The sequence below is a fragment of the Mobula hypostoma genome, chromosome 9, assembly GCF_963921235.1.
Source record: "Mobula hypostoma chromosome 9, sMobHyp1.1, whole genome shotgun sequence".
NCBI lineage: Eukaryota > Metazoa > Chordata > Chondrichthyes > Myliobatiformes > Myliobatidae > Mobula > Mobula hypostoma.
The window spans coordinates 91,315,126-91,603,483 of NC_086105.1; the positions used below are offsets into that span (position 1 = coordinate 91,315,126).

Genomic DNA, 288,358 nt, shown 5'->3' on the forward strand with positions numbered 1-288,358 from the left:
TGCTACCACGTCCAAAATAGTCTTCATTGGTTAAACACAATTTGCTTTTAAAAAAATCTAAGCTGGTTTTCTCTTGTCAATCCACACTTTTCCAAGTATCTGTTAATTCTGTATCTGAACATTCTTTCTAACAGACAGAAATTAGACTTGGCTTGTTATTGTCATGTCTACCGAGATACAGTGAAAAACTTTTGTCTGAGGGTCACCCAGGCAGATCAGCCTGTGCATTGAAGTGGTAAAACATAAACAGAATGCTGAATGTAGAGTAGTAGATGCAAGTAAGCAAAAATTGTAAAGGCTACTTCAAGATAGATTGGGAGATCAAGAATTCAACCTTAGTATATGATAGTTCTGCACAGGAGTCTGATAACAATGAAATAGAAGCTGTCCTGATAATTATCATACACTCTTTTTTCTCTCCTCTTTCTGTCTGTCTCCTTCGCTCTTTCTCTCACTCTCTATCTATCTATAATATAAATCTAATATAGATAGATAGATCTTCCATATATATATCTCTATTTCACTCAGTTTTTTTTTGTTCTCTTTCCTATTTTATCTCACTAACACTATTTTTCTATTTCTGATGAAGGAGTCCTGACGAAGGATCTCGGCCCAAAACATCGACTGTACCTCTTCCTATAGATGCTGCCTGGCCTGCTACATTCACCAGCAATTTTTATGTGTGTTGCTTGAAATTCCAGCATCTGCAGATTTCCTCATGTTTGCAGCCTGAAATGTTGACTGTTAACTCTTTTCCGTCGATGCTGCCTGACCTGCTGAACTCCTCCAGCATTTTATGTGTGTTTCTATTTCTCTCTCTCTGTCTGTCTGTGTTCACAGAGTATTCCTTTTCTGTGAAAGACCCTGGGGGGCACCAGAGTATTTTTTTTCTGAGTTGTGGGCCACAAAGTGCCTCCTATGCAGCCATGTAGTCCCGTTAATGCAGGTCCATTTAACGACAGCCTTTGCTGGAACAGCAGGGTGCGCTTTGATGGACTGGAAATCTATTGTTACATTAGGTAAGAGTGTGTAGGGGTCTGTGCAGAGCAAATTCTGACGTTCTGTGGGCCACGCAATCAAAGTACATCAGTAACTATTAACACCAAGCAGTTACTGAGGACCCTGTACTTCTAGGCCTATCAGGAGAGTTAGATTTGTACTTCAGATGAAGTGAGTATGGTGAAGGCAATTTCACAGAAAAGTCATTCAAGCAGGAGAATTTAGAATTCAGAGTTTATTTAAAATCTTACGTCCATCCCACAATGTGAGGAAGTAAAAATCTTTGCGTTATGACTGAATTGCATTGTACAGACATGTGAATTTAAAAGTCGAGTGGCTTGTAGAAAGAAGCTGTCCCATAGCCTGTTGGTCCTGACTTTAATGCTGCCATACCATTTGCCAGATGGAAGCAGCTGAAACAGTTTATGACTGGTGTCTCCGATGATCTTCCAGGCCTTCTTTCTGTGCCTGCTACTGTAAGCGTCCTAATGGAGGGAAGTTCACATCCATAGATGTGCTGGGCTGTCCGTACCACTCTCTGCAGTGCCCAGCAATCAAGGTGGTGCAGTTCCCATACCAGCCAGTGATACAGCCAGTCAGGATGCTCTCAATGGTGCCCCTGTAGAAAGTCTTGAGGATTTGGGGGTCCATGCTGAACTTTTTTAGTCGCCTGAGGTGGGAGAGACACTCTTGTGCTCTTTTTGGCCACACAGCCGGTGTTTACAGTCCAGGTGAGATCAGTGGTGATGTGTATACCGAGGAACTTGAAACTACTCACCCTCTCAACTGCAGACCCATTGATGTTGATTGGGCTGAGCCGGTCTCCGTTCCTCCTGTAATACACAATCAGCTCTCTGGTTTTTTGGACATTGGGGAGAGGTTGTTATCTTAGCACCACTGTGTCAGGGTGTCAACCTCTTCTCTGTAGGCTGTCTCATTACTGTTAGAAATAAGGCCGATCAAAGTTGTGCCATCTGTGAATTTGATTAGCAGATTAGAGCTGTACGTGGCAGTACAGTCGTGGGTGTAAAGGGAGTAGAGGAGGGGACTCAGGACACAACCCTGGGGGGAACCTGGGTTGAGGGTCAGGGGAGCAGAGGAGAGGGAGCCCATCCTGACCACCTGTTGGAGATCCGATAGGAAGTCTAGGATCCAGCTGCACAAGGTGGGGTGCAGGCCGAGGTCTCTGAGCTTCCTGTCAAGTCTGGAGGGAATTATGAATGCTGAACTGTAGTCCAGGAACAACATTCTAACATATGCATCCCTCTTCTCCAGACGTGTAGTGCTGTGGCTGTGGTGTCATCAGTAGACTGGTTCTGTCGGTCGGCGAATTATAGGGGAGAAGAAACGCTGCAGGCGGCACTTACGTTAAACTGCATAGACATTAACATCCCAACGTACTGTTGACTGCTGAGATGTTATGGCACCATCAGCGGATGATTCTACCATGGTAATTTGGAAGGCATATCACAACAGTGTTCAAACAACAATCTTCCGAAGTGAAAGGAAGCAACAGTACAACCAGTCTCCCCCTCAACTCTAAGCACTGGCTTAATATATATATGTGGCTTCACGTAGCACACTAGCAAGGAATAGTATGAAATCTTGTTTTATAAAAATAAATCTCCAGTGTTCAATGACTACCAGTGTTTAACTATGCTTCAGAGGAACTGCTTGTAAGCAGTTTGGAGTATTCGCGTGCTGGAATGGATTCCATTCAAGTTGTGGTTGTCTCAACAATTCATGCACTCACAATGCAGGTCTTCCTGTTTTTACCACATACAAGCTCGATATGGCTTGTTGGTTGTTGTATTTCACAGATACGAGTGTCATTCCCACAGGAGTTCTCTTTGATCCAGTGTAAGTTCTTAGAAGGATATCTGCAGACTTCAGTTTAGTATCTCTGAAGTGCCGTTGAAACCCATTTTGTGGAATGACTGAAACAGCCGAACCAGTGTCCAATTCCATTTTAATTAATTTATCATTCCCTTCTGGTGTAAGCCCTATTGCTTGTCTATTGTCAGTTTTCACAATGTAAATCTCAAGGCTACTCAGTCATGTGTCGTTCTTATCAGTATCAGATTTTTCATCAACAGCATGCAGATTAGTGTTCTTTTTGAAACTGCAACTTGACTTTTTAGCTTTTTCTCTTCTCTGTGCAGTCCATTTATTGTTATTTGCCTGACATAATCTTTACATGTGCTCTACTGTGTTGCATTTTCTACAATAGTTCAATAGTTCCAATTAATATCAGAGAAATGTGTACAATATACAACCTGAAATTCTTGTTCTTTGCAGACATCCAGGAAAACAGGAGAGTGCCCCAAAGAATGAGGGACAGTAAAAACTTTAGAACCATCAAGCACCCCTACCCCACCCTCCCACACTCAAGCAGCAACAAAGCAATGACCCTCCCCCTCCCCATTTACTTCAACAAAAAGCCCATCAGCACCCTCCACGCACCAAGCAAGCAATAGCAAAACCTCCGAGAAAGACCATGACCTGCAGTACAACAAAAACTAATCATTCACCCAACAATTCGACATACCACAGACCCTCTCTCTTTCCCCAATAAGGGACAGAGAGGTGTCACCCTTTCACAGCAAGATAGGAGACATAAACAAAACTGATTTACAATGATAAGGTCTGCGGCAACGCTTTTTATTCCGAGCTCTCCAACTCGAGAATCACCAACAAACTCTCCCCACCAACGAGAGAGAGAGAGAGAGGCAATTTACAGAGTACAGAGCCCCCGGCAGCTGAACCACTGTTCCTGATGATCCATTTTCTCCTGCGATGCTTCAATCGGTGACATTGGCATGGAGCCAGCTTGTCTACAGGGTTGCAAAGCCTCAAACCCCTGAAGGCACTCTTCTCTTCTGGGCTGTGTCCTTGGGATATCAAAAGACATCCAGTTGTAAGCTCCACTGCAAAAACCGAAGTCTGAGTGTAAAGCTAGGTCAGAGTCTCCGACAGAATCCTATCCACCTGAAAAGGAAAAAGAGAGACATCAGAAGTCAAAATTAAGCTGTTTCTGCAGATGAGTTTGAAGGAGTCACTGTTAAATGCCATTGCCTTTAAATCTGCATCGGTCTGGTGTATGCGAACCTTTCCACAACAGTAACACAGTTAGTTCGGGGAGGGTAGTTTCTGTCTACATGATACAATTTCGTTCACGCTCATTTTCGTTCCCGACTCTAACTCAATTGTGTCTCTGTCTGTGGTTTCCATTGATACAGCGATTTCAACTGCTCTTTTACAGGTATCCCTCGCTTTTCGAACATTTGCTTTACGATACCTTGCTGTTACGAAAGACCTACATTAGTTACCTGTTTTCGCTAACAAAAGGTGTCTTCACTTTTACAAAAAAAAGGCAGCGCGCGAAAAAAGCAGTGTGCGACAAAAGGCAGCGCGTGCCCCGAGCAGCCAAGCTCCTCCCCCGGAACTGCATTCTCGCCTGCATTGCTTAAACATGTGCTTGTGAGCAGCCGTTAGCAAGATGAGTTATAAGGTATCGGAAAAGCCTAAAAGAGCTCGTAAGGGTGTTACACTTAGCGTAAAACTAGACATAATTAAGCGTTTCGATCGTGGTGAACGAAGTAAGGACAAAGTGAGTTTGGCTTGTGGAAGTTGACGAAGATGATGTTGAAGAGGTTTTGGCATCCCATGACCAAGAGCTGATAGATGAAGAGCTGATGCAATTGGAAGAGGAAAGGATAACAATCGAAACCGAATGCAGTAGCCAACGGACCAAAAGTGAAGTCGTCCAGGAACTAAACATGAAGCAACTGCATGAGATGATAGAAAAATGCGTGAGGATAAGCAGTCAAGCATACTGTCATTTTTCAAGCCTTCCACATCAGCCACAGCAGACGACGAACCTTGACCTTCTATATCGAGGCAGGCAGACATAGAAGAAGATGACCTGCCTGCCCTGATGGAAACAGACGACGATGGGATGACACCCCAGTGTCCCACCACCCCAACCCCCAGGCTGTGGACCGATACATTGCCGCGGAGAATGCAGCGGTAGCCGGAACGCACCCAACACGTCTTTAAGAAAAAAGTTGAAATAAACAAGCTAGTTAATTAGGTGCTGCCTGGCACATAATTGTTGGCCCAGATCAGAGGCAACGCAATCGGCAATCGCCTCTGATCTGGGCCGACATTTCGTGCCGGCGGCACCTAATTAATTGGCTTGTTAATTTCTGCTTTTTTTCTTAAAGATGTGTTGAGTGTGCTCCAGCCACCACTGGACTGCTGCATTCTTCGCGGATCGGTATCGGTCGGCGGCCTGGAGGTTGGGAACCACTGCACCACCCCAACCTCCAACGACTCAACCTAACACGCCATCATCAGTGTGCTTGGCACTGTCTTCCTAATTCCAGTAACTGATACTACACTGTACATACATTATTTCTACTTTATATAGGCTGTGTATTTCTATGTGTTATTTGGTATGATTTGGCAGCTTCATAGCTTAAAGGTTACTGGAGAGAGTGTTTCTGCCAAGAGCGCTTCCGCGAGATTTTCGCTACCGAGAACAGTGCAGCAGTGATTGTAGAAAAGTATTTCTACTTTATATAGGCTGTGTATTTATCATATCATTCCTGCTTTTACCATATGTTACTATAATTTTAGGTTTTATGTGTTATTTGGTATGAATTGGTAGGTTATTTTTTTGGGTCTGGGAACGCTCACAAATTTTTCCCATATAAATAAATGGTAATTGCTTCTTCACTTTACGACATTCCAGCTTATGAACCATTTCATAGGAATTCTCTACCTTCAGATGGCGAGGGAAACCTGTAAATGTAAGTTATGCTTCAGTTAGGAGCCCTTTTTGAATGCCTTCTTGTAAGATTCTACAAACTAAACAATCTCTCAGTGCATCATTAAGACCATTACTGAACTGACAATGTTCAGACAGTTTCTTCAATTCAGTCACATATGCCGAAATAGACTTCCTTTCTTTTTGATACTGCTTATGAAATCTAAAGCATTTTGCAATCAACAGTGATGTCAGTTCAAAAAGTTGCTGCATCACTTTCACAATATGTGTAAAGCTCATTTTGGATGGTTTGTTTGGAGCAGTTAAATTTTGAAACAAGTTGTATTATTTTAAACCCAATACACTCAGCAATATTAGTACTTGTTTCTCATTAGCTATTTTATTTGTTTCAAAATATTGTTCAATTAGCTCGGCATTTAAAAGCCAGTTATCTATTGTGCAATGAAATGCATCAATCTTTCCAATGTAGTCAGCCATTTCTGATTTTTTTAATGATTCTTATCACCCTGTACTCACTGTTTATGAATGCAGAAATCTTCTGCTTACTGTCTTTATCTTAACCTGACTGTCTCTGCATGTGCTGGACTGCGTTTTTTACTCGTTATTCCTCATTACACTTAGTTTTTGTAAATAAAGAACTAACATTTTTAATAGACATGATCGAAAAATGGAGGGCTATGTAGGAGGGAAGAGTTGGATTGATCATGGAGTGTCTGAATGGTTGGCACAGCATTGTGGGCCAAAGGGGTTGTACTAAACTGCAATGTTTTATGTCCTATGTTCTATTCCTTTCTTCTTTCTTTCATGCTCTATTTTTGCTTCTCCTTTGTCCTTTTTTTTTATTCCCAATCTCTCTTCCCTTTTATGCTTTATTTGTGGTTCTCTTTCTCTATTACTTATGCTTCCTCTTGTTTGCTCTCATAAAAGAAACTTCTTAGGTTGCGAAAAAAGCCACATTAATGATCCATCCCCAGTTTGCCCTCAAAACAATAGTGAAAACCATTCTGGATTTTTGTATGAAGATATTTCCATGTCACCTTTTGCATTGATTTCTCCTTCTTGGCATAGTGCAAGGTACAGTAAGTCCACTACCCCAGGGATTGTTACAACACATCTAACACTCCACCTTGTGACTACCTGTAATCTAGACTTTATTCAACTCCAGATCTTTGACATCCTTACATTTCATCCCAATATTTCCCATTTGATTCCTTATTTTATTAGACTTTCTCTTATCCCCATCCCTCTGACTCTTACTCTTTGGAAATCCCTTCAAGGCCACTCGCAAACCACTTGTTTTGGATAAGTCTCTCCCTCGCTGCAGAGATCCCTTCATTGTTTATCTCTTCAATGGTGCCTTTAGTACTTTACAACAGTAGCTAGACTTCAGACGTGTTGTGTTCTCCCAAACCTTCCTGTCTTCTACACTTTTCTCAATAAGTAAAATCAAGCTGCTGAAGGACTTCAGCAGATCAGACAACATCAGCGGAGGCAAAGGAATAGTCAGTGAGTTGGGTTGAGAGTCTGCATCTGAGAGTGAAGAGAGGCGATAGCAAGTTTAAGGAAGTGAGGGGGAGGGCTGAGGCAGAAGTTGACAAGTAATAGGTGGATCCAGCTGAGGAGGGGCCACTGAGAAAATGGAGAGGGAGAGGTGGAGACAATGACAGAGTCTGTGAGGTAATGGGTGGAGACAACAGAGGGCTGCAGATTATTTAATCTGATAAGAAAGGACAATGGTTCGGGGAACAAGATAAGGAAGAGACGATATACAGATGGGAGCTGTGCAAAGAGGGGAGGAGATAGGGGACACAGTGAGTTGAGTGTGTGACTGATAGGTAGATGGAGCCAGGTAAGGGAGAGGAAAGAATCTGCATAGCAAGGTACTGGTGGGACATAGGGGAGTGGAGTTAGAAAGAAGGATTTGTGCAAGAGGACCTGGGAGGACCAGGAGGAAAGGGAAAGAAATGGCAGGAGAGAGACTGCCGGTTACTTGAAATTGGAGAGTTCAGAGTTGACACCACAGGGATGTAAACTGTCAAGGAGGAATATGAGGTGCTGTTCCTCTAGTTTGCGTTTGGCCTCACCAACCCTGTGAAGGAGGTTGAACACAGACAGGTCACTGTGGGAATGGGGAAGGCAGTTGAAATAAGTTGCGACCAGGAACTCAAGATGCCCTTACATATAAAGTGAAGGTGCTTGGCAAAGAATTCATGGGCCTGGTCTTGCCAATATAGAGGCCACATTGCCAGCATTCAATGAAATAGATGAGGTTGAGGAGGTGCACATAAATCTCTGCCTCAACTGAAAGAGCTATTTGGATCCCTGGATGGTAGCCATGCAGACATTTGACAGCTTAATGTTGGAACAATTGTTGCCTGTAGTCAGACATTAGACAATAGACAATAGACAATAGGTGCAGGAGTAGGCCATTTGGCCTTTCGTGCCAGCACCGCCATTCACTGTGACCATGGCTGATCATCCACAATCAGTAGCCTATTCCTGCCTTCTCCCTATATCCCTTGACTCCACTATCTTTAAGAGCTCTTATCTAACTCTTTCTTGAAAGAATCCAGAGAATTGGCCTCCACTGCCTTCTGAGGCAGAGCATTCCACAGAACCACATCCCTCTGTGTGAAAAAGAATTTCCTCAACTCCGTTCTAAATGGTCTACCCCTTATTCTTAAACTGTGGCCTCTGATTCTGGACTCCCCCAACATTGGGAACATGTTTCCTGCCTCTAGCATGCCCAATCCCTTAATAATCTTATATGTTTCAATCAGATCCCCCCTCATCCTTCTAATTTCCTGTATACAAGCCCAGTCACTCCAATCTTTCAACATATGACAGTCCCGCCATCCCTGGAATTAACCTAGTGAAAATACGCTGCACTCCCTCCATAGCAAGAATGTCCTTCTTCAAATTTGGAGACCAAAATTGCACACAATACTCCAGGTGGGGTCTCACCAGGGCCTTGTACAACTGCAGAAGGACATCTTTGCTCCTATACTCAATTCCCTTTGTTACGAAGGCCAACATGCTATTAGCTTTCTTCACTGACTGCTGTACCTGCATGCTTACTTTCAGTGACTGATGAACAAGGACACCCAGATCTCATTGTACTTCCCCTTTTCCTAACCTGCCTTTCTGATCTTGCAAGCAAAATGGATAACCTCACATCTATCCACATTAAACTGCATCTGCCATGCATCTGCCCACTCAGCCAACCTGTCCAAGTCACTCTGCATTCTTATAACATCCTCCTCACATTTCACACTGTCACCCAGCTTTGTGTCATCTGCAAATTTGCTGTTACTTTTAATCTCTTCATCTAAATCATTAATGTATATTGTAAATAGCTGCGGTCCCAGAACCGAGCCTTGCGGTACCCCATTAGTCACTGCCTGCCATTCTGAAAAGGACCCATTAATCCCGACTCTTTGTTTCCTGTCTGCCAACTAATTTTCTATCCATGTCAGTACACTACCCCCAATACCATGTGCTCTAATTTTGCCCACTAACCTCCTATGTGGGACCTTATCAAAGGCTTTCTGAAAGTCCAGGTACATGACATCTACTGGCTTTCCCATGTTCATTTTCATAGTTTCATCCTCAAAAAATTCCGGAAGATTAGTCAAGCACGATTTCCCCTTCGTAAATCCATGCTACTGCTATCCAAATATGCCGCTACTTCATCTTTTATATTTGACTCCGGCATCTTCTCCACCACTGACGTCAGACTAACTGGTCAATAATTGCCTGTATTCTCTCTCCCTCCTTTCTTAAAAAGTGGGATAACATTAGCTACCCTCCAATCTGCAGGAACTGATCCTGAATCTATAGAACATTGGAAAATGATTACCAATGTGTCCACGATTTCTAGAGCCACCTCCTTAAGTACCCTGGGATGCAGACCATCAGGCCCTGGAGAATTATCAGCCTTCAGTCCCATCAGTTTACCCAACACCATTTTGTGCCTGATGCAAATTTCCTTCAGTTCCTCCATTACCCTAGGTCCTCTGGCCACTATTACATCTGGGAGATTGTGTCTTCCTTTGTGATCCAAAGTACCTGTTCAGCTCGTCAGCCATTTCCTTGTTCCCCATGATAATTTCACCCGTTTCTGTCTTCAAGGGCCCAACTTTGGTCTTAACTAACTTTTTCCTCTTCACATACCTAAAGAAGCTTTCACTATCCTCCATTATATTCTTTATATTAGGTTGGGAATTGTGCATTGCTGGATACTTGGTAATTGTAATCTGAGCATGGGATGACGTCCTAAACCATTTAAACAGAATGATATAGAATATAGGGGAAAACTTCTAAGATCAGGGCACCTTTGAAGATCCTCAGGTGTTGTACAGCCAAAGAAATACTTTGACCTGTGGCACTGACATGAAGTAGGTCAGGCATCACCCATTAATGGTCCAGATGCCATTTTGTTTGATTAAGAGTCGCCAACCTAAAACATGAAGTCTGCTTTGCTTCAGATGCTGCCTGACCTGTTGAGTAATTCCAGCAATTTCACATTTTATTTCAGATATCTGTCATCTACAGTGTTTGGCTCCTCAGTCGCAGCAGTCAAATTTTACAGAGCAAGATCCCAAAGGGCTATCCAATTAATGATCAAAGTGGTTGGATTAAAGCTGTTAGTGAGGTCTAGGTTCTAAGCAAGTCTCCTCTTTGAAATGGTGCCATGGGACCCTTTTCTTTCCAGCTGTCAGGATGCATTGGCACAAAATACCATTCAAAGGTGACACTGCTGGTCCTCAAAGTCTATCTCATGACACCAGACCACTCTTCCTCTTACCTACCATATATGTTTCCTTGTATATTACAACGTTAAGGTGTGTACCCTTCACTTGTCAACTCACCCAAACCTTACACACGCTGTTGGTTCGGTTGAGCTGTCCTCCGACCTTGGCAATCCAATACACCATTATATATCTGACTGGATTATAAGAGTTTCTGGAGATGTTTCCCTCTTTTTAAATATGTGTTTTCATCTACAATCAGGGGTATTTCATTTCCATGTCTCAATTTTAAAGTTAATCTCTTTGGAGTTGACCATTGTTGTACAGATTCAAGATAGGCACCATCCAGGTAGGAATATATCTCTGGTCCCTTCATGTTCCAGTATCCAAATCCTGGAATTTCTGTTGTGGTAGCCTTGATGGTCAACTGCGGTTTGAAAGGACAGCTCAGCACAACCATATGGTGAGGAAAATAGATGTTGGTCTCGATGGCAGTGCTCACATCCGCAGAATGAAATAGAAAACTGCAAGTTGGAATATGAGAGGCTTGTAACTCCTCTGGTTGTGTCTACAGGTCTATCAGTGTACGAACAGCCTAGGGTGAGGTTTTCCCTCTTTACTGTTGCACAGGCCATGCTAAATGAATAGCTTCTGAACCATTTACTGAATGGATGTGATTAATTGAGTTTTGAGGCAACTGGGACCATGATAATAATTGCAGGTTCTTTCTGATAATTTCTTTTAAAGATTTTTAATTAATTTATCTATTACTGAATAAATTCTAACAATCCAAAATGATGAGTATCAGCAATTTGTTCGCTGTTAATGGTGGGAAATTAAATTGCCCAGCTTTGCAATGTCCCACTTTGCTTGTGCCAATTCATTCCTCAAGAACAAAATTAGTTTGCATTTATATAGCCACTTTCACATCTGATCATGGCCCAAATTGTTTCACAGCCAGGTATACCTTTTTCCAAAATGCAGATTCTAGTATGGGAATGATAGAGGCAGGAACCTTGTTTCCACTGGTAGGGTGAGACTAGAGCTAGGAGACACAGCACCAAGATTCAAGGAGGTACTGCTGGGAAGAGAGGTAGATGGTGTTAAGGAAGCAGGGAGTCTCCAAAAGGACCTAGACAGATCAGGAGAATGGACAAAGAAGTAGCAGATAGAATATAGTGTAAGGAAGTCTATGGTCATGCATATCGGTGGAAGGAATATTTTTTAACGGGAAGAAACTTCAGAAATCAGAGGTGCAAAGGGACTTGAGCAGAATCCTTGTGATTAGCATACAGGTTGAGTCGGTGGAAAGGAAAGCAAATGCAATGTTATCATTCATTTTGAGATGACTAGAATATGAAACCAAGGATGTAGTGCTGAGTCTTCATAGGGCATTGTTTAGGCAACACTTAGAGTATTGTGAGCAGTTACCTAAGAAAGGTTATGCTGGCTCATGCGAATGAACCCTGGAATGAAATGGTTAACGTACAAGGAACTTTTGATGGCTCTGAGCCTGTACTTACTGGAATTTAGAGATTCAGGGAGGTTCTCACTGAAACCTTTTGAATTTTGAAAAATCCAGATAGAGTGGATGTGGAGATGATATTTCCTATAATGGGGAAAGTCTTAGGACCAGAGGGCACAGCCTCAAAATAGGAAGGCGTCCCTTTATAAAAGAGATGAGGAGGAATTTCTTTGGCCAGATGGTGGTGAATCTGTGGAATTCATTGCCAAGATGGTTGTGGAGGCCAAGTTATTTGGTGTATTTAAAGCGGAGGTTGATGGTTTCAAAGGTTACTGGGAGAAGGCAGGAGAATGCAGCAGACAGTGTTCATAGATCAACCATAATCAAACATCAGACCAGACTCAGTGGGTTGAGTGGCCTAGTTCTGCTTCTAGGTCTTATGGTGTTATAGTCTTACGGCAGAGCAGGCTTGACCTGCCAGATTGCCACTTCTGCTCCTATTCCTTATGTTGTTATGCTTCTGTGGGAAGTAGGACAGCCAATATACATACTTTCTTGGTAGTGAAATAGGTACCAGGATATTGCAGAGAAAAAGAACAAAGTAATATGGAATTAACATGCGACACGGGGCTTTAATTAAGAAGCCTAAGGAAACTGGTGTGCTCCTGATAATTTTATACATGCACCATGGAAAACATCCTATCCAGATGCTTCACAACTTGCTCTAGCAACTGCTTTGCCCCTCGAGCTCAAGAAACTGCTGAGTGTTGTGAACGCAGCCCGGTCCATCATGCAAACCCAGCCTTCTCTCCATTGACTCCTTCTTTGCTTCCCATTGACTTGGGAAAGCAGCCAGCATACTCAAGGACATCAAGGACCCATCCCATCCTGGTCATTTATTCTTCTTCCATCTCCCGCTGGGCAGCAGGTACCTGAAGCATGTATCACGATAAGGGAAAAAGAGAGAGTGATATAAATGGGAAGAGAGAGACAAAGAGAGGCAAAGGGTGAATGAGAGAAAAAGAGAGAAGGATAGGAAGAGAATGAAATGTGAGACAGAGTGAGAAATAAAGAGAGGGGAAAAGGGGTCATATTTGTAGCTTGTCTGTCCCCTGTTTTTCAACCGTTTATTGAGGTAGAATATTACAGTACTGTAGTAAAATGGATTCCTTTTCTTTCTGAGTTCTGAGTTCAGCGCATTTACAAATACTAATAGTCAAAATTTACTGAGTTATTTAAAAGCCTTTAGAAAGATGATGACTGACATGTTTATATTCTTGTGGCATTTCATTCTAATCTGGGGTTGACTTCAGTTTGAACAGAGATCAGATACTGGGAAGTACATCTCCTCCCTCACCTCCATTTAGGGCCCCAAACAGTCCTTCCAGGTGAGGCAACACTTCACCTGTGAATCTACTGGGGTCATCTATTGTGTCCAATGCCCCCAATGTGGCCTCCTTTACAATGGTGAGACCCGTTGAAATTTGGGCGACCGCTTCGTCAAGCACCTCGGAACTATCCGCCACAAGCGGGACTCCCTGGTGGCCAAACATCTTAATTTCCATTCCACTCTGGTTCCCATGTATCGGTCCATGACCGCTACACCTTATATTCAGTAGGAGAGAGAGCAGCGCGCCTGCACGTGCGCAAACCTCTGGTGAAAAATGATATTGTATCTGTTAAATAGGGGCCGTGGACAATTCTGATTTGATGGAGAATGGACGTGAAAGCACAGAGGAACATCTGGAGAAATTTCTGAAACGCTCGTTTGCTGCCGTCATTACCGTGTGGTCGGGAATCTTTCAGAGGGTAGGCCTCAAAATCCCTGGCTTTGCCTGCTGTTGGCGACCGAGGTTGAGGTCGAATCGTCGGACTCAGTACTCGGTGTCAGAAAGCTGATCGGAGCTCAAAGTTTTCAGATGACTCAGAGTCGGACTGTGGTCGACATGGCAGGGAGAGTTTTTCTTCCTTCTCCCGTCTGCGTGAGATGTGGGACGTTTGAGAGACTTTGAACTTTTACTGTGCTCATGGACTTCTTCATCAAGTTATGGTATTGTTGCACTGTTGTAACTGTAAGACCATAAGACAAAGGAGCAGAAGTCGGCCATTCGGCCCATCGAGTCTGCTCCATCATTTTATCATGAGCTGATCCATTCTCCCATTTAGTCCCACTCCCCCGCCTTCTCACCATAATCTTTGATGCCCTGGCTACTCAGATACCTATCAATCTCTGCCTTAAATACACCCAATGACTTGGCCTCCACTGCTGCCCATGGCAACAAATTCCATAGATTTACCACCCTCTGACTAAAAAAATTTCTTAGCATTTCTGTTCTGAATGGGCACCCATCAATCCTTAAGTCATGCCCTCTCGTACTAGACTCCCCGATCATGGGAAACAAGTTTGTCACATCCACTCTGTCCATGCCTTTCAACATTCAAAATGTTTCTATGAGGTCATTCTTCTGAACTCCAAGGAATACAGTCCAAGAGCGGACAAACGTTCCTCATATGTTAACCCTCTCATTCCCGGAATCATTCTAGTGAATCTTCTCTGCACCCTCTCCAACATCAACACATCCTTTCTTAAATAAGGAGACCAAACCTGCCCACAGTACTCCAAGTGAGGTCTCACCAGTGCCTTATAGAGTCTCAACATCACATCCCTGCTCCTATACTCTATTCCTCTAGAAATGAATGCCAACATTGCATTCGCCTTCTTCACCACCGACTCAACCTGGAGGTTAACCTGAAGGGCATCCTGTACAAGGACTCCCAAGTCCCGTTGCATCTCCGAACTTTGAATTCTTTCCCCATTTAAATAATAGTCTGCCCGTTTATTTTTTCTGCCAAAGTGCATAACCATACACTTTCCAACACTGTACTTCATTTGCCACTTCTTTGCCCATTCTTCCAATCTATCCAAGTCTCTCTGCAGACTCTCCGTTTCCTCAGCACTACCGGCCCCTCCGCCTATCTTCGTATCATCAGCAGACTTAGCCACAAAGCCATCTATTCCATAATCCAAATCGTTGATGTACAATGTAAAAAGAAGCGGCCCCATCACTGACCCCTGTGGAACACCACTGGTAACCGGCAGCCAACCAGAATAGGATCCCTTTGTTCCCACTCTCTGTTTCCTGCCAATCAGCCAACGCTCTATCCAGGTATGTAACTTCCCGTAATTCCATGGGCTCTTATCTTGTTAAGTAGCCTCAGGTGTGGCACCTTGCCAAAGGCCTTCTGAAAATCCAAATATACAACATCCACTGCATCTCCCTTGTCTAGCCTACTTGTAATTTCCTCAAAAAATTGTAATAGGTTTGTCAGGCAGGATTTTCTTTTAAGGAATCCATGCTGAGTTCTGCCTATCTTGTCATATGCCTCCAGGTACTCTGTCACCTCATCCTTGATAATTGACTCCAACAACTTCCCAACCACCAATGTCAAGCTAACAGGTCTATAATTTCCTTTTTGCTTCCTTGCCCCCTTCTTAAATAGCAGAGTGACATTTGCAATCTTCCAGTCCTCTGGAACCATACCAGAATCTTTCAACTTTTGAAAGATCATCGCTAATGCCTCTGCAATCTCCACAGCTACTTCCTTCAGAACATGAGGATGCATTCCATCTGGTCCAGGAGATGTATCTACCTTTAGACTATTCAGCTTCCTGAGTACTTTCTCTGTCGTAATTGTGACTGCGCACACTTCTCTTCCCTGCCACCCTTGAGTGTCCGGTATACTGCTGATGTCTTCCTCAGTGAAGACTGATGCAAAATACTCGTTCAGTTCCTCCGCCATCTCCCTATCTCCCATTACAATTTCTCCAGCATCATTTTCTATCGGTCCTATATCTACTTTCACCTGTCTTTTACTCCTTACATATTCGAAAAAGCTTTTAGTATCCTCTTTGATATTATTTGCTAGCTTCCTTTCATAGTTAATCTTTTCCCTCTTATTGACCTTCTTAGTTTCCTTTTGTAAGCTTTTAAAAACTTCCCAATCCTCTGTCTTCCCACTAAATTTTGCTTCCTTGTATGCCCTCTCCTTTGCTTTAACTTTGGCTTTGACTTCTCTTGTCAATCATGGTTGCATCCTTTTTCCATTCAAAAATTTCTTCTTTTTTGGAATATACCTGTCTTGCACCTTCTTCACATCTCGCATAAACTCCAGCCACTGCTGCTCTGCCGTCTTTCCCGCCAGTGTCCCTTTCCAGTCAACTTTGGCCGGTTCCTCTCTCATGCCACTGTAATTTCCTTTATTCCACTGAAATACCAACACATCAGATGTTGGCTTCTCTTTTTCAAATTTCACAGTGAACTCAGTCATGTTATGATCACTGTCTCCTAAGGGTTCCTTCACCTCAATCTCTCTAATCACCTCCAGTTCATTACACAATACCCAATCCAGTACAGCCAATCCCCTAGTGGGCTCAACAACAAGCTGTTCTAAAAAGCCATCTCGCAGACATTCTACAAATTCTCTCTCTTCAGATCCAGTGCCGACCTGATTTTCCCAATCCACTCACATGTTAAAATCCCCCACAATTATCATAACACTGCCCTTCTGACAAGCTTTTTCTATTTCCTGTTGTAATTTGTAGTCCACATCACTGCAGCTGTTTGGAGGCCTATAAATAACTGCCATCAGGGTCCTTTTACCCCTGTGATTTCTTAGCTCAACCCATCAAGATTCTGCACCTTCCGATCCTATATCACCTCTTTCTAATGATTTAATATCATTTCTTACCAATAAAGCCACGCCTCCCCCTCTGCCTACCTTCCTATCCTTCCGATACACCGTGTATCCTTGGACGTTCAGCTCCCAGAGACATGCATCCTTTAGCCAGGTCTCAGTGATGGTCACAATATCATACCCGCCAATCTGTAGCTGTATGACAAGATCATCCACCTTATTCCTTATGCTGCGAGCATTTAAGTATAACACCTTTGGTACTTTGGTACCAAAAGTATTTGGTACTTTTCGCTTTGATTTCACTGCAACTTTATTGCACTGCAACTCATCCCAATGACTACAAATTTGCCCCATCACCTGCCTGTCTTTCCTGACATCTTTACTGCTCAGTATCTTAGATTTATTTCTATTTTCCCCTTCCTCCGCTCTATCATTCTGGTTCCCATCCCCCTGCCAAATTAGTTTAAACCCTCCCTAACAGCTCTATTAAACTTTCCCGCCAGGATATTGGTCCCCTTCAGGTTCAGGTGCAACCTGTCCTTTTTGAACAGGTCATACTTCCCCCAGAAGAGATCCCAATTATCCAGGAATCTGAAGCCCTGCCCCCTGCACCAGTCTCTCAGCTACGCATTCATCTGCCTGATCCGACTATTCTTGCCCTCGCTAGCACGTGGCACAGGTAGCAATCCCGAGACTACTACCCTGGAGGTCCTGCTTCTCAGCTTCCTTCCTAACTCCCAGAAATCTCTTTTCAGGACCTCCTCCTATATGTTATAATTTTGTGGTTTTGTCAGTTTTTTTAGTCTTAGTCTGTCCTGTGTTTTGTGATATCATACCGGAGGAAATATTGTATCGTTTCTTAATGCATGCATTACTAAATGACAATCAAAGAGGACTACATGTCTTCATAATCTAAAAAAATATTCTGTCTGGGTAGCGTCCAACCTGATGGCAGATATCCCGATTTCTCCTTCTGGCAGAGGAATTCCATCGCCCTCACTCTGACCTTTTGCTTCTTGTTACCTGCTTATTACTTCCCGTTGGGTTCCCTCCACCTCCCCTCTCTCCTACAGTCCATTCTACTCTCCTACGAGGTTCTTTCTTTGCCAGCCCTTGACTTTTCCCACACACCTGGCTTCACCTATCACCTTCCAGCTGTCCTCCTTCCCCTACTCACCACCTTTTAATTCCAGCATCTTCCCCCTTCCTTTCTGCTCCTGAAGAAGGGCCTCAGTCCAAAATATCGACTGTTTCTTCATCTCCACAGATGCTGCCTGACCTGCTGAGTACCTCCAGCATTTTGTGTGTGTTGCTTTGGATTTCCAGCATCTACAGACTTTCTCATGTTTAAACTGGGAAGATATTTTTTAAAAATTAAAATCACACCTAAAAGGGGTGAAGAGCAAACGTCATTATAAATGTGTCTTTCCATTATAAGCTGTTTCCCACCTGAAATGCTTTTAAAGTGCAGATATTGGAAGTTATGTTTGATCATGAAATCTAATCCAGGGCTTATGAATTTCTAACATTAAAAATTACTGTATATTAATCAGATGACACAAAAGAGAGGAAAATAATTGTTTGTTTGATTAAGACAGCAAGGGAGGGAGAGTGGGAAAATTAATCATTGATACAGTGAAAGTTGCAATTACAGTTGCGTATGGGTAAAAGGAGTTACTTAAAGGCAAGGCTCTCAGCCATGAGAATGCTGTGGTGGAGATGTGCGGTCTGGTCAGTCACCAGCAGGTGCATACTGAGACAGGTACTGCCGTGAGGAAAGGTTGCCAGTCATTGGGAGATATGCCTCAAATGATCGCAACCGGTTGACTCCCCAGGGTGGTGGTAAATGTACATTGGGCTTAGTTACATTGTAAAAAGGTGAAGAAAAAGGGAAAGATATTTTGATGTCTTGTGAAGAACACACACCAGTCCTCACTGAGGACTTAGAGGTGGGAAAAAAGGGAGCAGCTTTAACCTCCTGGGTGTTGACATCTGAGGATCTGTTCTGGGCTCAAGGTTCAGATAAAAATAACACAGAAGGTACATCAGTGGTCCTGCATCTTAGGAGTTTGAGGAGATTTGTAATGACGCCAAAGACTTTTACAAATTTCTATATATGTACAGTGCAAAGCATTCTGACAGGTTGTATCACTGTCTGGTATCAAGATTCTAATGCACTGGATCATAAGAGGCTTCAGAAGGTAGTAGACTCAGACAGCTCCATCACAGGCACAACCCTCCTCATCATCGAGGACACCTTCAAGAGCCAGTACCTCAAGAAAGTAATATATCATTAAGGATCCCCGCCATCTGGGACATGCCTTCCCCTCATTAATACCATCAAGGAGGAGGGACAGGAGCCCGAAGACCACTACTCAATGATTCAGAAACAGCGTTTTTCCCTCCGTCATCAGATTTCTGAACCATTCATGAACCCATGAATAACATCGCATTATACCTCCTTTCCTTTGCACTATTGATTTAATTTGTACTTTATGGCAATTTTCTGTCTTTGCACTGCTGGTGCAAAACAAATTTCATGTCATATATAACAGCAATAATAAACCTGATTCTCATTCTAATTCTCTCAACTACAAATTAAGATCATTCATTCTGGAATGAGGAATTCTGTTTTTTTGTCATTTACTAAAATTTTCAAGTCAAGAGTTCAGAACAGCAATGATTTACTGACCAACACATTAGAAATATAAATAGGGAGGGGAACACTTTGCCTTCCAAGGCTTCTTCGAGTGAGGCCTGGCAATCGAACGTCTTTGAAATGGCATCAGCTGTGTCATCAATGGTACAAGGATATGAAGACTACCCCTGTTATTCTGAGTAAATCCTTATCCCATTACCAGCAGGTCACTGGAGTACAAATCTAGTCTTGGACACAGACGCTGGGATCTGATAAAAATCAATCCCAATTACTAAATAAGAAAGAAAAAAAATTGCATTGATGTCACATCTTTCCTAACATCAGGGCATTCCAAAGCTTCTTACATCTAATGAAGTACCATTGAAAGGCAGTCTCCATTGTAAAGAAGGAAACACTGCAAACAATAATGGCAAGGTCCCACAATGGAAGTGTGATAATCATTCTTGACCATCGGGTCAAGAATGAAATGCAAACATTGACAAAGAATTTCACTGCTGTACTTTACAAATAAAGTCATCCTTTACCCTTAGTAAAGAGTGGAGATGTCTTCTTCAATTATACAGAGCCCAGACCAGGCTGCACAATGAATATCATGCATAGTTCAGGACTTCTAACTTAAAGGTATACCCATAGTAGAAGGAGAGTTATTGAGATTTATCACATTGATTCTGGGATAGTGAGTTTGTCCTATGAGGAACAATTAAGGAGACTGGGCTTAATATCCAAAGTTTAGATGGACTAGAGGTCATCACAATTTCTTATGGGGTTTGGCTGGGTAGATGCAGGCACAGTACTTGTCTGGCTAGGATTTCCAAAACCAATGATTGTTGTCTTGGATGAAGGGGGTCAGCTGTTAAAGATAATTGAGAAAAAAAAATTTCACCCAGAGGGCAGTGGATATTTTGAATTTTCTGTCCAAAAGGATTGTGGAGTTTTAATAACTCAGTTCAAGACAGAGATTGATAACCTTTTGAATATTAAAGAAATGAAGGAGATTGGAGTTATTGAAGGTAAAAGATCAGCTGTGATTTCATTGAATGATGGGACAGTCACAATGGGCTAAATGGCCTGCTGTTCTTATTCCCATCGAAGAGCAGGGATAAGGAGGTCTGATTTTGGCAAATACTTTGGGAGTCTTTTGCCTTGTAAATTCTATTTCCTTGACACCGAATTTCTCAGAAGTGATGGGGATTAGGTATGGCTGCTGCGCCCCTTGTAGTTTCAGTTGCCTAAACTGAGGTCACAGCAGAACCCACATTGAACTTGGCCTATTATCTCAAAGGTTCAAAGGTTCATTTATTATCAAAGCATGTATCCATATACAACTCTGAAATTTGTCTTTTCCAGATAGCCACAAAATAAAGAAGAACGTGAAAGTCATTCAGGGAGAAACGGCAACCTCCCCACCCCCCACGCACAAAAAAGAATGGTATCCCAATCATTAACCCCCCTAAAACCTCCCTCCCCCAACACAAAACAGAACAGGAACACTGACCCCCCCAAAAAAAAACAATCTGTCCTCTACACAAAAAAATTGCTTGCTTCGTGGAATCTTCTCAGAGACAGCAAAGTGCTGGACCACTCAAACGATCTCCAAACTGTATATCACAGGCTCTAATAGTCCCAGAAACATATTTAAGGTGAAAAACAGACACCAAAGAAGCAAAAAAAGACATTTTTGTGAACTATCTAGAAGATGTTGACCAAGGCACTACCTTGACTGAATGTTTTCTTCACAACTTGGCATCTTCTGGATGTGTTGGCATCCCAAACAGAGCATGGCAAGATCCTCGATCTGCTGATCTATCCCAGGCCACCAGACAAAACTTCAAGCCAATGTTTTCATTTTGACCGCGCTTGGATGACCAGCATATAGCTCCTTCAAAACTTTAGTTCTTAGCCTGGATGATACAACAGCTCTCAATCCCTACATAAGGCGAGGGCAAGTTCATTCTGGTTCCTGTAAAAATGGAGGAAATGGAGCTTCTGCTGCACATTCCAGCCATATTGGGTTGCCATGGGACCTGAGACAGTCTTCTGATTTCCCTTTGGATCATCTCTACCATAATAGGGATACTTTCGATTTGTGTTAGGAAGAATATGTCAAGAGGAGTGTCCACGTTTGTAACTTTTTCAGGTATTTCCTTTTCCAAGGGTAAATGGAACAATCTATCAGCATTTCCATGAGTAGTTGTCCTCTTGAAGTTAATCTTGTAATTGTGTCCTCCAAGAAACAGAGCTCACCTCTGCATTCATGCTGTTGCTGTTAGTGGAATACTTTTCTGTAGATTGAAAATATACACCAATTGTTGATGATCAGTAATGAGGGTAAAGTCGCTCCTGTACAGGTACTGCTTGAAATGTTTTACACACCAGACCAGATTCACAGTCTCTCTGTTAATCTGTGCATAAGCTTTCTCTGCAACAGTAAGGGAACGTAAGGGAAGGCTACTGGGGAGACAATTCCATCAGTCATAACCTGTGACTTGACTGCATCTATATCATAAGGTGAGGCATCACAGTCAAGCTTCATTGGACGATGTGGATCATAATGTGTAGTACAGTGTCTGGCATCACCATTCCCTTTGCCTTTTAGAAAACTATTTCACCCTGCTTTGACCCTTGCCATTTCTTCGCATCTATAGTAATGAGTTCAACGGGTGAAGCACAGTAGCCAGAGCTGGCAGGAACCTGTGATAATAATTGACAAATCCTTAAAAGTACCACAACTATGACATATCCTTTGGCTTTAGGGCATTCACCACTGCTTGAATATTTCTGGCACACTTGTGCAATCCTTGTGTGTTTATAAGTGATGCTTAGCTTAGAGAATTCATACTTGTCGCAATGTGCTCTGGGACCATAACCTTCAAACCTTTTTACACTGTCTTGAGATTTTGGAGATGTTCTTTGTCTTCCTCACCAGTAACAATGATGTCATCCCGGTAACACTGAGTGCCTGGGCAGCCTCACAGCACCTGTTTAATAGCTTTATTAAGTGATTGCAAGTGCCGATGCTACATCAAAGATAAACCTATTATAGCAATAAAGCTCTTTGTAAGTGTTTATGATGAGAAATACTTTGGACTCTTTGACCATTTCTATCCATAGGGGGATCTCAGTAAAGTCCACTTTGCTTGAAGTGCTTCCCTCCAGAAAGGTTTGCAAAAATATCCTCTACCCTAGGCAGAGGGTGTTGATCTACTTTCAGTACTGGGTTGATGGTGACCATAAGATCTCCACAGACCCTGGCAGACCCATTATTCTTGGCTACTGAGACCGCTGGCATTGCCCGTGGGCTCCAGTCAACCTTGGAAAGAATTCAACCTTCACGTAATCTAGCTCATTGGCTACTTTATCATGGGTGGTACGAGGAACAGGACAGGCTTTGTAAAACATGGGTGAGGCATTTTCATTTAACACTATTTTACCATTGATAGGCTTGAGTTTTCCAATACCATCCCTGAACCCAGCTGTGGCATCATCCAGTGCCTGCCTTAATTCGTTTTCAGTTCACTCTAACGTAGGGGATGTGGTATACAGATAGTGGCTGGATCTGCAATCATTATCATAGGGGATGTGGTATACAGATCGTGGCTGGATCTGCAATCATTATCATAGGGGACGTGGTATACAGATCGTGGATGGATCTGCAATCATTATCATAGGGGACGTGGTATACAGATCGTGGATGGATCTGCAGTCACTAACGTAGGGGATGTGGTATACAGATAGTGGATGGATCTGCAATCAAGTTGTGGTTGTCTCAGCCAATAAACCCCACAATGCTGGCTCTCCTGCTTTTAATACATACAAGCTCAATGTGGCTTGTTAGTTGTTGTATTTCACTGTTACAGAGGTCATTCCCATAGGGTTAACTTTTCTCAAGTATAACGTTCTTAGTTCGATATCTGCAGGCTTCAGTTCTGTATCTTTGAAATGCCATTTAAACTCATTTTGTGGAATGACTAAAACAGCCAAGCCAGTGCCCAATTCCGTTTTAATTAATCTACCGTTTACTTCTGGTATAACCCATATTGCTTATCTATTGTTAGTTTCCAGATTTCCACATTTTAACTCTCAAGGCTACTCAGTCTGTGTCACTCTCATCATCATCAGATTTTTCATCAACAGCATGCAGATTAGTGCTCTTTTCAAAACTGAAACTTGAATTTTAGCTTTTTCTCTTCTCTGTGCAGTCTATTTACTTTTGTCTTACTGACGTGCTTTTTGTATGTGTCCTACTTTGTTGCATTTCCTATAAGTTTTGCCTTTAAACCTGCATTAGTCTGATGTATGTGAGCCCCTGCCACAATGGTAACACAATTTGTTCCGCCAGGCAGGGTTCTGTTTAAACATTGCACACTCATTTTCATTCCTGATTGCAACTCAATTGTGACTCTGCCTGCTGTTTCCATTGATTCAGCAATTTTAACTGCTTTCTTAAATGTGAGTTGTGCTTCAGTTAGGAGTCGTTTTTGACTGCTTTTTTGTAAGACTCCATGCATCATTAAGCCCATCATTGAAATGACAAAGCTCAGACAATTTCTTCAATTCAACCATGTAAGCTGATATGTACACCCCTTCCTTTTGATTCTGCTTAGGAAACCTAAAGTGTTCTGCAATCAACAGTTTTGGTTCTAAGTCTCCTGCATTACTTTCGCAGTATCAGCAAAGCTCATTTTGGCTGGTTAGGTTGGAAAGGTTAAACTTCTAAACAAACGGTATGCTTTTCCCTCTATTGCATTCAGCAACACTGGCACTTGTTTTACTTTTTTTTTGTAACTTATTTTTTATTGAATTTCATCATCAAACAAACATTTCCATAAGATGTATTTCAGATACAGTACATATATATCATATTTGTCACAAATCTCCACATAATATTTATCTGAGGTATACACCTATAGAAAAGGAGAGGAAAGAAAGAACAATTGAAAGAAGAAAACTATGTACAGAGTAGGGAGTGATCTTTTTTTTTACAACATGTTCATTGATTTGTGAGAATAAAATTAGGCCTATGAGGTGTTATGTAGTTAAACCATTTTTTCCAGTATGAATAAAATTGTTCCAACTTACGATTAACTAGCACTTGTTTTTCATCCGTTATTTCATCTGCTTCAGGTAATACTACTCAATTCCTTCAATATACATCATCTAGTTATCTGTTATGCAATTCAACACATCCATCTTTCCGATGCAGGGAGCTATTTCTGCTTTTTAAAAAATTTATTATTGTTATCATGTAGTACTCTCTTTTTTTTAACCTGGGGCCATATTCATCATTTGTTAATTTCATCCATTTTCTGCCATTTTTTGAACTCAAACGTCTCTCTTCCCTTCCAAAGAAAAACATGCTGTTCTTTTTTAAACTCTAACATATCTCGCTCTCTCCCCATCTGAAGAAAAGCATGTTTGCACTTCAATTTTTCAACTAGTAGGTAGTCATCTTGGGTTCATTTTAAAACTTCCTCATTGCCACTGTGATGTTTTGTATCTCCAGAAATTAATTAAGAGAAAAACACAGAAGCCAGGATGAAGTTGACTGCTTAGTTTTCCTTCAGGGCCGCGCTCACAAGTGACATAATGATGTATGCCATTCTTGTACTTCTTACATATAACCCAAAGTGAATTATGTAAACAAATAAAGAATGCTTAATCAAAGAGAATATTTACAATATTACTGAAATATTAAATGCATTACGTAATCATGCTCTTGTCTCTGAGACCATATACCTCCCCTCTGCACCAAACCAGCTCCATGCATCATATACCACATATGACCGAAATATATCTGATATCTCTTCCTGGTCATGTTCTAGCACCCAATTATCCCTGCCATCTCATTTATCTCCCTTATTGTATGCTCTTTCTCCCATCTCTCTTAGTTGCACCCTATCCCCTTGTCTATCCCATATCCTACTGCCTCAGCCACACCCTAGTTCTAACCATATCTCATTTCTATCCCATATCCCAGTGTTCAAACTGTATCTCCCTCCCATCACTAACCCTACCAAGGACCACACCTGCCTGGCAATGCAGGTCTCCAACCCATATCTGCCTCTGACCCCAAATCTCACTGTCTGGACCATATCTCCACCCAGAGTATTGCTCCTCCCCGCAGCCAACCATTTACCTATCGAAATCACTTCCCTTTTCATTCTGCACTATCCAGTCATAACTCATCGCCCGTCTCATATCTCATCTCTTATCTGACCCTGAATGCAAAAACGAGTGAGGCGCCAAATGTGAACGGTCCTCAAAAAATTATTTTAAGATATTTCCGAGAAGCATCGATACAGCTGCATGTAGTACCCGGATTTATCCCCAATCTGAAGAGTAAAACATTCTGTACACACAGTATATACCAACTTCGAGAATCTGAGCATATTCTCCAGAGTTTCTCTCTCCTTCCCTCCCCCTCCATGTGTCTCCCTGACATGTGACCTATCACCTGATGAACGATATGACTCAGCCTGCAGCTGCCAGTCCCAAAAATAATGACAAAAACAATTAGCAATCCAAGCAGTAACCTCTTCTTAATTATCTCCTTAGAGTTTAATTAACTAGCTAAATTATCAGCAGTAATGCAGGCATTAATTATGTCAAATTACAGTGTAAAAATCATGAAGTGTGGAAAATGTCAATTCAGCTGTGTTCACCTGCAGAGTGCAGGCGGTGAAGTAACAAATAAAAAGGACTGAAACAAAAAATCCTTCTTCCTCCGCCAGCAAGTGAACAGAATGCAGAGGGGAAGAAGCAGGGAAGTGGGGTGTGCGGAGAGGAAAGGAAATGTTGTGTTACTTCAGCTGCTAAGCTGTATCAGGTGAACTTAACAAAGCAAGGAGAAGTTAAAAATAGTGTCACAGCACAAGTCCACCCCAGTCTCTTCTGGGACCGAGGCACAAATGGAAGCTAGTCTGCAATCTGGAACATTGGTGAAAAGGAAAGGCGGATTGTGGGTGAGTGGGAGAGAAAGGTAGAACCACTCCCTCAACAGATGGACTCAGATACTGAATTATAAAATTATGAATATTAATACAAATCAGACAACTACGAGGTAATAATTTTGCTGCCCTACAGAAATAATTAGCATAATTTTGATAAATTACATCATGGAGCCTTTCAAAATTGAGGTAGATTTATCTTAATTAATATCTTGGACCCGTTCAAAAGGTAAATTGTTCCACTGGGGCAGACGCTAGCTCTATGTGCTTCTGTTTGACAACTTCAGACCTTTTTCATGTTTTTGTCAGATAAGAGCACTCCGTGCAAAGAGCAGGAGCTCTCCAGGTACACAATTAACTTGCCCGTACACAGGCAACAGCATCCCACCAGACACTCCTCAACTCCAACAACTGGGGCCCCCACCCAGCCTTCTGCTAAATCGCTCCGGTTTTACTCAGCCAGCATCCCTCCTTCAAACATCATCTCCTTTCGCAAAATTCATGGGATCCTTCTATGCCTCGATTGAGCCGCAAGGTGTGTTTAACAGTGAGGACCTGTTGCAAGTGGTGCATGGAACCCGAGGCAGTGGGTGAAGCTGATAGTACTAACCTGTCTTCTCTCCTCCAACCTGTTCTCAGTGTATGAACAATATTTGAACATCACAATCCACTACAACAGCCAGACACACAACAGACTTTGACGTTTCAAAGCACATTTGCTTGGTAGCAGAAAAATGAAAGCAATGGAAGGAAAGGGACTGCAGTAAAATCGCCAGCATTTAATCTCGTCCTTCTCTCAATACGACGTTACGTTCAGCACCCTCAGTCGAGCGGTTTGGACCATCAACCCTAAAGGTGTCTTCATCTTCCAAGATTGTGCAGTCTGCAATCTTTTCCAAACAATTTTTTATAAAATTTTGCAGTTTAACATCTACCCAAATCACATTCATATGCTCCAGTCTTTACTCATTACTGTAAAAAGTTTGAAATGTTAAGTGAATATTGTCAAACGTGCTGCAGGTATTCATATTGTAGAGGCAAACAGTACAGATTTAGCCCCTTTGGCCAGCCATGACCATAGCAACCCTCAAGTACCTATCCAGACTAAACCCATTCACCAGCACTTGGAAAGGAGCTTCCTTTGTTTTAGAGATTCATGTTTGTCTCGGTTGCTATGAGAGTCTCTGTCTCCACCTCCTTCTCCAGCAGTAAGTTCCAGATTCCAACCAGCCTTTAAATATCTTAACTGAGGAGAGATGGGATAGGTAGTTCCTTAATATAAAAGCTACTCCATCAGCCTGATGACTTCCACAAAACATTGCTTCCAGGAATCCCCTGAGAGTGATAGGAGTTACCACTTTTGAGTTATTGTAAGAGGTGACTGCGGAGATTTGAGCTGTTCTGTTGGTGGCAGGCACAAGACCCGTCTGGCTTATTATGGTTCTGTCAGTCTCTGCTTAAAGTGATGGAGAGTGGTTCAACAACAACTCATGCATCAATGTCCTGCTCACTCTCAGAGCCTTGGTCCAAACATGGGCTGAAATTCCAAAGTGAGGTGTGATGACTGGCCTTAACATCGAGGAATCATTTGACCAAATATGGCATCAAGACACCCTGGTAAAACAGAATCTAATAGTCATAAAGGGGAATCCATCCCACTGATTGGAATCCTACTTCACAAAGAAAGATGATTATGTTTGTTGGAGGTCAACCATAACTGTGCCAGGAGTTACTTTTTTCATTCATTCAATGGATGAGGGCTTTGCAGGCTGAGCCATTCCTTGTTGCCTCTGAGAAGACAGCGGTGATCTGCCTTTATGGACAGCTGCCGTTCTTGAGATGTAGATGTACCTACAATGCTGTTTTTCAGATGCAGTGATGGTGAAGGAGCAATGATATATTTCCAAAGCACAAGAAATTCTGCAGATGCTGGAAATCCTGAGCAACATGCGCTAAGTGGTAGAGGTCAGGCAGCATCTAAGGGAAGGAATAAACAGTCCACATTTTAGGCCAAGACCCCTCATCAGGACTGGAAAGAAAAGGGAAAGAAGCCAGAATAAGAAGGTGCGGGGAGGGGAAGGAGTACAAGATAGAAGATGATAGATGAAGCCAGGTGAGTAGGGGGTGGAGGCATTGAGAAGCTGTGAGATGGTAGGTGGAAAAGGTAAAGGGCTGCAGAAGAAGGAGAGGAGAGAGGACCATGGGAGAAAGGGAAGGAGGAGGGTCCCCAGGGGGAGGTAATAGGCAGATGAGAAGAGAAGAGGTAAGAGGGGAGCCAGAGTAGGGAATGCAGAAGAGGGAAGGGGAAAGAGTAGAAGTTACCAGAAGTTAGCTAAATCGATATTCATTCCATCAGTTTAGAGGCTACCTTGATGGATTATGAAGTGTTGTTCCTCCACCTTGAGAGTGGAATTTACTGGCACTGATCTTGCTGTCCTCATCCATCTTGCTGGGTGAACTTTTACAATCAAATAGATGTTTCCAAATAATTCAGATGATCCTTTATATAAAGTACTTTACAACATGGTTTTATTCAGTTAAGGGCAGCTAAAGGAACATATTCACTTTACACTGGGAACATCCAATTAGTCTGTTTGAAGCAGGTAGATGTCTTTGTGATATGATGTTTTCTGACAAATCAATGGGTCCCCACTGGCACCCATCCCCATTTATTTCTCCTCCCTAACCCTGTCCATCCAAATCCCCCTCCCATTGGTTCTTCTCCTCACCTCCTTCATTTTATTCCATGCTCCATCATTGTCTCCTCTCAGTTTCCATCAACTTTAGTCCTTTGTCACTTCCACCCAGCCCCTTTCAGCTTCTGGCATCATCCCTACACTCCTCCCTCCCTCGGCTGTCCATTATTCTCCTCCCCTTACCTGGATCCACCTATCACCCACCAGCCCTTGCTCGACTCACTTTTCTCTACATATTTATACTCACTGTTTCTCGTCTTTCTTTCCAGGGTCTCTAGCTGAAACATTGTCCATTTCTCTCCACAGATTCCGTCTTACCCACTGAGTTCCTTCAGAATATTGCGTGTTGTGCTAGTTATTTCATTGCTTTCTTTGGTTAATGACAATTGAAGGAAACATATCCACTCTACATTGGAAACAGCCATTTAGCCTGTTTGAAACTAATTTGCAAGGGGGATGGGACCCGGAGTGATAGAGCAGTGAAAGAAGTGCATGGAGTAAAGCCAGATCTAACATATAGAGAGGCTTTGAGGAAAGAGAAGCAGAATAAACAGTGTAAAGGTAGTAAGGCAGAAGGGCTGAAGTGTGTGTACCTCAATGCAAGAAGCATCAGGAACAAAGGTGATGAACTGAGAGCTTGGATACATAAATGGAATTATGATGTAGTGGCCATTACAGAGACTTGGCTGGCACCAGGGCAGGAATGGATTCTCAATATTCCTGGATTTCAGTGCTTTAAAAGGGATAGAGAGAGCGGAAAAAGGGGAGGAGGGGTGGCATTACTGGTCAGGGATACTATTACAGCTACAGAAAGGGTGGGTAATGTAGCAGGATCCTCTTTTGAGTCAGTATGGGTGGAAGTCAGGAACAGGAAGGGAGCAATTACTCTATTGGGGGTATTCTATAGGCCCCCTGATAGCAGCAGAGATACAGAGGAGTAGATTGGGAGGCAGATTTTGGAAAGGTGCAAAAATAACAGGGTTGTTATCATGGGTGACTTTAACTTCCCTAATATTGATTGGCACCTGATTAGTTCCAAGGGTTTAGACGGGGCAGAGTGTGTTAAGTGTGTCCAGGACGGATTCCTGTCACGGTATGTGGACAGGCCGACTAGGAGGAATGCCATACTAGATCTAGTACTAGGTAATGAACCGGGTCAGGGCACAGATCTCTCAGTGGTTGAACATCTTGGGGACAGTGACCACCGTTCCTTGTCCTTTAGCATTATCATGGAAAAGGATAGAATCAGAGAGGACAGGAAAATTTTTAATTGGGGAAGGGCAAATTATGAGGCTATAAGGCTAGAACTTGTGGATGTGAATTGGGATGATGTTTTTGCAGGGAAATGTACTATGGACATGTGGTCGATGTTTAGCGATCTCTTGCAGGATGTTAGGGATAAATTTGTCCCAGTGAGGAGGATAAAGAATGGTAGGGTGAAGGAACCATGGGTGACAAGTGAGGTGGAAAATCTAGTCAGGTGGAAGAAGGCAGCATACATGAGGTTTAGGAAGCAAGGATCAGATGGGTCTATTGAGGAATATAGGGAAACAAGAAAGGAGCTTAAGAAGGGGCTGAGAAGAGCAAGAAGGGGGAATGAGAAGGCCTTGGCAAGTAGGGTAAAGGAAAACTCCAAGGCATTCTTCAATCATGTGAAGAACAAAAGGATGACAGGAGTGAAGGTAGGACTGATTAGAGATGAAGGTGGGAAGATGTGCCTGGAGGCTGTGGAAGTGAGCGAGGTCCTCAATGAATACTTCTCTTCAGTATTCACCAATGAAAGGGAACTTGATGATGGTGAGGACAATATGAGTGAGGTTGATGTTCTGGAGCATGTTGATATTAAGGGAGAGGAGGTGTTGGAGTTGTTAAAATACATTAGGACGGATAAGTCCCCGGAGCCTGATGGAATATTCCCCAGGCTGCTCCACGAGGCGAGGGAAGAGATTGCTGAGCCTCTGGCTAGGATCTTTATGTCCTCGTTGTCCATGGGAATGGTACCAGAGGATTGGAGGGAGGCAAATGTTGTCCTCTTGTTCAAAAAAGGTAGTAGGGATAGTCCGGATAATTATAGACCAGTGAGCCTTACGTCTGTGGTGGGAAAGCTGTTGGAAAACATTCTTAGAGGTAGGATCTCTGGGCATTTAGAGAATCATGGTCTGATCAGGGACAGTCAGCATGGCTTTGTGAAGGACAGATTGTGTCTAACAAGCCTGATAGAGTTCGTTGAGGAGGTGACCAAGGCATATAGATGAGGGTAGTGCAGTGGATGTGATCTATATGGATTTTAGTAAGGCATTTGACAAGGTTCCACACGGTAGGCTTATTCAGAAAGTCAGAAGGCATGGGACCCAGGGAAGTTTGGCCAGGTGGATTCAGAATTGGCTTGCCTGCAGAAGGCAGAGGGTCGTGGTGGAGGGAGTACATTTAGATTGGAGGATTGTGAGTAGTGGTGCCCCATAAGGATCTGTTCTGGGACCTCTACTTTTCGTGATTTTTATTAACAACCTTGATGTGGGGGTAGAAGGGTGGGTTGGCAAGTTTGCAGACAACGCAAAGGTTGGTGGTGTTGTAGATAGTGTAGAGGATTGTCGAAGATTGCATAGAGACATTGATAGGATGCAGAAGTGGGCTGAGAAGTGGCAGATGGAGTTCAACCCGGAGAAGTGTGAGGTGGTACACTTTGGAAGGACGAACTCCAAGGCAGAGTACAAAGTAAATGGCAGGATACTTGGTAGTGTGGAGGAGCAGAGGGATCTGGGGGTACATGTCCATAGGGTAGTTAAGAAAGCTTATAGGGTGTTAGCTTTCATAAGTCGAGGGATAGAGTTTAAGAGTCGCGATGTAATGATGCAGCTCTATAAAACTCTGGTTAGGCCACAATTGGAGTACTGTGTCCAGTTCTGGTCACCTCACTATAGGAAGGATGTGGAAGCATTGGAAAGGGTACAGAGGAGATTTATCAGGATGCTGCCTGGTTTAGAGAGTATGCATTATGATCAGAGATTAAGGGAGCTAGGGCTTTACTCTTTGGAGAGAAGGAGGATGAGGGGAGACATGATAGAGGTGTACAAGATAATAAGAGGAATAGATAGAGTGGATAGCCAGCACCTCTTCCCCAGGGCACCACTGCTCAATAGAACAGGACATGGCTTTAAGGTAAGGGGTGGGAAGTTCAAGGGGGATATTAGAGGAAGGTTTTTTACTCAGAGAGTGGTTGATGCATGGAATGCACTGCCTGAGTCAGTGGTGGAGGCAGATACACTAGTGAAGTTTAAGAGACTACTGGACAGGTATATGGAGGAATTTAAGGTGGGGGGTTATATGGGAGGCAGGGTTTGAGGGTCAGCACAACATTGTGGGCTGAAGGGCCTGTAATGTGCTGTACTATTCTATGTTCTATGAAACAGTGGAGATCAAGGGTCTGGAAGGTGATAACTGAAGTGTTTTGCTGCATTGCTGCAGAACATCCTTCAAATGGTGTGAGCCACCATGACTGTGTTGATGATGGACTGAGTGAATCATTGTGATTGGATGCCTATCCCTTTGGCTCTCTTGGTTGATATCTCAGGTCCATCCACCTTCAGCTTCCTCATCAATGCTGGGTAGTGTGATCAGAAATGGGGACATGCACCAACGATTCCATAATTCCATTTGTAACTAAGTAAATGAAGCCCCCCATTTCTACAAGTAGCAAGATTCAGAAAATATTCAGGCATACGCTGGTAAGTTGCAAGTAACCTTCACACCACAACAAGAGAGAATTTCCCTCCTTATCCTTGACATTCAGTGTGATTACAACACAGATTTCCCCCTGTCAACATCCTGGGGGTTACCATAGACAAGTAGTTTCACTGGAATGGTCACATAAATACCATTAACTACAAGAAAGGTTGAGTGGTTGTGCATCCAGTGATGACGGATTCACCTGCTGCTGACACCCAGAGACTTTTAGCCCATCTAGGAAGCAAAGTCAGAACTATGTCAGGAGCATGAGCACTCAAGAGAGTCAGCTCTATCCAGGACAAAATGCCTCTCCTGATTGATCTTCTGGATCAAGCAAGCATTTATTCTGCCTACCACCAGCACACAGAGGTTTCGATGTTACCATCTACAAAGTTCACTGCAGCCGCTCACCAAGTCTGCTCCAGCTTCTGAATCCACACACTTCCCGCATCAGGAAATGCAAGGACAACTGTTGGATGGGAACAACACCTACAGTCGCATACAAATCAAAAAACTGCACATGTTGGAAATCTAAATTAAAAACAGAAAACCCTAGGAAATTCCCCTCTTCCCACCTTACTCCTCCCCTCTCCATCTCTCCACCCCTCCCTCTAGCTCCCCGCCACATCTGACTCCTCCCTTTCCTTCCCTTCCCTGATTTAACCCAGCCAAGAGCTGTGCAGCAAAAGGCCATCAGCCCTCGTCCCTCCTCCTCCTCATTCCCCTCCAAGGTGCTTTACTCTCTCACAGAAGTGCCAGATCAAATATTCCTTGCCAACCTCAACCCCCGGCGCCTGGCCTCTCTCCACAAACTCCCAGAGAGTGCCGACTTTCCAGCCACAAATTCCTTCACTCTGAAATTCTGGATGAGCTGTGCAAGATCACTTGGCCAGACCTTTTTAATATGGCTCATCAGAAAAAGATAACCTTCATCTTCTTCCAGCTGAGTTTCGCTAAAGCCAGCTGCCTGAGCAAGGGGTTGGCTTGGGAAGAGTACAATAGTTTTTTACCTGGTCCAGACCCCTCATCTGTGTTCCTGTCCCTTCCTCATTTGCGCCTATGACAATTTAAGTGTTAATTAAAAATAATTCCTCCCTTATGCAAAGGCAGCAGGACAACAGACAAGTGGGAAAATATTCTAAATTGGTAACATCGATAGAATGTTTCAAGTTTCATTGGTACAGCGCTCTGGGGAAATATACTTGGCATAGAAGAAAAAAACTGTTCACAGTTCCTTAATACCAGCCATTCAGTCAAGTAGAATTTTTAATAATATTGCAGTTCTGGAGCACCTGGCCCATAAATGACATCTCCCTTTTCAGGCACATGATGATAATGATGGCACAGCTAAGTGGTAAAAATACACAGTTATAATTATTAGCCAATCCCAGCCCAGCTCCCTTCCCCCTCCCTAACCAGCAAGGTGGACTATTACGCTGCACTCATCCTTCAGAACTAAACAAAGGCATCTCAAGTAGATGGAGTGCTGAACACTGCCGCATCCGATTCACTGGATTAAAACGTTAAGTCAATTCTTGGCTATTTTCTGTGATCAGCAAAACATTCCAAATTGATCCTGTTATAGTTACCATTCCATAGATTTGCAGAGCACGCCCGCAAGAAAATGAATCTCTGGGTTGTATATGGTGGCATATATGTACTCTGATAAGAGATTTACTTTCAACTTTGAACAGTGGAGGGTGCCTGGAATGTACTGAAGGTGGCAGTGGCGGCAGATGCAACAGAGGCATTTAGAGGCTCTTAGATAAGCACATGAATGTGCAGAGAATGCAGGAACTGGACATTGCGGAGGCAGGAGGGATTATTTCACTTTGACATATAGATAGTTTGGCACCACATCTCATTTCCGTGTCATGGTGTTCTATGTTCTAGGCTCCCTTCGGCCCATGATGTTTGTACTGGCCATTACCCATTTAATCTCATCCCATCTGTTTACATCGCTCCATTCCTTGCCTGCCTAAATGCTTCTTAAACAAGGTACAATATGTTTGGTTCACCTGGTGGTCATTTGACACATGCGAGGTTAATTCCCGGGATGGAGGGACTGTCATATGTTGAAAGATTAGAGCGACTGGGCTTGTATACACTGGAATTTAGAAGGATGAGCGGGGATCTGATTGAAACATATAAGATTATTAAGGGATTGGACAAGCTAGAGGCAGGAAACATGTTCCCGATGTTGGGGGAGTCCAGAATCAGAGGCCACAATTTGAGAATAAGGAGTAGGCCATTTAGAACGGAGTTGAGGAAACACTTTTTCACCCAGAGAGTTGTGGATCTGTGGAATGCTCTGCCTCAGAAGGCAGTGGAGGCCAATTCTCTGGATGCTTTCAAGAAAGAGTTAGATAGAGCTCATAAAGATAGTGGAGTCAAGGGATATGGAGAGAAGGCAGGAACGGGGTTCTGATTGTGGATGATCAGACATGATCACAGTGAATGGTGGTGCTGGCTCCAAGGGCTGAATGGCCTACTCCTGCACCTATTGTCTATTGTCTATTGTCCATTGTCTATTGCCACTTGCTCATGTGCTGTCGAATTGCCTCTGAAACATTGTCATCATATCTGATTCCACCTCCTCCCTGGAAGCATGTTCATAACACCTGCAACTTTCCTTGTAAAGCTCCTTTAAACTTTCCCCTTTTCACATTAAAGCTATGCCCTTTTCTATTTGACAAACACCTCTCATGGCATTTAAATACTAATAGTGTATTCACTACTCCAATAGGAGAAGAGCAGCCAATTTATAAACACAAGATCTCATAGGCAGCAAACCGATAGCGACCGGATAATCAGATTTCTTAGTTCAAATTTCTGTTGTTGCTGAGCGAGGAAAGTTTTCTGGCACAGAACAGGAAATTCCCCCTTCCTTTGTCAACTCTATTGCTGTTAATTTTGTGACTTCTTGCAAGAACCTCAGTTTATGGTGTCAACCAATGCTGCATCTCTAACAGTGCAGTGTGCCCTGAGCACTCTTCTCTATATTGCCTTATCTTGTTCCTGGTCCTGATGGTGTCTTCACGTGTTCTACCAAAGCAGTGAAAATGCATTGAGTGTGCTTTCCTACCTGGAAGTAATGTGGACAAATCTACCCCCAACCAGAACATCAACAGTACAAACCAAATCTGTCTTGTTGAGAACTAAGGCTACAGAGGGTCCAAAACTAATTGACACATTCTGCCTGCCTGCTTATTTGGAGATCTGCTTGTCACTCCTCCTCATCTGAGTCTACCTACCTTACTCCGCCCTCATCCTCACCCTTTTATACTGGCCCCCACAATGACCTGTCAGTCCTTGGACACCTCCACTGCCAGGTAAAAGCCGAATGTAACTCTAGGAACAACTTCATATTCCACCTGGGTAGCATGAACATTGAATTCTCCAGTTTGAGGTCATCTACACCCTCTGTTTTCCTTTCTCTCTCCCCTGATCCACTCAGGTCTTCTCGCACTTCCCAATTTACCTCCCCCCCCCCCACCAGCACAGATACTTTCCCCTACTCCACCTGCTCTATCTGCCTATCAGCCACACACTCTACTCACTGAGCCTCTATCTCCTTCCCTCTCCCCATCTCCACATATTCTTCCCTTATCCGCTTTCTCTCATCACCTTCCTTTCGTATCGGGGGACATAATCTTGAACAAACCATTACGAGGAATCCCTGAATTTGAAGATCAGTCACCGTTAATGGCAAAGTATTTAAACAGGAGAGTTATGGATGCTCCCTCAATCCACGTTATTCCCCTGGAGGTGACTCTGAAACATGCTGTTCACTGAACATCCCATTCTGTGCCAGGATTTGATGCTGTCAAGACCACCAGTTATTGCCCAACTCAAGGCATTATAGAGTAGATAGTCTGTGTCCTTCCCAGATTCAAAATGCTTCATTGTAGAGGGCATGCATTTAAAATGAGAGGGGAAAGGTTTAAAGGAGATTTTCAGGGCATTTTTGTTTTACACAGAATAGTCAGTTGCTGCCAGGAATGATAGTGGAGGCAGAGAGAAGTGAGGCAGTTAAGAATCGCTACCTGGATGCATGAATATGCAGAGGATAGATGGATAGGGAACATGTGCAGCCAGAGTCTCTTACTTAGGCACATGAATATGCAGAGAATGGATGGATAAGAACCATGTAGGGGTAGAGACTCTTAGAAATGCAGATGAATTTGCAGAGAATGGACGGATAAGAACCACATGCCGGCGGAAGGCATTAGGTGTCATTAGTTTAACTAGTTTGACATAGCATTATGAGCCGAAGGGCGTACTCCTGCTGTACAGGAATAGAAGATACAACTTATTCTATGTTACATATTCTATGTTACATATTCCATGTTACATATTCTCTGTTACATATTCTATGTTACATATTCTATTCGTAATTATTCTTGACCAAGGCTATTTTGGAGGACAATTGTTTAACCGCATTGCTACAGGTTTATGAGCATACGTAGCCATGTTAAGGACAGCAGCCTTTCCCACAGGTACAACATGATGACTTGATAGCTTCACATTCACCATTACCAACTCCAGTTTTGTTCCAGAGTTGTTAAATTTAACAAATTTATAAATTCACCAAATTCTGTTGCTGGATTTGAACTAATGCCTCTGGATAACTAGCCCAGTAACAACAACCAGTCCCTTAATATCACCAGGCAAAGAATTCAGTCTGTGTTGTAGCTGGGGCTTGATTCCAGGTATTTGTTAAAGTCCAGTTGATCAGGACCTTTTGCAGTTGGAACTTCTGGTGTAGCCCCATTAGATTTCAGTGTCCTGTGGTATTGTGTGGCATTTCTGTTCCATATTTTGTCCCAGTATTAAACAACACCACACCTAAGATTTGACATACAGTTACTGCAGGGCCAGAAACAGCAAGCTGTAGTCCAACATCTCCAATAAAGTTAGACATACCCTTGGAGCCCATATCTGACCATCGCAATCACATTATCTAATCACTGATCCATCACCTTCCGACAGCCAATGAAAAATAACACAACCCCTCAATGGATGGTTAATTACTGTTATTTAGGCAGCTTATCATGAATAGATTTTATGAAGGAATTAAGAAAGGGATCAAAACAAAGAACAAACAATGAACAGCACAGGAACAAGCCCTTTGGCCAACCATGGTGCCAATTTAACTAATCTCATCTGCCTCTATTCCCTGCCTGCTCATATCTCTCCCAGAATGACTCATAAGCATAGCCATCATACCTGTTTCTATCACTTCCCTTTGTCGCACATTCCAGTGTCCCAGACACCCAACTTTTGTCACGTATATTTTATTTAAACTTACTCCCTCTCACCTTAAACCTGTGGCCTATAGACTTTGATATTTCCACCATGGAAAAGGACTGACCATTGATGCTAACTAAGCCTCCACATGTGAACTAAGTTGGAAGCTCTTAAGGATGTTGCAAGCAATGATGTCATAGAGATCATTCTGCTATTTGTGAGCAATGAAGCAAGTTAACAGGCCAAAGGATCTTTCACTTTTCAGCATTGGAGAGCTTGACTATAATTAGAGACCAGATAGTCATGGAGCATAGGAGGCTGAGAGGTAACTTCATAAAGGTATCTAAAACCAGGAGGAGCTCAGATAGAAGTGGATAATCACGGTCTTTTTCTCAGGGTGGAAGAGTCTAGAACTGGAAGACATAGCTTTAAGGTGAAAGAGCAGCAAGAATTAAAAGTTCCTGAGGGAAACCTTTTCACTCACAGGGTGGAGGATACTAGGAATAGGCTCCAAAGGAAGCTGTAGAGGCAGGTACAATTAGGTTTAAAAAATATTTGGACAGGTATGTGGATAAAAAGCGTTTGGAGTGATATGGGCCACATGCAAGCAAATGGGATGAGCTTGGATAGACATGTTGTTCACCATGGACAAGCTGCGCCAAAGGGCCAGATTCTGGGCTCCGTGGCTCTGCCTGTGTAGTCTCCTCCTGTTATAACCTTCTTGAGGACACTCTGTTTCCTGCTTTCCCTGACATGTGACTGTAATGCTTGCCTGGTTTGTGCAGTGTGTAAAAAGGATCAACATTATCAACGTCCTTGGCTCAAGTTTCTCCTGGAACGTCTGTTGCCTTTGTTAGTGGTGACTGAGACAAATTTCAGGCACCTCTGCACTATGCGCCCCCCTTCATTGTCCTTGTTCATCTTGGTAGCAAGCCAAGACTCAAAGAACCCATGAATGTGTCTTTTCCCTGATGGTGAAGAGGCCTGAATAGTGAGGACATGGAGAGAATGCTTCCATTCGCAGCATAGTCTAGGATCCAAGGGTGCAGCCTTGGAATAAAGCAACATCCCTTTAGCACTGAGATGACGCATAATTTACTGACTTTAATCTTGCAAAGCAGACGTTGTTTTCAGTTACAGAATGGAGCATCAATATTTTGGGTGAGGGTGGTACAATATGTGGAGTCATATGTAAATTAGCTAGAGGGTGGTGAATCTGCGAGATCTTTGTCACAAATAGCTATGGAGGCCAAGTTATTGGGTGTACTTAATGCAGAATGCTGATGGGTTTTTGATTTCTAAAGGGGTCAAGTGTTACAAAAAGTAGGAGAATGGGGTAGAGAAAAAAGAAATGAGCTATGATTGAATGATGGAGCAGACTCAGTGGGGTGAATAAGCTGATTCTGCTCCTATATCTGATGATCTTATAATGGTTGAGGATGAAATATTGATTCCCCCCACCTCCACTAACATGAGGTTCACTAGCCCGAGCAGAGGTTTGCTGGATAACTCATCAATGTTAACATCGTAACAACATGGGAAGCAGCTGTTTGTACTCACACTGCTCAGAAAACTCCTGCCCTGGAATTGGTTTGTGGATTTGAAACATAAACAGGAATTTCATCCATTTAATGTCAATCAAAATGAAGCAGGAAGGTCTTTGTGAGACAAAGCATCTTAGTAAATAAGTTTGATCATGTTAACTCTATTACTAATCATTAGAGCATCATCTGTTTCATTTCCCTGAGGTAGTTTATAAAGCTAACAAATTGTTAACGAGATTGACAAATTTTGGCCTAATTACCCGGAACAGTGAAAGCAAACAGTCAGATTGAAAACTGTTAAATTATACAGGAGAACATCTCAAAGTTCAGCTCAATAAAGGAACTCAGTCTGCAAAACACCTCCCTCAAAGTGAAATTTAAGCACTAAATAGTCCCATGTTCAACGAATATAAAGAGCTAATTTCTATAACAATTTACGCACGACTGCACACTTTGTACCACCCTCACCCAAAATATTGATGTTCATTCCATAACTGAAAACAAGGTCCGCGTTGCAAGATTAACGTCAGTAAATTATGCCTGAATTATTCATGTGGTGTCTGTCTACATCTAATTGTCTCCATTGACCTCCTTGCAACAATGGGACTGCAGTCCCCAGACTCCCTACGTTCTACATAAATCATCATTCTCCTCATAGCGTGCCAGATCAGGTGGCTTACTGTAACTAAGTAACTCCCACAGGCCTCCTGAGAAGCAGAGGTACCTTATGGTGGAATGAGAAGCGATGGTTGCTCATATAGGCTCTATAACCATATCACAGATTCACCGTAATTTACAGCAGGAGAGTGGATCATTCAGCCACTGAATGCACACACACCAACTTATTGATCCAAATCTCACCAGAGCTCTCAGTCTGTGACCTTCTATCATTTTCTCATTCATTCATTTAGCCTAGTTTTATTCTGTCGAAACCTCCTGTATAAAGACATGCAGATTTGCATCTTTTGTGGACTTGGATATATTACCCTTGATCCTTTACCCATATCAGCTTGGGCTCCATCGCTGCGACATCATACTACTAACAGCCCGCCAACTGTAAAATGTTTATTCCAACTTTGCTCCAGCAGCCTGGAGCCAGTATACTTCTCAATAACGCATGCTCAAATTCTGTTAGATAACTTCTTCCATCTCACATAATCAGGGGCCTTCTGTGCATTCATATAGACCATACATACTGGACAGCACTTATAAGGAGTCTCTGCGCACCTCCAGATCATTTCATCACATTGGGGTGATTTGCTAGCTTGTTATAGAGTCAGTCACTTGAGATGGAGACTGTGAGATCCTGAAAAGGAAGGGGAGAGTTGGAGATAGGGCAGGCAACAGTGAAAGGGGGGTGGTAACTGGCAATGAAATGAATGAAGTTTTTGACTTCTGAATAAATTCAGGAAGTAGCACCATTGAGGTAGGGGAAGATGTAGAGGAAACAGCACTTGAGAAGGGCTAAAATAAAGACTGTCCCACCTATCCCAGAAACATGTGAGTTCCCACAGCTACACAGTTGACCTGGAGAAAGTGAAAACATTTTGAGAACAGTGGATAGAAGCAGGTGAATGAGTGTGTTGGTGGAATGGAACTGGTTAAGTGGAAGCAGCAAGGACCCTCAGATCCTCATGGTGTGGGATAGAGGTTTTGGAGATATTATGCATCCATGGTAAAAAATAGAATTAGTTGGGACCAAGAAATTGGAAACAATCACGGTGGTGAATGATATCAGAAATATCTATGGGAAGGGACTGAACCAGGCAAGAAAGAGTGGAGTCATGGTAAAAAGGTTCATCATCAGCGGGACAAGGGGAAGCTGAAACATTTGGTCTGTATGGACAGTTCTACATATGGATCAGGGATAGGAGGTGAAAGTAGAGTGGAGGATGGAGGTTGTGTTGGGAACTCCAATGAAAATATCTGTGCTGGTGGGGAGGTAGGTAGACCTATCTGTGAGCTGACGTTCAGCCTCTGTAAGCTAGAGGTCAGTTCACCAAACCGGAACAGCACTATCCAGGTTTCATGATGATGTCAGGATAGGTCCCGAGTGAAGTACAGAAGAGGGTAGCCTAGGGTGAGTAGAGAGAGTGGAAAGATTGAGATGATCCATGTTGTGTTGGCAGTTTATGATGAATAGTGAACATAAGAGACCAGAGGGAGGGTTTTAGCTCATTCCTATTTGAAGGCAATGGTAACAATGTGTTCTATCTTCTTCCCATCATTGCTGGCCATGCACTAGAGAGAAGTTGATCACAAATGGAGCACTGTCCGTGTATTCCAAAAGAACATATTCTTACCTGGTATTGATGTCCAGCTTCACCAAATGGCAGTCAATGCTTCTGTGGTCTTGTAATTCTCCAGAATGTAAGCATATGAATACGATGTGAACACGATTCACTGCTCTCGCGTTGAGGACAATGAAGATGTACCACTGGATCTACCAGAGCTACCAGCAGGGGCTAGTGAGCTATTACCATCATAATATTCAATCCACATAGGTTTTGTGTGGAGCCTCTTTGCTCTGTAGATGACAACTCAAATTTTGTCCAGTTTGGAAATCTTGCTCCAGAAAGATCAGTTGTTCATCCCTATTCTCCCTACAGAGGAATAAAACAACGTGATGGCTGGATCATAATGAACAGTTATTTGAGTTTTCAGGATGAACCATGAAATTTCTTCAAAAAGGACCTAGTGCTTGAGTTTGTCATTGAAACATTGGTTAAAGTTGATATCTGTACCCGGGTGGAAGCCCGAGATGAGTTTATTTGTTATATACACTAGGAAAGCATTGATCCTTTTTCATGAAATTACTATTTTTCTGATCCATTTCCAGGTAAAAAGGTAAATTGTTTTGTCTCATTACAGTGATATAGTGAAAATCTTTAATTTGTATGCGATCCATACAGCTCATGTCATTAGTACATCAGGGTAGTAGAATGCAGTATAAAGTGTGACAGTTACAGAAAAAGTGCAGTGCAGGCAGATAATAAGGTGCAAGGTCATGAGATAGATTGTGAGGTCAAGAGTCCACCTTATCACACAAGAGGTTCATTCAATAGTCTTCTAACAGCAGGATAGAACTGATCTTTGTGCCTGGTAGTATATACTTTCAGGAAATAGGTATCCTCTACCCAATACCGGAATGGGTAGAGTGTAGAGGAGACAACATAAAGAGTAGGAGGGGTCTTTGATTATGCTGCCTATTTTTTACCGAGGCAGTGAGAAGTATAGACAGAGTCCTTGAGGGAAGGCTGGTTTTTATGATGTGTTGAGCTGTGTCCATAAATCTGCTGTTCCTTGAAGTTTTTTGCAAAGCAGTTGCCATACCAAGCCCAGGCAGTTTCCTGGTAAACCTTTTTCTGCATCCTCTCCAAAACCTCAACATCCTTCCTATAGTGGGCAACCAAAACTGTATGCAATACTCCTGATATGGTCTAACCAGAGTTTTATAAAGTTGCAACATAACCTCTTGACTTTTGAACTCAATGCATCAACTAATGAAATCAAGCATTTCTTAATCCTTCTTAACCACCTTATTGACCAACGTAGCCGCTCTCAAGAACCTATGAACGTGGATCACTAGATCCAAGCGTTCATAGACTCATGGGCCATTCAGAAATCTGATGGCGAAGGGGGAGAAGACTGTTTGTAAAATGTTGAGTGTGTGTCTCCAGGCTTCTGCGCCTCCTCCTTGATGGTAGTAATGAGAAGAGGGCATGTCCTGGAGGGTGAGGTCCTTAATGAAAACACCCCACTTTTTAAAGATGTCCTCGATAATGGTCCTCGGTGATGGTAAAACATAGAACATAGAAAAAGTCCTTTGGCCTGTTGTGATGATGTTGTGTCAGACTATTAAAGCTAATGACACCTACAATAGTCCTTACTGCTGCACATGATTATATACATTTCCTACATACCTCTACCATTTCTGCTCCCACCACCACCTCCCTCTCCTCTTCAAATCACTTCTTTTGTTCATTGAAGGGATGTGGGCTTGAACCATCATTTCATTGCCCATTCCTAGTTGTGGTGAGCTGCTTCTTGAACCTCTGCAATTAGTTCAGGAGTTCTAGGATATTGACCCAGTGATGGTAAAGGAATGGTGATGTACTTCCAAGTCAGGATGATGTGTGGCTGCCCTTTTCTTGCAGATACTGTGGAACTTGTTTGCAACTTTCCACCTCTTGAAGCCTGTGCTTGCTTCAGTACTGCATCCATTCTTTAGGAAAAAATAAATATCTGCTCAAAATTCAATTTTGCTTCGTGGTACGGCCTCCTTTGAGTATGCCCATTCAAAAACGATGGGAATCTCCAATCTTGTCCAGACCCATAGTGTTCAGAAATCCATGTCAAATGCTTGCCATTCCCAAGTCCCCTATCATCAGCTTCCTGGGAACACTGATGATCAGAACCTCACCAAGACCAGCCATATAAATACTGTAGCTCTGAGGTCAGATCAGAAGTTGCTTATCCTGCAAGAAGTGACTCACCTCCTGACATCCCAAGAGCCTTTCTACCATCTACATGTCCGTAGCACAATGAGTAAGCTCTGCTGCTTTGATGAGTACACCAACAATATTCCTCAAGAAACTCAAAAGCATCCAGGACAAAGCAGCCTGCTTGATTGACACTCTATCACTGGCACAAAGTAAATGCAGTGTGTACCATCTACAGAGTAGACTTCAGTTACTCACCTCGGGTACTCTGAAAGCACCTCCCAAATCCACAGGCTCTAACACCAAGGGCAAGACAGCTTGGAACTCCATCTCACTAGTATGATTGTTCCATTAACCAATCCTGCCATCACATTTTTAATCTCCCCCTCTATCTCACCTGCAAACTCTCGAGGGAGGCTGCCCGTCCTGCCTCTCCTGAATCATCTCAGTAGCTAAAACATCATTTCCTCACCCTTGTCCACATTCCATGCTGGATTTACACATGCAACCACAGAAATACTTGTGCACTTCCCTGACTACTGAATCTCCAACAATGGTCGCTCTCTTTCTCTCATTTCTCCCATACAGCTTGGCTTTGGCCCTGACTTTGTCTTTGACTCATGGGAACACTCCCTAACATCAGTCCAGGACCAAACATTGCTGGAAAACAATGTACCCTCAGGGTTTCCTGAACCACATCCATATTCTTTTCCTCACCTCGAGAAGCCTTCAGTGCCTCCCTGCCTGCACTCTCTTTTGCCATGAAGTGGATGGTTCCTGACATACACTCAGCATTCTCAGCTTCACAGATGAACCATAGTGATGTCATCTGCTGATCAAGCTTCAAACTTCGGGTTTCTAGAATGTTTATGAGATTTCTAATAAAGCCCAACTGTAAACTTGAGGAACAGCCCCTCAACTTCCATTGAGGACATCATTTTAAATTCAGTTATTTCAGATAACCGATGTTCCTTGCCTCCATCGGGAACAGACAATTCTTTTTAAATCTTTTTATTGAATAAGTACACAGAAGGTAAACCATATAGGCACTAATACACTGTTAGAATATAATATATTACAGGAAATATTAATACAGAAAAAAAAATACAAACAGTGCAATTTAAACATAAAATAACAAGGTAATATAATAGTATACTAATTTTTATATATATCAATAGAAAAAGAAAAAAACCCAAAAAAACCCCCCAAAAAAACTCCCCGTGCAACTAAACTAAAAAGCAAAGCAAAGCAATGGGCTAACTAAGAAACAAGCAGAGTTAGAGAACTTAGAATCACGTCCTCAAACCCGACCTCCATTAAAAACAGTTAAAAAAAAACAAGAAGGGAATATAAATATGGACAAAGAGAAAAAAAATTACATTAAATGAAAATGTTGAATAAAAGATCTCCAGGTCTGTTCGAATTTAATTGAAGAATCATAAAGATTACTTCTAATTTTCTCCAAATTTAAGTGTAATATCCTCTGGGAAAACCAAAAAAAGGTAGTTGGAGCATTAGTCTCTTTCCAATGTTGTAAAATACATCTTTTCACCATTAAAGTAAGAAAAGCAATCATCCTACGGGCTGAAGGAGAAAGATTATTGGAAATTTTAGGTAATCCAAAGATAGCAGTAATAGGGTGAGGAGAGATATCTGTATTTGTTACCTTTGAGATAATATTAAAAATGTCTCTCCAAAAAGTTTCCAGAGTAGGACAGGACCAAAACATATGAGTTAAAGAGGCTATCTGTCCCTGACATCTATCACAAAAAGAATTAATATGAGAATAAAAATGAGCTAATTTATCTTTGGACATATGTGCTCTATGAACAACTTTAAATTGAATTAGGGAATGTTTAGCACAGATAGAGGAAGTATTGACTAGTTGTAAAATCTGCACCCGGTCATCCGTGGAAATAATAAAACCCAATTCCTGTTCCCAATCTACCCTAATCTTATCAAACGGAGCTTTCCTAAGTTTCATTATAATATTATAAATAATAGCCATTGCTCCTTTCTGACATGGATTAAGGTTAATTATAGTATCTAAAATATATGTAGGAGGGAGCATTGGAAAGGAAGAAAGTATAGTACTTAGGAAATTTCTAACTTGGAGATATCTAAAAAGATGTATTCTTGGTAAGCTATATTTATTAGATAATTGTTCCAAAGACATAAGGGAACCATCTAAAAATAAATCCAAAAACTGTGAAATACCCTTAGTCTTCCAAATTTGAAAAGCACGATCCATGAAAGAGGGAGGGAACAGACAATTCTGATGTGAGGTCACCCACATGTAAGATTAAAACAGATTTTCTCCCTTCACAAACTCTGTCTGGGAAGTGAGAAGCAATCAAAAGTACTGGAGGCAACTCATGCAAACTCAGACTCAGATTTATTGATCACATGTAGATGGAAAAACAACACGATGAAATGCATCATTTGTGTAAACAACCATCACACCTAAGGGTGCGCTGGGGGCAGCCCACAGGTGTCACACACACAACACGGCAGCAGCATCACATTCCCACAATGCTCAGCAGAACAGAGCAAAACAGGACCAGCAAAAAAACAACGACAGCTAAACAAGCCCCTTTCCTCCCAACACCAAGCCTATGGAGTCAATTTCAAGGACTCCCCCACTCAGGTTCTTGATATTTATTGTTTATTTATTTGTTATGATTTTAATTTTCTTTTTGTATTTGCTGTCTTTTGCACATTAGTTAGTTTTTCCATCTTTGTTTTGTGTGGTTTTTCATTGTGTTTTGTTGTATTCACTGTGAACGTCCACAAGAAAATAAATCTCATTGTACACTATGGTAACATATATGGACCGTGTAATAAATATAGTTTAACCTTTGAACTTTCAACTTTGAATCTCACCTTGTAGCAAATACACTACAACCTAAGCAGCATTCCGGCAAACCCCTGCTGAACCCTCTCATCCATTCTTCCAAAAGCCTCCACTTGCTATGTGGGTGAGCAAAACTGCACACTGTACTCCAAGTGCAGCTTAGCCAACGCTTCATACAACTGCAACATTGCTTCCTGACCCTTAGCGTTGAAGCCAAGCATTTCATATGCCTCCTTTACCCCCCCTGTCTACTGAAGGACCATCAATCAGCTCACAGGAGTCTCACAGATACGCAGAGGGTGGAACGTATGGAATAAGATACCAGGAGAAGTGGTTGAGGCAGGTACAATAGTATAATTTAAGATGCACTTCAGTAAGTGCATGGAGAGCAGATACTTAGAGGGACATGGACTGAATGCAGGGAATTTCAATTGTCTGAGTGGGCACCATAGTCAGGATGGACTGGCTAGGCTGAAGGCATTTATCCACACTCTATTGTTCTATCAGTCTATGACTCTATCTAGTGAGTCATCGGTCATTTGGATCCATGCATTACCAAAGAAAAGGAAGCATTTCAAATTCTAGATAGATATTCTTTACGGAGATTGTGGTCGATTATTGTGCTCGACTGGCATCAGCACTAATAGGGTGCTGAGGTTTCCGGATCCCATTTTGGCACAACCACAGTTTAGGCCTGATGTACCCTGGGTTCCTTGGAGCAGAATGAAATTAGTTAGTTGTGCCCTGGTGTCTCACCTCTAGAAAAGGGAAAAGGAGCAGTTTCCACTTGTTATTAGCAGCTAAAGCTAGCAGGTCAGTGTCTCATACAATCCTTGCTCAACCCTGGCATGCTTAATGGAATAATTAACATTTATAAATAGTTTTGCTGAATCCATAATGAAATATTATTAGCTCAACTCTCATTCAGTGGGAAGAGATCGGCTTCGCTCCTCTGATTCCATAAGATTAGCAATGGCTTAGCTCATCAACAGTTACCTTTTACCACATCAGATGCTCACAGCTCAGGACCTGAGATAGAAGAGGAGCAAGAGCAGGAAGGTGGTAAGTAAGAAGGTAGGAGAAAAGGAAGGGAAGGAGAGCAATGAAAGGAAATTGGAAAGAGAGGTCAGAGCAAGAAAAGGAGAAAAGTGAAAGGGGGAGATGGGAGAATCATTGAGTCATAGAGCACTATAGTACAAAAAATAGGCCCTTCAGCACATTTAGTCCATACCAAAGTGTTATTCTACCCGGACGTTTCGACACACACCTGGACCATAGCCCTCCCATCCATATACTTATCCAGACTTCTCTTAGATGTTGAAATCAAACCAGCATCCATCACTTCTGGCTCATAACCACACCACCCTCTGAGAGAAGAAGTATCTCCTCTGATTCCATTTAAATATTTCACCTTTCACTCTTAACCTATGACCTCTAGCTCTAACCTCACTTACCTTCAGTGAAAAGAGCCTACTTACATTTACCCGACCTATACCTCCAATAATTTTGCATACCTCTATCAATCTACCCTCATTCTCCTATTCCCCAGCAAATAAAGACCAAAGGACCATAAGACATAGGAGCAGAATTGGGCCATTCACGTCTGCTCTGCTATTTCATCATGGCTGATTTATTATCCCTCTCAACACCATGCTCCTGCCTTCTTCCCGTAATCTTTGATGCCCTGTCTAATCAGGAACTTACCAACCTCCACTTTAATTATACTCAAAGACGTGACCTCCACAGCACTCTGTGGAAATGAGTCCCACAAATTCGTCACCCTCTGGCTAACAAAATTCTTCATCATCCCTGTTCTAAATGGAACACTTACAGTATGCTAGATGAACTCAGCAGGTTGGGCAGCATCAGTGGAAACGATGAGTCGACGTTTCGGGCCGGAACCTTTCGCCAGGACTGAAGAATGAAGGAGGTGGAAGGATTTGAAGAATGTTGTAGGTTCAGTTGAAAGACCAGTAATTTGAAAGATAAAGGGTTGGGGAAGGGGAAGCATCGACGTCATAGGCAGGAAAACAATGGGTAGTAGAAGGAGGCGAACCATGAGGGAGGTGATAGGCAGCTGGGGGAGGGGGTAGAGTGAAATAGGGATGGAGGAAGGAAGGGGGAGGGAATTACCGGAAGTTGGAGAATTCTATGTTCATACCAAAGGGCTGGAGACTACCTAGACAGTGTATGAGGTGTTGCTCCTCCAACCTGAGTTTAGCCTCATTATGGTAGTAGAGGAGGCCATGTATGGACATATCTGAATGGGAATGGGAAGCAGAGTTGAAGTGGGTGGCTTCCGGGAGATCCTGTCTGTTGTTGCGGACAGAGTGGAAGTGCTCGACAAAGCGGTCCCCCAATCTGCGTCGGGTTTCACCGATGTAGAGGAGGCCGCACCGGGAGCACCGGATGCAATAGATGACCCCAACAGACTCACAAGTGAAGTGTTGCCTCACCTGGAAGGACTGTTTGGGGCCCTGAATGGTGGAAAGAGAGGAGGTGTAGGGACAGGTGTAGCACTTACGTTTACAGGGACAAGTGCCGGGTGGGAGATCCGTGGGGATAGACGTGCGGTTAAGGGAGTTGCAGAGGGACCGATCCCTGCGGAAAGCGGAGAGGGGTGGAGAGGGAAAGATGTGCTTAGTTGTGGGGTCCTGTTGAAGGTGGCGGAAATTACGGAGGATAATGTGCTGGATCCGGAGGCTGGTGGGGTGGTAGGTAAGGGCAAGGGGAACTCTGTCCCTGTCCATGAATGGCCTAATTCTGCTCCTATGTCTTATGGTCCCTCCTTCTTCTACTACCCAATGTTTTCCTGCCTATGACATCGATGCTTCCCCTCCCCAAACCCTTAGTTTTTCAAATTACAGGTCTTTCAACTGAACCTACAAGCATTCTTCACATCCTTCCACCTCCTTCATTCTTCAGTCCTGATGAAGGGTCCCGGCCCGAAACGTCGACTCATCGTTTCCACTGATGCTGCCTGACCTGCTGAGTTCATCCAGCGTACTGTAAGTTTTGCTTTGATCACAGCATCTGCAGATTATTTTGTGCTTATTGTTCTAAATGGACGTCCCTCTATTCTGAGGTTGTGCCCTTAGTTCCTGGATTCCACCACTCTCGGAAACAACCTCTCCACATCCACTCTGTCCAGGCCTTTCAATATTCAATAGGCTTCAATGAGACTCCCCGCTTCATTCTTCTAAATTCCACTGAGTACAGGTCAAGAGCCATCAAAGTCTCCTCATACATTAACCCTTTAATTACTATCATCATACTGGTGAACCTGCTCTGGACTGTCTCTAATGCCAGCACATCTTTTCTTATAAGGAGCCCAAAACTGCTCACAATACTCCTTGTGTTCTGGCCAATGCCTTATGAAGCCACAATATTACACCTTTGTTTTCATATTCTAGTCCACTTGAAATGAACGCTAACATTGCATTTGCCTTCCTTACTACCAACTCAACCTGCAATTAAGCTTTAGGGAATTCAAGTCCCTTTGCACCTCTGATTTGGATTTTCCCCTATTTAGATAATAGTCTATGCCTTTATTTTGACACTTTCTTATCCATTCTCCTAATCTGTTTGTCCAAGTCCTTTTGCAGATTCCCTGCTTCCTCAACACTGTCTGCCCCTTCTCCTATCTTTGTATCATCTGCAAATTTGACCACAAAGCCATCAATTCCATCATCCACATCACTGACATAAAATGTGAAAAGAATGGGTTCCAACACAGACCACTGTGGAACACCACTAGTCACCAGCAACCAACCAGAAAATAATCCCTTCATTCCCACTTTTTGCCCCCCGCCAATCAGATAATCTTCTATTTATACCAGTCTCTTCTGTAATACCATAGGCTCTTATCTAGTCAAACAGCGTCATGTGCGATATCTTGTCAAAGGCCTTCTGAAAATCCAAGTAAACAACATCCATTGACTCTCCTTTGTCCATCTTGCCAATGTAAGGGGGTATCTTTTTTATATGTCACTGCGTAGTCTAATTAAAATGGCTTCTTTGTTATGTTATAATTGAAAGGGCTTCTTTGTTACGTTAACTGCTGAGAAAGTCCTCCCACTAGCAGTTTGTTTGGATCACGTTACTGATAAGAAGATTTTACGAACCAATTGGGATAGTTGTTATGCTTTTGGTGTGTCTGTAAGGTATTGTATGCGCAGGATTTGGGGGGAGAAGGCGGGAGAGAGAGAGACAGAGGATGGACCAGGTGCTGTGAGTCCGCTAACGGGGTCGGACCCCAAGCGGGGCATTCAGCGAGGAGAGGAGACGGAGACGGACTCGTGTGGTGCGTCTGGTCGACCACCATTGTTGGTCCCAGGCGGCCGGTTGAGGTGGTCCGAGGGGTCGCATGGTGAAGAAGATGGGTCCTGAGCTCCAACTGTTTGTGCACGAAGAGATTGAACTTTGATAAGTGTGGCATCTTTTATTTTCCTTTTATATTTTACTCTCTATTAATTATATAGTTCCAGTAATAGCTATAAACTGTAAATCATTTAATCATATCTGGTGTATTGTCTGTTATTTGGGCGGGCTGGGGCACATCACACAGCATCCACACAAATTGATTACCCAGTTTGGCGGGGCCAAGGGCCGTTTCCGTAGACGACAGCGAGCCGAGCAACCCCGAGGCTGGCCAGGGGGGCTACACCTATTATTTCCTCAAAGAATTCCAACAGCTTTGTCAGGCAAGGTTTTCTCTTAAGGAAACCATGCTGACTTTGGCACATTTTATCATGTGCCTCTAAGTACTCCAAAACCTCAACCTTTCTAGTGGATTCCAACATCTTCCCAACCACTGAAGTCAGGCTAATTGGCCTATAATTTCCTTTCTCTGCCTCTCTCACTTCTTAAAGAGTGAAGTGACATTTGCAATTTTCCAGATCTCTGGAACCATTTTAACCTATTCAAACTTTCCCTGTAACTCAGGTTCTCAAGTCCCAGCAACATCCTTCTCTATACTTGTATTGATAATTTTCCTGTAAGTTGGTGCCCAGAACTGTATTCCAATACTCTAAATTTGGCCTCAGCAATGTCTTATACAACTCCAACATGACATTCCAACTTCTGTACTGAATGTTCTGATTGATGAAGGCAATGTGCCAAAAGCTCTCTTTACAAATCCTTCCACCTGTGACACAACTTTCAAGAAATTATAGATCTGTATTCATAGATCCTGTTGAGAAATTTATTAACTTTTCGGCAGCAGTATAATGAAATACATGATAAATAAATATAGAGAAAAAATTGAATTACAATAAACAAATATGTATGACTATTAAATAGTTAAGTTAAAATAAACAGTGCCAATAAAACAGAAATAAAAAAGTAGTGAGGTAGAGTTCATGGGTTCAATGTCCATTTAGAAATCAGATGGCAGAGGAGAAGAAGCTGTTCCTGAATCACTGAGTGTGTGCCTTCAGGCTTCTGTACCTCCTTCCCAGTAACAGTGTGATGTGGGCTTGTCCTGGGTGGTGGGGGTCCTTAATGATGGACACCACCTTCCTAAGACATTGCTCCTTGAAGATGTTCAAATGTTAATAGATCCAAATCTTTATATATCCTTCCCATGGAATAGCTTCCAATAATTTATCCACTACTGACATCAGGCTAACCAGCCTGTAGTTCCTTTGCTTATATTTAGAATTGTTCTTGAATAATGTTCCTCAAGGTAGCAAGCACCACTCTTCTGTAATATGATATGGTTCTATAGACTCTGTCTGCCACCTAAGTAAACACAAATGCAAAAAACCCCGTTTAAGATCTACCACTTCTCTTTTGTCTCTTGCTATCCTTTTGCTCTTAATATATCTGTAGAAGCCCTTGGAATTCTCCTTCACCTTGTCTGCTGGAGCAACCTCGTACCTTCTTTTAGCCCTCCTGATTTCCCTCTTAAGTGTTCTCTTCCATTTCTTATGTCCCTCCAGTGTCTCACTTGTTCTTTGCTGTTTACACCCACACTGCACATTCTTCTTCCTAATCAGGATCTCAATATACCCCAAAACCAAAGTTCCATAAACCTGTTAGTCTTGCCTTTTATTCAAACAGAAACTTACAAACTCTTGACTCTCGACATTTTACTTTAGAATGCTTCCTACTTACCAAGCATCCACTTTCCAGGAAACAACCTACCCCAATCCACATCTGACAGATTCTTTCTGATGCCATCCAAAGAATTTCTACCTTAGAGTTTCAACCCAGGACCATTCCTATCCTTCTGAATAATTATCTTGAAACTAATGGAGTTGTAATCACTAGATGGAAAGTGTTCCTCTACACACAATTCTACCACCTGCGCTGTCTCATTAAGATCCAGTATCATACACCTTTTCTATTCCTCGGAGAGGTTTTTGTGATGGACACTGATGCAGGTCGAGGTCTTTTAGGTGGGAGCTGGGAGACAACAGGAGGAGCTGAGGATGGCACCTCTGCTGCACAAGGTGCTTTGTGCAGATGAATGGCTTCAAGGAGGAAGGACCAATGGTCACGTGGGGGATCCTGTTTGTTTGAGATGGATTTTGAGTGACATTCGGAAGGTGGTATGTGCTTTCACACACACCGAGGGTCCAGCGTGTGAGTTAAAGACAACTTCAAGATGAACTCCAACTTATGTGCACATTTGACTGTTTAATTATGATTGGCTGTTTCATCATGATGGACCTTTTGTTTTTTTTCTTTCTTTAATGTCTGTTTGGTTAAGTTAACGTTTTTAAATATACTTTCTTTATAATTGAATGCAATGTTATTTCTTGCTGATGGGCGATTGTATGGGAGCAGTAAGTTACACAGCATTCACATAAATCGGGGTTCGGGTGGGCGAGACATCCCAACCTCATGGGTTTGGTGGAACCCAGGTCATATTTACCCTAGGCATATGGTGTCTGAGAATGGTAGTTTTCTCACAACTGAGTCTGGTGTCTGTTAGCAAGGGCCTAAAGAGCCACATCTCTAGAGACAGCCAGTGAAAAGGGGTTTCACCTAAAGCAACAGAACCCCAGAACATGGAACTGCTCGTCCTACCCCTCCTGCAACCAAGTCTCACTAATGGCTACAATGTTATAATTCCACTTGTTGCTCCATGCTCTAAGCTCATTAGCCTTACCTACAAAACTCTTGGCATTGAAGTAGATGCAACTAGACATTAGTCCCACCACACACAACCTTTTGGTTCCTATCTTTGTATGTAGTTTTAACATATACTTTCCCCACAACCAGACCACTAGCTGCCCTAGCACTCTTTATCCATTCCCTCCTAACTCAATTTTAAATCACCCAACAAATCTTCTGCAAAGATTTTGTTCCCTCTCCAGTTCAGATGCAAACAATCCCATTTCTACAGGTCCAACCTTCCCTGGAAGAGAACCCTGATTCTGGTACCTGGGAGGCAACATACCATCCAGGATGTGTGCTCTGGTCCATGGAATCTCCTGTCTGATCCCCTAACCAATGAATCTTCTCTCATTACTGCTCTCCTCTTCTCCCTCCTTCCTTTCTGAGCCACAGACCAGACTCAGCGCCAGAGACCTGGTCACTGTGGCATTCTCCTAGTCAGTTATTCTCCCAAGAGTATCTAAAATGGTATACTTATTGAGGGGAACAGTACTACCGGCCTATGCCCTTTCCTGACATTTCCCAGCTACCTGCCTCCTGCAACTTAGCTGTGATTATCTCCCTGTAGCTCTTATCCGTCACCTCCCCTCCTCGTTCTCCCAAATGGGTCATTCAGTTCCAGCTCCAAGGGTATGCACAGGGGAATAATGGAGAATATAGGAAACTAAAAAAGGAAAAGAGGAGGTAGAAAGCTAAAAGAAAAGTGGAGGTGGAGGAGAAGGGGGAGGTAGGAAAAAGAAGGAGGTGATAAGAAGGGAGAGAGAGGAAGGCGAGAGGTAATGCCATTCGGTGGAGGAGGTAGAGAAGAGGATAGAAGCAAATGGGAAGGTAAAGGTAAAATGGGAAGGTGAGGGGTTGAAGGAAGGAAAAAGAAGAAGAATGGTGGAGAAAGGAGGGGAAATGGCAAAGGGACAAGGTAAGCGGTAGAAGCAAGGGGAAGACTGAGAGGTGGAGAAAATGGAAGAGGAAAGGGGAGAAGTCATTAGGAGAAGGAGGATGGAGACTGGGGAAAGAATACTGAGTTTGAACAGATGGTCCCACACAGTCACACTGGCGGCTGAACTTCATCCTCCACTGGTGAGTTAGAGAGTGCCATCTACAACACCACCGGGCAATGAGATCCCCTGCAAAGATTCACAAGGCCATACACTGATCGTGTGTCTGATGAATGCAACACTATAACGAAACCTTGTGTGATTCCCTGCAGGAGGGAGACAAGATGCTCCTAGCCTCCCTGTTCTTTGCCTGGATAAAGGTCGACTGCCAAATCTGCCTCTAACTATGGAGCATGGAGTGAAGACCCACAGCCTGCTTATGACGGCATATTAACTTTAGTTTATTCAGGATTCAGAGGAGGTTAATTATGTCAATATTTATGTGTAAATCAGATTTTACTGAACTGGAATTAATAGTATAGTTTGGGATAATCAGCACCCTGAGCCATGGGAATAAGGTTAACCCACAAGGTTCATTTACAGATTAGAGTGTTATAGCCCAGAGCGCTGTGTGTTCAATGTGTGTATAATGTGCAGTAGATTAAATCCTGTGAGCTCAGTGCCTGCATACACTGGTATACGTCAAAGACAGGTACCCTGTCCGTCTGAATTCATTACTATACTGTGGTTCCAGTGTTGTGTTCTGAACATAGACCATGAGAATTCTAGATTTCAGTTTATTTATTTTCAGAGATCTGGCCATTTTTCACAAGTTCACGATTTATTGCTCATCCCTAACTCCCATTGAGAGGTGTTGATGAGCTATGTTCTACAACCACGGCCATCCTTCTGCTAAAAGAACTCTCACAGTGCTGTGGGGATGGAGTTCCAGGATTTATTAATGAAGGAGCAGAGATGTATCTCCAAGTCAGGTGGGCATGCGACTTGTGTGCAAATCTCCAGGTGGTGATCTTCTAATGTACCTTCTTCACTTGTCCTTCTTGGTGGTAAAGGTTGTGGGTTTGCAAGGTGCTGTCAGAGTAGCCTGGGCAAATAACTGCAGTGTATTTCGTACAGAGATGATACACACTGAAGGTGGTAGTAATGGTGGAGGTGGGAATATCAGTCGTTAGCTTCTTTGGCATCAGGTTTCTTAAGAGATGTTGGCATCCTGGTAAGTGGAGTTACCTTCTGATATAAAAATCAACAATAATTTTTTTTGTTGCCTTTGATTTCCAGATAAATTAAAATTAGTTCTAAAAAATCAAAATTCATTTCTTGCTCATTTGGAAGGGGATATTTCTGTTACATTGAAGATAACATGGTCACCCCACTCCTCTCCACATGCAAACAAATGCAGATGGGAGAACAGCTTTGGGATGTCAGGAGTGGGTCAGTCGCCACAGTGCACACAACTTTAGACTTGCTACCATCACAGCAGTATTTGTGGTTGGGATTCTGGTCAATGATAACTCCCAGGATATTGACAATGGGGGCCTTGATGTTAGTAATGCCACTGAACGTCATCCTTAAGTGGTTGAGTTCCTCTTCTTATAAAAGATCATTGGTGGGCACTTTTGTGTAACAAATAGTAACTTATCATCTATCAGCCCACGTCTAAATGGTACCTGGGTCATGATTGGATTCATTTGTCAAGGAGTTGTGAATGGAATTGAATCATCTGTGAACATGCTCACTTCTGAAGTTATAGTCATAGGAAGGGTTATTCATGCAGTAGCTGAAGATGCTTATGCCTGAGAAAATCCTGCACTAATGTACAGCAAATGAGATGATTGAGTTCCAACAATGATTACCATCTTCCTTTGTTCAATCTATGACTCCAGCCACTGCAGTGATATCCCCTTGACGACCGTTGGCTTCAGTTTAACCAGGGCTCTTTGATGCAACATTCGGTCAAATGTGGCTGTGACATCAAAGATCAGTCACTTTCATTTCACCTCTAAAATTCAGCTCTTTATTCCAAAATTAAACCAAGGCTGTGATGAAGACTAAAGGGATTTATGATACTGGAGTCCAGAGCATGCCACAATGTACTGTACTTTATACTTTATTGTTGCCAAACAATTGATACTAGAACACACAATCATCACAGCGATATTTGATTCTGCGCTTCACACTCCCTGGATTACAAATATTAAATGCTAAAAATATTAAAAATAGTAAAAATTAGTAAATATTAAAAATTTAAGTTATAAATCATAAATAGAAAATAGAAAAATGGAAACTAAGGTAGTGCAAAAAAACCAAGAGGCAGGTCCGGATATTTGGAGGATGCGGCCCAGATCCGGGTCAGGATCCATTCAGCAGTCTTATCACAGTTGGAAAGAAGCTGTTCCCAAATCTGGCCGTACGAGTCTTCAAGCTCCTGAGCCTTCTCCCGGAGGGGAGAGGGATGAAAAGTGTGTTGGCTGGGTGGGTCGTGTCCTTGATTATCCTGGCAGCACTGCTCCGACAGCGTGCAGTGTAAAGTGAGTCCAAGGACGGAAGATTGGTTTGTGTGATGTGCTGTGCCGTGTTCACGATCTTCTGCAGCTTCTTTTGGTCTTGGACAGGACAACTTCCATACCAGGTTGTGATGCATCCTAGAAGAATGCTTTCTATGGTGCATCTATAAAAGTTAGTGAGGGTTTTAGGGGACAGGCCAAATTTCTTTAGTTTTCTCAGGAAGTAAAGGTGCTGGTGGGCCTTCTTGACAGTGAACTCTGCTTGGATGGACCAAGTTAGGTCATTTGTGATATTGACCCTGAGGAACTTAAAGCTTTTGACCTGTTCCACTTGCGCACCACCGATGTAAGTTGGGTCGTGCGGTCCGCTACTCCTTCTGAAGTCAACAACCAATTCCTTCGTCTTGCTGACGTTGAGGGATAGGTTATTGTCTTTGCACCATGCCACCAGGTTCTTAATTTCCTCTCTGTATTCAAACTCATCATTACCCGAGATACAGCCTACAATTGTCGTGTCATCAGCAAACTTATATACTGAGTTTGATGGAAACTTGGCTACACAATCATGGGTGTACAGTGAGTACAACAGGGGGCTGAGTACACAGCCTTGTGAGGCACCGGTGCTCAGAGTGATTGTAGGGGAGAGCTTGTCCCCTATTTTCACAGCCTGGGTCCTGTCTGTGATGAAGTTGAAGATCCAGCTGCAGATCTGAGTGCTAAGGCCCAGGTTCCAGAGCTTAGGAATCAGTTTATTTGGAATGATGGTAGAGGAGCTTAGCAGGTTAAGCAGCATCTGTGGAGAAAGATGGACTCAAAATATCTACTGTCCATTTCTCTCTGTGGATGCTGCCTGACCTGTTGAATTCATCTTATGAATTAGTGAAGATTGTGATTGAAGGCTTGAGTTCAGAAACTCTAGTGAATTGGGCATCAGCAGGTATATTATTAGTAACACTTTCCATTACTCTGCTAATGATTGAGAGCAAATTATTTGATGACAATTGGCCACATTAGATTTGTCCTGCTTTTATTAACAGGACATCCCCAGACAACTTTTGTCATTGTCAGATAGATTCCAGTAAGGTAAACAGCTTGGCTAGAATGAGTTCTGGAGCACAAGTCCTCAGTACTACATCTAAAATGTTGTCTAGTCTCATAACCTTCAATGTATCCACGGACCTCAGCCACTTACTAATATCACACAGAGTGAACGAGATTGGCTGAGCCCAATTTCTGTGATGGTGGAGATCTCGAAGGAATCTGGAGTTTGCACTTCTGTCTGAACATGTAAAAATGTCAGCCGTGTCCTTAACTCTCTCATGCTGTCCAGCACCATCACTGAGCAGGGGCTGTTCGTGCAGCTCCCCCCTCCTCTCAGCTGATGAAACATCCATCACCAGATGTGGTGGGACTGCAGATCTTCAGACTGATTTGCTGGTTGTGATTTTGATCAGCTCTGACCACTGTATGCAGTTTCACCTGCTTAGCATGCAGTCAGCTTCAGCATCACCTCAGCTGGCACTTCATCAGTTTTAGGTGCACCTGCTACATCTCCAAGAATACCCTCTGGACTCCTGACTGGACCGGCGTTGAACACTTTGTTTGACAGTAATAGTTGAGCTAGGGGTTACAGGTCGTGTGGTGACATATGTGTTCCACAACACCTCATAGATGTCCAGTTTCAGCTGCTTGATATGTTCTCAGTCTGGATAGAATTATTGAATGTGGCAAATGCACATCTATACATTTGGAAAGGCAACACTGATGGACTTTTTCCAGTGCCCTGTGAAGACAGTCGTAAGTTATCCAGTTGTCACAAGTGCGGGGATCATGCTGCCCTGGGAACTTTCAGATGTATGCCAGGTGTGTTACCTAGACCATCCTTATCCTTGGTCAACCAAAATCCTGCAGATCCACTGTAAGGACAAGCAAGCCAATGTTAGTTTCCTCTTCCAGGCTGATGTCCCCAGCACTGAGGTTGAGGTTGCACTTAGCCACACTGGATAGGTAGATTACCCTAATGCATAATAATCATCCTCCTGAGACAGGCTGCCTATTCGAAGCTCTGTCCTGGAAAAAGATGACCAGGTATATATTGGGATGATATTGAGAACCTTGCCTCCATGAGTTAGGAGCAGATGGGCCTTGTGTAAGCACCAGAAGGAATAGACCATCTTACAAACTACCCTCCCACCAGCCCCACCATCTATCTCGTATTCGTGTCGGACAGTCAGCAACTTTCCTCACTGGCCTCATTAGCCACCCAGGAATCCACAAAATCAGAGCTACCCTTAATTCCAAGGAAGCACCTAGGAATGAAAAAATGTGTTCATAATGTATAAAACAGTACAATAGAATACAGGAACAAGCTCTTTGGCCAACTATATCTGTGATGAACATGAGGCCAAATTAAATTAATTCCCTTTTGCTTGTTCGCAATCCGTATCTCTCCAATCCTAGCCATTCGTGTGTTTGTCTAACAGCAGCTATTGTATCTGCTTCCTTCAATTCTCTTGGCAGCAAGTTCCGTGAACCTATTACTCCCTCCTACACATCTCCTTTAAACTTGCCCTTTCTCATCTAAATGTATGCTGCCTACTGCTTGGCATTTTTACCCTAGGAAAAAGATTCTGACTATTTACCATACCTATGCTTTCATAATTTTATAAACATCCATCAGTCTCCATTGCTCCAGAGAAAACAAGCCAGATTTGTCCATCCTCTCCTTACAGCTTACGTCCTCTAATGCAGGCAACATCTTTCCAAAGAATCCACATCCTTGCTCCAATGGGGTTCAAGTATTCAAAGATTCAAAGTACATTTATTACCAAAGTATGTATGCAGTGTAAGACCTTGAAATTCGTTTTCCCCACAACACAGCCACGAAACAAAGAAATCCATGTTCAAAGAAGGACATTAAACCCCACCCCACAGGCAAAAGATCAAATTGTGTAAATGGCAACGAGAGAAATGAGCAAAAAATGTGAAATATAAAACACAAAATATACAAAGAGTCCTGGCATATTCACAAACAACAGGAATTCTGCAGATGCTGGAAATTCAAGCAACACACATCAAAGTTGCTGGTGAACGCAGCAGACCAGGCAGCATCTGTAGGAAGAGGTGCAGTCGACGTTTCAGGCCGAGACCCTTCGTCAGGACTAACTGAAGGAAGAGTGAGTAAGGGATTTGAAAGTTGGAGGGGGGGGGGAGATCCAAAATGATAGGAGAAGACAGGACGGGGAGGGATCGAGCCAAGAGCTGGACAGGTGATAGGCATAAGGGGATACGAGAGGATCATGGGACAGGAGGTCCAGGAAGAAAGACAAGGGGGGGGGGGAACCCAGAGGATAGGCAAGAGGTATATCCAGAGGGACAGAGGGAGAAAAAGGAGAGTGACAGAAAGAATGTGTGCATAAAAATAAGTAACGGATGGGGTACGAGGGGGAGGTGGGGCATTAGCAGAAGTTAGAGAAGTCAATGTTCATGCCATCAGGTAGCCTCCAACCTCCACCATCCTCCGACAACATCAAGCGAGCAACAGGCTGGTAGACGGCGCTGAACACCTGCTCACCTTCCACTCACTCCTCGAAGATTTCAATCTTCCTCGGCCCTTTGATCGGCAAGATCAACGAGAAATGGAGTCGATCATGGGTTCATGCCCCGTCTCCAGGCTTCTGGGCGTTGAGGCCGCACATTTCGCTCAAAGGCTCATGGAACCCTCTCGGAGATGGCAAAGCACCAGATCACTCCATTGGCCCAAAAACACATCACCAAAATGTAGATCACAGGCTCCAACAGTAGCAGAACCACATTTGAAGGAAAAAGAAGACGTAAAAGAAGTGAACTGCCTGGAGGATGGCACCCTTCGTCGCGTTGTTCACTGGCGCCATCTTCTTGTGGTGACCAGAAGTGCACATAATATTGTCCAATGTGTGGAGTTAAAGTTCAAAATCATGTATATTTGATGTATGCCATCATTGTTTTAGCTCAATGTCCATATAACAGTGGAATAGTGAATATCCGTGTGTATTTGAGACCCATGCGCTGCAAAAGAGCTCAATGCCACATCTGTTCAGTACCTGTCATCAATGATTTAACTCCAGTTCTTGTTTTACTCTCTGCATACCATGTTACAGCTCACAGCATGGGTGTTTCATGATGTGTGTTCACAGATGTCAGCATTTAATGGCTGTATATAAAATGCTTTGCCCAGAGCTTTGTATATTCAATGCATCTCACACATTTAAATTCAGATCTATGTGTGTTTGCTATCTGTATATTGTGCTTTCACATGGCCACGTGTGTGAGGTCTGTGTACATTGTTAGAGAGATGGATATTCAGTTCTTGTGTAAGGTGCAGTAGCCTGGGCCTGATGGTGTTCTTTCCCTTGCATGCAACATCACTATTCAGAAACCAATGCTCAGTGCCTATACACAAAGTTAAAGATCAATGTTGAGTATTTGAGCCCAGGGATAATTATGTTCAATGCCCAGGCAAACTGATATCCCTCATCCATATGACTACTTACAGCACTGAAATTCTGATTCAAGTCCTGCACACTGTACTGAAGCTTTAACGCAGAGTCGTAAGTATTCATTCTCTGTCAACAGTGTTATCTCTTAGAAACACGTGTCTTCGTACGGGGTTGTACGTATGTACCAACCAGTCTGGATTCAATGCTTAAATTTAATGTATAAAAACAAAACATACTGGACACAGCAGCTCAGGTAGCCTTTCACGGAGTTGTAGAGAGGTCTCTGACATTATGAGGCAGTTGCTCTGCTACCCGCGCCAGTGTACTTCCTCATCTGTGGATGGAGATAAACAGAATTATCTTGTCAAATCAATGATTTTTCAGAACAACTGGGAGATCAAAGGTTAATTTTTATGTATTCTCTCTTGTGCATCAAGGGTTAGTCTTTTGTTTTTATTTTTATTCTTTTTTTCTTTAATTGGGTTTCATTTGGGTTTCTTGCTTCGTGGCTATCTGTGAGCAAGCAAATCTCAAGGTTGTTTAATTTCTACATTCTTTGATAATAAGTGAATCTTGAATCACAATCACTTTAAGCTGCAGAGAAAGGGAGAAGCAAAGGGAAAATCTGTTACAGACTGGAGACCAAGAGAAACTATGAAATAACACTAATGTTAGCTATAGGAAGGGAGGGTGAAAGTGTGCTTGGAGGAAGTGCAAATAACAGGATGAATCACCGAAAGAGGAGACAGAGAGGAAATAGAGGCAGGAAATGTGAGACACAAGACAGGGGCTGTCAGCTATTTGAAGTTGTTGAATTCATTGTTGAGTCCTCAACTTGGCCAATCATAAGATGAAGTGTTGCTCCTCAAATTTATGTCGAAAGCTAAAGATGGGGAGGCTGGATTAGATTCAATATTTGTATAAATATATAATGGAGATGTTTTGCGTTCAGTGTCTAAAATAACACTCAAGTGTAGTTAGTCTCTGTATATCAATATCATACTACAGCAATGGACAGGTAATGCAATTTGGGAAGTCGTCATGTGGTAGGACTTGTATAGTAAATGGTAGGGCACAAAGCAATGTTGGAGTTCAGGTCCTTGGTCCCAGAAATTGACAACACTGATTGGCTGGGTGGCAAACAAGACATGACATGCTCTCCTTCATAGGTTGGACCATAGAATATCAGAGTTGGGATGTTACATTGCAATTTTATAAAACATTAGTTCAGCCTCACTTGGGGTACTGTGTGCAGTTTTGCTCATCACACTAAGTGCAGGAGAGGTTCAATCGGTAGTTGCCTGCATTGAAAGATTTTAGTTACAGGAAAGATTGGAACAAAGAAGGTTGAGGGGGTGACCTGATAGAATCATATAAGTCTATGAGAGGTCTAGAGAGGGTAGATGGTCAAAATTGTTTTTCCCTAATAGGGATCTCAAAAACAAGAGGGAATGCAAGGAGTTTTACAAGGGAACTGAGGGTTATGTTTGTTACACAGAGAATGGTTGATATCTGGAACACACTGCCAGAAGATCAGAACCAGAATAAGAATCAAGTTAATTACTACTGTCTTAAATAACATGAAATGTGTTGTTTTGTGGCAGCAGTACAGTAGAAAGACTTAAAAATTATGATACTTTACCGAATAAATGAATAGTGTAAGGTAGTGCTCATGGATTTGTGTACTATTCACAAAATCTAACAGCCGAGCAGCTCCTCAGTCATTGGGTGTGATTGTTCAGACCTCCACCCTGATGAGAAGAGGGAATGTACTGATGGTGAGGTCCTCAGTGATAGATACCATCTTCTGGAGTCCTGTCTGTTGATGATGTCCTCAGTGGTGGGGAGAGTTGTAGCTGTGATGAAGCTGGCTGCATCTTGAAATGCTTTGCACTGGAGGCTCCATAGCAGGCTGGTATACAACCAGTCAGAAAGCTCCCCACTGTAATTGTAACCCACAGACATTTTCAAGAGTCTTTAGTGACTTACCAAATCTTCTCAAACCCCAAATAAAGCAGAGCTGCTGAATGCAACTTTTTCATGATTACATCAATGTGTTGGGCCCAGAATATATCTCTGGTGTTGCTGACAGCCAAAAGCTTAAAGCTGCTCACATAGAAACATAGAAACATAGAAAATAGGTGCAGGAGTAGGCCATTCGGCCCTTCGAGCCTGCACCGCCATTTATTATGATCATGGCTGATCATCCAACTCAGAACCCTGCACCAGCCTTCCCTCCATACCCACTGATCCCCGCAGCCACAAGGGCCATATCTAACTCCCTCTTAAATATAGCCAATAAACTGGCCTCAACTGTTCCCTGTGGCAGAGAATTCCACAGATTCATCACTCTCTGTGTGAAGAAGTTTTTCCTAATCTCGGTCCTAAAAGGCTTCCCCTTTATCCTCAAACTGTGACCCCTCGTTCTGGACTTCCCCAACATCGGGAACAATCTTCCTGCATCTAGCCTGTCCAATCCCTTTAGGATTTTATATGTTTCAATCAGATCCCCCCTCAATCTTCTAAATTCCAACGAGTACAAGCCCAGTTCATCCAGTCTTTCTTCATATGAAAGCCCTGCCATCCCAGGAATCAATCTGGTGAACCTTCTTTGTACTCCCTCTATGGCAAGGATGCCTTTCCTCAGATTAGGGGACCAAAACTGCACACAATACTCCAGGTGTGGTCTCACCAAGGCCTTGTACAACTGCAGTAGTACCTCCCTGCTCCTGTACTCGAATCCTCTCGCTATAAATGCCAGCATACCATTTGCCTTTTTCACCGCCTGCTGTACCTGCATGCCCACTTTCAATGACTGGTGTATAATGACACCCAGGTCTCGTTGCACCTCCCTTTTTCCTAATCAGCCACCATTCAGATAATAATCTGTTTTCCTATTTTTGCCACCAAAATGGATAACTTCACATTTATCCACATTAAATTGCATCTGCCATGAATTTGCCCACTCACCCAACCTATCCAAGTCACCCTGCATCCTCTTAGCATCCTCCTCACAGCTAACACTGCCGCCCAGCTTCGTGTCATCCGCAAACTTGGAGATGCTGCATTTAATTCCTCATCCAAGTCATTAATATATATTGTAAACAACTGGGGTCCCAGCACTGAGCCTTGCGGTACCCCACTAGTCACCGCCTGCCATTCTGAAAAGGTCCCGTTTATTCCCACTCTTTGCTTCCTGTCTGCTAACCAATTCTCTATCCACATCAATACCTTACCCCCAATACCGTGTGCTTTAAGTTTGCACACTAATCTCCTGTGTGGGACCTTGTCAAAAGCCTTTTGAAAATCCAAATATACCACATCCACTGGTTCTTCCCTATCTGCTCTACTAGTTAGATCCTCAAAAAATTCTATGAGATTCGTCAGAAATGATTTTCCTTTCACAAATCCATGCTGACTTTGTCCGATGATTTCACTGCTTTCCAGATGTGCTGTTATCACATCTTTGATAACTGACTCCAGCAGTTTCCCCACCACCGACGTTAGGCTAACCGGTCTATAATTCCCCGGTTTCTCTCTGCCTCCTTTTTTAAAACCATTTCCATCACTGCACCCTCAATGAAAGCTGGTATGTGTTTTTCCAACCTCTCCCTTCATGAAGCCCATAATCAAATCCTTAGTCTTGAGTTCATGGTCAATCTATCTCACTCCCATACACCTCCTCGTTACTATCTGAGACTTTGTCAACAACAGTAGTTTCATGTCTGAATTTATAAACATTGTCTGAGCTGTGCTTAGCCACACAGCCTTCAGTGCATACAGTTTAGAGCAATGGGATAAGGAGTGCATTGCGGAGGTGAACGTTGTTGTTTGTTCGTGAGGAGGAGATGCTATTACTGATCCACACTGACTGTAGTCTCCTGGTGAAGAAGTTGAGGATTTAGCCACAGAACGAGGTACAGAAGCCTTGGTTCAAAAGCTGGGTGATTAATACTGAAGGGTTTATGGTATTGAATGCCAACCTGTATCAATAAGCAGCAGCCTGACACATGGTTTGCTGTTGTCTCCAAAGCAGAGTGGTGAGATCATGTACACTGTTGACCTGTTGCTGTGTTGGCAAATTGTAGGGCATCGGAGGGTGGCAGAATAAGATACAATCACTACTTTTGAGAGGTATCCAGGAAGCTACTTAAATAGGCTAGGCAGAGAAGTATGTGGACCTAATGTGGGAAAATGAGATTGATTTAGATGGGCAAAATGTTCAGACCATAAGACCATAAGACATAGGAGCAGAATTAGGCCATTCAGCCCATCAAGTCTGTTCTGCCATTACATCATGGCTGATCCCAGATCCCACTGAACCCTATACACCTGCCTTCTCACCATCTACTTTGATGCCCTGACTGATCAGGAAACAGTCAACTTCCACCTTAAATAATTGCACGAACTTGGCCTCCACCGCAGCCTGTGGCAGAGTATTCCACAGCTTAGCTACTCTCTGGCTAAAAAATTCCTCCTTACTTCTGTTCTAAAAGGTCACCCCTCAATTGTGCCCTCTAGTTTTGGATACTCCCACCATAGGAAACATCCTCTCCATATCCACCCTATCTAGTCCTTTCAACATTCAGTAGGTTTCAATGAGATCCCATGCATGCCTCTAAACTCCAGTGAGTACAGGCCCAAAGCTGCCAAACACTCCTCAAATGCTAACTCCTTCATTCCCAGAATCATCCTCATGAAGCTCCTCTGGACTTTCTCTAATGACAACACATGCTTTCTGAGATATGGGACCCAAAACTGTTGACAATACTCCAAGTGCAGCCTGACTAGTGTCTTATAAAGCCTCATCATTATCTCCTTGCTTTTATATTCTATTCCCCTTGAAATAAATGCCAACATCACATTTGCCTTTTTTACCACAGGCTCAACCTGTAAATTAACCTTCTGGGAGTCTTGCATGAGGACATGGGCATGTTCATTGAAGGGCAATTTCTGTGTACATATCTACAACTCTATGTCTCTATCAGAGACATGTTCATTAAATCGCTCATGAAATATTCTCTTTCATAGGTGTACATAGGTATTCAAAGGAAGTTCAGTAGAAACTGCGATAACTCAGATCTATATGTATCCATTACCTTAATGAAACAACACATCGCAGAGCTGAATTATACCATGCCTATATAAAATACTGTGTCATAGACTTGTGGATGTTCAGCCTCTGTATAAAATCTAACAACTCAAACTCACAGAACGTATGTAATCCTCAGGTTTGGAAGGTGGCGTTAGTCTGGGGAAGATGGTCCCTGGCCCCGCCAAACCTGGGAAATCTGAGGTGCAAAACCTCTTGTTTGTGTGGATGCTGCGTGGTGTGTTACCTTGTTACAAATCAGTACCTTGAAATAATAGGCAGTACGCCATATGCCATTAGACGATTTAGCTTTATAATTATTAATTTGACTTGAGGGTTAGTAAAGAAAAACAAATAGGAAAGGGCCCATTTTAATGAAACTGTCTAATGCACACCTTGGAGCTCATGATTTCCCTCCAGGTGATCCTCCATCGATTTCCCTCGGGCTTCGTCGACTCCCTGCCCCACACCAAGTCCACACCTTTCAGGCATCTTCTCTCTTCATCTTCCACCAAACAAAAGCCCTGGAACAACTCGCTCTCAGGCACACAATAAGAAAAGAACACTCCCTTCATTGGATGGCACACATTCCAAAGCCCATGTCACCTCTAGTCATAACCCAAGCACTGCTACTACAGAACAACAATTACACCAGGGCGTTACACGTAGAACAATGGAACTCAGGCACAGACTCTCAGACCACAATGTTGTATTGAACTAATTAAACTAATCCCTTCTATCATCACCTGTCATGGTCCGGTCCGTAAAGTCTGCATTCCGGTTCACGGTCCGGTCCGTGGACTCGGGACTCCAGGTCTTCCAGCTGTCCCTTGTTTGACTAAATCAAAGGCACCTGATTCCCATCTTTGAGCTTGCAATATAAGTAGCCTTGGGATTGAGTGTGGGCTGCTGGTTTGTCTTGTCAGCCCCCCTTGGAGCAACCTGTTGATGGAAGACTAGTTTCATGGAGCCTTGTTGCCACTTGTTGGAGTGGTCTTTGTGGTCTGGATTTGGCTGTTTCCTGGGCCAGCTGAGTGGCTGCCAGCCACTCTGAGCTAGGTAGGGATCCGGCTGTTTCTCTAGCCAGCTGAGGTTGCTGGCTGAACTGAGACTTGGAGCTACCCCGGATCAGAGATGGAACTGTCTGTTGTTCTTTGGTGTTTGTCTCTTCTTGTCCTTGCCTCCATGGGGTAAGTCGGGCCATCTTGCTGTTGCCCTGTGGGTGGGACATGTCTTGTCTTTGCCTCTGTTGGGTAAGTCTGGCTGTCCTGCCATTACCCAACAGGTGGACCTGTCCCACCTTGATGTGGAGAAGTTGAGTCCCGGCTTGTCTTGGGATAAGTCTGGGCTCTATGTCTGTTCTGTCCTGTCTCATGTTAGTGTCATGTTAAAGATGTGCCCCGGCTTGTTGAAGGATAAGTCCTGGCTCTATGTTGATGTTTGGTTCCCAGTCTGTCTCTGAGCTCCAAGAACCCAAACCTCGAGGATCACTCAGCCAAGCTCAAAACCCAAGCCTCGAGGATCCCTCAGCCAAGCTCAAAACCCAAGACCCCAAGCCTCAAGCCATGTCATGTTCTTGCCTGGTTCTGGGGTCTGAGCCTGAAGCAAGACTCAGGTTCTGGGTCCTTGTCCAGTCTTGGGCTCCAAGTCCATGTCTTGTCTCCAAGCTTGGGCCTCTAGACCCCAGCCACGTCCTGTCCTGAAGCCATGTCATGTCCTTGCCTGGTTCTGGGGCCACGTCCTGTCCTGAAGCCATGTCATGTCCTTGCCTGGTTCTGGGGTCTGAGCCTGAAGCAAGATCCAGGTTCTGGGTCCTTGTCCAGTCTCAGGCTCGGAGTCCATGTCTTGTCTCCAAGCTTGGGCCTCTAGACCCCAGCCATGTCCTGTCCTGAAGCTTTGTCATGTCCTTGCCTGGTTCTGGGGTCCGAGCCAGAGCCAAGACTCAGGTTCTGGGTCCTTGTCCAGACTCGGGCTCAGAGTCCAAGCCTTGTCTCCTAGTCCATGGTTCCTAGTCCTGGTCCCGCTTTCCCTAGCCCAACTCTGCGTTCTTGTCCTTGCTCCTTGCCTGAATCCTGTCACATCCCTACTCTAGTCAAGTCCTGTTCCTTGTACTTCAGTGTCCGTGTCTCGCATTTGAGTCCGTTCCCAGCACCCTCTGTGACATCACCATGTCCATATCCTTCCATTCTCTGTATGGGCATGTCTCTCTTAAGCACCTTCATCTCATCTACCTCCACTACCTCCTCTGGCAGTGCATTCCAGGCACTTGCCATTCTGTTTGTGGGAAAAAAAACATCCCCACACATCTCCTTTGTACTTCTCCTCCCCACAGCCCCTCCCCCACTCAGATTTAATGCATTTTAATCCTGATAAAATATCATGGCTGTCTATCTCTATGCCTCTCATAATTGTCCCCATGCACATTGAATGTCGAAATAAAATGTTATGGCTCAGAGCCATGTATTTTCCTTGCAGGTAAATTGTGCCATAACTATGTGAAATCAAATCCCATGTAATCAATTTCAGTATAAAATACTGTAAATCAGAACCGTGTGCATAAAGTGTTTATATACCAGTGACATGCTCAATGCCCACACAGAATCTATTCAATGTCTGTGTACGGTTATAGCTGAGGACCATGTGTGTTGTGCTTATACATTGTTACAGCCCAGAACATTGTGCTTTCAGTCTCTCTGTTGAAACTTCAAGTGTTGTGTTTCAAAGTTCATATGCAGAGAGTTATAACCCACAACCTTCTGATTAAATGCCCAAATGTGAATTGTTAGTGCTCAAAGGCAGACATTTGACTGTATAGTATATGGCTACAATGTATGCTAGTGCCAACTTTATTGAATTGAAGAGAAGTTGACGATCAGGACCTCATACGTAGCACAAAATTTCTTGTGCACCAGTGACCCCCTGCTCTTCTGAGACATAGGCTGCCTACAACAGGCACCTGAATGACCATGGGAGATATTGCCAAAACCGTGCCTACACAATCCTCCAAATGCACTGAAAGAATAAGAGGACATACATTAGTGTCCTCTTGCAAGCCAATATCCACAGCCTTGAGACTAATCACAATCATTTCTCTGCAATGTCTATACCATGTCATCCACATACCCAATGTCTGAAGCAAACAGTTCTATTCCAATCCCTGTTCAGGAAGGAAATTACCAGAACTACAGGGAAAGCATTCAAAGATGGGCTCAAAAACTTTCTGAAAAGTTACAACATCACCATAATCTCCTTGAAATTCCTGTCCCATGATCAATCAAAGTGGAGAAGATACATTAGGAATGTCAAGTCCATGGGACAAAAAGTAATCAAAAAGATCAAAATAACCCACAAGGCAAAATATAAAAATTGCCAATAAGAGTTTTTTAAGTAAATAAAAGAAAGGTCAAAGGTCCCTTAGAGAAAGAGGTTGTGAAAATAGTTGTAGAAAATAAATGGCAGCAGAGATAAATACTTTCAGTTTTTACACTGAAATGGTACAGTATATTTTGCGACTCTACAAATATTAGTACCAAAAATATGGGAGAAGGATTATATATCATTGCCATCAGTAAAAATATTAACTTTAGGCAAACTAACAAGGCTTAAGATTGATAAGAACACTGCATCTGATGGTTTGCACGCAGAACTCATAAAAAATGTTTTCCGAAGTGGTGGATGAAGTGGTTGTAATCTTCCAAAAATCCATAGATTCTGGATTCTGGAAACCCTTAGACAAAAACAGCAGAAGTCAACGTCAAACCATTGGCCAGTTTGCCTAATGTCTGTAAAATTTTCTATTGGATTAACAGTTTGGATTAATTATTAAGGAGCTACAGCAGAACATTTGGAAGGTCATAATCTGATTGAGCAGGGTTATCACAGCTTTATGAAGGAGAAATTATATCTGTCAAATTTATTCAAGTTCTTTTAGGAAGTACAAGCAGAGCAGGTACTGGGGAACCAGAAGTATAGTATATTTGGGTTTCAAAAGGCATTCGTGAAAATTTCAATAGAAGATGACTTTGCAAGAACAGAGTGCATGGTGTTCAATGTAATATACTGGCATGGATAAAGGATGGGCGAACTACAGGGATCAATCAGAAGGAATAAACAGCTTCATATTCAAGGTGGCAAACTGTTACCAGTGGGGTCCCACAGAAGTCAGATGGGCATTTACCGTTGTATACAATATAAATTAATGGTTTAGAAGAAAGAAGCAAATACGCTGAAGCCAGATCTGTGAATGGTTCAGAAGTGGGTGGGGGAAGCAATCTGTGAGGAGGGTAAACCATTTACAGAGAGATATTGATGGATTGAGTGTCCAAAAGAGGGTGAATGAAACATAATGTGGGAAAATGGGACGCCGTTCTGTTTGGAAGGATGATTTGAATGGAGAATGACATCATTACTTTCGTTGATGACATTACAATAGTCGGCCTCAGCAACAACAATGATGAAGCAGCATTCAGGGAGGAGGTAGAGTGCTGGTGAACTGCCATAATCTCAGTAACCTGAGTCTCAAGGTGCAAAAGACTAAAGAGATAATTGTGGCCTTCAGGGATGTGCAGACTGGCCACTCCCTAATGCATATCAACAGCCTGTCCCACAGACGGCGTTAGTAGCATCAAGTTTCTTTATGTGCACATTACTGAGGACCTTACCTGGTCTCTCAGCATCACCTCTTTAGCCAAGAGAGCACAGCAGCATCTCCATCTCCTGAGATGACTGAATCAAACAAGGCTCCCCCTCCCCCATCCTCACCACATTCTACTGGAGTATCACTCTCTGGTACAGGAATGACAAGGGATCAGATTGCAAGACCCTGCAATAGATAGTGAGGATTACTGAAAATATCATTGGGGTCTCTTTCCCCTTCAATCAGGCCACATATCAGAAGCACTGTCAAGGACCTTTCCCATCCTTTCCACAATCTCTTTGACTTCCTGCCATCAGGCAGAAGGTGCTACAGAATAAGAACCAGAACTGTCAGGCTGGGTAAAGGCTCCTTAGCACTCTGCTGCCACCCTGCACATATGTACGCCCCATCTGAAAACTCTGCTGCTACACACCCCCACCCAACTTCCCAATGGCACTGGTCACTTTTCAATTTTTATTGCTGCTGTTTCACGTATTTATATGACTGTTTGTTTTATTATAAGAGTGCCAGTAACATTATACTGTCTTACCTAAACATGCATCTCACACCTTACGTCAACCTGTCAATCTTCAGACATGACAATCAAAGACTTGTGAATGGACAGTGACTAATAACTGGATTTGCTGTGAGTGACTCTACGCACTGTCTACTATGTACTGTATTTTTCGCTTTGGCCCCAGAGAACTGATGCATGGTAGAACAACAATAAACTTGAACTTGACTGCAGAAACATGAAACACACGAGGATTTAGAGATTTGAACTTAAAGCACTGGAAGCTAGCATGCAGGGGCTACAGGTAATAGAGAAGGCTCGTGGAATGATATCTCTAACTTTAAAGGAATTGGAGTAAAAGGAAGGGAAGTTTTACTACAAGCATATGCAGAACTGATGAGACTACAGCTAGAATACTGGTCCCAGACAGCACATCTTTACCATCTATGTCTTTCTGGAGCATAGACCCAGTCAGTTTCCCTTCAACACTCTCCACTGGCAGAATTTGTTCGCATCCTTAACTAATAACATCAGACAACAAAGTTTTTCGAAAGTGTTACTTCCTCAGAAACTTCTTTTGGCTATGATGGACCGTTTGAAGCTGAACCAAGTATGATTTCAGACTACATGTATCACGTAGGAATTTGGAGAAACAAGAAATTAACTTTTATTGAATATAATGCATTTAATTGCATAACACTGCTGACACTTTATAATCATTGAACTGAGCTAAAAATTATTTGTTGATAACTTTCATTTGTACTCAGTGTCTGAGGCTTCTCACTTAAGTGTCCAATAATAATCAGCCAGCATTGCTGGATTCCAGTTCCCCTGATACCGTTTCTCCATGACCCAAAAGTCCTGGTGAAACCTTTCACCATGCTCGTCACTGACTGAGCCAAGATTTGCAGGGAAGAAGTCTAAATGGGAATGCAGAAAGTGACTCTTTAGTGACATGTTGCACTTCATGGTTTTGTATGCTTGAAGCAAATTGCCAACCAGCTGCATGTAGCTTGGTGCTCTGTAGTGACAAGAACATTTTCAGCAACATTTTGTATGCCTTCCATGCGATTTTGTCATTGATGACCTGTTTTATTTGTGGACCAACAATAATGCTTTCCATAATCTTGGCATCAGTTATTCTGACTTGAATTATGAATTGAAATAACAAATATAGGTTTGTTTAAATGGAGCAGGATAGGGAAATTTCATGGTGATTTTCATGATTAGTAGTGCAAAATCCATAAGATACACTCAGAAGTAGTCAGGAAGCAAAATCTTTGTTGTCCAGTGTTACCGTCAATTTATCCTACTTTCTGCAGGTTTAAGGTGTAGTCAAGCAAATTCACACAGACCTCTCTACGCCTGTCTCTTCACTACTTAGAATGGTCCTTGTTTCAAAATTACTCTGGCACTCCTTCACAAATAGTGAAACAATGTACTTGCATGTGCTGTTGACTATCACCCATGTAAATATCTGGGTTCCTATGTTGTCCTCATCAGCTACATCCGGATCAGTATGGAATCTCCAATAACTGCACTGGTGCTGCATTTGATGCACATTATCACCTTTGCCAACAGCTTTCACCCCTCCCTCAAATTCACCTGGACTACTTCTGGCACTTCTCTGTCACTTCTGGATTCCTCCATCTCAGGAGAGAAGTAATCCACCTATATCTAGAATAAACCTGCAGACCCCACAGCTACCTTGACAACACCTTCTCCCACTCAGTCTCCCATAAGGACGCTGTCCCCCTCTCTCACTTTCTCCATCCCTGCCACATATGATCCCATGCTGGAGCTTTCAAACCGAGGATTTCTGAAATGTACTCGTTCTTCAGGACACAAGACTTTGTATGTGATGGAGCCATCACGTGCACGTCCTCCATATTCCACACATCTGCTCCTACGCCCCACCCTCAGAGGGCAGAAATAGAATTCCTTTGGTCCTCACCTTTCACTCTGCTAACTTTTGTATACAGTATAGCGTACCACCAGTCATGTCTTCCCATCTTATCCCCCTTTCCGCTTCCACAAGGACCACTCCTTCCAAAAATACATGATCCACCCATCCCCATCCCCTTCCTGCTTTCCACAGGGACCACTCCTTCTACAAATCTATGGTCTGCCCATCCCTATCCTCTGCCACCGTCCATAGGAGGTGCAACACCTATGCCTACATCTCCACCCTGCCACCATCTGGGGACATAAACAATCCTTCATGATGAGGCAGAGATTCAAGTATACCCACTCCAACCTTGCCTGATGTATTTAGTGCTAGCAATGTGGCCTTCTATATTAGCGAGGCCAGGTGTAAATAAGTGACCATTTTACAGAGCATATGTGCTCTGTTCAAAAGGGCTAGCTTGACCTCCCGGTTACATGTCATTTCAGAATCAGAATCAGATTTAAAATCGCCAACATATGTCATAAAATGTGTTGTTTTATGGCAGCAGTACAGCGCTTAGTAACAAAAAACTGTAAATTACAATAAGTATATATAAAAATAATTAAACAAGTGCTGCAAAAGGAGGAGGAATAGTGAGGGAGTGTTCATTGTCCATTCAGAAATCTGATAGTAGAGGGGAAGACGATGTTCCTAAAAAGTTGAGTGTGTGTCTTCATGCTCTAGTACCTTTTCCTCCATAGGAGCAATGAGAGGATGCATGCCCTGGGTGATGGGGGTCCTAAGTGATGGATGTCACCTTTTTAAGGCATTGTCTTTTGAAGGCACCCTGGATGCTGGTGAGGCTAGTGCCCATGGTGGAGTGGCTAAGTCTACAACTTCCTGCAGCCTTTTCTGATCCTGGGCAGTGGCCCCTCCATACCAAACGGTGATGCAATCAGTTAGTACTGCTCTCTATGGTACATCTGTAGAGACTTACAATTTTCTTTGGTGACATACCAATTCTCCGCACACTCCTACTGGAATGTAGCCATTTTCATGCATTCTTCATGATTGCATTGATATGTTGGATCCTGGGTAAACCATCAGAGACGCTGACGCAAAGGAACTTGAAACTGCTCACTCTTTCCTCTTCTGATCTGTTGATGAGGACTGGAGGGTGTTCCCTTGTCCTACCCTTTCTGAAGTCCACAATCAGTTCCTTGGTCTTACTGACACTGAGGGTTGTTTGCTGTGGCACCCACTGATCTACCTCTCTCCTATATGCCTCTTCACCACCATTTGAAATTCTGCCAACCATGGTCATGCGATAAGCAAATTTACAGATGGTGTTTGATGTATGCCTAGCCGCACAGTTGTGGGTTTAGAGAGAGTAGAGTAGAATACCTGGGCTTAGCACACATCCTTAAGGAGCACCAGGATCAAGACGAGGAGTATAGGAGCGAGAATGAACCGTTATTTCTGATCCACATGGGCTGTGGCCTCCTAGTGAGGAAGTTAGGAATCCTATTGCAGAGGGTGGTACAGAGGCCCAGGTAGTGTAGCTTTTTGATTAGAACTGAGGATATGATTGTGTCGAATGTAGAAATATAGTCAATAAACAGCAGCCAGACCTAAGTATTAATATCATTTAGGTGATTCAAGGTCGAGTGGAGAGCCAGTGAGATTGTATCTGTTGTAGACTTATTGTGGTGATAAGTAAATTGCAGTGGGTCCAAGTCCTTGCTTAACTAGGAGTTGATTGTGGCCATGACCAACCTTTCGAAGTACTTCATCACAGTAGATGTGAGTGCCACTGGGTGACAGTCACTGAGGCAGCTCCCGCTGTTCTTCTTGGGCACTGATATGATGGTTGCCCTTCTGAAGCAGATGGGAAACTCTAACTACAACAGTGAGGGATTGAAGATGTTCTTGAACACTCCCACTAGTTGGTTGGCACAGGTTTTCAAAGATCTACCAGGTACACCATCAGGCCTGACAATGGTTCACCCTCTTGAAAGATGTTCTGATGCCGGCTTCCGAGTTAGCGATCACAGGGTCACCGGATGCTGAAGGGGTGTGCTTAGATGTAGTTTCATTCTCCCATTAAAGCGTAAATAAGAGGTGTTGAACTTTCTTAGGAGTGAAGCATCACAGCCATTCATGATGTTAGGTTTCACATTTGAACTCCACTCTCCATTCCCACACTGACCTGTCTGCCTTTGAACTTCTCCACTGCCACACAGAGGTCAAATGCAAACCTGAAGAACAGCACCTCACATTCTGACCTGGGAAACTTACAACTTGAAGGTGTGAACATTTCAAGTAACCACAAGTAATCTTTTCCAATACCCAGCAGTCCACCAGCATTCACTTTTTCCATCCCTCCCCTCCTCATTACCTAGACTCACCTCACACACACATCCATCTCCCTGGGTCTCTTCTCCCTTGGTTCAACCTTACTTATCCCCTTCCCATCTGGTTCCATTTGCCCATCACCCCTCCTTTATTTGGTTCCACCTATCACCTACCAGCCTCTGTCTCACTCCTTTCTCTCACTTGTAGAAGCTAGCCCTGTGATTCCCCTACACTCTCAGTCCTGATGAAAGATTTCGACCTGAAACGTCAACATCCTTTGCCTCCACAGATGCTGTTTGACTCATTGAATTGTTCCAGCAGTTTATATTTTGCTACGATTTTGGTCTTCTTGCCTCAGCAAAGATATAATATTGCTGGAGGCAGTTTGGAAAAAAAATCAGTGGGATGATGGAGGGATTGTCTTATGAAAAGAGGTTGAACAGATCGGTGCACTCATTGGAGTTTAAAACCATGAGAGAGAATCTAATAGAAACACAAGATTATGGGGCCTAGGTTAGATAAAAGTTGGAGGGTTATGTCTCCTCAAAGGAGAGCCTAGAACCAGGAGGCATTGTCTCAGAATAGGGGGTGTCCATTTAACACTGTGATCAGGAAGAAGTTCTTCTCTCAAATAGTGTGAGCCTTTGGTATTCCTTACACCAGACAGCTTTGGAGGCCAGGTCCCTGAATAGACTCAAATCTAAGATCCATGGTTATTTAATCTGGAAAGGGGCAGGAGAGCAGGCAGTGAGAGTGAGATCAGCCTCAATTTTAATGACTGGTGTTACATACCCCGTAATTGGGTTGCTAAACCAGCAGAAATGGAACGCTCATTGGAGTCTGTGATTACTAGGAACTAATAAAGTTTTATTAAAGAAATAAGTAATACAGTACTCTAATCGTAAGGATATAAATGTAACAGGTTGGCAATGATAATACACACATATATACACAGAACTAGGGTAATAGGAATCAACCAAGCTCTATCGCAGTCTAGCGGTAAAATGATCAGTCTTAAGTGAAGCAGAGTTCAGTTCAGTTAGTGCAGCTCGAAGTAATCGCTGCTGTTGTACTGTTGGAGAGAGAGAGAGAGAATGGGAGATGTAATTGGTTTCAGGCAGACCCTTTTGATGCCTTCGCAGTTGGTTTCGGGCAGACCTTTTGATGTCTTGTAATCCCACTGTGGTCACCGACTGTGACCCCTCTGTTCCGGATACGATCGTTCTTCCGCGGTGAATCCGGCACCCAGGCAAGGGCAGACACACATCCCAGGTTCCCATTGATCGTACCTTTACACCCTGTGAGCCTCTGATCGGTTCCCGCAAACCGGTCCTCCAAACTCCCATCACTTGTGGGGGCACACTGCTCTTTCCAGGGTCTCGTGGCGTGTCTCGTGCCTTAGCAAACCTGCTCTTTTTATCCCCCTGTTGGGGTATCACCTGTCCATCAAACTTCAAAAAGTTCAAGTTCAAAGCAACCAATCTGTCAATATCTGAATTGTGTTTCTTTCCCGTTAATCTCTCCCTTCTCTCTCATTAGCATTTTGAATGTTTCTCCATTGTCTTCTGTTATCTCTCTCATTAGCATCATCCGTCTGGTAGCTCTGCTTGGCATCACACATGACAACCCCACCCTTAAAAAGACTTTTACTGGGGTAAAAATTATGCGCTTGAATGCACATTATAAGATACACACTAATATACAGGTAGTCATCAGCTATTCGGCTAATACAGCAAACTTTAAGTTTTAACACCTTGACAGACAATCAACAACCACATTGTCCGTTCCTTTTATATGTTTAATCTTAATATCAAATTCCTGTAAGACCAGGCTCCAACCTAGTAAGCGTTTGTTTTTATCCTTCATTGTGGCCAAAAACACTAATGAGTGGTGATCAGTGTAAATTATCAATGGTTTCCGTGCCGGACAAATATAAACCTCAAAATGTTGTAATGCTAGTATGATTGCCGTAATTCCTTCTCCACAGTGGAATAATTTCTCTGATGGACATTAATCTTCTTAGAAAAATAAGCCACTGGGTGTTCAATCTCCTCTTTGTCTGTCTGCAACAGCACTGCCCCTGCTGCTTCGTCGCTAGCATCTGTTGCTAGGGAGAAGGGTTTTGAAAAGTCAGGCACATTCAATACAGGGTGGTGACACAGAATCGCCTTCAGACTCTCGAAGGCTTGTTGACAAAGATCATTCCACACAAACTTCACATTCTTCGGCAAGAGCTTAGTAAGAGGGAGGGTAATATCCGCAAAGGTTTTGCAAAACTTCCGATAGTACCCCACCATCCCCAAGAACCTTCTCACGGCTCTCTTGTCCGTTGGGATGGGAACTTCAGAGACAGCCTGCATCAGTGCCAGCTGCCCCGTCCTACTACATACCCCAGATAAGTGACCTTAACGTGGCCGAACTCACTTTTTGCGAGGTTCACCGTCAAGTTGGCTTCAGACAGCCATTTAAACAGTTCCTCTACTGCCACAATGTGCTCCTCCCATGCGTCACTCCAGACCACTAAATCGTCAATATACGCTTCTGCGTTCTTTACCCTTTTTATCACAGAATTAATCATCCTTTGGAAAATCCCTGGGGCATTTTTCATGCCAAAAGGTAAAACATTATACTCATATAACCCGGATGGAGTGACAAATGCTGAGATTTCTCTAGCCCGGTTGGTTAAAGGAACGCACCAGTACCCTTTTAGCAAATCGATCCTTGTGATGTACTTAGCTCTCCCCACTTTGTCGACGCAATCGTCTACCCTTGGGATGGGGTGAGCATCAGTTTTTGTGATGGCGTTCACCTTTCTGTAATCTGTACAGAATCATATGCTCCCATCGGCTTTCGGGACAACCACACAGGGAGACGCCCATTCCGATTTGGATGGTCTAATAATACCTGTGGCCAGCATGTGTTCAATTTCTTTCTCCACTATTTTGCCCTTCTCCAAATTCATCCTATAGGGGTGTTGTTTAATAGGCTGGTCTGATGTGACAACAACATCATGTACCGTCCCCTTGCATCGTCTTGGGACATCCGGACATACATCTGCATGCCGGTTAATTAGCTTTATCAGCAGCTCACTCTGTTCGGGGGTTAAGTGAGAGACATTATCAGCAAAGTTGGCCAAAACAATAGACTTCTGCAATCTGGTCAGCACCATATTTATCTTTTCAAGATGGGTTTTCCCCTTATCATTTGGCACCCCAGACTCATTAGTTTTCGTGATAACACCAACTAGATCTGCTTTCTGATTGTGGTAAGCTTTTAACATATTAACGTGTACTAATTGGGTTGGCTTACATCTGTCCGGCGTTTCAATAACATAATTCAAAGAGCCTATCTTTTTAAACACTTTGTACGGACCATGGAATCTCACCTGGATAGGGTTGGTTACCACTGGAAACAGAACTAAGACCCTATCACCCACTTGAAACACTTGTTTGCGGGCACGTCTATCATACCACTGTTTCATTTTAGTTTGGGAGTGTCGTAGATTTTCTTTGGCAAGGTCACAGGTCCTTTCAAGCCTCTCACGAAATTTTAAAACATAGTCAATCACATTGACTTGTACTGCCGGACTGGACCATTGCTCTTTCAGTAAGGTTCCTCTGGGCCGATGACTGAAGACGAGCTCGAATGGGTTGAACCCCAATGACTCCTGAACCGTGTCCCTTACGGCAAATACCAGAAGAGGCAAGGCATCATCCCAGCCCCCAGCGTTCTCTTGACAATATATTTTAATCATGGTCTTTAATGTTGCGTGGAATTTTTCCAACGCCACTTGGGACTCTGGGTGGTACGCGGAGGCCAAAATCTGCTTTGCTCCCATCTCATCCAACATCCAGTGGAATGTGTGAGATGTGAAGACGCTCCCCTGATCTGTCTGCATTTCCCTGGGCAGCCCCAACGTAGTGAAAAATTTCACAAGCGCCTTTACCACTGCGGGAGCCTTGACGCTTTCCAGGGGCACAGCCTCCAGAAACCTGATGGCGGCGCACATGATAGTCATCACATACTCTCGCCCATTCGCAGTTCTGGGCAGGGGACCGACAAAGTCCACAATTATTCAGGAAAAAGGTTCCCTGAAAGCAGGTATCGGTCGAAGGGGCGCTCTAGGCAGGACCTGGTTCGGCTTTCCTACCACCTGACAGGAATGACACCGTCTACAATATTCAATAATATCCTTCCTCATGTTCGGCCAGTAAAACTCTTTCATAATTCTATCGACTGTTTTCCTCACCCCAAAATGTCCACCAAGGGATATCTTGTGGGCCAGGTTAAAAATCTCATCCCTATAAATTTCCAGCACTACCACCTGGTGTACCACCCCCCACTCCTCATCTGCGGGCACGGTACTTGGTCTCCACTTCCTCATCAGTACTCCCTCCTTCACATAATAGCCCACTGGTTCCCTTTTTATTTCTGCTTCGGAGAGAGCTGTCTCCGTCAAAACCATCAGCTCCTCATCTCTTTCCTGTGCCTGTATAAATTCCTTCCTCGCTAATGATAAATCTACCTCAACTCTCTCACTTCCTTCGGTTCCACTATGCTCCTTCTTCTCACTTTCTAACCCCTCCTGGTACAAGGCTGGTAAAAACGACCCAGCTAAATCTACATTCGCCTCGGCAGCCTTTCTGGACATGCGCCGAGTAACTGCACAAACAGGATAACCTGTGAGTCCATGGGTGGGTCCTCAGTCCTGGCAGGCTTGCTTGTCAGCTTTACTGCTGGGTACACATCTCCACCTGCAAGGTCGTTACCGAGTAAGACCTCCACGTCCTCCATCAGTAATTCGGGCCTCACCCTATTGTGACCGGTCCGGAGACCAAGTCACTTTTTAGGTGTATCTGGTGCAAAGGTGCTGCTTCAGTCCCTTTCCCAATGCCTTTTATCACACTGACCTCCCCAGTCTCGGTCTCTGAACTAAAGTCTAACACACTCCTTAAGATCAATGACTGACAAGCCCCAGTATCTCTCCAGACCCGTTCAGGAACTGGGTCTGACCCCTCCTTCACTGACACCAATCTGGCCGAAATAAACTTCTCGCGCCCTTTCTGAACTCTATCAGACCTCTTCTGCCCTAGCGGTTTGTTTGCCGGCTCAATACAGCCAGTTGGAGTCGCCGTTTTTCCTTTCCCCGTCTCCTTCTTTGGGGCAAAACATCTGGACGCAATGTGGCCGGTTTTCCCACAATTATAGCATACGACCCCAGGAGGCTTCCTACCAAACTACTTCCTGTCTTCCTTATCCTTCTCACTAGTCCCCAGCTTACTTTCTGGCTTTTCCGGCGGACTTTCTCCGCCCTCTCGACTACCCTTCTGGTAGCTCTTACTCGGGGTAAACTTCGCCTTGTGTGTTAACGCGTACTCATCCGCTAACTTAGCAGTTGCGGCTAAGGTTTCTGCCTCTTTCTCATCTAGATAGGGCCTCATACCTTCAGGGACACAACCTTTAAATTGCTCAATCAGTATTAGCTGTAGCAGTCTGTCATAATTTCCAGTGACCCCTTTTGAGGCTCACCAACGCTCACAATACATCTGCATCTCACGGGCAAACTCTAAATACGTGCGGCCCCACTGCTTCCTCACATTCCGGAACCTTTGCCGGTATGCCTCCGGGACCAACTCATAAATCCTGAGTGTAGCCTCTTTCACTAAATCATACCTCTGGGCATCTTCTGCTGACAATGCCGAGTAAGCTTGTTGAGCCTTCCCTTTCAGCACGCTCTGAACCAAAACAGCCCACTTATCCCTCGGCCAGTCCTGACTTGCAGCGACTTTTTCAAAATGTAGAAAGTACCAATCAACATCGGCCTCCTCAAATGGGGGAACCAACCTCACTTCCTGGGTCGCCCTGAACCCTCCACCTTGGTTCGGCATTTGGCCCCTCTCTAGCGCCAACCTTAACTTCTCCAGCTCAAACTCCCTTTCCTTCTCTCTCTCTTCCTGTTCTAACTGCTTCTCTTCTCGTTCTAGCTGCTTGACTGGGAACTCGTGCTCGAGTCTTAATTTTTCTGTCTGCAGCTGCACTGCTTCTCCACCAGGTTTGCTCATAGACACCACCTCCAGCTCCCCGTGGGGAAACACACCCTTAGATACATAATGCTCAACGATAGCTTTGTGCATCTCTGCTCTCCTCATTGTCGGCTTCCCCTTAAAAAGATTCAACCGTTTTGCAACAGTCACCAATTCTGATTTCCTGGCATCCTCTAATGCCTCCAAGGTTGGTGCCTTTGGAAATTCCTCAATCTCCATTTCTGCTGTTTGCCCTCTTTTTTTCTTTCGGGAATTTTAACCCAATCAATTTACCCAGTCCCAAATTTTTGGTGTTCAAAATCCCGGACGAGATCCCCACTTATGTTACGTACCCCGTAACTGGATTGCCAAAACAGCAGAAATGGAACGCTCGTTGGAGTCTGCGATTACTAGGAAATAATAAAGTTTTATTAAAGAAATAAGTAATACAGTACTCTAATCGTAAGGATATAAATGTAACAGGTTAGCAATGATAATACACATATATACACAGAACTAGGGTAATAGGAATCAACCAAGTTCTGTCGCAGTCTAGGGGTAAAATGATCAGTCTTAAGTGAAGCAGAGTTCAGTTCAGTTTAGTGCAGTTCGAAGTAATCGTTGCTGTTTTACCGTTGGGGAGAGAGAGAGAGAGAGAATGGGCGATGCAATTAGTTTCAGGCAGACCTTTTTAATGTCTTTGCAGTTGGTTTCGGGCAGACCTCTTCATGTCTTCGCAGTTGGTTTCGGGCAGACCTTTTGATGTCTTCTAATCCCACTGTGGTCACCGACTGTGACCCCTTCGTTTCGGATACGATCGTTCTTCCACGGTGAACCCGGCACCCAGGCAAGTGCGGACACACACCCCAGGTTCCCACTGATCGTACCTTTACACCCTGTGAACCTCTGATCGGTTCCCATGAACCGGTCCTCCAAACACGCACCACTTGTGGGGACACACTGCTCTTTCCAGGGTCTTGTGGCGTGTCTCGTGCCTTAGCAAACCTGCTCCTTTTATCCCCCTGCTGGGGTATCGCCTGTCCATCAAACTTCAAACAGTTTAGGTTCAAAGCAACCAGTCTGTCAATATCTGAATTGTGTTTCTTTCCCGTTAATCTCTCTCTTCTCTCTCATTAGTATTTTGAATATTTCTCCATTGTCTTCTCTTATCTCTCTCATTAGCATCATCCGTCTGGTAGCTCTGCTTGGCGTCACACATGACACTGGCAAGAGCAGAATCAAAAGGCCAAATTACCTACCCTGGCCCCGATTTCTTATGATCTTACAGAGCATATAGAACCCAGTGTAGATGGAAGAACCTCGTTAAAGATTAGCGTAATTTGTCACCTGTACATCAAAATATTGCAGCATACAGTGAAATCATTGTTTGCATCATCGACCAACACAGTCCAAGATGTGCTGGGGGCAGCCAGCAAGTGTTGTCAGACTTCCAGTGCCAACACAGCCTACCCACACTTCGTAGCCTTAACTCATACATCTTCGGAGCACCCAGAGAACACCCCCGTGGTCACAGGGAAAATGTACAAACTCCTTACAGACAGCGGCAGGAAGTGAACTCTGGACTTGCAGTTGGCACTGTAAATTGTTATGCCAATGCCTATACTACCACGCCACTCCTCACAAGCAACACATTAGCCTTTTCTGTTGACCACCATCTGCTCCACCTGTGGAAAAGACTTATCCTTATTGCACACTGGTGGATACAGGTCTCTGATGTGAAAAACAATCATCCTAACACCAAACGAATTTTGTATCCCATTGGTTGGCTCATGTTGGATCCCATATACTGTGATCCAAATGTCTGGATCATACAGAACATGCAAAATCCATGAAGGCAACATCTACCTCATCAAACTGCTCAAAAAAACTCAATCAAGTTCATGAAACATGATCTCCCATCAACAAAGATGTAGAAAATTATGAGGTGTATAGATCAGGTATATGCAAGCAGGCTTGGTCCACAGAGCTCAATTTCAACATTCGAGAGAAGTCTGGATACGTACATGGATGGTAGGGGTGTGGAGGGCTATGGTCCCGGTGCAGCTTGATGGAAGTAGGCAGTTTAAATGGCTTTGGCATGGACTAGATGGGCTGAAGGACCTGTTTTTGAGCTGTACTTCTCTATGACTTTATAACTCTAAAGTCATGCTATCTAATTAGTCCTTGTCTTTCTAAATGCAAAAATTCTGCTCTTTAGAATTCCGTCCAGAAGTTTTCCCACCACTGATGTTAGACTCCCTGCCATTCCATGGGTTGTTCTTGCTGCTCATCTTTAATAAATGCACATCTGTCACCTTCCAGTCTTCAGATACCTCACCTGTGGAAAGCAGAGACACAACAATCTCTTCCAAGGCCAAGGCAGTTTCTTTCCTTGCTTCCCACAAGATCCTAAAGTATTCCTAGTCAGGCCCTGGAGATGCGGTCACCTTTATGAATTTCAAAATTGCTAACACTTCTTCCCCACTCTTGCAAATCTTGCATTAGTCTCAATTTTATTCTCCTGTAGTCCTATCAACACCCCGAGCGACAGAAGACAAACTAATGTTTAGCTCACTCCACCGTGAATTTTACTCGCTTCAGTGCTGAACTGGTTCCGCGGCTGCGGCCTGTAGCCATCGGGCTCAGCGGCTGCGGCCTGTGGCCATCGGGCTCAGCGGCTGCGGCCTGTAGCCATCGGGCTCCGCGGCTGCGGCCTGTGGCCATCGGGCTCAGCGGCTGCGGCCTGTGGCCATCGGGCTCAGCGGCTGCGGCCTGTAGCCATCGGGCTCCGCGGCTGCGGCCTGTAACTATCAGGCTCCTGGACCGGCTGCGCCCTGTAGCTATTGGGCTCCGCCACTGCGGCCTGTAACTATCGGGCTCCCGGACCGGCTGCAGTGCTGAACTGGTTCCGTGCTTGTGGACTCTGCAGTTCATGTTCTGTGTACTATTTGTTTACTTTTTTATCATTTGTACAATTTGTCCTTTTTGTTTGCACATTGGATGTTTCAATATCTTTGTGGTGTGGGGTTTATCGTGGATTCTATTGAGTTTCTTTCTTTATTTTGTGGCTGTCTGCAAGAAGATAAATCTCAAGGTTGTATATGGTATCCATTGATAATGAATGTACTTTGAACTTTGAACTCGGAGATTCTGCCGCTCAACCATGCGTAAGGTGCAATTTATAGCAGTTAGTTGACTTATCAACCTGCACAGTTTTGTGATGTGGGAGAAAATCGGAACATCATGGCAGGAATTTTAGATATGTAGCTATGCCTCAAAGTGCCAGTGTTTTTAGCTCAGAGACGTATACACACACACACACACACAAACACAGTGCTTTGGTTCAAAGATGCATGTCTATGTTTCATGGTTCAAAGACGCATGTCTATGTTTCATTGTACATATATGTAGTACTATAGCTGGGAGACACGTGTTTAGTGTGCATATATAGTGTTATAACTGGGAGATGTGTACTTTAGTGAAGATACAGCGTTAGTGTTGGGAGGTGTGTGCTCGTTATTCTCTGTGTCTCTTCACTCTGCACTTATCCTCAGCAGTATGTAACAGATTGCTCAGTGGTATGTACACCCTAGTGCACCGCATTAAATCCTTACCATCACATCTATTCACTGGAGCTCCAGACTCCCATTTACTGGTCTTTTAATCGGGCATTTGAAAATTGATATATTTAATTTTCGTTATTTACTTTTTTACCCTTTATTGTTTGCTTTCACTGGCAGACTCCTGTTGACACCAATTTCATTACCCTTCCTGTCACCCCCACCCCCGCTCCCTGCTCCCCACTAACCCCTCTTGAACACCAGGAAGCTGTGGATTTGTTCGAGGACTGTCTTATGCCTGGCTAGTCAATAATTAAAAACAGGCAGCTTGTTTACCAGACAGGTGTTAATGAGCATACAGAATTTCTACTGGGATCATAATTACAGTAAGTGACTGTCACAGTTGTTCCATATTCTGACTGCAAACTGAGGTCACTCCTGCTTATTTTAACTCCTCATTTAAATAAAAATAACCATTATGAAAAGCAAAATCAAAAAGAGATTTAAAAAAGGCCAGTTATCTTACAGACTTTGTTCCAGCATTTAATAGCCCTTCATCCTTCTGAAAGAAATACTACCTTGTTATCCTCTGCTCTCAAGTCCTGGATGGGGAAATCCATAGCCCCACTCTCTGCACCCTCCCTTTCCTTCAACTTTGATTTAGTGCCTTTCCTTTCAAAAGAGATCATCTATCAGACCATTTTCATCAATCTGCTCAGATTAAAATAAACTCTTGCCAAATTTCTCTCAACTCCTGAACACAGCATTGAAGAGCTCATTTCTCTTGGACCTAATCTGCCCTGGAGTTTAAAGACATGGGCTCCCTCTAGTGCTAGTCAATTAATTGTTCAGCTTGAAGGAATTATTTATGCAGAGCCAAGTCTGGGCTGAGTATTAGAAGCTTTGGAAAACAGAAAATTCCCTTGTAATAAATAGTTGTAACAGTGATAGGCCCATGCATAGGCTTTATCTAGAGGAAGTTGTGTAGCAACCAGACCTCAGGCAGCCTAGCAGCTTAGCGGTTAGCACTACACCGACGTGGGTTTTTCCAGATACTTCAGTTTCCTCGCACATTCCACAGATATACGAGTTAGAGTTAGTAAATTGTGGGAATGCTACGTCGGCACTGGAAGAATGGTCACACCTGCGGGATGCTCCCAACACATCCTCAGACTGCTTCGATTGTTGACGCAAACAACACATTTCACTGTATGATCTGATGTTCTGATGTACATGTGACAAGCTAATCTTAAAAATAATCTTATCTCACAGCTCTCTGAGATCACTTTGTTCCTCAAGTTCTGGCCTTGTTTCAGCTAACAATCTCAAGAAATCCCCCCTTGAATCTCGTTACCCCACTCTTCCTTTCTATACTCCTTGATGCTTACTTCCTTACAAAGCTGAAGCTCTTGAGTAACTTGGAGTTTATACTGTGCCCCTGTAAACCTGGTCGAGAACGCTTTGCTGCATTAAATGCATTGTATATCCTAGAATGTTCTTTCCACTGGCTTCAGAGTTGTCAACTAGAGGACACAGTTTTAAAGTAATTGGTGAAATCATTAATAGTGCAAGAACTTATTATAGAGTAAAAAAGTTATAAAGCATGAAGCAGGTCCTTTGGTCCAATTCATCCGGGTGACGTGCAAGGTGTCTATCTAAGCTACCCTTGTCCCTGGTCCTTCTTAAACTCTCCTATCTATGAACTTATCCAAATGTTTTTTTAAGCATTGTTATTGTATCTGGCTCAACCGTTACCTCTGGCAGCTCGATCCATATAGGCACATCATCCTTTCCGTGAAGGAATTGCCCCTTTTAGATCCTTCCCTTCTCACTTTAAATCTATGCCATCTAGCTTTTGGTTACTTTTCCCTAGAAAAAGGACGTCTATCTATGCCCCTCATGATTTCATACACATCTACAGTATATGCTCGTCTTCCAGTCTCCTATTCTACGAGGAGTAAATTCTTAGCCCGTCCAGTTCCTTCCTGTAACCCAGGTCCTCGAGTCCTGACAGCATTCTCATAAATCTTCCTGCACTCTGTCACACAGTTTCAGAAGGGCAGGATTATGCTTGACACCGTACAAAGATGCGGGGCCTGTAATGCTGACTGGAAGCAGTGTCGTGGGGGAGATGGCAAAGGGGGTGGACCAAATTTGAGGACTCTTTCAATGAGTTGAATGTTTTTTCTCTCTCTGCTCTGAATCCATCTACATGAAATTTGGCTAGAGCAAAGGAAGTTCATCTCTCTTTGACTAAGCAGGTGAACAGATGTGGCTTTTGAGGTACATTTGATCTTTCCTTAATATCTGAAGACAAATCAAAGCATGATGTTAATCTATGCCCATAGTTCGCATATCGCTGCATTGTCTCTTTGTTATTAATTTGCACAGAGAGAGACAGGGCTGGGTAATGCTGGCCGGCAGATGGGGGAGGGCAATTAGTGACCACGGGAGGGTTAATGTTGCAAATTTAATTTCAGTGTTAATTAGCTGCTGCAGATAGTTAGCTTAAAGGGACAGGGGGAGTCTGCCTTTGCTGCCTTGGGCTGGATTGGTGCATTCATTCTCATGAGCAGCGCACCGCCCCTTTAACTGGATGATTACCTGCCAGAGTTAACCAGTTTGGAGCTCCATCACAAAGGGTAAATGAGAACTAAGGAGAAAGGCAAGGAGGAGAGATAAGGTGAAAGGTAGAGGGGGTTTTACGCTGATATTCAGTTTGGCTATCTCCTAATGTTTAACAGGAACAACAATAATGTTCCTTCAATGGACACTGTGTGTTGCCAGCCTGGATAGAAAAGGTTTGTATTCCTCAAGGTCTTCCTGATTTCAGGCTGGTCTGTGAAGTGTTGTCGTGGCTGTAGTTCAGACAGTGCTGCAGACAGCCACATTTTTATTCAATAATTGAAATAAAAACTAGAGGTGCTTGAAATCTGATGGTGGGTCTTCAACCTAAACCATTAACTCTATCTTATTCCAAAGATGCAACCTGGCTTGCTGACAGTTTCCAGTGTTTTCTGCTTTTTTAAAAAAAAAATGCGTTCAATTTTCAGGATCTGACAATGGCAGCATTTCTTGCCCATCACAAACTGTCCTTGAGAAGTTAGCAGTAAGCTGTCATTTGAATGACTGCAGCACTTTCAGTGAAGGCATTCTGCATTGCGAGAGGGTTTAGGCCCAGCAACAATAGAGTATTGGCAACATGTAAGTCAGCTGTTCATTTCCCTCCACAGAAGCTGCCTGATCAGCTGATTCCTCCAGCGTTTTGTTTGTGTTCCATACTCACAGCATCTGCAGCCTCCTTGTGCAGCGATATATTTCCAAGTCAGGGTGGTGCACAACTTGGAGAGGAAACTGCAGATGGCGGTGTTCCAGTGCACCCCTGCCTTATCAGTCTTGGTGGTAGAAATGGCGGGTTTGGAAGGTGCTCTCACAGTAACCTGGGCAAGTAACTGGAACAGTGCACTGAGTTTTGCACATGAATGTTCAACAAACATCAGTGTCATAACAATCAGATAACTATTTAAATGATTATTTTTGTGGGGAGATATTGCGTGGACAACAGTGAGAGTTCCATGCTTCTAGGGAAAGGGACACGAGATGTCATTTTACATCTTACAGTTTAGGTTGTACAGTTCTGGTCACCAAATTATAGGAAAGTTGTCAATAAAATTGAGAGAGTACAGAGGAGGTTTACTAAAATGTTGCCTGGGTTTCATCTCCTAAGTTACAGAGAAAGGTTGAACAAGTTAGGTCTTTATTCTTTGGAGCGTAGAAGGTTGAGGGGGGACTTAATAAAAGTGTTTAAAATTATGAGGGGGATTGACAGAGTTGACATGGATAGGCTTTTTCCATTGAGAATGGGGGAGATTCAAACAAGAGGACATGAGTTGAGAGTTAAAGGGCAAAAGTTTAGGGGTAACATGAGGGGGAACTTCTTTACTCAGAGTGGTAGCTGTGAGGAATGAGCTTCCAGCAGAAGTGGTTGAGGCATGTTCGATGTTGTCATTTAAAGTTAAATTGGATAGATATATGGACAGGAAAGGAATGGAGGGTTACGGGCTGAGTGCAGGTCGGTGGGACTAGGTGAGAGTAAGAATTCGGCATGGACTAGAAGGGCCGAGATGGCCTGTTTCCGTGCTGTAATTGTTATATGGTTATATCGGTCTGAGAGATAACTGAAGTCTTGTCTGGATATTTCATTTCAAAGGAAGTATCTCTGACCGAACAGCATTCACTCAAAACATTCACTGAAATAATAAACTTAGTCTCATAAAACTTTGGTTCCACACTGTTCCTCTTCCCAGCAAGACAGTTCTTTGGGTCTCAGTGCTGGACCTTGCTCTCAAAACCCGGACTTTGGTCACACAGGCCAGGTCATTGTCCTCAGTGACCAGTTCTTAACTCCAATGATTGGTTCTTACCTCCCAGTGATTGGTCCTTTCCTGCAGTGATTGGTTCGTACCCTCAGTAATTGGTTCTTACCTCCCAGTTATTGGTCCTTTTCCTCAGTGATTGGTTCTTACCCCCAGTGATTGTTCCTTTCCCTCAGTGATTGGTTCTTTCCCACCATGTAACACCAAGTACTCTAAAACCACATCCTTAACAATCGTCTCCAACATCTTCCCAACCACTGAGGTCAGACTAACTGGCCTATAATTTCCTTTCTTCTGCCTCTCTCCCTTCCTGAATAGTGGAGTGACATTTGCAATTTTCCATTCCTCCAGCACTATGTCAGAATCAAATGACTCTTGAAAGATCCTTACTAATGCCTCCACAATCTCTTCAGCCAGCTCTTTCAGAACCCTGGGATGTACACCATCTGGTCCAGGTGACTTGCCTTCCTTCAGACCTTTCAGTTTCCCCAAGAACCATCTCCCTAGTAATGACAACTTCACATGCTTCTGCCACCTACAGACTCGAACATCCACTATACTGCTAGTGTCTTCCACAGTGAAGACTGATGCAAAATACTTATTCAGTTTGTCTGCCATTTCCCCATTACTACTTCTCCAGCATCGTCTTCCAGTAGTCCAATATCCATTCTAGCCCCTCTTTTATATATCTGAAGAAGCTTTTGGTTTCTTCTTTAATATTATTGGCTGGCTTACCTACATATTCCAACTTTTCCTTCTTTATGACATTTTTTAGTTGCCTGCTGTTAGGTTTTAAAAGCCTCCCGACTCTGACTTCCCACTAATCTTTGTTCTATTATATGCCTTCTCATTGTTTTCTCTTCTGGCTTCTCTGTATGGCCTGGCGTTCAGTATCAGATCACTGGCCAAATGATCAGGAATTATTCTCAGTACCTGTCCTTGGACAGTGGCTAGAGTTGGCTTCAAGTTCATGGCGTTGGCCCTAAACCTCGCTATAGGCCTTGGGATGGTGACAGGTTTTAGCCCTCAGTGCTTGTCCTTGGCGCTGCCTAGTTATAGGTCTCAGTGGCTAGCCTTTGTCCTCAGTGCCTGACCTTTGATCTCAGTGTCAGTTTTTGACCTCAATGCCCAGTGTTTGTCACAGTGTCAAATCTTTGCCCTCTGTGTCTAGTCCTTGGGCTCAGCACTCAGTTATTGGCAGCAGCTGGGGGTTTTGACAGCACTGGGTTATTCGTGTCAGTGACATAACTTGCGCCACAATGTCTAACATCTGAGTTTCATGCCTGACCTTTTGCCCAAATGCTGACCTTTAATATCAGTCCCTGTACAATGGCTTTGTGTTGAGCCATTGGCTTTAGTGCCAGATCATGGCTCATTGTCATTATTAGCATCAGGACTGATACACTGTGTAAAGACCAGTACATTGAAGTCAGTGTCTGTAATTGGTGTCAGTACTGATCACTGGCCTCAGTGTCTGGGTACTTGTTGAGCCTTTACATTTTCCTCCATGCCCAATGTTTGACCTTTATACCATATCATTGAATTCAATGTCAAGTCTTTTGGCCTCAGCCAACTCTCCTACGGGCTCTGTTTTTGGCTTCCTTGCCTGGACTCAGTGCCAAATCATTACTCATTGGGTCAGATAGTTACTCTAAGTGCTTGATCTTTGACATCAGTACCTGGTTTTTGGTCTTAGTGTCTGATTTTGGTCTCAGTACCAATTCATTAGCTTCAGTATTTTGCGATCAGCCTCAGTTGTAGGTCTTTAAATTAAGTGCCTGACGTTGCCCATGTGACTGCCATTTGGCAACAGTCAAGTCCTCAGCGTCAGTGTATCACATGCATGCCTCCGAGTTAGAAGATTCTGGGGCATATCTTTGTTCCCAAAACCTGAGCATAAAAATGTAGGCTACCTCATTGGGGTAGTGCTGATAGGATACTGAAATCGGACAGATGAAGGTTCTTGGCCTGGAATGTTGACTGTTTATTCCTCTCCATAGATGCTGCCTGACCTGCTGAGTCCCTCTAGCAGTTTTTGTGTGTTTCCCTGGATGTCCAACCTGCAAAATCTCATGGTTATCAGATTTTCATTGTATCTCAGTACATAGAACAATAATAAACCCATTACCAAACCCTGCATCAGGACTTGTAGAAGGTTTCAGTCTGAAATGTCAACAGTTCCTTTCCTTCCACAGACGCAACTCGATCCACTAAGTTCCTCCACTAGACTGTTCAAAGCTCATCACTGAAAACTGATTGCTATCTTGTTGTGAGTGCGGGAGCTTCCTATGCATTGACTGCTGTGTTACAATCATTGTAGCAGAATCCATCCTCCAGAAATACTTTGTTAGCTTGGGGACATAAAAGACACCATAGAAAGGCACCCTTCTTACTAAACAAGGAGTGGCTTGAAGGTAAGTCGGAACCCACCAAGTTCTTTTGCTTTTCATGGGACACCAGCCTGTCTGAAGGGACAGGAGCAGGATTAGCTCGCCAAAACCGCAAGCCTGTTCCTCCAATCAGATCACAGCTCAGCCTCTGCCTTGACCTCATCCCTATATTTCTTGGGTATTCAAAAACTCATTGACCTCAATGTTGAATATGCTCAACCATAAGTATCAACAGCCCTTGGAGAAAGCAATTCCAAAGACTCACATCCCCGAGTAACAAGAATTCCCCTCATCCCATCCTAAAAGACAGCTCTCTAGTTCAGGTCGCCTGATCAAAGAACACAGCCTTCCAGCACCTGTCCCGCCATAGGACATAGAGCACAGCACTGTATCAGGCCCTTCAGCACACAGTGCTGTGCTGAACTAACTAAACTTGTAATCGAATACCCAACCAAACTAAAGCTATCTGGCTTCACAGAGTCCATATCCAGAGGAGTGGCTATGAGTTTGCTTCAAGCCAGTCGACTGGACCGCGTTCAAGGACTCATCAAAGGATCTCATTGAATACGCCACAGTTGTCACGGACTTTATAAAAACGATCATAGATGAGTGTGTCCCCATGAAATCAAAGTCTTCCCCCAGCCAGAAGCCCTGGATGAACCATGAGATCCACAATCAGCTGAGGGTCAGATCAGTGGCATTCAGGTCTGACAACCAAGTAAGGTAGAAGAGGTCCACGTATGATCTCCAGAAAGCCATCTCACACGTGAGGTGGGAATTCTGGACCAAACTTGAATCACTGGAGGATGCTTGAAAGCCTGGCAGGGCTTGAATGCTGTTACCACTTACAAAATGAAACCAAGAGACATAGGAGACAACAAGGCTTCACTTCCAGATGAGCTCAATGCCTTTTGTGCTCACCTTGACCAACAAGAATTGGAGGCATCTTTATGAAGTCCCAGAGCCCACAATGACCTTGTAATGTCAGTCTCTGAGGCCAATGTGAAGGCATCCTTTAAGAGGATACACCCACAGAGAGCATCTGGCCCAGATGGATTACCTGGCTGAGTACTAAAGACCCATGCTGATCAACCAACTAGTGTTCACAGATATCTTTAACCTCTTGCTCAGCAGTCAGAGATACCCACCTTCTTCAAGCAGGCTTCACTTACACTGGTGCCAAAGAAGAACATGGGAACCTGTATCGATGACTATCATCCAGTAGCACTTACATCCACAGCGATGACTGCTGAGATTTTGTGAGATTGGTGATGAAACACATCAACTCTGCTTGAGAAGCAACTTGGATCTGCTCCAATGTGCCTACCATCACAACAGGTCCACAGCAGATGTCATTTCATTAGCTCTTCACCCAACCCTGGAACATCTAGACAGCAAAGATGCATACATCAGGAAGCTCTTCATCAACTACAGCTTGACGTTCAATACCATCATCCCCTCAAAACTAATCAATAAACTTCAAGACCTTGGCCTTAATACCTGCTTGTGTAATTGGATCCATGATTTCCACACCTGCAGACCCCAATCAGTTTGGATTGGCAAAAACATCTCCTTTACAACCTCCAGCAGCACAGGAGCACCCCCAAGGTTGTGTGCTTGGCCCCTGTTCTACTCATTTTATATTGATGGCAGTAAGGCTAAGCACAGCCCCAATGCCACATTTAAGTTTGCTGACAATACCACTGCTGTTGGCCGAGTCAAAGGTGGTGACAAATCAGATTGAAAATCTGGCTGAGTGGTGACTCTCTCACTTAATCTCACCAAGACCAAGGAGCTGGTTGTTGACTTCAGGAGGAGGAAATCAGAGGTCTATGAGTCAGTTCACATCAGGGGATCAAAGGTGAAGAGGATCAACAATTTTAACTTCCTCAATGTTGTGATTTCAGAGGATCTGTCCTGGGCCCATAAAGCACGACAGCATTTCTACTTCCTTAGAAGATTGTGAAGATTCAGTATGATATCTAACACTTTGACAAACTTCTATAGATGTGTGGTGGAGAGTTTACTGACTGGTTGCATCACCTTCTGGTATGGAAACACCAATGGAAATTCCTACAAAACGCAGTGGTTATGGTTCAGTGCATTACGGGTAACGTCCTCCCCTCGAATGAGCACACCTACACGGAGCTCTGACACAGGAAAGCAGCATCCATCATCGAGGACCCACACCACCAGGTTCAGGAACAGTTATTACCCCTCTGCCATCAGGCTCTTGAACCAGGGGGGTTAACTTCACTCGCTCCATCATTGAACCGTTCCGACAATCTATAGTCTCACTTTCAAGGACTCTTCCTCTCATGTTCTTAATATTCATTATTTATTCTTTTTCTCTTTCATATTTGCACAGTTTGTTGTCATTTGTACATTGGTTGTTTGTCCATCCTGTTGGCTGTGGTCTCTCATTGATTCTATTATGTTTCTTGGATTTACTGTGTATGCCCGCAAGAAAATGAATCTCAGGGTTGTATGTATATAGTGGCACACATGTACTTTGGTAATAAATCCACTTTGGACTTTGAATGTGCCTATCTAGGAGTGGCTTGAGTGCCTCTGTCACATTTGCCTCCAACACCACCCCAGGCAGCGCATTCCAAGCACCCACCACTCTGATTCAAAAACCTGCCCAATGCACTTCCTTTGAACTTAACCCCTCTCAGCTTAAACACATGGCCTCTGGTATTGGACATTTCTATCCTGGGAAAAAGATACTCCCTGTCTATCTATGCCTCTCATAATCCTATAAACTCCTCAGCCTCCACTGTTTTAGGGAAAACAACCCAGGTTATCCAAACTTTCCTTTTAATGCTTGTCCTCTAATCCAGGCAGCATGCTGGTAAACCTCTTCTGCAAATTCCATGCATCTTAATCTTCTGCATGAGCTTCCTATGAGAGAACTTGTTAAACACCTTACTAAAATTCATGAAAACAACATCCACAGCTGTCTTTATCAATCACCTCCATCACCTCCTCAACAAATTTAGTCAAGTTAGTAAGACACGATTTGCCATGCACAGAGCCATGCTGACTGTCATTAATTAGGAAATGCTCATTAATCCCATCCCTAAGAATCCTCTCCAGTAACTTCTGCATGACTGATGTGAGACTCATTGGTCTATAGTTTCCAGGATTATCCTTATTTCCCTTCCTGACTAATGGAATACCATTAGCACTCACTAGTCCTCCTGAGCCTGTGGCTAGAGAGGACAAGAAGATATTGGTCAAGGCTCCAGCAATCACATTGCTTGCTTCTCTTAATAACCTGGAGTATACTTCATCAAAGCCTGAGAACTTATTCACTTTAATGTTCTTTAAGAGACCCACTGCTACCCCCTTCTTTACACTGAAATGTCCTAGCGCATTAGCACACTCCACACTGATCTCCCTATCCTCAAAATCCTTCTCCTTGGCAAATATTGATGCAAAGTTCTGATTTAGGACTTCAAACACATCCTCTGCTTCCAAGCACATATTCCCTCATTTATCCTTGAGTGTTCCTACCCTTTCCCTTGTTATCCTTTGCTTTTGATGTATACATGGAATCCTTTGGGATTCTCTTCAATCCTACTTGCCAAGGCTTTTTCACGGCCCCTCCTGGCTCTTCCAGTTCCTTTCTTGAGTTCTTTCCTGTCTTCTCTAAAATACTCACAGGCTCTGACTGACTTTAGCTTCATAAAGACCGTAAAGTATAGGAGCAGAATTAGGCCATTTGGCCCATCGAGTCTGTTCTGCACCTTACATACATTTCCTTTTTTTTCAGTAAATTCACCACATCTTTTCCTGGGTTCCATTACCTTGCCATCCATGTCCTTCCTTCTGACTAGAATATTCCTGTCCTGTACTTGTGCATTTAATCTTTAAACATCCTCCACAAGTCAGATGTGGACTTGTTCAAAACGAACTGCTCCCAATTAACACTCCCTCATTCCTGCCCAATATTCGTGTAATTTGCCTTGCTCCAATTTAATACTCCCCTGCAAGGTCCGTATTTGTCCTTATCACAGCTATCTTAAGGAGTCGTGTTCACTGTTCTCTGACTGTTCTCCCACTGAAAGACTCAGCCATCTATCCAGGTCGGCTATGGCCCCTCTTCTTGCTGAACTGTCCACATATTGGCTTAAGAAACCCTCCTGGATGCAGCTGGCAAATTTTGCCCCCATCTAAAATTCTTGCACTTAAGAAGATCCCAGTCTATATTAAGAAACTTGAAGTCACCCACAACAACCCTATTGTTTATACAACTCTCCCTAATCTGCTTGCATATCTGTTCCTCAATATGTTAATAACTATTGGGAGGGTGAAATTGGATTGTAGTATAATTCCATCAGAGTCATTATCCCTTCCTTATTTCTGAGTTCCACCCTTATAGACTTGGTGGATGAGCTGAGCCCTCCATTATGTCCCCTTTGAGTGCCCATGTGATATTGCCCAAGATTCTTCCACTTTGCTCACCCTGGTTAGATCATTGCCGTGACTATGCAACCAGCAAGTGCTGTGCCCTTCTCCCCTGCTGCAATGTCTCAAAGGGTTTGATCAGCTCTCTGTCTGGATGCTTTGTGGTTGGCAGACATAGATCACTGTCTCCATCTGGTGGTGAGACTTGGATTCAGCAGAGTCTAAAACTGGCCAGAAATTGAAGCAGATATTATGCCCCCTGGAAGTGTTGTTTTAATTTCCTTCACCCCCTCCCCCCGCAATTGATCTTCATTGACAACAGTCACTCCCAGCCAACACATCCACTCATTGATAAAGGAACAAACCAGCCCATAAACCTTCTCATCCCCTTTCCAATTATACAAATCCAGCTGTTACTAATATAACAAATTGTTTATGTTAGTTTTCCCCAAAGCAGCACCCTCCTTCTTCACACCATTGCCAAAATATTCATGTCACAACAACTATCATAAGCACATTAGGAGAAAGGTGTATTGTTTTTACCAAAAATATAAGTTCTTTCAGTTTAAAGAGTTCAAGAAGGGAATTCGTTAGTCCTCTGTGTTAAAATCCTGTGTCTGGAAAGTCTGTGACCACAGCTTGGGTTTACATCACCACAGGAAAGAGGCAGAATGGTGGAAACATCTGCAGGCGAGTAGGACCAGTCTATAACCATCAATAAATTCATGATTGATCCAGGAGTCTCCAGGAATTAGGATTAATCCCCTGGAGAATTAAAATAAGTGTGTTTGTCAGTTTCTTTGAACACCTTAATTTATCACTTATAGTGAAAATTGGAATTGTGAGAGGGCATTGAATGAAAACCAGCAGGAATATATCTGAACCAAGCTGGCAACACCAAGCGTCCACTCCCAGACAATGTAGCTACAAGCATTGCATAGTGTGGGCATTCTCTCTCTATTATCTAGGTAATAATTTTTTGCTTACTTCAGGACTTCATTCAGTAGACCCTCCAAATTAAAAACACTCCATCTTGTTTCTTACAAATTTGAGTTAGTTTCCTCCAAGGTAATTCTACACAAGTTTTACCAGTATGTCACCAATTGTACACGACTTTCACGCAAGGGGTCCTTCGAATTTTGCTTCAATGTAGTATATATTTGATGGAAGACTGATTCATGAAATTCCCGTCATGTTCACTTTGTTCAGCTCTGAGTCTTACTAAGAGGAAAGAAAATCAAAGTTCTTGATAGCTTTAGTTCAGAGAAGCCAGGAAAGGAAGGATTATCTTGTGAACATGTACCTAGGCTCTCCAGATCCATTGTGTAATTTTAAGCTTAAAGGCCCAGCCTGGAATTTAGGTTAGTTCTCAAACTGCAGGCTGGACTTGATTGATACAAATATGAAAGAGATTTACTTCAGAGTAATGTGGGAGCCCCTGCTGATTACTGGTCACAGAGCAATTCCATGAGCAATGCTGTTTACAGTGCCTATAGAAAGTATTCTCCCCCCCCCCCCGGAAGTTTTCATGTTTTTTTGCTTTACAACATTGAATCACAGTGAATTCAATTTGACCTTTTTTGACACTGATCAACAGAAAAGACTCTTTCGTGTCAAAGTGAAAATAAATTTCTACAAATTATTCTAAATTTATTACAATTATTAAACAAAAAATAATTGATAATTACTCACCCCCTTCAAGTCAGTATTTAGTAGATGCACCTTTGGCAGCAATTACAGCCAAGTTTGTGTGAGTAGGTCTTTATTACCTTTACACACCTGGATACTATAATTCTCCCCCATTCTTCTTTACAAAACTGCTCAAGCTCTGTCAGATTGCATGGGGATCATGAATGAACAGCCCTTCTCAAATCCAGCCATAAATTCTCAATTAGATCAAGGTCTGGGCTCACTTGGCCACTCCAGGACATTAACTTTGTTGTTTTTAAGCCATTCCTGTGTAGCTTTGGCTTTATGCTTGGGGTCATTGAATTCCTGGAAAACAAATCTTCTCCCTAGTCGTAGTTCTCTTGCAGACTGCAACAGGTTTTCCTCCAAGATTTCCCCGTATTTTGCCGCATTCATTTTACCCTCTACCTTCACAAGCCTTTCAGGGCCTGTTGCAGTGAAGCATCCCCACAGCATGATGCAGCCACCACAATGCTTCACGGGATGGATGGTGTGTTTTTGATGGTGCATTTAGTCTGATGGGCAAAAAGCTCAATTTTCAGCCAGAGAACCTTCTTCCAGCTGACTTCAGAGTCTCCAACATGCCTTCTGGCTGAGATTTCATGTGATTTTTTTCAACAGTGGCTTTCTCTTTGCCACTCTTCTATAAAACTGTGACTGGTGAAGTACCCAGGCAACAGTTGTATGTGCAGTCTCTCCCATCTCAGCCACTGAAGTTAGTAACTCCTCTAGAGTTGTTATAGGTCTGTTGGTGGCTTCCCTCACATGCCCCCTTTTGACACGATCACTCAGTTTTTGAGGACGACCTGCTCTAGACATATTTACAGCTGTGTCATATTCTTTCCATTTCTTGATGATTGACTTAACTATACTCCAAGGGATATTCAGTGACTTAAAAAATTCTCTTGTATCCATCTCCTGACTTGTTCTTTTCAATAACCTTTTCACAAAGTTGCTTGGAGTGTTCTTTTGTTTTCATGGTGTAGTTTTTGCCAGGATACTGACTCACCAACAGTTGGACCTTCCAGCTACAAGTGTAATTCTACTACAATCAATTGAAGCACCTTGACTGTACACTAGCGATCTCCATTTAATTAATTATGTGACTGCTAAAACCAGTTGGCTGCACTTGCGATGATTTGGTGTATCATATTAAAGGGGGGGTGTTAATACTTATGCAATCAATTATTTTGTGTTTTATTGTTGTAATTAATTCAGATCACTTTGTAGAGTTCTGTTTCACTTTGACACAAAAAAAAGTCTTTCTGTTGATCACTGTCAAAAAAAGCCAAATTAAAACCACCATGATTCAATGTTGTAAAACAATGAAACATGAAAACTTCCAAGGGGGGGCAGTGAATACTTTTTATAGACACTGTATATGTACATTGGATCGACAAGTAAGTGTAAGGCACTGCAGTTAATTGTTAAAAGCAAATGATTTAAAAAATGTCAAAAATATTTATTTGTCAAAGTACCTTTTCAAAAACTTTTAAAAATTATCTCACATTTTGAAATTAGATTTATCTGCAGTAATGTACATTCATAAAAGAGTATCTTTTTCCTCAGTAATTAATCCATTGATAGAGTAACAATACTGACACCTCCACACTGTAGCCTTATTACTCCCTCAGAGGTGAGAACCAAGTGACCTCAACGACAAACCCCAGCCTCCAAAGCTATTTAATTCTATTAGGCTCTTCCTTACACCATAACACTCACACTGTCACACCACTTTCATCGTCATAGACGTCCAGAGAGCTTGCTGCATCCAATTAACGTTTGTCTCCAATATCCTGATTTCTTCTCATCAACATGTGCCATTTAATGCAGGGCATCTCAAAAATATAGCATACTTAAATCCCTCAAATGCAAGACCTCTGAAATCTTCTGCACCCTTGCAACATCCTGTAATAATACTGATCCTCCCTCAATCTGTGTGCTCACCCCTTGATTTCCTTCACCCAACCAATGGCAGTTGCGGCTTCAACTATCTGGCCCCAAAACTTTTGGATCACTTCTTGAAACCCTTCCTTCTCTCTCTTTCATCTTTTTTTCTCTCCAGTCCTGCTGAAGGGTCTCGGCCTGAAATGTCTACTGTACACTTTTCTATAGATGCTGCCTGACCTGTTGAGTTCCTCCACATTTCGTGTGTGTCACTTCTCTCCTTTCTTTAGTTTTCCATCTAAATCCTCACCCTTTGGTGAAGATGTTGCCGTTTTTATTGATACCGCAGAATACTTGCAAAACCATATGGTTTTTGTTGCTATACACTCTACTGCAGCCAGTTTCCAACTTGCAGATGAGAAATTGGAACAAAGTTAGTCACATCTGTCCTCTCAGGGTAATATGTAAACTCCCACAGCAACATCTCAGAGAAGAACAGGACAATTCTCCCTGGTGTCCTGACCAATATTTATCAATCAACTAACATTACTAAAAGACATGGATCTGCTTACTCCTACAAAACATTTTGGAATCTTGCTGTGCACAACTTGCTGTTGCACTTCCCAAACTACTACTTTGACTAAATATCAGTAAGTTTCGCTAAGTACAACACATTTTTAGAATATCTTGGAATCAAGTCTTCCTTAATTATAGCCAACATTGCCAAGTGGTACAAAGTCACATACATGGATAGAGCATTGGCTGATTGGCAGGAAACAGAGAGTGGGAATAAAGGGATCCTATTCTGGTTGGCTGCCGGTTACCAGTGGTGTTCCACAGGGGTCAGTGTTGGGGCCTCTTCTTTTTACATTGTACATCAACGATTTGGTTTATGGAATAGATGGCTTTGTGGCTAAGTTTGCTGATGATACGAAGATAGGTGGAGGGGCCGGAAGTGCTGAGGAAACGGAGAGTCTGCAGAGAGACTTGGATAGATTGGAAGAATGGGCAGAGAAGTGGCAAATGAAGTACAATGTTGGAAAGTGTATGGTTATGCACTTTGGCAGAAAAAATAAACGGGCAGACTATTATTTAAATGGGGAAAGAATTCAAAGTTCTGAGATGCAACGGGACTTGGGAGTCCTCGTACAGGATACCCTTAAAGTTAATCTCCAGGTTGAGACAGTAGTGAAGAAAGCGAATGCAATGTTGGCATTCATTTCTAGAGGAATAGAGTATAGGAGCGGGGATTGATGTTGAGGTGCTGGTGAGGCCTCACTTGGAGTACTGTGGGCAGTTTTGGTCTCCTTATTTAAGAAAGGATGTGCTGACGTTGGAAAGGGTACAGAGAAGATTCACTAGAATGATTCCGGGAATGAGAGGGTTAACATATGAGGACGTTTGTCCGCTCTTAGACTGTATTCCTTGGAGTTTAGAAAAATGAGGGGATACCTCATAGAAACATTTTGAATGTTGAAAGGCATGGACAGAGTGGATGTGGCAAAGTTGTTTCCCATGATGGGGGAGTCTAGTATGAGAGGGCATGACTTAAGGATTGAAGGGCGCCCATTCAGAACAGAAATGCAAAGAAATTTTTTTAGTCAGAGGGTGGTGAATCTATGGAATTTGTTGCCACGGGCAGCAGTGGAAGCCAAGTCATTTGGTGTATTTAAGGCAGAGATTGATAGGTATCTGAGTAGCCAGGGCATCAAAGGTTATGGTGAGAAGGCGAGGGAGTGGGACTAAATAGGAGAATGCATCAGCTCATGATAAAATGACGGAGCAGACTCGATGGGCCAGATGGCCTACTTCTACTCCTTTGTCTTATGGTCTTATATCAAGAGGAGATATAGGAAATCATACAAGATTTCAAAAACAAAGTTAACTGAAAAGAATCACTAACATTCTCTTTATACAAAGCAGCCAATTTACCCAATGACTCATTCCAACCAAATCAACTTCAAATGGATCAAAAGTCCTCTCCTGCTTCCTATATTGGTGCCTAGGGATATGATAATCCTCGAAGTAGCTCATAGGAAATCTGGCAAAGCTCAGCATCAAACATCAACACTACCTGTATTAAAGTCTGAAGAGTTGAAGACCTATTATCACAAAGCAACACTTGAGCTTTCACACGCTCTTTGCCTCAGTGCACAACAGTTCACACAGACACCAGGTCCTCCTCTTTAATAGAATCACAGAATCAATGGGACTAATCAACATTTGAAAGCAAGACCTACAACCTCAGCACTCCCAAGCTCAGTTCCATGGCAGTGAATGGCTCTTGCAACACTACACTCAATGCCAAGGTCAGGATAAATGCTTTAAATGCCCCAATGGCCAATGTCATCTCGGGGAGACCATAAGAGCAGTTGGCCCATCAAGTCTGCTGCGCCACTTCATCGTGGATGATTTATTACCTCTCTCAACTCCCCTCCCTGCGGAGCACCACTAGTCACTGGCAGCCAGTTAGAGTCACAAGTGCTGGCCATTTCCTGTGGGTTGGGGAGAACGGTCAACCACACCAGAGTTTCCTTTAGCCAAGCATTCTGAGTCTCAATGGTAGATCTGTTGAGAATACAGCTGAGGCTCAAGGTGAAACAAATGGTAGGAAGATAATGGAATTACCCTCCAATGACAGAAGGACTATTAACTTCCTGAGCAGCAGAGTTATTCCATCTTACAATCTCAATGTCCTTCAGCATCCATAACAATCCAATGGATTGGAACAGCATGGGTAATAAAATGATGTTGAGATATGGTCTCAAAGAGAGACAATCAGATAGATGGTGTAGAGGTCCAGTTACTCCACATTAGCCACTTGTGGGATAGGCTCCTTTGTGATTTCACCCAACACTGTTCCAGTGGTTTGGTTTTAATCCTGACTACTGTACTGTCTGTGTGGAGTTTGCAAGTTCTCCCTCCGACCACATGGGTTTCCTCCAGGTTCTCCAGTTTCCTTCCACACAGTGTGGGTTGGTAGGTTAACTGGCCACTGGTGTGTAGGTGAATGGTAGAATCCAGGGTCAAGTTGATGGGAGTGTGGGGAGAACAAAATAGGATGTGCAAATGGGTGACTGATGGTTAATGGGTACTTGGTAGGTCAGAGGACCTGTTTCTGTACTGCGTTTGACTCTTGGATTTGGTCAGCAGGAGGTTCGCACTGAGAGTGGAACATGAGTACAAAACAGGTTTCTCAAGATATTGTTCTAGGTCAACACACTACTCCTTCCCCTTTGACTTGCCACCGAGTCGCTTCATGAGCTTCATGAGACTGAACTTGCTTTTCTTCTTCAGATCAGGTTCTATGTCCTTGTTGATGTCTGCCAGAATGAAGGGAAGTGGTAACAGAAGAGAAGTGGAAGGAGGGGGAGAGGCAGAGAGAGGAAATACAGGGGAATGGGGACGAGAAAAGGAGGCAGGAAGGTGATGAGGTTGGGGAAAAGGAAGGGGATAGAACAAAGGAGGAGATAAAAGGGGCAGAAAGAGAAAAGTTAAAAAAGTGCATGAGGAAGAGAGGGAAAGGAAAAAGATCAGAATGGAAAAATGGGATAGGGAAAAGAAGGAGGGAGGTTAAATAGTGAGGGGAAAGTGGAGAGGAGAGAGAACAAGGATAGAGCAGGTTAAACAGGAATGGGGAGAAGTGGAGAGGTGGGAAAGAAAGGAGGAAAGAGATGAGAAAGGAGGGGCCAATGCAGTGGAATGGAACAGAACACGTGAAAGGAAAGAGAAAATACAAAGAAGATGCGAGGTTATTTATATTCAAAAACCAAAAGCCGAATTTCAATGAAATGTTCTTGCTCCTCACCAATTTTGTTGATCATAGCTTCCATCATGAGGTCCTCTTCCATTTCTCTGCAATAAGAGCAAGTGAAACAGGGTGACTTATTGCTTCCTGATCAGCCTCCCTGCTCAAGCCTTCTGGTACTGCCCTAGGTACAGGCCTCTGGAATCACCAGCAAGAATGGCAGTAGACGCTCCCTTGGTCTGTCCCACCCAGAATGAGAATGAACAAGTCCATAGATAATTAGAACTTAAACTATTCATTCACAGTTGTTGACAAAGTCTGACATGCTTAACATCACAAGCATTTGCCTCTACTACGCAAGTCATAACATTTTGATAAGAGCCATTGAGTAAACATGCAAACAGTAATACAACCCAAGTTATCCATGCCCATCAAAGCTAGTCCCATTTGCCTGTATTTACCCATATCCCTCTAAAACTTCCCGATCTATGTACCTAGGATTTAGGATTTAGATTCCTTTATCAGAAAATGTATATAAGTATATAACCTGAAATTTGTACTCTTCACAGACATTCATAAAACAAGACCCCTTAGAGTGAATGATAGCACATATAGGTAGATAGATAGATGTAGAGAGATATAGAATGATAGATAGATAGATACCTGTCCAAACATTTTTTTGTTCACCTGACGTATTTCTTTCAAAGGTTCACTGTCTGATAATGTTTCAACAAAGAATTTTAAACCCCCTGAACTGTGTAACATCGTCTTATAAACAGTTCTTCAGTAATGCCAATAAAGAACTAGTGAGGAATGAGTGAACCAGAGACCAGACAACTGGGCAGCGCAAGCAATTCAGTGCAGTTACTGCACGGTGCAGACAGGGTACCTGCTGAGAATGTACTTCACAAGACTCTACCTCCCACTTACACACTAGGGCCTTTAAAATAAGCTGTGCACTTCCAGGCAACAGTGAGTGTTCGGTGCCATGGGTGGCTGTCAGCCAATGTGAAAGGCAGACTGGCAGATGGTACGTCCTGAGCCTCTCCTCAGCTCTCTGTGATTGGTCAGCAGAGTTGGATGTAAAATACTGTACTTTTAACAGTTTAGTTAACACTTATACAATTCCACCATCCCTAATATACTGTTAATTCCAGGTGATTCCGTGTGAGTTACAGTATATCATCCCATCTTCGGCTTAGAGTTGAAAGAAAGAAAGCAATTTTCACACTCCTCTGAGGATGCCAAATAAGCTGGTACAGTATCTTTCCTGATGCCATTAAGTTCCATAGGGCTTGGGGGTCAGCCCCTAGTCCCCGAGTCTCATCGGAAGGAGACACAGGGATGGAGAGGGGCTTTCACCCGGTAATGTAGTTCACTCTCATCCTGATCATGGAGAGATACACATGCAGTCAGGGATCATTGATTGAAGGAAGTGCGGGCTCTCCTGGAAGGGATGGGGTGGGGTGGGGGTGAAAGTGGGACCATGGATGTTGCAGGTGCATTCATTCAGCCCACATATTCTTCAGCTGATCATCCTAACCACTTCCTTACCCCATGTCATCACTGGTGTCTATACATTCACTTAGTAAAGCCCTAAGCCCTGAAAATCCCTCCCTAAGTCTTCCCCTCCCCCTAATGTTTAGGGATGTGCATTAAAGTACGTCACCACCCCATCTTTGACTGAACTTTTGTGCACCTGCACTGGGAAGTGTTTATAAAGATGGGTTAAGTTTTGTCTGAAAATGCACTCTCATCTTTGGACATCTTGCCAAGATGAAGCTGCAAGTCCTCGATAGTCTCTTTGTTTCCGGGGAGCAGTGGGAGGAGAGCTTTGCAGGTGGTAAGCACCAGTCGTGTCGTGTGCAGTTGGTAGGTGCCAACCGAATTGTTGGTGATGTCGTAGTAGCAGGCGCACCAAAATAGCTCAGCCAGAGTGGCGGCACAGGTTTCCAGCACTGCAGCCTGGAAGTTCTCTGGGCCCTTTGCTTTTGCTATATCCGTATTCATGATAACACACGATTGTATTGAACTGGCTAGGGACTGGCTTCCTTGATGCATGGAGCTCAGGAGGAAGCTGGGCAGCATTATCTGCTTGGCTCTTCTGCTGTGATTGCTTCATCCTGGTCTTTCTCAGTCACACGATAAAATGTACAGCTGTCAGAAACAGGAATGTCCCCTTTCAGCTATCTGCTGGTTAAACACCCAACGCTTTTCATCAAAATGCCACAGAGTGATGAGAAAAGGTGTATAAATATAATTAAAGCATCACCTGGGTCAGTGGTAGAAGGAGAAGAAAGGGAAGGGAGAGAAGGGGTGTTGTAAGCAAGTGATTTAGTGGAGTTGAGGTCAGTCCAAAGGAGCAAATTAACTGGACCTGATAGTCTTGTTTTTGATTCCAAAATTACTCCATTGGCAATCATAAATGAAAAATTCAGGGATTTTCTTACACATCTCCCTTTGTAACCACCTTGGGCTACCTCTTACCTCACTCGATCCTCATCCAGTCTGTCGATGATGTTATTCCTGTCCTCCACTGTTTTCAGCAGCTTTTCCATCAGTTCCCGTTCACGGGCCCGGTCTTTGTCAGTTTTTTGTTCCTCTGCAACAGTTACACGTTGGAAATCAGGAAGCCTCTAGCCACCAAACATTATTATAAGCATTTTCGACAATAGGATGGCTGATCATTGCTCGATTTTGATTTCTCCCCACATTTGCTACAATTGTGCATCATCTGCACCGTGACCACTGTTGGAATCGAACAGCCAGCAATATTCCTCCTAGTCTTTGCCTGATATTCCTCAATTCCTTGCATTTCTCAGCTCTTTTCAGCTCATGAGAACTGCAGGAATTTAGAAATAGTAAAGGCAATAAGCAAGTAAATAGGTGGGAAAGTAGAATGGGGTCTGGAGAGAAGTGAAGGGTTTGTGGCAGGATGGAGGGCAGGAGTAATTAAAGATGCAAAGGCAAGAAAGGAATAATGAGGAAAGAAAGGAAGCAGAGGATAGGTCAGGAAGAGAAGTGGATATTATCAGCAGAGACATTATTGGAAATAAAAAGCAAATATGTAGTGAGTTTCATTGGAACAATATCAAAGACTAATTCAACAGCATTCAAAATCTAATATCCAGTGCTGATTGCTCTTTTCAACTAAGCTTTGGTCACTCACCTGCTTTACCCATTAACATTCGCAGTTCCTGGTCAATCACACGCTGGTGATCCTCCAGAATCTGTTGCTTTGATCTGTCCACAAAAAACAAAGGTGGGGGATTTACATCATTAAGACTTAGATTCAGGAGTGGGAGTTACATGGAAAAATCAAAGGCTTCAGACATTCTGTTTGGTGATGTGCCTTGGGGAGCAGGAGCAGGGTAAGGAAATTGAAAATGACTTTGAACACACCCGCCAGTTGGTTGGCACAGGTACTCCATCAGCATCTGTCACCTTGCAAGTGTTTACCCTTTTGGAAGACATTCTTATGTCAGCCTCTGAGACAGAGATCACAGGGTCACGGGGTGCCACAAGAATTCTCATAGCTGTAGTTCTATTCTCCCTTTCAAAACGAGCAGAAAAGGTGTTGAGTTCACCTGGGAGTGAATCATCACAGCCATTTATGATGGTAGATTTCACTTTGTAAGATGTAATAGCCTGTAAAATCTGCATGAATTCAGAACACTTTTCTCAACCAGTCCCTGATTTGTTTAAAGGGGGACAACATTCCAAAGGTATTGATGACTCTTTTACTATCCCCATCTGTTCACCTTCTACTTAAGCCGGACTCTGCTGTCCATACCCTCATAAGCATGAGATCTATTTTCTCTATTCTGAATACAGTGATTTACCCTCTCCTTATGTGGCTTTACTCTATGGTCCTCATACACTGCAAGCAGACTAATCTCTGTAATCCATCCCACTTGCAAGTATCTCAGTCCTGTAATCCTCTAGGTGCTAACAACAGTTTCTGTTTTGCAGCAGTGTGAAGACTGAGTGTGGGAGGACAGAGCAGAGGGTGTAAGTGGTCAGGGAGGAAGGGAGTGATGGATGGCAGGGGCAGGATAGGCTTCGTGTTCGGGAGAGGAGATGTTGGAGATCGCAGTACTCTCTCTTGCTCCATCCTGCTCCGATTCTACTTACATGTAAACAAGTTCAGACTCCCTTCTCATCAGCAACTGCTTCTCATGGATCAGTTTGAACCACTCCACCATTAGGTCATCTTCTTGGTCATCTATTTTTAATGTAAATACAAGAAGTGTTGAGTGCTTTTTTAAGTTGAAGGGTTGAAAGCCAGACAATGCAAAGGTCCTGCTCCAACACACTGGCACTGGTACTGAGTCTTCACATTCCACAATGGTCATCTTCTGATAAATCAAACCGAGGGGCAGGAATATACCAAAGGTTCAGGATCCATCAAATCTGCCCCACAGTCACCAAGCTCCAGCATGAAATGCAAGGAATCAGTCAGCCACTCAGCCCTTCAACCCTGTTCTACTATTTAGAAAGCTCATAATTTACCTTCTTTTTCCAGCCTCTGTATTATTCATTCCCAATATTTTCACATTCATTCAGTATCCAAATCTCTTTCTTCTCCTTTGGTTTATCCGCCATTAATTTTAATTATGTGAAGCTCAGATTGTGACATATTTGTCCCTGGGAATATGCAAAAGATCTCTGAGAAGGGATAAGGGAAAATCATCTTGGGATCAGGATGATTAATACAGTCCAGTCCAAGATCGAAGGGAAGATAGTGGTCTAGAAGTTCTAAAGTGGTTAGATCAATGCTCTCCTATGCTCTTCATGGCCCACTTGAACTGCTCATTCTTACAATCAGGACAACTGTCTCAACAAAAGCAGAGAAAGCTGGAAGCAAATCTGAAAGCACCATAGATGCCACCTCATCTGGAGTGTTTCCAGCATTCCCTGTTTTTGTTTCGGACTTCCAGTCCCTGCAGGATTTTTTGCAGCTCTGCTGCATCCCTTTACAAACACAGTTCAACAGTATCAATGTACTAGGTATTGAGAATTAGGTATTGAGAAGCTGACATGAGCAAAAGACAGTTTAACAACATTAAATTAAAAAAACAGAAATTAAGAAAAATTGCTTTTCAGGGGTTAAATGTAAATCCCTGGTGATGGACGGATCTGGGCAAGAAGGTGTACATGGACAGGGTAGACAAGGTTCTCTGATTTAGATAATCAGGGGCAATATCTTAGTTCCACCAACCTGCCTTGATTGCCTTTCCAGCAATCATTCAAACCAACACAGATCTCCACTGTCCCAAGACAGTCCCTGCCCTCCAATCCCTTCACTGCCAGGCAAGAAGCAACAGGGCTCACTCACCTCCTTCGCAGGTCCGGAGCTGAGGTTCCAGCTCCACCCCCTTCTGTTCTAAAGCGTCCAGCTCCTTCCCAATACTTTTCAGTTCCCTCTGAATTTCCTGCTCCGACATCCGGCAACTGGGTGGAGTCTGGAATGAGGAACGTGGAGATTAAATAGAACACAAAGAAGTAGGCAGACACATGGAGCTGATTTTGGATATTCTTCCCCTCTGAAATGAGAAACCTGATGCTGGAGTTGGTGCCCAGCAGTCTATGAGTCAGGGCCTGTGGGTTCTAACTATCCCAGAGAAGTCAGCCCCATATTTCAGACTGACTCTTTAAGTGCAATATTTTAAGACCATAGAACCATAAGACATAGGAGCAGAATTAGGCCACTCGGCCCATCAAGTCTGCTCCACCATTCTATCATGGCATATTTATTATCCCTCTCAATTCCATAACTCCATTCTCATGCCTTCTACCCAAAACCTTTGATGCTCTAACTAACCAAGCACCTATAAACCCCTGCTTTAAATGCACTCAATGACTTGGCCTCCAGAGCTATCCATGGCAATAAATTCCACAGACTTGCCACTCTCTAGCTAAAGAAATTCCTTTTATCTCTGTTCTAAATCGACATCCCTCTATTCTGGGGCTGTGTCCTCTGGCCCGAGACTCACCAACTACAGGAAACATGCTCTCCACATACACTATATGCTTTTCAATATTCGATAAGTTTCAGTGAGATCCTCCATCATTTTTCTAAACTCCAGCTAGTATAGGCCAACAGCCATTAAACGCCAATCAGGTGTTAACCTTTTCATTCCCGGAATCATTCTCATGAACCTCTTCTGGATTCGCTCCAATGCCATCACAGCTTTTCTTAGATAAGGGCCTAAAACTGCTCGCAATACTTCAAGTGAGGTCTCACCAATGCCTTATAAAGCCTCAGCATCACATTCTTGCTCTTGTATTCTAGTTCACTCAAAATGAATACTAACATTGCATTTGACTTTCTTATCACTAACTCAACCTGCAAATTAACCCTCTGGAAATCATACACAATGATTACAAAGTCCCTTTGTACCTCTATTTTTTGAATATTCTCCCTTTTTAAAATATAGTCTATGTCCTTATTTCTTCTACCAAAGTGCACGGTCATACATTTCCCTACACTATATTCCATCTGCCACTTCTTTGCCCAATCTCTCCTCTGCAGACTCCCTGCTTCCTCAGTGCTGCCTGGCCCTCCACCCATCTTTGAATCCTCTGCAAAAGTGGCCATAAAACCATCAGTTCCGTCATTCAAATTGTTGACGTTTAAAGTGAAAACAAGCTGTCCCTGCGGAACACCACTAGTCACCGGCAGTCAACCAGAGTAGACCAGCTACGATACCACCTCTTGCCACTTGCCAGTCAACCAATCTTCTATCCATATTAGCATCTTTCCTGTAATACCCTGAGCTCTTATCTTGCTAAGCAGCCTTAAGTGTGGCATCTGAAAATCCAAGTAAACAACTTCCACTGACTCTCCTTTGTCTATCCTGCCTGTTATTTCCTCAAAGAATTCCAACAGATTTGCCATGCCGTTAAGGAAACCATGCTGACTTCTGGCCTACTTTATCATGTGTCTCCAAGTACCCAAAAACCCATCTTAATAATTGACTCCAACATTTTTCCAACCACTGAAGACCAGCTAACTGGCAGGGGTGCAGTGCTAGCTGGAGTGCACCGAAGCACGTCCGGCACATCTTTAAGAAAAAAGCCGAAATAAACAAGCTAATTAATTAGGTGCTGCCCAGGGTGATTTGAGTATCTCATAAACTGCTGATCTCCTGGGATTTTTACGCACAACAGACTCTGGAGTTTACAAAGAACGGTGCCAAAAACAAAAAAAAATCCAGCGAGTGGCTGTTCTGTGAACAAAAACATCTTGTTAAATCCACTTGCTGGATGTTTTTTTGTTTTTGGCACCATTCTTTGTAAACTCCAGAGTCCATGCAGCAGCAGGTGCAGAAAGAAGGCCTGGAAGATCATCGGGGACACCAGTCTCCCCGACCATAAACTGTTTCAGCTTGCTTCTGCCTAGCAAACGGTACCACAGCATTAAAGCCAGGCTACGGGACAGCTTCTTCCTACAAGCCATTAGACCTATAAACTCACATGTCTATACATTGCGATGGAGTCATAAAGCAAAGATTTTTATTCCATCATGTTGTGGGATGGATGTAAGACTTAAATAAATTCTAAATTCTAGATCTCCGTCAGGCCACAGTGCAAACGGAGAAACAATAGTGTCCTCAAACCCAAGATATCTAACTCACCCTGAAACTAACCTATCATCCCTTGTCCCCCACCTTCCAGCTTCTGACACTTTCATCAACACACAACACATGCCCACTACCACACACACACAACCCCGACTCATATCCCTTACCATACATATAATCACACCCTACACATACATAGATGTACATACAAAGACACACATAAAAATGCACATGTACACATGCAAAATTTCACACAAATCCATGCACAGACCTACACAAACACAGAAAGACACCCACAGTCCTACACATACCTATCCACACTTATCTACTTTCCTAGCACACACACCCACAGAAAAGTTACACACAAACTCATATACACAAGTACACACACATACGAATTCTGCACATGCATACACAAACACACGCACACACTTATATAACCAAAAGCATCCACACACAACCACCTGCTCACAGAATTACCAACATACATAAATACAAGAGGTTCTTCAGATGCTACAAATCTTGAGCAACACACACAAAATGCTGGTGGAACTTCGCAACTATCTATGGAGGGGAAAAAACAGTCAATGTTTTGGGCCAAGACTCTTCATCAGGTCTGAAAAGAAAGGGGGAGAGAAGCCAGAATAAGAAAGTAGATGGAGGAGAAGGACTACACACTGAAATGAGATAGGTGGAACCAGATGAGGGGGAAGGTGGGTGGGTGGGGGAAGAGGGATGAGTGGGAAGGTGAGTGAGGGAAGAGGGATGAGGGGGAAGGTGGGTGAGGGAAGAGGGATGAGGGGGAAGAGGGATGAGGGGGAAGAGGGATGAGGGGGAAGAGGGATGAGGGGGAAGAGGGTTGAGGAGGAAGGTGGGTGAGAGGGGGAAGAGGGTTGAGGAGGAAGGTGGGTGGGAGGGGGAAGAGGGATGAGGGGGAAGGTGGGTGAGGGAAGAGGGATGAGGGGGAAGGTGGGTGAGAGGGGGAAGAGGGATAGGGGGAGGGTGGGAAGAGGGATAGGGGGAGGGTGGGTGGGTGAGAGGGGGAAGAGGGATAGGGGGAGGGTGGGTGGGTGAGAGGGGGAAGAGGGATGAGGGGGAAGGTGGGTGGGAGGGGGAAGAGGGATGAGGGGAATGTGGGTGGGTCGGGGGTAGAGGGATGGGGGGAAGCTGGGAGGTAGCAGGTGGATGTGGTCACGGGCTGAAGAGGGAGGATTCTGAAAGACTGTGGACAGTGGAAGAAAGGGAAAGAGGAGTGCCTCCAGATGGAGGTGATGGGCCAGTGAGGTTAGAAGAGAAGGGGTGAGAGTGGAACCAGAAAGCAGAATAGCAAAAGAGAGAAGGTAGACAGGGGTAAAATGACCAGAAGTTAGAGAAATAAGTGCTCATTCTACCTACAACTAGGCACACATACATACACTGACACATAAATCCACCCACCTACACACCATATCCATTCAACGAACCAGACGTGTTCTCGTCTGCACACTCACACACTTCTATGACTGACATGCCAATTCACACGTAACCAAGTATACACACAGATGCACAGTTATTTACAGATCAATGTACCCAGGCAATAAACACAGCACAAATCACAAACACACAATACACATACACCCAGCCATTTATACTCAAACAGATTTACTACCAAGCCACACACACACACACACATTCTGACACACACGTGTATCCACTATTTACAGGCAAACAGCTTGTTCTGTAACAGAGCGGAGCATTCAGCACAAAAATACATTTGTTTGCTACTTTATTAGGTATACCTGTACACCGCTTGTCAATACAAATATCTAATTGGCCAATCATGTGGCAGCAACTCAATGTACAAAAGCATGCAGACATGGTCAAGAGGTTCAGTTGTTCAGACCAAACAGCAAAAAGGGAAAGAAATCCAAGTGACTTTGACTGTGGAATGATTGTTGGTGCCAGATGGGGTGGTTAGAGTATCTCAGACACTGCTGGTCTCTTGGGATTTTAACACACAACCATCTCTAGTCTACAGAGAATGGTGCAAAAAGCAAAAAAAAAATTCAATGAGCAAATTCTATAGGCAAAAAGCCTTGTTAATGAGAGAGGTCAGAGGAGAATGGCCAGACTGGTTCAAGCTGACAGGAAGGTGACAGTAACTCAAATAACCACACGTTACAACAGTGGTGTGCAGAAGGACATCTCTGACTGCACAGCATATTGAACCTTGAAGGGACGGGAAGGAGACCATGAACATTCACTGAGTGGCCACTTTCTTAGTACAGAAGTGGCCATTGAGTGTAAGTGTACAGATGTGGCAGAGGAGATTAATCGAATTCTCTGTTGGCATCATGTGCACCCTCAGTTTACCGTTATTCTCTATACCTTTGTCATTAATGTGTAGTGGCTTTTTCTTCCTTTTTCTCCTGTTCTCACCTCTTGTGATGATTCAGCAGGTTTTGCCAGATTATTGTTCTCCTTGTCATTGCCACCTATGAAAACATCTTTAAAAAATTCTTCTCTTGCTGTAAAGAAAGGAGCATATAGATTACAAAACATACAGAATTCATAGGGGACTTCACAAGTGCATGGGGGTTGTTTCCCTCGTCTGGGGTGTCCACAAGCAGCGGTCAGCCTGAAAGAAAGAGTCAGCCATTCAGCACTATATGAGAAAAGATTTCTTCATGCTGAACGTGGAAAATATTTGTTCATGAAGAACTCAGTCTCCTCTACCCATGAGATTGAATCACAACAAAGTCTCCTCGGTGCAAGATCAATATATTTCTGGATACTAAAGAATTCAGGGACTATGCAGTTCATGCAGGAAGGTGGCATCAGATGAATGCTTATTAAATGGTTGGAAAGGCAAGGAGGGCGATGAGGACTTCTCCTGCTTCTATTTCATAGAACCCGAGTCCCCTTATCACACACAAACCATCAACCACCCATTGACAGTAAACTTACACCAACACCATTTATCCTCTCCATGATCCTACCCAATGGAAACTTGCAGCGTCCAGTTAAGCTGCCAAACCAGCATGTGTCTGGGATGTGGGAGGGAACCGGGGCACACAGAGGAAACGCACAGGGAGAACATGGAAACGCCACGGAGACAGCACCAAGGTCAAAACTGAGCACAGTTGTCCGACACTGCGAGGCAACAACTCTACTAACTGTCCTGATGAAGGGTCCCGGCCCAAAACGTCGACTGTACCTCTTCCTAGTGATAAATACAAAATAATCTGCAGATGCTGTGATCAAAGCAACACTTTCAGTACGCTGGATGAACTCAGCAGGTTGAGCAGCATCAGTTAGAAACAATGAGTCAACGTTTCAGGCCAGAACCCTCCGTCAGGATTGAAGAATGAAAGATGGGGAAGGATTTGAAGAATGCTTGTAGCTTCAGTTGAAAGATCAGTAATTTGAAAGACAAAGGGGTGGGGGAGGGAAAGCATGATGTCATAGCCCTGAAAACAATGGGTAGTAGAAGAAGGAGGCGGAACCATGAGGGAGCCGGGGGAGGGGGTAGAGTGAAATAGGGATAGAGGAAGGGAGGGGGAGGGAATTACCGGAAGTTGGAGAATTCTATGTTCATACCAAGGGGCTGGAGACTACCTAGACGGTATATGAGGTGTTGCTCCTCCAACCTGAGTTTAGCCTCATCATGGCAGCAGAGGAGGCCATGTAGGGACATATCTGAATGGGAATGGGAAGCAGAGTTGAAGTGGGTGGCTACCGGGAGATCCTGTCTGTTGTGGCGGACGCAGTGGAGGTGATCGACGAAGCGGTCCCCCAATCTGCGTCGGGTTTCACCAATGCAGAGGAGGCCACACTGGGAGCACCGGATGCAATAGATGACCCCAACAGACTCACAAGTGAAGTGTTGTCTCACCAGGAAGGACTGTTTGGGGCCCTGAGTGGTTGCAAGAGATGAAGTGTAGGGACAGCTGTAGCACTTACGCTTACAGGGATAAGTGCCGGGTGGGAGATCATTGGGGATGGACGTGCGGATAAGGGAGTCGTGGAGGGACCGACCCCTGCGGAAGCGGAGAGGGGTGGAGAGGGAAAGATGTGCTTAGTGGTGGAGTCCTGTTGAAGGTGGCAGAAGTTGCAGAGGGTAATATGCTGGATCCGGAGGCTGGTGGGGTGGTAGGTAAGGACAAGGGAAACTCTGTACCTGTTGTGGTGGTGGGAGGATGGGGTGAGGGCCGAAGTGCAGGAAATGGAGGAGCTGCAGGTGAGGGCATCTTTGATGATGGTAGAAGGGAAACCACGATCCTTAAAGAAAGAGGACATTTGAGATGTCCTGGAACGGAAAACCTCATCCTCGGAGCAGATGCGGCAGAGACGGAGGAACTGGGAATAGGGAATGGCATTTTTGCATGTGGTGGGGTGAGAAGAGGTACAGCCGAGGTAGTTATGAGAGCCGATGAGCTTGTAGAAGATGTCAGTGGATAGTCTGTCTCCAGAGGTGGAGACCGAGACATCGAGAAAGGGGAGAGAAGTGTCCGAGATAGAGCATGTGAATTTGAGGGCTGGGTGGAAGTTTGAAGTAAAGTCGATGAAATTGATGAGCTCAGCATGGGTGCAGGAAGCAGCACCAATGTAGTTGTCAATGTACCGAAGGAAAAGTTGGGGAGAATAGGTTTGGAGCACAGACTGTTCCACACAACCGACGAAGAGGCAAGCGTAGCTGGGTCCCATGCGCATTCCCATAGCTACACCCTTAGTCTGAAGAAAGTGGGAAGAGCCAAAAGAGAAGTTATTGAGTGTGAGAACCAGTTCCGCCAACTGGAGGAGGGTGGTGGTGGTGGGGAACTGGTGAGGTCTATTACCCAGGAAGTAGTGGAGGGCTTTGAGGCCTTCTTGATGGGGAATGGAGGTGTATAAGGATTGGACATCCATAGTAAAAATGTAGCAGTTGGGACTGGGGAATTGGAAGTTATTGAAGAGGTGGAGGGCATGGAATGTATCCCGGATGTAGGTGGGGAGGGACTGAACTATGGGTGACAAAACGGAGTCTAGGTAGGCAGATACAAGTTCGGTGGGACAGGAGCAGACTATAGGTCTACCGGGACAGTCAGGCTTGTGTATCCTTGGGAGGAGGTGAAACCGAGCGGTACGGGGTGTGGGAATAATGAGTTTAGCGGCTGAGGATGGAAGGTCTCCAGAGTTGATAAGGGCGGTGATGGTGCGGGAGACAATGGTTTGATGTTTTTTGGTGGGGTCCTGTTCCAGTGCTAAGTAAGAGGAGGTGTCAGAGAGCTGCCATTTTGCCTCAGTGAGGTAGAGGTCCGTCCGCCAGACTACTACGGCACCACCTTTGTCAGCAGGTTTGATGGTGAGGTTGGGATTAGTGCGGAGAGAGTGGAGGGCAGTGCGTACAGAGGGAGTGAGGTTGGAACAGGAAAGAAGAGTGGTGAAGTTGAGACGGTTGATGTCTTGGTGACCGTTGGAGATGAAAAGATCGAGTGCAGGTAGAAGGCCCGGGCGGGATGTCCAGGAGGAGGAGGAGCGTTGAAGACAGGAGAAGGGGTCATCTGTAGCAGGAGGGGAATCCTTGTCAAAGAAGTAGGCTCGGAGACTCTTCCTAGAGATGCTACCTGGCCTGCTGCGTTCACCAGCAACTTTTATGTGTGTGGCTCTACTAACTATGCCACTGTGTTACCATTATTTCTTATGTTCTTATGCATCCAACTATTTCAGGGCAGTTGGTCAACAATACAATACAAGCAAAAAAACTACCTATTTGTTCTCTTAAATGAAGATTCCTAGTTCTAGATTCTCCCACAAGGGTAAACATCATCTCCATGTCCAGCCTGTGAAACCCCTCAGAATTTTATCTATCACTTTCTCCTCACTCTTCTCATAATTCCATACAACACATTCAACCTCTTGAGACAAAGCAACCCCATCTCACAGCAAACTCCTCAGTCCCATATCCCTACTTACCCCTGACCTCTCTCACCTGCTCATTGATTCTCCCGATTCTTCCAACAGCAACCTCTGCTGCAAGTTATCTAGCGCCTCTATATAACTGTACAACTGGTGTGGGAAGAAACTATAGCACCCTTGAAAGCCCACGTAGTCTCAAAGAGAAAGTACAAGCTCCACACAGACAGAACTGAAGGCCAGGATTGAACCAGGGTACTTCCAACTTCGAGACAGCACCTCTAACCACTATATAACTGAGCTGCCCTATACTGGGGAAACCAAGCACTGATTGTGTGACTACTTTGTATTTCAGTTGTATTCATCCCACAGGAGCTACCCTGAGTTTCTTGTACCTGCCCCCTTTAATCTCCTTCCCATTCCCATACTGATCTACCTGTCTGTGGCTTCCAACACTGTTATAACGAGGACCTGAGGAACAATGCCTCATCTTCATGTAAGTACTGGGCAGCCTTTGATACTCAATATAGAATTCAAAGCTTTCAGGCAGCTCAGTTCCTCTATATCAAAACTGGCCAATTCTGCTGTAGGTCATCTGAATGTAATACTGTATAAACATTCTCTCTTCATTGTCACAGTCTAATCTACTGAACTTTTCCTACAGCTCAGACCCACATTTCACAGCATCAATGTCAGTCATGATCTCATTGAGTACAGCAACACTGGGAGCACATTACTCTGCGAGCCTTACCCGTAGCTCGGGGACAGAATTCTGTAGGTTGACAAACACTGATTTCCTTCCCTGAACTGTGGAGTTCTCTAGGCTCTCTCCTTTCCCCCTACAGACTGCAAATATTCAAAGCCCAACCCTGCACTGAACTATTGATGAGAGGGTGATGTTCACCAAAGTTTGAAGGAGGTTAAGGAAAAAGATAAAGTAAATCAAGAACTAAAAATTAGTGATCAACATCACTAGTTACTAGTAATTAATCTCACTGACTACCTTCTTTAGGCCTTCACAACACTAAACTGTCCTACAGTGTCAGCGCAGTGCACTGGGAGTGTTGCACTGTCAGAGGCATGATCTTACACACAGGATGTAAGAACGAGGTCCCAACTGCCCTCTCAGGTGACTGGAAAGGTGATTGCTTTGAAAAGCAGGGGACTCCTCCCTTGTGTTCTTCCCAACATCTATCCCCTACATAAACTGGATCGTGATTCAGTCAGTTGGGTGGGTGGGAGGTCAAGAGTTGATGGTGAGCACCTAGGCAAGGCCCATCGGGTTCAGATAGCTGAAAACCAGCTTAGCAGCAGTCTATATGAAGGACTCCCATTATAAATGCTCCCGCCGAATGGATAACCTTTTGCCCGACGTTGGCCCCCAAGGCCTGAGTCGACATAGTAGTAGTAGAGTGGATAACTGTGCTGCTGCCTCACGTGGCAGAGGTTTGGGTTGCATGAGCCATGCTGATTTAGCCTCTGCCCCTACATTCCTCAATATCTGGCTCATTATTCAATCATTCACCACAGCACTGTCCAGGGACTGGAGCAGGGAGAAAATGGGGATTCCTGTTATTATAATGAAAGTACGTCATTGGCCAGAGGGGTTTGTGGAATGTCTTCTCACATTTCTCATGTGTCAGGGCTCTTGCTGCTTATCGCAAATATTAATGAGTTCGAGGTGAATGTAGAAGACATGATTAGTAAGTGTGCTTGTGACATGAAAAGTGGTGGTGGTGCTGCTGGTAGCAAGGAGGCCCCCAAAATGATAAGCTGGTAAATTACATTGTGAATTGTGGAGGACTAATAAGGGTAGGATCTGTACCATGAATGTAGGGCCCAATGGAACATCAAGGAAAGGGAGCTGGGTGTATTAGTCTAAGATTCCTGAAGATGGCAGCACAGATAGACAAGGTGGTGAAGAGAAGCGAACAGGATGATTGTCTTCGTTAGATGTGATAAGAGTATAAGATCAAGGAGGTCTTGATATAAATTTGTAATACATTGGTCAGGCCACAGCTGGAATACTGGCCAGTTCTGGTCATCATATTAAATGAAGGATGTGACTGGACTGGAGAGAATGCAGAGGGGATTCCCTAGGATGTTGCCTGGAATAGAATACTTCAGTTATGTGAAGAGACTGGATGGACAGGATTTGTTTTCTTTGGGGAAAACAAGGTGCGCAAAAATTACTTGAGGTGTATATAAAAAGAAACTTATTCTCACGGTACAGGTGTCTTAAGAACTCTATGATTTTCCTCCTCTATCACCTCTGGCAGTGCACCCCAGACACCCACCACTCTGTGTAAAAACGTGACTCGCACATATCCTTTCAACTTACCCTTTCTCACTTCCAACATTGGTCCTGGCTTTAAAAAAGTTGATGCTGCATTGATTTTCAAGATTATCATAGTCATTTTTAAACTCTTAATTAGCGTTGATCATTCATATTTCTGTCATCTCCTTTAACCTTCCAACACTTTGAGATCTTCCCCCCATAGCAAACTTCCAGCATCTCCCAGAACTCCATCACAACAACATTGGGGCTCGATGTTCAGTGGGTTCTATGTCTAATGGACCTCTGCATCAGCTGGGCTGTGCTTCTAATAAGGGTTGATCTCCATCCACCTTAGCCCTAAGCTGTGGGATTCTGTCCCATGCATCTCTGACTCTTTGATAACAACATGCCTGGTGCGGAAGATAAGAGCTTGTGCTGTAAGGGAAAGTGTGTCAATATTGATGAAAACTAGCTCTTACACAGAAGTCAGTGTGAGTGGGTCTATTGCAGACAGGAAGGGTGTAGCCAGTGGAGTGCACCAAAGATCAGTTCCTAGCCCCCAGTTATTTACCAATAATATTGATGATTTGGAGGAGGGTCTGGATGTAAGGTGCCAAAGTTTGCTGATGACATGGAAGTAGGAGGGAGAAATTGTTGTGATGACAATATTTGGACTCTGAAGCTGATAGGTTGATTAAGTAGGTAAAAATATTGCAAATGCATTATAACACAGTATGTGAGATCATGCACTTTCTATGTGGATCTATATGGAGAGAGAGACTGCAAGTGAGTGAGATTTAGAGGAATCTATCAGTTCTCAGATACTTATCACAAGAGGTTGCAGGACTGTTAAGAAAGCAGATCCTGCTGAAGGGTCTTGGCTTGAAATGTCAACTGTTTAATGCTGCCTGGCCTGCTGAGTTCCTCCAGCATTTTGTGTGCGTCGTTTGTGGGGTATCAGCCTTTACTGGGTGAAGTTCAGACATTGGAAAGTATTGTTACAATTGTACAGGTGAGGTTAGACCTGAATTATTTTTCACAGTTTTGGTCTTGTTATTTAATACAGTCTATATTGACATTGAAGATAGTCAAAAAGAGATTCACTCCCTTTGGCTAATTTCTTGGAAGAGAGGATTGTTTTGTCACTGGTGGCTAAAGTAATTAGATCTATATTCTTTGGAGAATAAGTGGTGAACTTCATGATACATAAAAGATTTTAAAGAGGGCACAATAGAATTGATATTGAGATGCTTTCATATGTGGGAGTGCCTTGAATACGGAGATGTTGTCACAAGATAAGGGGTCAGTCATTTAAAACTGAGGTACATAGGAATCTTTTCACACAGAAGGTGGTAATCCATAGAAATTTGTGAAGACTGGAAGACTGAGGGCATTTAATGTTGACTCTATGGAGAGGATAAAGAATCGACGTTTCAGGGAAGGGTCATCTCTGTATTTCTCATGGTAGATGTTCCCTGACCTGCTAAGGTCCTCCAGTATTTTGTGTGTATTACTCTGGGTTTCCAGCATTGGCAGAATCACTTATGTTTATTTAAAGAGAAAGGAATTATATTTTTGAAAGATCAGAAAATTGTAGGCTATGGAGAACCAGCACAGAAGAGATGAGGTCTGGGGTAGAACAACCACAATCACATTGCATAGTGAGGCTACTCCTAATTTCTTACATTTTTTCTGACTTTATTTAATATTTGTCTGTTCACAGGATATAGACATCTCCAAAAATGCTTGTCTTTGAGTGGCCTAGATCTTAATAAGCAGTTCGGAGTCAATACCACTGACAGGTCTGGAGTTACATTTAGGCCCAGACCAAATGACGATGGCAGATTTCATTCCTACAATATTAATGAGCTAATTTTTTTTATATAATAACCCAGGATCTTTGTGATTCAATTTCAGAGTTTGATGTCAATCCAGATTAATTTAATTAATTGAATTTAAATTCTCCAGCTGCCACAATGGAGTTACATACACATCTGGAGATTGACTCTCAGCTCATCCAATAACTTAAACAATGTACTACCCCCACCTCTTTGACCCTGGTCTTACTCAGCTGTCCTATTAGGCTCTATTGATGGATTATTAGCAAATTCACTTGAGAAAATCTCCGATCTTGGGAAGCTTCACCATGCTGAGGGCATTATATAAATGCATGTTACTGTGACTGCCTACGTATTTCACTGATGCTGAGGTTTCCTTGGAAACCAAACGTTCAACTTAATTTGCATTTAACAATAGTCATAACACAAAAGCAATCAGGCCCTGCTAATTCTCCTATAATCCAGTAGCAGAACATTGCTTTAAGTTAAATATGTAGCCCAATTATGATCTCTTAATTACAATATAAACACTAGACATTATGAAATTTGAACTGCATTCACTGAAAGGAAGGTTCAATTATGAAAATTAGATTTGTTAATGATTCTCTTACTGAACATCAAATGTATGAAAAATTTAGATTTAACAGAAATTTCCAGAAGTACATAAGTTTTCATGAACATACTATTTTGTTATCAAACCAAGTTTCTATCATCAGTTATGGCAAAATAGAAGGTGCTTATAATTGGGAGAATGAAGAGATGTGTTGTTGGCAGTGGAATGATTTGCAGGGACATACTGACCTGTCTCCATACTTAATTTGCCTTGAACCCAGCTCTGCTTGCCTGAAGGTTCCTCTGATACCTTATCCAAAGTTGGTCGACAGATGACCCCTGGAGTTTGAGAGCCACTTCCTTCCTTCTTAGAGGGAGTAACCGTGATGACGTGCTTGTCAGCAGTGGTTGGAGACTGGAAGGCATCCCCAACTCCGGACAATAGCTGTGGGTCTGGTTTGAGTACTTTCTTCTGATATGTTGACTGAGAGGGCCTAGTCTCTGGACTTGACTGCTTGTTGGGAGAGGCAGGTGATGTGGAAATTGAGACATTACCTGGAACGTGGAGAGAGAAGGTCACCTCTACAGTATGTCCAACAGGCGTGCTAGCGTTCTCCCGAGCTGCACTTGTACTTGGACTTGGTGTTGTTTTCTGTGCGCTGGCGATGCTCGATACATTGCCAGATTCTGCTGGCTTCTTTATATCCCGGTTTACAAGTGAACTGTGAATTTGCTTGAGATCTGAGGGTCCGAGACTAAAAACAGAAAACATTCCATTTTCAATCGTGATTATATTCATTCCACATCCAGTGCCCTTAGTTACAGGGATTAAAAGAAGGAATTGTGCATGCAGTCCTCCACACCTGCTAACTCATTCAATCAAATTATAGCCAATATGGATCTGAACACCCACTTGTGACCCCACCTCCCCACTTATATTCCTCATTCCACTGTGGATCCTGTCTGAAAACATGCAAGAAATGCCATGGAGTTAGCGAGAGTCCATCTCCAATCCCCATACAGGACTTCCCAGGGACCTGGGAGCTAATTCTTTCCAACTGGGAAGTGTGGAAGATCCCTCTTACATGAGGATCCAGTGGCAGGCATTGTAAAGGTGCTGGCTATGACAAAGGCAGCAGTTAGAAGCACAGAAAATACACATAGCCCTTGCCTGAGGTCTCTACCTTCTACGTAAAGTGGTCAGTGTGATATACGGTGGATATTGAAGGAGACACTGGACATTGAGCATGAGAAGTGTTGCCTCATGTTGCAGCTGCAGAGAGCGATAAGCCTTGTGATTCACATTAACATCTGAGTTCTCAGGGGAAGGCTTTTATTACATTCCCTCAATCTACAGGGATTCTGTGATCTCTATTTCTGTTTCAGCCGGTGATCTGTGCTGGGGAGGTACCATGCCCTTGCCTTAAGTCAGGAACCTCAGTCACCTTTTTAACAGTGCATCAGTAGTGGCTGCGAAGTTCTATATGAACTAAACTACAGGCATAGCAGCCCAGGTGAAGTGTAAAGTTGGGCTGAATTTCCTGATTTAAAACAGAGCAAATATGACATAGCTTTTCAGTATTTTGCATTCAAACTTACAGACCAAAGTAATTGACCAAAGTGCAGCTTAATTCTAACACTTTGTGTGGAAGATTTTACAGTTTGTAAAGGGAGCTAAGCTTTTCTTTGCAACGGTTTCAGTAGTTAGGACCAATGAGTCAAACAGTAGATCAATTCTCAATGCTTGCACATCAGTAAGGCTCTCTCAGGAAATGTTACAACTTCATGGAAGAAGATCAGTTCAAAGTAAAACTCCATGTTAATAGATGCTATTGAATTACCCTTTCAGAATTAGCAAACATTCAGCTGCAGTGATTGCCTGGTCCCTGCCAAAATTATGCTGAGGTTAAACATTAGCCATAACTTACAGGGTAATGCTTACTAGGAGTCAAGAAGCCTTTGGGCTCCATCTCTCTCTCCAGGCCTGCACATCCAGCACAGTGCGGAGGCAGTAGAAACTGGACGAGTATTGACTGCTGCTTTTTGTTTGCATGTGGCTTTTTGCTCTTGTTCTGTAACTTGCTGTTGATCTCTGAGTTATGCTCGGCCAAGTTGCTCTTCAAGGTCTCAGTCTGAAATGGAAGAGGTGCTGGGAGGCGAGCATTGATGGAAGCTCACATAGGCCTACTTCAGTACCGTGTGCGGCCTAAGTCCTTACATGCTACTGCACGCAGTGAAGGGCACTTTTCCAGTCTATTCTCCAGATGGCAGGATGTGGCAAGGTACCATCTGGGGTGTAGGTGGAGATCAGGGCCAGGGAACTGGTACAGGATCAACCAGACAGAGCAAGAGATTGTACTTGAGTGGTGGCTGCAGCTTAGTGGGGACGGTGGGACTAAGGTCAACACCGGAGGTCAAAAGGAAGTGAGGAATTGCAGTGGGCAGTGGATTCATGCCCAAGGCTGAAGGTTGGGAGTATATTGGTGAGAGTAGATCAATAGTTGGGTGGGGACAGTCATGAAGGTCAGTAGTTCAGCGGTGGGGATGGGATCTAACACAATGGGTATGTTTTGTAACTTCAAGGGATCTGAATCAGGCCTGGTGAGTGGCCACTACCACCCAAGAGCTACAGGTACATGTCCATAGATGTGGGAGTGGTATGCAGGACTGAGGCAGCAACACTAAATGTTGCTCCCCACACCTATCTATGGGATATTATCCATCACATCACATTCATCCCTGGATTAATACATCAGAAAGATGTAGACCCAATGGAAAAGAGTTGTTTATTTAGGACTTCCAGAAATCCATGGTTTTGTGGGACTTCCAGAAGTCCACAATGTTAACAGGAGTCCCAAACGTCTACGTTTTTCCTTTGCAAATGGTTCCTCATGGCTTATCGGTGCCAGTGGTCACAACAATGATTCAATTCCTGCCACTGTCTATAACTTTGTAGATTCTCCCTGTGCCCGCGTGGGATTCCTCAGAGTGTTCTGGCTTCCTCCCACATTCCAAAGTCGTACCGGTTAGGGTTAGCAAATTGTGAGGCATTCTATATTGGCAAAGGAACCATGGTGACACATTTGGGCTGTCCCCCCCACCAGCACATCATCGGACTGCGAAGGTCGTTGGTGCAAATGGCACGTTTCACTGTATGCCTTCACGAGGAATTCTGCAGAGGCTGGAAATTCAAGCAACACACATCAAAGTTGCTGGTGAACGCAGCAGGCCAGGCAGCATCTCTAGGAAGAGGTACAGTCGACGTTTCGGGCCGAGACCCTTCGTCAAGACTAACTGAAGGAAGAGCTAATAAGAGATTTGAAAGTGGGAGGGGGAGGGGGAGATCCGAAATGATAGGAGAAGACAGGAGGGGGAGGGATGGAGCCAAGAGCTGGACAGGTGATTGGCAAAAGGGATACGAGAGGATCATGGGACAGGAGGTCCGGGAAGAAAGCTAAGGGGGGGGGGGAACCCAGAGGATAGGCAAGAGGTATATTCAGAGGGACAGAGGGAGAAAAAGGAGAGTGAGAGAAAGAATGTGTGCATAAAAATAAATAACGGATGGGGTACGAGGGGGAGGTGGGGCATTAGCGGAAGTTAGAGAAGTCAATGTTCATGCCATCAGGTTGGAGGCTACCCAGATGGAATATAAGGTGGCTTGCCCTGTATCTCTGGGCTACTCTTACCCCAGTGCACTGCAGCTGGCAAAGATGCAATCCAATCAGGTTAATCTTGCTTGATTCTGTGGGTCACATCGGGCTACTGCCTGAGTTGGTGAGTTACAGCAGCAGGGAAATTCCACTGATTAAGTCAGTTATGCAAGTGACATAGGCGAGTGGCCAACTAAGACAAGGTTAATGATCCAGCAGGTCATTTCTGGTCCTCACTGCCCTACATAAATCATTCATATTTCTACAGTGAAGTGAGCTGAACTGGGATGCACTGCCTGAAAGTGGGTATAAAACCGCAGGAAAATGATGCAGGACAAATAGTAAAGAGGGACAAAGAAATGTCAGATGAACTTAATACGCATTTTGTGTCAGTCTTCATTGTGGAGGACACTAGCGATGTGTGAGAGTGTTAAGGGGCATAAGTGACTGCAGTTACTATTGCCAAGTGGAAAGTGCCTGGGAAGCTGAAAGGTCTGAAATTAGATAAATCACCTGGACCAGAACGACTACACTCCAGCATTCTGAAAGTGGTAGCTGAGGAGATGGTGGAGGCATTAGTAGTGATGATGTTTGAGTCCATTATTTAGGATGAGATTTCAGGGTCCTTGGAGGCACATGATAAAATAGGCCAAAGTCAGCATGGTTTCCTTAAGGGGAAATCTTGCCTGACAAATCTGTTGGAATTCTTTGAGGCAATAACAAACAGAATGGACAAAGGAGAGTCAGTGCATATCATTTGCTTGGATTCTGACAAGGCCTTTGACAAGGTGCCACACATGAGGCTTCTTAAACAAATAAGAGCCCATGGTATTACAGAAAAAAAATACTAGCATGGATGGAAGATTCACTGATTGGCAGGAGGCAAAGAGTGGAAATAAAGGGAGTCTTTTCTAGTTGGCTGCCAGAGACTAGTGGTGTTCCATAGGAGCCTGTGTTGGGACAGCTTCTTTTTATGCTATTTGTCAATGATGGAATTGATGACTTTGTGGCCAAGCTAGCAGACAATATGAAGATTGGTGGAGATGCAGGTAGTGTTGAGAAAGCAGAGAGGCTACAGAAGGACTTAGATGGATTAGGAAAATGGGCAAAGAAGTGGCAAATAGAATACAATGCCGAGAAGTGTATGGTCGCACACTTTAGTAGAAGAAATAAAAATGTAGTCTATTTTCTAAATGGAGAGAAAATTCAAAAAGCTGTGGTGCAAAGGGATGTGGATGTCTTCATGCAAGATTCCCTAAGGGTTAATTTGCAGGTTGAGTCAGTGGTAAGGAAAGAAAACGCAATGTTAGAATTCATTTCAAGAGGTCTAGAATATAAAAGCTAGGATGTAATGCTGAAGTTTTGTAAGGCATTGATCACACTGCACTTGGAGTACTGTGCGCAGTTTTGAGCCCCTTATCTAAGAAAAGATGTGCTGGCATTGGAGAAGGTCCAGAGAAGGATCATGAGAATGATTGCAGGAATGAAAGGGTTAATGTATGAGGAATGTTTGATGGCTCTGGGCCTGTATTCACCAGAGTTTAGAAGAATGAGGGGAGATCTCAGTGAAACCTATCCAATATTGAAAGGCCTAGATAGAGTGGATGTGGAGAGAATGTTTCCTGTAGTGGGACAGCCTAAGACCAAAGGATACAACATTAGAATAGAGGGACATTCACTTAAAACACAGATGAGAAGGAATTTCTTTAGCCAGATGGCAGTGAATCTGTGGAATTCATTTTCACAGATGGCTGTGGAAGACAAGTCATTTAGAGTGGAGGTTGATGGGTTCTTGATTAGTCAGGGTGTCAAAGATTACAGGGAGAAGGCAAGAGAGGGATAATAAGTCAGCCATGATGGAATGGCGGAGCAGACTCAATGGGTTGAATGGACTAATTCTGCTCTTATGTCTTATGGTCTTATGAATGGCTGGTAATTAGCAGATCCAGCAACCCAGATCAGCTGTCAGGGGTAATTGAAGATATTTATAACTTCTTCCTACATCAACTTGAAGTTCTCACCTTCTTTAAGAAGACCACTATCATCCCAGTATCAAAGCAAAGAGCAGGTAACATGCTTTCATGACTGCTGCCGCTGGCTCTGTCATCCACCATTATGAGGTGCTTTGAGAAGCTGGCCGTAGCGCACTGTCTCCAGCGTCTGAGGAACTTCAGTTCACTGAAATTTGCCAGCTGTCTGGAGAATTCAGTGGACTGTATTCTAAATTTAAAATGCAGTTCAGAATAATAGTCTTCATGGAGCTGCAGACTTGGTTTGGTTGCAAACTAGGAAACATCCGATTCGCCTGAGATGTCTGCATATGCATGAATGCAGATCAGACACAGTGGTGATTAACACTCATTTTGGGTGTATTGGTATGAAGATCTAGATGTTTGAAAATTATGTGCAACTCAAAGGAAGCATTATGAATGCCTTGTATTTATAGAAATTGTCCTGTTGTTATCGTTCTACTCTAACATATAAAAATGTGATGTAATACTGGGTCAGAGAGCCTCTATCCAGAGTGACCATAAAGGCTGTCAGCTTGTGTGTGCCGAATAAAGACTTTTGCATTACCAGTATCGTGTCTCTCTAGTGGCGTTCATTGCCAGTCACAACACTGCCAAACAGGTCCACGGCAGGCATCATCTCCCTGGCCAAAAGGTCATCTCTGGAGCATCTGGATAATAAACCTGGGACTCAACAGCTCCTTTTCCAACTGTATCCTTGACTTCCTAACCAACAGACTGCAATAAGTAAGGACAGGAAGCGACATCACCTCCACAATTTTTCTCAACGCTGGTGCCCTACCGGGCTATGTCCTCATTCCCCTACTTTGCTGCCTATGCTACTCAGAACTGTGTGGCCAGATTCTATTCTAACTCCATCTACAGGTCTGCAGATGAGGTGGGATTCATCTCAAATAACAATGAGTCAGAGGATAGAAAGGAGATAAAACCCTAGTGTTATGGTGTCATGGCAACAATCTGTCCTTCAATGTCAGCAAAACAAAAGAACTGGTCATTGGCTTCAGGAAGGGAGGCAGTTCACAAGTTCCTGCTTACGTTAACGATGCTCAGATTGAGATGGTTGAGAAGTTCATATTCCTAGGAGTGAACATTATCAATAGCCTTTTCTGGTCAAACCACCCAGACTCAGTGGTGAATAAAGTTCACCAGTACCTCTACTTCCTCAGTGGCTAAAGACATTTGGTATGTCCCCTTTGACCCTCACCAATTATTACAGATGCACCACAGAAAGCATCCTATCTGGATGCACAATGGCTTGGTATCGTAACTGCTCTGCAAGAAACTACAGAGAGTTGTGAACACAGCACAACACATCAAGAAAACCAATCTCTCCTCCATGGACTCTATCTACACTTCTCGCTGCTTTGGTAAAACAACCAACATAATCAAAGACCACACTCACCCTAGACATTTTCTCTTCTCCCTCCTCCCATCGGGCAAAAGATACAAAACCAGAATCTCCCATTCCAGACCGTGATGCACCTAGTTGCTCAACAGCACCTCTTTAGCCAAGAAAGCACAACAACGTCTCTGCTTCCTGAGGGGACTGAGGCAAGCGAGGCTTCCCCCCCTCCCCCCGCCGCCCGACCACCCATTCGAACGAATTTTTACAGGAGCAACATTGAAAGTGTTCTAACCAGCTTCATCACTGTCTGATAGAGGAATTGCAAAACATCTGACCACAAGACCCCACAAAGTATTGCGAGAACTGCTGAGAGGGTCATTGGGGTCTCGCTTCCACCCATCCGAGATATTTGACAGGAGCACTGTGTATACAGGGCCTTTGGCATTGACAAGGGTACCTCCTACCCATCCTACAATCTCTTTGACCCCCTTATCACCAGGCGGTAAAGTTCATAGCATTAGGACAAGGACTGTTAGGATGGGAAACAGCTTCTTCCCCCAGGCCATGAGACTACTGAACTCCCTGTCACCACCCAGGTCTCATCACGCATGAAGTGTAATACTGTTTACTTTTTAACTTGTGTTGTAAATGCACCTTATGCTAAGTGTCAGCCTTCTGAAATACAATTTATTATTTGTTAATTTATTTGTTGTGATATTACTTTATGTGTTGTGTGAGAGATATATGTACTGGGTTGTGCACCTTGGTCTGGAGGAATATTGTTTTGTTTGGCTGTACACTCAGACCCTGCATAACGCTACCTGCATAGTGCTACCCCGCATAACACTACCCCACATAGCGCTGATTCGTTACAAAGCAGTTCATCAATTCTTCATTGAAATTATTAAAAATGATAAAAATTCATTCTAAGCAACACTTAAAGCCTCTTGAGCGGCCACCATTACTGTAAACATTCAATCAGCCAATGAGAGCGTGTTACATACGCTCTGAGCCACTCACAGCTAATTACGTATTAGTTCACAATTTGCCTCATCCGCCAATGTAAACGTCTTGGTCCTTCACCAACTTATTCCATTTCTTCGCCCATAATGTCTGGAAAATGGCCTGCAACTTTCAGTGAGGGTTGTACATGTAAGATGTCTAGGAAAAATATTGGCATGGATGTGAAACTGCAAGTGATATAGTGTGAGGATGTTAATGATGGCGATGTTGAAGAGTTACTGCATTCTCACAGTGAGAGCATTCATCACTATGAGCTTTGAGAATTGGCAGAGCAACACATCCTGAGTGAATCTGAGGACACGGATGGAGAAGAGGAAACACTAGCAAGAAACCTCACCACAAAATTCTTCTGCACCAGCATCACCATGATCACACAAATCGTGGACCAGTTCACCGATAATGACCCTGACTGGGAGTGAAGCAGTAGAGCAAAGAGAGGAGTTCTCGGTATGATTTCCTGCTACCGAGAACTGCTTCATGAGAGGAAACTTAAGAAAAGGCAGTCAAATCTTGACGCCTACTTGACGAAGAAAGCAAAGTTAGAGGAGGACCCACAGCCCGGTCCCTCCCCTAAAATGTAACCAGCACCTGGTTGCCTTCGCTGCTGCTGCCATGTGTTGCTACTCCGTTGATGCACGTTCGGCCTATCTGTGTGTTTGTTACTCCACAAATTACTCGGTATACATAAAATAATGTATCATATATCGCAGGTTTGATTTGTTTTATCAAGAACACATGTCCATTTTTGTAGTGCTATATTGATCCCGCAGAGTGCTGATTTACGTAGTGCTCCACCTCCGAGGAATACATCCTCAGTGTCAAGTGGGGTCTGAGTGTGTACATTGTATACAGTTGAATGACAATAAACTTAAACTTGAACTTTAACTTGACTTCAACAGAAAGCATGTAAAACGAGGCTCAAGGACAATGCCACTCTTGTGCATTAAAGTGAGCTGTTGACCTCACACTCTGCCTTGCCTGTCTGCTTTGTACAGAAACACTATCTTCCCCATTCTGTTATTAGCTTTGCCCTGTGTTACTTCATTGTACTAACTTGATGAAATGATCTATGTAAGTGTCTTGCAAAGTTTGTCACTGTTCATCGGTAATGGGACAATGACAAACTTATTTATCAATATTGTGTCAGGGAAATAAGGAAGTCAGTAATAGACATACAGTAGCTCTAGGCCAATCAGCCCCTCTGCCCACATTACTATTCAATGTTAGTATGAACAACCTTTCAGCTCAATTCTACAATACTGCACTAACTTCAATTCGCTTGTTTCTCTGAATATTCAAAATCAGTCACTCTTTCTTAAATATACTAAGTGACTGAGTCTCCAGTGACCTCTTGCATAGAGAATTCCAAAGATTGGCATCTCCATCCTCTCAAATCTCATCAGGATTTTGTATCTTCCAATGAGATCGCCTAAATTCTTGCCCAATCTGCTTAATCTCTCCTCATTTGCCAAACGTGCATTGAATAAGCCAACTTGGTGAATTTTCATTGCACATCCTCTATCACAGATCAAAAGTCCAGACCAGTATATTGTCTTCCACAGGCAGTCACACCTGGGTCCTGTATAACTGAGATGGCATCCTTGATCTTGTACTCAAATTCTCTTAGAATAAAGACCAACATAAACTTCCTAATTGCTTGCAGTATTTCTATATTCATTTCCAGTGATTATTGTACAAGAACAGTTAGGTCTCTCTATACATCAACACCAGTCATTTCTCACCATTTAAAAATACTTTGCCCTTTTATTTCTGTACCACTTCCACATTAAATTCTCTCTCCCATTCACTTAATCTATCTATATCACCTTAAAGCCTTTGCATCCTTATCACAAACTACACAGCTGCCCAATTCCGTATCAGCAGCTGACAGCAGCCTAGCATTCCCAATGGTCATATAACCACCAATCACTCCAAAGACAACAACCCTGTTACCAAGTCAGTGGGCAGGAAACCCTCACTCCATCTTTCAATCACTCTGGCTGAAGCTATGCCTGTGTCTGCCCACCTCCAGGTCAGCTGACAGCCACTAAACATTCTCATTGGTCAAAAAAAACATCAATCACTCTCAACCCAGAACGTGACTGTCCATTTCCCACCATAGAGGCTGCCTAACCTGCTGTTCCTCCAGCTCCTTTGTGCGCCAGTCATTCTGACTGTACTGACACCTGTGTCAGCCAATCTTCAAGTCAGCTGACAGCCAAAAGGACTTTCCCTTTTGAACTCTGGCATGGGAAGATCTTACCAGGCGGAGGAAAAGATTCAAGAAGATGCTTGAAACCCCCTTGATAAAATGCAACCATGCCCACCAATTCCTGGAAATCTCAAGACCTACAACTGCTTGAGTAGAGAAGGATTATCCAGGATAACATTGAGAACTATGAGTCCATTTATCAATGAGCCCAATGTAAATGGCAGCAGGAGCATGCAGACTATCCACACAACCATCCTATCAGCCAGCTGCTGCCCAACCTGTGGAAGAGTCTGTAGTTCTGACAATCAAGTCATCAGTCACAACAGGATCTTCTAAGCCAGAATGGAGGCAAACTCATGGGATTGCCTAAGGTGAAGCAGGTGCATGGCCCCCTCATTCAAATTACTAATACAGAATGCATACTGTCTGATTCCCTGCAGCAAACCCCCTGATCAGAGCCTTTGCTTTCCATCAAATAACTAACACTCCATTCCCACCAAAACCTCCCGTGTTGTCTGATTTTGTTTAAAACCTCTCATATAGCACCTAATCGAAAATTTCTGAAATCCAAATACATCATATCTACCAGTTCACCCTTATCTACCCTTCAAATATGGGACTACCTGAGCAGATCTTTAAAAAACAATCAAATCACTTCCTTCTGTCCTGCACTGTTCTAGGATTCAATCACATAGCGCTATACAATGTATCTGTCAAAGCCTCCATCCAACAGGTGGCATTATCTTTTTATAAGGATCAGATTCAGTATTCAATAAATGGAAAACAGAAGGGCTAAGTATTACAAAACCTTGAGATAAGGACAGGAATTGATGTACTTTGCAAGTGTTAGAAAAGAAAATGAATCCATCTACAGATCATTCCCTTAAATCTGGATGGAAAATGTGTCCTCAGGCCATAATCTTTCTGATGTACAACAGATAGGGTTCCTTTTGTCCTCACCTACCAACCCACTAGCCTCCGCTTCCAACACATACTTCTCCATAACTTTCACCATTTTCAACAGGATCCCACCACCAAGCACATCTTTCCCTCACACCCCCTCACATTCTGCTTTCCACAGGGAACACTCTCTATGTGACTCCTTCGTCCACTCATCCCTCCCAACGGATCTCCCTCGTGGTGCTTATCCTTGTAAGCGGGACAAGTGGCATACCTACCTCTACACCTCCTCCCTTACCTCAGGGCCACAAACAGTCCACCTGGAGAGGCAACACTACACTTACGAATCTGTTGGGTTCATCTACCGCATCCAGCACTCCCAGTGTGGCCCCCTGTAGATCAGTCAGACCCAGTATAGATTGGGAGACCATTTCGATGAGCACCTACACTCCATCCACCACAAAAAGTTGGGATTTCCTGGTGGCCACACATTTCAATTCTAATTTCCATTCCCATTCCAGCCTCCCCTATTGCCATGATGAAGCCACACTTAAGCTTGAGGAGTAACACCTCCAACCTAATGGCATGAACATCGATTTCTCTAACTTCTGGTAAATTTCCCCTCCCCTCTCCTCCTCTACTCACCATTCCTGTTTCCCTCTATCACCTTATCTCCTTACCTTACCTGTCCATCGCTTCCCTCTGGTGCTCCTCCCCCTTCCCTTTCTTCCATGGTCTTCTGTCCTCTCTTATCAGATTCCCCTTCTCCAGCCCTGTATCTCTTTCACCAACCAACTTCCCAGCTCTTTACTTCACCCCTCTCCCTCTCAGTTTCACCTATCACCTCCCACCTTGTGCTTCTTCCTCCTCTCCCCCCACCTTCTTACTCTGACACCTCACCTTCCTTTCCAGCTTTGATGAAGGATCTCTGCCTGAAACGTCAACTGTTTACTCTTTTCCATAGATGCTGTTTGGCCTGCTGAGTTCCTCCAGCATTTTGTGTGTGTTGTGATAATAAGTTGTGTTCTGTTTCTCGGGGTATTTGCTGGAAATGGACCACACTTACATGTCAGTTAAAGACCACCCACAGGCACATTGTTCATCACACCCCAATTTCCCTCTTAAAGACGTATCAATGCAAGAAACACAAATGAATTGTAAGTTACCCTGGCATTATTTTTAAAGACTGAACGTTATTTTGCATTTTGTCGGGTCTACTGTATATCGGGAAAACTTGTGCACACTTGCAGATAGCTCCTGCCCCCTTGTCATGATTTCTCAGCTGCGTACACTGGGGAACCATAGTATTTCTTTTGTGGGGAAACCTAGAACCAGGAGTCATGGTTTAAAAGTAACTGCTGCCATTTCCATTAGAATGAAGTGTTTTTTGTTTCTGTCAGCTGGCTGTTTGTCCTTAGGATGCTCTCCTTCAAGGGACAGAGTCTTTGAATATTTTTAAGGCAAAGATAGAGGATTCTGAATATAAAATGGGGTGAAAGGTTACAAGGGGTTGAGTTCCAGATCTGGAATATTGATATTTTCTTTTATTATTGTCACGTGTACCAAAGTGCAGTGAAAAACCTCTGCAAGGCATCTATATAGATAATTTCATCGCAACAGTTTCAAGTAGTTCAAGGGAAAACAGTAACAGAAAGCAAAATAAAGTGTTACAGTTAGAGATACAATTAGATCGGCTGTGATCTTACTGACTGGGCAGTAGGTTCAAGGGGCTGAATGGCCTAACTTTGTGTCATACTTTTGATATAGTGTCTCCCATCCAAACCTAAAACTGTCTGGTCTCTGACATCAAGCTTATCAACTAGCATTGATTCAACACAGAACATGTTTACAATCTTGTGATCATTCTTCTGTTCCAAACAAACGCTTCTTTATTAACTTAAGCTCACAACAATTAAAGTCACAATTAAAGGCCATAGCAATTTCATTATCCTCTTCAGCCATTCCATTATCATTCAATAACTTCAAAAATTAATCTTGGTGCCGTGATTTATTACCCAAGCAAACTTCAAAAACAAGTCTATTTTTTTCCTAATAATGAATTCACAAAGGCTTACTGTGTTCTCAGAGTAGTATGGAAATTTTCTCTTGAATGTCTGACTAAAAAGAATTCCAGCTTTTTGATTCAATAGTGTTCTTTGTTCATAGCCCCTTTCTTATTGAGTGTCCTTAAAATAGTCATAGCCACAGGAGGTAGTGGGGATAAGCTCCACAAGACCGTAAGATAGAGGAGCATTTGGCCCATCGACTCTGCTTCACCATTTTGGCATGTCTAATCCATTTCCCTCTCAGCCCAATCTCCTGCCTTCTCCACATATCCCCTCATGCCCTGCCTAATCAAGAATCTATCAATCTCTGCCTTAAATATACCCCATGTTTTGCCTCCACAGCCAAGTTCCATAGACTCACCACTCTCTGGCTAAATAAATTCATTCTCTTCTCTGTTCTAAATAGACATCCCTCTATCCTGAGGCTGTGCTCTTGGATCCTAGACTCACCCACTATAGGAAACATCCTCTTCATGTTCACTCTAACTAGGCCTTTCAACATTCAATAGGTTTCAATAAAACCCCCACACACACACACCTTCTGCTCAATTTCAGCAAGTACAGGCCCAGAGCCAACAAAACTCGTAATATGACAAGTTCTTCATTCCCAGAATCATTTTCAACAACCTCCTTTGAACTCTCTCCAATGTCAGCACATAACTTTCTTAGGTAGGGGACCCAAAGCTTCTCACAATACTCCAGTGAGGTTTCGTCAGTGTTTAATAAAGCCTCAACATTATATCCTTGCTTTTATATTTCAGTTCTCTAAAAATAAAAGTGGACATCACATTTGCTTCCTCACCACCAACTCAACCTACAAATTAACCTTTGGGAATCCTACAGGAGGACTGCCAAGTCCCTTTGCACTTTAGATTTTTGAATTTCATTTCCATTAAGAAAATAGTCTACCCTTTTGTTCCTTCTACCAAAGTGCAGAGCCATATACTTCCCAACACTATATTCCATCTGCCACTTCTTGAGCCATTCTCCTAATCTGTCTATGTCCTTCTGTAGCCTCTCTACTTCCTCAAAACCACCTGCCCCTCGACCTACCTTTGTATTATCAGCAAACTTTGCAACAAAACCATCAATTCTGTCATCCAAATCATTGACATATAATGTCAAAAAGAATGGGTCCCAACACAGACCCTAGTGGAACACCACTAGTCACCAGCAGCCAACCAGAAAAGGCTCCCTTTATTCCCACTCTTTGTCTCCTGCTGTTCAGCTAATGTTCTATCCACGGTAGTATCTTAGAATCAGAATCAGGTTTAATATCACGAACATATGTAATGAAATTCAGAAGGTTTTCGGCCCGAAACGTTGACTGTACCTCTTCCTAGAGATGCTGCCTGACCTGCTGTGTTCACCAGTAACTTTGATGTGTGTTGCTTGATTTTCCAGCATCTGCAGAATTCCTTGTGTTTGCGTAATGAAATTTGTTAACTTTACAGCAGCAGTACAATGCAATACATGATAAATATAGAAAAAAACTGAATTACAATAAGTACGTATATATATTTGCATGGGTGTTGTGCAATAATCTGGAGGTGATAAGGTTAAGGAGCCCTTAGGGAACAGTGATCACATTATGATTGAGTTCACTTTGACATCTGAGAAGGAAAAAGTAAATTCCAATGTGTCGGTATTCCAGTGGAATAAAGGGAATCACAATGGCATGAGAGGGGAACTGGCCAAAGTTGACTGGAAAGGGACACTAGCAGGAAGGACAACAGAGCAGCAACGGCTGGAGTTTCTGTGAAAAATGAGGGAAGTGCAAGACAGATATATTACAAATAAGAAGAAATTTTTGAATGGAAGAAGGACACTACCATGGCTGACAAGTGAAGTCAGAGGCAAAGTAAAAGCAAAAAAAAGGGCATACAATAAAGCCAAAGCTAGTGGCAAGATAGAGGATTGGGAAGATTTTAAAAACTTACAAAAGGAAACTAAGAAGGTCATTAGGGAGGAAAAGATGAATTATGAAAGAAGCTGGTGACTAACATCAAAGAAGATACTAAAATCTTTTTTTTAAGTATACAAAGTGTAAAAGAGAGTTGAGGGTAGATATAGGACCAATAGAAAATGACACTGGAGATATTGTAATGAGAGATACAGAGGAACTGAATGCATATTTTGCATCAGTCTTCACAGTGGAAGACATCTGCAGTATACCAGACATTCAAGAGTGGTAGGGAAGTGAAGTATATGCAGTGAAAATTACGACTAAGAAGGTGCTCAAGAAGCTTAATGGTCTGAGGGTGGATAAATCTCCTGACCTGATGGAATGCACCCTCGGGTTCTGAAGGATGTAGCTGGAGAGATTGCGGAGGCATTAACAATAATCTTTCAAGAATTGATAGATTCTGGCATTGTACCGGATGACTGGAAAATTGCAAATGTTACTCCTCTATTTAAGAAGGGTGGGAGGCAGCAGAAAGGAAACTATAGACCTGTTAGCCTGATATCAATAGTTGGGAAGTTGTTGGAATCGATTGTTAGGGATGAGATTACGGAATACCTGGAGGCACGACAAGATAGGCCAAAGCCAGCATGGTTTCCTGAAAGGAAAATGCTGCCTGACTGACCTACAGCAATTGTTTGAGGAAATGACAAGCAGGGTAGACAAAGGAGATGCAGTAGATGTTGTAAACTTGGATTTTCAGAAGGCCTTTGGCAAGGTGCCGCACATGAGGCTGCTTAGCAAGATAAGAGCCCATGGAATTACAGGGGAGTTACTAGCATGGGTGGAGCATTGGCTGATTGGCAGAAAACAGACAGTGGGAATAAAGGGATCTTATTCTGGCTGGCTGCTTGTTATCACTGGAGTTCCACAGGGGTCGGTGTTGGGACCACTGCTTTTTACGATGTATGTCAATGTATTAACTGTGGGATTAATGGATTTGTGACTAAATTTGCCGATGATACAAAGATAGATGGAGGAGCAGGTAGTGTTGAGGAAACAGAGCCTGCAGAGAGACTTAGATAGCTTAGGGGAATGGGCAAAGAAGTGGCAAATGAAATACAATGTTGGAAAGTGTATGGTCATGCACTTTGGTGGAAGAAATAAACAGGCAGACTATTATTTAGATGGGGAGAGAATTCAAAATGCAGAGATGCAAAGGGACTTGGGAGTCCTCATGCAGAATGCCCTAAAGATTAACCTCCAGGTTGAGTCAGTGGTGAAGAAGGCGAATGCAATGTTGGCATTCATTTCTGGAGGTATAGAATATAAGAGCAGGGATGTGATGTTGAGGATCTATAAGGCACTCGTGAGACCACACTTGGAGTACTGTGTGCAGTTTTGGGCTCCTCATTTTAGAAAGGATATTCTGGCATTGGAGAGGGTTCAGAGAAGATTCACGAGAATGATTCCAGGAATTAAAGGGTTACTGTATGAGGAATGTCTGGCAGCTATTGGGCTGTATTCCCTGGAGTTCAAGAGAATGAGGGAAAATCTCATAGAAAGATTTCAAATGTTAAAAGGCCTGATCAGATTAGATATGGCAAAGTTATTTCCCATGGTAGGGGGTCTAGGACAAAAGGGCACGACTTCAGAATCGAAGGACATCCAATTAGAACAGAGATGCGTAGAAATTACTTTAGTCAGAGGGTGGTAAATCTGTAGAATTTGTTGCCATGAGCGGCTGCAGAGGCCAAGTCATTGGGTGCATTTAAGGCAAAGATGGATAGGTTCTTGATTAGCCAGAGCATCAAAGGGTATGGGGAGAAGGCAGGGGAGTGGGGATGACTGGAAGAATTGGATCAGCCCATGATTGTATGGTGGAGCAGACTCGATGGGCCGAATGGCCTACTTCCGCTCCTATATCTTATGGTCTTATGCATATTAAATTGTTAAATTAAAATAAGTAGTGCACAAACAGAAATAAAAAAGAGGTGAGGTCGTACACATAGGTTCAAAGTCCATTCAGAAATCAGATGGCAGACGGGAAGAAGCTGTTCCTGAATCACTGAGTGGGTGCCTTCAAGCTGCTGTACCTCCTTCCTGATGGTAACAATGAGAAGGGGGTATGTCCTGAGTGGGAGGCATCCTTAATGATAGACACCCTGCCTTTCAGAGGGACCACTCCTTAAAGATGTCTTGGATACTACAGAGGCAGGTACCTATGATGGAGCTGGCTAAGTTTAGAACTTTCTGCAGCCTACTTTGATCATGTGCAGTAGGCAACCCCCCCCCCCCCCATTCCAGATGGTGGTGTAGCCAGTTAGAATGCTCGCTACAGTACATCTGTTGAAGTTTTCAAGTGTTTTAGGTGACAAACCAAATCTCCACAAACTCCTAATGCAATATACCTGCTGTCTTGCCTTCTTTATAGCTGCATCGATATGTTGGGACCAGGTTAGATCCTCAGAGTTATTGACACCCAGGAACTTGAAACTGCTCGCTCTCTCCACTTCTGATCCCTCTGTGAGGATTGGTTCATGTTCCCTCAACTTACCCTTCCTGAAGTTCACAATCAGCTCTTTGGTCTTATTGACATTGAGTATTGAGTACAGGGTTGTTTCTGTGACACCACTCAACTAGCAGGTATATCTTGCTCCCTCGTCACCATCTGAGATTCTACCAATGATCAGCAAATTTACACATGGCATTTGAGCTATGCCTGGCCACGCAGCCATAGATAAAGAGAGTATAGCAGCAGACTAAGCACACATCCTTGAGGAGCGCCAATGTTGATTGTCAGCAAGGTGGAAATACTGTTACCAACTTGTACAGATTGTGGTCTTCTGGTTAGGAAGTCGAGGATCCATTTGCAGAGGAAGGTACAATGGACCAGGTTCTGTAGCTTTTCGATCAGGAGTGTAAGAATGATGGTGTTAAATGCTGAGCTATAGTCAATGTACAGCATCCTGATATAAGTATATTATCTTTATTATAGGTATAGTATCTTTCCTGTAAAACCATGGGCTCTTAACTTGTTAAGCAGCCTCATATGTGGCACCTTGTCAAAGGCCTTCTGAAAATCCAAGTACACAACATCCACTGATTCTCCTTTGTCTATCCTGCTTGTTCCAACAGATATGTTAGGGAAAAATTTCCCTTAAGGAAACCATTTCTGACTTTGGCCTATTTTATCATGTACCCTGAAACCATCTAACCAACCACTGAGGCCAGAAGAACAGACCTATAATTTCCTGTTTTCTGCCTCTCTCTGTTCTTGAAGAGTGGAGTAACATTTGCAATTTTCCATTCTTCAGAAACATGCCAGAATCAATTGATACTTGAAGGATCAATAATAATGCTTCCACGTTCTCTTCAGTGACTTCTTTCAGAACCCTGTGGTGTACACCATGTGATCCAGGTGACTTTTCTACCTTCAGATCTTTCAGCTTCCCATGAACCTTCTCCCTGGTAATGGTAACATCACACGCTTCAACCCCCTGCCACTCTCGAACTTCTAGCCTACTGCTAGTGTCCTGCACAGTGAAAAATGATGCAAAATATTTATTCAGTTCATCCACAAGCTCCTTGTCTGCCATTACAACCTCTCCAGCATCATATTCCAGTGGTCCGATATCTACTCTCCTTCTCTATCACATGTTATTCATCAAAATAAAGTTTTGGTATCCTCTTTAATATTATTGGCTAGCTTACTTTCATATACCATCTCTTCCTTCTTTATGACTTTTTAACTGCCTTTTGTTGGTTTTGAAAAGCCTCCCATTTTCTCACTAATTTTTGCTCTATTATATGCCCTCTCTTTGACTATTATGTTGGCTTTGACTACTCTTGTCAGCCATGATAATGTCATCCTGCATTTAGAATACTTCTTCCTTTTTGGGATGTATATATTTTATGCCTTCTGAATTGATCCCAGTAACTCCAGCGATTGCAATTCTGCAGTCATCCTTGCCAGTGTACCTTTCCAATCAATCCTGGCCAGCTTCACTCTCATGCCTCTGTAATTCCATTTACTCCACTGTAATACTGACTTTAGCCTCTCCTCAGCTTTCAGGGTGAATTGTTTTATATTATGGTGACTTGTCCCTAAGGGCTCCTTTAGCTTAAGTTCTCCAATCAATTCCCGTTCATTGCACAATACCCAATCCAGAATAGCTGATCCCCAAGTGGGCTCAGCCACAAGTTGCTCTAAAAAGCCATCTCGTAGGCATTCTACAAATTCCTCCTCTTGGGATCCAGCACCGACATGATTTTCCCAATCTATCTGCATATTGAAATCCCCATGACTGTCGTAGCATTGTCCTTTTGTTATGAATTTTCTATCTCTCATTGTAATTTGTAGATCACATCTCTACTTCTGTTTGGGGGTCTGTATATAATTCCCATCGGGGTCTTTTTACCATGTAGTTCCTTAGTTCTACTCACGACGATTCAACACCTTTTGACCCTATGTCACCTTTTTCTAATTAATTGTTTTCTTTTTTTAACCAACAGAGTCATGCCACCCCCTCTGTCTACCTTCCTGTCCTTTTGATACAATATATATCTTTGGACATCAAGCTCCCAGCTATAATCTTCTTTCAGCCACGATTCAGTGATGCCTACAACATCATACATGCCAAACTGTAACTGTGCTACAAGTTCATCTACCTTAATCAGTGTACTGAGCACTTTCAAATATATATTACACCCTTTTTGATTTTGTCCACCTTTTACAATGTAGCTCATCCAGTTGACTGCAATATTGCCCTACCATCAGCCTCTCCTTACTAGCAGTCTCACTCCACACTGCCTCTGTTTGTAAACCAGCTACCTCATCCTTAGCTCAATCACTCTGGTTCCCACCCTCCTGCCAAATGAGTTTAAACCCTCACAAACAGCTCTAGCAAACCTGCCCGCAGGGATCCCCCTGTGCGATTACACGACTGCTCTGTAGAGAGAGTTAAGTGCACCAAGTTCCTGGGAGTTCACGTCATGGATGACTTCATCTTGTCCCTTAATATCATCTTTGTGAACAAGAAGGTATTGCAGCACCTCCTCTTCCTGAGGAGATTGAGGCGTGACACACCCCCGCCCCCCCATTTTAACTTAATATTATTGGAGCATCATTGAGAGCAGTTGAGAACCGGAATCCCTACTAAGGACTATGAGAATAGCTGGAGAAACATTGTCTCGTTTCACAGTATGCATGTATATCGTTCAATTACAATAAACTGGACTTGACCTGACTTGATATTGGTCCCCTTCAGGTTCAAGTATAACCCATCCCTTTTGTACAGGTTGAACCTTCCCCAGAAGAGATCCCAATGATCAATAAATCTGAACCCCTGTCCCCTGTATCAGTTCCTCAGCCATACATTCATCTCCCTCTACCTATTAAATGCTCCAATGGTGTGTGTCTCAAATAGCCTCTGACAACCAGTTCAAGCTCCTGACCTTCAAATGTGGCTTAACTACTAAGACTGGCAAAACCACCTCTACTGATAGGAGAAGGGGCAAAGGCAAGGTACTGATGCCTTAAAACCAGTTGCTTTGGGCAGATGGGGCTCATCAATCCTGGTTAGCAACTCATCTTGGAGAAGGAAATCTCTGATCTCAAACTTCCACCGCCTTGTGGCTGTACCCACTCATATGGAAGGCTTCAGGAGTAGACCCCAAGGAAAAACCTGAAGCTGGAATCCCTAAAGGCAGTCTTACGTTGAGTTCAATGCTGACTGGCATCTCCTGTGACACCTCCGGTGCCAAACTGTATCGATCTCTACCGTTCCTTTGGATTCATCAGCTGCATGGAGAGAGGGATCCTGCTCTCCATATTGTAGTGTTCTGGCTTGCATATCACCTAGACTGCTAAGGCACAATTTCCATGGTCAACAGGCCTCATGAATCCACTTTACATCAAAGTAAGTGTAGGAGGGACAATGCATGGAATCAATGAAATAAATAGCTAGGAGTCCCTCCAAGTAGCAAGGCTCCAAATGGAACCATTCAAACATCGGCCACTCACAGTGAGCCCTCACATCATTCCCCAGCTGAGCTGACTACTTAAGAACACAAGCCAATGCTTCCCACCTTAGTAAAGATATTCAGCAAGGAGACAAAAGATTTGCATTTACCACAGCAGCTTCCACAACTTCTGGACATTACAGCTCATAAAGTACTTCGAAACACGGCCACTTTCATAATGTGGGAAACAGTTCAGTCAATTTGTATTTGACAAGCTCCCACAAACCACCAAATGAAAATGACCAGAGGAATAACTTTTACATGAGACTGCTAGAGATAAACGTGACTGTACGGACTGAGCTGATTTAAGGCAGAATAATGGTAGAAGGGCTTGTACTTCTACAGTGTCATTTGTGATTCTGGACTGCACAAAGTATTTTATATTTGTATAGTACAAGTGATATACTAACACAATTATCCTATAGAAAACATTATTAAGGACACATGGGGTGCAGCTTAATAAGGCTTCAAGCTTACATCAAGTTCCCTCAGAATTAGATGAGGAGTAAAGTTCCTAGGTATAAATACAATGACAAATATGTTTGAACCATGAAGCAACAATCAGTGTCGATCTTCCACAAGGTTCTTGAACTAACTGATTCCATCAGTCAGAACAGCCGCACAATCAAGCAAAAGATACCAAACTTGAAAACAACATATCAAGAAGCTAAAGGACAGCTTCAATCCTGCTGTTATTGGGTTCTCGAACTGACCACTTGTAGAGTAAGATGAACAATCTACCTCGTCAAGGCCCATGCCTCTTCATGTCTACCTGCACTGCACTATCTCTGTAACTGAACTGGCAGCAGTATGTTCTACATTCTGGTATTGTTTTTCTTTTGCACTCCCCTGACGAATTTGTATTTCAAAATAATCAGTATGGATCTTTTTCATGTTATGTCAATGTACGTGACAATAATAAACCAATTCGAATGAGTCCTGAGATTATCTTCTACCACTACTACACTCCTCTTCTTCCCATCTGCCTTCTGAACCACAGAGGCAGACGCAATGCCAGAGACACAGTCGCTGCATCTCTGGTGGGTCACCCCCCCCACCCCCAACAGTATCCAAAGCTGTATACTTATCATTGAGGGGAACGGCCACAAGAGTATTCTGCACTGGCTACCCATTCCCTTTTCCTCTCCTGACAGTCACCAGGTACCTGCCTCCTGCAACTCAGAAATGACTACCTCCCTCTGGTCCCTAAATTTCACCTCCTCATTCTCCCATATAAGCCAAAGGGTATTGGCCTGCAGCTCCAGTTCTTTAATATGGTCTCAAAGGAGCTGCAGCTCGATGCAATTCATGTAGATGTAGCAATCAGGAAGACTGAAAGGCTCTCAGAGTTCCCACCTCTTACAGAAAGAGCATACCATTAACCCTGGGCTCATTCTCACACACTATTAGACAAAGAAAGAGAGAAAAATAATTATGGAAGCTTACTTAGAGCCTCCATCTGCTCTCGCAGAAGCCTGTTGAGCCAAAGCCTGACCATTTTAACATTATCCACTCACACAATGGCCATTCCTACAATCCCAAACAATGTGCGCAGGCATCCAGAATGGGTTTTGAAAACACAATTATCTAAGAGAGGTAATTAGCAGCCTCTGTGTGTCAGCTGATTTTAACAGCTGGCATCCAACAGATGCAAGATTATCAAGTACGGATGACAGAAGAACAATGGAGTTCAAGCCTGAATCTGTTTCTTCTTTCAGCTCTTTAGATCCCCAATGGCTCAAGCTATTGGATCTCAAAATCAGAACAGAACTTACAACAAGCACCTCTTAGGAGCAAATTTCAAAACCCACTTCAGATGAGTATTTAGAAAATTAGTCCTGTTACTGTTTGAGGCTATGAAGCCACTTAGCAAAATTGTCAAAAGTATTACAGTTTTTGCAGGTAATGCTGTCTCTCTCTACACTGCAGAACAATCCTCCTTTGAGCTTAGATGAATGAGAGATGAGCTTGTATTCACAGTTTTCTTAAAGGGCTTGACAGGGATGGTGTTTCCCATGGCTGGGCTGTCTGATCACAGTCTCAAAATAAGAGTACACAAGGTGATAAATCTTTGTAATTCTCCACCCAGGTGGGCTGCAGAGTTGCTTAGTAATTTCAAGGATGAGATCAATAAATGTTTCAGAAGAGCTGAAGAATAGAGGAATAGCACAGAAATCCCCATGTTACAGCAGTTCAGGCAATAGAAATTGTCCCTGACAAAATTGATTCACAAATCACTACCAGAAAACTTTCAGATACAGAATAAAAGTTTGCTGTTATGGAATTTATGAGAAAACAATATCTAAATAAACAGAAAATATGAAAGAAATAACAAATGTCGTCAACTTCTGTCAGGGGTTAGTGTTACAGAGAAGGCAACACATGTGGTTTTCTAGGACCACAATGCAAGGGTGTACTGTATAAAAGTCGTGGCAGATCAGCCAGGACCTTATGAAATGGTAAGACAGGTACTGGGGCTTAAATTACTTTTTCTGTTTCTTCTTCTCATACCTCATGTTCAAAAGGAAGCAGTAACAGTAATGATACACAAATGTAACAACTAATGTTAGAGCTTAATACTAACCCCCATTCTTAATTTATGGAGCGCTGCTTCTGAGCTGTTCCCTCTGACAGCAAGTTCCATATTTCAAAATTTTAGATGAAGAAGTCTTTATTGAACAATGAATTTATGAGTTCCGTATTTGATGGCCCAAGTTCCACACTCATATCTATCAGAGGGAATATCATCAAAAGCTATAGGATACCAAAAGGCAAACAACAGGAATTCTGCAGATGCTGGAAATTCAAGCAACACACATCAAAGTTGCTGGTGAACGCAGCAGGCCAGGCAGCATCTCTAGGAAGAGGTACAGTCGACATTTCAGGCCGAGACCCTTCGTCAGGACTAACTGAAGAAAGAGTTAGTAAGAGATTTGAAAGTGGGAGGGGGAGGAGGAGATCCAAAATGATAGGAGAAGACAGGAGGGGGAGGGATGGAGCCAAGAGCTGGACAGGTGAGAACCCAGAGGATGGGCAAGGGGTATAGTGAGAGGGACAGAGGGAGAAAAAGGAGAGTGAGAGAAAGAGTGTGTGTATAAAAATAAATAACGGATGGGGTACGAGGGGGAGGTGGGGCATTAGCGGAAGTTAGAGAAGTCGATGTTCATGCCATCAGGTTGGAGGCTACCCAGACGGAATATAAGGTGTTGTTCCTCCAACCTGAGTGTGGCTTCATCTTTACAGTAGAGGAGGCCGCGGATAGACATGTCAGAATGGGAATGGGATGTGGAATTAAAATGTGTGGCCACTGGGAGATCCTGCTTTCTCTGGCGGACAAAGCGTAGGTGTTCAGCAAAGCGGTCTCCCAGTCTGCGTCGGGTCTCGCCAATATATAGAAGGCCACATCAGGATACCAAAAGACCTGGATAGAGTGGACATGGAGAGGATGCTCCTATTAGTTAGAGAGTCTAGGATCCAAGGCATAGCCTTAGAATAAAGGGATTTAAAACTGAGATGAGGGGTAATTTCTTCAGCCAGAGGGTGGTGGATCTGTGGAACTTACTTTATCGTAAATCCAGCAGATTTTCCTCTTGGTTCTAAAATAACATTTAGTTAAGACATATTTTACCAGCTGATTAGCTACCAGGCAAATTGACCACTTCCTGAAAAGCCATTGCCAGAACTCAGTTATATGAAAACATTCTGGATGTCCAGATATACAATTGGCCTTTACCAATTGTATAGAGTACCTTCAGCCAGCAAGACAAACATGGTCAGGCTCTGACCCCAACACCAGGTGTTGGGAAAGTGGGCATAGAACTAATCAATTTCTCTTCAGGAGACATAGAACAAATCAATTTCTCATAGAACGAATCAATTTCTCATCATGAGTCAACCTTTGGGAGATTTGGTAATATTTTCAAAAATGTAAACTTTATCTTCACTACTGTTTAACCAATTTCCCCCGGGATCAATAAAGTATGACTCTGACTATGTTGTTTGAAAGGATTAGCAAACATGCTAAGCTAAATCAAGACTACCCTTCTGCTAAGCCTGATGCTTAAGATGCGATGAACACTCACCTGTGCTGCTTCTGGACAGGCTTCAGTTTCAGCCTCCAGTCAGATGGAGATTCCTCATCCTGAGCCTTGGTAATGATCTGTGGACTGTAGGAGTAGTTCCCTGCAGGAGAAACGAGAAACAGTGCAACATGAACTGACAGTGCTTGAGGGTGCCATGTTCTCCACCCACTGCATTACTGATCCGAGAGTGGCAAAGGGAACATTTCGTCCAGCTGTATCCATCACTGCTACCGTCACAAAGTATTTTCCATATCTCTCATCCATTTACTGCACACATTACAGGGGGCTGCATTCTTAGAAAACCATCCCTATTACAATTTTCTATAATGCAAAGCCTTGACAAAAATTGACAATACTTGTTTCTTTCATATTTTTCTTTACTTAGTTACATTTGATCTCATAAATACCATGAGTATTTTATTATTCAAAATTTACGCTGTACTTACATTCTTAACCTGAATGTGCAGGAATGTAAGAAGCCCCTGAGAGAACTGCATCATGGGACTATCTCTCCCCACCATCAAAAGAATCTACACGAGGCACTGCCTCAAGGGGACAATATGTATCAACAAAGACTCCACTATCCAGCCCATGCATCTTTTGCAGATACAATTGGTCACGAGGTACAGAAACCTACAGACCCAAGAACAATAATGCCCCTTCAACCATTCAGTTTCTGAACCAATCTTCACAACCTCAGTAGAGCAACTTTGCACTACAATGGACTTTTTTGTCTTTCTTGTATAATTTTTGTGCAAATACATTTTCATTGCATCAGTACATACTTGCATTATTGTGAACATGACAATAAACGTGACTTCAATCTTGCCCTTGACTTTAGTTTCCTAGATCGCTTTCCACAGCCACCATACGTTCTCTTCACAAATCAAGAGTCAATGGCGGTAATTAATATGCTCTTCAGATTGATCGCTCTATTAAACCTCCATAAGACATAGGAGCAGAATTAGTGCATTAAGCCCATCGAGCCTGCTCCACCATTCAATCACGACTGATTTATTATCCCTCTTAACCCTTTTCTCCTGCCTTCTCCCCATAACATTTGACACCTTACTAATCAAGAACCTATCAACCTCAGCTTTAAATATACACAATAACTAGCCCTCCAAAGCAGTCTGTGACAATGAATTCTACAGATTCACCACTCTCTACTGAAATAAATTTCTCCTCATCTTTGGTCTAAAGATGCAGAGTATCTTCCATTCTGTGGTGATGCCCTCTGATTCTGGACTTCTGCACTATTGGAAACATCCTCTGCACATCCACATCTGATACTTACCTACCATCACTATCCAAAGACCATTCTCTCCTGATCACAGCCTTTGAAGATTGGCCTTGGAATTACTTTCTGCTACCTGTATCTTTCCTTTTTATTGAGTCCTTGGAATGTGGATATTGCTGCCAAAATTGGAATTTAGTGTCCAATCACGTTATAACCCAATTTCAACTCGTTACAAGGATTAACATTCTTTCAACAATAAAGATCAATTGGGCACAGAGAGGATGTGTATTTACCTTTATTGGCTCTGTTCACAAGCATGTGAATTTACACATCTGAATACCCATGTGCACGCTCACTAGGTTTCCCTGGCCCTTCATGGACAGTTAAATAAGAGAAAAGATAATATCCAGGAAAGGGAGCCTACGCTGGGCAGGCATTCCTCATGATCCCGATCTGGTTGCCATATGCCCAATATGGGGCCATCCGCAATGGTTGGTCTCAAGAGAGTTGTTACTGCTTGCATTCCTGAAATCCTCCATTCTTATTCTTTTCCTTATCAAACAATGATGCTTCCATTTTGTTGGCTCGAGGTCATCTGACTGAGTGCATCAGGTTCTCGTTGGATGTGGCCCAAATGCTACAAGCAGCATTGCTTTATGGCCTTTCCTCTCGCCTTGTGCCTTAGGTGATCTGATTTGCTTTTCCCCAAATCAGACTGGTTCAAACCAGTCCAACCAGCTCACCCAAACACTGGCCCCAGCAAACCAGACCACAGGCTTTAAATATACACAATTATCTGCAAGCCTGCCATTTTACTCGATGAACAGCTTCTTATTTGAGAATGATCTCAGGTTTAGCAGATCATTTACAGAAACTCCTTATGTCCTCATTCAACTGTTCTGATTAAGTTATCCCAGAGCAAGAATCAATTCACCAAACAGTTCACAAAATGGCGGCTGCAAAGACAGTCTCACAAAATGGCTGCCTTCATTCCTGCCATCACATGGAAGAACAAAAATGTTTGCTTTGACTATTTTCACTGGCCCTGCCTCATTCCTGTTCACTGATTTGTAGATTGTAGTTCTTTCTGACCAACAAACTGCTGCACTTTAGGGAGAAGACACTCACTGCTCTGGTGTGTGGTTAGTGAAGAATAATCAGGAGATCCAGTGCTGTGACCCAGTGATAATGATGGAATGTCTGATATTTCAGTCAGTATAGCGCTTCTATGGAGATTATCACCATACTTCTGCCCACTTGTTCCGATGTAACTTGAAAATGAAACATTACTTCTATTTATTTAAAAATATTGAATAACTCTCTAAATTTCTCCATGTTTCTTTTATTTCATTAGAGTTCCATCCTTCATGTCTCCAGCTTTGTACATATGTTGCTAGGACTGGAGGGCTTGAGTTATGAGAAGAGGCAAGATAGGTCAGAATTGTTTTTCTCAGAGCAATGAAGGCCGCGGGGGCGAACTTATGGAGGTTAATAAAAGCCTGAACGCTCAAGGACAGCTTCTGCACTTATTCTGCAGCTTTTGCACTTTGCAGATACCAATAAATCCACCATGGGAAACAACATATCCAGATGCATAAACACAAGAGATGCTGCAGATGCTAGAAGCCTTGAGCAACACACACAAAATGCTGGAGGAACTCAGCAAGTAAGCCGGCATCTCGGAGGGGAGTAAATAGTCAACAATTTGAGCTGAGACCCTCAATCGGGACTGGACAGGAAGGGGAGAAACATCAGAATAAGGAGGTGAGGAGACAGGTAGGAGTAGAAGCTGGCAGGTGATTGGTGAGACCAGGTGAGGGGAAGACAGGTAGGTGCGGGACAAGCATGAAGTAAGAAGCTGAGAGGCGATAGGTGGAAGAGGTAAAGGGCTGAAAAAGAAGAATCTTTCAGAAGAAGACAGTGGACAATCGATGAAAGGAAAGGAGAAGGGCAACAGAAGGATGTAATGGGCAGGTGAGGAGAAGGCAAGGGTGAGAGGGTAACCAGAATGGGAATGGAATGAGATGGGTGGAGGGGATGATTAATTACCGGATGATAAGCTTCAATCAAGTGTCCTCTCATTCTTCTAAACAGACCCAAGCCTGTTCTGATAATCTAATCTCACAAGTCAATCCAACCATTCTAGGTATTATTCCAGCAAATCTTCTCTGAGCTGCTTCCAATGCATGAACGTGAATACAAAATGGTCAACAAAATATTTAACTGCCTTAGGAATATTGAGAATAGATGTCCAAAATTTGAGATAAGCTTAAATATATCAAAGTAAAAAAATACCTGTTTTGTTAAAAAAATATCATATTATCATGATTGTCAAATTGTTATACAATAAAAAAGGAATTATATTTGTATACTTGGACTGTATCACTCGTGCTACAGGCACTGTAAATACTGTACCACTCATTGTGTCACTCACTAAGTCACACTATTTCACTCACTTTATCACCAGACACTACATTCTCAATATATCCCTCAGAAAGGGCATTGCTTTAAGTTGAACATCACTGAACGTTAGCAAACGTACAAATTTTACTTTAACTTTGAAAGATTTAAGATATTATTTGAGGATGGATATCATAATAAACTGTTCTCAGTCAAGCGTAAAGATAAAAGCAGAATTGTCCCTCCCCTCTTGAACTCAACAACCATAAGACATAGAAGCAAAATTAGGCCATTCAGCCCATTGAGTGTACTCTGCCATTTAATCATGCCTGATCTATTTTCCCTCTCAATCCCACTCTGCTGCTTTCTGCTTGTAACTTTTAACACCTTTACTAATTAAGACCTACAAAACTCCATTTTAAATCCTTCCAATGACTGGGTCTGCACAGCCATCTGTGGCAATGAATCCTTCACGGTTCCCACCCTCTGGCTAAAGAAATTCCTCCTCATCTCTGTTCTAAAGGGACATCCTTCTATTCTGAGTCTGTGCCCTCAGATCCTAAACTCTCCCACTATTGGAAAGATCTTTTCCACATCCACTCTATCCAGGGCTTGCAATATTCACGTTTCAGTGAGTCCCCCCTCATTCTACTCAACTGCAGCAAGTACAGGCCTAGGGCCATCAAACATTCCTCATATGTTAACCCTCCTCTGAACCCTCTCCAATGCCAGCACATCCTTTCTCAGATATGGGACCCAAAACTGCTCACAATGCTCCAAATGTGGTCTGACTAGCGCCTTATAAAGTTTCAGCATTACACCCTTGCTTCTGTACTTTAATCCTGTTGCATTAGAAGGCTCCATCTGCCTTCTTTATTACCAACACAGCCTGCAAGAAAACCCTAAGTTATCTCTAGCAAGAGAAAATCAGCAGATGCTGGAAATCCGAGCAACACACACAAAATGCTGGGGGCACTCAGCAGGCCAGGCAGCATCTATCAGTCAACATTTCAGGCCAAGACTTGAATGAGGACTTGAATGATTCAAAAGAAGGGTCTTGACTCAAAACGTCGACCATACTTTAGAAAAAAGTTCCTAGTTCCTCCAGCATATTGAGTGTGTTCCTAACTTGTGTCCCAACTCTTCTTGTTCCTCCCATTTCTGAATTTGTTCCCTGTTTAGAAAATTTTCAACGCCTTTATTCCTTCTACCGAAGTACAGGATCATACACTTCCCTACACTACATTCCATCTGCCACTTATTTGTGCTTTCTTTATTCTGTCCTAGTCCTTCTGCAGATTCCTGCTTCCTTTTGAATCAATCTTGAACTTGCAACCCAAAAAAAATAATGATCTAGTATCATCGCTTTACAGTTCATGGAATGAACTGAAGTGTAGACTGCTGTGTTCCCTGCAGTAGTCTCCATCTTATGCTTGGTTTATTTACCCTATCGGTTTACGTATGAGGTTATTCATTCTTAATGAAGATGAATATCAGACATGGCAACATCAATACTTCTTACTGTAACATGGCATTCGATATCCAGGGAACTTCCTTCAGGTGCAGAGCTAGCTTTCAGGATATAGATCCTCCACCAAGCTGCCCTCTCGCATCTCACTGTCCCCCTTTAGTAACAGGTTCACAGTGCGGCCATGGAGGCTGTGGATCACTGCCCATGGAGGGAGACATGCCCTGGTAAAGACGATGAAATTCACCACCACTTCCCATGTACCAGGCAACGGTGAACCCTACCCTCCTATATTCTTCCGAGACCTGGACTACATACAGCGGGAAAGGGAAAATATTGCCAATTCTGTCTCAGTTAAATCCTCCAATTCACTGGAACTACAAGCAAAGCACACCCAGGACAATAACCCCAACATTCAGGCCCTTCTTAGCATATTGAGCAGGGTACATCACTCCTATACCCAGCACCAGACTCTCACAACTGACTCTATGTTCCAAGTTCTGCGTATGAAGAAATTACCAGGTAGACAGAGGAAAACAATCAAGGATGCGCTCAAATCCTCCCTGGCAAAATTCAACATACACACTGTCTCCTGGGAATCTCTGGGCAATGAGAACATAAGAGTGCTGAAGGAACATTCAGGAGGGTATTGAGAACCTTATGTCAGTGTACAAGAAGCACACAGGAGCCCTGTGTAAAAGGTGGGAAAAATGCATCATTTCCCAAACCACCCACCCATCTATCTGATCAATTCCCACAATTGCCTCATCAGACACCTCAGAACCCACAGATCTGGAACAGAGAAAAGTCACCCTCAACCCTGGGGAACTGCCGTAAAAAGTTTTGGGCTATGCTGAAGTAAGGTAAGGTTATTAGAAGCTATTTTGTACTTCTGCTGGTCTATGTTTAGAGCTCAAAGGTGTATGGAGGTAATTTGATGGTCAGTGTCCTGTGAACAGGAGGAATTGACTGCACAGTTATATCCAGACAAGCACAGAGCAAACTGTGTGAAATTAGGATTAGAAAGTGACTGTGTTACAAAGAACTTCTTAATATGTTGGGACAATCACAGAGTCAGTTACAGAGCAGCTGAAATCCATTAAGTATGGGATAAATAGGAATTATAAACTAAAACAGGACAGTTCTCAGAATATCTAACACATTCATCTAATAAAACATCCAAACCAGCACTCTACTGTTCCACAGGAAGACCTTGAACTAAAGTTACTGCAGTCTCACTGAACACACCAGAGCCAAACTGCACACAGCAAGGTCCCAAGAACAGTCATATGATAATAAGCAGATTGGGATAAGCCTTCACAGTCCCCTGCCCCTAGAACTCTCACATTCAAAATGACTTGGGATGTTTAAAAACAAAAATTGTCAAACACATTTGAATTATGCCAGTTTTAGTTGAGCTAAGTCATTAACCTTGACCAGAAGACCAAGACAAAGACCTTGCCGTTCTTCACAGCAGGGCCATCAGATTTGTTTTATCAGCCAGAGACGGTGGACAACTTGTTAAACACTTCCACCTCCTTTTACAGTGCAGCACTCCCTCCTAACCAGCCTCTGAAGCTCTTTAGATCACAAAGCCTTAGACTCAGAAGAGACAATACTGGTCAATATGCTCAAAGTACTGGAGAGCATAGAGAGGAGATTCTCCCGGTTGATGTCTGGGATGGAGCAATTATTGTTGAGGAGAGACTGGAAAAGGTAGGTCTGTTTTTCCTTGAACAGAGGAGGTTAAGAAGGGACATAATTGACGAATATAAAATAACGAGAGCTTCAGAAAGGGGAGACTGTTGGAAATGAATCCCCCATCTCAAGGGTAGGAACATCTCAAGGCTAGAAGTTTAAACAAAGAGATAAGAAATTTAGAAAGAGAAATGAGGAGGATTTCCTTCACTCCGAGAGTGGTAGCTTTCTGAAAAGCCCTGTCAGAAACTGGATTACTGGCAGTTTTAAGAAGTATCTAAATGAGGACCTGAATTGCCTGGAACATTGAGCTATGAACCAGTTACTGGGAGATGAGTTTCATAAAGAATTCAGCATGGTCAAGTTGGGCTGAAAGGCATTCTTCCATGCTGCACAGTTCTGTGAATGTAGGATTCTGTGAGTATCTCACATCGAATGAGCTTAACCTCACAATCCTAAAACAACTTAACAATTGGAAACTTCTCAGAAAATACAAGAACAATTTGTTCAATATAATGTTTGATATGCTTTGCATTTCAGGATCCACGCTGCAAGAAACGAACACTTCAGTCATTGTTTGATGTCCAGAGGTAACAAGAGTTTCACTGCATAATCAAGTGGCATTGTTTTTAAAGAAATGTCCAGTGATCAGCTTTCAGAGTAACAAAGTGAGCTCCTAGATGCCAGGCCCACGCTGGCAAGGATCCAGAAAACAACAGGAAGACTTTTGGTCGAGTTAGAACTGAAGTATGCAAATTAATTAACCAAGGCACTGGTTATCTGCTTGCACTTGACAGAGGTATAGCCTGTGTTTGTCTTTGCTCCTGCCTCCAACTACCCTATCCCACATGGCCAGTGATGACGCCACATATTTATCATCACAATATCCCACCTTCCCATGGTAACTGCAAACTGAATAAACTTCCCAGTCTGCAATTAGATTGCCACGACTGTTAATCAAAGAATATTTGTTCCCATTTGAGTGTTTTTACAACCAATAACCCAAGTATCCAAAGATTACCTAAGGAAGCACTTATGTCCTGTGAAGTTTTTGTGGGTTTTGAGGGAGATCAACTTCCAATTCCTGAGAAAATTGGCAGTTGCAACCTACACACCCTCCTCGTGATTGAAAATTTGAATTTCTAGTTGTGCGAGGCAAAAGAAAAGCTGAGTTTGTTTACTTGGCTGTTTTTCGTTATGTTAGGCAATAAGACAACCAGGTATGGTAGCATAGTGCTTAGCACAACACCTTACAGTGCCAGCAACCCAGGTTCAAGTCCCACCACTGCCTGTAAGGAGTTTATACGTCCTCCCCGTGACTGCACGTGTTTCCTCCTACTGTCAGTAGGTGAATTGGTCATTGTAAGTTGTCCCATGATTAAGCTAGGATTAAATAGGGGGATAGCTGGGCAGCACAGCTTGAAGGGCTGCTGTGTCTCAATAAATAAATATCATAAGGTATAGGAGCAAAGTTAGTCCAGTTCATAGAATTAGCTCCACCATTGAATCATGAATGATTTTTCAACACTGTTCTCTCTCCTTCTCCCCGTAGCCCTTCATTCTCTTCCCAATGTGAATGATGATTGAAATCGTTGGGACAGCGGTGAATTCAGTGTCTGCATTTAATACTTTCATTGATCCTGACTACCCGGTATGGGATGCAGGGGTGTGGACACACGCAAGCACTAACATGCAGCCAGAGTGTGTTAAGAGATCTGAGTCATTCTTTCAGGGAAATTATGGGTTGGGCACAAGGCCAACAGCAGCTGGAAAGAGTCAAACTGGCAAGCAACTATTTTGCAACCATTCCCATGCAGGACACAACAAGCATGAAGGAAGTTTACTCCTTCCACTAAATGCCACACAAGTTCAGCCACTTCACGGTTTGCGGAAGTTGTACAAACCTCCTCTTGCTGTTCAGTCAGGCATCAGTCATAGCCCCTAGCACTGCCCAACCATGCTTTTGAGAAGAAGATAAACATGAAAGAGAAACAGAGTTAGCTTTCCTTCAAGACTATGAAAGAGAGAACACGAGTTGGTTTTCAGTTGCAAACAGGGTGGGCAGAGATGGGTACAGCAGAGGCTGTGATAGGCTGAGACCTGAGCAAGGACCTGGAGCACGAACCTAGACCCAATTTGCTTGCTGCCACAACAAGTCTACAGTGGAAGCAACTTCACTGGCTCTCCACACGGCCTTGGACCATCTGGAAAACAGCAATACCTACATCAGGCTGCTGTTTATTAATTACAACTTGGTGTTCAACAACATCATCCCCTCAGTACGAATCAACAAGATTCACAACCTGAACATCTGTATCTCAATCCTTGACTTCCTCACCCAGAGACCACAGTTAGTGTGGATGGGTAATAACATCTCATCCTCGCTGACAATCAACACAGGCTTACCTCAGGGTGCTTAACCCACTGTACTACTGTCTCTATACCCTTACTCATGACTGTGTGGCTAGACACATCTCAAACACCAACTTTAAATGTGCCAATTACACCACCTGTTTGCAGAATCCCAGATGGTGATGAGAGCTGGCTGAGTTGTGTCACAACAACAACCATACTCTCAATGTCACCAAGACCAAAGAATTGATTGTGGACTTCAGGAAAGAGAAGTACGGAGAACACACACCATTCGACATTGAGGGGTCAGCAGTGGAAAGAGTGAACAGTTCCAAGCTTCTGGGTGCAAACATCTCAGAGGATCTATCCAAGGCCCAACATATTGATGCAATCAGGAAAAAGGCATGCCAGAGCTACACTTCATTTAAAGTTTGAGGTGATTTGGTACATCACCGAAGACTCGAGGAAATTTCCACAGAAGTACTGTGGAGAGCATTCTGGCTGGCTGCGTCACTGGCTGCTATGGAAGCTTCAGTGTAAAAAGGTGCAGATTGTTTCAGCTCAGTCTGCTCCATCGTGGGCAAAAAGGTGTCTTCAAAAGGCGGCATCTATCATTAAGGACCCTCACCATCCAGGAAATGCCCTCTTCTCATTATTACCATCATGGAGGAGGCACAGAAGTCTGAAAGTACACACTCAATGTTTTAGAAACAGCAGCTTTCCGTCCTCCATCAGATTTCTAAATGGTCAATGAACTCAAGAACTCTACCTCACTGTTCCTCTTTAGCACAATTTATATCTGTTTTTATTGTAACTTATGAATTTTTTTTATCCCTTGCATTCTACTGCTCCCACAAAGACAACAAATTTCACAATATACGTCAGTGATAATATATCTGGTTTTGATTCAGACCAAGTAAGTGCGGACAGTAGAATTAGATGGTGCTTCTTTGTCTCTGTTATTTAGGACAAACCCCACAGGCCAGACTGTAGTAACAGGAAGGAAAACACCAAGCCAAATGATGACAGGCAGAACTGGCCAGTTCTGAAACAGAAAGAGAAAGTTAGCGATCTAAATTTGGAGAATTCGACATTGAGCCTTGTGGTTGCTCTGTGCTCAGACAGAAAGGCGTTGTCCCTCAAGTTTGCACCTTGCCTCGTTATAACAGTGCAAGAGGCCACAGACAGAAAGGTCAGAGTGGGAGGAGAACGGTGAATAAAGTGGCAGGCAATGGGATGTTCAGGATCATTCCTTTGAACAGAACACAGGTGCTCTACAAAGCATTCATCCAATCTGTGATTGATTTCTCCAATACAGAGAAGGCCGCATTGTGAACATTCAGTGCAGTACCTGTGGCTAGAAGAAATGCAGGTGATAACTGCTTCAGTGGGTGGAGGATATCCAGTTAATACATAATGTGAACATCAGACAGTACAGCACAGGGACAGGACCTTTGGCCCATGATATTGTGCTGAACGAATTCAACTGGTAATTGAATGCCTAGATAAATAATTCTCATTGCCTTTACAATGTACATCTCCCTCCACTCTCAGCAAATTTATGTGCCTATTTTAAGATCCTCTATTGTATTTGCCTCCACTACCACGGCAGGCAGTGCATTCCTTCACCCATAACTCTCTGTGTAATAACTTGCCCAGTAAATCTCCTTTAAACTTTGAAAGATGGCACCGGTCCAGAATTCCTTCCAAGCTCCTCCAATCCATCCAGCTGGAAAACAGGATATATCAGTCTGTTTTCTTTTTCTATCTCAGTGTAATTATATACAGAACAACCTGTCTGGATGGCACACAAAAGTTTCTCACTGTACCTTGGGACAAATGACACCAATAAACTTAAACCAGTGCCGGGGATCAGCTCCGCAAGTGTCAGGCTGGCCCCAGGGGGTTAGGGAGAGGTGCTCGAGTAGCTTCAACAATGAGATGGATCGCCAGTTCGGCTAGCTGGAGGGTCAACTAACCTTTATTGTTTGCCTTCTGGGCTGGGACTGGCGTACGACTGGTTGCTTCACTCATGCTGGAGGCTCTGTTCAATGAAGACCGTAGTGTTTGTCTTGTCACTGCTGGGTGGACAACTGCAGAATTGGCACCTCCTCTGCTGACTGCAGGCTCATAACTCGAGATAGGCCTCCATTTGGAGTCCTTGGCCTGCTGACCTCGCCCTGAGTCCTGATCCTTCAGTCGGTCCAACAACCTGGCTCCTTCCTTGCTGCCTTGGCTCAGCGTGATGGACTGGGTGGTGTGATAGCTGGTGGGCTGCTTGTCTGGAGACCTCTCTGCACTGACCAATGCGGTTGAGGTGGAGCCTCGACTACTAGTGTTGCTGTTGTCCAAAGGCAAAATCCTCTGGAAAACAGCGCGGGCTTTCTCTTTGTCCGCTTCAGTGCTCATTTTGACGGCTGCAGTGGGACTCTTCACAGCTGCACTGGCATGCTCCAGCTTTGCAGGTGACCACAGTTTCTGCACCGTGGTTTCTGTTGAATTCCGCCACCCCCGTCCAGCATCCTGAGACTGCTGAGGGCTGACTGCGGATCCCTTCTCAGGCGTCGCCGGGCTCAGGAAGCGCTGCCTTGCAGGTTGGGTCCCTTCTGCCAGACCGGGCCCTGCCCTGGGGCACTCAGGCTGCTTGCTGCTGGGCATCACTGCCGCAGATGCGTTCACATGGCTGAACACAGGCTTGTGGACGGCTGGGGCCGGCTCACTGGGTCTGTTGTCCAGCTGCTTAGAGGGGCTGGTGGACTGCTGACTGCTCTTCTCACGGTTGGCTGAGTGGGTGATGCAGATGAAAGTCCCTGGCGTAGGCCCTGCCTTGTAGGCTCCAGCCATGAGCATGGTGGAACACTGCGTGCATCTGCAGAGGGTGACGGGGTGGGGAGAGAGGGAACACAGTGTAAGTGAGGGAACACAACTTTGGGGCTTGTTTGCAACACACAGGAGGAATAGAATTAGAATTAGAATTTTATTTCTTACATCCATCTCACAACATGAGGGAGTAAAAATCTTCATGTTGCGTCTCCATCGCTATGTACAAGTAATGGGGGGGGGGGGGCAAGAGTGTGGGAGGATATTTGCCCAGACTCTCAGAGTGTATACATCATTGTTTTGTACACATGTGTGTACAGTCAGATACACAATCAGATCAGTGTACAACACACATCAAAGTTGCTGGTGAATGCAGCAGGCAAGGCGGCATCTCTAGGAAGAGGTACAGTCGACGTTTCGGGCCGAGACCCTTCGTTAGGACTAACTGAAAGAAGAGCTAGTAAGAGATTTGAAAGTGGGAGGGGGAGGGGGAGATCCAAAATGATAGGAGAAGACAGGAGGGGGAGGGATGGAGCCAAGAGCTGGACAGTTGATTGGCAAAAGGGATATGAGAGCATCGTGGGACAGGAGGCCCAGGGAGAAAGAAAAGTGGGAGGGGGGTAAACCCAGAGGATGGGCAAGGGGTATAGTGAGAGGGACAGAGGGAGAAAAAGGAGAGAAAAAGAATGTGTGTATATAAATAAATAACGGATGGGGTACGAGGGGGAGGTGGGGCATTAGCGGAAGTTTGAGAAGTCAATGTTCATGCCATCAGGTTGGAGGCTACCCAGACGGAATATAAGGTGTTGTTCCTCCAACCTGAGTGTGGCTTCATCTTTACAGTAGAGGAGGCCCTGGATAGACATATCAGAATGGGAATGGGATATGGAATTGAAATGTGTGGTGACTGGGAGATCCTGCTTTCTCTGGCGGATAGAGCATAGGTGTTCCGTTATTTATTTATATACCACCTCCCCCTCGTACCCCATCCGTTATTTATTTATATACACACATTCTTTTTCTCTCTCTCCTTTTTCTCCCTCTGTCCCTCTCACTATACCCCTTGCCCATCCTCTGGGTTTTTCCACCCCCCTCTCCCTTTTCTTTCTCCTTGGGCCTCCTGTCCCATGATCCTCTCATATCCCTTTTGCCAATCACCTGTCCAGCTCTTGGCTCCATCCCTCCCCTTCCTGTCTTCTCCTATCATTTTGGATATCGGCCTCCCCCTCCCACTTTCAAATCTCTTAGTAGCTCTTCTTTCAGTTAGTCCTGACAAAGAGTCTCAGCCCAAAACGTCGACTGTACCTCTTCCTAGAGATGCTACCTGGCCTGCTGTGTTCACCAGCAACTTTGATGTGTGTTGCTTGAATTTCCAGCATCTGCAGAATTCCTTGTGTTTGCAGATCAGTGTACAGTCAGATACACAATCAGATCAGTGTGTATTGATAAATCTGATGGCCCAGTGAAAGAAGCTGTCCCGGAGCCTGCTGGTCCTGGCCTTAATGCTGTGGTACCATTTATCAGGTGGAAGCAGCTGAAACAGTTCCAGTGAACTCGGGTCAGGCAGCTTCTATTGAGGCAAACGGCTAGTTGGTGTTTTGGGTTGAGAAGCATCAAGAAGGCACCATCTTTCATTAAAGATCCCCACCATCCAGGCCTTGCTACCTTCTTGCAGTTACTACAGGGCAGGAAGTACAAAACCCTGAACTCACACACCACCAGGCTCAAGAACTCTGACTTTTCTTTAACCATTCAGTTCTTGAACCAACCTACACAACCCTAATCACTGCCCCAGTACAGAAACATCATGACCACTTCACACTACAATTATTCTTTATATTCTAATTGTGTTCTTTCTAACTGTGTATAATTTATGTTTCTTGAGGATGTTGTGCATCTGATGCTATGTGTCTGTGATGCTGATGCACCCGTGCATACAAGTACCTGTGCACGTGACAATAACTCCCACATAGACTGAAACATATAGGGGAGATAGTCAATATACAGATAGAGCGGGCTGGAGCAAGAGCTGGCAGGTAATAGGTGGATCCAGGTGACTGGAAGATGCAGGAGGGGCAAGTGGAAATAGCAACAGAATCTGGGAGGTGAAAGGCAGTAATGACAAATGCCTGGGGATGGTGGAATCTGATGGCAGAGGAAGGTGTCCCATGGAATAGAGGAAGGGTGGTGGTGGGGGAAGACTGGAACAGTGGGGGAGGGTAGATAGGGTGGGTGGAAGAGGGGAATGAAACAGTGTGTGTGGTCTGGGCGGTGAATGTAGGAAGAACTGGGTAAATTAGGACAGAAAGGGAGCAGTCTGATGGAATTTGGATATTTTAGTGTTCATGTCATCAGGCTGTAGACAATTCAGGTGGAATATGAGGTCCTGCTTCTAATGTTGGATTCTTTGCAAGCTCGGCCTCCCTATCAATGGAGTGCCAATGTTCAGGGGTTCATAAAGTAAGGGCCATCTGTCCTTCACTCGCCTCAGTCCACCCATCGCCTCCTGTCTCACCATTCCACCCTCCTCTTTATACCGGTCATCTTCCCTCTCAACTCAGCCCTGATGCAGGGTCTAAGACACAAGATGTCAATAATTCCTTTCCCACCCAGAGGCAGTTTGATCGCCAGCATTGAAACTGCACCCTGGACCACAGGAGCTCAGATCACCGGGTGCCTGTTACCATTCAGACAACAGAACAGATCAGGAAAGGGATGGTCTCGCCATCACTTCAGTTGCAAGTTGTGTTCATGGACTATTTCTCATGATTCTCCTCTTACCACCCCAGGAGCCTCTGCATCAGCACATAGTTCTGCACAGCTTCCACCGTCTTCAACAGGATCCTACCACCAAACACATCTTCGTCTCCCCACTTTCCGCTCTCTGTGACTCCCTTGTCCATTCTTCCCTCCGCACTGATTTCCCTCCTGGGACAGACCCATGCAAGCAGAACATGTGCTACACCTCCATTCTGGAACCCAAACAGTCCTTCCTGATGAGGCAACACTTCACCTGCAAGTCTGTCGGGGTTATGCTCTATATCTGGTACTGCTGCTGCAGCCTGCTATACATTGGTGAGACCCGACATGGACTGGGGGATCACCTTCACTCTGTCCACAACAGGGAGGATTTCCCGAGGACCACCATTTCAATTCCACTCTACATTTCCATTCCGACATGTCAGACCATGGTCTGCTCTACTGCCACAATCAGGCCCCTCTCAGACACCTCATGTTCCATTTGGGTAGCTTCCAACCTAATAACTTAAAAATTGATTTCTCCAACTTCTGATTATTTCTCCCCCTCCCCCTTCTCTCCTTTTCCATTCCCCATTATGGCCCCCCTCTTCTCATCTGTCTATCACTCCCTCTTTGGTGCCCACCCTCCCTTTCTCCCATGGTCCATTCTCCTCTCCTGTCAGATTGCTTCTTCTTCAGCCCTTCGCCTTTTCCACCATACTGCTCACTTCATTCCGCCTCGCCTCCCCCACCCTCCAGCCCTTGCCCCTCATTGGCTTCACCAACCACCTGCCAGCTTGTACACCTCCCCTCCCACCACCTCCTTCCTTTCCAATCCTGATGAAGGGTCTCCACCCGAAACATTGTCCTTTGATTTCCCACCATAGCTGCTGCCTGACCTGTTGAATCCCTCCAGCATTTTGTGCATGTTACTCTGGACTTCGAGTACCTGCAGAACCTCTTGAGGTTATGCTTTTCCTCTTCTTATTTCCTAGGCCTGGTGTACTGATGTTAAGGGTTGATTTACAGAAGGGGTTTAAGATGATTGAAATGGTGGGGAGGGAGTAACTGTTCCTTCATTTGGTAGTTGGAAAGTATAAAATAATTATACGTTCACCTTATGATCAGGGCTGAGCCATTTAAAGGCACAGGAAGGAATGCCCTCACCTGTTGTGCCAGGAAACACAATTGAAAATTTTATCGCTTGTAATTTTTTATTGTGAGGCAACGGCATTAGGAACTGAAAAACAGGAGCAGCGGGAAAACCTCCATCCTACCCTACTATTCAGTAGGGTCAGTACAGCTTTTACCAAATTCCTTTCATCAATGATGTGTTCAACTTGAAATTAACATCTGACACTGTATTGATTCCTGTTTGCAGGCCGACTCCAAATTTCCTCTAACCTCTCCGTGAAAACGTTTCTCAATTTTCTGTCTGCACATGTCTTCATTCACCCATCAGTTCCTCTTAATGTCTTGAAGGCATTGATCAAATCACCCTTTAACCTTCTACATCTCAGGGGTACAACCCTGATTAATGCAATTTCTCTTTGAAGTTTAACCCTTGGACCAGGTAACAATCTGGTAATCAATACACATTGCAGGCTTTATTGCTTTTCAAATCTCCACACTGCATATTACAGCAGAGAAATACTCTCTACATCGACAACTTCCTTCTTACCACTACTCACAGTATCCATATAGGGCAGTGGCTCCCAACCCGAGGTCCAGAGACCCTTTGCTTAATGGTATTGGGCCATGGCATAAAAAAGGGAGGGAACTCCAGTATAGGGCTTTATATAGCTGCAACACAACTTCTTGCCTCTTGTAATGAAGATCTAAGGACCAACATTCCATTAAGCTTTGCAATTAGTTGGATTGGGCTTAATTGCCTTAATGGCTGGAGGGCAGTTCAGCAATGCATGCAACAGCATTCAAGACTTCCCACGGCAGGATGGTGCAATGTGGCAGTACAGAAGATACTGGTGCAAGGGTTTCTTCCTTTATGTTACTGCTAAGGTGAGTAAAATGGCTTCTCTGTACTGTTAACTGCTGAGACAGTGGTTCTCTATAGCAGCATGTTTGGGTTTTACTTCGTGATAACAGGACTTGTATTCATTTGCTAACCAATTGGGATAGATGTTATTCTTTCTGTATGTGTGAAAGCTGTTAGTTTGCGCGGGCTTGGGGGAGAAGGCACGAGGAGGATGAAGGGAGAAGACGTGGATTGAGGAGACAGTTGCTGGACCCGCTGGGCCGTGGCTCAGGGCAAGAGCCCAGGGGTCCACGATGAGCAAAGGAGGATCAGCGAAAAGGAATCCGTGAGCTCCAACGTTTGTGCACTGGACATGTTTATGAGACTATTGGCGCCTTTTATTTGTTTTCCTTTTCTTTTGTTTCTCTACTAACCCCATACTTAAATATAAAATCTTAATCGTGTAACCACACATTGTGGACTGAATGTTATTTCGAGGTACTGATGTTACACAGGGGACACAACACACAGCATCCATCCAAACCAGAGTGCTAAAGTTTGGCTGGGTAGGGGGCGCCACCCCTGAGATCATGCCACTAGATGCAACGAGTCTTACAATGGAGATCAGATGCAAGCGACCTAAACACGTACTCTATCCCTGAGCCAGTCATTGAATCACGGGGCAGTTCACAGATGGATGTGATAGAAAAGGTAAATGAAGACAAGCAATTCACTTCTATTAAGCTCTATCTTAATTAATATAAATTATTTTAATCAATACAACCAATTTACATCAGTGAATTGTAAGTGATGTTTACAAATAATTTTAATTTTTATTAACTTTTTTGGCCATATTTGAAACTCCGTGGAGTCATTGTTGATTACATCCCGTTCACCTGCACACCACTGCGTCACCACATCAAATAAATTCTGTTATTGGGACAGGTCACACCAAGAGAGTTTTAAATGTGGACTCAGTGGATACTGGAACAAGGCAAGTAGATGGATTTATGACACGCATCAACCAGAATCTAAGTCAACAAAGGGCTAGATTCAGCAGAGATCAAGGTGTTATTAATGTGTTTAACAGGGGTGGAGATGCATCTCTACCAAAGGAAGTGTAAGGCACTCCTTCCCTCCGCTAGCCTGCAGGTCACCCTTGGGCAAGGTCTATCACCTTTACCAGCCTGCAGGTCACCCTTGGACAAGGTGTATCACCTTTACCAACCTGCAGGTCACCCTTGGACAAGGTGTATCACCTGCTTAGCCTGCAGGTCACCCTTGGACAAGGTGTATCACCTTTACTAGCCTGCAGATCACCCTTGAACAAGGTGTATCACCTCCCTGCTTAGCCTGCAGGTCACCCTTGGACAAGGTGTATCACCTTTACCAGCCTGCAGGTCACCCTAGGACAAGGTGTATCACCTGCTTAGCCTGCAGGTCACCCTTGGACAAGGTGTATCACCTTTACTAGCCTGCAGGTCACCCTTGGACAAGGTGTATCACCTTTACCAGCCTGCAGGTCACCCTTGGACAAGGTGTATCACCTTTACTAGCCTGCAGGTCACCCTTGAACAAGGTGTATCACCTGCTTAGCCTGCAGGTCACCCTTGGACTAGGTGTATCACCTTTACCAGCCTGCAGGTCACCCTTGGACAAGGTGTATCACCTTTACCAGCCTGCAGGTCACCCTTGGACAAGGTGTATCACCTTTACTAGCCTGCAGGTCACCCTTGAACAAGGTGTATCACCTGCTTAGCCTGCAGGTCACCCTTGGACAAGGTGTATCACCTTTACCAGCCTGCAGGTCACCCTTGGACAAGGTGTATCATCTGCTTAGCCTGCAGGTCACCCTAGTGGATTAGTGCATTAGTGGAGAGAGAAGCTGAGAGAATGTTTCAGGTGAAAAGCCGACTAGTGGTGTAGTGCTATCTGCACCGGACTTCAAGGCGATTGGTTCCAGGTTCAGATCTGGCCAGCTCTTTGTTACTAGGCTAGCAACTGGGCCTCATAAAAACAGACAAATGCTAAACAAACGGCAAGGTTGCCAGCCAATGCGCCACAAGGCAGAGTGGAACAACAAGAAGAAAAGTGTGTTTTATGTTGCCAAGTGAGAAAGGGTGAGATAAGAAGAGGGAGTTTCTGTAGTAGGGTGGGGACCAAAAGTAACAATTATTTTAAAAGCCAGAAGTTAGAGACAGAGAGAGGAAGTAGAAAAATGAAGTGGAACTGAAATATCTTGCAAAAACAAAATGTGGCAATGACCGGCAACCCTGAGAGTTTGCAGTGTGTCTGGATGGAAGATGGATCTGTTCCTTGGACTTACATTGGTCGTTATCAGAACAACATAGGAGTTTGAAGGTAGAAATCAGGAAGGGAATGGGAGAGAATTAATGTTTCAAGCAACTGGAAGCTCAGACATGCTTGTAGAGTGAATACAGGTGTTCTGGAAAGCAAGCTCCCAGTCTGTATTGGATTGCTCCAGTGTGGGGGAGATCACATGGCCACACCCCCACAAACCCAGTGGCTCTGGTGGATAGGGTGGTGTCGTGGCTGTGGGTTTGTGATGGTGTGGCCAGGGTTAATACAGACTGAATACAGATGACTGGATCAGGAGAAAGGCGAGTGAATTGCTGCTTCAGCTGGAAGGACTGCTTGGGAAGGGATGAGGCGAAAGGGCAGGTGTTGCAATTCCTGCATTCAAATGGAACTATAATGTGAGAAAGAGACTGGTTGGTGAAGATGGAAAATTGGATTGAGGAGTCATGAGGGAAAGAGTTACCATAGAGTTCTGAAAGGGGAGTTGCTCCCATGGTCTAATCCCATTGAAGGTGGCAGAAATGACAAAGGATAATCTGCTGAATGTGAAGGCTGGTTGAATGGAAGAGAAGAAGAAAGGGATAAACAGATTTCGAATGGTGCCTCCAAAGACAAAGGACAATGCTTGGCCCACTGTTCTGATCCTACGTACAGTGCATGCAAAGATCAGAGTTCTCTCACTCTGGTCTAATCAACCATTGCCTGCGACACTTTGTTCAACTCTGGGCTACAATTTGACATATCTCTGCATTTACCTAGCTAATGTAAACACAAATGATCAAAGTGTTTACGGGTGGACTTCAAAGGAGAAAGAGTGAGGGAGGTGAAATTTGTGAATCCCAGAGCTGGGAGCCTATTCAGTTAATGAGACAAGCAACAGATCTGGGCACACGTCTTACCTGAAGCAGTTTCTGTGATAAAGTTTTCCATCGACCAAGTACCGTTGAACCAAGAGAACATTTTTTTTGCAGATGCCACAGCTACTGGTTAGTGTCCCTGACTTGCTTGATCTGTCTCCAGTATCACGAGCTGGAACCTTGTTCTAAAGAGAAGGGAAATGTCCACATTTCACATTAATTTCTCCAAGTGTCAGTCACAAGACCGTCCACAGGTTTCCCACAATTTGACTGCTTTGAGGAGGAGAGATAGCTGACCTGAAATGGTGCTGCTCAGTGCATGGTTTATGCTGCTCACAGCCAAAGAGCCAACAACTCAGAGACAGCTCACACTGCCAAAAGAGGCTATAGGAAGCTCATGCAGAGGGATGGAATTGAAACAGAAAATGACTATGAAACCTTCAGCCAATTTGGGAGAAATTTACCTCTCAATAGGTCTTCTAGCAGAACTGAACAATGCATTGTGGTAATTGTGGAAGAGAAGTAAAACTGAAATCCACAGAATAATTTAAGAAAAATTTGAAAGCAACAGATAAAATGGAACTTCCTCAACTCCATTTAGCTTGTAACATCACAAAATTATTTGGGTATCTAGGCAAAGTTTTAACCTGTCTCTGACCCTCTTCACCAACTACAGACAGCCTCTCTCACCAAGCCACTCAGATCAGTGGCAAACAATAAATGAGTAGCTGATAGTTAGTTGCTAATTAGTTTGTTAATGTCACATACCCTGAGATATAAAGAAAAACATCTGCATGTCATCCACACGGAATAATTGGCTATACTTATTATTCCATGCATGAGCACAGTGAGGTAGTACAAAAGAAACAGGATGCAGAATATAATGTTAGATTGACAGAGAAAGTGCAGTGCAGGTCAACAATAAGAGGTAGATTAAGACATTAAAAGTTCAGCTTTGTCATATAAAAGGACGGCTCAGGAGGATAGTAGCCGTCCTTGAGGCAGTAGCATATGTTCACAAGTTTTAGTAACTTCGGCCTGATGGGAGGGGGAGAAGAGACAATGACTGGGGTGGGAGGTATCCTTGATTACATTAACTGCTTTCCAAAAGCAGTGGGAAGTGCGGACAGGACAATCCTTCCAAATACCTGAATGCCTGCAAAAGAGTTTGCTGTGATTATTTAGTGACTATTTTTTGCCCAAATTACTTTCATCAGGTTACTCACCCAGGGAAAGTATCATGGTTACAGAGCAGAGTAAGTTACTTAACGTCTAGGATCTGATCCACCTTTGAGTGAGTTCTCAGGTGTTCTGAACCACACATAATCCTATCATCAACTCACAGTCAACAAGGGCAAAGCTCATGGGTAACATTGTTCTCTGAGCGAGTACCTTTGTACATACGCCAGACTGATAACTGCATGGGCTTGGGCTTTCATGTGCCCAGATGGTCCAGTCTAACACTTCTGCCTTTATAACGAAGTGGCATATTGTCTGAGCAGCCACCTTTAAAAGAACTATCCAATTAACCCCAATCTCCTGCTCTTCCGCCGCTGTACTACAAATACATTCCTTCCTTCCTTTATTTAGAGATAAAGTGCAGAACAGGCGCTTCTGGCCCAATGAGCCACACCACCAGCAACCCATCAACTTAATCAGAGGACAATTTACAATGACTAGTTGACCTACTAACCAGTTATGTCCTTGGATGGCGTGAGGAAACAGGAGCAGCCAGGGAAGCCCACACGCTCACAGGGAGATGCACAAACTTCCTACAGGCAATGTCAGAATTGAACTCTGAACTCCGACGCCCCGAGCTGTAATAGCGTCACACTAATCACCACGCTACCCATGAGAGTTTTTTTTGAAAGGTAATAAGTTGCAGTATACATTAACATGTATTCAGCCATTGATTTTGGTTCCTATGTCATCTCCACTGCCAGTCACCTTGATTCTCAGTGCTGAGGTTACCAGCTCATCAGACGGTAGGAAGAGTTTCTCCTGACACACCATCTGCAGCATTCAGTGACCTTCAGCAGCTTTTACAGATACACCATAGAAAGTTCTCTGTCCAGCTTGGTGTGGCAACTGCTTTGCTGAAGACAATAGGAAATTGCAGAGAGTTGTGAACGCAGCCCAGCCAACCAAGAAAACCACCCTCCTTTCCTTTGATTTCGTCTACACTTCCCACTGCCTCAGGAAAGCACCCAACAAGACCCCTCCCACCTCGCTCATTTTCTCTTTACTCCCCTCCCATCAGGAGGAAGATAGAAAAGCTTAGGAGTGTGTACCACAGGCTCAAGGACAGCTTCTACCCTACAGTTATCAGAAATCTGAATGGGCCCCTTATTGAATTAAGATGAACTCCCCATCACCCAGGACATGACCTCTTCTCATTGTTAACCTCAGGAAGGAAGTACAGGAGCCTAAACACGCACTCAGTGACTCAGGTACAGCTTCTTCCCCTCTGCCATCAGAATTCTGAATGGACATTGAACCCGTGAACACTACCTCACTACTTTTTCACTACTTATTTAATTTAACTACATATATATTAAATTAAATATATATACTTACAGTAATTCACAGTTTTTATTACGTATTGCTCTGTACTGCTGCCATATAATAACAAATTTCTGCCAGTGATATTAATCGTAATTCAGGTTCTGATTGTGACTCTGAACTATTGTTCTCTCCATCTACTTCACCATGGCCCTTGCACCTTCTTGTCTTCCTGCACTACACTCTCCTTGTAAGTGTAACACTATATTCTGCAGTGTTTTTCCCCTCTTTACTACCTTGATGTACTTATGTATCAAATTAACTGTCTGGTTGGCACGTACACAAAAGTTTTTCCACTGCATCTCGATGCATGTGACATTAATAAAGAACATAAGAAACAGGAGCAGGAGTCGGCCATCTGGACTGTCGAGCCTTCTCCACCATTCAATAAGATCACGGCTGATCTGGCCATGGACTCATCTCCACTTCCCTGCCTTTTCCCTTTAACCCTTAATTCTCCTACTATGCAAAAATCAATCCAACCTTGTCTTAAATATATTTACTGAGGTAGCCTCTACTGCTTCATTGGGCAGAGAATTCCACAGATTCACCACCCTCTGGAAAATCAGTTCCTCCTCATCTCCGTCCCAAACCTACTCCCCCGAATATATGTTCCTTAGTTCAAATCTCACCTATCAGTGGAAACAACTTTCCTGCCTCTATCTTATCTACCCCTTTCATAATTTTATATGTTTCTATATCTCCTCTCATTCCTCTGAATTCCAACAAGTACAGTCCCAGGCAACTCAATGTTTCCTCATAGTCTAACTCCCTCATCTCAACTTCACCTTCACCTTGAAAAACTCTCACCACAGACACTGGCCAACTTGGTTGCACAGTTTCTGATCTTACATCAGATTTGCAGCAACCATCATTGTTTTGATAAACCAATTCAAGATCTCTGTTAACGCTCCCCCAAGACTTCTCCAAGAACAATTCCAACATCTACTCATGAAGATCTCTTCCCTGGTCTTCCAATCAGTAGATCCTGATAGCACAATGAGCAGATAAGTTTCAAGTGCCTGGCCTCCAAGGCAACGCAGCCCAATCTGGCAAGTTAAGTGAAGGTAGCGTCTAGCTCCCAGATTAACAGCCACAGTGACTGCAACATCACTCACCGGCGATGCGACCCGACAGGTTGCCGCAGCGTGAGGCACTGGCTCATGGTTGTCAGTCCGTGTATTCTTGGGGTGCTTTGGCTTAGTCTCAGGCGTCAGCTTCTTCTGTGCTGGCTCCTCACTTGAATCAGTTGCAGGTCTTTTAATGTGAGCCATACCGCCAACTGCAAGATAGAAGGGCAACATTAAAGGCAGGAAGTAAAATAAAAATTTACGTCGTTTGGGCTTTAGTTTTGTGTGCTATCCAGGTGTAGCACGGTAGCACAGCAGCTAGTGCAACTCTCTACAGTCCCAACAATCACCAGTCAGGATCCAATTCCCACCACCATCTGTATGTTCTCCCCATTATGGTCTGGGTTTCCATTTACACCCACTGTCCAAGACATACAGGTTAGGGTCAGGGTTAGTAAGCTGTGGATGTGCTATGTTGATCCTGAAGCATGGCGACACTTGAAGGCTGGCCCCTAACACAGTTGCACTGTGTTGGTCATTGGCACAAACAACTCATTTCACTGTGTGTTTCAATATACGTGTGACAAATAAAACCAATATAACATGCTATAATTATAACTAGACCTCAATTAACACAGAGAGAAGAATATAAGATAAAGGAGCAGAATTAGGCCATTTAGCCAGAGTCTGCTCTAGCATTCAATTATGGCTGATTTTTTTTAGCCCCATTTTCCTGCCTTCTCCCATTAACCATTAACCCCCTTGGCAATCAATCAACCCCAGGGATACAGAAAGAGATCCTGAGGAAATGGATGTTAAATTAATAAAGAAATGAATTTCCACTTAGATCACCGATGAGCTACGAAATTGGAAACCGGTTATCCTAATATATCTTTTATCTCTGGAATGTGGGTGTGGCTGGGAAAAAACGCATTTATTGCCCATCCCTAAATGTCCTGGAGATGGTGGTGGTGAGTTGCCTTCTTGAACCACAGAAGTCCTTCTCTGAAGGTGCTCCAGTAGTGCTGTTGGGGAAAGGAGTTCCAGAATTTATCCAGTGACATTGAAGAATGAGTGATGTACTTCCAAATCTGCGACTTGGAGGGAAACCTGCTGCCCTCCTGACCTTCTTGCCGGGAGAGGTCGCACGTTGGGGACGTGCTATCGGCAGGGCCTGGGCCAATTACTGCGATGCATTTTGTAAATGGTTCACACTGAAGCCTGGTCTTCAATGTTGCTTTAGCCCAGCAAGTTATTCAATACACAGGTAAATAAATGCCAGCCTTCTTGCTGCTTAAATAAATAGGTGCAAGATTAAATAGAACAGCGTAACAATCTAGTTGGATCACATGACAATTGCATGCTCAAACACGACCAGCTTGAATGTTGAGAACGGGAAAGAAACTGCAAGTAACTTGCAGAACAGTCTCGTTCAACCAGGTAGCTACTTTCTCTGTTGTTGATTTGATAGATATTCTCTCACAGAGTCTGTGTCCCAGAAGGAGCTGTAACAAAAAGTCAGTTGCTTCAACCTGACTGGGGCTGATTCTCAGTGATCATTGCCCATTTTTACTCTCAGTTACCCAGAGAAAATCATTTTAACTGGTGCCTGTATTCTTGCAACTCACCATGAGGGCTGTGGCCATATACAGGCATGGATGTTATCTCATGCTTTGCTGTAATGTTGACTTCAAAACATCAGGGGATGGCAGAAGGACGTTGAATGATCAGCGTTCTGTAAGATTGTGGCTACTCTGAACCTGACTTCAGCTTCATGTTCCTGTATGATCCCCAAAACCTGCAGTCCCCAAACAGATCAAAGATCGGCTCGTTTTACCCTTGAATATATTCAGTAACTCAGTCTCCATTGGGTTACGGAATTCAAGACTCTGACACAGAAATTCCTTATCATTTCTATTTCAAATGGCAATTCCTTATTCTAAAGCCAGATCCACAACTTTCAATTTCCCTACCAGAAGGGTTTCTTTGTTTTGTGGCTGTATCACTGTCTGGTATGGGATGGGGGGGAGGCTACTGCACAGGACCAAAAGACGCTGCAGAGGGTTGTAAATTTAGTCAGCTCCATCTTGGGTACTAGCCTGCAAAGTACCCCGGACATCTTCAAGGGGCGGTGTCTCAGAAAGGTAGCGTCCATTATTAAGGATCCCCAGCAGCCAAGGCATGCCCTTTTCTCACTGTTACCATCAGGTAGGAGATACAGAATCCTGAAGGCACACACTCAACGATTCAGAAACAGCTTCTTCCCCTCTGCCATCAGATTCATAAATGGACATTGAACCTGTGAACACTACCTCACTTTTTAATTATATACATTGTTTTTTGCACAATTTTAATCTATTCAATATACATATACTGTAATTGATTGACTTATTTTTTTTTCTTCTTCTTCTTTTTCTTCTATATTATGTACTGCATTGAACTGCTGCCGCTAAGTTAATAAATTTCACGACGCATGCCAGTGATAATAAACCTGATTCTGTAAGGAGACAAATCTCAAGGTTGAATATAGTACTGGTACTTTGATAATAAATATATTGTGAACTTTAAATCCTTGACTTGTTGACCAATGGGACACAATCAGTAAGGATAAATGCAACACCTCCAGCACAATTATCCTCAGCACTGATGTCTTCACAAGGCTAAGCGTCAACCCCTACACTACTCCCTATACCAGATTCTACTCTAACCCCATCCCCAGAGTTTGCAGTTGATACTACCATAGCAGGCTCCATCTCAAAAAATGATAAGTCAGAGTACAGGAAGGAGATATAGAGGCTGGTGACATATTGCCCAGACACCAATCTTTCCCTCAATACCTGCAAAACAATGAGCTGGTCATTGACTTCATGAAGTGGGCACATGCTTCTCTTTACATCAATGGTACTGAGCTCAATGGATGAACACTGATCCAGCTATACTAATAACATGGCTAAAGAAGAGGCTAAGAAGGTTTAGCATGTCCCCTTTGACCCTCACCAACTTTTACTGATGCAACATAGAAAGCATCCTATTTGGATGCATCACAACTTGGTATGGCTACTGTTCTTTCTGCCTGTGACCACAGAGAGTTGTGGACACAACTCAGCACCACAGAAACCAATCTCCACCTACGTGGATTCTTTCTACATTTCTTGCTGCCTCGGTAAATCAGCCAACATAATCAAAGACCCCGCCCACCACATCCTCTCTTCCCTCATTTCCCATCGGGCAGAAGATACAAAAGCACATAACCTATTCTAAAACCATTCAAAGCTTCCCTAGTATGGTAAGATGGACTCTTGACCTCACAATCTATCTCGCTATGAGCTTGCACCTTATTGTCTATCTGCACTGCATTTTATTCTACAATGTTTTACTGTTTTCCCTCTTACTACCTCAATGAGATGTTGTAATGAACTGATCTGGATGAATTTTATGCGAGACAAGTTTTTGCTGTACCTTGGTAAATGTGATAATGACAAACCAATCTCATGAATCAACCTGATGAACCTCTCTGAACTGCCCTCACTACAAGTATGACCCTTCTTTAACCAAGCTACACAGTTAAAAATATAAACAAGAGAAAATCTGCAGATGCTGGAAATCCAAGCAGCAAACACAAAGTGCTGGAAGAACTCAGCAGCATCTATGGCTCCAGGGAAAGATATTCAACTTTCAAAAGCAGAAGACAGTTGGGAGGGATTTGAGGGATAATGGAGCGAAGATAAGATGGATCAACCAGGTTCAAATTAAACAGCAGAATTGACACGGGGGAGGACAGATACATGGAGCAAGAGGGCATCCTCCTGCTTGATTTTAAGGATGCCTCGCCTCCTCACCACCCAGTAAGTGCAACCAATGTCACATCCAAGTCATCCAGATTTGGAAACACACCATTGCTCCTTCTAAATCGAACCCCTCCCTTCCTCACATAGCTGCAGAAGCACCATGGGCTGCAGACCCACTCACCCCAGGGTGCTGCTCCGGACCCGCCCACTCCAGGGTGCAGCTGCGGACCCGCCCACTCTAGGGTGCAGCTGCGGACCCGCCCACCCCAGGGTGCTGCTCTGGACCGGCTCACCCCAGGGTGCTGCTCCGGACCTGCCCACCCCAGGGTGCTGCTGTGGACCCACCCAGGCCAGAGTGCTGCTCTGGACAGGCTCACCCCAGGGTGCTGCTGTGGACCCACCCACTCCAGGGTGCAGCTGCGGACCCGCTCATCCCAGGGTGCAGCTGCAGACCAGCTCACCCCAGGGGGTAGCTGCGGACCCGCTCACTCCCGGGTGCTGCTCCGGACCTGCTCACCCCAGGGTGCTGCTGTGGACCCACTGACCACAAGGTGCAGCTGCTGCCCCACCCTCCCCTGGGTGCTGATCCGGACAGGCTCACCCCAGGGTGCAGCTGTGGACCCACCCTCCCCAGGGTGCTGCTGTGGACCCGCCAACTCCAGAGTGCAGCTCTGGACCGGCTCACCCCAGGGTGCAGCTGTGGACCCACCCTCCCCAGGGTGCTGCTGCGGACCCGCCAACTCCAGAGTGCAGCTCTGGACCGGCTCACCCCAGGGTGCAGCTGCGGACCCGCCCACTCCAGAGTGCAGCTGCGGACCCGCTCACCCCAGGGTGCGGTGAGCAGCACCACTGTTGTCACGGGGGCGGATACTCACTGGGTGACCGGCCTGTGAAGAAATTATAGTATTGCGAGACGTAGGTCAGGATGCTCAGCCTGTCGGGGACTCTCAGCGCCACCATATCCTCTGCATCCAACAGTGCCGGGATGCCCAGCTCCTCCTCCGCCACGCGGAAAGCCTGGAAAAGCGAGCAAGACTTTAGCAAGCACCTTTGTAGGGTAGTTGGTTTATTATTGTCCAGTGAGAAGCTCTTGCTTTTGTGTCAGCCAAACAGATTGTTCCAGTTGTTCTTCTGTGTGTGATCAAAGCCACACTAACTGGGCACTCTCCCTGTTAGCATGGCTAGAAATGTTAAATCTGAACTGTCCAGAACGTTAGGCAAATCCCATACATAGTTTACCCAACTGTAAGTGCATTGTCCATGATTGCCAAAGAAGCTACATTAACAGTTAAAATCAAGTTTGATTGCTTTAAGAGGGAATAACTGGATTTCTACACACAATCACAGGTACAGTCTTGTATTTCTGCAGAGCATCACAAGTATGAAGCACTAGTCACTGTGTATTCATCAGCTATCTGAGTCTTGAGGAACTCTGTTGCTCAGAAGGGAAAGGGGAAGACAGGAAGCGGTGGTGACAGGGGATTCAATAGTTCGGGGAGCAGACAGAAGATTATGTTGACATGAAGGAGACTCCCGGATGGTGCCAGGGTCAGGGATGTCTCATATCGGGTCCACAGCATTCTAAAGGGGGAGGGTAAGTAGCCAGCAGTCATGGCACATATTAATACCGATAATATAAGTAGGAAAAGGAGAGAGTTCCTGAACAGTGAGTATACGGAGCTTGATGGAAAACTGAAAAGCAGGACTTCAAAGGTATTCATCTCCGAATCTCTGCATGAGCCATACACCAGTGATTCATTTTGGAAGGTCAATTAAAGGGTGAATGACAGGTTTCTTAGTAGTGTGGAGGAACTGGGGTTTTTGAGGCCCATGTTCATAGATCCCTCGAAGTTGCCTAAAGGTTGATAGGGTTGCTTTGAAAGTGTATGGTGTCTTGGCCTTCACTAGTCAGGGAATGAATGGGTTCAAGAACTTGAGCTAACTTTGCAGCTCGATAAACCCTGGTTAGACCGCACTTGGAATATTGTGTTCTGTTCCGGTCACTTCACTATAGGAAGGATGTAGAAGCTTTAGAGAGAGTGGAGAAGAGATGTATCAGGATGCTGATGAAGAGTGTTAGCCTAAAATGCTGGCTCTTTATTCCTCTCCATAGATTCTGCCATCCTATGTGGGTTCACCAGGATGCGGCCTGGATTAGAGAGTATGTCTAATGAGGATGGGTTCAGGGAGCTAAGCATTTCTCTTAGGAGTGAAGGTGGAGATAAGTGGTGACTTGATAAACAGGTGCAAGATGATAAGAGACATAGGTCAAGTGAACAGCCAGAGACTTTTTCCTTGGGTGGAAATGGCTAATACAAGGGGGAATAATTTTACAATGATTGTGGGAAAGTATTGGGGGATGTCAGAGGTAAGTTTTTTCAGAGGCATGGAACACTCTGCCAGAGGTGGTGGTAGAGGCGGATATATTGAGGACATTTAAGAAAATCTTACAGGCACGTGGATGATAGAAAACTGGATGGCTATGTAGGTGGGAAGGGTACATTGACCTTAGAGTAGGTCAGGGGTTCAGCAGAATGTCATGGGCCGAAGTGCCTGTACTGTGCCGCATTGTTCCATGTTAAGAGCAGACTCCCCACACATGACGACCAGCTCATTATTTAAGCCAAGGTTGAGCCTTGCTCCTCGGTTCGCATTTCCCCAGCATGTTCACCAGCTGAGACATTGAAGCATTATTCCCAAAGATTTATTGCTCAAAATAATTGATATTTACATAGACCAATTCGCATGTCCTATTATATTTTAACTAATGACTCCAGAGCAAAGAAGCCACTAACAATTACAGTTTGGCAATTTCATTCCAAAATTGGTGCATTATTTAAAAATGGAGAAAAAAGAACACAGTTAATTGATTTATGAAGCCCGCTGGAAAACGCTGCCAGATGTAGAGGTGTTCCTTCCCCTGTTGTATATTGAACATCTTTAGACTGGGTACTGATGAAATCATAGTAATTGTGACCACTTGTCCGATATAAAATTAATAACAGAACTATCTGCTTTAATGCAGAATTTAATTAATATTAGGACTATCCAATATTATTAATATTGGAATTATCCAAAGCACATTTATAATGATGTCAGAATTCATCATTTGACAATCATTCACTTTCTGTTTCTGAAAAATAATTATGATAGAAGAGATCTATATGATTTGCTGATCAAATTTAATTCTTTCCTAGTGTGTGCTCCAACTTAACATATGATAACACCATCTTTTATTATTTTTCCCAAAACTTAATCTGAAAATTCTGTAATATTAAAAAGTAAACATTACAATGTATAAATGCCCTGCTTTCTGTTTAGTAAGGTATGCAGTGCAAGTGTACAATTTCTGGCACAGCATCTTAAAGTATAGCAGTTGGAAAGGTGTTGAACCCAGCCAAACCCAATGTCCATCGGTGATCTCACCGTGCCCTCTGGAAAGCTATGGGGAAATGTGGATGGAATGTTTCACTTGGTGTGGTCAAGGATGTTCCCACATCACCTGAAGATTTTCATACAGCCCAGTGGTTCTCTGGGCTGCTTCTTGATATCCTTCTTTGAAAGTCATCTAATACACACAAAATGCTGGAGGAACTCAGCAGGCCAGACAGTATCTATGGAAAAGAGAAAACAATTGACGTTTCAGGCTGAGACCCTTCTTCAGGACGAAAGGGAGAAGTCAGAGTAAGAAGGTGATGGGAGGGCAGGAAGACATACAAGGTGGCAGGTGACAGGTGAGCTCGGAGGGGGCAGGGGTGAAGTAAAGAGCTGGTAACTGGATAGGTGAAACAGATAAAGGGCTGGAGGAGGGGGAATCTGACAAGAGAGAGTAAAAGACCATGGAAGAAAGGGAAGGGGAAGGAGCACGAGAGGGAGCTGATGGGGAGGTAAGGAGATGGGGTGAAAGAGGGAAACAGGAATGAGGAATGGCAAAGGAGAGGGGGCAGTTACTGGAAACTCGAGAAGTCGATGTTCATGCAATCAAGCAACACACATCAAAGTTGCTGGTGAATGCAGCAGGCCAGGCAGCATCTCTAGGAAGAGGTACAGTCAACATTTCGGCTGAGATCCTTCATCAGGACTAACTGAAGGAAGAGCTAGTAAGAGATTTGAAAGTGGGAGGGGGAGGGGGAGATCCAAAATGATAGGAGAAGACAGGAGGGGGAGGGATGGAGCCAAGAGCTGGACAGGTGATTGGCAAAAGGGATATGAGAGGATCATGGGACAGGAGGCCCAGGGAGAAGGAAAAGGGGGAGGGGGGAAAACCCAGAGGATGGGCAAGGGGTATAGTCAGAGAGACAGAGGGAGAAAAAGGAGAGAGAGAGAAAGAATGTGTGTATATAAATAAATAACGAATGGGGTACGAGGGGGAGGTGGGGCATTAGCGGAAGTTAGAGAAGTCAATGTTCATGCCATCAGGTTGGAGGCTACCCATACGGAATATAAGGTGTTGTTCCTCCAACCTGAGTGTGGCTTCATCTTTACAGTAGAGGAGGCCGTGGCCATGGATTGACATATCGGAATGGGAAGTGGAATTGAAATGGGTGGCTACAGGGAGATTCCGCTTTTCTGGCAGGCGGTGTGTATGTGCTCGGTGAAGCGGTCTCCCAATCTACGTCGGAGTTTGTCCAATATACAGGAGGCCACACCAGGAGCACTGGATACACTAGGTGACCCCAGCAGACTTAAAGGTGAAGTGTCGCTTAAAACAACACTTAAAAAATCATGTGAACTTGAACCCTGGGGAACTGGCAAATGGTCTGTGTGTGGGTGTTTTAGTGATTGAAGTGCATTGCATCCAGAGAGAGTTCACAGGGTTCAGAAGCAGACCCCTCCATTTGGACCAGAGAACTGACCTGGTGATTATGGAGGGATTGTGATTAAAAAGTTTACCAGTGTTGGCAATGTGGTAGATAGGGAGGAATAAACCTTCCGGTTGAGGGAGATACTGGAATTTTGAGAACCTTCGCTCTGTCCTCCACAGACCGCAGGATCTCCTGGTGGTTACCCATTTCAGTCTGACTTCCAATTCCCATTCTGACATATCTGTCCATGCTTCTTCTACTGCCACGATGAGGCCAAACTCAGGTTGGAGGAACATGTCATATTCCATCTGGATAGCCTCCAACCTGATGACATGAATATAAATTTCTGCTGTTAATTTCTTTCACCACTCTAGTTATAATTCTCAGTTTTTTTTTCCATTCACCATTCTGGTTACCCTCTCAGCCTTTCTCTTCTTCACACCCACCCTCCTTTCCCCTCCTCCTTCCCTTTCATCCATGGTCCACTGTCCTCTCCTATCAGATTCACCCTTCTTCAGCCCTTTACCTCCTCCACCTATCCCTTCCCGGCTTCTTACTTTAATTCCTCCCTCCCTCACCCACCCCCTTCCTCTTCAGCTGGTTTTATTTTTAAAATCTCTTTTTATTAATTATTATTAAAGATCAACAAAAAAATACATTAAGGTAATCAAGACAATATGTCAATATGTACAATGAAGAATTAAATTAGCAAATAACTGATTAACAAAGCTAGGCAATATATCAATTATAATAAGAAAAAATAAAGTGTTAAGAATATGTTTTGAAAGAAAAAAAAGAAAGAAAAAAAAAAGAACCCCTACTAACTAAAAAAAAAATGAAAAAAAAACCATTGGGAGCACAACCCCGGAGCTATACGTCATTCAAGCTTCCATAAAAGAAAAACATCAATCTGCCAACTCAAATCCATTTAAACAAAAATCGGAAGGAAACCATATTAATTAACTCAAATCAGATGATAGTAGCAGGCAAATGAACCCCACCTTTTCTCGAAGTCAAATCAAGGATCAAAAGTTCGACTTCTGATTTTCTCCAAACTAAGACATAGCATCACCTGAGAGAACCATTGTATCAAAGTGGGAGTAGAAGCATCTTTCCATTTCAATAAAATAGCCCTTCTGGCCAATAAAGTAACAAATGCAATTACATGTTGGTCTGATAGAGAAATACCATGAATATATTGAGGGATTATACTAAACAAAACTGTCAATTTATTAGGTTCTAAATTAATTTTTAAAACTTTAGAAATTGTAGAAAAAATAGATTTCCAAAAATGTTTCAATACATTCATCTGGTTTTACCTATCAACTGCCATTTTGTACTCCTTCCCCTCCCCGCAACTTCTTATGGCCTCTGCCCCCTTCCTTTCCAGTCCTGATGAATGGTCTTGGTCCCAACTAGATGTTGCCTGAGTTACTGAGTTGCCTCAGCATTTTATGTGTGAGAAACTAGTGGATTACTTTAGTGGACGTAAAAATGGGATTCAAATAGGAGAAGAATGAGAGGGGAACACATCGAGAGAGGCAAAACGAGGAGAAAGAATACAGGAGAATATGTAAGGGAACCACGGGATTTGGGAGTTCATGTCGACAACCTCTGAAGGAGAAGAAAAGGTAAAGAAACTGGTTAAACACACAGTAAACCTGCCTTTTATTGGCCCAGATATGCTATGGAGTATCCAGGATGCAGAAAATGTCACAGATCGTATTTTCAGTAAGTCAGTCGCACTACAGGTTCAAAAAGGAAGAAGGGCAGGCAGACGGCATGAGAGTCCCTGTGGTTGTGTTCCACTTAAACAGCTATATAGTTTTCAATACCATTAGGAAATGTGGCCTCAGATGAAAGTAGCAGCCAAGTTTGTGGCCCCGCTGTTGGTTCTAATGCACAGCAGCCAATCCAAGCAGTATTGCCAGGGGATGCATTACTGGAGGAACAGATAGGCAACTCTGTGGATGAAAGCAAGACAAGAATGGTCTGTTGCCTCCCCGGTGCCAAGATCAAATATATCTCCGACCAGGTACAGAAATTCTGATTGGGGAGGAGGAACAGCTAGAGAGCATATTACCAACAACTGAGGTGGAAAGAGGGATGAGGTCCTGCAAAATGAATTTAGGGGGTTAGGCAGAAACTTAAGCAAGAGCTCTCAGGTCACCATACAAAGATTACTCCTTGTACAATAGGAGAGTAGGACAGATGTTTGCTTGGCTAATGAGCTGGTGCAGGTCGGAGGGCTTTGAGGATTTGGATCACTGGGGTCACTTCTGTCAGGAGGGGCCTGTACAAGGAGTTCCAGTTGCACCTAAACTTGAGGGGACCAATAACCCCGCAGGGCTGTTTGCTCACGCTACTCAGGAGGATTTAACTTAATGAGTCAGGCAAGGTGCAGCAGGTATAGATTAAATAAAGCAAGTCCAGTGGGCAAAACAGACAGAGGCATGGGAGAGCTGGCAGGCTTAGCTGCAGTTTAATAGAAGAAACCTCACAGGTAAGTCCAATAACCCAAGAACATGGATCAGTACTTGGAATGATAGTGTCACAGAAATGCGATTGAGGGAAGGGCAGGAATGGCATCTTAGTGTTCTAGCGCATTGAAGTTACAGAAGTGATGGGGGGGGAGGGGGGATGTATTACTGAGAGAGGATATCCTGAAGTGATTGCCCATTAAACCATGTGGTTAGAACTCAGGAATAAGAGAGGGGCAATCACTTTACTGGGGTTCTACTGTTCGTCTCCCAATAGTCTAGTCTGCAGGAATTAGAGGAATAGATATGTAAACAAATTGCTGAAAGGAGTTAAGGCAATAGGATTACAGTAATGGGGGAGTTTAACTTTCTCATTACTGGGATACCTTAATGCAAGGGGCTCAGACAGAGAGACCTGAGGTATACTAAATTATGAGAGGAACAGGTGGGTAGGTACTTAGTACGGGGATTGAAAACAAGAATGTGAGAGTTTATATCTTCAACTTACTACCAGAGAAGGAGGTGAAGTCAAATGCAATCGCTGTGTTTTAAAATCATTTAGATTGACAATTAAATAAGCAAAGGAAGGAAAGATACAGACCTTTTGCAGCACATAGGCTGAGTGTGGATGGGCAAAAAGACATAGATGGTGTGGACCAAAGAGCTAACTCTGGGTTGAGTAACTCTATGACACAGAATGCAAGAGTAGGGCAGTAGGGTGGTCATACTGGATATGGATATGAAGCACTGGTTAGGCCACCGCTGATGCACCACACCAAAGGTGTGATAGCCCCAGAGAGGGTGAAGAGGAAATGTGCAACGTGCTGCCAGGACTGCAGAATATTAACATGAAAGAGGGGCTGGCCAGGCTGAGGTTGATTATTCAGAAGAAAGGAGACTGTAGAAAGATTTAACCAAGCTATATAAGATTGGGACTTGACCTCGAGGACCGACTTTCCTCAGTAGTAATGCTGATGATGCGGGGTGAAGAATTAATGCTGTGGTAAAAAGTATTGGAGAGGAGTTGAGGAAGCGTTTACATTCCACCAGAAGATTATCAGTGTATGGTATTCATTGCCTGAATGAGTGGCAAAGGCAGGACCCCTATTTAAAATGTATGTTGGAGAACATGTAAAAACCCATGACCTACAAGGCCACAGGCTGAGAGCAGGCAAGTGAGATGATCCCAAATTGTTGTTTTTGGACTGTATGTATGAAATGAATCCTGTGGTGGGAGAGTCTAAGACCAGTGGAGACAGCTCAGAACAGAGATGAGGAGGAATTTCTTTAGCCAGGAAGTGGTGAATCTGTGAAATTCTTTACCACAGGCAGCTGTGGAGGCCTAGCATTTATGTACATTTAAGACAGAGATTGATGGATACTTGATTGGTCAAGACATGAAGGGATACGAGGTGAAGGCAGGAGCTGAGAGGAAAATTGGATCAGCCATGATGAAATGGCAGAGCAGACTCGATGGGCCAAATGGCCTAATTCTGCTCCTGTACCTTACAGTCTTATGGATCAATGGCCTACTCTCTGTGGCGTGATTCTGAGGATATAGCAATCTGAGGACAAAGCACAATCCACCTTGTCATGACCCTTGTACCTTCGTGCACTGCACCGTGCTGTCACAATACTCTTATCCTGTAGTTGCTTTACCCTTTGTTCTACCTCAATATTCTTCCATTTTTAAATATCTGTGTGAATGCTTTGAAAAACTAAGTTTTTCACAGTATCTCAGCACATGTGACAATAACAAATCAACTGCAAACATTAGATAGTATTGGATCAAAGGAAACATCTTAGATTGTAGGCAAGCTGGGGGATCAACCACAGCTCTGAATTCAGCAAAAAAGCAAGGAAAGTGATAGTAGAAAACAGTTATCAAGCCAGATGTATAAACATGGACCATAAAAGCTTCACCTAATAGGCATAGGGAAAAGATTAGATAAAAGTTAAAGTTAGGTGAATAAGCAAGTCCATGGTAGATGAAAGAAGTAGAAAAAGTGAGGTTATCAACATGGGAAGGTACAAGAGGACATATTTATAAAATTAAAAAGTGCTGGTGTTTGACAAATCTGTGTGCCCTTGCACACAAATCAATAAAAACATGCAGCAAGTAAATATTTGCCTTTGCTGCAGACGGTTTGTGTACAACAGCAGAGATGGGTTGCTTCGATTGTATAGGACCCTGGTAAGACCACGTTATAAGATCACAAGACAATAAGATATAGGATCAGTTAGGCCATTTGGCCCATCGAGTCTGCTCCACCATTCAATCATGACTTATCTTTTTCTTCCCTCCTCAGCCACACTCCCCGGCCTTCTCCCCATAACCTTTGATGCCATGTCCAATCAAGAACCTACCAAGCTCTGCCTCAAATCCACCCAACGACCTGACCTCCTGTGGTAACAAATTTCACAAATTCACCACCATCTGGCTAAAGAAATTTCCCTGCATCTCTGCTTTAAATAGATGCCCCTATATCCTGAGGCCGTATCTTCTTGTGCTAGACGTCCCACAATGGGAAACTGATTCCTGGAATAGATGGATATTTGTCAGATGTGGGGAGATGAAGCAGTCTGAGCTGTCTTTTTCTAGGTTTAGAAGGACTTAATCTCTTGTTGATAGGTACAAAGTTCATTGCTGGGAGTTGACCATTGCCCTGGCTGGGGTGCCTGGAACCAAGAGATCACAACTTCCAAATACAGAGGCAGCTTTCCCAGACAATTATCTTCAGACAGAGGGAGCAGATCTTTGGAATTCTCTACTCAAGAGGGATGTGGAGGTTCTGTTATTGAGTATCATAACAGGTTCAGAGGAATTGTAGATATTGAGTGATAAGGGATTAATGCAGGAAGGTGGCATGAAGGTAAAAGATCTTCGATACTGTTATTGAAAGACAGAGTGGCAATGCCTATTCCTTATTTCCATTCCTTACTCCTTTTGTGCTGACCGGAGCAGAGAGAAGAGAGAGTAACTCAGTGTCAGGGATTGCTGTCTTCAAGTAAGCCAGTGCATGAGGCACTTTTAGCATGTAAAGGATCATTTTTTTCAGCTTTTATCTTACAGCATTATACCGCAGACTAGTCCATGCAAATCATACAACAAAGCCTCCAGATTTACACAGAAGTTAGCACATCAGGATTTTAAAGACAGCTTGGTCCTTCATCCGCCCACGCATCCAGATGCTTGACTTGAACAACATGTGCCTTTTGGACCAATCAGCACTTAATGTAAGCAATCACTTATTCATAATCCCCTGAGGACTTAATGCAATGATGAAAAGTTGGAACAGTTTGCAAATCCAGACCTACAAAAACACAACTTTGCAAGTCAAAAGCAAAGAAACTCTACGACAGATGACCAGAAGACTGGGCAAAGAGGTACATTTTAAGAAGAATTTTAAAAGAGAAGAGGTGAGGAGGTGAAGGAAGGGTTTAAGATTTGGGTAGCCGAAAGAACAGCTACCAATGATAAGGCAGGGATGGTCAACACCATGACCTGAGAGGATGACTCTCTCTGTTAGCCATGGCTCATCTATCACAAGTACCCCAAAGACATAGACTCTCACAATGTATTATGTTGCAGACCATTTGCAACTGAACTCATTCACATGACAAACATCAAACCTCCCCCACTGAACCCAAAACCTTTCTCTCTCCATCAATGCTACCTGACCAACTGAGTAGCCCCAACATTTTCTCTGTTTACCTCAGATTTTCAGCATCTACAAGTTTTTTTTTGGCTTTTTACTTAACCTTGTACTTCCCTAACCATGTAAATACGTAGATAACTTCATGGGAAAGTTGGGTGAGAACGTGAGGGAGAAAGCAGTGGAAAGGTATTCTGACAGAGTAGGGAAGGGCTTCTCTTATTGTGAATAACCTGGGCAAATGCCAGTACTCTGAAAGGTTTAATGTAGGGCAAGACATAAATAGCATTTACTGTTACTCTAAAAATGGTTGCTATTGTTCCTGGCCCTTGCTAAACTCATAGCAAAGGTCAATCATCCCATCCAGCTTCACCTTGGCCCCTTTGCTGTTTTGGGCTGGGATGGAATTAGAAAAGGATAAAGGTGGATTTATCCTCGAGATTTGAATATTGCGTGGATTAAATAGAAAGTTATTTCCTTATTCTCTTAAGAAGACATTATTTGTACACTGATCAGAGTTTAATATATTAACTTTCAGTTCCAAGAATTTGGACTTTGATCTTTTTTGGAAATATATAAAGTTGATTAAGTCAAAGTTACATCACATGTTGCAGAAATTTGAGGCATTTGGAGTTATTGCTTTGATTATTGCAAATAACCCTCAGCTTTGGAAACTCCCTGCTCATTTACACGAGATATATTTCTGCTGAATGCCAAATACATTTTACTTTGGGCTTTTAGTCACAAGACACTCCCAACTCAGCACAGGTTAGGAGGAGTCATGTGTGAAGAAGTGGATTAATATGATTAGGCATAGTGTTATAAAAGATCTGCTCAAATCAAGTCCTTTGGGATTCATTGTTGTCATCGGAGAGGGTCCAGAGCAGGTTTGCGATAATCATCCCAGGAATGAAAAGGTTAACGTATGAGGAGTGTTTGATGGTTCTGGGCCTGTAATTGCTGGAGTTCAGAAGAATGAGGGGGAATCTTATTGAAGCCTACCAAATATTGAAAGACCTAGATAGAGAGGGTATGCAGAGGATGTTTCCAATAATGGGAGAGCCTAGGATGAGAGGGCAGAGCCTCAGAAAAGTAGGACATCCCATTGTAATAGAGATCAAGAGGAATTTCTTTTGCCAAAGGGTGGCGAATCTGTGCAATTCACTGCCACCTGTGTTTGTGGCCAAGCCATTAGTATATTTAAAGCGGAAGTTGATAGCTACGTAATTAGTGAGGGCGTCGAAGGTTATGGGGAGAAGGCAGCAGAAAGTGTTGAGGGAAAATAAACTGGCCATGACCAAATGGAGGAAAAAACTCAATGGGCCAAATGGCCTAAATTGACAGCTATGATCGGGAGAATGCCTGTCTACAGACCCGTCCAGTACTTTATTCTCCACCGGATTCATGCTTTCAGTCACTGGTTTTCAGCGTTTTCACGTCCTCTAAGGATCAGAAGATCACCCATCTACAGACTACAGAACCTGCCATCTCCAACGCCAGCAGGCACGCACTTCTAAAGACCACCATTGCTGTTGCCGACCTCCACGGTTCTAACAACCCCGAGCAGGTTCAGAGCCCGGACTCCACCGCCATCAACGCGGGTTCCAACGACCTCAGACATCTTCAAGGTGCCAACTGCGCAACCTCCAACTCCATCTTCGGCCTTGACTGACAGCACCTCCAGGCTGGGCCTTTACGCACTGCTGCTGGAACCTCCGCACCCCGCCCTTCCCCCACCACCACTCTGCAGTCCCGTGTCTGTCAGGTCCCACCGCCAGTTCTTGTGGCCTTGGAGACTCCATCTTCCTCTCACCCCACCTTCCCTGAACACTGCAACCCTCCCTTTTCCTCTGACACTACCAACCCCAACTCCAATCTCAGCTCTCATCTGTGCCAGGTCATCACCATCCCGTCTCTGAGGCAGAACGTTCTGTCCTCAATAAAGGCCTCACCTTTCTCCCCCTGCACCCACACCTCAGTGAGTTCTGCGCCCACCATGACGCTGAGCTTTTCTTCCTCCACCTCCGTCTCAAAGCCTACTTCTTTCTCCACCCTGCACCAATGACTCCTTCTCCCATCTTCAACCCTCCTCCTCTTCCTGGACTCTCTGCTCTGGTCTTCTGCCTGCTGTGGGTCTTTTCAGGGAGTTCAAAAGCCTAATGGCCTGAGGGAAGAAGCTGTTTCCCATCCTGACCATTCTTGTCTTTATGCATCAGAGTCTCCTGTCTGATGGTAGAATGTCAAAGGGGATGCTAGATGGATGGGTGGGATCCTTGATAACACTAAGAGCCAACCATGCAATGCTCCTGATAAATGTTCCTGATGGATGGTAGGGAGTTCCCTATGTTCCTCTTGGCCATTCTCACAGCCCTTTGTAGGGACTTCCAATCCGATACTCAGCTGTTCCCGTACCAGATGGAGATATAGCTTGTCAGGACACTCTCAACGGTGCTCCTGTAAAATTCAGTTAAGGTAGGGAGGAGGGAAACCTCGCATGCCTCAATCTCCTCAGGAAGTCGAGGCGCTGCTGTGCCTTCTTATTCAGGGAGGTGATATTAAGGGACAAGGTGAGGTCATCTTTGATGTGAACGCCCAGGAACTTGATGCACTTGACTCTCTCTATGGAGGAGCCATGCATGTGCAGACAGACTATGTCCAGGATCCAGTTACAGACAGAGGCATTGACACCCAGTGACCACAGTTTCCCTACCAGTTTCCACGGTATGATGGTGTTAAATGCTGAAGTGAAGTCTCTAACAGCAGCCTGTCTTATGAGGCCCCATTTTCCAGGTGTGACAGCACATGGTGGCACCACGCAAATAGCTGACCCATCTTCGCCATCTGTGATTCGTCCAACAACAGTAATGTGGTGGTTGAATTTGAAGATGGCATTGGAGCTGTGCTTAACCACACAGTGGTGAGTGCATAGAGAGTAGAGCAGGGGGCTAAGCACTTAGCCTTCAGGTGCACATGTTTTGATGGTCAGTGAGGCAATGTTGTTTCCAATCCTCACTGACAGAGGTCTGCTGATAAATAATCAAACATCTAGCTGTGGAGTGAGGTACGGAGGCCCAGGTCTCGGGATCTTCTGGAAAGCCCAACTGAAAGTCCTGTAGACTACATCAAATGCACAACCCCCTGTTAACATCCTGTTAGCAAGACTCGTCCTGTTAGCTTTTCAAAAGTTGGTCAGACGGTGGCTCAGCCTCAATTGTGGTGTTGCCTTCTAACTGATTAGTTACACACTCCTTTGTTTCTTTTGTTGATTATTTCCCTCCTCTGATGTCTCTCTGACTGCCCATAATGATTTGATCTATTCATTTTCCCCCTTTTGGGCGACAGAGTCACAGTCTTCCACTCTCTCGCACCTCCATGAGTGTTCTTCAAACAAAGGTTCCCGTCATCAGTGTAGCTGTACAGTATTTGTGGAGAGTTTATCTCTTGCATGAAAAGGCTGCTTCCTAGCCCCTGAGCTTTTTGCATGATCCTATACATCATCATCTCACAAAAGGACATTTGGCCCGAATGAGTATGAATCTATACGGATTCATAGAGGCATACAGATGAAAACAAACTCTTTGGCCTAGTTTGCCCATTCCAGTTGTGTTACCCACTGAGCTACTCCCATCGGGCCCGCAGCCCTCTGAGCCTCTCCTATCCATGTATGTATCTAGATGACTTTTATATGGTGTTAACACGCCTGTCTCAACTACAATTTTTAGCAGTTCCTTCCATATATCCTTTGTGTGCAGAAGCAGCCCCTGATGTCCCTTTTCAGTGCCTTATCTCCAATCTTAAACCTATGTCCTTTCATTTTTAACAACCCTTCCCTGGGAAAAAGATTGTGCTTCACCCTGCCCATCATGATCTTAAGTACTTCTGCCAGGTCACATCAATTCGCCCTTCATTTTCCTTGGTCACACTTCTTCCCATATGCCCATAACAGCCCTGGATTCTACCACTCACACACACACTGGGGCAATTTCATCAGCGTCACCATTCTGTGCAGTGGAGTAATTTACAGTGGCTAATTGACTCAGGAACCTCGGCAAGTTGGAGGTAACTAGACTGACTGGGGAAAAGCTACACAGTCACAGAGAAAATGTGTAAACTCCTTGCAGAGAGGAACTGAGGTCACAATCAAACTTGTGTCACTCAGGCTATGTACACTCATTTTCTAACAAGTCAGATTCCTGGGCCCAGAAACTGTAGCTGTACAGGAGTTGAAAAGACTTCCTGCCCTTATGGACTAGAAGAGTGCACAGTAACAAACAGACAGTGGTTATTTATTTGCTAAGCAACACGCAATAAAATCAAAGAGGATCAGAGGCAAAGTTCAACCAGAGTTGGCAGAGCTGTGTGATGGAGCAAGTAGTGCTGCCTTAACACTGCGAATGTAGGGGTCTGTATTCCACCACACCTCCACTAGAAGGTTGTACCTCACCCTTCCCCAGCCCCACTAATTTAAATGCAAGACAGAATATTAATCAAAGATGCACGGGTAATTTTGAAACTGGCTTTTACAGTCACAATGTAGAATTAATTGCTGGCAGTATATGGAGTTAAGTAAAGACATAGGAGCCAAGCAAGACACAAAAATGCTGGAGGAATTCAGAAGGCCAGGCAGCATCTATGGAAAAGAGGAAACAGTCGATATTTCGGGCCGAGACCCTTCGACAGGTCTGGAGAAAAAAGATCAGGTCAGATTAAGAAGGTAGGGGAGGGAAGGAAAAAATACCACATGGGGACAGAAGGCCATGGAAGAAAGGGAAGGGGGAGGAGCACCAGAGGGAGGTGATGAGCAGGTAAGGATATGAGGTGAGAGAGAGAAATGGGAATGGCAATGGAGAATGGTGAAGGAGAGGAGGGGCCATTACCAAAAGTTTGAGAAATCGACGTCCATGCCATCAGGCTGGAGGCTACCTAGACGAAACATAAGGTGTTGCTCCATCATGGCAGTAGTGGAGACCATGGACTGACATGTCAGAATGAAATGGGAAGTGGAATTAAAATGGATGGCCACTGGGACATCCCGCTTTTCCTCTGGCAGACAGAGAGTAGGTGCTCGGCAAAGCGGTCTCCCAACTTACGTCAGGCCCCATCGATACACAGGAAGCCACACTGGGAACATCCGATACAGTAGATGACCCCAACAGACTCACAGATGAAGTGTCAACTCACCTAGAAGGACTATTTGGTGCCCTGAATGGTAGTGAGAGAGGTGGTGCAGGGGCAGGTGCAGCTCTTGGTACGATCGCAAGGATAAGTGCCAGGAGGGAGATCAGTGGGGAGGGATGAAGGATAAAGGAGTCGCACAGGGAGCGAACTCTGCGGAAAGCAGGAAGTGGAGCGGGGGAGAGGGAAAGATGTGCTTAGTGGTGGGATCCCGTTGGAGATGATGGGTTATGTGCTGAACTTGGAGGCTGGTGGGGTGGTAGTTGAGGACAAGAGGAAACCTACCCGCAGTGGGGTGGCAGGAAGATGAGGGCAGACATGCATGAAATGGAAGAGATGCAATTAAGGGCAGCGTTGATGATAGAGGAATGGAAGCCCCTTACTTTGAAGGAGGACAACTCCTTCGTTCTGGAATGTAAAGCCTCACTGTAAAAGCAGAGACGGAGGAACTGAGAGAAGAGGATGGCATATTTACAAGTAACAGGATGGGCAGGGGTATAGTCCAGGAGGCTGTGAGAGTCCGTGGGTTTATAATAGACATCAGTAGATAAGCTATCTCCTGAGATAAAGATAGAGAGATTGAGAAAGGGGAGAGGGGTGTCAGAAATTTGAGGGCAGGGTGTAAGATGGAGGCAGAGCTGATGAAGTCAATGAGCTCCACGTGTGTGCAGGAGCACCACCAATGCAGCAGTCGATGTAATGTGGGAAAAGGTGGGGTGTGTAGGCTTGGAACATAAGGCTTGTGCATAATATCAATCTTCCATTTTTTTCCCTTCCATTTTCTGAATTTTAAATTTGTTTCATCAGGAATGATTCTAATTCTGATGAAGAATGATGGAGTAGAATCTCAGTCTCTCTCTCCCTTGTTGCCTCCTAGATATTTCATACTTCACCTTGCCTTATTTCAGATTTCTAACATCAGAGATAGTTTTGCTTTCAAACTGAAGAAATTTAACAAGAAAATCTCAGTCTTTCAGACAGCATGTGCTACTTACCAACTTATTGTTCTCATAAACATCTTCTTTCTTAAGCGAATCAAAATCTCTGCAATTGAAAGAGAATAGGATTCAATGTCACTGCCACACCTTAAACTGAGTGTGCCTTTATACAGAATATTAACAATGCTTAGAAATTGCTTCAGGACATTTTACAGGGCTCTCATTTGCACAGTCAAGAAAAGGGCCTTTTCTGAGCATCTTTTAGAACAGGCAAGTGTAGTTCAGGTCTTGTTTGGTTGTAAGAACAGCCACCAGTGATGAAGCTGTGAGAATTAGTAGTGACCACAGGGCTGGAATGGGAGATCTAGGAACATTGGGGCAGATTACATGACCAGGGAGGATCAGAATTTGAAACTGAGATGGTACTGAATCTGTCTAGGTTAACAAACACAAGTTTGATTGGGAAACAGGACAGGAACAATTCACAACAGAATTAACTGAATTCTGAGAACAGTGGTTAATACCTGGATTGATCAAGCAATACACCCAATTCTTTATACAGTACAGGTGGAAGACTGCAATCGCCCCAAAGCAAGCCATATTTAAGCAATGGTCTTCAGACGTCATTCCACTTTGCACCCCCCACCCCACCTGCCTACTATCCTTTTCGCATGGATCTCTCCACCTGTCATCTGCCTGTTCTTGCTTCACCTTTTCCTCCCTTCTTTTTATATTGACCTTCTCTATTCTATATTTGTTCAGATGCAGGTTCTCAGCTATGTATTTCCTTCCTGCTGCTGCCTCGATTTCTCCAGCTTTTGGCATTGCTCCAGATTCCAGCATCTACATTCTCAACCCAATTGCCAATCACTCAGCGGCTCCTTAGTCCTACACCAATACCATCACAACCAATCACGACCTATGGACATCCTATCAATTGACCCCAGTATGTGGAGACACTGGCCCATCATCAACTGTTCAACACAAACTCCAACATCACTCTGCAGGGGAAAGAGACAGACACCAAGATGGAAGCCACTTTCTCACAAACCAATAGAACATCCAAGTGGGATATTGGTATCACTGGTGAATTGAAGCTTCTGAGCCTCAGTCTGGAGGTCTAGCAATGAATTGACTTCTGGTCAAAAGTTCAATTCGGATGACCTTTTCAAATTGTGGCTAAAGTCACATCTGTCAAAGAAGCAGATGTGGAACATCCCAGAGCGTTCTCAATGAGAGAGGAGAGCCATGTTCCCGGGATGCTGGGCAATATTTCTCTCTTAATCAGGTCATTCTGAGTTTGCTGCTATGCTCAACTGAGCTGGCATGTTCTTATTCCTAAAACAGTGATGTCCCAGGAACTCAAAAGGTAAAACTTAAATGTAAGTTCTTTGTCTTGGAGTAAACCCACCACAACCGATATACAGGGGTGCAAGACCCTTAATTCATCACCCAAATATACCAGCACAATTGCACTGTGGTTACCGCCACTGTATCCAGTCTACCTCCATCCCAGAATTGTGGATCTAGATGATCTTCAGACAGGAGTGGGACCTTTCACACAACTACACTGGACTTCACTTAAAACACTGAGATGACCAGAGCCAGGGCCAGAATTGAGAGCCCGTATAGCCAATCACACCAGTCTTGTGTATCACCTTACAGAAGCAAAATTACTCTGGTTAGCATTTGTCCTCCTTCCTTAAGATGCAGATTAAATCAGGGGATTGGAGATACATCAGACAATCTGCTAACTATAGCGACTTTAACGCAATGGAGTGACTGAGAACCATTAACCAGCAATCTAAAAAAAATCACATCGCAGACTATGTCAATATGCAGGAATTGTACAACTGACATGATTCAATAGCAGGAAATGTCACCCAATTCATGATGCTCTGCAGGCAGCCATTTATAGTAAATTCATTGTTTTAAACTGTAAGCCACTGCACATCGACAACTCCAGATGTACATACCACAGTTTCTCCTGGGAGACATACGATAAGCTGATCACAGGAGCCCTGCCTTAGAGGTGGTAATTAAGGAAAATTCATCATTATTTTCCAGCACAATTGCACTGTGGTTACTGCCAATCTACCCTGTCTACCTGCATCCTAGAACTGTGGATCTAAATGATCTTTACACAGGAGTGGGATCTTTCACACACCTACACTGGTATAAGTGAGTTAGATTTAATTTACCAACCGGCCCTCTGAAACAAAGCAAGGCTTTGGATATGAGATGACCTAAGCTGATACTCCAAATTCATGGACAGAAATGGACAGTCAATGTTGAAGGTCAGGTTTCTTCCTCTAGACTGGAAGATAGAGGGGAGATAGCCAGTATCAAAGGGGAGGGAAAGGCTGGAGCAAGAGCTGGGAGGTGATAGGTGGGTCCAGGTGAGGAAGGGTGATAGGCGGTTGGGGAGGTGAAAGTTTGTGAACGGTACCACAGGTGGGAGGAAATAGAAGTGCCAAAGGGCTTAAGATGATGAAATCTGATGCAAGAGCAAAGCGGAGCAGGGAATGGGAGAAGGGAGGCGGGGAGGGGAGAAGATGAAGGGTCTTGACCCGAATATCAGCTGCCCATTTCACTCCATAGATCCTGCATGACCCGTTGAATTCTTCCAGCATTTTGTTTGTTGCTCCAGATTCTAGTGTCTGCAGTCTCTTATGCTCCATGATACTCTAAATCTCCCCCCACCACTTCTGATTAGTGATCAGAGTCAGAGTTTGGACCAGGTGGACCCTGGTTGATTTGCCCTCACACTGCCTGGGTTAACAGTCTCAGTCAGTGGCTAATGAGGAGGAACATACAGGCTGTCAGCTAACATGGATTCCTCGTGGCACCTTGAGCGAGGAAGTTGTTCATTCAGGCCTCACTCCAACATCTGAGGGCAGATCTACACTGGATGCTTAAATCAGGAGTGGGTCACAGCTCCAGTGAACAAAAACATCAGCCCAAGGTCAGCAGTCTTCCATGAAGACCCCAGCTTTTCCAGGGAGTACAAACTAATCTCCCAGACTAAAGGTGACAAACTGCTCCTATTTGGTTGGGACAATCGTAGCTGCAATTACAAGACAAAATTCCCTATAACCTCCTCCTCCCCCTCCACAACCCACCAAGCCTCCTCCCACTGCTGCCCCAGGCTACTCTGTATCCGATCAGCCCAAACTCCAGTGACCAAGACATTTGATGCATCTCCTGGACTGTCATCTCCACCAGTTGCAGATGTTCTCCCACCACTCCATATCAGAGGCACTGTTGCCCAGTGAGGCTGGCAGTGTGGGAACTGTTAGCTACAATGGAGCACTGGTAAGCCAGTACAGACAAAGACAGCCACCATTTCCCAGGGTAGTGGCAGCAAGGAGAAAGGCAGCCTTGAGGGTGCATGGTTCCACTTGGCAAGCTCAGAACTGGGGTGGCGAGGGTCAAGCTGGGCACTGCAATGGGGAGTGCATGTCTTTGAGATGTGCAAAGAAACCAGAGCAGGCCAGGGCCACCCATGGAAATCATGCAAACTCTATGCAGATTGGACTTGGATCACCAGATCTGTGAGGCAAAAGCTCTACCTGCTGAGCCATCATAATCACACCTCACCATGCACCTCCTCTCAGTACTACTCAGGGAGAGAGTCCGGGAAATCAGTAAGAAGGATGTGCAAGAGAGCCTAAACAGGCAGGACTTGGAAAGCAGATCACATTCGCCATCAGTTCACACATGGCAAAACAGGAATCTGCAGGCACCTGAATCTGGAGTTACAATCAAATGCTGGAAAAACTCAGCGGGTCAGGCAGCGTCTCAGGAGGGAAATGGATAGTTGACAGTTCTGGTCTTGATTATGGATCTATTGACTGTTTATTTCTCATCACAGATGGTGCCTGACCCACTGAGTTCCTCCAGCATTTAGTGTGTTTCAACAGTTCACACATTTTGAGCTAAAGATAACATTTTCTGATCCTGTAGGAGTTCCGGTCCATGGGATAGTTGGGACAAGCCCGAGTTTGGTTGAACTGGACCTGATAGAGGAGATGGAAGAAAAACACTGAAACAAAGCAAACATCACAACACACTCCATACAGAAAAAGGTTTGGGTCATGTTGTCTGTTTTGTCTGAGACGAGTAAGTGGGATGCTAAAAATACGTTATAAAACGAGGTTCCAAGAATTATTGTATTGAGGAAAAGTGGGAGTTTGAATGGTCTCTAGAAGCTGAAGAGGGGGAAATAAAGAAGAATGCTAAATAGAATCAAGAGGAGACAGAAAAGACTGCAGATTCTGGAATCTGTATCAACAATCTGCTGGAAGCACTCAGTGGGTTGAGCAATATCTGTGGGAGGAAAAGAATTATTGACATTTTGGATTGAAAGCCTAAATCAGGACTGAGAGAAGGCCAGTGTAAAGAGGAGCTGGGAAATAAGGCTGGTGAAGGATGACAGGCAGATCAAACCAGGGAGGGGAGGGTGGGGAGGGGAGGAAGTGGAAGGCAGGGGTCGATGGATGATAGAAGGAAACAGACAAAGAAATAAGGAGTCAGGTTGGGGTGGAGGGTAAAGGTGGAGACCTGGGAAGGTGATCAGCATGAACACAAAGGCTACAAGTACTGGAATCTGATAGTTAAATGAGGTACTAGTGGGAACCATTAGCGGAGAGGTGAAGGGCAAATAGAACTAGATAGAGGAGGGGCTGAGAGCTGTATATGAAACAGGGAGGGCAAGGGGGTGAATCTGGTGAGGGATGGAGGCTGAAGGGAATCAAGAAGTGACTCCTCTGGGGAGTACACAGTTGGATGCCACATCAGCATCATGTGCTGAGTGTCCAAGATCAACACAAGCTCTACCTAGCAAGTTATGAAGGGTGGAAGGAATTCAAAATCCAGTTAATTGGTTAGAAACAGTGAAAATTGTTTCATTCTTCCTCTTATTTGGAAAAGAGCAAGCAACATAGTCTATATCCTTGAGTACACATGTGGAACATAAAAGAAAATGGAATAACTGCAGGCCTTTAGAGCTCTTTGTGCTCCTTATCCTCCTCCTTTAACTGCACCTAGGGTTCAGACCACACAGTCCCTACCCAACTGAATCTAAAATCTGATGATTAAGTCTCTGCACCCTGCCAGCCACTGACTTTGAAGACTTCAATCGTAGGAAAACAATTTTCAAGAAAAGTCCTGAGCACCTTTTTGAGAGTTTCATGTGAGAGAGAATTGCCCATGCTGCAAACAGTGAACAGACTGGGACTGGGACCAGGACATACAGGTCACAGTGCATGTAAAGCTTGAAAGAGGAACGTTAGTGAGGTGGTGGGACAGGACAGGAGAGGCCAGGAGGATAGTGGGAGAAGTGAGCTAACTCTGAAAAAGGGAGTGGAAGGGCCATTCTGAGATATGGGTACAGGAGGAGGTGGCAGACGGGAGTGGAGAAAAATTGGGGAGATGGGGGTTGGAGGGAATGGTAGGAAACAGTGAGAGATGGTCAGATGGGACTTGGGGGGGCAGGGGAGATAGGAGATGAAAGTCAAGAAGGAGGTGCAAGATGAAGGAGAGGGGATGATGGGTGACAGGAGTGGAAGGGAAGCTGGGATGATCTAAAATAAACAGGAGAAATTTTGCAGACATTCCTACCTCCCCACTAATCTCCCTCCTGGCACTTCTTCCTTGCAAGTGGCCTAAGTGCTAAACTTGCCCATTCACCTCCTTGCTCACCTCCATTCAGGGCCCCAAACAGTCCTTCAGTGTGAGGCCACACTTCACCTGCGAATCTATTGGGGCCGGCTGGTGCTCCCAATGCGGCCTCCTCTAAATTGGTGAGATCATCACAAACTGGGGGACCGCTTCATCGAGCACCTCCACTCGATCCGCTACAAGCAAAACTTCCCGGTGGCCAAATATTTTCATTTTGATTCCCATTCCGATGTATGCTAAGATGAGGCCACCCTCAGGGTGGAGGAGCAACACTTTATATTCCATCTGGGTAGCCTCCAATCTGATGGCAAGAATACTGATTTATCCTTCCAGTAAAAAAAATCTCTTCACCTCCCCTCTTCTTCTACTCCCCACTCTCCCCTCTTCTCAGCTGCCTATCACCTCCCTCTGGGTCCCCACCTCCACCTCTTTCTCCTATGGTCCACTCTCCTCCCCTATCAGATTCCTTCCTCTCCAGCCCTTGACCTTTCCCTCCCACCTGGCTTCACCTATCACCCTCCAGCTATTCTTCTTTCCCTCCCCCTACCTTTCTATTCTGGCATCTTCCCCCTTCCTTTCCAGTCCTGAAGAAGGGTCTTGGCCCAAAACTTCGACTGTTTATTCTTTTCCATGGATGTTGCCTGACCTGCCGAGTTCCCCCTGCATTTTGTGGGATGATCTAACATCACGTGGCAGATGAACTCATTGTTGTCGTCACCTTTAGCTCTGTAAAATGTGCCATGATTCACTGATGTACATCTGGAGAATATACGTGAGGTTTTACGGCACTCAGTTTGGACTCATATTGTGGTAGATTCCCCAGCTGATTGGCAGGATCGCATGGTGCCCACATAAAACACTGCTTGAAACAAAGAGCACTAAACATTGAACGTAGTGAAGGCTGGACAGAACTTCTTCGTGACTAACACTGCTCTTCAGTGCTCATTGGGGGCGGCAGCAGGCATGGGAATCAGAGCTAGGGTTGGGTCGGGTCACATCACACCCCCGAGCTGCTGAAGGAGCAGGTCAAGTGTGGCAGCACTGGGAGTGAGGTCCAGAGCTGGAGCAACAGGCCTAGGGGCAAAAGAGTCGATGGGATCCAGCACACGTCCTTCAGAGACTTCAGTGCCATGTCTGTGCCTCCTGCTCAGATTACAGGCCACCATGCCAAGCGGGCTTCCTGGCCATTTATTATGCATCTCAACTTTATTCTCCCTGTAACATTTGATGCCTTACTAATCAATAACTTATCAACTTCCATTTTAAATATACCCAATGTTTTTGCCTCCACAGCTGTCTCTGACAAAGAATCCAAAAACGTTTACTACCTCTGGCTAAAGCAGTTCACCCAAGGGACATCCTTCGGTTCTGAGGCTTTGCCCTCTGACCCGAGGCTTTGCTGCTATAAGAAACCTCTCCTGTCCATTCTACCTAGACCTTTCAATATTCAATAGGTTTCAATAAGATCCTCTCCCCTTCATTATTCTAAACTCCAGTGAGTACTGGCCCAGGACCATCAAATGCTCCTCATATGTTAACCCTTTCACACCCGGGATCATTCTCGTGACCTCCACTCGACTCTCTCCTATGCCAACACATTCTTCCTTAGCCCAAATCTGCTCACAATACTTTAATATGGTCTGACCAACACCTTATAAAGCCTCAGTATTACATCCTTGCTTGTATATTCCAGTCCTCTCAAAATGAATGCCAACATTGCAGTTACCTTCCTCACCACTGACTCAACGTGGAAGTAAACCTTTGGGAAATCTTGCAGGAGGACTCACAAGTCCCTTTGCAGCTCTAATTTCTGAATTTTCTGTCCATTTAGCCTATGTCTTTATTCCTACTACCAAAGTGTACGGCTATATATTTCTCTATACTACACTATGTTCCATCTTTGCCCATTCTCCTAATCCAAGTCCTTCTGCAGCCTCCCTACTTCAACAGTACTGGCCCCTCCACCAACTTTGTATTGTCTGCAAATCTGGCCACAAAGTCATCAATTTCGTCATCCAAATAATTGATATATAATGTGAAAAGAAGCATTCCATCTCCAGTCCCTGCACGACACCACGAGTCACCGGCAGCCAACCAGGAAAAAAACCTTCATTCCCCTTCTTTGCCTTCTGCCAGTCGGTCAGTCTTCCATCTTTGCTACTGTCTTTCCTGTAATACTATAGGCTATTATGTTGCTAACCAGCCCTATGTTTGGCACCTTGTCAAAGGCCTTCTGAAAGGCCAAGTAAATAACATCCACTGACTCTCCTTTGTCTATCCTGCCTGTTACTTCCTCAAAGAATTCTAACAGATTTGTCAGGCAAGATTTCCCCTTTATAAACCATGCTGAGTTCAACCCATTTTGTCATGTGCCTCTAAGAACTCTGAAACCTTATCCTTAATTTATCTGAAAGTTGCTCAAGACCGAGTTTGACTTGCTTCATGTTCCTGGTGGACTGGTGGAGATATTCTTCCCCTGATTTTCTGTGTGATTGATGGGGCCAATGTGGGAACCACAGACTCTACCATAGGTTTGGCAGAGGTTTGCTGATAGGGAACAGGCTTCATTAGTTAGAGTACTCCGTCTGCCTCTTAAGCCTGTCCTCTGTATACAGTCTTCGTACCTCTGACATGTTCCTTCTCCACTGAGTGGTCATGGCACCCGGATTCTCAGGTCTCAATAAGGGTGTTATATTTCTCCAAGAAAACTTGAGACATACTTAGAGCCCCCAAAAGTGGCAACATTGACTGGGAGAGAAAGCTTATCTATTCTGCCCAAGATTTGAAAGATTTTGTGAATGAAGAGTTGAGGTTTCTCTCTAATGCTTTGACAAGCCCTACTATAGGTACTCTTGGTCACAAAAAGACAGAAAATGGGTTTGAGTTCTTGATCTCCAAAAACCCTACTTATTTGAATGCAGTGGTAATTTTTGTTATGGATTTTCACATGACCGAGGGAAAGCAGCCAAGTTGTGGGACGTTGTCCGCATTTTTAAGGATCCCATTGTGAACCTTTATTGTTGAACTGTGGGGAGAAATTGGTAGAGGACGTTTGTTTTGGGAATGCTTTATGCAACCTCTCATTTGAATCAATGAATAACTGGAATTTGGCCTCCAGTTGTGCAAAAGGGCAAGCATCACCTATGTAGTGCAGCTTGATGGTTGATGTTAGGGTGGCCTTAGGTCCAGAGCAGAGGCAATCAATGGTGAATCTTTTACCCATTTGTCCTGTAGATTAGCTCTACTGCAGGGTGAATTTAGTTGGAAGTGTGCAGCAAGAGAGCTGGGAGTAATAACATAAAATTGTTTGGCCCCTGTTTGCACAGAGATTTAGCGCACTGGGTAGGATCAAGGCTTCCAACTGGACCTAAAGTTGCTTTGCATCAAGTTTTATAACTTCAACAAAGATACCCATTTCTACCCTGCCAGTTTTAGACATCCTTCCAAGATGGACCTCTTTTCTCAATGATAAACTACTATTTGCAGAAGTATATGTACAAGCTGGCCTGATCCCTCTGGATGAGGCTCTGGCTGTACATGGATGGGGCTGAAACTGTTTCATTTGACTGGACCACACACTTTCTAAAATACCACACCCTATACTTTTCCACTTTGTAACTGAACATGGGCACCAGCATGAACATTTAATGGGTTTATTTTCATTTTGTATTCACCCTCCTTAATTCTTTCGACTGGAGATACATCACAGTGCAGCAACTGGCCCTTCAGCCCACAATGTCTGTGCCAGCCATGATGCCAGATTAAACTAAACCTGTACCTGGTTTATATTTCTAATTCCCTTCCTGCTCAGTTTCATGTCTAAATGCTTCTTAAGCTCAATTACTACTACTCAACCACTACTACTCTTGGCAGTGTGTTCCAGGCATATACACTCCATTTAAAAACTTTGTCTTGCATATCCCTTCAGACATTGCTCCTCAAACCATGAACCTATGCCATCTAGTATCTGACATTTCCACTCTCCGGAAAAAAAACTTTTGATTATTTACCCTATCTATACTTCTCATAATATTATAAACCTCTATCTGGTCTCCTCTCAGCCTCCAACACTTAAAAGAAAACTACACAAATTATACCAGTATTTCCTTATAGCTAACACTCTTCTGAACCCTCTCCAGGCCTTCCACTTCCTTCCTGAAATGAGCAACCTGAACTGTACACAATACTCCAGATGCAGACTAACCAAAGTATTATGCTGTTGCAACTTGACTAGATGATGTCAAAGTGTTCCTCTGTGGCCCAAGCAAATAATAGAGGCTATTCACCTCCCTGTATGGGGCAGGGGTGGGGGGTGGGGAAGGACTGTAGTGACAAGCAAATCATGTGACCAATAGACACCGTGCAGAGCTAGTGGTTGTGGGGTGTTGGGTATGACCAGAAGGATAAGGGGAAGTGGTAATCAAGTTTCCAGTGATGGACAAGATGGGCCGAAAGGCTTGATTCTGTTCTGCACTCCAGAGTTAATCATTCTTGTCACCCTTCAGATGGAAATGATGGTCCCTCTGCCTAAATGAGCTGGCACCTCCATAAAACACTCCTACCATCATGTGACCAACTACAAATAGACCTTCGTGTCATTTTCAGTGAGATCTTGCTGTGCACAGCAGTTAAGCTTGTCTAAAAGAATCGCAGCAAATCAGATTCCACATCTGAGATGTTTATCTCTATGCTCCCATCACTTTAGTGTGTTCTCTGTATACTTAATGCTTAAAATTAAATGTATTTACACAACTGGGAATAAGTGCACAACGACGAAAAACAAAGGCTTATCAAACTTTGTATTGTTGTGCTCAGTTGCAGAGCTACAATCAGAAAACCCCGACATGGTATATTATGTAACCATGGCAACTCAAGATTGAAATAAACCATACAGAGAGTGGTCTTGTATTCTTCAGCATCGCCTTCCAAAGAAGAGCAATGGAGGTCTTTGGCCTGAACTATTAACTGTTTCTCTCACTCTCTCTGTCCGTAGACACTACCTCACCTCCTGAGTATTTCCACCATTTGTTGGTTTTATTTCTGATTTCTAACCTCTGCTCCTGGAGTTCTCCTGCAGCCTACATTGATGCTTAGCCCACAATGTATAATGTCTATATACTTTGATAATGAATGTAATTTTTGAACTTTGAGAAATGGGGAAGACATATGGAACACATTGCAATTTCTGGGAGCTTGTTCTACACAGATTAGCTGCTGTGCTCCCTACAGTAATGGCAACACTTCAAAGGTGTGGCTTGTTGATTACAAAGTGTTTTGCTGAAACTGGAGCTGCACAAGGTATTGAAGAACCCATTCTTTCTAAGTCATAGCATGGAAGAGATTGGCCAAATAGCCTTCCTGCCTCTCATAAATGTCTTGTGATTTTGTGATTACCCATTTTTACAGCTGACCTCTCATACAACAATTCCAAAAATGCAATCAAGTAAACAGTCTCGGGAAGTTCCTCAACTTCCCCACAGGAAGAGCCATGCAAATTCAGGGAATGCAGGGAATGATGAATTTTAATTGCAAACCATAGATTGCACATCGGATGAAAGCTGGCTCAGAGCAACCCGTTGCCATCTGGGAGTTTAAAAACTGGATGAGAATTAAATGCATGCAGCATTGCTTCTGTTGCCTTGAGAGCTTCCCGCTTCTCACTTTCAGGAAATGACTTTCCACTGTAACACCAGTCAATATGAACTACGACTTTCATACAGCAGGCCATTCAGTTTTCAATACTGTCATGCCTAACAGTGCTGAGGCTCCACTTGTCCTTCTTTCCTTTATGTGCCTACATTTTAGTCCTGACAGTTTGATCACAGTGCAGAACAACAAAGGTAGAACATAGAACACAGCACAGGAACAAACCCTTCGTCTCATGATGATGTGTCAAACTAATGAATATAGCAATTAAACATCTAACTACACTAAACCCTTCTGCTGCACAAGTTAATATCCCAAGATTGCTTGCTCATTTGTGTGCCTATCAAAGAACCTCTTGAATACATCTCTCATATTTACCTCCACTACCACCCCTGGAAGTGCATTCTAGATATCTACCACCCTTTAAGTAAAAACATGCCCCACAAATTCACTCCCTCCCACTTTAAATGCATGCCCTATAGTATCAGACATTTCAATCATGGGAAAGGGATACCAAATGTCTACTCTATCCACAGCTCTCATAATCGTAAGCCTCTGTCTCCTAAGGGCATGCCAATTCTTAATCAACATGGTCAAGTCACCACTGATTCCATGCATCTTCATCTTCTGGATAAACCCCCCATGATGGACCTTGTCAAATAGCTTACTAAAATCCATGTACACAACATCCACAATTCTACCTTTGTCAATCACTTTTGCTACTCAATCAAGTTAGTCGAACATAACCTGCCCCACTTTCTGCAGACCTTTCCATTCCTGAGCACCAAGCTGTGATACATCAGTTAGGATCCATTGTCCACATTAATGTAATCAGTGCCTCGGAGGAGAAAGGGGAGCAGCGAGGTGGTATGATAGCACAAGTTAGTTTAACATCATTACAGCACTAACGACCTGTGTTCAGTTCCGCCAGTAAAACAGCTGCTCCACCACTGTGCTCCCCTTCTTTCCACAGAAAAACTGGTGCAGTAAATAAACCTGCTGCCTCAGTGCCAGGGATGCAGCTTCAACCCTGAGCTTGGGTGGTACCTCTGTGGAGTTTGTGTGTTCTCCCTGTGACTGTGTGAGTTTCCTCCAGGTGCTCTGGTATTCTCATGCAGCACAAAGATGTGTGCATTGGTAGGTTAGAAGGCCACTATATATTTCCACCAGTGTGTTAGTAAGTGGCAGAATCTGGGGAGTGTTGATGGGAATTTAGGGAGACTAAATTATTGGGATTAGTGTAAATCAGGAGTTCCCAACCTTTTTTGTGCCATGGACCCTTACCATTAACCAAAATGCCCATGGATCTCAGGATGAGAACCCCCGATGTAAATGAATGTTAATAGTCAGTGCAGACTCTGGGTGAAAGGGCCTGTTTCTTTGCTGTACTTTTCAATATCTCTGTGAAAAGTGACTTCTGATTTAACTTTAGGTCACCTGTGTTGAGGGGCGGTGCAGGCTTAAGGGATAGTGGCAAAGAGACCAGCCACACTGACTGCCCCAGAGGCCAAAACCAGCAAACTATCTAACTTTACTGCTGGTACTCAGGAGACACCCGGGGGTGTGGGGGGGGGGGGGGGTGGTGAAGAATCAAGATTGGTTCCTCCAGCAGATACTTTTAGTGGGTCAAATGATCAAGCAGCAATGCTGGTCTGTAAGGACAGGGAGTACTGGGTGAATGCCTTTGGATACAGGCAGCAAAGCATTGGATGAAAGCTGAAACATGTAATACACCCAGCATAAATATGCTTAGAGCGTGGAATCCTGTCCAGAGCACAGAAAAGATATCAATGTATCTTTGACACTGTCTTCCGTGCTATCTGTACTAACTGAGCACTGTAATCTACTTATTTTTCCCTCCAGTGGAATGAGCATGGTTGTTCCCCCACCCCCCAAGGCTTCCATTCATATCTCAATCCATATGACCCAATAGGACCAGCTGAGGTCTGGAACTGACATAATTTCAGTTTCTGTCAGATACTGTCCAGCAGGATTGGATGTCCTGCTCTTCTTATGGTCTTCATCCTTGCCCAACATCTTACATAAACCACAGTTAATGGAGGTTGGAGAACAGAGTGGATGTTTGAGAGGACAGTCTCACTAACTCCTGTTCCTTTGCTGTGCTGACAGTTATAGCCTGAGAGGAAGGAGGCTTGGATTCTAATCCCATTCCAGGTACCCAGGATGGTGCACCAGCCCAGCACAGAACAGAGTGCTTCATTCTCAGAGAAGTCAGCTGTCGAGTGTTTCATTCTGGGGCTGCACAGTAGCATACTATCTAGCACAACACTTTACAGTACCAGTGACCTGGGTTCAATTGCCATCTCCTTATGTAAGGAGCTTCTACTTTCTCCTCGAGACTGCATGAGCTTCGTCTGGATGCTCTCATTTTGTCCAAAATCTACTGGTTAGTAGGTTAATTGGTCATTATAAACCGTCCTGTGATTAGGCCAGGGTTAAATCAGGGGTCATGAGTCAAAGGGCCAGAAGATGCTATTCCGCACTGCATCTCACTAAATAAATACGGTGTCACAATTCGGATGAGGCATTGAACTGAAGGATAATGAGATTACTCTTGGTGTCCTGGTGAACATTTATCCTGAAACTAAAAGGATTTGAATGATTGCCTTTTACAAAGCCATAGGAGTTTAAAAAAATACTAACTGCTGGAGGACCTCAGTGGGTCAGGTAGCATCTGTCGCGAGAAGTGGACAGTCGATGTTTCAGACTGAGTTGCTTCATCTGGAATCCAATGCAGATGAAAGTTCTCAAAGCAAAAATGTAAATGTCCGTTTCTCTCCACAGATGCTGCCTGACCCTGAGCTCCTCCAGCATTTTTCTTTTGCGTCAGATTCTAGCATTACCAGTTTGTTGTATCCCCTGGTTCCAGGAGTTGCTGAGTTGGGGAGAATGAGCCAGGGTTTGAACTCCTTCTGAACTCTGCTAAATCAACATCAATAAATCAGATAATAACTTTGCCACTTCACTACTTGTAGGATTTCACCTTTTGTAAATTGAGTGCAGCACTTCCTACACTAGAACACTGAGGACACTTCAAGAACTTCTGATAAAGGATCACAGCCTGAAACAAAAACTGTTTTTCTCACCACAGATGCTGCCTGACCTGCTGAGTATTCCCAGCTTTCTGTTTTTAAATTTTAAAAGTAAAGGTTGGGAAGTACGCTGGGGCAAGCAGAACAAAAACACAATGCTTTTCTTCCTCTTCCTTTCAATCCAAGCAGCTACAAAGCTCATCAGGAAACCAAATGAGCCAATTTTCCTCAACTCAGTATAGCCTATCTTTATAAAGTATGTCCTTTGAAATCCCTTCTCCACTTCAGCAAAACGACAAACATGCGGTCATAAACCCAAGACTGATACAACAGGGCTCTCCCTCTGCAACACACACAAGATGTTGGAGGAACTCAGCAGGTCAGACAGCAGCTTTGGAAATGTTTCAGGCCAAGACCCTTCTTCAGGACTCCACTACTTTACCTGTGACCCATTCTCCCTCAAAGCATTTTTGTAATGACTACTTCGAGGAAAAGCTAACCACATTTTAAAAAATACTTGTTAAAGACATGACACCCCTGATGTCCTTCCTTTTCAAGGACAGCCCATGTTATGAGTCACTTAGTACTTCCCAACTGTGAAGGAGGAGTCACCCTTTCTCACCTGCATCCACACATTACTTGCCTGTTTTTATCCTCCCACTACTCTCTTTAGACTGGTTATTTCCCTCTGTTCTTACATTCCAGATAAAAGGACTGGATCTGAAACATTGACTGGTCATTTCCCTCCATGGATGCTGCCTGACCTGCTGAGTTGCAACAGAGGCTTTTTTGTTGCTCCAGATTCCAGCATCTGCGGTTCCTTCCATCTCTTTTTAAGACTATGACAGCTAATTTATGCCAAGTGAGTTCCATGGAAAACCAGCCTGATAACAACCAGATGTTTGTTGTAATAACACTGGGCAAGAAACAACATTGGCTAGGACATCAGAAATAACTCATTATTCTACTTTTAGCTAGTAGCACACACACACACACAGTTCTTGGTTCATCTGAAGGAGGGCACTTCCAACAGTGCAATACCCCCTCTGCAGGCCACCGGAGTGTGACTCCAGACCTGGTTTTCAACTCTGTACGAAGCTGGGAATATTCCTCCCTCGCAGTGACCGATCCCAAACGCCATTGCCCCCGATTCCCCTCATGCTGAAATACTAGTACTTCAGCCTTGGATAGTTTCCAAACAACCCAAATCTTAGCCCCAGACCCCATCACAGATGCCAAGACCAAGCCACATACTTTGTGCACATATCCCGACATTGACAATCACCCAACCCCGACAACGTGTCCATGACTTCGTGTGGGATTCTGCACTTTCCATGACTGTCCGGGGAACGCTCACTTCACCTGGCTACCGATCTCACGGGGCGAAACTTTACATTTGAGAGGGGTTGTGGGGGTGGGACGATTGGATTAATTTAGACGACGGAATGTACCGTTTTTAAATGCTGATTTACAACTATTAGGCAATTTCGGAAACTCCGGCAGCCGAACCTCTCGGGAAAATCTGTGCAGCTGTTCGTCATTAGCCACACAACTGGCGCTAAATATCATCCTTTTAAAACAAAAACTATATCAGAAACATCTGTGGATTGGGCAGCGCCAGTCACAAATCAAACTCGGCTATAGTAGCCAACACGCACACTTCTCTCCACTTGTAGAGAATGGCCGTTGCGACTGACCCCATTACCAACATGTTGCGGCGTTGAGCAATAAAACGCCGGTTCTTCCCCCCCCCCCACCCCCCTCGCTCTCTCTCTCGCACACACACACACAGAACCGGTTATACAGGGAATTGACGCGGTGTAGAATCAACCGGGTGCCGGATTCACTGCCGAACAAGCCGCCACTCGCTCTCCCGTCCCTCCAACACAGAAACACATTCCAACAGTTGTTCCCTCCAGATCCGGGATAAAGACCGGTATTAGTGACTAACTCACATGAGCTCGGGTCTAAAGTGGTGTAGGATGGCGCAAAAAGCCAGCCCATCCCGCCAAGAGGTGGTCATGTTAGTGATCTCCACGTCGCGATATCCCTCACACTGTTTCTTACACCACTGCTGCAGGGCTTTGATCGCAGCCATGGGGGAACCAGGGGCACCGAGATGAAACGAACAGCAAATCCGGGAGCTGCCGGACCGGAGTGAGGAGGCAAGCGAGTGAGTAAGAGAAAGTGGGAGGAGACAGGCGAGAATGAGGGAGGCACGGAAGAAGTTGGAGACGAGGGAAAGACAACGCCGACCGGCTGTACTGGAACAAACGCTCGGAGAAGGTGTCAGCACAGGGTACAACCGCGGGGAAGGGGTGAAAGGGACTGAGCGCGTCTGCCCGCATCCCTACGGGCTGCCCGATACACAGGACCACACACAGCAACTCCGGTCAGACCCAAAGGAGTTCCCCGCACTCGGGATAAGATCAACACTCCCGCCTATTAAAAAAATAACCCCAGCCACCCTGATATAAGGACAGCCCCTCCCACTCTTGCTGATAGTCTCGCCCACGCCATTTGACTCCGCCTATCCCGGGAGAGATCCTCCCACTCCAAGGAAATGGACCCTCTCACAATTAAATAATCTTAGCCCTCCCATACTGGGGGAAAATTTGCCCCTTCCCTGTGATAACTAAAGCCCTTCCTACATTTGATCACAGAGTAACACAGCAAGGAAACGGGCCATTCGGCCCATTGCGTCCATGTTGCAAAGCACCTTTTACACCTCCAGCATCATGTTAGTCCTTCCCACGTTTGAGCTGGACAGCTAGTGATGGCAACCAGTTATCAATCCTTTTATCCTTTGTTCATACATAATCCTTCCTCTCCCTACCAGCCTGTATCTCCAATCCCTTCTCTCCCATCTCCCTCTACACCTACACTTTCCACTATCTCATCTCATCACCAACCCTTTGTGCAACACCCTCTCCTCATTTCCCTTCCTGACTCTCTATACACTATTCTGTTTGTCTCCCACTACTAGTCTCACTTACCATAGCATCCTTCCTCCTTGCCCTTCACATTCCCCACCCACCTATCACTGTCTCCTCCAGCATTTTTCTCTCCAACCTCACCCGTGCCTCATCATCCCCTCACTACCTTCAGATTCAAGATCTAGCAAAATCCCAGTAGGAGGGATCAGCTGGTGGTTGAGGCGAACCAAGGTACAGATGTTGGCCATTTTGTTGGACTGGGTCATTAGCTTGCTGCATAATGCTGAACCAGTTACTTTCACCGACCAACGTCCCTGCCCTTGGACAGTGAAAGACTTGCACCTTTCTTTTCCATTAATGGTCTCCACCTCAAATGAGTATTTCCCGTTTTGAGAATTTTGTGGCTTAGTTGTTCTGTCAGTGGAATTTATTAAATAATGACTTGCATTTATATCATACCTTCCATGGTCTCAGGATGTTGCAAAGTGTCTTTCAGCCAGTGAAGTCCTTTTGAAACATAGTCACGTTTATAACAGAGGAACTGCAAGTCTGGATTACTCAGAGGGAGGTCCAGTGAGACGGTGACCTGCTAATTTCCTTCTCAGGAGTGCCCAGAGATTGTTTAAAGAATTCCCTGATGAATATAGGCTTACACACCAACTGAAGGATGGTACCTGATGGTGTAGCACTCTCTCGACACCTTATTGAAGGACTTTGTGCACAAATATGTGCTCTAGGACTACTCACCCTGATAGCATTTACCATGGTATAGTATACTGTGGTCCAGATTTACATAATTAATGAGGGAAATTACTTCCAGATGTTCCAATACTGTATTAATTTGTTTCACTTTGTAGAATCAATAGTGTCAAGCAACCTAAATTGAATTATGCAACTTTCTGTTCCAAACTTGTGGTGATATCACCAATTAAAGATTGGATTACAATCTATTTAATTACAAGAGTAGCTTGCAAGTTTAAAGTCACAATGTTTAACTTGTCACTGAGAAAACTGGAAGTATGAACATTCAAAGTAGGGAACAGAGAGAAGAGCAGTTCAGATCAACAACCCTTTCACTGGGCGAGTTCTCATCACAGATGTAAGGTCATTGAGTGGAGTGTTAAATGATTTTCTTAACTGTAAATGCCATAAAATTAAAACAAAAAACAGAGAATTTGGCGGGGGGGAGGGGAACTCAGCAGGTCAGGCAGCATTTGTGAAATAGAAACAGTCAACATTGTGCTTTTGTGACCTTTAATTCTGTTCTGTCTCCTCAGATACATCCTGACTTGTAGAGTGTTTCCAGAACACTACGTCGCTATTGTTAGGTTAAATATCGGTTTGGGGAGGAATACCAAAGATTCCACAACTATTAAAATTAAACCTACACCCTTCAAGAGTAAACTGCGAACATACTTTGTAATACAAGAAACCACCAGCTCTCTGCTTCAAAAGCCTTTGGGAACTTCAAGACCAAGATTAACAAATTTGTGTTTGGTAAGTGACATTAAGGCAAGGAAACGGATGAGATTTGGAGTGCTATGATTGTTAGAACAGCCCTGTGGTGCTGAATGGCCACATTCTGTTTCTTTGCAATTGAAGGTATTTTAAAATAATTAAAGGAATTGTTAACCAGGTGACCCTGGAGCCAGTGCATGGGATCCATTAGATGGTGCTGTTCCCTCAGAATGAATTAATCTACTGCAAGTTTGAGATTGACTGGCACATGCATTAAATGGGCTCCTCTATTTAGCACATCACCACAGTCTCTTTTAGTTTAATGCAACACAGTTTTACATTTATGTATAACATGCTTGATACCCACACAATTAGTATTTGTCATAACACATGCACAGTTCTGTGTCCATTGCATAGAGTCACTTCTTAAAGAGCATATCTGCTAAAGCCGCTTCTGCTATCCGCAGGAGTTGTCGTGACGTTGTTCAATTAAACCTCAAGCAATGTCCTGCAAAGAATTAGACATGTCATCCTCACTCAGCCCTGGTGAAATCCAGTCCCTCACCTTAGTTGTGTAGGTGTGGCTTACCATTGTTCATGCTCTCCCTAGTTTTATACAATCTCTTAGTGAGCTAATATCCAGTTTGGATGTTACACAACCCCTTACTATAATATAGTCTCCTTGTGTTACAGGGCCTCCACGCACATTCTCTGGTTGTGTTGGACATTCTGTGCAGTCTCTCTGTGTATTCAACACTGTGTGTCCATCCATTGCACAGTCTCTCTGTTGCAAGACCCCTCTGAGAATTGTGCACAGTGCGACCAGTCTCTGACACCAGCGCTGGGTGTCTTGCGATCTGCTCACTCAGTTACAAATCACTATTGTTGACCTCGTCAATTGTCTCTTGAGTCCCTGCAGAGACAGGAAGCAGTTGGGCAGCCCCACTGTGTATTTCGGCCTCGTGTTTCCTCGCCTTTGCTCGGAGTGTGGAAATGCTGCAGCTGCGAATCTCCTTTGGACTGGGGCTTGGCCTGGAATTGTCTCTGATGCCCTGGACCACTGTCTGGAACAGGGGAGCAACTAGGTGCTCTCTTCGGTGTACCTGGGATTCAGGCCAGGGGAGAGTGGCTTTCTCCATCTTGTCAGTGACCACATCGATACTCAGATGGCGGCATTTCTCCTCCTCTGCCCTGTTGCTTGCCTCTTGGGCTTTGCTCTTCTCCGAGGATCTGCCCTGCAGCTTTAACTGCCTCCTCATCTTAGCCCTGCGGTTCTGGAACCAAACCTGCAGAATAAATCCCTCAATTAATTGTGGAATAATCTCATTACATTGTACTTAACTGCCCTATGTCTCCCATAGAATACTGCACTGTCAGAAGCAATGAGCTGCAGGTGGGGTGTTAAACTAAGTCTAACTGCCTGGTCAAGTGGACATAAAATGGTAACTCTCTACTTTAAGGAGGAGCGGGGGAGTTCTCTCCTGTGTCCAGCCCAGTATTTATTCCTGAACCGATATTATTAAAGTAAGAACTATAACCACCCTTTCTCCCTCTCTCCACAGATATGACTTTTTCTTCCTCTTTCTTTGCTATTGCAAGATTTTAGATTTTTTTTAGTTCTTCCTGAGAAGGCAGAGGCTATTTGTCCCATTGAGTTATTTCAGCTCTCACAACAATCCTGTCCATCCTTATCTTCTTGTAATTTATTTTCTCCCCATAGTCCCATCAATTTCCCACATTCAATCACCCACCTACACATTAGGGCAATTTACAGTGATCAACCAGTGAATTAGCCTGATGATATGGTGCAGAGTCAGTTAAGGACCACTGGACTATTTAGATCACCTTCTGCTTTCCATGTGGTCGCTGTGATGCGTCGCCCCTATCAGAGAAAGGAGGGAAGCTGGGAAGATTTAAAAGGAAGGAAGCCACATCTGACCACATGATGAATGAAATCAATTGCCATCTAGAAAGAAGGATTGATCTGGAACCATTACTGAAGCATTATTTCTAATCTGATCAAATGTTCCAAACACTTGACTTTTAATCAGTCACATTCCCTTCTAGTCCAGCAAATTACTTTTGCCCAAGTGTCTATCCAATTCTTCTTTCAAAGCCCTGAATGGCTTACTACCTATCTCTGCCCCCTCTCAGCAGCTAAGTAGTTCCAGATGCTTGCTACTTTCTACAGTCATTTATCCGTATTGCCTAACCCATCCTGTGACTTCAACCCATTACTTTGAGTTTGCACCTCCAGTCCTTGAACCATTCACTAATGGGATTAGCTCTACAATTTTTATCATGTCTAAATCGCTCACATCTTGTCTACATCTCTCCACAGATTTCTTTGCTCCAAGAATAACCTCAGCATCATATCTAACCATCTAGCTGAAATCCCTCATCCCCTGAAACCATCCTCATAGATCCTTTCTGTTCCTTCTCCAGGATTTTCACATCCTTTCTGAAGTGTGGTGACCAGAAGTAGGTGCAATACTCTAGTTGTGACCCAAGAAGTGTTTTATAAACAATGCGACAGGCAGCAAGGAGAACGGATCTTTTCTTGAAATTAAGGTTCAAATCAGAATGATTAAAGTCAAAGATGACTTTTTGTACAAGTACACAGGTGCAGTGAGAACTTAGTAGGAGCAGCAGGTCTACAGATTAACAAAAAATTACGACGGGGTGTGGCTTACGGCCACTATAATAGTGAAGGGGTATTGGGCACAAAATAAATCAATAAATTGGGAAATATTGAATATGTATTGTGTAATAATCATGAGGAACTTCAATTTAGAACAATATGCTGAGGAACAAAATTGGACAACAAGTTTTGTATAACAATTAAAGGTGAATTAGGAATGTTGTAGCAAAGGATAATTTGCAGAAAAATCATTACAAAATGGGAACATTTCACATTTGCAAATTTGGAAGTGATGTGGCAAACTTTGAAGCTGGATTCAAATTGAAACTTTCAATTCTGAGAAAGACTGGGAAATTAATAGGTTAACATTGAAGAAATGATTCATTATTCTCAACATTCCCTTGAGAGATAATGATTTCACAGAGGAGATGTTACATCCATACTTAATTAGAAATATTTAATACTAGATTCAAAGAGCCAATGTTTCCAAAACCAGGACATTGGGAGGGTTTTTAAATTAGCAAAGCATAACAAATAAATTGTGAATAGGAGAGAAAGAGAATATGAGGAATGAAATATGAGATTAGACTGTCGGATCTGCTGCAATTAGAAAAAGAAGAGACAGGCAAAGAAAACTGAGAACTTGGGAAGTACTTAGCAGCTCAGGCATCATCCGTGGAGAGTTATTTAGAATCAGGTTCCAAAGAAATTAAAACAGGAAACATAGCCAGTAACAAGAAATCTAAACTACCACATAGTGAATATTCAAACACAAACAAGAGAAAGCATGCCGATGCTGGAAATCCAAGCAACACACACATTTTGGCCCGAAACATTGACTGTACTCTTTTCCTAGATGCTGCCTGGCCTGCTGAGTTCCACCAGAATTTTGTGTGTGTTACATGGTGAATATTGTTAGAATCTCAGACAAGGTATCTAGAGATCACTGAGTGTTGCCTGGATATTATACACAGAGACAATCATAGTATAGGCAGATATCACCTGAGGTTACATCATTGCCCCAATGTTTATCTCAATGTTTCTTACTGCAGTGCTACACCTCATCCCCAACAAGCCTCCACAGGACATTGGGAAACTGTTCAACATCTACGGCCTTCACTACAAGGCCAAAATCAGCCTAAGCTCAACAATCCAGCTGCAGTTCACAGGTGACATTTATGACCACACACTGATTCCAAGTTTTTTCTGACGCATGTGTTGAAGAATACAGGAGGATCCTCAAATCTAAAATGCAAGTTTTGTCTACCTGTGGTGGCAGTTAATAGTGTTACTCCTGTGCCACTCAGTTAGCCACTCCCATATGGGAGGAGTTCACATACTGTACAAGCAAAGACATCAGTAAAGTTCAGTCGAGTATCCGGCACGCTGCCGTCCTGGTCTGCTCTGCACCATCCCTCAATAACAAACACAGCATGGTGTCAGAAGTGGTTGATCGTCAATGAATTGATGCTACAAACCAAGTGAGATCCCCAACAAGACAGAATTTTCAGTAAGAATGTCCTTGTTGGCATATATCTATGACAAATACCCAAAGACTCAACCTAAACTGCCTATGCCAGTTTGCTAACCTTGAGACATGAGCTGAGAAAGGGCCAGGATAACCAGGCAACACCTTCAAGGTACACCCAAAAGTGGATACGTTGTTATAATTTTTGGGCCACGAGCCTGGAGAAGTGCACCGAGACATAGACACAGCAGAGAAGTCAGTCAAACTCTCAGGGAGAGAAAAGAAGACATTTGTAGTCCAAATAAATAAAATAATAAATAAACAAACAGGAAAACGAAGCAAATACCTGCAGAACCTACATCTAATCATCTAATAATGTCCCCCCCCAAAAAAAAACATTTGATTTCTCTAAACCAGGGGACTTTGAGTGATGGCAGACACTTTGAGAGATTTAAGGATGCAAGCAATTTAACTCAGGCTTCAGAAGAGCATCAAGTAAGCACACTGATATAGTGCATGGGTGACAAAGCAGATGACATCATGGGTGGATTAGGACTGACAGATGCTCAGAAAAAGGGGTACAAAACAGTGTGGAAAAATTCAAAGAAGATTTCAAAGGAAAGCGAAAGTCAGACAACTGTGCATATGGAAATCTGAGTCATGAGCTCATCAGAAACAGGATTGTGGCCAGGCTACTAGACACCAAATTGTCAGCAAAACTTCAAGTGTAGGCAAATTTCACACTAGAAGAAGCGATTGCTATGGTCAGACAGATTGCGAATGTTCGTCAGCAGCAGGCAAAACTCAGGCATGAAAGGATGCTGAAGTAAAGCTAGAAACTGTACAAAAAGAAGAGTACAAACAAGGTGCAGTCGGAAAAACTACAGAAAGAGGTGACAGTTAGAGCTGAGCTCAAACAAAACAGATAAGCAAAACTAAGAGCAGATAAAATGACAAACTGCAGGAGAGGCAGCAAGTCTCCGTTCCACGTCAAAGAGCTCTGTCCAATAAAAGAAGTGAAATGCCACCATGGAATAGAGTTGGCCGTTATAAAAGCCAGTGTTGCTCAAAAGTGAAGAGGTGGAGTGGAGTAATGATGGTGATAAACGGTGATTCTGTTGCTCACATCTCCGGAAACCCGCTCTCGAGGTTTCATAACCGACCGTTGTTGTTCGGCATGCCAACGGCTCAGCCTAAGAGTCCATCTCGGCTTTGGAAGCCTAGGATCTCAGGGCTCAGGAGACGGTCAGATCAAGGTCAGTGTCACGGCAGGAGACCCATGTGTCGTCAGGAGAGTTGGGAGATTCGAGATCTTTGAGATCTTCTGGCACAGAGCTCAAAAAAAGCGACGTAATGGACTTCTAACACCGTAAACCAGCCAGTTGTTTGTTATGTCTCCCCGCTCACTGGGAAAATGGAGACACCTTTTGCTGCCACATACGCGCAGGAGAGAGGGGAGCTGGGGGGACTTTGGGGTTCTAACATTTAACTGTAATTCATTCTTTGGGACACTCCTCTGTTTTCGTGGATGTTTATGAAGAAAAAGCATTTCAGGAAGTATATTGTATACATTACTCTGATATTAAATTGAACCTTTGAAACAGTTCTTCAGGAGGTCAAAGAAGACCACGATTCAGACAAAGAGAGAATTTCCTTGGGGCTCTAGTTGCAAGTAGACAAGACTGGAGCACTACAGTTCAGTTGCAAAATGAGGCAGTGACATTCAAAATGGACACTGGGGCAGATATCACAGCCATCCGCGAATGTCTGTTACAAAACTGGCAAAGAAATCAGGCATTACACTAAATCCAACAAAGAGAATGCTCATGGGGTCAGTGAAACATAAGCCCAGTATGAAAGGAATGTTTACTAATTCCATCTGTAAAAATAAGAAACTGTTAAAAGAGGATCTCTATGTTATTCAGAATCTCTTCTCATCAATACTGGGATGGCAGACAATTGCGAAGCTGAACCTCATCGTAAGGTTGGATTCACTAAAGAACGTTCAGTGGCAGAAGTGCACAGAGTTGTTCACAGGCCAGGGGATACTGAAAGCAGAGTACCTTACCCGACTGAGGCCAGGAGTGATGCCCTACTCTCTGCCCACAGTGAGGTGTATACCAGTCCCATTGATAAACAAAGGGGTCAAAGGTGAACGAGACAGCAAAGGCACTGGACATCAGTAAATGGACCTACTGACTGGTGTGTAGGAATTGTTCTTGTTCCTAAGCCCGATGGTACGGTGAGGATCTGTGTTGATCTAACAAAATTGAATAGTGCAGTGGGGCGGGTTAAGTTTATTCTGCCCTCTATTGATCACACATTGAGTATGCTGGCTGGAGCAAAGTTCTTCACCAAAATAGATGAAAACTCAGGGTTCCAGCAGATCTGTTTAGCTCCTGAGTCACAGAAGCTCACAACCTTAATCACACCATACGAATATATACTCCGTTTTGGTAACTCTGAATGGTTTCAGAAGAGGATGAACCAAATTCTGGAGGGACTGGAAGGAGTAGACTGCCATATGAACAATATATTCATCTTTGGAGGCTCAAGTGAGGAACATTTCAAGGTGCCTTGGAGAAACTGAAACAGGGAGGAATCACCCCAAACCCAGAGCCGGTGGCAGAGTTAAGCTGGCGTTACACAGTGACTCCTTTGCTTGCATCTTCGGAAACAGCTCTATTTCCATCCTTAATATCCTTATTTTCCCCTTTCAGGGTTCTTATGAAGACCCTGACCTAGAGTTACATGCTGACTTCGGTTCTTTGCGGGAATGGGACCCGTTCTCAGGGTTTCATAACCGGCCGCTGTTCGGCAGGCTAAGGGTTTAGCCTGAGAGTCTCGCTTGTATTTGGAAGCCTATGAGCTCGGGGCTCTGGAGACGAGCAGATCGAGGGTCAGTATCACAACAGGAGACCTGTGTGTCGTCAGGGGAGTTGGGATATCTGTGGCTGTGTTCCTGGAGACCCGGGATCTTTGCGATCTTCAGGCACAGAGCTCGAAAAAAGCAATGTAATGGACTTTTAACATTGTAAACCAGCGAGTTGTTTGTTATGTCTCCCTGCTCGCTGGGAAAATGGAGTCACCTCTTTCCCCCTTATTAGGGACAGAGCGAATCTGTGGTATGTTGAATGTCAGTGTGAAACGCCAAGTCTTTGGGGTAACTGAAAGTCTGTGCCTTTGCTATTGCTTTGCTCACGCTTAAGTGTGATGCTTGTTTTTTTTTGCCAGTGGAGGGAGGGGGGATTGTTGCTTGCTGCCGCTTACACGTGGGAGGGGGGAGCTGGGGGAGACTTTGGGGTTCTCATGTTTGGGGCATGGATGTTTCATGGATGTTTGTGAAGAAAAAGCATTTCCGGATGTACATTGTATACATTTCTCTGACATTAAATTGAAACTTTGAACCATTGCACAAAAAAAACACAGATATGCAGATTTGGAGAAACACGGATCTGCAGATTTGGAGAAACACGGATCTGCAGATTTGGAGGGAGTGCAACCAGACTCAGACAAACTGGCAGGAGCTCAGAACATGGAAGAACCTATGAATGTATCAGTGACCCGCAGTTTCCTAGGCACAGTAATTCCAGCTGGGGAAGTTCATTCCAGATTTGACAGAGAAATCAAAGCCACCTAGTGACCTCCTCTCTGAGGGAAATGTTTGAACCTGGGACACACCACAGGAGAAGTCGTTCTCTTCACTTAAAGCAGAGCTTATCTGTCTGCCAATATTGGCATTCTTTGATCCAAACAAAGCAACCAAGGTCTCAGCAGATGCCTCATCCTTTGGCCTAGGGGGAGTGCTCATGCCAAACTGCAGTGGTGTATGGAAACCGGTGGCAGATGCATCAAGAGCACTGACTCCTACTGAACAGCATCATGCCCAAATCGAGAAGGAGATGCTGGCTCTCGTGTGGACTTGTGAATGCTTCAGCTGCTACTTGATAAACACCAAATTCCTACTTGAAACAGGCCACAAGCCACTTGTCAGCCTCCTCAGCTCAAAACACTTGGATGACTTACCTCCACGTCTGCAAAGATTCAGAATGAGTTTCATGCAATACTGTTATGACATTGAACATGTCCCTGGCAAATCTTTCACAACACCAGACACTCTGTCAAGGATGCCATGTTAATGTGAGTGGATGGAAGCTGACTGCACCTCATGGAAGACATCAACATCTTCTTAGCTCAGGTACAGTATCTCAAAGTTTCCTGCACCACAGAGTAAATTCGAACTGAATTGAAAAGGGACCAAATCTGCAGCAAGGTAATGCAATACTGTGAGCTTGGATGGCCAGCTGTTCAAAAAGGAGCTCATGAACTCAGACCTTACTGGCTTGAAAGAGACACACTCACCACTCTTGATGGTTTGCTGCTAAAAGGCAATGGACTCATCATTTCTGCTTCTATGCTCACCAAAGTCATCAGTCAAATCTACCAGGAAATCAAAGCATCGAAAAACGTGGCCGAAGAACAAGGCAGTCCATGTGGTGGCCTGGTCTGAGCACACAGCTCAGAGATTATGTAAATCAATCCAGAAAAATGCTCAAAATCACACTGAGCCTCTCTGTCCCACAGAATTCCCAGACTTCCCATGGCAAATTGCAAACACGGGTATTTTTGAGCCAAAAAGAGACAAATATCTTCTAAACGTGAATTACTACTCATGGGATGTTGAGGTGTCCGAGCTGTCATCTACAACTTTAGCAGCATTTATTCAGCACCTGAAAGTTGTATTCACTCGCCATGGAATACCAGTGACACTTGTGTCTGACAATAGTCCATAATTCAGCTGCTCAGAATTGAAAGCCTTTGATTGGGACCATGAGTTCAAACACCAGACAAGCAGTCCACCTTACCTACAGAAAAATGAAGAAGTGGAAAGAGCTGTGCAAACTGTTAAAAGGCAAAGGCCCCCACAAAGCACTGCTAGCTCTCGCTCTTCACCTCTTGCGATGACTACAGTCCATCAGAGCTGTCAATGGGGCAGAGACTGAGAACAAGCCTGTCTGTTCTTCCTTCCCTTCTCCACTTTACTTACCAGACTTAGACAAAGTGAGAAACTTTGAGACAACACAGTGTGAGAAAATGAAGAACATGCATGATCTCTGACATGGAGCAAAAACTGTCGCTGCTCAGGAGTGGTGAAGCTGTTTGGGTTTCAGACCAATTTACCAAAGGAACAATAATTCGGCAGCACATCACCAGGTGAAATCTAGCAGAACAGACATGTGTTTATGTGCCTTCAAAGTCCATGAAAGGTAGAGAAAGAAATAGAGTGGCCTAAGCCTTATGACGATGATCACTTACCAGAAGCGGATGCACCTGTCCAAGAATCTCCATTCACTCCAACTCATCCAGGAACCTATACTAGATCAGTTGTTTATCTGTCCCACCACAGAGATATACTCTTATATCTAATATCTTAGGGCAAGTGACGAAAGGGGCAGAATAATCCTTTCATTCTGCTGGAGTGTTCAGGTACCTACCCTGACATGCATTAGAATTAGTGTTTTTAAAAAAGAGTTCTAATGTTGAAAACATTTCTCAAAATGAGAGCTGTTCTTAAAAAAAGTTAATTGTGGAGAAAAGAGGAGGAAAACAAAAAGAGAAAAAGACAGTTATGATGTTGGCAATTATTTATATGTTTATATAAGGAGCATAAGTTACATGTTATGGGTAAAATGAACTGAATCGCTCAATTTCAGTTAGGATAATTTCAATGGAGTTCTCTAAACAAGAGGGGAATACCTAGTTTTTCTTTTTTTTTCAAGAAGGGGAGATGTAGTGCTAGTTAATAGTGTTACTCGTGTGTCACTCAGTTAGCCACTCCCACCTGGGAGGAGTTCACATACTGTACAAGCAATTAAGCTCAGTCAAGTATCCTGCACGCTGGCATCCTGGTGTGCTTTGCACCATCCCTCAGTAACAAACACAACACTACCAGCCTGCCTGGGCTGTATAACACTGGCTTCTAACAATAAAGCTTCTTGCAGACTACTTCCAAACTCTCAGGGGACCCTCTCAAGGAAAGCTGACAGTAACAATGGTTTGATGTTAGTCCTGACGAAGGGTCTCGGCCTGAAACGTCGACTGCGCCTCTTCCTATAGATGCTGCCTGGCCTGCTGCGTTCACCAGCAACTTTGATGTGTGTTGTTTGATATTCATAATCATCTTTGATATGCCAGCACAGCCTTTGTTTGATTGAGGATCAAGATGTTGCAGATCAAGACTTTAAACCCAGTACAAACACATGGTCTGCAGGACAGCAGTTCCTCAAACTTTATTGTGCACAAGGAGAACAGCGTGGTCCTCAACACAAAACTGTTCTGAAGTTTCAACAAAGAAATGCCATTTTTGTACTGACATTAACCAGCAGATACAGATATTGAGCAATTGGTTACCTTGTGTGTGTTCAAATTCCTTATTTTCAGAATCAATCACTAATCGCACGATGGCAAATCAGGTATTAACGACTAATAGAATCTATGCATTAAAGGATAATAATATTTCAGATTTAGTAAAGTAACAGCAATCCTACATTTGCATCTTTATCTTGTCTCAGTATGCCCTGCTGGTCCCCTGCTGGGTAAAGGGAAACTATGCTCTTCAAAGAACTTTCTATCCTGGGCTGACTGTACATGATCTGTAGACTACCCTTGCCCTGAACACTATCTGAAAACTACACTTGCCCCGCACACTATCTCTTGCCCTGCACAATATCTGTAGACTACCTTTGCTCTGCACACTATCTGTAGACTACTCTTGCCCTGCACACTACCTGTGGACTACTCTTGCCCTGCACAGTATCTGTAGACGACGCTTGCCAAGCACACTATCCGTTGACTACCCTTGCCCTGCACACTATCTGTAGACTACCTTTGCTCTGCACACCATTTGTAGACCACCCTTGCTCTGCACATTATCTGTAGACAACTCTTGCCCTGCACACTATCTGAAGACTAGTTTTGCCCTGCACACTATCTGAAGCCTACCTTTGCCCTGCACACTATCTGTAGACTACCCTTGCCCTGCACACTATCTGTAGACTACCCATGCCCTGCACACTATCTGTAGACTACTCCAGCCCTGCACACTATCTGTTGACTACACTTGCCTGCACACTATCTGCAGATTACTCTTGCCCTACACACTATCTGCAGACTACCCTTGCCCTGCACACTATCTGTAGACTACTCTAGCCCTGCACAGTATCTGTAGACGACGCTTGCCCCGCACACTATCCGTAGACTACCCATGCCCTGCACACTATCCGTTGACTACCCATGCCCTGCACACTATCTGTAGACTGCCCTTGCCCTGCACACTATCCGTTGACTACCCTTGCCCTGCACACTATCTGTAGACTACTCTTGCCCTGCACACTATCTGTAAACTACCTTTGCTCTGCACACCATTTGTAGACTACCCTTGCCCTGCACATTATCTGTAGACAACTCTTGCCCTGCACACTATCTGTAGACTACTCTTGCCCTGCACACTATCTGAAGACTAGTTTTGCCCTGCACACTATATGAAGCCTACCTTTGCCCTGCACACTATCTGTAGACTACCCTTGCCCTGCACACTATCTGTTGACTACACTTGCCTGCACACTATCTGCAGATTACTCTTGCTCTACACACTATCTGTAAACGACCTTTGTTCTGCACACTATCTATAGACTACCCTTGCCCTGCACACTATCTGCAGACTACCCTTGCCCTGCACACTATCTGTAGACTACTCTAGCCCTGCACAGTATCTGTGGACGACGCTTGCCCCGCACACTATCTGTAGACTACCCATGCCCTGCACATTATCTGTAGACTACCCATGCCCTGCACACTATCTGTAGACTACTCTTGCCCTGCACACTATCTGGAAACTACCTTTGCCCTGCACACTATCTGTAGACTATCCTTGCCCTGCACACTATCTGTAGACTACTCTAGCCCTGCACACTATCTGAAAACTAGCTTTGCCCTGCACACTATCTGCAGATTACTCTTGCCCTACACACTATCTGTAAACTACCTTTGTTCTGCACACTATCTATAGACTACCCTTGTCCTGCACATTATCTGTAGACTGCCCTTGCCCTGCACACTATCTGTAGACTACCCTTTCCCTGCACACTATCTGTAGACTGCCCTTGCGCTGCACACTATCTGTAGACTACTCTTGCCCTGCACACTATCTGTAAACTACCGTTGCTCTGCACACCATTTGTAGACTACCCTTACCCTGCACATTCTCTGTAGACAACTCTTGCCCTGCACACTATCTGTAGACTACTCTTGCCCTGCACACTATCTGAAGACTACCTTTGCTCTGCACACCATTTGCAGACTACCCTTGCCCTGCACATTATCTGTAGACAACTCTTGCCCGGCACACTATCTGAAGACTAGCTTTGCCCTGCACACTATCTGTAGACTACCCTTGCCCTGCACACTATCTGTAGACTACCCTTGCCCTGCACACTATCTGTAGACTACTCTTGCCCTGCACACTATCTGTAAACTACCTTTGCTCTGCACACCATTTGTAGACTACCCTTGCCCTGCACACTATCTGTAGACTACCTTTGCCCTGCACACTATCTGTAGACTACCCTTGCCCTGCACACTATCTATAGACTACCCTTGCCCTGCACATTATCTGTAGACAACTCTTCCCTGCACACTATCTGTAGACTACTTTTGCCCCGCACAGTATCTGTAGACGACGCTTGCCCCGCACACTATCTGTAGACTACCCATGCCCTGCACACTATCTGTAGACTACTCTTGCCCTGCACACTATCTGTAGACTACCTTTGCCCTGCACACTATCTGTAGACTACTCTTGCCCTGCACACTATCTGTAGACTACCTTTGCCCTGCACACTATCTGTAGACTACCCTTGCCCTGCACACTATCTATAGACTACCCTTGCCCTGCACATTATCTGTAGACAACTCTTCCCTGCACACTATCTGTAGACTACTTTTGCCCCGCACAGTATCTGTAGACGACGCTTGCCCCGCACACTCTCTGTAGACTACCCATGCCCTGCACACTATCTGTAGACTACCTTTGCCCTGCACACTATCTGTAGACTACCCTTGCCCTGCACACTATCTGTAGACTACTCTTGCCCTGCACACTATCTTTAGACTACTCTTGCCCTGCACACTATCTTTAGACTACCCTTGCCCTGCACACTATCTGTAGACTACTCTTGCCCTGCACACTATCTGTAAACTACCTTTGCTCTGCACACCATCTGTAGACTACCCTTGCCCTGCACATTATCTGTAGACAACTCTTTCCCTGCACACTATCTGTACACTACTCTTGCCCTGCACACTATCTGTAGACTCCCCTTGCCCTGCACATTATCTGTAGACTACTTTTGCCCTGCACAGTATCTGTAGACGACGCTTGCCCCGCACACTATCTGTAGACTACCCATGCCCTGCACACTATCTGTAGACTACTCTTGCCCTGCACACTATCTGCAGATTACTCTTGCCCTACACACTATGTGTAAACTACCTTTGTTCTGCACACTATCTATAGACTACCCTTGTCCTGCACATTATCTGTGGACTACCCTTGCCCTGCACATTATCTGTAGACTACTCCAGCCCTGCACATGATCTGTAAACTACACTTGCCCAGCACACTATCTGTAAACTACCTTTGCTCTGCACACCATTTGTAGACTACCCTTACCCTGCACATTCTCTGTAGACAACTCTTGCCCTGCACACTATCTGTAGACAACTCTTGCCCTGCACACTATCTGTAGACGACTCTTGCCCTGCACACTATCTGTAGACTACCCTTGCCCTGCACACTATCTGAAGACTACCTTTGCCCTGCACACTATCTGTAGACTACCCTTGCCCTGCACACTATCTGTAGACTACTCTAGCCCTGCACATTATCTGTAAACTACCATTGTTCTGCACACTATCTATAGACTACCCTTGTCCTGCAAATTATCTGTAGACTACCCTTGCCCTGCACATTACCTGTAGACTACTTTTGCCCTGCACACTATCTGTAGATGACGCTTGCGTTGCACACTATCTGTGGACTACCCATGCCCTGCACACTATCTGTAGACTACTCTTGCTGGTATATTACCTGAACCCTTTGCCTTGCTGCAGCTGGCACAACACACACACACACACACACACAAAAAAAAACACACACCCCTTAGTAATCGGCCAAATAAACTTTCTTTGCTCTGGTTCCAAAGGAAATACATTCTGTCTTATATATGGAGACAAAAACTATACACGGAACTCCAGCTGTGGACTCATAAACTCACTGTAAGTGCTAATGAAAACTTTCCTACTGTAGAGGATGTCCCAAATCTCCATCCTAATTATTTGCTGTACCCCATGCAGACTTTTTGTGCAGATCCCTTTGCACCACAACATTGTGCAGTCTCAACCCATTTAGAAATTTGCCTTTTCATTCTTTATCACTCACTGAACCTATTTCTATCCCTCAGCTGGCTCTTGTTGCCTTCCTCACAACTTGCTAACCGACTTATCTTTGTAAAAACAGCAACCATTATTCCAGTACACACAGTCCCTTCATCCAAATCATCAGTGAAGGTTGTAAACAATCAAACCCTATGGCATCCCTGTACTTATTGAATGTCAATCTAAAAATGATCCATTTATCCCAAACTTTTTATTAATCAGTCTCATATCATGCTCCCTAATTTATAGATCTCATGTATGGAACTCTGACTTCATGCAAATTTTCCCATAAATTTTAAAGCATTTTTCAAGACAGGAAAGTTAGTTATAGAAATGCAAACATCTTTAGGAGTTCTAGAACAGGGATGGTGGCTTCTTATTTCAATAGACAATCAATCTTCAATAAAAAGGTCTTTATATGTAATCTCATATGCTAATCTCACAGATACAGGACTTCAAGTGTTCATGTTAATTTACCCTTATTGAAATTGTTAATTTCTAACTTTTATATTGAAAAAAAATTGTTTATAGACAGATCTTGGGAATGGAAATCTTACCTGCCTATTTATTTATTCCTAACCTCATCTTGTGCGGTAACCTTATATCTACCACCTTATTTCAAGTTCCTTGGTGTCAAGATCTCTGAGGATCTAACCTGGTGTCAACATTTTGATACAGCTATTAAGAAGGAAAGGCAGTGGCTATATTTCATTAGGAGTTTGAAGAGGTTTGGTTTGTTACCTAAAACACTTGAAAACTTCTATACATGTACCATGGGGAGCATTCTGACAGGCTGCATCACTGACTGGTATGGGGTGGGGGGGTGGGTGGGAATTGCTAATGCACAGGACCAAAAGTAGCTACGGGAAGTTGTAAAATAAGTCAGCTCCATCTTGGGTACTTGCCTCTGTGGTTTCCAAGACATCTTCAAGGAGCGTTGCCTCAGAAAGGCGACATCCATTATTAAGGATGCTCATCACCCAGGACATGCCCTCTTCTCATTATTACCATCAGGAAGGAGGTACAGGAGCCTGAAGACCACACTCAGTGATTCAGGATCAGCTTCTTCCCCGAAATGGACTTTGAACCCATGAACACTACCTCACTTTTTTTATATATTATTTCAGTTTTGCACTATTTTTAATTTAAATATACATACATATATGCTTACTTTATTGAATTACTTTATTATTTTTTCCTTCTACATTACCATGTATTGCATTGAAATGCTGCTACTGAGTTAACAAATTTCACGACACATGCCAGTGATAATAAACCTGATTCTCATTGTGATTACTGAGTGGTTTCTGGAACCAATTATATAAAACCGCAAGACGTAGAAGTATAATTTATCCATTCGGCCTATCGAGTCTGATCCACCATTTCATCATGGCTGATCCAATTTTCCTCTTAACCCCTTTCTCTGACCTTCTCCCCATAACCTTGCATGCCCTGACTAATTAAAAAGCTATCATCTTTTGCCTTAAATATACCAAATGACCTGACCTGCACAGTTGCCCGTGGCAAAGAATTCCACAGATTCACCACTCTCTAGCTGAAGATATTCCTCTCATCTCTGTTCTAAATGGATGTCCCTCTATTCTGAGACTGTGCCCTCTAATCTTAGACTCCCCCACAGAAGGAAATATCCTCTCCACATCCTCTCTATCTAGGCCTTTCACCATTCAATAAGTTCCAATGGGATCCCCCCATCCTCGTTCTTCTAAATTCCAATAAGTACAGGCCCAGAGCCAACAAACACTCCTCATATGACAACCCTTTCATTCACGGAATCATTCTCATGAACCTCCTCTGAACCCTCTCCAATGTTGGCACATCCTTTCTAAGATAAGGACCCCAAATCTGTTGACAATAGTCGAAGTGAGGCCTCAGCAGTACCTTATAAAGCCTCATCATTACATCCTTGATTTTATATTCTTATCCTCTCAAAATGAATGTTAATTTTGCATTTGTCTTCCTCACTAATGACTCAACTTGCAAGATAACCTTTAGAGAATCCTACACAAGGACTCTCAAGTCCCTTTGCACCTCAGATCTTTGAATTTTCTGCCATTAAGTAGATACACTTCTCAACACTATATTCCATCTGCCACTTCTTTGCCCATTCTCTTAATCCGTCTAAGTCCTTCTACAGACTCCCTGCTTCCTTGGCACTATTTTAACAATCAACTCCAACATCTTCCCAACCACTGACATCAGGCCAACTGGTCTATAATTTCTTTTCTTTTGCCTCTCTCCCTTCTAGAAGAGTGCAGTGATTTTTTCAATTTTCCATTTCTCTGGAACCGTGCCAGATTCCAGTGATTCTTGAAAGATCATTACTCATGCCTCCACAATCGCTTCACCTATCTCTTTTAGAACCTTGGGGTGTTGTTCATCATGGTGCAGGTGACCTATCTACATTCAAACCTTTCAGTTTCCCAAGCACCTTCTCCCAAGTAATAAGAACTACACTCACTTCTGCCCCCTGACACTCTCAAACTGCCGGCATACTGCTAGTGCCTTCCACTGTGAAGGCAGATACACATATACTTATTCAGTTCATCCACTATTGCCTGGTCCCCTATTACAACCTCTCCAGCATAATTTTCCAGTGGTTGGATATCTCCTCTTGCCTCTTTTGCTCTTTATATATCTGAAAAAGATTTTAGTATCCTCTTTTATATTATTGGCTAGTTTACCTTCATATTTCATCTTTTCCCTCCTTATGGTATCTTTAGTTGCCTTCTTGTTGGATTTTAAAAGTTTCCAATCCTCTAATATCCCATTAATTTTTGATCTATCATATGCCCTCTCTTTTGCTTTTCTTGTCAGCCATAGTTGCCTCATCCTCCCTTTAGAATAATTCATCTTTGGGATGTATCTATCCTGCGCCTTCTGAATTCCTCCCAGAAACTCCAGCCATTGTTTTTCTGCCATCTGTTAGTGACCCCTTCCAATCAACTTTGGCCATCTCCTCTCTCATGTCTCTATAATTTCCTTTACTCCACTGTAATAATGATATATTTGACTTTAGCATCTCCCTCGGAGCTCTGCCTCCTAAGAGTTCCTTTCCCTTTAGCTCCCTAATCAAATCTGGTTCATTACACACCCAGTGCAGGTTAGCCTTTTCCCTAATAGGTTCAATCACAAGCTGCTCTAAAAGGAGCATAGGCATTCTACAAATTCTTTCTCTGGGGATCCTGCATCAACCTGATTTTCCCAATCTACCGGCATATTGAAACACTACATGTCTATCATAACATTGCCCTTTTGACATGTTTTTTCTATCTCCCATTGTAATTTGTAGCCCACATCCTGGCTACTGTTTGGAGGCCTGGATATAACTCTCATCAAGGTCTTTTCACCCTTGCAGTTTCTTAACTCCACCCACAAAGATTCTACATCTTCCTATCACATGTCACCTCTTTCTAAGGATTTGATTTCTTTTTTTCCAACAGAGCCACACGACCCCCTCTGTCTACCTGCCTATCTTTTCAATACAAAGTGTATCGTTGGATACATCACATCTACTTGTTACCCTTTATCCACCCTGTTTGATACATTTCTAGAGAACGCTGACAAATTGGTCAAACACAATTTTCTTTCCATTGAATCATTTGCTTAAAAGTGTTATTTTTTTAATGCCCTGCTGTTGCTTCCTAAATATTCAACTCCAGCATCTCCCCAATGACAGAGGTTAGACTAATTGGCCTAATTAACACTAACACTCATTCAAACACACGTACACACACAGCACGCACAAAGAAAACAGAATATACTTAATCCAATATATAAAGCCAAAGTAGACATAGCACAGATAAGACACAGATGAACAGCACATACACAACATGTATATACAGAATCACAAAGAGACCCCACCTGCATATGTACAGTAAACAAACAATTCTCATAATTGCATATCCTCAGTTCATACAGCAACACACACACATACACCTCAACATTCGTCATTCAAGCTTACATACACAGAGTTTACAGACGCATAAACACGTACAGTGCCTCGGAACACCCGCAATAACCGTACCTGTACCCTGGCCTCGATCAGGTCCAATCTTAGCGCCAGGGCCTCTCTCATAAAGATGTCTGGATACTGTGTCGCCTTGAATGCTTTCTCCAGTTCTTCCAGCTGCCAGCTGCTGTAGTTAGCCCGTGCTCGCCTCTGCTTTACCGGTTTTGACTCATCTGCACAGGGAGAGCGACAAAAGGCTTCTGTCCACACACTCAGATTGTAAAGATGCATCTTTACAACTCACTAACAGAGCATGCTCAATGTGACAAGTGTTCAATGCAGAGAAATTGTAAAGACCCAAGTGCTGCTGGTTTAATTGTAACACCAATGTTTTAGTCATGGAGATGGTCTAACAACAAGGGTAGCTTGTCTGACCATACATCTAATCGCAGGTACTTCACTGAAGTGGCAACCATATTTGATATAAATACACCGTTAACTGAGAAAAGAATTAGACTAAATACACCCTTAACTGAGAAAAGAGTTAGACCTTGGCTAGGAAAGAGTTTGGCTACAAGCACTGTACACACAATGGCAGCCCCTCACTGCATCTCTTTACCCCAGTCCGCCTGCACTAAAACCCATAGGATTAAATGCCAGTGGGGGGGGGGGGGGCGACAGTAACAAGTGCATTGAGACCCTGATCCAAGGATGAAACTGTATCCCAAGGACACATCCAGAGGGATGACAGACTAGTCAGGGCATGAAAACACATAAACCTGACTTTAAAGAGGAGCCAAAAACAATCAAAGCCTGCAATGGGAATTCAGAGAGTTTTATACATTCAGAGTGAAGGAGGAGACTATTTGGCCCATCATCTCAATTCCAACCCAAAAAAATGACTAATCCCATTTCCCTACACTCTGTTTCTAGTCCTGAAGGTTGTGGCTCCTTGGATGCTCATTCTATGCCTCCTCTGGTTCTTCCTCCACCACCACTCTGGGCAAAGAGTTCCAGAGTACCAGCATCCTCAGGGGAAATGACACTCGGAGCTCCCTCCAGTCCTACAACTAACTGGTGTCTCTCAGTCACTGACCTCCCTGCTGAGGGAAATGTATCCTGTCTAGTTATCTAAATCTCAAGTAATTGTATACATTCTGATTAAATCACACTTGTCAGGGCCTTGCATATTCCAGAGAAAATAATCCCCGACCAGAACACCTCTCTTCATCAGTAAAATTTTCCAACATTGCCATCATCTTCATAAATCAGAGAGGAACAGCACCTCTGACTCTGCCTGGGTGGCCTACAAGTGGGTAGCATAAACACTGAATTCCCCAACTTCCAACAAGTGTTCCCTCCTCTCTCCTTTTTCTCTCTGCTCCTGATTCCTTTCCCAATCCGTTCCATCTGCCCGTCACCCACATACTCCTCCCACGGGTTTCCATCTATGCTCACCTTCCTCTCCTGTAAGATTTTGTCATCTTCAGCCCTCCGTCTCTCCATCGATCACCTGCCAGCTCTTGCTTCCTTCCTCCCTTATCAAACTACCTACCTTCCCTCTCATTTCAGTCCAGATGAAAGGTCTCAACCCGAAAGGGTGACTGCCCATTTCTCTCCATAGATGCTGCCTGACTTGTTGAGTTCCTCCAGTAATTTGTGTTGCTCCACATTCCAGAATTGGGAGACTCTTGCATCTTCATACATGTCCTCATCTCCATCCAGGGATCTGTAGTATATTTCATGTGGAGTTGTGACCAGTAGTCCCGCAACTGTACCGGCTAATGTTTTTTTACAATGATAGAGTTATCGAACCATGCCTCTCAGAAACAGGACTTCCAGCCCATCAAATCCATGCTGACCATCAACCACCCATTTACTTAATCCAGTGATATTCCCCCACATTCCCAACAGTCCTCCTCAAATTCTATGCTCTTGGGGAAACTTACAGAGGCCAATTAGCCTAGCAACCCACGTGCCTTAGGGAGAGGGAGGAGGAGGAGGGAGAAGGAGAGGGAAGAGGAGGGAGAGGGAGGAGGAGGGAGAAGGAGCAGGAGGAAGGAGAAGGAGGAGGAGGAAGAGGGAAAGGGAGGGAGGAGGAAAAGGGAAAGTGAGGGAGGAGGAGGAGGGACAAGGAGAGGAAGGAGGTGGCGAGGGAGAGGGAGAGGGAGGATCTCCTGGAGGTAACCCACACGGTCATGAGGAGAATGCGCAAACTCCAGGATTGAACCCAGGTCACTGGACCTGTGAGGTAGCAGCCCTTATCACTGAAGTACAGAGCCGCCCTGGTTCAAGAGTGATAAAAGTGCATCCAAACATCTTTGTCATCTGCATGTTCTCACTGATACGAGGTCTCATCTAGACATCTCAGTCATGCGTTGTTTATCCTGTATTCCCTTACCTACTTGACCCTCACATGCCCAAGTCCATCAACTCACACTTCCCTGGATAGGATTGCCTTGAATTCTACTGTGTTCACCAGCTATGTACCATGCTGACCTCATTTAGATGCCAGTTAATCGCAACTACCAGACTTTAGTTAAAATCATTCACACAGTGGATGCTTTATTAGGCATCTCCTATACCTAACAAAGCAGCCACTGAGAGTATGTTTATGGTCTTCTGCTGCCGTAGCCCATCCACTTTGTGGGTCATGGGTTGTGCATTCAGAGATGTTCTTCTGCACACCCATGTTGTAACATGTGCTTATTTGTGTTACTTACACCTTCCTGTCAGCTTGAACCAGTCCAGCCCTTCTCCTCTGATTACTCTCATTAACAAGGTGTTTCCACCTACAGAATTGCCCCTCGCTGGATGTTTTTTGCACCACTCTCTGTAAACTCTAGAGACTGTTGTGTGTGAAAATTAACCACCCCATCTGGCATCAACAATCATTCCACACTTAGGTCGCATTTCTTCTCCATTCTAATGTTTAGTCTGAATGATAACCAGACCTCTTGACCATGTCTGCATGCTTTTATGTATTGAGTTGGTGCTACATGATTGGCTGATTAGATATTTGCATTAACGAGCAGGTGTACCTAATACAGTGGCCACTGAGTGCAGATCTATCCCATGTTAAGCAATCGACTTAGCACTGAATCCAACTGCTCACTTCCATGTTCCAAGTCACTAATTCATCCATCATTTGGGATTGTGCTTTCTGCTACAAGTTACAGATTTTGGATCCAATTTATCAGTTTTTTTCTTGAATTCTATGATTTTTTTTATCATCTGTTGGTTGGGACTTTGTCAAGAACATTCCCAAAGTAAATACAGAAGAGACCAACTAGAGGTATGGTGCTGACCTCTGGAGCTTGCATGTTCTCTCCTGGTTGCTCGGGGTTTCCTTCTACATTCCATAAACATGCTCATCGAAAGATTAAGTTACTCTTAGTGTCGGTGAGTGCCAGGAGAATTAGGATAGGATATGGGACATGAGAGAGAATGCATTACTGGAATATGAGGAAAGAAAGAGAGGGAATAAGGAGCTAATGGGATTGTTCTTTGCAGGCTGGGAGGTATCCGATGAGCAAATCAGCCTCTGCCATTATTGTTGTAAGATATAGAGAAGACAAATGTGCTGGCCTCAACAACCTTGCTTATTACATTGCTAAATAGAAACCCTGCTGGAATTAAATAGGTTTAAAGGGCATAGGTAACAATTAAAATAATAAACCCATGAAAGATCCAGTGAAAGTGAAGAATAAGTACCCAAAGATAAATTATTTATGAACCACATAAAATAAACCATATTAGAAGTAAAAAAAAACTTTAACTCTCCAACAAGTTAAAAGCTAACCCAACATTACCAAAAATAAATTGCAAAACAAAAAATAAATACACAGAGAGAAACATAATTAAAATTTAGACACATTAAAGAAAATGATCAGGAAACAAAATAATGTGGAAACATTGAAGAAGCAAAATATTAATTACATAAAAGAATAACATTAAAAATATAAAACAGTTAAAACACAGACATCAATAAAGTATAAAACTGATCCAACAGTTAGACCAGGAAATTAAATATGAAGCAGGCATGATTATGAAGTATCAAGTTGATAATGCACATGGGAAAATACATTTTATACATTGAACAATAAATTAAACATGAATTTTAAAATATCCTCAAACAGATAAAACATAAAATAAATTAATGGAAAAATTAAACTAAAATAGTCTGACAAATTACAGAGTATGCAGAACAAGCAATCAATATAAACAGAGAAGGGAAAACTAAATTAAAATATAAAGCATACAGCCATGTAACCACATAAACAGAAAATAATTAACAGGTAAAGTGCAGTAATAGTACAGAGTGAATGTATGAAAATTCAAACAGACAATGAGTAGGGTTTCCTTCACAATTTCCACCAGCTGAAAGATTTCATTACCAGGCACATATTTCACTCACATCACTTTCACCATTTCAAAGGGAGTGCTCCCTATATGAGTCCCTGGTCCACAATTCAGTCCCTGTCAAACACTTCCAATCGTATGGCCCCTTCACATGCTTTAGATGATCTGAGCAATGGGATCAACATGCACGAAACAGCACACCCTAACATCTTCACCATTGTTTTGGGAGATTTTAACCAGGTCAGTCTGAAAAAATCACCTGTGGTTTCTGTGATCTCTGTCTCAGAGGCCGGTGTTAGACTGTCTTTAAAGAGAGTGAACCCTCGCAAGGCAGAAGGCCCCGATGGAGTACCTGATAAGGCTCTGAAAACCTGTGCCAACCAACTAGCGGGAGTATTCAAGGACATTTTCAACCTGTCACTGCTATGGGCAGAAGTTCCCACTTGCTTCAAAAAGGCAATGATTATACCAGTGCCTAAGAAGAATAATGTGAGCTGCCTTAATGACTATCACCCGGTAGCACTCATATCGACAGCGATGAAATGCTTTGAGAGGTTGGTTATGGCTAGACTGAACTCCTGCCTCAACAGTTCAATGGCAGACGCAATCTCAATGGCTCTCCATTCAGCTTTAGACCACCTGGACAACACGAACACCTATGTCAGGATGCTGTTCATCAACTATAGCTCAGCATTTAATACCATCATTTCCACAATCATGATTGAGAAGTTGCAGAACCTGGGCCTCTGTACCCACCTCTGCAATTGGATCCTCGACTTCCTAACTGGAAGACCACAGTCTGTGCGGATTGGTGATAACATATCTTCCTCGCTGACGATCAACACTGGCACACCTCAGGGGTGTGTACTTAGCCCACTGCTCTACTCTCTATATACCCATGACTGTGTGGCTAGACATAGCTCAAATACCATCTATAAATTTGCTGACAATACAACCATTGCTGGTAGAATCTCAGGTGGTGACGAGAGGGCGTACAGGAGTGAGATATGCCAACTAGTGGAGTGGTGCCACATCAACAACCTGGCACTCAATGTCAGTAAGACGAAAACAGCTGATTGTGGACTTCAGGAAGGGTAAAATGAAGGAACACATACCAATCCTCATAGAGGGATCAGAAGTGGAGAGAGTGAGCAGTTTCAAGTTCCTGGGTGTTAAGATCTGTGAGGATCTAACCTGGTCCCAACATATTGATGTAGTTATAAAGAAGGCAAGACAGTGGCTATACTTTATTATGAGTTTGAAGAGATTTGGCATGTCAGCAAATACACTCAAAAACTTCCATAGATGTATCATGGAGAGCATTCTGACAGGCTGCATCACTGTCTGGTATGGAGGGGCTACTGCACCAGACTGAAAGAAGCTGCAGAGGGTTGTAAATCTAGTCAGCTCCATCTTGGGCACTAGCCTACAAAGTACCCAGGACATCTTCAAGGAGTGGTTTCTCATAAAGACAGCATCCATTATTAAGGACCTCCAGCACCCAGGACATGCCCTTTTCTCACTGTTACCATCAGGTAGGAGGTATAGAATTCTGAAAGCACACACTCAGCGATTCAGGAACAGCTTCTTCCCCTCTGCCATCCGGTTCCTAAGTGGCCATTGAACCTGTGAACACTACCTCACTTTTTTTAGTATGCGGTATGTCATAACCACAGATTCGGAAGCGCAGTAGATATGGCAATTGTGCTCATTAATATACACGTGTCGGCTAATTATTATTTCATTGTGATAGTAGTTAACTCCATTCGTTCCGTCATAGTGTTTGTCGAGATTTGGACATGGACACAGCAATGCTTCACTGCCTGTTTGCATTCTGCCTTGCCTGAGAAATTGGACTGTTCAGCCAACAGACTCTTGAAGAGTATTTGTTTTATTCTTCGTTGTTCTCTTTAGCAGCAGTGTAGGCTTCGTCTTCCATTTGAGAGTTTCAGTTAACGGCCCTTGGCTTCTTGTTTTCTTTTCCCTTTGACACTGTTCACATTGAAGTCTGTGAACTATCGACCCGCTTCAAAATCTCTCGCTCCGCACTTGGGCCATATCCAAACCTGGTGACACAGTATTTCTGTTTTTGCACGTTTTTTAAATCTATTCAATATATACACACTGTAATTGATTGATTGATTGATTGATTGATTTTTCTCTTCTATTTTATGTATTGCGAGGAACTGCTGCTGCTAAGTTAACAAATTTCATGTCACATGCCGGTGATAATAAACCTGATTCTGATTCTGATTCAGCGTAACAGGAGAGGCAACACCAGATCTTTCACCTCTTCCCTTCCCACCATTCAGAGACACAGCAGTCATTCCGGGTGAATCATGATTGGGCCGTACTTCTTCCAATCAGGTGTACTAAATTCAGCACCAACAATGTGGTCTCCTCTGCAGTGGAGAAATCAAAAGTGGATTGAATCATTGCTCTGGGCAGAACAACTGTTTTCTGTCACAAGGGTGACAATGAGACTATTTCATGTCACATTAATTCTCCATCCAACTCCCACTCTGACCTAGCTACCTATTGCAATCTGCTGAGGTACAGCTAGACCTAGCCCAAGCTTGTGGAACATTACCACTTATTATATCTGGGCACTTCACTGCCTTTCAGGCTCAATATCAAATTCTCAAACTTTGCTCTTTCTTTATTTCCATCTGTCTATCAATTCCACCTAACATCCATCTGTGATCTTGGATCCATTTTCTCTATCAATGAGTACAGACTGACTTGCTTGGTATGTCCCACATGCTTGCTAAATTCAACAGGTACTGCTGACAAAGAAGTATAATCTGCCTCTATCTGCCACACAAACCCATTTAGTCCTATTTTATCACGGATATTCCCTTTGTCCTATCCATCCCTCACCACCTGCTCTGCAATGAAAAACTACTTTCTGTCCCACTTCAGACAAAGGATCTTAGACCTGAAATGCTAACCATTCATTTTCCACAGGTGCTACCTGACTTGTTGAGTGTTTCCAGCACTTTCTGATTTTTACCTCAGGTTTTCAGCATCTGCAGCATTCTGATTTTTTAACCGTTAAGTAGCTTCAGCATAAGAAATAAATGTCAAAACAGCAAACACATGGAGCAAAAATAAAATGTCAACATATCAAATATATGTTTTACCTAAAATATAAAGCAACAAAAACAGAGTAAATAAATATGGAGAAAATAAAGTACAAAATACAGATTTTAAGTTGCATCCTCTCGGGTCCCAGGGTCAGAGACATCTCAGATCAGGTGGAAAGCATTCCAAAGGGGGAGGATGAGCAGCTGGAGGTCATGGTACATATTGATACCAACAACATAGGTAGGAAAAGGGAAGAGTTCCTGAAGAGATAATATGGAGAGTGAGGTAGGACACTGAAAAGCAGGACCTCAAGGATGGTAATCTCCAGATTACTTCCTGTGTCATGAGCCAGTGAGGGTAAGAATAATATGATATGTGAGTGAACGTATGGCTGAAGAATTGGTGCAGGGAGCAGGGTTTCAAATTTCTCCATATTATCTCTTGGGATTGGGATCTCTGCTGGGGAAGGTATGATCTGTACAAAAGGGGCAGCTTACACCTGAACTTGAAGGAGCTCAATACCTTTATAGTCCAGTTTGATAGAGCTTTTGGGGAGGGTTTATTTGACAGGGGAATGGAATCTGAGCGATGGGTTACAGAATGGAGCAGTTGGTGTAAAGGTAGTTGCAGCATGTAGAGAGACTGTGAGGAAGGATCGACAGTGGATTGGACATCCTTACAGTCAGTTGGATGGGTTGCAACCTGTCAGTTTTAATGTGAGACGTATCAGGGAAAAGGGTGATAATCTTAGAGCATGGATCAGTGCATAGAACTATGACGTTGTGGCCTTTACAAAGACTTGGCTGTCAGAAGGGCAGGAGTAGCTGCTGGATGTTCCAAATGTAAGATGTTTCTGAAGGGACAGAGTAGGAGGAAAACAAGCCGAGGAGTGGCATTGCTAATCAGAGATAGTATCACAGGTGCAGCAAGTAATGGAGGGATTGATGACTGAGTCATTATGGATGGAAGTCAGGAACAGGAGGGGAGCAATCACACTATTGGGAGTATTCTATAGACACCTCCAATAGCAACTGACACTGGAGAGCAGATCAGGAGGCAGATTGTGGAAAGGTACAAAAATAACAGGGTTGTTGTCATGGGTGACTTCAATTTTCCAGATATTGATTGATGCCTCCTTAGTGTGAGGACAGAATTTGTTAGGTGTGTCCAGAAAGGATTTCTGACATGACATTTCTGACGGGCTGACTAGAGGAGAAGCCATACTGGATCAGGTACAGGGCAATGAACCTGGTCATATGACAGATCTCCTGGTGGGTGAGCATTTCAGAGACAGCAACCACAGTTCCTTTAATATAGCCTCGGACAGGGATAGAAGCAGACAGTATTTAACTGGGGGAGGACAAATGATGCTATTAGGCAAGAATTAGGGAGCATAAATTGGGAACAAATTTACTCAGGGGAATGCAAAACAGAAATGTGGAGATTGTTTAGGGAGCACAGGAGGCTGAGTAGGTTTGTCCCATTGAGACAGGGGAAGGATGAAAACCATAGTTGAGAAAAGATGTAGAACAACTATCTAGAGGAAGAAAGAAAGGCTCTAGGGAGTTACAGGGTAGTCAGGAAGGAGTTTAAGAATGAGCTTAGGAAAGCTAGGAGAGGACATGAGAAGTAAGATTAAGGAAAACTCCAAGGTGTTCTATATGAATGTAAAGAACAGGATGTTTACTAGATGAGGTTAGAACGTAAATACCAAGGGTCCACTGGGAGAGTTTTACAATATCATCAGCCCTCTACAAATCAAACATCCGGATGGTCTGTTCAGAAATGCAGGAGACTTCAATCACATTAACCTGCAAGATATTTTATCCGAATTCCACCAGCATGTCACCATGGTTACTAGGGGAACAAACAAACTGTACCACGTTTATACAAACAGACACGATACTTACAAAGCCATCCCACGCCCTCATCTTGGCCTCTCTGACCACATCTCCATACTGTTAATCCCAGCATACTGAAAATGGAGAAAACAGTCAGGAGGGCATCACTGTATGGCCTAATGAGGCCACCTCTGTGTTTCAGGACTGTTTTGAATGGACTAACTGGTAGATGTTCAAAGAGGCCGCCACAAATGGAAAAGACACAGACCTTGAGGAATATGCCCTGTCTGTAATCAGCTACATCAATAAGTGTGTGGACGATGTCGATACCTCAAGAGCAGTCCAACCGAAGCCCTGGCTGCACACAGAGGTGCAATTCTTACTAAAAACCTGGGACACTGCCTTCAAGTCTGGAGACAGAACAGCTCTCAGAGCAGCCAGGCAAAGCCTTATCTTAGGCCTTTCGAGGGCAAAGATTCCCTATGCACAAAAAGTTCAGGAACACCTGACCCCAGGTGTATGTGGCTGGGGATCAAGGGCATGACTGGCTATGCAAGGAAAACCAGTGTCAACTGCATCAGCAACGCCTCCCTCCCTGTCACTCTAAACAACCTTTATACACACTTTGAAGCATGCAACACAACGCCTGTCATGGTCCGGTCCGTGAAGTCTGTATTTCAGTTCACGGTCTGGTCCATAGCTCCTTGTTCCGGGGTTTCTGGTTTCCCCAGATTCTGTTGTAGGTACATGATTCTCATTTTGGGGCTGAGACATAAATACCTCTGCAAACCAGGGATTCCCTGCTGTACTGTCTGTTCCCCTCTTTGTCTTTTCCCCCTCGCCTGACTCTCTACCTGTTCACCTAGCCTGGATACCCTGCCTGGATACCCTGCCTGTATACCCCGCCTGTATCGCTGAAGTTTTACTGCCAGAGCAAGACCGGAGCCTTGTTAGGTCAAGATAAAGAACTGTCTTTCGTTGTGTGGAATTGTCTCTCTGTGTCCACGCCTTTGCTAGGTAGGTCCGGCAGTTTGCCGCTACCTAGTGTTAGAAACTGTCTCTGTGTCCTCACCTTCGCTGGGTGGGTCTGGCCGTTTGCTGCCACCTTGTGTTCAGATCCGGCTGTTTCCATAGCCAGTCGAAGTTGCTGGCCATAACTACGACTCGGAGTAAACCCAATGCACCGATCGAACTGTCTGTCATTCTTCGGTGTTTGTCTCTTCTTGTCCTTGCCTCTGTGGGGTAAGTCAGGTCATTCTGCTGTTGCCCTGTGGGAGGTCTTGTCTTGTCTTGTCTTGTCTTTGCCTCTGTTGGGTAAGTCCGGCCATTCTGCTGTTACCCGACGGATGGACCTGTCCCACCTTGGTGTGGAGATAAAGTTGAGTCCCGGCTTGTCTAAGGATAAGTCCTGGCTCTATGTCTATGTACTGTCCAGTCTCATGTTAGTGTCATGTTAAAGATGAGTCCCGACTTTTCAAAGGATAAGTCCCGGCTCTATGTTGATATACAGTTCTCAGCCTGTCTCCAAGCTCAAGCCTCAAGGCCCCAAACCCATCTCGAAGTCCAAGCCTCAAGACCCCAAGCCTGTCTCCAAGCTCAAGCCTCAAGACTCCAAGCCCATCTCCAAGCTCAAGCCTCAAGACCCCAAGCCTGTCGTCTCCAAGCTCAAGCCTGAAGACCCCAAGCCTGTCTCCAAGCTCAAGCCTCAAGACCCCAGCCTCCAGTCCTGCAGTCATCTCATGTTCTTGCCTGGTTCTGGGGCCCGAGCCCAAGGCAAGACCCAGGTTCTGGGTCCTTGTCCAGTCTCTGGCTCAGGGTCCAAGCCCAGGCTCCTAGTTCATGGTTCCTTTTCCGGTTTCCCTGTTTCTTGTCCATGTCTTAGCCCAGGTCCTGCATCTTAGTCCTGTTCCTAGTACTTCAGTGTCTGTGTCTTGCATTTGGGTCCACTACCAGCGCCCCCTTTGTGACAACACCGGCCATGAAAGCTACCCCCTCTTCAACGTGAACAGATTCTGTCTGTAACAGCAGCTGACGTAAGAATGACTCTAAGGCTGCCAGGCCAGACAACTTCCCAGGCCGAGTTGTGCAAACCAGCTGACTGACATCTTCACAGACATTTTCAACACTCCACTCATCCAGACTGCTGTACCCACATGTTTTAAATCAGCCGCCACTATCCCTGTACCAAGGAACCCGACACCTTCAGAACTAACCGACTGCTGCCTGGTGGCACTGATGCCGTTCATCATGAAGTGCTTTGAACGGCTTGTAATGACACACGTCAAAAACTCCTTTCCTGCCACAATGGACGCTCATCGACATGCTTACCAACAGAACCACTCTACGTCAGATGCCATAGCATTTGTCATACACCTGGCCCTGACACACCAAGAAAATAAGTACTCTTCTGTTGGAATGCTGATTCTGGCATTCAACACTATTGTACAAACAAACCTTGGTGAACAAACTCCTCTCCACTGTGCAGATGGGTGTCGGACTTCCTAACCAACAGCTCCTCCCTCCCCATCATCCTCAACACGGGTGCCCCCCTCTTCCCCAGGGCTGTGTGCTGAGCCCATTGCTGTACACTCTGCTCACACCTGACTGCACAGACAAACGGCCGAGCAGCTGAGTAATGGTATTGCCGAGTTCGCTGATGACACAACAGTGGTGGGGTCATCACCAACAATGATGAGAAGGCCAAAGGAGGTGAGGTGGAAGAGCTCAAGGCCTGGTGCCAGGCTAATAAGCTCTTCCTCAAAGTCAATAAGACAAAAGGAGATGGTTATCAACGTCAGGAGAACTCGCTCCACTCCCACCCCTCTTTACATCAGCAGCACAGCAGTGGAAACTGGGAGCAGTTTCAAACTCCTGTAAGTGCACATCTCACACAACCTCTCATGGTCCCAGAAGATGGAAAATTCTAGGCAGCTTCATGAGTAGGTTACATGGTCAGCACACCATTGTGGGCCAAAGGCCCTGTAATGTGCTGTAAATTTCTATGTTCTATGTTCTATATCCTACACAATCAAAAAATGCCACCAATGCCTCTACTTTCTGAGGAAGCAGAAGAGAGCTGAACTATGCAAACTAATACTCACATCTTTCTACTGATACGCAGAGAGCACCTAAACATCCTGCATTGCTGTGTAGAACCATAACTGCATGCAGCAGATAGGAAGACTCTACAACAGGTTGTCAAAACTGCCCGGTGCATCACCAACACCAATCTAGGCACCATTAAGGACATACGTACAGAAAGGTGCTGGAAAAAGGCTAGCAATATCACGAAAGATCCCACCCACCCTGCTCATGGACTGATTGTCCCAGTCCCACAGAAAGGAGGATGTGCTGGAACTTTAGAACAGCAACAGGATATCCCTGGGGCCGAATGGGATGTACTCCAGGTTGCTATGTGAGATGACTGCACCTTTGGTATTAATCTTTGCATCCTCACTGGCCACAGGAGTAATTCCAAATATTATTCCTTTGTTCAGGAAGGTAATACTGATAAGCTTGGAATTTATAGACAGTGAGTCTTACTTCATTGGTGGGAAAGCTATTGGAAAGAATTTACAAGCATTTAGATGAGCATAGTGTGATGAGGGATAGGCAGCATGGCTTTGCGAGGGGCAGGTCTTGACTTGGGAGCCTGATTGAATACTTTGAAGAAGCAACAAAACAAATTGATGAAGCTAGAGCAGTGGATGTGGTATGTATGGAATTTGGTAAGCAACGGATGTGGTGTGTATGGACTCTGGTACGCAGTGGATGTGGTGTGCATGGACTTTGGTAAGCAGTGGATGTGGTGTGTATGGACTCTGCTAAGCGGTGGATGTGGTGTGTATGGACTTTGCCAAGCAGTGGATGTGGTTGGTGTGTATGGACTCTAGGTAAGCAATGTATATGCTGTGTATGGACTTTGGAAAGCAGTGGATGCGGTGGATGTGTATGGACTCTGGCAAGCAGTGGATGTGGTGTGTATGGACTTTGGTAAGCAGTGGATGTCGTCTGTATGTATGGACTTTGGTAAGCAGTGGATGTGGTGGGTGTGTATGGACATTTGGTAAGCAGTGGATGTGGTGTGTATGGACTCTGGTAATCAGTGGATGTGAGTATGGACTTTGGTAAGCTGTGGATGTGGTGTCTGTGTATGGAATTTGGTAAGCAGTGGATGTATTGAGTATGGACTCTGGTAAGCAGTGGATGTGGTGTGTTTGGACTTTGGTAGGCAGTGGATGTGGTGTGCATGGACTCTGGAAAGCAGAGGATGTGGTGCATATGCACTCTGGTAAGCAGTAGATGTGTTGTATGTGAATGGACTCTGGAAAGCAGTGGATGTAGTGTGTATGGATTCTGTTAAGCAGTGGATGTGGTGGGTGTGTATGAATTTGGTAAGCAGCAGGTGTGGTGTGTATAGACTCTGTTAAGCAGTGGATATGGTGTGTATGTATGGACTCTGATAAGCAGTGGATGCGGTGTGTATGGACTCTGGCAAGCAGCGGGTGTGATGTGTATAGACTTTGGGAAGCAGTGGGTGTGGTGTGAATGTATGGACATCGGTAAGCAGTGGATGTGGTGTGTATGGACTCTGGAATGCAGTGGATGTGGTGTGTATGGACTCTGGTAAGCAGCGGATGTGGTGTGTATGGACTCTGGAAAGCAACAGATGTGGTGTGTATGGACTTTTGTAAGCAGTGGATGTGGTGTGTATGTGTGGACTTTGGTAAGCAGTGGATGTAGTGTATATGGATTCTGTTAAGCAGTGGATGTGGTGGGTGTATATGGACTCCGGTAAGCAGTGGATGTAGTGGGTGTGTATGAATTTGGTAAGCAACGGATGTGGTGTGTATGGACTCAGGTAAGCAGCGCATGTGGTGTGTAAGGACTTTGGTAAGCAGTGGATGTGGTGTGTATGAACTCTGGTAAGCAGTGGATGTGGTTTGTCCGGACTCTGGTAAGCAGTGGATGTGGTGTGTATGGACTGCGGTGAGCAGTGGGTGTGTTTTGTATGGACCTTGGTAATCAGTGAATGTGTGTATGGACTTTGGTAAGCAGTGGAAGTGGTGTGTATGGACATTGGTAAGCAGTGGATATGGTGTGTTTGCACTCTGGTAAGCACTGGATGTGTGTATGGACGTTGGCAAGCATTGGATGCGGTGTGTATGGACTCTGGTAAGCGGTGCATGTAATGTGTGTGGACCTTGGTAAGCAGTGGATGTAGTGTGTAGGTATGGATTCTGGTAAGCAGTGGATGTGGTGTGTATGGACTTTGGTAAGCAGTGGATGTGGTGTGTGTGTATGGACTTTAGTAAGCAATTTATGTGGTGTGTATGGACTCTGCTAACCAGTGGATGAGGTGTGTATGGACTTTGGTAAGCTGTGGATGAGGTGTGTATGCACTCTGATAAGCAGTCATTGTGAGTGGACTTTGGTCAGCAGTAGATGTGCTGTGTATGGACTCTGGTAGGCAACGGATGTGGTGTGTAAGGACTTTTGTAAGCAGTGGATGTGGTGTGTATGTGTGGACTCTGGTAAGAAGTGGATGTGATGTGAATGGAATCTGGTAAGCAGTGGATGTGGTGTGTATGGACTCCACTAAACAGTGGATGTGTTTTCTATGGACTCTGGTAAGCAGTGAATGTGGTGTGTATGGACATTGGTAAGAAGTGGATGTGGTGTGTATGGACTTTGGTAAGCAATGGATGTGGTGTATATGTACTCCGCTAAGCAGTGGATGTAGTGGGTGTGTATGAATTTGGTAAGCAACGGGTGTGGTGTGTATGGACTCTGGTAAGCAGCGGATGTGGTGTGTATGGACTCTGGTAAGCAGTGGATGTGGTTTGTCTGGACTCTGGTAAGCAGTGGATGTGCTGTGTATGGACTGCGGTGAGTAGTGGGTGTGTTTTGTTTGGACTCTGAAAAGCAGTGAATGTGGTGAGTGTGGAGTCTGGTAAGCAGTGGATGTGCTGTGTATGTATGGACTTTGGTAAGCAGTGGATGTGTTTTGTATGTATGTATTTTGGTAATCAGTGAATGTGTGTATGGACTTTGGTAAGCAGAGGATGTGGTGTGTATGGACGTTGGTAAGCAGTGGATGTGGTGCGTATGGATTCTGGTAAGCAGTGGATGTGGTGTGTGTGTATGGACTTTTGTAAGCAATTTTTGTGGTGTGTATGGACTCTGCTAACCAGTGGATCAGGTGTGTATGGACTTTGGTCAGCAGTAGATGTGATGTGTATGGACTTTAGTAAGCAGAGGTTGTGCTGTGTATGGACCCTGGTAAGCAACGGATGTGGTGTGTAAGGACTTTTGTAAGCAGTGGATGTGGTGTGTATGTGTGGACTCTGTTAAGCAGTGGATGTGGTTTCTATGGACCCTGGTACACAGTGGAAGTGATGTCTATGCACTCCAATAAGCAGTGGATGTGTTTTCTATGGACTCTCGTAAGCAGTGTTTGCAGTGTGTATGGACATCGGTGAGCAGTGGATGTGGTGTGTATGGACTTTGGTAAGCAATGGATGTGGTGTGTAGGGACTTTGGTAAGCAGTGGGTGTGGTGTGTAAGTATGGACTTTGGTAAGCAAGGATGTGGTGTGCAGGGACTTTGGTAAGTAGTGGGTGTGGTGTGTATGTATGGACTTTGGTAAGCAGTGGATGTGGTGTGTATGGACTCTGGTAAGCAGTGGAATTGGTTTGTCCGGACTCTGGTAAGCAGTGGATGTGCTGTGTATGGACTGCGGTGAGCAGTGGGTGTGTTTTGTATGGACTCTGGTAAGCAGTGAATGTGGTGAGTGTGGAGTCTGGTAAGCAGTGGATGTGGTGTGTATGTATGGACTCTGGTAAGCAGTGGATGTGGTGTGCATGGACTTTGGTAAGCCGTGGATGTGTTTTGTATGTATGGGCTTTGGTAATCAGTGAATGTGTGTATGGACTTTGGTAAGCAGTGGATGTGGTGTATAGGGACTCTGGTAAATAGTGGATGTAGTGTATATGGACTCTGGTACGCAGTGGATGTGTGTATAGACTTTGGTAAGCAGTTGATGTGATGTGTATGGAGTTTGGTAACCAGAGGATGTGGTATGTATGGACTCTGGTATGCAGTGGATGTGTGTATGGACGTGGTTAAGCAGTAGATGTGATGTGCATGGACTCTGGTAACCAGAGGATGTGGTATGTATGGAATCTGGTAAGCAGTGGATGTGGTGTATATGGACTCTGGTACGCAGTGGATGTGTGTATGGACATGGTTAAGCAGTAAATGTGATGTGTATGGAGTTTGGTAACCAGAGGATGTGGTTTGTATGGGCTTGGGTAAGCAGTGGATGTGGTGTGTATGGACTCCGGAAAGCAAGTGGACGTGTTTTGTATGGGCTCTGGTAAGCAGTCAATGTGGTGACTGTGGACTCTGGTAAGCATCGGATGTGGTGGCTGTGTATGAATTTGGTAAGCAGCGGGTGTGGTGTGTATGGACTATGGTATGCAGTGGATGTAGTGTGTATGGACTCCAGTAAGCAGTGGATGTGTTTTGAATGAACTCTGGTAAGCAGTGAATGTGGTGAGTGTGGACTCTGTTAAGCAGTGGATGTGGTGTGTAGGGACTCTGGTAGGCAGTGGATGTGGTATGTATGGACATTGCTAAGAATGGATGTGGTGTGTAGGGACATTGGTAAGCAGTGGGTGTGGTGTGTATGTATGGACTTTGGTAAGCAGTGGATGCGGTGTGTATGGACTCTGGTAAGCAGTGGATATGGTTTGTCCGGACTCTGGTAAGCAGTGGATGTGGTGTGTATGGACTGCGGTGAGCAGTGGGTGTGTTTTGTATGGACTCTGGAAAGCAGTGAATGTGGTGAGTGTGGAGTCTCTTAAGCAGTGGATGTGGTGGGTGTATATGGACTCTGGTAAGCAGTGGATGTGCTGTGTATGGAGTCTGGTAAGCAGTGGATGTGGTGTGCATGGACTTTGGTAAGCAGTGGATGTGTTTTGTATGTATGGACTTTGGTAATCAGTGAATGTGTGTATGGTTTTTGGTAAGCAGTGGAAGTGGTGTGTATGGACTTTGGTAAGCAGTGGATATGGTGTTTATGGACTCTGGTAAGCACTGGATGTGTGTAGGGACTTTGGTAAGCAGTAGATGTGATGTGTATGGACTTTGGTAAGCAGAGGATGTGGTGTGTAAGGACTTTTGTAAGCAGTGGATGTGGTGTGCATGGACTTTGGTAAGCAGTGGATGTGTTTTGTATGTATGGACTTTGGTAATCAGTGAATGTGTGTATGGATTTTGGTAAGCAGTGGAAGTGGTGTGTATGGACTTTGGTAAGCAGTGGATATGGTGTTTATGGACTCTGGTAAGCACTGGATGTGTGTATGGACTCTGGTAAGCACTGGATGTGTGTAGGGACTTTGGTAAACAGTAGATGTGATGTGTATGGACTTTGGTAAGCAGAGGATGTGGTGTGTATGGACGTTGGTAAGCAGTGGATGTGGTGTGCATGGACTCTGGTAAGCGATGGATGTGCTGTGTGTGGACCTTGGTAAGCAGTGGATGTACTGTGTATGTATGAATTCTGGTAAGCAGTGGATGTGGTGTGTGTGTATGGACTTTTGTAAGCAATTTATGTGGTGTGTATGGACTCTGCTAACCAGTGGATGAGGTGTGTATGGACTTTGGTCAGCAGTAGATGTGATGTGTATGGACTTTAGTAAGCAGAGGTTGTACTGTGTATGGACCCTGGTAAGCAACGGATGTGGTGTGTAAGAACTTTTGTAAGCAGTGGATGTGGTGTGTATGTGTGGACTCTGTTAAGCAGTGGATGTGGTTTCTATGGACTCTGGTACACAGTGGATGTGGTGCCTATGCCCTCCAGTAAGCAGTGGATGTGTTTTCTATTGACTCTCGTAAGCAGTGAATGTGGTGTGTATGGACTTTGGTAAGCAACGGATGTGGTGTGCAGGGACTTTGGTAACCAGTGGGTGTGGTGTGTATGTATGGACTTTGGTATGCAGTGGATGTGGTGTGTATGGACTCTGGTAAGCAGTGGATGTGGTTTATAGGGACTCTGGTAAGCAGTGGAAGTGGTGTGTATGGACTGCGGTGATCAGTGGGTGTGTTTTGTATGGACTCTGGAAAGCAGTGAATGTGGCGAGTGTGGAGTCTCTTAAGCAGTGGATGTGGTGGGTGTATATGGACTCTGGTAAGCAGTGGATGTGCTGTGTATGGACTCTGGTAAGCAGTGGATGTGGTGTGCATGGACTTTGGTAAGCAGTGGATGTGTTTTGTATGTATGGGCTTTGGTAATCAGTGAATGTGTGTATGGACTTTGGTAAGCAGTGGATGTGGTGTGTAGGGACTCTGGTAAATAGTGGATGTAGTGTATATGGACTCTGGTACGCAGTGGATGTGTGTATAGACTTTGGTAAGCAGTCGATGTGATGTGTATGGAGTTTGGTAACCAGAGGATGTGGTATGTATGGACTCTGGTACGCAGTGGATGTGTGCATGGACATGGTTAAGCAATAGATGTGATGTGTATGGACTTTGGTAACCAGAGGATGTGGTTTGTATGGACTCTGGTAAGCAGTGAATGTGGTGTGTATGGACATTGGTAAGAAGTGGATGTGGTGTGTATGGAGTCTGCTAACAAGTTGATGTGGTGCGTATGGACTCTGTTAAGCAGTGGATGTGGTTTCTATGGACCCTGGTACACAGTGGAAGTGGTGTCTATGCACTCCAGTAAGCAGTGGATGTGTTTTCTATGGACTCTCGTAAGCAGTGTTTGCGGTGTGTATGGACATCGGTGAGCAGTGGATGTGGTGTGTATGGACTTTGGTAAGCAATGGATGTGGTGTGTAGGGACTTTGGTAAGCAGTGGGTGTGGTGTGTACATATGGACTTTGGTAAGCAAGGATGTGGTGTGGAGGGACTTTGGTAAGCAGTGGGTGTGGTGTGTATGTATGGACTTTGGTAAGCAGTGGATGTGGTGTGTATGGACTCTGGTAAGCAGTGGATTTGGTTTGTCCGGACTCTGGTAAGCAGTGGATGTGTTGTGTATGGACTGCGGTGAGCAGTGGGTGTGTTTTGTATGGACTCTGGAAAGCAGTGAATGTGGTGAGTGTGAAGTCTGGTAAGCAGTGGATGTGATGTGTATGTATGGAGTTTGGTAATCATTGAATGTGTGTATGGACTTTGATAAGCAGTGGATGTGGTGTGTATGGACTTCTGTAAGCAATTTAAGTGGTGTGTATGGACTCTGCTAACCAGTGGATGAGGTGTATATGGACTTTGGTAAGCAGTGGATGTGGTGTGTATGGGCTTTGGTAAGCTGTGGATGAGGTATGTATGCACTCTGATAAGCAGTGATTGTGAGTGGACTTTGGTCAGCAGTAGATGTGATGTGTATGGACATTGGTAAGCAGAGGATGTGCTGTGTATGGACCCTGGTAAGCAGTGGATGTGGTGTGCATGGACTTTGGTAAGCAGTGGATGTGTTTTGTATGTATGGACCTTGGTAATCAGTGTATGTGTGTATGGTTTTTGGTAAGCAGTGGAAGTGCTGTGTATGGACCCTGGTAAGCAGTGGATGTAGTGTGTATGTATGGATTCTGGTAAGCAGTGGATGTGGTGTGTGTGTATGGACTTTTTTAAGCAATTTATGTGGTGTGTATGGACTCTGCTAACCAGTGGATCAGGTGTGTATGGACATTGGTAAGCAGTGGATGTGGTGTGAATGGAATCTGGTAAGCAGTGGATGTGGTGTGTATGGACTCTGGTAAGCACTGGATGTGTGTATGAACTTTGGTAAGCAGTAGATGCGATGTGTATGGACTTTGGTAAGCAGAGGATGTGGTGTGTATGGACGTTGGTAAGCAGTGGATGTGGTGTGTATGGACTCTGGTAAGCGGTGGATGTGCTGTGTGTGGACCGTGGTAAGCAGTGGATGTAGTGTGTATGTATGGATTCTGGCAAGCAGTGGATGTGGTGTGTGTGTATGGACTTTAGTAAGCAATTTATGTGGTGTGTATGGACTCTGCTAACCAGTGGATCAGGTGTGTATGGACTTTGGTAAGCAGTGCATGTGGTGGGAATGGAATCTGGTAAGCAGTGGATGTAGTGTGTATGTATGAATTCTGGTAAGCAGTGGATGTGGTGTGTGTGTATGGACTTTTGTAAGCAATTTATGTGGTGTGTATGGACTCTGCTAACCAGTGGATGAGGTGTGTATGGACTTTGGTCAGCAGTAGATGTGATGTCTATGGACTTTAGTAAGCAGAGGTTGTGCTGTGTATGGACCCTGGTAAGCAACGGATGTGGTGTGTAAGAACTTTTGTAAGCAGTGGATGTGGTGTGTATGTGTGGACTCTGTTAAGCAGTGGATGTGGTTTCTATGGACTCTGGTACACAGTGGATGTGGTGCCTATGCCCTCCAGTAAGCAGTGGATGTGTTTTCTATTGACTCTCGTAAGCAGTGAATGTGGTGTGTATGGACTTTGGTAAGCAACGGATGTGGTGTGTAGGGACTTTGGTAACCAGTGGGTGTGGTGTGTATGTATGGACTTTGGTATGCAGTGGATGTGGTGTGTATGGACTCTGGTAAAGTGGATGTGGTTTATCCGGACTCTGGTAAGCAGTGGATGTGGTGTGTATGGACTGCGGTGATCAGTGGGTGTGTTTTGTATGGACTCAGGAAAGCAGTGAATGTGGCGAGTGTGGAGTCTCTTAAGAAGTGGATGTGGTGGGTGTATATGGACTCTGGTAAGCAGTGGATGTGCTGTGTATGGACTATGGTAAGCAGTGGATGTGGTGTGCATGGACTTTGGTAAGCAGTGGATGTGTTTTGTATGTATGGACTTTGGTTATCAGTGCATGTGTGTATGGTTTTTGGTAAGCAGTGGAAGTGCTGTGTGTGGACCCTGGTAAGCAGTGGATGTAGTGTTTATGTATGGATTCTGGTAAGCAGTGGATGTGGTGTGTGTGTATGGACTTTTGTAAGCAATTTATGTGGTGTGTATGGACTCTGCTAACCAGTGGATCAGGTGTATATGGACATTGGTAAGCAGTGGATGTGGTGTGAATGGAATCTGGTAAGCAGTGGATGTGGTTTGTATGGACTCTGGTAAACACTGGATGTGTGTATGAACTTTGGTAAGCAGTAGATGCGATGTGTATGGACTTTGGTAAGCAGAGGATGTGCTGTGTATGGACCCTGGTAAGCAACGGATGTGGTGTGTAAGAACTTTTGTAAGCAGTGGATGTGGTGTGTATGTGTGGACTCTGTTAAGCAGTCGATGTGGTTTCTATGGACTCTCGTAAGCAGTGTTTGTGGTGTGTATGGACATTGGGAAGCAGTGCATGTGGTGTGCATGGACTTTGGTAAGCAGTGGATGTGTTTTGTATGTATGGACTTTGGTAATCAGTGAATGTGTGTATGGACTTTGGTAAGCAGTGGATGTGGTGTATATGGACTTTGGTAAGCACTGGATGTGGTGTGTAGGGACTTTGGTAAGCAGTGGATGTGGTGTGTATGGACTCTGGTAAGCAGTGGATATGGTTTGTCCGGACTCTGGTAAGCAGTGGATGTGGTGTGTATGGACTGCGGTGAGCATTGTGTGTGTTTTGTATGGACTCTGGAAAGCAGTGAATGTGGTGAGCGTGGAGTCTCTTAAGCAGTGGATGTGGTGGATGTTTATGGACTCTGGTAAGCAGTGGATGTGGTGTGCATGGACTTTGGTAAACAGTGGATGTGTTTTGTATGTATGGACTTTGGTAATCAGTGAATGTGTGTATGGATTTTGGTAAGCAGTGGAAGTGGTGTGTATGGACTTTGGTAAGCAGTGGATATGGTGTGTATGGACTCTGGTGAGCACTGGATGTGTGTAGGGACTTTGGTAAGCAGTAGATGTAATGTGTATGGACTCTGGAAAGCAGTGAATGTGGCGAGTGTGGAGTCTGGTAAGCAGTGGATGTGGTGTGTATGTATGGAGTTTGGTAATCATTGAATGTGTGTATGGACTTTGATAAGCAGTGGATGTGGTTTATCCGGACTCTGGTAAGCAGTGGATGTGGTGTGTATGGACTACGGTGATCAGTGGGTGTGTTTTGTATGGACTCTGGAAAGCAGTGAATGTGGCGAGTGTGGAGTCTCTTAAGCAGTGGATGTGGTGGGTGTATATGGACTCTGGTAAGCAGTGGATGTGCTGTGTATGGACTCTGGTAAGCAGTGGATGTGGTTTGCATGGACTTTGGTAAGCAGTGGATGTGTTTTGTATGTATGGACTTTGGTAATCAGTGTATGTGTGTATGGTTTTTGGTAAGCAGTGGATGTGGTGTGTATGAACTCTGGTAAGCAGTGGATTTGGTTTGTCCGGACTCTGGTAAGCAGTGGATGTGTTGTGTATGGACTGCGGTGAGCAGTGGGTGTGTTTTGTATGGACTCTGGAAAGCAGTGAATGTGGTGAGTGTGAAGTCTGGTAAGCAGTGGATGTGGTGTGTATGTATGGAGTTTGGTAATCATTGAATGTGTGTATGGACTTTGATAAGCAGTGGATGTGGTGTGTATGGACTTCTGTAAGCAATTTAAGTGGTGTGTATGGACTCTGCTAACCAGTGGATGAGGTGTATATGGACTTTGGTAAGCAGTGGATGTGGTGTGTATGGGCTTTGGTAAGCTGTGGATGAGGTATGTATGCACTCTGATAAGCAGTGATTGTGAGTGGACTTTGGTCAGCAGTAGATGTGATGTGTATGGACATTGGTAAGCAGATGATGTGCTGTGTATGGACCCTGGTAAGCAGTGGATGTAGTGTGTATGTATGGATTCTGGTAAGCAGTGGATGTGGTGTGTGTGTATGGACTTTTGTAAGCAATTTATGTGGTGTGTATGGACTCTGCTAACCAGTGGATCAGGTGTGTATGGACATTGGTAAGCAGTGGATGTGGTGTGAATGGAATCTGGTAAGCAGTGGATGTGGTGTGTATGGACTCTGGTAAGCACTGGATGTGTGTATGAACTTTGGTAAGCAGTAGATGCGATGTGTATGGACTTTGGTAAGCAGAGGATGTGGTGTGTATGGACGTTGGTAAGCAGTGGATGTGGTGTGTATGGACTCTGGTAAGCGGTGGATGTGCTGTGTGTGGACCGTGGTAAGCAGTGGATGTAGTGTGTATGTATGGATTCTGGCAAGCAGTGGATGTGGTGTGTGTGTATGGACTTTAGTAAGCAATTTATGTGGTGTGTATGGACTCTGCTAACCAGTGGATCAGGTGTGTATGGACTTTGGTAAGCAGTGCATGTGGTGGGAATGGAATCTGGTAAGCAGTGGATGTAGTGTGTATGTATGAATTCTGGTAAGCAGTGGATGTGGTGTGTGTGTATGGACTTTTGTAAGCAATTTATGTGGTGTGTATGGACTCTGCTAACCAGTGGATGAGGTGTGTATGGACTTTGGTCAGCAGTAGATGTGATGTGTATGGACTTTAGTAAGCAGAGGTTGTGCTGTGTATGGACCCTGGTAAGCAACGGATGTGGTGTGTAAGAACTTTTGTAAGCAGTGGATGTGGTGTGTATGTGTGGACTCTGTTAAGCAGTGGATGTGGTTTCTATGGACTCTGGTACACAGTGGATGTGGTGCCTATGCGCTCCAGTAAGCAGTGGATGTGTTTTCTATTGACTCTCGTAAGCAGTGAATGTGGTGTGTATGGACTTTGGTAAGCAACGGATGTGGTGTGTAGGGACTTTGGTAACCAGTGGGTGTGGTGTGTATGTATGGACTTTGGTATGCAGTGGATGTGGTGTGTATGGACTCTGGTAAAGTGGATGTAGTTTATCCGGACTTTGGTAAGCAGTGGATGTGGTGTGTATGGACTGCGGTGATCAGTGGGTGTGTTTTGTATGGACTCTGGAAAGCAGTGAATGTGGCGAGTGTGGAGTCTCTTAAGAAGTGGATGTGGTGGGTGTATATGTACTCTGGTAAGCAGTGGAAGTGCTGTGTATGTGTGGACTCTGTTAAGCAGTGGATGTGGTTTCTATGGACTCTGGTACACAGTGGATGTGGTGCCTATGCCCTCCAGTAAGCAGTGGATGTGTTTTCTATTGACTCTCGTAAGCAGTGAATGTGGTGTGTATGGACTTTGGTAAGCAACGGATGTGGTGTGTAGGGACTTTGGTAACCAGTGGGTGTGGTGTTTATGTATGGACTTTGGTCAGCAGTAGATGCGATGTGTATGGACTTTGGTAAGCAGAGGATGTGCTGTGCATGGACCCTGGTAAGCAACGGATGTGGTGTGTAAGAACTTTTGTAAGCAGTGGATGTGGTGTGTATGTGTGGACTCTGTTAAGCAGTGGATGTGGTTTCTATGGACTCTGGTACACAGTGGATGTGGTGCCTATGCGCTCCAGTAAGCAGTGGATGTGTTTTCTATTGACTCTCGTAAGCAGTGAATGTGGTGTGTATGGACTTTGGTAAGCAACGGATGTGGTGTGTAGGGACTTTGGTAACCAGTGGGTGTGGTGTGTATGTATGGACTTTGGTATGCAGTGGATGTGGTGTGTATGGACTCTGGTAAAGTGGATGTAGTTTATCCGGACTTTGGTAAGCAGTGGATGTGGTGTGTATGGACTGCGGTGATCAGTGGGTGTGTTTTGTATGGACTCTGGAAAGCAGTGAATGTGGCGAGTGTGGAGTCTCTTAAGAAGTGGATGTGGTGGGTGTATATGTACTCTGGTAAGCAGTGGAAGTGCTGTGTATGTGTGGACTCTGTTAAGCAGTGGATGTGGTTTCTATGGACTCTGGTACACAGTGGATGTGGTGCCTATGCCCTCCAGTAAGCAGTGGATGTGTTTTCTATTGACTCTCGTAAGCAGTGAATGTGGTGTGTATGGACTTTGGTAAGCAACGGATGTGGTGTGTAGGGACTTTGGTAACCAGTGGGTGTGGTGTTTATGTATGGACTTTGGTATGCAGTGGATGTGGTGTGTATGGACTCTGGTAAGCAGTGGATGTGGTTTATCCGGACTCTGGTAAGCAGTGGATGTGGTGTGTATGGACTGCGGTGATCAGTGGGTGTGTTTTGTATGGACTCTGGAAAGCAGTGAATGTGGCGAGTGTGGAGTCTCTTAAGCAGTGGATGTGGTGGGTGTATATGGACTCTGGTAAGCAGTGGGTGTGCTGTGTATGGACTCTGGTAAGCAGTGGATGTGGTTTGCATGGACTTTGGTAAGCAGTGGATGTGTTTTGTATGTATGGACTTTGGTAATCAGTGTATGTGTGTATGGTTTTTGGTAAGCAGTGGAAGTGCTGTGTGTGGACCCTGGTAAGCAGTGGATGTAGTGTGTATGTATGGATTCTGGTAAGCAGTGGATGTGGTGTGTGTATATGGACTTTTGTAAGCAATTTATGTGGTGTGTATGGACTCTGCTAACCAGTGGATCAGGTGTGTATGGACATTGGTAAGCAGTGGATGTGGTGTGAATGGAATCTGGTAAGCAGTGGATGTGGTGTGTATGGACTCTGGGAAGCACTGGATGTGTGTATGAACTTTGGTAAGCAGTAGATGCGATGTGTATGGACTTTGGTAAGCAGAGGATGTGGTGTGTATGGACGTTGGTAAGCAGTGGATGTGGTGTGTATGTATGGATTCTGGCAAGCAGTGGGTGTGGTGTGTGTGTATGGACTTTAGTAAGCAATTTATGTGGTGTGTATGGACTCTGCTAACCAGTGGATCAGGTGTGTATGGACTTTGGTAAGCAGTGAATGTGGTGGGAATGGAATCTGGTAAGCAGTGGATGTAGTGTGTATGTATGAATTCTGGTAAGCAGTGGATGTGGTGTGTGTGTATGGACTTTTGTAAGCAATTTATGTGGTGTGTATGGACTCTGCTAATCAGTGGATCAGGTGTGTATGGACTTTGGTAAGCAGTGCATGTGGTGGGAATGGAATCTGGTAAGCAGTGGATGTAGTGTGTATGTATGAATTCTGGTAAGCAGTGGATGTGGTGTGTGTGTATGGACTTTTGTAAGCAATTTATGTGGTGTGTATGGACTCTGCTAACCAGTGGATGAGGTGTGTATGGACTTTGGTCAGCAGTAGATGTGATGTGTATGGACTTTAGTAAGCAGAGGTTGTGCTGTGTATGGACCCTGGTAAGCAACGGATGTGGTGTGTAAGAACTTTTGTAAGCAGTGGATGTGGTGTGTATGTGTGGACTCTGTTAAGCAGTGGATGTGGTTTCTATGGACTCTGGTACACAGTGGATGTGGTGCCTATGCCCTCAAGTAAGCAGTGGATGTGTTTTCTATTGACTCTCGTAAGCAGTGAATGTGGTGTGTATGGACTTTGGTAAGCAACGGATGTGGTGTGTAGGGACTTTGGTAACCAGTGGGTGTGGTGTGTATGTATGGACTTTGGTATGCAGTGGATGTGGTGTGTATGGACTCTGGTAAAGTGGATGTGGTTTATCCGGACTCTGGTAAGCAGTGGATGTGGTGTGTATGGACTGCGGTGATCAGTGGGTGTGTTTTGTATGGACTCTGGAAAGCAGTGAATGTGGCGAGTGTGGAGTCTCTTAAGAAGTGGATGTGGTGGGTGTATATGGACTCTGGTAAGCAGTGGATGTGCTGTGTATGGACTCTGGTAAGCAGTGGATGTGGTGTGCATGGACTTTGGTAAGCAGTGGATGTGTTTTGTATGTATGGACTTTGGTTATCAGTGCATGTGTGTATGGTTTTTGGTAAGCAGTGGAAGTGCTGTGTGTGGACCCTGGTAAGCAGTGGATGTAGTGTTTATGTATGGATTCTGGTAAGCAGTGGATGTGGTGTGTGTGTATGGACTTTTGTAAGCAATTTATGTGGTGTGTATGGACTCTGCTAACCAGTGGATCAGGTGTGTATGGACATTGGTAAGCAGTGGATGTGGTGTGAATGGAATCTGGTAAGCAGTGGATGTGGTGTGTATGGACTCTGGTAAGCACTGGATGTGTGTATGAACTTTGGTAAGCAGTAGATGCGATGTGTATGGACTTTGGTAAGCAGAGGATGTGCTGTGTATGGACCCTGGTAAGCAACGGATGTGGTGTGTAAGAACTTTTGTAAGCAGTGGATGTGGTGTGTATGTGTGGACTCTGTTAAGCAGTGGATGTGGTTTCTATGGACCCTGGTACACAGTGGAAGTGGTGTCTATGCACTCCAGTAAGCAGTGGATGTGTTTTCTATGGACTCTCGTAAGCAGTGTTTGCGGTGTGTATGGACATCGGTGAGCAGTGGATGTGGTGTGTATGGACTTTGGTAAGCAATGGATGTGGTGTGTAGGGACTTTGGTAAGCAGTGGGTGTGGTGTGTACATATGGACTTTGGTAAGCAAGGATGTGGTGTGGAGGGACTTTGGTAAGCAGTGGGTGTGGTGTGTATGTATGGACTTTGGTAAGCAGTGGATGTGGTGTGTATGGACTCTGGTAAGCAGTGGATTTGGTTTGTCCGGACTCTGGTAAGCAGTGGATGTGTTGTGTATGGACTGCGGTGAGCAGTAGGTGTGTTTTGTATGGACTCTGGAGAGCAGTGAATGTGGTGAGTGTGGAGTCTGGTAAGCAGTGGATGTGGTGTGTATGTATGGAGTTTGGTAATCATTGAATGTGTGTATGGACTTTGATAAGCAGTGGATGTGGTGTGTATGGACTTCTGTAAGCAATTTAAGTGGTGTGTATGGACTCTGCTAACCAGTGGATGAGGTGTATATGGACTTTGGTAAGCAGTGGATGTGGTGTGTATGGGCTTTGGTAAGCTGTGGATGAGGTATGTATGCACTCTGATAAGCAGTGATTGTGAGTGGACTTTGGTCAGCAGTAGATGTGATGTGTATGGACATTGGTAAGCAGAGAATGTGCTGTGTATGGACCCTGGTAAGCAGTGGATGTGGTGTGCATGGACTTTGGTAAGCAGTGGATGTGTTTTGTATGTATGGACCTTGGTAATCAGTGTATGTGTGTATGGTTTTTGGTAAGCAGTGGAAGTGCTGTGTGTGGACCCTGGTAAGCAGTGGATGTAGTGTGTATGTATGGATTCTGGTAAGCAGTGGATGTGGTGTGTGTGTATGGACTTTTGTAAACAATTTATGTGGTGTGTATGGACTCTGCTAACCAGTGGATCAGGTGTGTATGGACATTGGTAAGCAGTGGATGAGGTGTGAATGGAATCTGGTAAGCAGTGGATGTGGTGTGTGGGGACTTTGGTAACCAGTGGGTGTGGTGTGTATGTATGGACTTTGGTATGCAGTGGATGTGGTGTGTATGGACTCTGGTAAAGTGGATGTGGTTTATCCGGACTCTGGTAAGCAGTGGATGTGGTGTGTATGGACTGCGGTGATCAGTGGGTGTGTTTTGTATGGACTCTGGAAAGCAGTGAATGTGGCGAGTGTGGAGTCTCTTAAGCAGTGGATGTGATGGGTGTATATGGACTCTGGTAAGCAGTGGATGTGCTGTGTATGGACTCTGGTAAGCAGTGGATGTGGTTTGCATGGACTTTGGTAAGCAGTGGATGTGTTTTGTATGTATGGACTTTGGTAATCAGTGTATGTGTGTATGGTTTTTGGTAAGCAGTGGAAGTGCTGTGTGTGGACCCTGGTAAGCAGTGGATGTAGTGTGTATGTATGGATTCTGGTAAGCAGTGGATGTGGTGTGTGTGTATGGACTTTTGTAAGCAATTTATGTGGTGTGTATGGACTCTGCTAACCAGTGGATCAGGTGTGTATGGACATTGGTAAGCAGTGGATGTGGTGTGAATGGAATCTGGTAAGCAGTGGATGTGGTGTGTATGGACTCTGGTAAGCAGTGGATGTGTGTATGGACTTTGGTGAGCAGTAGATGTGATATGTATGGACTTTGGTAAGCAGAGGATGTGGTGTGTATGGACGATGGTAAACAGTGGATGTGGTGTGTATGGACTCTGGTAAGCGGTGGATGTGCTGTGTGTGGACCGTGGTAAGCAGTGGATGTAGTGTGTATGTATGGATTCTGGCAAGCAGTGGATGTGGTGTGTGTGTATGGACTTTAGTAAGCAATTTATGTGGTGTGTATGGACTCTGCTAACCAGTGGATCAGGTGTGTATGGACTTTGGTAAGCAGTGAATGTGGTGGGAATGGAATCTGGTAAGCAGTGGATGTAGTGTGTATGTATGAATTCTGGTAAGCAGTGGATGTGGTGTGTGTGTATGGACTTTTGTAAGCAATTTATGTGGTGTGTATGGACTCTGCTAACCAGTCGATGAGGTGTGTATGGACTTTGGTCAGCAGTAGATGTGATGTGTATGGACTTTAGTAAGCAGAGGTTGTGCTGTGTATGGACCCTGGTAAGCAACGGATGTGGTGTGTAAGAACTTTTGTAAGCAGTGGATGTGGTGTGTATGTGTGGACTCTGTTAAGCAGTGGATGTGGTTTCTATGGACTCTGGTACACAGTGGATGTGGTGCCTATGCCCTCCAGTAAGCAGTGGATGTGTTTTCTATGGACTCTCGTAAGCAGTGAATGTGGTGTGTATGGACTTTGGTAAGCGACGGATGTGGTGTGTAAGGACTTTTGTAAGCAGTGGATGTGGTGTGTATGTGTGGACTCTGGTAAGCAGTGGATGTGTTGTGAATGGAATCTGGTAAGCAGTGGATCTGGTGTGTATGGACTCCACTAAGCAGTGGATGTGTTTTCTATGGACTCTGGTAAGCAGTGAATGTGGTGTGTATGGACATTGGTAAGAAGTGGATGTGGTGTGTATGGAGTCTGCTAACAAGTTGATGTGGTGCGTATGGACTCTGTTAAGCAGTGGATGTGGTTTCTATGGACCCTGGTACACAGTGGAAGTGGTGTCTATGCACTCTAGTAAGCAGTGGATGTGTTTTCTATTGATTCTCGTAAGCAGTGTTTGTGGTGTGTATGGACATCAGTGAGCAGTGGATGTGGTGTGTATGGACTTTGGCAAGTGGTGGATGTGCTGTGTGTGGACCTTGGTAAGCAGTGGATGTAGTGTGTATGTATGGATTCTGGTAAGCAGTGGATGTGGTGTGTGTGTATGGACTTTTGTAAGCAATTTATGTGGTGTGTATGGACTCTGCTAACCAGTGGATCAGGTGTGTATGGACATTGGTAAGTAGTGGATGTGGTGTGAATGGAATCTGGTAAGCAGTGGATGTGGTGTGTATGGACTCTGGTAAGCACTGGATGTGTGTAGGAACTTTGGTAAGCAGTAGATGCGATGTGTATGGACTTTGGTAAGCAGAGGATGTGGTGTGTATGGACGTTGGTAAGCAGTGGATGTGGTGTGTATGGACTCTGGTAAGCGGTGGATGTGCTGTGTGTGGACCTTGGTAAGCAGTGGATGTAGTGTGTATGTATGGATTCTGGTAAGCAGTGGATGTGGTGTGTGTGTATGGACTTTAGTAAGCAATTTATGTGGTGTGTATGGACTCTGCTAACCAGTGGATCAGGTGTGTATGGACTTTGGTAAGCAGTGCATGTGGTGGGAATGGAATCTGGTAAGCAGTGGATGTAGTGTGTATGTATGAATTCTGGTAAGCAGTGGATGTGGTGTGTGTGTATGGACTTTTGTAAGCAATTTATGTGGTGTGTATGGACTCTGCTAACCAGTGGATCAGGTGTGTATGGACTTTGGTCAGCAGTAGATGTGATGTGTATGGACTTTAGTAAGCAGAGGTTGTGCTGTGTATGGACCCTGGTAAGCAACGGATGTGGTGTGTAAGAACTTTTGTAAGCAGTGGATGTGGTGTGTATGTGTGGACTCTGTTAAGCAGTGGATGTGGTTTCTATGGACTCTGGTACACAGTGGATGTGGTGCCTATGCCCTCAAGTAAGCAGTGGATGTGTTTTCTATTGACTCTCGTAAGCAGTGAATGTGGTGTGTATGGACTTTGGTAAGCAACGGATGTGGTGTGTAGGGACTTTGGTAACCAGTGGGTGTGGTGTGTATGTATGGACTTTGGTATGCAGTGGATGTGGTGTGTATGGACTCTGGTAAAGTGGATGTGGTTTATCCGGACTCTGGTAAGCAGTGGATGTGGTGTGTATGGACTGCGGTGATCAGTGGGTGTGTTTTGTATGGACTCTGGAAAGCAGTGAATGTGGCGAGTGTGGAGTCTCTTAAGAAGTGGATGTGGTGGGTGTATATGGACTCTGGTAAGCAGTGGATGTGCTGTGTATGGACTCTGGTAAGCAGTGGATGTGGTGTGCATGGACTTTGGTAAGCAGTGGATGTGTTTTGTATGTATGGACTTTGGTTATCAGTGCATGTGTGTATGGTTTTTGGTAAGCAGTGGAAGTGCTGTGTGTGGACCCTGGTAAGCAGTGGATGTAGTGTTTATGTATGGATTCTGGTAAGCAGTGGATGTGGTGTGTGTGTATGGACTTTTGTAAGCAATTTATGTGGTGTGTATGGACTCTGCTAACCAGTGGATCAGGTGTGTATGGACATTGGTAAGCAGTGGATGTGGTGTGAATGGAATCTGGTAAGCAGTGGATGTGGTGTGTATGGACTCTGGTAAGCACTGGATGTGTGCATGAACTTTGGTAAGCAGTAGATGCGATGTGTATGGATTTTGGTAAGCAGAGGATGTGCTGTGTATGGACATTGGTAAGCAACGGATGTGGTGTGTAAGAACTTTTGTAAGCAGTGGATGTGGTGTGTATGTGTGGACTCTGTTAAGCAGTGGATGTGGTTTCTATGGACCCTGGTACACAGTGGAAGTGGTGTCTATGCACTCCAGTAAGCAGTGGATGTGTTTTCTATGGACTCTCGTAAGCAGTGTTTGCGGTGTGTATGGACATCGGTGAGCAGTGGATGTGGTGTGTATGGACTTTGGTAAGCAATGGATGTGGTGTGTAGGGACTTTGGTAAGCAGTGGGTGTGGTGTGTACATATGGACTTTGGTAAGCAAGGATGTGGTGTGGAGGGACTTTGGTAAGCAGTGGGTGTGGTGTGTATGTATGGACTTTGGTAAGCAGTGGATGTGGTGTGTATGGACTCTGGTAAGCAGTGGATTTGGTTTGTCCGGACTCTGGTAAGCAGTGGATGTGTTGTGTATGGACTGCGGTGAGCAGTGGGTGTGTTTTGTATGGACTCTGGAGAGCAGTGAATGTGGTGAGTGTGGAGTCTGGTAAGCAGTGGATGTGGTGTGTATGTATGGAGTTTGGTAATCATTGAATGTGTGTATGGACTTTGATAAGCAGTGGATGTGGTGTGTATGGACTTCTGTAAGCAATTTAAGTGGTGTGTATGGACTCTGCTAACCAGTGGATGAGGTGTATATGGACTTTGGTAAGCAGTGGATGTGGTGTGTATGGGCTTTGGTAAGCTGTGGATGAGGTATGTATGCACTCTGATAAGCAGTGATTGTGAGTGGACTTTGGTCAGCAGTAGATGTGATGTGTATGGACATTGGTAAGCAGAGAATGTGCTGTCTATGGACCCTGGTAAGCAGTGGATGTGGTGTGTATGGACTCTGCTAACCAGTGGATCAGGTGTGTATGGACATTGGTAAGCAGTGGATGTGGTGTGAATGGAATCTGGTAAGCAGTGGATGTGGTGTGTGGGGACTTTGGTAACCAGTGGGTGTGGTGTGTATGTATGGACTTTGGTATGCAGTGGATGTGGTGTGTATGGACTCTGGTAAAGTGGATGTGGTTTATCAGGACTCTGGTAAGCAGTGGATGTGGTGTGTATGGACTGCGGTGATCAGTGGGTGTGTTTTGTATGGACTCTGGAAAGCAGTGAATGTGGCGAGTGTGGAGTCTCTTAAGCAGTGGATGTGATGGGTGTATATGGACTCTGGTAAGCAGTGGATGTGCTGTGTATGGACTCTGGTAAGCAGTGGATGTGGTTTGCATGGACTTTGGTAAGCAGTGGATGTGTTTTGTATGTATGGACTTTGGTAATCAGTGTATGTGTGTATGGTTTTTGGTAAGCAGTGGAAGTGCTGTGTGTGGACCCTGGTAAGCAGTGGATGTAGTGTGTATGTATGGATTCTGGTAAGTAGTGGATGTGGTGTGTGTGTATGGACTTTTGTAAGCAATTTATGTGGTGTGTATGGACTCTGCTAACCAGTGGATCAGGTGTGTATGGACATTGGTAAGCAGTGGATGTGGTGTGAATGGAATCTGGTAAGCAGTGGATGTGGTGTGTATGGACTCTGGTAAGCACTGGATGTGTGTATGAACTTTGGTAAGCAGTAGATGCGATGTGTATGGACTTTGGTAAGCAGAGGATGTGGTGTGTATGGACGTTGGTAAGCAGTGGATGTGGTGTGTATGGACTCTGGTAAGCGGTGGATGTGCTGTGTGTGGACCGTGGTAAGCAGTGGATGTAGTGTGTATGTATGGATTCTGGCAAGCAGTGGATGTGGTGTGTGTGTATGGACTTTAGTAAGCAATTTATGTGGTGTGTATGGACTCTGCTAACCAGTGGATCAGGTGTGTATGGACTTTGGTAAGCAGTGAATGTGGTGGGAATGGAATCTGGTAAGCAGTGGATGTAGTGTGTATGTATGAATTCTGGTAAGCTGTGGATGTGGTGTGTGTGTATGGACTTTTGTAAGCAATTTATGTGGTGTGTATGGACTCTGCTAACCAGTCGATGAGGTGTGTATGGACTTTGGTCAGCAGTAGATGTGATGTGTATGGACTTTAGTAAGCAGAGGTTGTGCTGTGTATGGACCCTGGTAAGCAACGGATGTGGTGTGTAAGAACTTTTGTAAGCAGTGGATGTGGTGTGTATGTGTGGACTCTGTTAAGCAATGGATGTGGTTTCTTTGGACTCTGGTACACAGTGGATGTGGTGCCTATGCCCTCCAGTAAGCAGTGGATGTGTTTTCTATGGACTCTCGTAAGCAGTGAATGTGGTGTGTATGGACTTTGGTAAGCGACGGATGTGGTGTGTAAGGACTTTTGTAAGCAGTGGATGTGGTGTGTATGTGTGGACTCTGGTAAGCAGTGGATGTGTTGTGAATGGAATCTGGTAAGCAGTGGATCTGGTGTGTATGGACTCCACTAAGCAGTGGATGTGTTTTCTATGGACTCTGGTAAGCAGTGAATGTGGTGTGTATGGACATTGGTAAGAAGTGGATCAGGTGTGTATGGACATTGGTAAGCAGTGGATGTGGTGTGTATGGAATCTGGTAAGCAGTGGATGTGGTGTGTATGGACTCTGGTAAGCACTGGATGTGTGTATGAACTTTGGTAAGCAGTAGATGCGATGTGTATGGACTTTGGTAAGCAGAGGATGTGGTGTGTATGGACGTTGGTAAGCAGTGGATGTGGTGTGTATGGACTCTGGTAAGCGGTGGATGTGCTGTGTGTGGACCGTGGTAAGCAGTGGATGTAGTGTGTATGTATGGATTCTGGCAAGCAGTGGATGTGGTGTGTGTGTATGGACTTTAGTAAGCAATTTATGTGGTGTGTATGGACTCTGCTAACCAGTGGATCAGGTGTGTATGGACTTTGGTAAGCAGTGCATGTGGTGGGAATGGAATCTGGTAAGCAGTGGATGTAGTGTGTATGTATGAATTCTGGTAAGCAGTGGATGTGGTGTGTGTGTATGGACTTTTGTAAGCAATTTATGTGGTGTGTATGGACTCTGCTAACCAGTGGATGAGGTGTGTATGGACTTTGGTCAGCAGTAGATGTGATGTGTATGGACTTTAGTAAGCAGAGGTTGTGCTGTGTATGGACCCTGGTAAGCGACGGATGTGGTGTGTAAGAACTTTTGTAAGCAGTGGATGTGGTGTGTATGTGTGGACTCTGTTAAGCAGTGGATGTGGTTTCTATGGACTCTGGTACACAGTGGATGTGGTGCCTATGCCCTCCAGTAAGCAGTGGATGTGTTTTCTATTGACTCTCGTAAGCAGTGAATGTGGTGTGTATGGACTTTGGTAAGCAACGGATGTGGTGTGTAGGGACTTTGGTAACCAGTGGGTGTGGTGTGTATGTATGGACTTTGCTATGCAGTGGATGTGGTGTGTATGGACTCTGGTAAAGTGGATGTGGTTTATCCGGACTCTGGTAAGCAGTGGATGTGGTGTGTGTGTATGGACTTTTGTAAGCAATTTATGTGGTGTGTATGGACTCGGCTAACCAGTGGATCAGGTGTATATGGACATTGGTAAGCAGTGGATGTGGTGTGAATGGAATCTGGTAAGCAGTGGATGTGGTTTGTATGGACTCTGGTAAGCACTGGATGTGTGTATGAACTTTGGTAAGCAGTAGATGCGATGTGTATGGACTTTGGTAAGCAGAGGATGTGCTGTGCATGGACCCTGGTAAGCAACGGATGTGGTGTGTAAGAACTTTTGTAAGCAGTGGATGTGGTGTGTATGTGTGGACTCTGTTAAGCAGTGGATGTGGTTTCTATGGACTCTGGTACACAGTGGATGTGGTGTCTATGCACTCCAGTAAGCAGTGGATGTGTTTTCTATGGACTCTCGTAAGCAGTGTTTGTGGTGTGTATGGACATTGGTAAGCAGTGTATGTGGTGTGCATGGACTTTGGTAAGCAGTGGATGTGTTTTGTATGTATGGACTTTGGTAATCAGTGAATGTGTGTATGGACTTTGGTAAGCAGTGGATGTGGTGTATATGGACTTTGGTAAGCACTGGATGTGGTGTGTAGGGACTTTGGTAAGCAGTGGATGTGGTGTGTATGGACTGCGGTGAGCATTGTGTGTGTTTTGTATGGACTCTGGAAAGCAGTGAATGTGGTGAGCGTGGAGTCTCTTAAGCAGTGGATGTGGTGGATGTTTATGGACTCTGGTAAGCAGTGGATGTGGTGTGCATGGACTTTGGTAAACAGTGGATGTGTTTTGTATGTATGGACTTTGGTAATCAGTGAATGTGTGTATGGATTTTGGTAAGCAGTGGAAGTGGTGTGTATGGACATTGGTAAGCAGTGGATATGGTGTGTATGGACTCTGGTGAGCACTGGATGTGTGTAGGGACTTTGGTAAGCAGTAGATGTAATGTGTATGGACTTTGGTAAGCAGAGGATGTGGTGTGTATGGACATTGGTAAGCAGTGGATGTGCTGTGTATGGACTCTGGTAAGCGGCGGATGTGCTGTGTGTGGACCTTGGTAAGCAGTGGATGTAGTGTGTACTTATGAATTCTGGTAAGCAGTGGATGTGGTGCGTATGGACTTTGGTAAGCAGTGGATGTGGTGTGTGTGTATGGACTTTTGTAAGCAATTTATGTGGTGTGTATGGACTCTGCTAACCAGTGGATGAGGTGTGTATGGACTTTGGTCAGCAGTAGATGTGATGTGTATGGACTTTAGTAAGCAGAGGATGTGCTGTGTATGGACCCTGGTAAGCAACGGATGTGGTGTGTAAGAACTTTTGTAAGCAGTGGATGTGGTGTGTATGTGTGGACTCTGTTAAGCAGTGATGTGGTTTCTATGGACTCTGGTACACAGTGGATGTGGTGTCTATGCACTCCAGTAAGCAGTGGATGTGTTTTCTATGGACTCTCGTAAGCAGTGAATGTGGTGTGTATGGACTTTGGTAAGCAACGGATGTGGTGTGTAGGGACTTTGGTAAACAGAGCATGTGGTGTGTATGTATGGACTTTGGTATGCAGTGGATGTGGTGTGTATGGACTCTGGTAAGCAGTGGATGTCGTTTATCCGGACTCTGGTAAGCAGTGGATGTAGTGTGTATTGACTGCGGTGAGCAGTGCGTGTGTTTTGTATGGACTCTGGAAAGAAGTGAATGTGGTGAGTGTGGAGTCTGGTAAGCAGTGTTTGTGGTGTGTATGGACTCTGTTAAGTAGTGGATGTGGTGTGCATGGACTTTGGTAAGCAGTGGATGTGTTTTGTATGTATGGAGTTTGGTAATCAGTGAATGTGTGTATGGACTTTGATAAGCAGTGGATGTGGTGTGTATGGACTCTGCTAACCAGTGAATGAGGTGTATATGGACTTTGGTAAGCAGTGGATGTGGTGTGTATGGGCTTTGGTAAGCTGTGGATGAGGTATGTATGCACTCTGATAAGCAGTGATTGTGAGTGGACTTTGGTCAGCAGTAGATGTGATGTGTATGGACATTGGTAAGCAGAGGATGTGCTGTGTATGGACCCTGGTAAGCGACGGATGTGGTGTGTAAGGACTTTTGTAAGCAGTGGATGTGGTGTGTATGTGTGGACTCTGGTAACCAGTGGATGTGTTTTCTATGGACTCTGGTAAGCAGTGAATGTGGTGTGTATGGACATTGGTAAGAAGTGGATGTGGTGTGTATGGAGGCTGCTAACAAGTCGATGTGGTGCGTATGGACTCTGTTAAGCAGTGGATGTGGTTTCTATGGACTCTGTTACGCAGTGGATGTGGTGTCTATGCACTCCATTAATCAGTGGATGTGTTTTCTGTGGACTCTCGTAAGCAGTGTTTGTGGTGTGTATGGACATTGGTAAGCAGTGGATGTGGTGTGTATGGACTTTGGTAAGCAATGGATGTGGTGCGTAGGGACTTTGGTAAGCAGTGGGTGTGGTGTGTACGTATGGACTTTGGTAAGCAGTGGATGTGGTGTGTATGGACTCTGGTAAACAGTGTATGTGGTTTGTCCGGACTCTGGTAAGCAGTGGATGTGGTGTGTATGGACTGCGGTGAGCAGTGGGTGTGTTTTGTATGGACTCCGGAAAGCAGTGAATGTGGTGAGTGTGGAGTCTGGTAAGCAGTGGATGTGGTGTGTATGTATGGACTCTGGTAAGTAGTGGATGTGGTGTGCATGGACTTCGGCAAGCAGTGGATGTGTTTTGTATGTATGGAGTTTGGTAATCAGTGAATGTGTGTATGGACTCTGCTAACCAGTGGATGAGGTGTGTATGGACTTTGGTAAGCTGTGGATGAGGTGTGTATGCACTCTGATAAGCAGTCATTGTGCGTGGACTTTGGTCAGCAGTAGGTGTGATGTGTATGGATATTGGTAAGCAGAGGATGTGCTGTGTATGGACCCTGGTAAGCGACGGATGTGGTGTGTAAGGACTTTTGTAAGCAGTGGATGTGGTGTGTATGTGTGGACTCTGGTAAGCAGTGGATGTGTTGTGAATGGAATCTGGTAAGCAGTGGATCTGGTGTGTATGGACTCCACTAAGCAGTGAATGTGTTTTCTATGGACTCTGGTAAGCAGTGAATATGGTGTGTATGGACATTGGTAAGAAGTGGATGTGGTGTGTATGGAGTCTGCTAACAAGTTGATGTGGTGCGTATGGACTCTGTTAAGCAGTGGATGTGGTTTCTATGGACCCTGGTACACAGTGGAAGTGGTGTCTATGCACTCTAGTAAGTAGTGGATGTGTTTTCTATGGACTCTCGTAAGCAGTGTTTGTGGTGTGTATGGACATCAGTGAGCAGTGGATGTGGTGTGTATGGACTTTGGTAAGCGGTGGATGTGCTGTGTGTGGACCTTGGTAAGCAGTGGATGTAGTGTGTATGTATGGATTCTGGTAAGCAGTGGATGTGGTGTGTGTGTATGGACTTTTGTAAGCAATTTATGTGGTGTGTATGGACTCTGCTAACCAGTGGATCAGGTGTGTATGGACATTGGTAAGCAGTGGATGTGGTGTGAATGGAATCTGGTAAGCAGTGGATGTGGTGTGTATGGACTCTGGTAAGCACTGGATTTGTGTATGAACTTTGGTAAGCAGTAGATGCGATGTGTATGGACTTTGGTAAGCAGAGGATGTGGTGTGTATGGACGTTGGTAAGCAGTGGATGTGGTGTGTATGGACTCTGGTAAGCGGTGGATGTGCTGTGTGTGGACCTTGGTAAGCAGTGGATGTAGTGTGTATGTATGGATTCTGGTAAGCAGTGGATGTGGTGTGTGTGTATGGACTTTAGTAAGCAATTTATGTGGTGTGTATGGACTCTGCTAACCAGTGGATCAGGTGTGTATGGACTTTGGTAAGCAGTGCATGTGGTGGGAATGGAATCTGGTAAGCAGTGGATGTAGTGTGTATGTATGATTTCTGGTAAACAGTGTATGTGGTTTGTCCGGACTCTGGTAAGCAGTGGATGTGGTGTGCATGGACTGCGGTGAGCAGTGGGTGTGTTTTGTATGGACTCTGGAAAGCAGTGAATGTGGTGAGTGTGGAGTCTGGTAAGCAGTGGATGTGGTGTGTATGTATGGACTCTGGTAAGTAGTGGATGTGGTGTGCATGGACTTTGGTAAGCAGTGGATGTGTTTTGTATGTATGGAGTTTGGTAATCAGTGAATGTGTGTATGGACTCTGCTAACCAGTGGATGAGGTGTGTATGGACTTTGGTAAGCTGTGGATGAGGTGTGTATGCACTCTGATAAGCAGTCATTGTGAGTGGACTTTGGTCAGCAGTAGGTGTGATGTGTATGGATATTGGTAAGCAGAGGATGTGCTGTGTATGGACCCTGGTAAGCGACGGATGTGGTGTGTAAGGACTTTTGTAAGCAGTGGATGTGGTGTGTATGTGTGGACTCTGGTAAGCTGTGGATGTGGTGTGAATGGAATCCGGTAAGCAGTGGATCTGGTGTGTATGGACTCCACTAAGCAGTGAATGTGTTTTCTATGGACTCTGGTAAGCAGTGAATGTGGTGTGTATGGACATTGGTAAGAAGTGGATGTGGTGTGTACGGAGTCTGCTAACAAGTTGATGTGGTGCGTATGGACTCTGTTAAGCAGTGGATGTGTTTTGTATGGACTCCGGTAAGCAGTGAATGTGGTGAGTGTGGACTCTGGTAAGCAGTGGATGTGCTGTGTATGTATGGACTCTGGTAAGGAGTGGATGTGTTGCGTTTGGACTCTAGTAATCAGTGGATGTGGTGTGTATGAACTCTGGAAATCAGTGGATGTGGTGTGTATGGTCTTTGGTAAACAGTGGATGTGATCTGTTTGGACTCTGGTAAGCAGGGGATGTGGTGTGTGTGGACATTGGTAAGCAGTGAATGTGATGTGTATGGACTCTGGTAACCAGTGGATGTGGTGTGTATGGACTTTGGTAAGCATTGAATGTCGTGTGTAAAGACTCTGGTAAGCAGTGGATGTGATCTGTATGGACTTTGGTAAGCAGTAGATGTTGTGTGTATGGACTCTGGTAAACAGTGGATGTGGTGTGTATGAACTCTGGAAATCAATGGAAGTGGTGTGTATGGGTTTTGGTAGCAGTGGATGTGGTGGGTGCATATGCACTTTGGTAAGCAGTGGATTTCGTGTATAAGGACTCTGGTAAGCAGTGGATGTGCTGTTTTTGTACTTTGGTAAGCAGTGGATTTGGTGTGCATGGACTCTGGTAAGCAGTGGATGTGATATGTATGGAATTTGGTATGCAGTGGATGTCGCATGTAAGGAATCTGGTAAGCAGTGGATGTGATAGGTATGGACTTTGGTAAGCAGTGGATGTGGTGTGTAGGAACGTTGGTAAGCCGTGGATGTGCTGTGTATGTATGGACTCTGGTACGCAGTGGATGTGGTCTGTATGGACTTTGGTAAGCAGTGGATGTGGTGCATATATATGGACTCTGGTAAGCAGTGGATTTGGTGCGTATGGACTCCAGTAAGCAGTGGATGTGTTTTGTATGGACTCCGGTAAGCAGTGAATGTGGTGAGTGTGGACTCTGGTAAGCAGTGGATGTGCTGTGTATATATGGACTCTGGTAAGCAGTGGATGTGTTGTGTATGTATGGACTCTGGTAAGCAGAGAATGTGGTGTGTGTGGACTCCGGTAAGCAGTGGATGTGTTTTGCATGGACTTTGGTAAGCAGTGGCAGTGGTGTGCATTGGCTTTGGTAAGCAGTGGATATGGTGTGTATGTCTGAACTCTGGTAAGCAGTGGATGTGGTGTGTATGGACATTGGTAAGCAGTGGATGTGGTGTGTATGGACTCCAGTAAGCAGTGGATGTGTTTTCCATGGACGCTGGTAAGCAGTGGATGTGGTGTGTATGAACTCTGGTATGCAGTGGATGTGTGTATGGACTTCGGTAAGTAGTAGATGTTATGTGTTTGGACTTTGGTAACCAGAGGATGTGGTGTGTATGGACTCTGGTAAGCAGCAAATGTGGTGAGTGTGGACTCTGTTAAGCAGTGGATGTGTTTTCTATGGACACTCGTAAGCAGTGGACGTTGTATGTATGGACATTGGTAAGCAGTGGACGTGGTGTGTATGGACTTTGGTAAGCAGTGGATGTGGTGTCTATGGACTCTGCTAACCAGTGGATGTGGTGTGTATGGACTCTCGTAAACAGTGGATCTGGTGCGTATGGACTCTGGTACGCAGTGGATGTGTTTTGTATGGACTCTGGTAAGAACTGAGTGTGGTGTGTATGGACTACAGTAAGCAGATGTGTTTTCTATGGAATCTCGTAAGCAGTGGACATGGTGTGTATGGGCATTGGTAAGCAGGGATACGGTGTGAATGGACTTTGGTAAGCAGTGGATGTGGTGTGTATGGACTCTGCTAACCAGTGGATGTGGTGTGTATGGACTCTGGTAAGCAGTGGATGTGGTGTGTATGGACTCCAGTAAGCATTTGGATGTGTTTTCCATGGATGCTGGTAAGCAGTGAATGTGGTGAGTGTGGACTCTGGTAGGCAGTGGACATAGTGTGTATGGACATTGGTAAGCAGTGGATGTGGTGTGTACGAACTCTGGTACGCAGTGGATGTGTGTATGGACTTTGGTAAGTAGTAGATGTTATGTGCTTGGACTTTGTTAACCAGAGGATGTGGTGTGTATGGAATCTGGTAAGCAGCGAATGTGGTGAGTGTGGACTCGGTTAAGCAGTGGATGTGGTGTCTATGGACTCTGCTATCCTGCGGATATGGTGTGTATGGACTCTGGTAAACAGTGGATCTGGTGGGTATGGACTCTGGTATGCAGTGGATGTGGTGTGTATGGACTCCAGTAAGCAGTGGATGTGTTTTCTATGGACTCTCCTAAGCAGTGGATGTGGTGTGTATGTAGGACTTTGGTAAGCAGTGGATGTGGTGTGTATGGACTCTACTAACCAGTGGATGTGGTGTGTATGGACTCTGATAAGCAGTGGATGTGGTGTGTATAGACTCCAGTAAGCAGTGGATGTGTTTTCCATGGACTCTGGTAAGCAGTGAATGTGGTGAGTGTGGACTCTGGTAAGCAGTGGACGTAGTGTGTATGGACATTGTTAAGCAGTGGATGTGGTGTGTATGAACTCTGGTACGCAGTGGATGTGTGTATGGACTTTGCTAAGCAATAGATGTCATGTGTATAGACTTTGGTAACCAGAGGATGTAGTGTGCATGGACTCTGGTAAGCAGCAAATGTGCTGAGTGTGGACTCCGGTAAGCAGTGGATGTGGTGTGCATTTGCTTTGGTAAGCTGTGGATATGGTTTGTATGTCTGAATTCTGGTAAGCAGTGGATGTGGTGGGTATGGACACGGGTAAGCAGTGGATGTGGTGTGTATGGACATTGGTAAGCAGTGGATGTGGTGTGTATGGACTCTGGTAAGACATGAATGAGGTGAGTATAGACATTGGTAATCAGTGGATGAGGCGTGTTTGGACTTTGGTAAGCAGTGGATGTGGTGGGTATGGACTCCATTAAGCAGTGGATGTGTTTTGTATGGACTTTGGCAAGCAGTGAATGTGGTGAGTGTAGACTCTGGTAAGCAGCAGATGTGGTGGGTTTGCATGAATTTGGTAAGCAGCGGGTGTGGTGTGTATGGACTCTGTTAAGCAGTGGATGTGGTGTGTATGCACTTCGGTAAGCAAAGGATGTGGTGTGTATGGGCTCTGGTAAGCAGTGGATGTGGTGTGTATGGATTTTGGTAAGCAATGGATGCTGTAGGTGTGTATGGACTCCTGTAAGCAGCTGATGTGGTGTGTACGGACTTTGGTAAGCAGTGGATGTGGTATGTATGTATGGACTTTTGTAAGCAGTGGATGTGGACTGTGTGTGTATGGACTCTGGTAAGCAGTTTATGTGCTGTGTATGGACGCTGCTAAACAGTGGATGTGGTGTGCATGGACTTTGGTAAGCAGTGGATGTGCTGAGTATGGACTCTGGTAAGCAGTGATTGTCAGTGGACTTTGGTCAGCAGAAGATGTGATTTATATGGACTTTGGTAAGCAGAGGATGTGTTGTGTATGGACTCTTGTAAGCGGCGGATGTGGTGTGTAATGACTTTGGTAAACAATGAATGTGGTGTGTATGGACTCTGGTAAGACGTGAATGAGGTGAGTATGGACTTTGGTAATCAGTGGATGTGGTGTGTTTGGACTTTGGTAAGCAGTGGATGTGGTGGGTATGGACTCCGGTAAGCAGTGGATGTGTTTTGTATGGACTTTGTTAAGCAGTGAATGCGGTGAGTGTGGACTCTGGTAAGCAGCAGATGTGGTGGGTGTGCATGAATTTGGTAAGCAGCGGGTGTGGTGTGTATGGACTCTGTTAAGCAGTGGATGTGGTGTGTATGGACTCTGGTAAGCAGCGTTTGTGGTGAGTGTGGACTCTGTTAACCAATGGATGTGGTGTGCATGGACTCCAGTAAGCAGTGGATGTGTTTTCCATGGACGCTGGTAAGCAGTGAATGTGGTGAGTGTGGACGCTGGTAAGCAGTGGACGTAGTGTGTATGGACATTGGTAAGCAGTGGATGTGGTGTGTATGAACTCTGCTATGCAGTGGATGTGTGTATGGACTTTGGTAAGCAATAGATGTTATGTGTATAGACATTGGTAACTGGAGGATGTGGTGTGTATGGACTTTGGTAAGCAATAGATATTATGCGTATAGACTTTGGTAACCAGAGGATGTGGTGTGTATGGACTCTTGTAAGCAGCGAATGTGGTGAGTGTGTACTCCGGTAAGCAGTGGATGTGTTTTGCATGGACTTTAGTAAGCAGCGAATGTGGTGTGTATGGACATTGGAAAGCAGCAGATGTGGTGTGTATGGACTCTGGTAAGACGTGAATGAGATGAGTATGGACATTGGTAATCAGTGGTTGTGGTGTGTTTGGACTTTGGTAAGCAGTGGATTTGGTGGGTATGGACTCCGGTAAGCAGTGGATGTGTTTTGTATGGACTTTGGTAAGCAGTGAATGTGGTGAGTGTGGACTCTGGTAAGCAGCAGATGTGGTGGGTGTACATGAATTTGGTAAGCAGCGGATGTGTATATATGAACACTGGGAAGCAGTCGATGTGGTGTGTATGGAATTTGGGAAGCAATGGATGTGGTGTGTATGGACTCTGGAAAGCAGTGGATGTGGTGCGTATGGAATTTGGGAAGCAATGGATGTGGTCGGTATGGACTCTGGAAAGAAGTGGATGTGGTGTGTATGGACTCTGGTAAGCAGTGGATGTGGTGTGTATGTGCTTTGGTAAACATTGGATGTCGTGTGTATGTATGGACTCCAGTAAACAGTGGATTTGGTCTGTATGGACTCTGGTAAGCAGTGGATGTGGTGTGCATGGGCTTTGGTAAGCAGTGGATATGGTGTGTATGCATGGACTCTGGTAAGCAGTGGATCTGGTGTGTATGGACTCCGGTAAGCAGTGGATGTGTTTTGTATGGACTCTGGTAAGAAATGAATGTGGTGAGTGTGGACTCTGGTAAGCGGTGGACGTGGTGTGTATAGACTTTGGTAAGCAGTGGATGTGATTTGTAGGGACTTTGGTAAGCAGTGGATGTGGTGTATATGGACTCTGGTACGCAGTGGATCTGTGTGTGGACATTGGTAAGCAGTGGATGTGGTGTGTATGGATTCTGTTAAGCAGTGGATGTGGTGGATGTATATTGACTCTGGTAAGCAGTGCATGTGTTTATGGACTGTTAAGCAGTGGATGTTGTGTGTATCGACTCTGGTAAGCAGTTTATGTGGTGTGTATGGACTTTGGTAAGCAATGGATGAGGTGGGTGTGTATGGACTGTGGTAAGCAGTGGACATGCTGTGTATGGACTCTGGTTAGTAGTGGATGTGGTGTGTATGGACCCTGGAGAGGAGTGGGTGTGGTGTGTATGGACTCTGGTAAGCACTGCATGTGGTGTGTATGGAAACTGGTAAGCAGTGGAATTGGTGTGTATGACTCTGGTAAACAGTGGATGTCGTGCGTATGGACTCTGGAGAGCAGTAGATGTGTTTTGTATGGACTCTGGTAAGCAGTTAATGTGGTTAGTGTGGAATCTGTTAAGCCCTGGAAGTGGTGTGTATGGACATTGGTAAGCAGTGGATGTGCTGTGTTTGGACTCTGGAAAGCAGTGGATGTGATACGTATGGACTTTGGTAAGCAGTGGATGTGCTGTGTATGGACTTTGGTAAGTAGTGCATATGGTGTGTATGGATTCTGTTAGCAGTGGATGTGGTGGGTGTATATGGACTGGTAAACAGTGGATGTGGAAGGTGTGTATGGACATTGCTAAGCAGTGAATGTGCAATTTATGGACTTTGGTAAACTGTGGATATGGTGGGTGTGTACAGACTTTGGTAATCAGTGGATGTGGTAGGTGTGTATGGACTTTGGTAACCAGTGGATGTGGTTAGCATGGACTCTGGTAAGCAGTGGATATGGTGTGTATGGACTCTGGTAAGCAGAGAATGTGGTGAATGTGGACTCTTGTAAGCAGTGGATGTGGTGTGTATGGACTCTGGTAAGCAGTGAATGTGGTGAGTGTGGACTCTGGTAGGCAGTGGATGTGGTGTGTATGGACATTGTTAAACAGTGGATGTGGTGTGCAGGGAATCTGGTAAGCATTGGATGTGGTGTGTGTGTGTGTGGTCTCTGGTAAGCAGTGGATGTGTGTATGGACTTTGGTATACAATAGATGTCATGTGTATGGACTTTGGTAGGCAGAGGATGTGGTGTGTATGGACGTTGATAAGCCGTGGATGTGGTGTGTATGGACTCTGGTAAGTAGTGGATGTGGTGTGTATGGAAACTGGTAAGCAGTGGATGTGGTGTGTATGGACACTGGTGATCAGTGGATGTGGTGTGTATGGATTCTGTTAAGCAGTGGATGTGGTGGATGTATATTGACTCTGGTAAGCAGAGGATGTTGTGTGTATCGACTCTGGTAAGCAGTGTATGTGGTGTGTATGGACTTTGGTAAGCAATGGATGAGGTGGGTGTGTATGGACTGTGGTAAGCAGTGGACATGCTGTGTATGGACTCTGGTAAGTAGTGGATGTGGTGTGTATGGACCCTGGAGAGGAGTGGGTGTGGTGTGTATGGACTCTGGTAAGCAGTGCATGTGGTGTGTATGGAAACTGGTAAGCAGTGGATGTGGTGTGTATGGACTCTGGTAAACAGTGGATGTCGTGCGTATGGACTCTGGAGAGCAGTAGATGTGTTTTGTATGGACTCTGGTAAGCAGTTAATGTGGTTAGTGTGGAGTCTGTTAAGCCCTGGATGTGGTGTGTATGGACATTGGTAAGCAGTGGATGTGCTGTGTTTGGACTCTGGAAAGCAGTGGATGCGGTGTATATGGGCTTTGGAAGCAGTGGATGTGGTCGGTGTGTATGGACTTTGGTAAGCAGTAGATGTCATGTGTAAGGACTCTAGTAAGCAGTGGATGTGATACCTATGGACTTTGGTAAGCAGTGGATGTGCTGTGTATGGACTTTGGTAAGTAGTGGATATGGTGTGTATGGATTCTGTTAGCAGTGGATGTGGTGGGTGTATATGGACTCTGGTAAACAGTGAATGTGGTGAGTGTGGACTCTGCTAACCAGTGGATGTGGTGTGTAGGGACTTTGGTAAGCAGTGGACGTGGTTTATATGGACTCTGTTACACAGTGGATGTGTGCATGGACTTTGGTAAGCAGTAGATGTGATGTGCATGGACTTTGGTAACCAGAGGATATAGTGTGTATGGATTCTGATAAGCAGTGAATGTGGTGAGTCGGGACTCTGTTAAGCTGTGGATGTGGTGTATATGGATTTTGGTAAGCAGTGGATGTGGTGTGTATGGACTCTGGTAAGCAGTGGATGGGGTGTGTATGGACTCTGGTAAGCAGTGGATGTGGTGTGTGTGATCTTTGGTTGGCAGTGGATATGGTGTGTATGCATGGACTTTGGTAATCAGTGGAGGTGGTGTGTATGGACATTGGTAAACTGTGGACGTGGTGTGCATGGACTCTGGTAAGCAGTGAATGTGGTGAGTGTTGACTCTGGTAATCAGTGGATGTAGTCTGTATGGATTCTATTAAGCAGTGGAAGTGGTGGGTGCATATGGACTCTGGTAAGTGCTGGATGTAGCAGGTATGTACTTTGGTAAGCAGTGGATGTGGTGTGTATGGACTCTGTAAGCAGTGGATGTGGTGTGTATGGACTCTGGTAAGCAGTGTATGAGGTGTGTATGGATTCTGTTAAGCAGTGGATGTGGTGGGTGTATATGGACACTGGTAATCAGTGGATGTGGTGTGTATGGATTCTGTTAAGCAGTGGATGTGGTGGATGTATATTGACTCTGGTAAGCAGTGCATGTGTTTATGGACTTTGTTAAGCAGTGGATGTTGTGTGTATTGACTCTGGTAAGCAGTGTATGTGGTGTGTATGGACTTTGGTAAGCAATGGATGAGGTGGGTGTGTATGGACTGTGCTAAGCAGTGGACATGCTGTGTATGGACTTTGGTAAGCAATGGATGAGGTGTGTATGGGCTTTCGTAAGCAGTCGATGTGGTGTGTATGGATTCTGCTAAGCAGTGGATGAGGTGGGTGTATATGGACACAGGTAAGCAGTAGATGAGGTGTGTATGGACTATGGTAATCAGTGGATGTGGGGTGTCTGGAATCTGGAAAGCAGTGTAGGTGGTGTGTATGGACCTTTGTAAACAGTGGATGTGGTGTGTATGGACTCTGGTATGTAGTGGATGTGGTGTGTATGGACTCCGGTAAGCAGTGGATGTGGTTTGTATGGACTCTATGCAGTGAATGTGGTGAGTGTGGACTCTGCTAAGCAGCGGATGTGGTGGGTGTGTATGAATTTGGTAAACAGCAGGTGTGATGTGTATAGACTGTGTTAAGCAATGGATGTGGTGTTTAACGACTCTGGAAAGCAGTGGATGTGGAGTGTATGTATGGACTCCGGTAAGCAGTGGATGTGGTGTGTATGGACTCTGACAAGCATTGGATGTGGTGTGTATGGACTCTAGTTAGCTGTGGATGTGGTGTGTATGGACTCCAGTAAGCAGTGGATGTGTTTTCCATGGACTCTGGTAAGCAGTGAATGTGGTGAGTGTGGACTCTGGTAAGCGGTGGACGTGGTGTGTATAGACTTTGGTAAGCAGTGCATCTGGTGTGTATGTAGGGACTTTGGTAAGCAGTGGATGAGGTCTTTATGGATTCTGTTAGCAGTGGATGTGGTGGGTGTATATGGACTCTGGTAAACAGTGAATGAGGCCTGTATGGACTTTGGTAAACAGTGGATGTGGTTGGTATGTATGGAGTTTGGTAAGCAGTGGATGTGGTGGATGTGTATGGACACTGGTAAGCAGAGAATGTGGTGTGTATTGACTTTTGTAAGCAGTGGATGTGGTGTGTATGTATGGACTTTGGTAAGCAGTGGATGTGGTGTGTATGGACTCTGACAAGCAGTGGATGTGGTGCGTATGGACTCTGACAAGCAGTGGATGTGGTGCGTATGGACTCTGGTAAGCAGTGGATGTGGTGTGGATTTACTTTTGTAAGCAGTGGATGTGGTGTGCATAACTTCTGTTAAGCAGTGGATGTAGTGGGTGTGTATGAATTTGGTAAGCAGCGGTTGTGGTGTGTATGGACTCTGTTAAGCTGTGGATTTGGTCTGTATGGACTTTTGAAAGCAATGGATGTGGTAGGTGTGTATGCACTCTGGTAACATAGAAACATAGAAAATAGGTGCAGGAGTAGGCCATTCAGCCCTTCGAGCCTGCACCACCATTTATTATGATCATGGCTGATCATCCAACTCAGAACCCCGCCCCAGCCTTCCCTCCATACCCCCTGACCCCTGTAGCCACAAGGGCCATATCTAACTCCCTCTTAAACATAGCCAATGAACTGGCTTCAGCAGTTTCCTGTGGCAGAGAATTCCACAGATTCACCACTCTCTGTGTGAAGAAGTTTTTCCTAATCCCTGTCCTAAAAGGCTTCCCCTCTATCCTCAAACTGTGACCCCTCGTTCTGGACATCGGGAACAATCTTCCTGCATCTAGCCTGTCCAATCCCTTTAGGATCTTATACATTTCAATCAGATCCCCCCTCAATCTTCTAAATTCCAACGAGTACAAGCCCAGTTCATCCAGTCTTTCTTCATATGAAAGTCCTGCCATCCCAGGAATCAATCTGGTGAACCTTCTTTGTACTCCCTCTATGGCAAAGATGTCTTTCCTCAGATTAGGGGACCAAAACTGCACACAATACTCCAGGTGTGGTCTCACCAAGGTCTTGTACAAATGCAGTAGTACCTCCCTGCTCCTGTACTCGAATCCTCTCGCTATAAATGCCAGCATACCATTCGCCTTTTTCACCGCCTGCTGTACCTGCATGCCCACTTTCAATGACTGGTGTATAATGACACCCAGGTCTCGTTGCACCTCCCCTTTTCCTAATCGGCCACAATTCAGATAATAATCTGTTTTCCTATTTTTGCCACCAAAGTGGATAACTTCAGATTTATCCACATTAAATTGCATCTGCCATGAGTTTGCCCACTCACTCAACCTATCCAAGTCACCCTGCATCCTCCTCACTGCTAACACTGCCACCCAGCTTCGTGTCATCCGCAAACTTGGAGATGCTGCATTTAATTCCCTCATCCAAGTCATTAATATATATTGTAAACAACTGGGGTCCCAGCACTGAGCCTTGCGGTACCCCACTAATCACCGCCTGCCATTCTGAAAAGGTCCCGTTTATTCCCACTTTTTGCTTCCTGTCTGCTAACCAATTCTCCACCCACACCAATACCTTACCCCCAATACCGTGTGCTTAAAGTTTCCACACTAATCTCCTGTGTGGGACCTTGTCAAAAGCCTTTTGAAAATCCAAATATACCACATCCACTGGTTCGCCCCTATCCACTCTACTAGTTACATCCTCAAAAAATTCTATGAGATTCGTCAGACATGATTTTCCTTTCACAAATCCATGCTGACTTTGTCCGATCATTTCACCGCTTTCCAAATGTGCTGCTATCACATCCTTGATAACTGACTCCAGCAGTTTTCCCACCACCGACGTTAGGCTAACTGGTCTATAATTCCCCGGTTTCTCTCTCCCTCCTTTTTTAAAAAGTGGGGTTACATTAGCCACCCTCCAATCCTCAGGAACTAGTCCAGAATCTAACGAGTTTTGAAAAATTATCACTAATGCATCTACTATTTCTTGGGCTACTTCCTTAAGCACTCTAGGATGCAGACTATCTGGCCCTGGGGATTTATCTGCCTTCAATCCCTTCAATTTACCTAACACCACTTCCCTACTAACATGTATTTCACTCAGTTCCTCCATCTCACTGGACCCTCTGTCCCTTACTATTTTTGGAAGATTATTTATGTCCTCCTTAGTGAAGACAGAACCAAAGTAATTATTCAATTGGTCTGCCATGTCCTTGCTCCCCATAATCAACTCACCTGTTTCTGTCTGCAGGGGACCTACATTTGTCTTTACCAGTCTTTTCCTTTTTACATTTCTATAAAAGCTTTTACAGTCCGTTTTTATGTTCCCCGCCAGTTTTCTCTCATAATCTTTTTTCCCCTTCCTAATTAAGCCCTTTGTCCTCCTCTGCTGAACTCTGAATTTCTCCCAGTCCTCAGGTGAGCCACTTTCTCTGGCTAATTTGTATGCTACTTCTTTGGAATTGATACTATCCCTAATTTCTCTTGTCAGCCACGGGTGCACTACCTTCCTTGATTTATTCTTTTGCCAAACTGGGATGAACAATTGTTGTAGTTCATCCATGCAACCTTTAAATGCTTGCCATTGCATATCCACCGTCAATCCTTTAAGTGTCATTTGCCAGTCTATCTTAGCGAATTCACGTCTCATACCTTCAAAGTTACCCCTCTTTAAGTTCAGAACCTTTGTTTCTGAATTAACTATGTCACTCTCCATATTAATGAAGAATTCCACCATATTATGGTCACTCTTACCCAAGGGGCCTCTCACGACAAGATCGCTAATTAACCCTTCCTCATTGCTCAAAACCCAGTCCAGAATAGCCTGCTCTCTAGTTGGTTCCTCGACATGTTGGTTCAAAAAACCATCCCGCATACATTCCAAGAAATCCTCTTCCTCAGCACCTTTACCAATTTGGTTCACCCAATCTACATGTAGATTGAAGTCACCCATTATAACTGCTGTTCCTTTATTGCACACATTTCTAATTTCCTGTTTAATACCAACTCCGACCTCACTACTACTGTTTGGTGGCCTGTACACAACTCCCACCAGCGTCTTCTGCCCCTTAGTGTTACGCAGCTCTACCCATATCGATTCCACATCTTCCCGGCTTATGTTCTTCCTTTCTATTGCGTTAATCTCTTCTTTAACCAGCAACGCCACCCCACCTCCCCTTCCTTCATGTCTATCCCTCCTGAATATTGAATATCCCTGAACGTTGAGATCCCATCCCTGGTCACCCTGGAGCCATGTCTCTGTGATCCCAACTATATCATAATCATTAATGTGGTTGGTGTGTATGGAGTTTGGTAAACAGCGGATGTGGCGTGTATTGACTTTGGTAAGCAGTCGATGTGGTGTGTATGTATGGACTTTGGTAAGCAGTGGATGTGGTGTCTATGGACTCTGGTAAACAGTGGATGTGGTGTGTATGGACTTTTGTAAACAGTGGATGTGGTGTGTATGGACTTTGGTTAGCAGTGGGTGTGGTGTGTATACATGGACTTTGATATGCAGTGGATCTGGTGTGTATGGACTCTGGTAAGCGGTGGATGTGGTGTGTGTGTATGGACTCTGGTAAGCAGTGGATGTGGTGTCTATGGACTCTGGTAAGCAGTGGATGTGGTGCATATGGACTCTGGTAAACAGTGGATGCGGTGTGTATGGACTTTTGTAAGCAGTGGATGTGGTGTGCATGGACTTTGGTTAGCAGTGGGTGTGGTGTGTATACATGGACTTTGATATGCAGTGGATCTGGTGTGTATGGACTCTGGTAAGCGGTGGATGTGGTGTGTGTGTATGGACTCTGGTAAGCAGTGGATGTGGTGTGTATGGACTTTGGTAAGCAGAGGATGTGGTATGTATGGACTCTGGTAAGCAGTGAATGTGGTGAGTGTGGACTCTGGTAAGTAGTGTATGTGGCGTGTATGGACTCTGGTAAGCAGTGCATGTGGTGTGTATGGACTCTGGTAAGTAGTGGATGTGGCGTGTATGGACTCTGTTAAGCAGTGCATGTGGTGTGTATGGACACTGGTGATCAGTGGATGTGGTGTGTATGGATTCTGTTAAGCAGTGGATGTGGTGGATGTATATTGACTCTGGTAAGCAGTGCATGTGTTTATGCACAGTTAAGCAGTGGATGTTGTGTGTATCGACTCTGGTAAGCAGTGTATGTGGTGTGTATGGACTTTGGTAAGCAATGGATGAGGTGGGTGTGTACGGACTGTGGTAAGCAGTGGACATGCTGTGTATGGACTCTGGTAAGTAGTGGATGTGGTGTGTATGGACCCTGGAGAGGAGTGGGTGTGGTGTGTATGGACTCTGGTAAGCAGTGCATGTGGTGTGTATGGACTCTGGTAAGCAGTGGATGTGGTGTGTATTGTCTTTGGTAAGCAGAGGATGTGGTGTGTATAGACTTTTGTAAGCAATGGATGTGGTGTGTATGGACTTTGGTTATCAGTGGGTGTGGTGTGTATGTATGGACTTTGGTATGCAGTGGATCTGGTGTGTATGGACCCTGGTAAGCGGTGGATGTGGTGTGTGTGTATGGACTGTGGTAAGCAGTGGATGTGGTGTGTATGGACTCTGGTAAGCGGTGGATGTGTTTGGTATGGACTCTGGTAAGCAGTGGATATGGTGTGTATGGACTCTGGTAAGCTGTGGATGTTGTGTGTATGGACATTTCTAAGCAGTCGAAATGGTGTGTATGGACTCTGGTAAGCAGTGGATGTGGTGTGTATTGTCTTTGGTAAGCAGAGGATGTGGTGTGTATGGACGTTTGTAAGCAGTGGATGTGGTGTGTATGGACATTGGTAAGCAGAGGATGTGGTGTGTATGGACTTTTGTAAGCAATGGATGTGGTGTGTATGGACTTTGGTTATCAGTGGGTGTGGTGTGTATGTATGGACTTTGGTATGCAGTGGATCTGGTGTGTATGGACTCTGGTAAGCGGTGGATGTGGTGTGTGTGTATGGACTGTGGTAAGCAGTGGATGTGGTGTGTATGGACTCTGGTAAGCTGTGGATGTTATGTGTATGGACACTGGTAAGCTGTGGATATTGTGTGTATGGACATTTCTAAGCAGTCGATGTGGTGTGTATGGACTCTGGTAAGCAGTGGATGTGGTGTGTATTGTCTTTGGTAAGCAGAGGATGTGGTGTGTATGGACGTTTGTAAGCAGTGGATGTGGTGTGTACGGACTCTGGTAAGCAGTGGATGTGGTGTGTATGGACTCTGGTAAGCAGTGGATGTGGTGTGTATGGACTCTGGTAAGCAGTGGATGTGGTGTGTATGGACTCTGGTAAGCAGTGGATGTGGCGTGTATGGACTCTGGTAAGCAGTGGATGTTGTGTGTATGGACTTTGGTAAGCAGAGGATGTGGTGTGTATGGACGATTGTAAGCAGTGGATGTGGTGTGTATGGATTCTGTTAGCAGTCAATGTGGTGGGTGTATATGGACTCTGGTAAACAGTGGATGTGGTATGTGTGTATGGTCTGTGGTAATCAGTGAATGTGGCATGTATGGACTTTGGTAAACAGTGGACGTGGTTGGTGTGTATGGACTTTGGTAAGCAGTGGATGTGGTTTCTATGGACTCTGGTAAGCATTGAAACTGGTGCATATTTACTCTGGTAAGCAGAGGATGTGGTGTGAATTTAGTTAGGTAACCAGTGGTTGTGGTGTGTATAGACTCTGTTAAGCCGAGGATGTGGTGTGTATGGACTTTTGTAAGCAATGGATGTTGTGCGTATGGACTTTGGTTATCAGTGGGTGTGGTGTGTATGTATGGACTTTGGTATGCAGTGGATCTGGTGTGTATGGACCCTGGTAAGTGGTGGACGTGGTGTGTATGGACTGTGGTAAGCTGTGGATGTTGTGTGTATGGACATTTCTAAGCAGTCGATGTGGTGTGCATGGACTCTGGTAAGCTGTGGATGTGGTGTGTATTGTCTTTGGTAAGCAGAGGATGTGGTGTGTATGGACGTTTGTAAGCAGTGGATGTGGTGTGTATGGACATTGGTAAGCAGAGGATGTGGTGTGAATGGACTTTTGTAAGCAATGGATGTGGTGTGTATGGACTTTGGTTATCAGTGGGTGTCGTGTGTATGTATGGACTTTGGTATGCAGTGGATCTGGTGTGTATGGACCCTGGTAAGCGGTGGATGTGGTGTGTGTGTATGGACTGTGGTAAGCAGTGGATGTGGTGTGTATGGACTCTGGTAAGCTGTGGATGTTATGTGTATGGACACTGGTAAGCTGTGGATGTGGTGTGTATGGACTCTGGTAAGCTGTGGATGTTGTGTGTATGGACATTTCTAAGCTGTCGATGTGGTGTGTATGGACACTGGTAAGCAGTGGATGTGGTGTGTATTGTCTTTGGTAAGCAGAGGATGTGGTGTGTATGGACGTTTGTAAGCAGTGGATGTGGTGTGTATGGACTCTGGTAAGCAGTGGATGTGGTGTGTATGGACTCTGGTAAGCAGTGGATGTGGTGTGTATGGACTCTGGTAAGCAGTGGATGTGGTGTGTATGGACTCTGGTAAGCAGTGGATGTGGTGTGTATGGACTCTGGTAAGCAGTGGATGTGGTGTGTATGGACTCTGGTAAGCAGTGGATGTGGTGTGTATGGACTTCGGTAAGCAGAGGATGTTGTGTGTATGGACTCTGGTAAGCAGTGGATGTTGTGTGTATGGACTTTGGTAAGCAGTAGATGTGGTGTGTATGGATTCTGTTAGCAGTGAATGTGGTGGGTGTATATGGACTCTGGTAAACAGTGGATGTGGTATGTGTGTATGGTCTGTGGTAAGCAGTGAATGTGGCCTGTATGGACTTTGGTAAACAGTGGATGTGGTTGGTATGTATGGACTTTCGTAAGCAGCGGATGTGGCGTGTATTGACTTTGGTAAGCAGTGGATGTGGTGTCTATGGACTCTGGTAAGCAGTGGATGTGGTGCATATTTTCTCTGGTAAGCAGTGGATGTGGTGCATATGGACTCTGGTAAACAGTGGATGTGGTGTGTATGGACTTTTGTAAGCAGTGGATGTGGTGTGTATGGACTTTGGTTAGCAGTGGGTGTGGTGTGTATACATGGACTTTGATATGCAGTGGATCTGGTGTGTATGGACTCTGGTAAGCGGTGGATGTGGTGTGTGTGTATGGACTCTGGTAAGCAGTGGATGTGGTGTCTATGGACTCTGGTAAGCAGTGGATGTGGTGCATATGGACTCTGGTAAACAGTGGATGCGGTGTGTATGGACTTTTGTAAGCAGTGGATGTGGTGTGTATGGACTTTGGTTAGCAGTGGGTGTGGTGTGTATACATGGACTTTGATATGCAGTGGATCTGGTGTGTATGGACTCTGGTAAGCGGTGGATGTGGTGTGTGTGTGTGGACTCTGGTAAGCAGTGGATGTGGTGTGTATGGACTTTGGTAAGCAGAGGATGTGGTATTTATGGACTCTGGTAAGCAGTGAATGTGGTGAGTGTGGACTCTGGTAGGCAGTGGATGTGGTGTGTATGGACATTGTTAAGCATTGGATGTGGTGTGTGTGTGTGTGTGTGTGTGTGGTCTCTGGTAAGCAGTGGATGTGTGTATGGACTTTGGTATGCAATAGATGTCATGTGTATGGGCTTTGGTAGGCAGAGGATGTGGTGTGTATGGCCGTTGATAAGCCGTAGATGTGGTGTGTATGGACTCTGGTAAGCAGTGCATTTGGTGTGTATGGACTCTGGTAAGCAGTGGATGTGGTGTGTATGGACAAAGGTAAGCAGTGGATGTGGTGTGTATGGACTCTGGTAAGCAGTGGATGTGGTGTGTATGGACTCTGGTAAGCTGTGGATGTTGTGTGTATGGACATTTCTAAGCAGTCGATGTGGTGTGTATGGACTCTGGTAAGCAGTGGATGTGGTGTGTATTGTCTTTGGTAAGCAGAGGATGTGGTGTGTATGGACGTTTGTAAGCAGTGGATGTGGTGTGTATGGACTCTGGTAAGCAGTGGATGTGGTGTGTATGGACACTGGTAAGCAGTGGATTTGGTGTGTATGGACTCTGGTAAGCAGTGGATGTGGTGTGTATGGACTCTGGTAAGCAGTGGATGTGGTGTGTATGGACTCTGGTAAGCAGTGGATGTGGTGTGTATGGACTTCGGTAAGCAGAGGATGTTGTGTGTATGGACTCTGGTAAACAGTGGATGTTGTGTGTATGGACTTTGGTAAGCAGTAGATGTGGTGTGTATGGATCCTGTTAGCAGTGAATGTGGTGGGTGTATATGGACTCTGGTAAACAGTGGATGTGGTATGTGTGTATGGTCTGTGGTAATCAGTGAATGTGGCATGTATGGACTTTGGTAAACAGTGGACGTGGTTGGTGTGTATGGACTTTCGTAAGCAGCGGATGTGGCGTGTATTGACTTTGGTAAGCAGTGGATGTGGTGTCTATGGACTCTGGTAAGCAGTGGATGTGGTGCATATTTTCTCTGGTAAGCAGTGGATGTGGTGCATATGGACTCTGGTAAACAGTGGATGTGGTGTGTATGGACTTTTGTAAGCAGTGGATGTGGTGTGTATGGACTTTGGTTAGCAGTGGGTGTGGTGTGTATACATGGACTTTGATATGCAGTGGATCTGGTGTGTATGGACTCTGGTAAGCGGTGGATGTGGTGTGTGTGTATGGACTCTGGTAAGCAGTGGATGTGGTGTCTATGGACTCTGGTAAGCAGTGGATGTGGTGCATATGGACTCTGGTAAACAGTGGATGCGGTGTGTATGGACTTTTGTAAGCAGTGCGTGTGGTGTGTATGGACTTTGGTTAGCAGTGGGTGTGGTGTGTATGTATGGATTTTGGTATGCAGTGGATCTGGTGTGTATGGACCCTGGTAAGCGGTGGATGTGGTGTGTGTGTGTGGACTCTGGTAAGCAGTGGATGTGGTGTGTATGGACTTTGGTAAGCAGAGGATGTGGTATGTATGGACTCTGGTAAGCAGTGAATGTGGTGAGTGTGGACTCTGGTAGGCAGTGGATGTGGTGTGTATGGACATTGTTAAGCATTGGATGTGGTGTGTGTGTGTGTGTGTGTGTGTGTGGTCTCTGGTAAGCAGTGGATGTGTGTATGGACTTTGGTATGCAATAGATGTCATGTGTATGGGCTTTGGTAGGCAGAGGATGTGGTGTGTATGGCCGTTGATAAGCCGTAGATGTGGTGTGTATGGACTCTGGTAAGCAGTGCATGTGGTGTGTATGGACTCTGGTAAGCAGTGGATGTGGTGTGTATGGACACTGGTAAGCAGTGGATGTGGTGTGTATGGACTCTGGTAAGCAATGGATGTGGTGTGTATGGACTTTGGTTATCAGTGGGTGTCGTGTGTATGTATGGACTTTGGTATGCAGTGGATCTGGTGTGTATGGACCCTGGTAAGCGGTGGATGTGGTGTGTGTGTATGGACTGTGGTAAGCAGTGGATGTGGTGTGTATGGACTCTGGTAAGCTGTGGATGTTATGTGTATGGACACTGGTAAGCTGTGGATGTGGTGTGTATGGACTCTGGTAAGCTGTGGATGTTGTGTGTATGGATATTTCTAAGCTGTCGATGTGGTGTGTATGGACACTGGTAAGCAGTGGATGTGGTGTGTATTGTCTTTGGTAAGCAGAGGATGTGGTGTGTATGGACGTTTGTAAGCAGTGGATGTGGTGTGTATGGACTCTGGTAAGCAGTGGATGTGGTGTGTATGGACACTGGTAAGCAGTGGATGTGGTGTGTATGGACTCTGGTAAGCAGTGGATGTGGTGTGTATGGACTCTGGTAAGCAGTGGATGTGGTGTGTATGGACTCTGGTAAGCAGTGGATGTGGTGTGTATGGACTCTGGTAAGCAGTGGATGTGGTGTGTATGGACTTCGGTAAGCAGAGGATGTTGTGTGTATGGACTCTGGTAAGCAGTGGATGTTGTGTGTATGGACTTTGGTAACGAGTGGATGTGGTGTGTATGCATTCTGTTAGCAGTGGATGTGCTGGGTGTATATGGACTCTGGTAAACAGTGGATGTGGTATGTGTGTATGGTCTGTGGTAATCAGTGAATGTGGCATGTATGGACTTTGGTAAACAGTGGACGTGGTTGGTGTGTATGGACTTTCGTAAGCAGCGGATGTGGCGTGTATTGACTTTGGTAAGCAGTGGATGTGGTGTCTATGGACTCTGGTAAGCAGTGGATGTGGTGCATATTTTCTCTGGTAAGCAGTGGATGTGGTGCATATGGACTCTGGTAAACAGTGGATGTGGTGTGTATG

General features: G+C 44.3%; 2 protein-coding genes across 3 annotated transcripts; both read right to left on the bottom strand.

Moving 5' to 3' along the window:
• Positions 1-98,735: 98,735 nt before the first annotated feature.
• micall2a (mical-like 2a) lies at positions 98,736-208,761 on the bottom strand. Of its 2 annotated transcripts, XM_063058668.1 has the most exons (16): positions 208,436-208,513; positions 192,157-192,205; positions 178,548-178,659; positions 175,921-176,062; positions 171,306-171,469; positions 167,668-167,810; positions 158,895-159,784; positions 147,758-147,857; positions 122,772-123,277; positions 114,399-114,487; positions 109,733-109,859; positions 108,529-108,619; positions 107,564-107,637; positions 106,882-106,996; positions 104,455-104,501; positions 98,736-103,969 (listed from the first exon to the last, which is right to left on the bottom strand). In XM_063058668.1, the coding sequence occupies exons 3-16, from the start codon at positions 178,611-178,613 to the stop codon at positions 103,869-103,871; spliced, it is 2,655 nt and encodes an 884-aa protein (XP_062914738.1). In that variant the 5' UTR covers positions 178,614-178,659; positions 192,157-192,205; positions 208,436-208,513; the 3' UTR covers positions 98,736-103,868. The 2 variants fall into 2 exon arrangements, with proteins under 2 accessions (XP_062914738.1, XP_062914736.1); XM_063058666.1 differs by lacking the exon at positions 178,548-178,659 and having other exon boundaries at positions 208,436-208,761.
• Positions 208,762-211,743: 2,982 nt separating this feature from the next.
• Positions 211,744-241,059, bottom strand: si:dkey-43p13.5 (homeobox protein unc-4). The gene is made up of 3 exons (XM_063059551.1): positions 240,951-241,059; positions 229,523-229,680; positions 211,744-212,160 (listed from the first exon to the last, which is right to left on the bottom strand). Exons 1-3 carry the CDS (start codon positions 241,057-241,059, stop codon positions 211,744-211,746), a joined length of 684 nt encoding a protein of 227 aa, XP_062915621.1.
• Positions 241,060-288,358: the final 47,299 nt, after the last annotated feature.

Bases quoted from the DNA above. Each gene is read 5' to 3' on its own strand.
- micall2a (XM_063058666.1), bottom strand. From the start codon at position 208,578: ATGGCTGCGATCAAAGCCCTGCAGCAGTGGTGTAAGAAACAGTGTGAG. The intron at 114,488-122,771 runs GTCAGTATGTCC...CTTTCTTTACAG, and splicing joins CAAATTAAGTATGGAGACAG to CAAGAGAAGAATTTTTTAAA. The intron at 108,620-109,732 runs GTGAGTGAGCCC...CATTAAAAATAG, and splicing joins GCTCCGGACCTGCGAAGGAG to ATGACCAAGAAGATGACCTA.
- si:dkey-43p13.5 (XM_063059551.1), bottom strand. From the start codon at position 241,059: ATGTCGATGAGCGTCCATTGTGGCAGGAAAGGAGTTTTTGACGTGTGT. The intron at 229,681-240,950 runs GTTAGTTCTGAA...CTCCCTGTGCAG, and splicing joins GTGCCACCAGGCAGCAGTCG to ATGAGTCAAAACCGGTAAAG. The intron at 212,161-229,522 runs GTACGGTTATTG...TTTATTCTGCAG, and splicing joins TGATCGAGGCCAGGGTACAG to GTTTGGTTCCAGAACCGCAG.